Here is a 288,358-nt window from a genome sequence, read left to right as displayed (position 1 = left end):
AGCAAAATGAAAAGCCGGTAGATAAGTTGGTAGCATTATGTGTACCTACATGTTTTACCAAATTTCGAACCATGGCAAATTCTGAAATGTGAATTTAGCCTTTCAAATTATATAAATTTATAAACTACCTATCAGTTACAGTTAAAAAATAGGTTTTTTCATAGAACTAGTAAAGTAAATATACATAATTAGCACTAAAATAAGCAAAATTAAAAAAAAAATAATTCAAATTGTACAAGCACATTGTATTATATTTATGTATTTAAGAGGAAGGATCTACAAAGTAAAGGAATCATCAAGAAGGTAAGTTGAAAAGTTTACTGTTAATCAAATGTCAAACAAAGTGTAAGATTTGTAGAATACATCCCCCCTTTTCAGCCTGTAGATCCCAAAGTGTTAAAATACAAAATGATGAAATCTTAAGAGGAAAAAAGTTAACAGAATAATGTAATAAAGAAATAGACTAGATCGGTCGGTTATATATTAAGACATCCATGTTTAATAAATTTGGTGTTACAGGAGTGTATAGGTGAAAACAACAGAGGACAAAGATTGAAATATACAAAGCAGATAAATAAAATCTTTTAAGTGTATTGTGAAAGTTAAAAACTAATAATAAGACAAACACATTAAAAAATAAATAACATTATGTGAACATGGATCTCTATGAACACAAAAACTAAACTCTAAAATTTATTTTTCATATTTTAATAAAAATATTATTTAAAAATATATCAACTTACATCGAATTAACTGAATGAATATAGTCATCATGTCCTTCTAATGAAGTTATATGTTTTCCATCCTTTAAACTAAAAATATGTAATTTATTATCTCCACATCCTGCAATTAGTATCTGGTCATTATTAATGTTTTCATTTACAACTAATGAATTTACATCCACTTTTTCTAAAGTATCTCTGGAAAAAAAGAATGTCAATGAAACTGCAATATAGCAAACTTCACGTATAACCACATTTAGGGCATACCATTTTACAAAAATGTTTTCTTATGAGTTTTGAATGAAATCTGGTACATTTATCCTTTTGTGTAGATATGTCACCACAATTTCTTTTCATTTTGGCTCATTAAGTTTTCATTTTCTTTTAAGTTTAAATAAAAACTATTTTCTTTACTAAAGGTCTTACATCGACCTTAAAAAAATATGCGCTTCTCATATTAATTAATCGGTTTAAATAAAAAGCAGTATTAACAATTAGAGAAAAAATTTATTTATACACTTTTTTAGGATTGTTATACATAAAATGTTATTTTATTTAATTTTGCAACTTTTTGAGTGGAAAACAATAGTCGGTTTAATAATAACGGTTAAGAATAAGTATTTTTTTGACAGAACTAATAAAGGAAATTATTTTCGGGAAAGGAGTAACGAGGTAATTAGGTTGCCATGTAATAATCCTAAAGACATGTCCTACAATCTCCAACAATAAATTCATGACTTTTTTACTCCTTCTGAGAAAAATGTTGACTTTTGCGACTGAAAAAACATTTCTTCCAGAGAGCCATAAAGGTTCTTGTTTTGTAAATATACAAAATTGTGAAACCAATATTACAGTAAAACTTCAAATATTTAAAATATTAAGTATTAAAAAATAAAATAAATATCAATATACTAGTTCAATAAAGAATGAGTACATTTTTATTTATTTATTTTATCTCTTAATAGAAAGGAAAGTACCCGACTTTTTATGTACACAATTAAGAAACTATTATATTTTATTAACTTCCATCCTTTTTATCAAATTATATTATGGAAAAACCTACATAAATGTTTTACCAGTTAGTTGTCGAATACAAATATTTATTTTTTAAAAACAAAAATTAAATTTTAAATAATTGTGTGCATACAATTCAACAAAATATTAATAAAATAAATAAATGTGTGTGCAAAATTCACATAATTTTTAATCATGTCCTGCAGCAGAAATTGAAAATTATAATAAGGATCTTCTTAATTATAGTGATCACCTTGCTGTACGTGATTGGAATACATGGCCAGACAATGCATTAAATCTCCTTTAAATGAAAACCTTGATATTCTTTGAAACATAATTTGAAGAATAAATGAAAAGGAGGAGAAAACACCTGCAACCGATTTGTAGGAGAGAATAAATAAATAGTATATATATATATATATATATATTTAAATGAACACATTGTACTGTAATATCATTAAAACAATACAATGATACTGTAATAATAAAATAGTAAAATAAAGTACTGCATTTTTTGAGTACAGTAATTTACGTATATAATTTGTTGTATAATTTAACAAGAACCTAACCTATATATCTGCATTAAATCTGAGTCTCAGTTTACACAATTTCATTACATGTGGAAATTTTCATAACATAACACCTGTGTAAATTGAAGGTGCACTGTATATAATAAATTTATACAAATAACCAAATACATAAATTTATATAATAAATAAATCTAAAAGTATAAATGTAATCGATTAAACTTAACCTAAGCTCGCTAGTCAAGGTTAGCGAGTGAAGCGAGTATAGGTTAAGTTTGGTTAGATTATATTTATAATTATGGTTATTTATTATATAAAGTTAGATCTGTACTGAAAATTTTCAGTTCAGTGGATTTTTACTAGCGATATATAGACACTAATAAAATGTTAACCTTAACTTTACTTTCACTGATAATTTAGCCATCCAAGTAGAAAAACTAATTCCACTGCTCTTATAGAATAAGATCTCAACTTCACTTAAAACTTAAACTGATTGGTCATTGATAACCAACTGCTGCTGTATTAGTTTTCATGGATTTTAGGAAGAATACTTTTAAATAGAGGATGAGCCTCAGCGCTGTCACTGAACTTCTGATTCATGAGAAACAATTTTCTTTTTTTGACAAAAGCACCAATCGCATTCGATCTTGGAAAAGGAAAACATAATTTTTATATAAACTTAAAAAAAAAGAGTAAGAAAAAAAATTTTACGATTAAACATTTACGTGAAAGAATAAAACTATAAACTTTTCCAAAACTTAATATAGGGGATTTTGGCCTGATGGAACCGATATGAAATGGTCCAATTACATTTTTAACATATTTAAAACATTAACATTTTAAATTTTAACAAATAATATGACAAATAATCATGTATTTATTTCAGTGAAGGATGCAAATTTTCCATTTTTATAATAACCGATCTTAAGATAAAATCAGCGGAGAAAAGAAACTGAAAAAATTAACATTGGTATAGCAAATTTTTTTTATATAAATAACTTACCACAAATGCTTTAAAGCTTGATCACAGAATTATGGTATGGATAAAAGAATTTTTGTAATGCGTGAAAAATACTACCTTACTAGAATTTGAATCAGACTTTGTAGACAAAAACTAAGAAACTACCGCTCCATCGATGAGACAAACATTTTCTAGCGATCAAGAAAGAATCTTCATTGAAATAAGTTCTTACCCTTGTTTAACAAATTATCACATTGTTATCACTGTAAACTAAAATGACTAATGCTGTGAATTAAATAATGCAGTGAAAACTTTTACTTTTCCGTAGTATGCATTGTGGAAGAAAACATTTTATCTTCATAGTAATATATTTCCAGAATAACTTCAAGGAAACGCTGAGTTTTATACTAAACTAAACTTGTTTTTTCAACATCATTATTTTGAGTTTCAATTTATTTATAGAAAATCAGTAGAATTATAGAAAATTATGCACAAAAAAGCTCTGTTTTTCTCATATTTTCTTAGTAATGCAATTTTAATGTTTCTTAATTCATTTACTTTCCATTACAGCACCTTTTAGCCAAACACAGATCCCAGCATGTTGGCAACATGTCATAAACAAAAATGATAATATAATTTTAACATATTTAAAGAAAATATAAATTAAATATATAATTATCTTCAAATTCATTAAAAGATAATATAAAAATCAGATTTTCAGTACTATTTATTTTAGAATATAATTTACCTTACTTATGGGCAGTTTCACAATACCCGCCATTCTTTAAAAGTTATTTTGTCAGTCATTAAAGGGAGAACCTTTTTCCCACTGAATTATTGCTTTAATAACAACACTACACTAATAGTCTCATAATTTCAATCAACAGGATGATAAAAGTGAGTTAAGGAAAGAAGAATTTCCATTAAACATTGTTGGAAATTTTGGTTGTTCATCAGAAAATAGTATAGTCACTTCACAGTGACATACTTTATGTTTTTAAATAAATCACTGTACTATTGACTGTGATACTCAACAATTTTAATGAAAATTCTTCTTTACAAAATATATATGAAGTTATTTTAATTTTCTTACTTGGAAGAAGGAATCTGAATATTCCATGATATTTTACGATGTTTAGTGGGAATCACACTTTTCCAGTCATAACCAGTTATTTCACCAACTGTTCCAACCACTAGAAACTTGCCAGACGATGACAAGCTATTAACCGGTTCACAGTTCTGTGTTTCAAAAACATAAATAGGTTTTGTTGCTGAAATATTAGTTGCATTATCTCCAGGATTTAGAATCAACTGTAAGCTGAAATGCAAACGTGGAGACAAACATTAATAAAATTAAAATAAGCAAATACTAACAAAATCACAAGAACCAAACAAAATTATGTTGATAAAATTCAGCAGGCAAAAAATGTTTTTGATACTTACACATATTTTGTTACTAAGACAACTGTAATGTAAATAATTACCCCCTGCACAACACAAACTTGCCTTCTTCAGTTTCTTATTACACAACCATCCCCTACATCTAAGGATGATGTCAGAAATGAACACAATAAAATATATTACAAATAATTATAGACCAATGCTTATAGACAGGCTTTTACATAAAATAAAAACCCACCGGGTTGGTCTAGTGGTGAATGCATCTTCCCAAATCAGCTATTTGGAAGTCAAGAGTTCCAGCGTTCAAGTCTTAGTACAGTCAGTTATTTTTACACGGATATGATTACTAGATCGTGGATACTCTAGTAATCTTGAGTATGTTCTTTGGTGGTTAGGTTTCAATTAATCACACATCTCAGTAATGGTCGAACTAAGACTGTACAAGACTATACTTCATTTACACTCATACATATCATCCTCATTCATCCTCTGAAGTATTATCTGAAAGGTAATTACCAGCCGCTAAACAGGAAAAGAAAAACGGCTCTTGCATAAAAAAAAAATCAACTAAAAACTGATAAACCAAAAACTTTCATCAACTGTAAACATAGTAAAGCCCCAACTATTTTCTTATATGATCTATTTCTGATAGCTCATTCTTTAGTAAAATAGTTTATAGTTATACAGCTGCGATTAAATTTATGGATCAATTTAAAGAAAAACCAACTAAAAAGTATAAAATTAAGAATAGGGTCTAGGAATATAAAATCAATGCTACAATGTGAACTGAAGTCCCATGTGTTGACTTAAACATAATATTAGAAATAAATAGATAAACAGAAAAGGAAGAATATCCAGGGATAATGTTCACGAAGAGCATACAAATTTTTAAAATTTTGTTAAACTAGAAGATAAAATAAGTGCAAAATACTAAGAAATGATGTAAATAGACAGCAGGTTTTTCAGTAACTAAAACAAAATACATAAAAAAAATCTATACATATATGTGGAAGCTGGCTGTAAAATGGTAAAAGAAATCATGGATCTATTCAGTTACCTCTAAAGAGATGAATTATTTTACTTTGTATTTTTAAAGCATAGTTCTTCTTGTTATTGCTTTATTTTATTTTATAATGTATAAATCAAAGAAATGATCACTTACTTACCTTTATTGTGGGGAAGGGTCAATATCTGCCAGTATTTGTTCATATAAATTGATGTTGGTGCCGCCACGTTAACAGTTTATGTTTGAGACTATGAGTTCTCTGGTTGTGTCAGACTTCACTTTATTGCAGTATTTAATCAGTCCCCATGTACTTTCTATTATTTGTTTATTATCACCAGATAATGGACAGGATCAACAAAATGTTCTATGTTCATAGTTTGGCGAGTGTATTGCCCAAATTTTTGGATTTCCCAATATGCCCTCTACTGAGCAGAAACAATCATGGTCCCCGGTCTGATTCATTGCTGAATGATCAGCAAAAGCATCTCAACAACTGTTTCTAAGTAAAAAACACTGCTTACTCTCTCTACAAATACTCTTAACACCCACTGCTTTACCTGCACGAGAAGAGACTGTCATCTTTTTCACCTATCCAGGGCCATCCATCATTGCATTATTATTCTCCACTTTTCACACATAGCTTTTCCAGTCTATCCTTACATCTTTATAAATTTGTTGCTCTTTCCTCAGCAGTTTTACCAATAAATAGACCTCTCCACCAGCAGAAAAAAACAAACACAATTTTATATAACTTCAACTTATATACACTGAAGAATTCGCCTTACATGCACGTCCATCAATAATGTGGTACAGTTTATAAAATAATATCATGGTCGTTAACAAATCTTTTATTATGTAAAGTATTATACTGCTGCAAGAATTTGATAATGTTATTTTTATCTATCACTTTTACAACTGACCAAATAAAATTCATGTTGGATCCACACACACGTACTTAACAAATTATCAAATGATATCGAGATAACAATGCAATGAAACAGAGGATAAATAACTAATGAACAATAAATATGATATATATCATATTTATATACGATATATACGTATTTATTCTATTTTGTTTTATTAGATCAACCTAAGTACAGAATAAATAAAGCAGGATGACTTATCTTATTCCATTATGTATGCAGGAGCGCTTTCACGATTTACTCACATCAGCTGCATTATATATTCATCTCAAATCACAATACAAACTTCAAAAAATATAATAACTTATCATACATTTATTTATTTTATTTAAAATCCCATTTTATTTTACGAACTTAAACTTTTATTCAGTGAAATTAAAACAAAATTTAAAAATATAAAATATTAATTAAAAATAACATTAAAAATTAAATTGTAAAAATTTTTACACATGTAAAATTATGACGTTAAGGCATAAAATCAAATTAAAATTAAAATCAAATAAAAATAATTTTAACTTTGGTTGATCTTAAAAAATAAAATAAAAATATTTGTACATAACAGAGGAGTATGATTCTTAAAATAACTGATTTTAAAAAAATAATTACAAATGTCAACCAGGCAAAATTATTTAAATTCTACAAAATGTGTCTCAAATTAAATGTAATACCTAATTATGCTAGGCTGAAAATAAATACTACCAAATTAATAAATGTACAGATAAAACAAAAGAATTTTCTGAAAAATTTAGGGTAAAACAAGAAATCAAATATCCATATTATAGAAAAAATTTAATAAACATTGAATTATACTATACACATTACACTGTAAAAATCTTAGGTAATCTTATATTTGATTACGAATCTAATTTGATTAGGGCAATATTGAAATGTATAAAAAGAAGCTTAAATACAATAAATATAATAAAATTAGTAATTAAATAAAAATTAATAATATATATATAAGTAATAATAACCATAATTATCTTAATAAATATAATAATAATAATAACTGGATTATTTCACATTCGTTGGGTGATAATGTTTATAATAATTTGCAACTAGACAGTATGCATGCAAATTTGGGTTCATTTGCTGATAAATGTATTGGTTTGATAACTTTAACAAATATGGGATAATAATGAACAGCTTATTGTAGCTAATGCGTATAAGTTTAAGCTAACAATGGATGACTAATATTATAATATTAAGAATATTGAGGTAGATTCTGAAATAAATATAATAAAGCAAATCTTAATGATAAAGAAATTTTATGTATAGCATTAGTAATAAAATTTATGATATAAAACAAGAAAATATAAATTACAAACCCTTCATTAATTATAATAAAAAAATAATTTACAACCTGAAAAATATATTAAACAAATAATAATAGTATCATTTTGAAATAAGATAAAACTAATACGCTGGTCATCATGTATTCTGATAAATATAAAAATTTGATGAAACAATATATAATGGAGAATGATTTCAAGGGAATAAAGGAGCCTACTAAAAAATTTCAAATTATTACAAAGTTTAATAATAAAATACTGTAATATTTTCAGTTATAAAAATAATTTAACATTTCACACTAGGTTATACCCTCATGAACCAAGTGCACCTATATTAACTGGACTACCAAAAATACACAATCTGAGTATACCGATACGAGTAGTACGGAAATATGAGTACGGCCGCCGGAAATTACGCCATCCAAGATTGCGGCCGTCCGCCATCTTGGAAAATGGCGGTGGTCGGCCATATTGGATTGTGACGTCAATGGCGCCGTAGCCCGCAGTCTTACCAATCTGGATTTTTAAGAGGTTCCTCGAGGATGATCCTGGTCATCGAGGCGACGATGACAAGGTTCTCGTCGTAGATCGTGCACCGGAAGGCGGTTTCTGCTGCGTGTGTGTTTGCGTGCGTGCGTCACCGGAGCAACGTAGAGAAAGATGTTTACCATGCGGGATGCGGCGATCGACTGACGAACCGTCCGGTCTACGCGTGACTTTTTTTCCTTATAAACAGTAAAATAGAAATAAATTGCGGAAACACCTGCTTATCAACTGCACGAACATGTTTTGGCATCCTTATCACCAATCACATCCGCTCGACTCCGATTAAAACAAAAAAACTAATCTAAAAACCTGCTTATCTATTGTTCACACACATCCGCTATATTTTAACAACTATTTTTTCTTCTACATATTATCGGTTCACACATACACACACATATGTGTGTGTGTGTGTGTGTGTGTGTGTACGCAGTTGCAGAGAATTACATCCAACGATGTTAATGCTATGGGAGTTCGAGTGCGACTGACAATATATATACCTCCACCCTTTGCAAAATTGTTCCATTCATTTACCGGCTTGTGATCAGTGAACACGGTAAATAATATAAATAATTTAATTTAATTTTTAAAAAATAAATACAAATAAATAAGATAAATAAAATAAATAAATAATAGATAAATTTAAAAAATAAATAAATAAAATATATAATTGTCTTCTTCTGTTACTGTCTGAAACACACAAAAAAAAACAATTACCATTTTAAAAAAAACAATGTTGCAATATATGTTATTTTAATTTGTTTTAGACATTATCATCTAAAATGGTATCACCGGTAGTATCCGTGCAATAAACAATGTCATCTGTCTTCGATGGGATTTGTCTGACTTTGAGGAGATGTAACTCCTTTTAACCATTCTGCGGTATCAGAAGAACATCCTGAACTGTTTAAAAAAAGAAGGCAGACGTTTTGACGGCAACATAAAATGGTAATTAAAAAATTTTAATATTTTTTTTTGTAAATGTACTGTTTTTATCTTTAAAAAATAGTAGTCAATATGTACTAAAATTATTCTGTTTCTAAAAGTATGTTGGTGCAAATGTTGAATTGATGAAGCAGACACGTCTCGAAGAGGGAGTAGACGACATTCACTAATTTATATTTGCACGGAAAGACTAGAACCGTTATAAATTTGGACGATAACACCGACATTGTTGAAGAGTCATGGATAGAATCTGTGGAAAAGATTATAGACACTAACCAAATTCATAAACAACGGCAGCGGGTGGGTGGGTAATGAGAAAATAATTTATAAAGATTTATAAATATTATTCGTTACCGTCCGCTGCACGGTGCCTGTAGTTCATTTATAAAAACACCAAAAAAACTTGTAAGAAGACGGCAGGTTTGGTATGCAAAGTACGAACATGAAATTAACATGACCGGTTATGATATACTGATTTACTGGATATGATAATAAATTATCATATCCAGTAAAGTAAGACATTGATCGCTTCGAGGTGTTAAACCCCACAATAAGCATCAATGTCTACGGCTATGAAGAAGATAACGATCGTGTGTACCCGGTACGTGTTACCGAAAACTGCGATCGTACCCACTGCATACACATATTGCTGCTTGCAGGGAAGACGAGAGATACATTCCACTATTGCCTTATTAATACCAAACCAGGAAAAAATGGGTTATCTCGTCTCCTTTCGGGTCTCACAAAGGCTAATTCCTGCAGTAAATACTGTCCATATTGCCTGCACCGTTTCAGTTCATAAGACTCACTTGTCGCTACACAAAACCTAAACCAACAATTGATCGAGGGTAAGCGACACGGTGCACAAAGGATAAGAGTACCCGATCCCGCTAAAGAAAAGGAATGGGTTATGAAGTTGAGAGACTACTCGTCCACACTACGCGTTCCGTATACGGTGTATGCAGACTTTGAAATATTTGTACATCCGATGGACACTGCCACTCCTAATCCCAACCCTAGTTTTACCGATAAGGTAGCCCATCATCTTCCGTCCGGTTACGCATACGTAATCGTAGACGAGGAAGGGGAGATTTGCGAAGGTCCTGTAGTATACCGAGCGAGAACCGATGGTGAAAATATCGTTGAAAGGATGCTGGATGAATTGCTCGGTCACGCCGATAGATTGCACAAAATTATGATTACCGAAAAACCGATGGTGATGACTCCCGAAGACACTGAAACATTTCAAAGGGCTACCGAGTGTTTTCTTTGTCATTGTGAGTTGAACGACGATCGTGTACGTCATCACTCACATCTACAGGACTGTTTCTTGGTGCATGTCATAACGAGTGCAATTTAAATTGTAAGTACACCGAGCATATTCCGGTATTTTTTCATAACCTCCGCGGTAACGATAGCCATCACATAGTTGAACGACGATCGTGTACGTCATCACTCACATCTACAGGACTGTTTCTTGGTGCATGTCATAACGAGTGCAATTTAAATTGTAAGTACACCGAGCATATTCCGGTATTTTTTCATAACCTCCGCGGTAACGATAGCCATCACATAGTTCAAGCTTTGGGAAAATATAAAGACGATGTAAAAATAAACTGTATCGCCAACACGTCCGAACGATTACAGTCACTGTCTGTCGGTCCATTGAGTTCTTGGACTCTACAATTTCTTTCGTCGTCCCTCGAAAAACTTGTAGAAAATCAAGTAAAAGATTGTCAGGACAGATACCGTATTTAAACGTCTCACGAACTGTTACCCGCTACCCGAGAAAAAAGATTGTTTAATCCGTAAAGGCGTTTACCCATACGAGTACATAACCCATATAAGCAAGTTTTTCGAAACCCAACTTCCACCGCAGACGGGATTCTACAGTACGATAAGAAGAGAGAACATAGCGGACGATGATTACATCCACGCTCAAAATGTGTGGGAAACGTTTGACTGCAATACATTAGGCGATTACCACGATCTTTACCTTCTTAGCGACGTATTATTGTTGACAAACGTATTGGAAAATTTCCGAAGTACGTCTATGCAATATTATCACTGTTGACCGACATAGATATGCATCTGTTTGTTGAAAAAGGAACACGAGGCGGTATAGCCGTGATTTCAAACAGATACGCCAAGGCGAACAATCCAAACATTCCAGATCAGTATGAACCATCCGAACCCACGTCCTGGGTTCAATATTACGATTGAAAAACCTTTATGGGACAGCCATAACTGAGCCCTTACCACACGCTAATTTTAGGTGGTTGAGTACTGAAAAGATTGACAATCAAGATATAAACAGCGTTGACGATCGTGGTGAAAAGGCCTACATCATGGAAGTGGATCTGGAGTATCGACAAGAATTGCACGGTCGTCACAAGAATTACCCTGTCGCACCAGAACGATTAGTACCAATCGATGATATGTTGTCCCCCTATTTGAAAGAGATTTTTTTTTAGGGCGAAAAACGGTTGGACGTTATCATCGCCCGGAAAATAAGTAAATAAAAGTAATTAAAGTTGTTACATAAAATTAAAACTTAAAACTACTATCACAGGAAACAAAATCCGGAATGGGTGTAAAAGGCCCATTCTCGGATAACAAAAACACTAACATGTAACTTAAAACTACGTTAAAAACTATCATATTAAAAGTAAATAAAACTTAAAACTAAAAATAAATAAAACTTAAAACTATTATGTTTAAAGTCTTACAACTAATATCACAAAAATCTTACAACTAATATCACAGACGAATTTAAAAAACAAACAAAAAAACAAAAAAATATGAATATATATATATATATATATATATATATATATATATATATAAAACAAAATTCCGATAGGGAGTGTAAAAGGCTCGCTACTCGGATAACAAAAACAATACATAGGACAATACATATAATTACAAAACAATACATACTAATTAAATTTTTTGCATTAACCCCATACTACGCAAAAACAGAAACATCCGGTTTAAAACCTCTTTATCATTACACAAGATACCACGGATGTTTCTGGGTAGTTTAAATTTACGACGCAATGCCGCATAACATACGCAGTCCACGAGTATGTAACGCACGGTCACGGGGCAGTTGCATCGTGCGCATAGAGGTGGTTGTCCTCTTGTAAACAGGTACTCGTGTGTGACCCTCGAGAAAATGCTGTTTTAATTGCTATAACCCCACCCCCCTCTTCGCCCCCACACTACCCAATCAACACCTTATTTTTACTCCCATTCTCGAAAAAAATATTACATAATATCCATACTTAAAAAAATACATAAGATCCACAATTAAAAAAAATATTATATACCTTTCTATTGCACGGTAAGATGATATTTCTCGCCGACAGATGGCACACCTTCTATCATTTACAATTAACATTCCTGCGCATCCGTCGCAGTACCTATGATCGCATCTTTCAACTTGTACAGCTACCGGTTCTGATAAACAGACCGGGCATCTGTTCAAATTGTCGGCATCGCTTTCAAGTGAATCTACGACGGATCGTGGATTATCTGGATTCCTAAATGATGTCGAAGGTTGTGCTTCTGTCGACGGTACCGACGACATAGGCACCGTTACTATTGCAGGTGGAGGCGGTCTACAATGTGGTCGTCGTGGTGGAGGTGGTGTGGGTGATGGAAGTCTTCGTGGTGGTGGCGACGCTGGTGTCTGTGGAGATGTTGATGGTGTTGGTAACTTTTAACTAAATGTTAAAGTTTTAACGGTGAATGCTATACATAACGTTTACATGTTATCTCTGTAGGCGTTTCCGTTAAAAGCACTTGTATACTGTATGTTAAACTCATCAATTTTCGTAGTTTTAATTACAACTGCAGTTTTGTTATCGTATATATATTTTATGCAGTTATTAAAACGCAATAACAAGGAAAAAATATTAAAATAATACTATTTTCCTTGTTCGTAATAATATTTTAAAATAATATTTTTTTTTTCCTTGTACAGTTTTAATAATTTTTATCACTGTTGTTCCAAATATTATTTACAATGGATGTGTTTTTTAGACTTAATACCTTTTACACTATTACAAGAATCGGTAATAAAAAGATTTTTGTTCCAAAGTGGCCAATTATCTTATATAGTAAATTATCTATTAAACCGATTCAAACGCCTAAAAAACTAGCCTTATTAGGCTTTATTTATGAGGGCGATGGTCTACGAGTAAGGTGCATAGACTGTCGTGTATGTGTAAATATGTGGGAACAATTTGATAACCACCAAACACATAAAACTACTTGTAAATTTTTTTAACAAAAAACCATATCCATAAATTTAAAACGGTCCTTTTCAGGACCACCCTAAACCCCCCGAATCGATAGTTGAGATTAAATCATTAACTGATTACAGTATTGTAAATCAATTAATGATTTGACTATTTTATTGATACACCCGGTGCCAAGACCGGGATATGAGTGATGAGGCGGGTAAAATAAAGAAATAAAGATCCTTTTTCTCCCATTCCTGTTCTCCTATTCCTAACACACAAAATACGGTCAGTGCAACAATGAACGTCAAGGCGTCAATAGCTAAAGAGCTCCATCGTCAGGCGCGACGAAACTACTCCACAAGACGCGTTGAGTTAAAGGGAATAAACGATTTATATCAAAGCTATTTGGTAGAGATGATACCATATGCTAAGTCGAACAAAGGTTATCGTTATATACTGACGATGATAAATTGTTTTTCTAAACTGGCATTCGCCATTCCGGTTAAAATCAAAACCGGTACGGAGTACGCTAAGGCTCTCAAACCCATATTGGATAAACACAAGATGCGTCATTTTCAAACCGATTTGGGGAAAGAGTTTTACAATCCATCGGTTAAACGACTATTACATTCATAAATATAAATCACTATTCTACACATTCGGATAAAAAATCATCGATAGTCGAACGATTTAATCGAACACTGAAAACGATGATGTGGAGAAAATTTACCGAACAAGGTACTTTTACAAGTGGTTAGAATTACTACCGAAGTTGATCGCAAACATTTGGGTATAATAACTCCCACCATCAGACTATCGGAATGAAACCGAAAGATGTAAACAAACGAAACCAAGCTGCTGTTTTACAGCGATTGAACACAGTACTCTATCGAAAGCCTAGTTTACCGAAATTCAATGTCGGCGATCGAGTGGTATAAGCAAATTTAAAAGACATTCGCCAAACGATATTTACCGAATTGGTCGAACGAAATATTTATCGTACATAAGGTTCACGATAATACCCGACCGTGTACTTACACGCTGATTGATATCCATGGTGAGGCGGTGAGTGGTAAATTTTACGGTGAAGAGCTCGCTAAAACCAACGTTACAAATAATGTGTATTTATCGAGAAAGTCTTACGAAGGAAAGGTGATAAATTATTTATAAAGTGGCAAGGGTTTGATGGAAAACACAACAGTTGGATACATAAGGCGGATTTAGTGCGATCAATTGATCAGTCATAAACATGATGTTGGAAGGTCAACAGGTTGGTAATATTACGCTTGAAAACTTTGACGAATATACAGGGGCCGGGTGTGGAGAGGGAAAAAGGAGTCGTCATGGTCCTCTTCTGCCAAATACAATTAGATCTATTATCTGCAGACCGTCTAATTGCGGAAAAACAAATGTTCTATTCAACTTGTTCTCCCGCGACGGATTGATTAAATAAAAAATATTTACGTGTTTTAAAAATCGCTGTACCAACTGAAATATAAATTTCTAGACCATGTCATGACCGGTGTTCCGGAGATCGGCTATTTTGCCTATTCTGAAAACGATCATGTGATGACACCTGACGAAGCAGAACCGAACTCGATAATGATTTTTGACGATGTAGCTTGCGAAAAGCAACATAATATTCGCAAGTACTTTGCGATGGGACGACACAACATCGATAGCTTTTATTTGACACAGACATATTCCAGCGCCGGTAAGCACCTTGTACGGGAAAACGCAAATTTCTTTCTTATATTCAAACAAGACGACCTCAACTTACGTAACATATATCAAGCTCATGTAAATACCGATATAAAATTCGATCGGTTTAAAAGTCTGTGCGGTGGTGCATGAAGAAAACGACATCGATTTTTGGTTATGGATAAGGAGAGCGATATCAACGGAGTATATCCGCTATCGAATACAGAATTGCTATAGTACGCGAGAAAACTAAATATAGCCGATTTTCGAGGAGTCTTCATGTTGGACGCATTACTCAAAAAACAAACGTTTTTTGGGAAAGACTAACGAAGTACCGGCAATGGAACACACGGGTATGTTATAGAAAACGTAGACGTAAACGTAGGATATAATGGACTATTTTGATAGTTTCGGTAACTTACGTCCACCTAACGAATTGATGCGTTATTTTCCATCCGATGCGATTAAAAATTTCAATTATAAAAGCAGACAGACTGTAAACACGATTATCTGCGGACATTTATGTCTTGAATTTCTCAGTCGTTTTTTTTTTTTTTTTTTTTTTTTTTTTTAAGGGCGAAAAACGGTTGAACGTTATCATCGCCCGTAAAATAAATAAATAGATAAATAAATAAATAAATAAAAATAATTTTAGGTCTTTCCAACATTAGATGGTGAATGGGAATTGGCGTTGATAAACCTAACCACATACAACTCGATTCCGAATGTCGAAGAGGGAATCAACAACACAATTATTGTCGTTCGAAAGAAACCTAAAAAAACCATTAAACTGAAGCTACCGACCGGATCGTACGAGGTAGCCGATATCGCTAAACGATTGAGCGATGAACTAAAAGACAAACACCAAGTAGATTTACTTATGCGACCGAATAACAATACGTTAAAATTCGAAATTAAATGCAACGCTGTGATCGATCTGTCGTCAAAAGATAGTCTGGCACCGTTGTTAGGGTATAAAAAACTAATCTAGCGGCGGGTATATGGCACGAGTCATCGGAGCCGGTTACCAATAACAACGTGAACACCGTACGGGTCGAATGCAACCTTATACGAGGCTCCTACACAACGGATCAGAAGGACACGTGTTGCACGAATTTACGCTAAGCGTTCCGCCAGGTTTCAAAATAATCGATTCGCCGAAGAATATAATATATCTACCGGTGAATACAAAGAACTTAGACGAGATCGCTATAAAGTTTACCGATCAGGACGGAAAACTGATAAATTTCTGCGGTGAAACCGTAACGGTGAGATTGCTTTACAAAGGAAAACCAACCGATGGGGTTAATATACAACAGCGGTGGTAGTAGTAAACGACACGCACACCGATCAGTCGACGTGCAAACACCAAAGCGTTAACATCGCGTAACGTGTTGTTTCTTCGAAAACTTGGTTTTACAGTTCTGGTGAACCGTAATGGCAGGAGTAAGGGTGAATATGTTAAACGTTGGTGAAAGTGTTTCTTTCGATAACGCCATCACCCAGTACGAAAATCACACTCATCTACCGTACGCTTCGTCGACTTACAACAACAACGATGAAATCCGGATACTGATACACCAACAGGATGTGTACATGTTACCGCATAAAAGCTATTTGATGGTCAAAGGGAAGCTAACTACTAAGGCAGGCGATAACAAGGTAACAAAATCGTGGTTAACAAACAACGCGATACCGTTTCTCTTCGAAGAGTTACGATACGAGATAAACGGAACAGAGATGTGTCGCGTACAAAAGTTAGAAATAACGACAACGATAAAAAACATCTTATCGTTGCGTAAAAGAGAAGAAAATATTTTGGAAAACTTCGGGTGGAAGCTCAAAGCGTCGGATAAATTCGATTTGGAAGAACACATGGGAAGATTTTGCTTCTACGTACCGCTGCGTAAGCTGATGGGTTTCGCCGAAGACTACAAAACACGTAATATTAAACGTCAAACTAGAATTGGTTTTGCTTAGATCTTCTAACGACGTGAACGCACTAATATCTTCAAAGAAGCACCCGATTCCAAGTTGAAAGTGACTAAGGTAGCGTGGAAAATTCCATATGTTCATGTTGCCGATACGATGAGATTGGAGTTGTTGAAAGTAGTAGAACGAGACCGTTAGCGAAAGCTTTTCGTACATAGCAAATCCATGAATATCCGGCACTATCGCAAACAAACATACATTCATGAACGGTAAAGACATGTGTGCAAACGGAGAAACAGAGATACGTGATATTCGGTTTACAGACGGACAGAAAAGATAAAGCTTCAAACTTACTGACGCTCTTCGATATGTGCGAACTGGTATACATTCGTCTATATTGGAATTCGCAATACTATCCGTACGACAGTTTACAGGGTGATGGGAATATGATGTATGAAATGTTCGCTAGCTTTCGGTCCGGGTATTACAACAAACCGGAAGACGAGTGTCCCGCTTACAGTTTGGCAGATTTCAAAGCCAGTGTACCATTAATAGTTATCGACTGTTCCCGTCAGAACAAATCGCTTAAAACAGGAACAGTAGATGTGCGTATCGATTTCGAGACCAAAAACAATATCCCAGCCCACACGACCGCCTACTGTCTCATTATGCATGAGAGCATTGTCACGTACACTCCGCTTACGGGAATAGTGAAAAAGGTTATGTAATGACGGAAACGTTTACATTTGATGATGAAAAAAGGGAGGTGGGAACGATGAACTTCAACATCACGATGGTTGTGGTGGTGGTTGGTAACATTGGGAGTATTTAAAACAGGCTTATTAATCGGATTACTTGTGTCAGTATTATTTAACATCTACCCGGTTCCATGTCCGAATATGAAACCGATAAGATGTAAAATTATTTTTTCTTCGTCACAGCCGTCGGTACCGTTAATATGGTGTAATTCATTGTCCGTGGAAGCGTTGTCCATTTTTTAAAACACTACCGTATCATCTTCAAAAAAATGTCTGCTGATTCGGTTAGCAACATCACTGCATCACTACCTTCAGAGAAAGCAAGGGTGTTACTAACTGTTCATATTGCTAATACGAGATTCTCATTACCTAACATAACGTCACATGTACATAATGATGATGACGACTATGATGGATTTTTAAAAGAGGAAGATTAAACTGTGGAGGGGGTTACCCCCACCACTTCTACATTGAAAGTATAAAATGGCTTAATCCGACTGCGCGCATACAAATCAGTAGTTGATCGCCATCCATCATGGAAGGAGGAGGTTCTTATTCGCCAGACGACACTCAATCCTTTCTATTCATGGAAGAAACTTTACATAACCTCAAAAACCAATCAGAAGTTACAAAGTCGGCTGAGAAGGAGGTGAAATCGAAACCAACGAAGATCCGCAAAAGGAGAAATCCGCGTAAAAATCTTATGATAAAGCTTCTTCAGTTGAACAGACAATCACAAAGACCAATAAAAAGGAAAAGAACAAGAAGGTTGATAAGGAAGAGGAGAACGGAGGGGGTATCCCCTACCACCAACATTGTGATTTCGTAGACATCGTCGGTGGTTACACATCACGGAGACTTCATTCACGGTTGAGCGTTCGTCATGGAAGGAGTTATCGAGTATCACGGCTTTCTCAAAAAACGAGATGAGTTTACAGTTAAGGAACTTGCTGTTGTCAGTAATGGATGCTATATGATTCTTCATTTTCGATCACCGTACCCAAAGTCCGAGATGTCATCTAAATACAAATGGCAAGATGGTTGGAGAGAAAGTTTCACAAAATCGATTGTAATTACGGCGAAGTCGTATACAACGACGATATCATGAAGGCGTTATGTTCGCAGTTTGCCACGATATACACCAAAGGGCTGGAAAAAGTGGAATTTTTGCGTCGTTTTCATAACGATGTTCGTCTGATACCGGACGACGCACCGAAACCGAAATTAAACTTTATCGTAAATTGTCCATACCACACCGCGCACAAGGCGAGTGGAAAATGTGCGCTACAAACCGGTTGTTTCTACATGGAGTGGTTGAAGTTGTGTAAAAAGCCGTTGGATCTTGTGAGGGAAGCCGATCGATTGCGTTCGTTTGTGAAAACAAACGAAGAAAACAAAGTGGAATTGGCAAAAAACGGTTAATACTATTCCTTTAACGAATTGTGTGTAAAATGTTGTTGGTGTAACGAAAGGATGGATGTGCATCACCACTCAACTCATTGTTAAGACTGCATCAAGGAAATCGTACCGCTTTCGTTTGAACATGTTGTTCCACGTCGAGAACCGCTGTAGAGCTCAGTCTGCTGCAAGATGTTTTTTTTTTTTTGGGCGAAAAACGAATGGTCGTTATCATCGCCCGGAAAATCGATAAATAAATAAAAGTAATTAAAACTTAAAACTACTATCACAGGAAATAAATCCGGAATGGGTGTAAAAGGCCCATTCTCGGATAACAAAAATACTAACATGTAACTTAAAACTATGTTAAAAACTATCATATTAAAACTAAATAAAACTTAAAACTAAAAAAGGAGATAAAACTTACAACTAATATCACAAAAATCTTACAACTAATAGTCTTATAACACAGTCAGTCTTTAAAATATTAAAAAAATAACTTATAAAATTTAACAAATTCCGATAAGGAGTGTAAAAGGCTCCTAATCGGATAAAAAAAAATCAAACATTCAGAGAAAAAAAATAATAAATAAATAAATAAAAAATAAACTTATTTAAAAAATAAAAGTATTAAAAAATATAAGCAACAATATTAAATTTTTTGTATTAACCCTATACTACGCAAAAACAGAAACATCCGGTTTAAAACCTCTTTATCATTACACAAGATACCACGGATGTTTCTGGGTAGTTTAAATTTACGACGCAATGCCGCATAACATACGCAGTCCACGAGTATGTAACGCACGGTCACGGGGCAGTTGCATCGTGCGCATAGAGGTGGTTGTCCTCTTGTAAACAGGTACTCGTGTGTGACCCTCGAGAAAATGCTGTTTTAATTGCTATAACCCCACCCCCCTCTTCACCACCACACTACAACAATCTACACCTAATTTTTACTCCCATTCTCGAAAAAAATATTACATAATATCCATACTTAAAAAAATACATAAGATCCACAATTAAAAAAAATATTATATACCTTTCTATTGCACGGTAAGATGATATTTCTCGCCGACAGATGGCACACCTTCTATCATTTACAATTAACATTCCTGCGCATCCGTCGCAGTACCTATGATCGCATCTTTCAACTTGTACAGCTACCGGTTCTGATAAACAGACCGGGCATCTGTTCAAATTGTCGGCATCGCTTTCAAGTGAATCTACGACGGATCGTGGATTATCTGGATTCCTAAATGATGTCGAAGGTTGTGCTTCTGTCGACGGCACCGACGACATAGGCACGTTACTATTGCAGGTGGAGGCGGTCTACAATGTGGTCGTCGTGGTGGAGGTGGTGTGGGTGATGGAAGTCTTCGTGGTGGTGGCGACGCTGGTGTCTGTGGAGATGTTGATGGTGTTGGTAACTTTTAACTAAATGTTAAAGTTTTAACGGTGAATGCTATACATAACGTTTACTTGTTATCTCTGTAGGCGTTTCCGTTAAAAGCACTTGTATACTGTATGTTAAACTCATCAATTTTCGTAGTTTTAATTACAACTGCAGTTTTGTTATCGTATATATATTTTATGCAGTTATTAAAACGCAATAACAAGGAAAAAATATTAAAATAATACTATTTTCCTTGTTCGTAATAATATTTTTAAATAATATTTTTTTTTCCTTGTACAGTTTTAATAATTTTTATCACTGTTGTTCCAAATATTATTTACAATGGATGTGTTTTTTAGACTTAATACCTTTTACACTATTACAAGAATCGGTAATAAAAAGATTTTTGTTCCAAAGTGGCCAATTATCTTATATAGTAAATTATCTATTAAACCGATTCAAACGCCTAAAAAACTAGCCTTATTAGGCTTTATTTATGAGGGTGATGGTCTACGAGTAAGGTGCATAGACTGTCGTGTATGTGTAAATATGTGGGAACAATTTGATAACCACCAAACACATAAAACTACTTGTAAATTTTTTTAACAAAAAAACCATATCCATAAATTTAAAACGGTCCTTTTCAGGACCACCCTAAACCCCCCGAATCGATAGTTGAGATTAAATCATTAACTGATTACAGTATTGTAAATCAATTAATGATTTGACTATTTTATTGATACACCCGGTGCCAAGACCGGGATATGAGTGATGAGGCGGGTAAAATAAAGAAATAAAGATCCTTTTTCTCCCATTCCTGTTCTCCTATTCCTAACACACAAAATACGGTCAGTGCAACAATGAACGTCAAGGCGTCAATAGCTAAAGAGCTCCATCGTCAGGCGCGACGAAACTACTCCACAAGACGCGTTGAGTTAAAGGGAATAAACGATTTATATCAAAGCTATTTGGTAGAGATGATACCATATGCTAAGTCGAACAAAGGTTATCGTTATATACTGACGATGATAAATTGTTTTTCTAAACTGGCATTCGCCATTCCGGTTAAAATCAAAACCGGTACGGAGTACGCTAAGGCTCTCAAACCCATATTGGATAAACACAAGATGCGTCATTTTCAAACCGATTTGGGGAAAGAGTTTTACAATCCATCGGTTAAACGACTATTACATTCATAAATATAAATCACTATTCTACACATTCGGATAAAAAATCATCGATAGTCGAACGATTTAATCGAACACTGAAAACGATGATGTGGAGAAAATTTACCGAACAAGGTACTTTTACAAGTGGTTAGAATTACTACCGAAGTTGATCGCAAACATTTGGGTATAATAACTCCCACCATCAGACTATCGGAATGAAACCGAAAGATGTAAACAAACGAAACCAAGCTGCTGTTTTACAGCGATTGAACACAGTACTCTATCGAAAGCCTAGTTTACCGAAATTCAATGTCGGCGATCGAGTGGTATAAGCAAATTTAAAAGACATTCGCCAAACGATATTTACCGAATTGGTCGAACGAAATATTTATCGTACATAAGGTTCACGATAATACCCGACCGTGTACTTACACGCTGATTGATATCCATGGTGAGGCGGTGAGTGGTAAATTTTACGGTGAAGAGCTCGCTAAAACCAACGTTACAAATAATGTGTATTTATCGAGAAAGTCTTACGAAGGAAAGGTGATAAATTATTTATAAAGTGGCAAGGGTTTGATGGAAAACACAACAGTTGGATACATAAGGCGGATTTAGTGCGATCAATTGATCAGTCATAAACATGATGTTGGAAGGTCAACAGGTTGGTAATATTACGCTTGAAAACTTTGACGAATATACAGGGGCCGGGTGTGGAGAGGGAAAAAGGAGTCGTCATGGTCCTCTTCTGCCAAATACAATTAGATCTATTATCTGCAGACCGTCTAATTGCGGAAAAACAAATGTTCTATTCAACTTGTTCTCCCGCGACGGATTGATTAAATAAAAAATATTTACGTGTTTTAAAAATCGCTGTACCAACTGAAATATAAATTTCTAGACCATGTCATGACCGGTGTTCCGGAGATCGGCTATTTTGCCTATTCTGAAAACGATCATGTGATGACACCTGACGAAGCAGAACCGAACTCGATAATGATTTTTGACGATGTAGCTTGCGAAAAGCAACATAATATTCGCAAGTACTTTGCGATGGGACGACACAACATCGATAGCTTTTATTTGACACAGACATATTCCAGCGCCGGTAAGCACCTTGTACGGGAAAACGCAAATTTCTTTCTTATATTCAAACAAGACGACCTCAACTTACGTAACATATATCAAGCTCATGTAAATACCGATATAAAATTCGATCGGTTTAAAAGTCTGTGCGGTGGTGCATGAAGAAAACGACATCGATTTTTGGTTATGGATAAGGAGAGCGATATCAACGGAGTATATCCGCTATCGAATACAGAATTGCTATAGTACGCGAGAAAACTAAATATAGCCGATTTTCGAGGAGTCTTCATGTTGGACGCATTACTCAAAAAACAAACGTTTTTTGGGAAAGACTAACGAAGTACCGGCAATGGAACACACGGGTATGTTATAGAAAACGTAGACGTAAACGTAGGATATAATGGACTATTTTGATAGTTTCGGTAACTTACGTCCACCTAACGAATTGATGCGTTATTTTCCATCCGATGCGATTAAAAATTTCAATTATAAAAGCAGACAGACTGTAAACACGATTATCTGCGGACATTTATGTCTTGAATTTCTCAGTCGTTTTTTTTTTTTTTTTTTTTTTTTTTTTAAGGGCGAAAAACGGTTGAACGTTATCATCGCCCGTAAAATAAATAAATAGATAAATAAATAAATAAATAAAAATAATTTTAGGTCTTTCCAACATTAGATGGTGAATGGGAATTGGCGTTGATAAACCTAACCACATACAACTCGATTCCGAATGTCGAAGAGGGAATCAACAACACAATTATTGTCGTTCGAAAGAAACCTAAAAAAACCATTAAACTGAAGCTACCGACCGGATCGTACGAGGTAGCCGATATCGCTAAACGATTGAGCGATGAACTAAAAGACAAACACCAAGTAGATTTACTTATGCGACCGAATAACAATACGTTAAAATTCGAAATTAAATGCAACGCTGTGATCGATCTGTCGTCAAAAGATAGTCTGGCACCGTTGTTAGGGTATAAAAAACTAATCTAGCGGCGGGTATATGGCACGAGTCATCGGAGCCGGTTACCAATAACAACGTGAACACCGTACGGGTCGAATGCAACCTTATACGAGGCTCCTACACAACGGATCAGAAGGACACGTGTTGCACGAATTTACGCTAAGCGTTCCGCCAGGTTTCAAAATAATCGATTCGCCGAAGAATATAATATATCTACCGGTGAATACAAAGAACTTAGACGAGATCGCTATAAAGTTTACCGATCAGGACGGAAAACTGATAAATTTCTGCGGTGAAACCGTAACGGTGAGATTGCTTTACAAAGGAAAACCAACCGATGGGGTTAATATACAACAGCGGTGGTAGTAGTAAACGACACGCACACCGATCAGTCGACGTGCAAACACCAAAGCGTTAACATCGCGTAACGTGTTGTTTCTTCGAAAACTTGGTTTTACAGTTCTGGTGAACCGTAATGGCAGGAGTAAGGGTGAATATGTTAAACGTTGGTGAAAGTGTTTCTTTCGATAACACCATCACCCAGTACGAAAATCACACTCATCTACCGTACGCTTCGTCGACTTACAACAACAACGATGAAATCCGGATACTGATACACCAACAGGATGTGTACATGTTACCGCATAAAAGCTATTTGATGGTCAAAGGGAAGCTAACTACTAAGGCAGGCGATAACAAGGTAACAAAATCGTGGTTAACAAACAACGCGATACCGTTTCTCTTCGAAGAGTTACGATACGAGATAAACGGAACAGAGATGTGTCGCGTACAAAAGTTAGAAATAACGACAACGATAAAAAACATCTTATCGTTGCGTAAAAGAGAAGAAAATATTTTGGAAAACTTCGGGTGGAAGCTCAAAGCGTCGGATAAATTCGATTTGGAAGAACACATGGGAAGATTTTGCTTCTACGTACCGCTGCGTAAGCTGATGGGTTTCGCCGAAGACTACAAAACACGTAATATTAAACGTCAAACTAGAATTGGTTTTGCTTAGATCTTCCAACGACGTGAACGCACTAATATCTTCAAAGAAGCACCCGATTCCAAGTTGAAAGTGACTAAGGTAGCGTGGAAAATTCCATATGTTCATGTTGCCGATACGATGAGATTGGAGTTGTTGAAAGTAGTAGAACGAGACCGTTAGCGAAAGCTTTTCGTACATAGCAAATCCATGAATATCCGGCACTATCGCAAACAAACATACATTCATGAACGGTAAAGACATGTGTGCAAACGGAGAAACAGAGATACGTGATATTCGGTTTACAGACGGACAGAAAAGATAAAGCTTCAAACTTACTGACGCTCTTCGATATGTGCGAACTGGTATACATTCGTCTATATTGGAATTCGCAATACTATCCGTACGACAGTTTACAGGGTGATGGGAATATGATGTATGAAATGTTCGCTAGCTTTCGGTCCGGGTATTACAACAAACCGGAAGACGAGTGTCCCGCTTACAGTTTGGCAGATTTCAAAGCCAGTGTACCATTAATAGTTATCGACTGTTCCCCTCAGAACAAATCGCTTAAAACAGGAACAGTAGATGTGCGTATCGATTTCGAGACCAAAAACAATATCCCAGCCCACACGACCGCCTACTGTCTCATTATGCATGAGAGCATTGTCACGTACACTCCGCTTACGGGAATAGTGAAAAAGGTTATGTAATGACGGAAACGTTTACATTTGATGATGAAAAAAGGGAGGTGGGAACGATGAACTTCAACATCACGATGGTTGTGGTGGTGGTTGGTAACATTGGGAGTATTTAAAACAGGCTTATTAATCGGATTACTTGTGTCAGTATTATTTAACATCTACCCGGTTCCATGTCCGAATATGAAACCGATAAGATGTAAAATTATTTTTTCTTCGTCACAGCCGTCGGTACCGTTAATATGGTGTAATTCATTGTCCGTGGAAGCGTTGTCCATTTTTTAAAACACTACCGTATCATCTTCAAAAAAATGTCTGCTGATTCGGTTAGCAACATCACTGCATCACTACCTTCAGAGAAAGCAAGGGTGTTACTAACTGTTCATATTGCTAATACGAGATTCTCATTACCTAACATAACGTCACATGTACATAATGATGATGACGACTATGATGGATTTTTAAAAGAGGAAGATTAAACTGTGGAGGGGGTTACCCCCACCACTTCTACATTGAAAGTATAAAATGGCTTAATCCGACTGCGCGCATACAAATCAGTAGTTGATCGCCATCCATCATGGAAGGAGGAGGTTCTTATTTGCCAGACGACACTCAATCCTTTCTATTCATGGAAGAAACTTTACATAACCTCAAAAACCAATCAGAAGTTACAAAGTCGGCTGAGAAGGAGGTGAAATCGAAACCAACGAAGATCCGCAAAAGGAGAAATCCGCGTAAAAATCTTATGATAAAGCTTCTTCAGTTGAACAGACAATCACAAAGACCAATAAAAAGGAAAAGAACAAGAAGGTTGATAAGGAAGAGGAGAACGGAGGGGGTATCCCCTACCACCAACATTGTGATTTCGTAGACATCGTCGGTGGTTACACATCACGGAGACTTCATTCACGGTTGAGCGTTCGTCATGGAAGGAGTTATCGAGTATCACGGCTTTCTCAAAAAACGAGATGAGTTTACAGTTAAGGAACTTGCTGTTGTCAGTAATGGATGCTATATGATTCTTCATTTTCGATCACCGTACCCAAAGTCCGAGATGTCATCTAAATACAAATGGCAAGATGGTTGGAGAGAAAGTTTCACAAAATCGATTGTAATTACGGCGAAGTCGTATACAACGACGATATCATGAAGGCGTTATGTTCGCAGTTTGCCACGATATACACCAAAGGGCTGGAAAAAGTGGAATTTTTGCGTCGTTTTCATAACGATGTTCGTCTGATACCGGACGACGCACCGAAACCGAAATTAAACTTTATCGTAAATTGTCCATACCACACCGCGCACAAGGCGAGTGGAAAATGTGCGCTACAAACCGGTTGTTTCTACATGGAGTGGTTGAAGTTGTGTAAAAAGCCGTTGGATCTTGTGAGGGAAGCCGATCGATTGCGTTCGTTTGTGAAAACAAACGAAGAAAACAAAGTGGAATTGGCAAAAAACGGTTAATACTATTCCTTTAACGAATTGTGTGTAAAATGTTGTTGGTGTAACGAAAGGATGGATGTGCATCACCACTCAACTCATTGTTAAGACTGCATCAAGGAAATCGTACCGCTTTCGTTTGAACATGTTGTTCCACGTCGAGAACCGCTGTAGAGCTCAGTCTGCTGCAAGATGTTTTTTTTTTTTTGGGCGAAAAACGAATGGTCGTTATCATCGCCCGGAAAATCGATAAATAAATAAAAGTAATTAAAACTTAAAACTACTATCACAGGAAATAAATCCGGAATGGGTGTAAAAGGCCCATTCTCGGATAACAAAAATACTAACATGTAACTTAAAACTATGTTAAAAACTATCATATTAAAACTAAATAAAACTTAAAACTAAAAAAGGAGATAAAACTTACAACTAATATCACAAAAATCTTACAACTAATAGTCTTATAACACAGTCAGTCTTTAAAATATTAAAAAAATAACTTATAAAATTTAACAAATTCCGATAAGGAGTGTAAAAGGCTCCTAATCGGATAAAAAAAATCAAACATTCAGAGAAAAAAAATAATAAATAAATAAATAAAAAATAAACTTATTTAAAAAATAAAAGTATTAAAAAATATAAGCAACAATATTAAATTTTTTGTATTAACCCTATACTACGCAAAAACAGAAACATCCGGTTTAAAACCTCTTTATCATTACACAAGATACCACGGATGTTTCTGGGTAGTTTAAATTTACGACGCAATGCCGCATAACATACGCAGTCCACGAGTATGTAACGCACGGTCACGGGGCAGTTGCATCGTGCGCATAGAGGTGGTTGTCCTCTTGTAAACAGGTACTCGTGTGTGACCCTCGAGAAAATGCTGTTTTAATTGCTATAACCCCACCCCCCTCTTCACCACCACACTACAACAATCTACACCTAATTTTTACTCCCATTCTCGAAAAAAATATTACATAATATCCATACTTAAAAAAATACATAAGATCCACAATTAAAAAAAATATTATATACCTTTCTATTGCACGGTAAGATGATATTTCTCGCCGACAGATGGCACACCTTCTATCATTTACAATTAACATTCCTGCGCATCCGTCGCAGTACCTATGATCGCATCTTTCAACTTGTACAGCTACCGGTTCTGATAAACAGACCGGGCATCTGTTCAAATTGTCGGCATCGCTTTCAAGTGAATCTACGACGGATCGTGGATTATCTGGATTCCTAAATGATGTCGAAGGTTGTGCTTCTGTCGACGGTACCGACGACATAGGCACCGTTACTATTGCAGGTGGAGGCGGTCTACAATGTGGTCGTCGTGGTGGAGGTGGTGTGGGTGATGGAAGTCTTCGTGGTGGTGGCGACGCTGGTGTCTGTGGAGATGTTGATGGTGTTGGTAACTTTTAACTAAATGTTAAAGTTTTAACGGTGAATGCTATACATAACGTTTACTTGTTATCTCTGTAGGCGTTTCCGTTAAAAGCACTTGTATACTGTATGTTAAACTCATCAATTTTCGTAGTTTTAATTACAACTGCAGTTTTGTTATCGTATATATATTTTATGCAGTTATTAAAACGCAATAACAAGGAAAAAATATTAAAATAATACTATTTTCCTTGTTCGTAATAATATTTTAAAATAATATTTTTTTTTTCCTTGTACAGTTTTAATAATTTTTATCACTGTTGTTCCAAATATTATTTACAATGGATGTGTTTTTTAGACTTAATACCTTTTACACTATTACAAGAATCGGTAATAAAAAGATTTTTGTTCCAAAGTGGCCAATTATCTTATATAGTAAATTATCTATTAAACCGATTCAAACGCCTAAAAAACTAGCCTTATTAGGCTTTATTTATGAGGGTGATGGTCTACGAGTAAGGTGCATAGACTGTCGTGTATGTGTAAATATGTGGGAACAATTTGATAACCACCAAACACATAAAACTACTTGTAAATTTTTTTAACAAAAAAACCATATCCATAAATTTAAAACGGTCCTTTTCAGGACCACCCTAAACCCCCCGAATCGATAGTTGAGATTAAATCATTAACTGATTACAGTATTGTAAATCAATTAATGATTTGACTATTTTATTGATACACCCGGTGCCAAGACCGGGATATGAGTGATGAGGCGGGTAAAATAAAGAAATAAAGATCCTTTTTCTCCCATTCCTGTTCTCCTATTCCTAACACACAAAATACGGTCAGTGCAACAATGAACGTCAAGGCGTCAATAGCTAAAGAGCTCCATCGTCAGGCGCGACGAAACTACTCCACAAGACGCGTTGAGTTAAAGGGAATAAACGATTTATATCAAAGCTATTTGGTAGAGATGATACCATATGCTAAGTCGAACAAAGGTTATCGTTATATACTGACGATGATAAATTGTTTTTCTAAACTGGCATTCGCCATTCCGGTTAAAATCAAAACCGGTACGGAGTACGCTAAGGCTCTCAAACCCATATTGGATAAACACAAGATGCGTCATTTTCAAACCGATTTGGGGAAAGAGTTTTACAATCCATCGGTTAAACGACTATTACATTCATAAATATAAATCACTATTCTACACATTCGGATAAAAAATCATCGATAGTCGAACGATTTAATCGAACACTGAAAACGATGATGTGGAGAAAATTTACCGAACAAGGTACTTTTACAAGTGGTTAGAATTACTACCGAAGTTGATCGCAAACATTTGGGTATAATAACTCCCACCATCAGACTATCGGAATGAAACCGAAAGATGTAAACAAACGAAACCAAGCTGCTGTTTTACAGCGATTGAACACAGTACTCTATCGAAAGCCTAGTTTACCGAAATTCAATGTCGGCGATCGAGTGGTATAAGCAAATTTAAAAGACATTCGCCAAACGATATTTACCGAATTGGTCGAACGAAATATTTATCGTACATAAGGTTCACGATAATACCCGACCGTGTACTTACACGCTGATTGATATCCATGGTGAGGCGGTGAGTGGTAAATTTTACGGTGAAGAGCTCGCTAAAACCAACGTTACAAATAATGTGTATTTATCGAGAAAGTCTTACGAAGGAAAGGTGATAAATTATTTATAAAGTGGCAAGGGTTTGATGGAAAACACAACAGTTGGATACATAAGGCGGATTTAGTGCGATCAATTGATCAGTCATAAACATGATGTTGGAAGGTCAACAGGTTGGTAATATTACGCTTGAAAACTTTGACGAATATACAGGGGCCGGGTGTGGAGAGGGAAAAAGGAGTCGTCATGGTCCTCTTCTGCCAAATACAATTAGATCTATTATCTGCAGACCGTCTAATTGCGGAAAAACAAATGTTCTATTCAACTTGTTCTCCCGCGACGGATTGATTAAATAAAAAATATTTACGTGTTTTAAAAATCGCTGTACCAACTGAAATATAAATTTCTAGACCATGTCATGACCGGTGTTCCGGAGATCGGCTATTTTGCCTATTCTGAAAACGATCATGTGATGACACCTGACGAAGCAGAACCGAACTCGATAATGATTTTTGACGATGTAGCTTGCGAAAAGCAACATAATATTCGCAAGTACTTTGCGATGGGACGACACAACATCGATAGCTTTTATTTGACACAGACATATTCCAGCGCCGGTAAGCACCTTGTACGGGAAAACGCAAATTTCTTTCTTATATTCAAACAAGACGACCTCAACTTACGTAACATATATCAAGCTCATGTAAATACCGATATAAAATTCGATCGGTTTAAAAGTCTGTGCGGTGGTGCATGAAGAAAACGACATCGATTTTTGGTTATGGATAAGGAGAGCGATATCAACGGAGTATATCCGCTATCGAATACAGAATTGCTATAGTACGCGAGAAAACTAAATATAGCCGATTTTCGAGGAGTCTTCATGTTGGACGCATTACTCAAAAAACAAACGTTTTTTGGGAAAGACTAACGAAGTACCGGCAATGGAACACACGGGTATGTTATAGAAAACGTAGACGTAAACGTAGGATATAATGGACTATTTTGATAGTTTCGGTAACTTACGTCCACCTAACGAATTGATGCGTTATTTTCCATCCGATGCGATTAAAAATTTCAATTATAAAAGCAGACAGACTGTAAACACGATTATCTGCGGACATTTATGTCTTGAATTTCTCAGTCTTTTTTTTTTTTTTTTTTTTTTTTTTTTTTAAGGGCGAAAAACGGTTGAACGTTATCATCGCCCGTAAAATAAATAAATAGATAAATAAATAAATAAATAAAAATAATTTTAGGTCTTTCCAACATTAGATGGTGAATGGGAATTGGCGTTGATAAACCTAACCACATACAACTCGATTCCGAATGTCGAAGAGGGAATCAACAACACAATTATTGTCGTTCGAAAGAAACCTAAAAAAAACCATTAAACTGAAGCTACCGACCGGATCGTACGAGGTAGCCGATATCGCTAAACGATTGAGCGATGAACTAAAAGACAAACACCAAGTAGATTTACTTATGCGACCGAATAACAATACGTTAAAATTCGAAATTAAATGCAACGCTGTGATCGATCTGTCGTCAAAAGATAGTCTGGCACCGTTGTTAGGGTATAAAAAACTAATCTAGCGGCGGGTATATGGCACGAGTCATCGGAGCCGGTTACCAATAACAACGTGAACACCGTACGGGTCGAATGCAACCTTATACGAGGCTCCTACACAACGGATCAGAAGGACACGTGTTGCACGAATTTACGCTAAGCGTTCCGCCAGGTTTCAAAATAATCGATTCGCCGAAGAATATAATATATCTACCGGTGAATACAAAGAACTTAGACGAGATCGCTATAAAGTTTACCGATCAGGACGGAAAACTGATAAATTTCTGCGGTGAAACCGTAACGGTGAGATTGCTTTACAAAGGAAAACCAACCGATGGGGTTAATATACAACAGCGGTGGTAGTAGTAAACGACACGCACACCGATCAGTCGACGTGCAAACACCAAAGCGTTAACATCGCGTAACGTGTTGTTTCTTCGAAAACTTGGTTTTACAGTTCTGGTGAACCGTAATGGCAGGAGTAAGGGTGAATATGTTAAACGTTGGTGAAAGTGTTTCTTTCGATAACACCATCACCCAGTACGAAAATCACACTCATCTACCGTACGCTTCGTCGACTTACAACAACAACGATGAAATCCGGATACTGATACACCAACAGGATGTGTACATGTTACCGCATAAAAGCTATTTGATGGTCAAAGGGAAGCTAACTACTAAGGCAGGCGATAACAAGGTAACAAAATCGTGGTTAACAAACAACGCGATACCGTTTCTCTTCGAAGAGTTACGATACGAGATAAACGGAACAGAGATGTGTCGCGTACAAAAGTTAGAAATAACGACAACGATAAAAAACATCTTATCGTTGCGTAAAAGAGAAGAAAATATTTTGGAAAACTTCGGGTGGAAGCTCAAAGCGTCGGATAAATTCGATTTGGAAGAACACATGGGAAGATTTTGCTTCTACGTACCGCTGCGTAAGCTGATGGGTTTCGCCGAAGACTACAAAACACGTAATATTAAACGTCAAACTAGAATTGGTTTTGCTTAGATCTTCCAACGACGTGAACGCACTAATATCTTCAAAGAAGCACCCGATTCCAAGTTGAAAGTGACTAAGGTAGCGTGGAAAATTCCATATGTTCATGTTGCCGATACGATGAGATTGGAGTTGTTGAAAGTAGTAGAACGAGACCGTTAGCGAAAGCTTTTCGTACATAGCAAATCCATGAATATCCGGCACTATCGCAAACAAACATACATTCATGAACGGTAAAGACATGTGTGCAAACGGAGAAACAGAGATACGTGATATTCGGTTTACAGACGGACAGAAAAGATAAAGCTTCAAACTTACTGACGCTCTTCGATATGTGCGAACTGGTATACATTCGTCTATATTGGAATTCGCAATACTATCCGTATGACAGTTTACAGGGTGATGGGAATATGATGTATGAAATGTTCGCTAGCTTTCGGTCCGGGTATTACAACAAACCGGAAGACGAGTGTCCCGCTTACAGTTTGGCAGATTTCAAAGCCAGTGTACCATTAATAGTTATCGACTGTTCCCGTCAGAACAAATCGCTTAAAACAGGAACAGTAGATGTGCGTATCGATTTCGAGACCAAAAACAATATCCCAGCCCACACGACCGCCTACTGTCTCATTATGCATGAGAGCATTGTCACGTACACTCCGCTTACGGGAATAGTGAAAAAGGTTATGTAATGACGGAAACGTTTACATTTGATGATGAAAAAAGGGAGGTGGGAACGATGAACTTCAACATCACGATGGTTGTGGTGGTGGTTGGTAACATTGGGAGTATTTAAAACAGGCTTATTAATCGGATTACTTGTGTCAGTATTATTTAACATCTACCCGGTTCCATGTCCGAATATGAAACCGATAAGATGTAAAATTATTTTTTCTTCGTCACAGCCGTCGGTACCGTTAATATGGTGTAATTCATTGTCCGTGGAAGCGTTGTCCATTTTTTAAAACACTACCGTATCATCTTCAAAAAAATGTCTGCTGATTCGGTTAGCAACATCACTGCATCACTACCTTCAGAGAAAGCAAGGGTGTTACTAACTGTTCATATTGCTAATACGAGATTCTCATTACCTAACATAACGTCACATGTACATAATGATGATGACGACTATGATGGATTTTTAAAAGAGGAAGATTAAACTGTGGAGGGGGTTACCCCCACCACTTCTACATTGAAAGTATAAAATGGCTTAATCCGACTGCGCGCATACAAATCAGTAGTTGATCGCCATCCATCATGGAAGGAGGAGGTTCTTATTTGCCAGACGACACTCAATCCTTTCTATTCATGGAAGAAACTTTACATAACCTCAAAAACCAATCAGAAGTTACAAAGTCGGCTGAGAAGGAGGTGAAATCGAAACCAACGAAGATCCGCAAAAGGAGAAATCCGCGTAAAAATCTTATGATAAAGCTTCTTCAGTTGAACAGACAATCACAAAGACCAATAAAAAGGAAAAGAACAAGAAGGTTGATAAGGAAGAGGAGAACGGAGGGGGTATCCCCTACCACCAACATTGTGATTTCGTAGACATCGTCGGTGGTTACACATCACGGAGACTTCATTCACGGTTGAGCGTTCGTCATGGAAGGAGTTATCGAGTATCACGGCTTTCTCAAAAAACGAGATGAGTTTACAGTTAAGGAACTTGCTGTTGTCAGTAATGGATGCTATATGATTCTTCATTTTCGATCACCGTACCCAAAGTCCGAGATGTCATCTAAATACAAATGGCAAGATGGTTGGAGAGAAAGTTTCACAAAATCGATTGTAATTACGGCGAAGTCGTATACAACGACGATATCATGAAGGCGTTATGTTCGCAGTTTGCCACGATATACACCAAAGGGCTGGAAAAAGTGGAATTTTTGCGTCGTTTTCATAACGATGTTCGTCTGATACCGGACGACGCACCGAAACCGAAATTAAACTTTATCGTAAATTGTCCATACCACACCGCGCACAAGGCGAGTGGAAAATGTGCGCTACAAAGCGGTTGTTTCTACATGGAGTGGTTGAAGTTGTGTAAAAAGCCGTTGGATCTTGTGAGGGAAGCCGATCGATTGCGTTCGTTTGTGAAAACAAACGAAGAAAACAAAGTGGAATTGGCAAAAAACGGTTAATACTATTCCTTTAACGAATTGTGTGTAAAATGTTGTTGGTGTAACGAAAGGATGGATGTGCATCACCACTCAACTCATTGTTAAGACTGCATCAAGGAAATCGTACCGCTTTCGTTTGAACATGTTGTTCCACGTCGAGAACCGCTGTAGAGCTCAGTCTGCTGCAAGATGTTTTTTTTTTTTGGGCGAAAAACGAATGGTCGTTATCATCGCCCGGAAAATCGATAAATAAATAAAAGTAATTAAAACTTAAAACTACTATCACAGGAAATAAATCCGGAATGGGTGTAAAAGGCCCATTCTCGGATAACAAAAATACTAACATGTAACTTAAAACTATGTTAAAAACTATCATATTAAAACTAAATAAAACTTAAAACTAAAAAAGGAGATAAAACTTACAACTAATATCACAAAAATCTTACAACTAATAGTCTTATAACACAGTCAGTCTTTAAAATATTAAAAAAATAACTTATAAAATTTAACAAATTCCGATAAGGAGTGTAAAAGGCTCCTAATCGGATAAAAAAAAATCAAACATTCAGAGAAAAAAAATAATAAATAAATAAATAAAAAATAAACTTATTTAAAAAATAAAAGTATTAAAAAATATAAGCAACAATATTAAATTTTTTGTATTAACCCTATACTACGCAAAAACAGAAACATCCGGTTTAAAACCTCTTTATCATTACACAAGATACCACGGATGTTTCTGGGTAGTTTAAATTTACGACGCAATGCCGCATAACATACGCAGTCCACGAGTATGTAACGCACGGTCACGGGGCATTTGCATCGTGCGCATAGAGGTGGTTGTCCTCTTGTAAACAGGTACTCGTGTGTGACCCTCGAGAAAATGCTGTTTTAATTGCTATAACCCCACCCCCCTCTTCACCACCACACTACCCAATCAACACCTAATTTTTACTCCCATTCTCGAAAAAAATATTACATAATATCCATACTTAAAAAAATACATAAGATCCACAATTAAAAAAAATATTATATACCTTTCTATTGCACGGTAAGATGATATTTCTCGCCGACAGATGGCACACCTTCTATCATTTACAATTAACATTCCTGCGCATCCGTCGCAGTACCTATGATCGCATCTTTCAACTTGTACAGCTACCGGTTCTGATAAACAGACCGGGCATCTGTTCAAATTGTCGGCATCGCTTTCAAGTGAATCTACGACGGATCGTGGATTATCTGGATTCCTAAATGATGTCGAAGGTTGTGCTTCTGTCGACGGTACCGACGACATAGGCACGTTACTATTGCAGGTGGAGGCGGTCTACAATGTGGTCGTCGTGGTGGAGGTGGTGTGGGTGATGGAAGTCTTCGTGGTGGTGGCGACGCTGGTGTCTGTGGAGATGTTGATGGTGTTGGTAACTTTTAACTAAATGTTAAAGTTTTAACGGTGAATGCTATACATAACGTTTACTTGTTATCTCTGTAGGCGTTTCCGTTAAAAGCACTTGTATACTGTATGTTAAACTCATCAATTTTCGTAGTTTTAATTACAACTGCAGTTTTGTTATCGTATATATATTTTATGCAGTTATTAAAACGCAATAACAAGGAAAAAATATTAAAATAATACTATTTTCCTTGTTCGTAATAATATTTTAAAATAATATTTTTTTTTTCCTTGTACAGTTTTAATAATTTTTATCACTGTTGTTCCAAATATTATTTACAATGGATGTGTTTTTTAGACTTAATACCTTTTACACTATTACAAGAATCGGTAATAAAAAGATTTTTGTTCCAAAGTGGCCAATTATCTTATATAGTAAATTATCTATTAAACCGATTCAAACGCCTAAAAAACTAGCCTTATTAGGCTTTATTTATGAGGGTGATGGTCTACGAGTAAGGTGCATAGACTGTCGTGTATGTGTAAATATGTGGGAACAATTTGATAACCACCAAACACATAAAACTACTTGTAAATTTTTTTAACAAAAAAACCATATCCATAAATTTAAAACGGTCCTTTTCAGGACCACCCTAAACCCCCCGAATCGATAGTTGAGATTAAATCATTAACTGATTACAGTATTGTAAATCAATTAATGATTTGACTATTTTATTGATACACCCGGTGCCAAGACCGGGATATGAGTGATGAGGCGGGTAAAATAAAGAAATAAAGATCCTTTTTCTCCCATTCCTGTTCTCCTATTCCTAACACACAAAATACGGTCAGTGCAACAATGAACGTCAAGGCGTCAATAGCTAAAGAGCTCCATCGTCAGGCGCGACGAAACTACTCCACAAGACGCGTTGAGTTAAAGGGAATAAACGATTTATATCAAAGCTATTTGGTAGAGATGATACCATATGCTAAGTCGAACAAAGGTTATCGTTATATACTGACGATGATAAATTGTTTTTCTAAACTGGCATTCGCCATTCCGGTTAAAATCAAAACCGGTACGGAGTACGCTAAGGCTCTCAAACCCATATTGGATAAACACAAGATGCGTCATTTTCAAACCGATTTGGGGAAAGAGTTTTACAATCCATCGGTTAAACGACTATTACATTCATAAATATAAATCACTATTCTACACATTCGGATAAAAAATCATCGATAGTCGAACGATTTAATCGAACACTGAAAACGATGATGTGGAGAAAATTTACCGAACAAGGTACTTTTACAAGTGGTTAGAATTACTACCGAAGTTGATCGCAAACATTTGGGTATAATAACTCCCACCATCAGACTATCGGAATGAAACCGAAAGATGTAAACAAACGAAACCAAGCTGCTGTTTTACAGCGATTGAACACAGTACTCTATCGAAAGCCTAGTTTACCGAAATTCAATGTCGGCGATCGAGTGGTATAAGCAAATTTAAAAGACATTCGCCAAACGATATTTACCGAATTGGTCGAACGAAATATTTATCGTACATAAGGTTCACGATAATACCCGACCGTGTACTTACACGCTGATTGATATCCATGGTGAGGCGGTGAGTGGTAAATTTTACGGTGAAGAGCTCGCTAAAACCAACGTTACAAATAATGTGTATTTATCGAGAAAGTCTTACGAAGGAAAGGTGATAAATTATTTATAAAGTGGCAAGGGTTTGATGGAAAACACAACAGTTGGATACATAAGGCGGATTTAGTGCGATCAATTGATCAGTCATAAACATGATGTTGGAAGGTCAACAGGTTGGTAATATTACGCTTGAAAACTTTGACGAATATACAGGGGCCGGGTGTGGAGAGGGAAAAAGGAGTCGTCATGGTCCTCTTCTGCCAAATACAATTAGATCTATTATCTGCAGACCGTCTAATTGCGGAAAAACAAATGTTCTATTCAACTTGTTCTCCCGCGACGGATTGATTAAATAAAAAATATTTACGTGTTTTAAAAATCGCTGTACCAACTGAAATATAAATTTCTAGACCATGTCATGACCGGTGTTCCGGAGATCGGCTATTTTGCCTATTCTGAAAACGATCATGTGATGACACCTGACGAAGCAGAACCGAACTCGATAATGATTTTTGACGATGTAGCTTGCGAAAAGCAACATAATATTCGCAAGTACTTTGCGATGGGACGACACAACATCGATAGCTTTTATTTGACACAGACATATTCCAGCGCCGGTAAGCACCTTGTACGGGAAAACGCAAATTTCTTTCTTATATTCAAACAAGACGACCTCAACTTACGTAACATATATCAAGCTCATGTAAATACCGATATAAAATTCGATCGGTTTAAAAGTCTGTGCGGTGGTGCATGAAGAAAACGACATCGATTTTTGGTTATGGATAAGGAGAGCGATATCAACGGAGTATATCCGCTATCGAATACAGAATTGCTATAGTACGCGAGAAAACTAAATATAGCCGATTTTCGAGGAGTCTTCATGTTGGACGCATTACTCAAAAAACAAACGTTTTTTGGGAAAGACTAACGAAGTACCGGCAATGGAACACACGGGTATGTTATAGAAAACGTAGACGTAAACGTAGGATATAATGGACTATTTTGATAGTTTCGGTAACTTACGTCCACCTAACGAATTGATGCGTTATTTTCCATCCGATGCGATTAAAAATTTCAATTATAAAAGCAGACAGACTGTAAACACGATTATCTGCGGACATTTATGAACGCATTAAGGGCGAAAAACGGTTGAACGTTATCATCGCCCGTAAAATAAATAAATAGATAAATAAATAAATAAATAAAAATAATTTTAGGTCTTTCCAACATTAGATGGTGAATGGGAATTGGCGTTGATAAACCTAACCACATACAACTCGATTCCGAATGTCGAAGAGGGAATCAACAACACAATTATTGTCGTTCGAAAGAAACCTAAAAAAACCATTAAACTGAAGCTACCGACCGGATCGTACGAGGTAGCCGATATCGCTAAACGATTGAGCGATGAACTAAAAGACAAACACCAAGTAGATTTACTTATGCGACCGAATAACAATACGTTAAAATTCGAAATTAAATGCAACGCTGTGATCGATCTGTCGTCAAAAGATAGTCTGGCACCGTTGTTAGGGTATAAAAAACTAATCTAGCGGCGGGTATATGGCACGAGTCATCGGAGCCGGTTACCAATAACAACGTGAACACCGTACGGGTCGAATGCAACCTTATACGAGGCTCCTACACAACGGATCAGAAGGACACGTGTTGCACGAATTTACGCTAAGCGTTCCGCCAGGTTTCAAAATAATCGATTCGCCGAAGAATATAATATATCTACCGGTGAATACAAAGAACTTAGACGAGATCGCTATAAAGTTTACCGATCAGGACGGAAAACTGATAAATTTCTGCGGTGAAACCGTAACGGTGAGATTGCTTTACAAAGGAAAACCAACCGATGGGGTTAATATACAACAGCGGTGGTAGTAGTAAACGACACGCACACCGATCAGTCGACGTGCAAACACCAAAGCGTTAACATCGCGTAACGTGTTGTTTCTTCGAAAACTTGGTTTTACAGTTCTGGTGAACCGTAATGGCAGGAGTAAGGGTGAATATGTTAAACGTTGGTGAAAGTGTTTCTTTCGATAACACCATCACCCAGTACGAAAATCACACTCATCTACCGTACGCTTCGTCGACTTACAACAACAACGATGAAATCCGGATACTGATACACCAACAGGATGTGTACATGTTACCGCATAAAAGCTATTTGATGGTCAAAGGGAAGCTAACTACTAAGGCAGGCGATAACAAGGTAACAAAATCGTGGTTAACAAACAACGCGATACCGTTTCTCTTCGAAGAGTTACGATACGAGATAAACGGAACAGAGATGTGTCGCGTACAAAAGTTAGAAATAACGACAACGATAAAAAACATCTTATCGTTGCGTAAAAGAGAAGAAAATATTTTGGAAAACTTCGGGTGGAAGCTCAAAGCGTCGGATAAATTCGATTTGGAAGAACACATGGGAAGATTTTGCTTCTACGTACCGCTGCGTAAGCTGATGGGTTTCGCCGAAGACTACAAAACACGTAATATTAAACGTCAAACTAGAATTGGTTTTGCTTAGATCTTCCAACGACGTGAACGCACTAATATCTTCAAAGAAGCACCCGATTCCAAGTTGAAAGTGACTAAGGTAGCGTGGAAAATTCCATATGTTCATGTTGCCGATACGATGAGATTGGAGTTGTTGAAAGTAGTAGAACGAGACCGTTAGCGAAAGCTTTTCGTACATAGCAAATCCATGAATATCCGGCACTATCGCAAACAAACATACATTCATGAACGGTAAAGACATGTGTGCAAACGGAGAAACAGAGATACGTGATATTCGGTTTACAGACGGACAGAAAAGATAAAGCTTCAAACTTACTGACGCTCTTCGATATGTGCGAACTGGTATACATTCGTCTATATTGGAATTCGCAATACTATCCGTACGACAGTTTACAGGGTGATGGGAATATGATGTATGAAATGTTCGCTAGCTTTCGGTCCGGGTATTACAACAAACCGGAAGACGAGTGTCCCGCTTACAGTTTGGCAGATTTCAAAGCCAGTGTACCATTAATAGTTATCGACTGTTCCCGTCAGAACAAATCGCTTAAAACAGGAACAGTAGATGTGCGTATCGATTTCGAGACCAAAAACAATATCCCAGCCCACACGACCGCCTACTGTCTCATTATGCATGAGAGCATTGTCACGTACACTCCGCTTACGGGAATAGTGAAAAAGGTTATGTAATGACGGAAACGTTTACATTTGATGATGAAAAAAGGGAGGTGGGAACGATGAACTTCAACATCACGATGGTTGTGGTGGTGGTTGGTAACATTGGGAGTATTTAAAACAGGCTTATTAATCGGATTACTTGTGTCAGTATTATTTAACATCTACCCGGTTCCATGTCCGAATATGAAACCGATAAGATGTAAAATTATTTTTTCTTCGTCACAGCCGTCGGTACCGTTAATATGGTGTAATTCATTGTCCGTGGAAGCGTTGTCCATTTTTTAAAACACTACCGTATCATCTTCAAAAAAATGTCTGCTGATTCGGTTAGCAACATCACTGCATCACTACCTTCAGAGAAAGCAAGGGTGTTACTAACTGTTCATATTGCTAATACGAGATTCTCATTACCTAACATAACGTCACATGTACATAATGATGATGACGACTATGATGGATTTTTAAAAGAGGAAGATTAAACTGTGGAGGGGGTTACCCCCACCACTTCTACATTGAAAGTATAAAATGGCTTAATCCGACTGCGCGCATACAAATCAGTAGTTGATCGCCATCCATCATGGAAGGAGGAGGTTCTTATTCGCCAGACGACACTCAATCCTTTCTATTCATGGAAGAAACTTTACATAACCTCAAAAACCAATCAGAAGTTACAAAGTCGGCTGAGAAGGAGGTGAAATCGAAACCAACGAAGATCCGCAAAAGGAGAAATCCGCGTAAAAATCTTATGATAAAGCTTCTTCAGTTGAACAGACAATCACAAAGACCAATAAAAAGGAAAAGAACAAGAAGGTTGATAAGGAAGAGGAGAACGGAGGGGGTATCCCCTACCACCAACATTGTGATTTCGTAGACATCGTCGGTGGTTACACATCACGGAGACTTCATTCACGGTTGAGCGTTCGTCATGGAAGGAGTTATCGAGTATCACGGCTTTCTCAAAAAACGAGATGAGTTTACAGTTAAGGAACTTGCTGTTGTCAGTAATGGATGCTATATGATTCTTCATTTTCGATCACCGTACCCAAAGTCCGAGATGTCATCTAAATACAAATGGCAAGATGGTTGGAGAGAAAGTTTCACAAAATCGATTGTAATTACGGCGAAGTCGTATACAACGACGATATCATGAAGGCGTTATGTTCGCAGTTTGCCACGATATACACCAAAGGGCTGGAAAAAGTGGAATTTTTGCGTCGTTTTCATAACGATGTTCGTCTGATACCGGACGACGCACCGAAACCGAAATTAAACTTTATCGTAAATTGTCCATACCACACCGCGCACAAGGCGAGTGGAAAATGTGCGCTACAAACCGGTTGTTTCTACATGGAGTGGTTGAAGTTGTGTAAAAAGCCGTTGGATCTTGTGAGGGAAGCCGATCGATTGCGTTCGTTTGTGAAAACAAACGAAGAAAACAAAGTGGAATTGGCAAAAAACGGTTAATACTATTCCTTTAACGAATTGTGTGTAAAATGTTGTTGGTGTAACGAAAGGATGGATGTGCATCACCACTCAACTCATTGTTAAGACTGCATCAAGGAAATCGTACCGCTTTCGTTTGAACATGTTGTTCCACGTCGAGAACCGCTGTAGAGCTCAGTCTGCTGCAAGATGTTTTTTTTTTTTTGGGCGAAAAACGAATGGTCGTTATCATCGCCCGGAAAATCGATAAATAAATAAAAGTAATTAAAACTTAAAACTACTATCACAGGAAATAAATCCGGAATGGGTGTAAAAGGCCCATTCTCGGATAACAAAAATACTAACATGTAACTTAAAACTATGTTAAAAACTATCATATTAAAACTAAATAAAACTTAAAACTAAAAAAGGAGATAAAACTTACAACTAATATCACAAAAATCTTACAACTAATAGTCTTATAACACAGTCAGTCTTTAAAATATTAAAAAAATAACTTATAAAATTTAACAAATTCCGATAAGGAGTGTAAAAGGCTCCTAATCGGATAAAAAAAAATCAAACATTCAGAGAAAAAAAATAATAAATAAATAAATAAAAAATAAACTTATTTAAAAAATAAAAGTATTAAAAAATATAAGCAACAATATTAAATTTTTTGTATTAACCCTATACTACGCAAAAACAGAAACATCCGGTTTAAAACCTCTTTATCATTACACAAGATACCACGGATGTTTCTGGGTAGTTTAAATTTACGACGCAATGCCGCATAACATACGCAGTCCACGAGTATGTAACGCACGGTCACGGGGCATTTGCATCGTGCGCATAGAGGTGGTTGTCCTCTTGTAAACAGGTACTCGTGTGTGACCCTCGAGAAAATGCTGTTTTAATTGCTATAACCCCACCCCCCTCTTCACCACCACACTACCCAATCAACACCTAATTTTTACTCCCATTCTCGAAAAAAATATTACATAATATCCATACTTAAAAAAATACATAAGATCCACAATTAAAAAAAATATTATATACCTTTCTATTGCACGGTAAGATGATATTTCTCGCCGACAGATGGCACACCTTCTATCATTTACAATTAACATTCCTGCGCATCCGTCGCAGTACCTATGATCGCATCTTTCAACTTGTACAGCTACCGGTTCTGATAAACAGACCGGGCATCTGTTCAAATTGTCGGCATCGCTTTCAAGTGAATCTACGACGGATCGTGGATTATCTGGATTCCTAAATGATGTCGAAGGTTGTGCTTCTGTCGACGGTACCGACGACATAGGCACGTTACTATTGCAGGTGGAGGCGGTCTACAATGTGGTCGTCGTGGTGGAGGTGGTGTGGGTGATGGAAGTCTTCGTGGTGGTGGCGACGCTGGTGTCTGTGGAGATGTTGATGGTGTTGGTAACTTTTAACTAAATGTTAAAGTTTTAACGGTGAATGCTATACATAACGTTTACTTGTTATCTCTGTAGGCGTTTCCGTTAAAAGCACTTGTATACTGTATGTTAAACTCATCAATTTTCGTAGTTTTAATTACAACTGCAGTTTTGTTATCGTATATATATTTTATGCAGTTATTAAAACGCAATAACAAGGAAAAAATATTAAAATAATACTATTTTCCTTGTTCGTAATAATATTTTAAAATAATATTTTTTTTTTCCTTGTACAGTTTTAATAATTTTTATCACTGTTGTTCCAAATATTATTTACAATGGATGTGTTTTTTAGACTTAATACCTTTTACACTATTACAAGAATCGGTAATAAAAAGATTTTTGTTCCAAAGTGGCCAATTATCTTATATAGTAAATTATCTATTAAACCGATTCAAACGCCTAAAAAACTAGCCTTATTAGGCTTTATTTATGAGGGTGATGGTCTACGAGTAAGGTGCATAGACTGTCGTGTATGTGTAAATATGTGGGAACAATTTGATAACCACCAAACACATAAAACTACTTGTAAATTTTTTTAACAAAAAAACCATATCCATAAATTTAAAACGGTCCTTTTCAGGACCACCCTAAACCCCCCGAATCGATAGTTGAGATTAAATCATTAACTGATTACAGTATTGTAAATCAATTAATGATTTGACTATTTTATTGATACACCCGGTGCCAAGACCGGGATATGAGTGATGAGGCGGGTAAAATAAAGAAATAAAGATCCTTTTTCTCCCATTCCTGTTCTCCTATTCCTAACACACAAAATACGGTCAGTGCAACAATGAACGTCAAGGCGTCAATAGCTAAAGAGCTCCATCGTCAGGCGCGACGAAACTACTCCACAAGACGCGTTGAGTTAAAGGGAATAAACGATTTATATCAAAGCTATTTGGTAGAGATGATACCATATGCTAAGTCGAACAAAGGTTATCGTTATATACTGACGATGATAAATTGTTTTTCTAAACTGGCATTCGCCATTCCGGTTAAAATCAAAACCGGTACGGAGTACGCTAAGGCTCTCAAACCCATATTGGATAAACACAAGATGCGTCATTTTCAAACCGATTTGGGGAAAGAGTTTTACAATCCATCGGTTAAACGACTATTACATTCATAAATATAAATCACTATTCTACACATTCGGATAAAAAATCATCGATAGTCGAACGATTTAATCGAACACTGAAAACGATGATGTGGAGAAAATTTACCGAACAAGGTACTTTTACAAGTGGTTAGAATTACTACCGAAGTTGATCGCAAACATTTGGGTATAATAACTCCCACCATCAGACTATCGGAATGAAACCGAAAGATGTAAACAAACGAAACCAAGCTGCTGTTTTACAGCGATTGAACACAGTACTCTATCGAAAGCCTAGTTTACCGAAATTCAATGTCGGCGATCGAGTGGTATAAGCAAATTTAAAAGACATTCGCCAAACGATATTTACCGAATTGGTCGAACGAAATATTTATCGTACATAAGGTTCACGATAATACCCGACCGTGTACTTACACGCTGATTGATATCCATGGTGAGGCGGTGAGTGGTAAATTTTACGGTGAAGAGCTCGCTAAAACCAACGTTACAAATAATGTGTATTTATCGAGAAAGTCTTACGAAGGAAAGGTGATAAATTATTTATAAAGTGGCAAGGGTTTGATGGAAAACACAACAGTTGGATACATAAGGCGGATTTAGTGCGATCAATTGATCAGTCATAAACATGATGTTGGAAGGTCAACAGGTTGGTAATATTACGCTTGAAAACTTTGACGAATATACAGGGGCCGGGTGTGGAGAGGGAAAAAGGAGTCGTCATGGTCCTCTTCTGCCAAATACAATTAGATCTATTATCTGCAGACCGTCTAATTGCGGAAAAACAAATGTTCTATTCAACTTGTTCTCCCGCGACGGATTGATTAAATAAAAAATATTTACGTGTTTTAAAAATCGCTGTACCAACTGAAATATAAATTTCTAGACCATGTCATGACCGGTGTTCCGGAGATCGGCTATTTTGCCTATTCTGAAAACGATCATGTGATGACACCTGACGAAGCAGAACCGAACTCGATAATGATTTTTGACGATGTAGCTTGCGAAAAGCAACATAATATTCGCAAGTACTTTGCGATGGGACGACACAACATCGATAGCTTTTATTTGACACAGACATATTCCAGCGCCGGTAAGCACCTTGTACGGGAAAACGCAAATTTCTTTCTTATATTCAAACAAGACGACCTCAACTTACGTAACATATATCAAGCTCATGTAAATACCGATATAAAATTCGATCGGTTTAAAAGTCTGTGCGGTGGTGCATGAAGAAAACGACATCGATTTTTGGTTATGGATAAGGAGAGCGATATCAACGGAGTATATCCGCTATCGAATACAGAATTGCTATAGTACGCGAGAAAACTAAATATAGCCGATTTTCGAGGAGTCTTCATGTTGGACGCATTACTCAAAAAACAAACGTTTTTTGGGAAAGACTAACGAAGTACCGGCAATGGAACACACGGGTATGTTATAGAAAACGTAGACGTAAACGTAGGATATAATGGACTATTTTGATAGTTTCGGTAACTTACGTCCACCTAACGAATTGATGCGTTATTTTCCATCCGATGCGATTAAAAATTTCAATTATAAAAGCAGACAGACTGTAAACACGATTATCTGCGGACATTTATGAACGCATTAAGGGCGAAAAACGGTTGAACGTTATCATCGCCCGTAAAATAAATAAATAGATAAATAAATAAATAAATAAAAATAATTTTAGGTCTTTCCAACATTAGATGGTGAATGGGAATTGGCGTTGATAAACCTAACCACATACAACTCGATTCCGAATGTCGAAGAGGGAATCAACAACACAATTATTGTCGTTCGAAAGAAACCTAAAAAAACCATTAAACTGAAGCTACCGACCGGATCGTACGAGGTAGCCGATATCGCTAAACGATTGAGCGATGAACTAAAAGACAAACACCAAGTAGATTTACTTATGCGACCGAATAACAATACGTTAAAATTCGAAATTAAATGCAACGCTGTGATCGATCTGTCGTCAAAAGATAGTCTGGCACCGTTGTTAGGGTATAAAAAACTAATCTAGCGGCGGGTATATGGCACGAGTCATCGGAGCCGGTTACCAATAACAACGTGAACACCGTACGGGTCGAATGCAACCTTATACGAGGCTCCTACACAACGGATCAGAAGGACACGTGTTGCACGAATTTACGCTAAGCGTTCCGCCAGGTTTCAAAATAATCGATTCGCCGAAGAATATAATATATCTACCGGTGAATACAAAGAACTTAGACGAGATCGCTATAAAGTTTACCGATCAGGACGGAAAACTGATAAATTTCTGCGGTGAAACCGTAACGGTGAGATTGCTTTACAAAGGAAAACCAACCGATGGGGTTAATATACAACAGCGGTGGTAGTAGTAAACGACACGCACACCGATCAGTCGACGTGCAAACACCAAAGCGTTAACATCGCGTAACGTGTTGTTTCTTCGAAAACTTGGTTTTACAGTTCTGGTGAACCGTAATGGCAGGAGTAAGGGTGAATATGTTAAACGTTGGTGAAAGTGTTTCTTTCGATAACACCATCACCCAGTACGAAAATCACACTCATCTACCGTACGCTTCGTCGACTTACAACAACAACGATGAAATCCGGATACTGATACACCAACAGGATGTGTACATGTTACCGCATAAAAGCTATTTGATGGTCAAAGGGAAGCTAACTACTAAGGCAGGCGATAACAAGGTAACAAAATCGTGGTTAACAAACAACGCGATACCGTTTCTCTTCGAAGAGTTACGATACGAGATAAACGGAACAGAGATGTGTCGCGTACAAAAGTTAGAAATAACGACAACGATAAAAAACATCTTATCGTTGCGTAAAAGAGAAGAAAATATTTTGGAAAACTTCGGGTGGAAGCTCAAAGCGTCGGATAAATTCGATTTGGAAGAACACATGGGAAGATTTTGCTTCTACGTACCGCTGCGTAAGCTGATGGGTTTCGCCGAAGACTACAAAACACGTAATATTAAACGTCAAACTAGAATTGGTTTTGCTTAGATCTTCCAACGACGTGAACGCACTAATATCTTCAAAGAAGCACCCGATTCCAAGTTGAAAGTGACTAAGGTAGCGTGGAAAATTCCATATGTTCATGTTGCCGATACGATGAGATTGGAGTTGTTGAAAGTAGTAGAACGAGACCGTTAGCGAAAGCTTTTCGTACATAGCAAATCCATGAATATCCGGCACTATCGCAAACAAACATACATTCATGAACGGTAAAGACATGTGTGCAAACGGAGAAACAGAGATACGTGATATTCGGTTTACAGACGGACAGAAAAGATAAAGCTTCAAACTTACTGACGCTCTTCGATATGTGCGAACTGGTATACATTCGTCTATATTGGAATTCGCAATACTATCCGTACGACAGTTTACAGGGTGATGGGAATATGATGTATGAAATGTTCGCTAGCTTTCGGTCCGGGTATTACAACAAACCGGAAGACGAGTGTCCCGCTTACAGTTTGGCAGATTTCAAAGCCAGTGTACCATTAATAGTTATCGACTGTTCCCGTCAGAACAAATCGCTTAAAACAGGAACAGTAGATGTGCGTATCGATTTCGAGACCAAAAACAATATCCCAGCCCACACGACCGCCTACTGTCTCATTATGCATGAGAGCATTGTCACGTACACTCCGCTTACGGGAATAGTGAAAAAGGTTATGTAATGACGGAAACGTTTACATTTGATGATGAAAAAAGGGAGGTGGGAACGATGAACTTCAACATCACGATGGTTGTGGTGGTGGTTGGTAACATTGGGAGTATTTAAAACAGGCTTATTAATCGGATTACTTGTGTCAGTATTATTTAACATCTACCCGGTTCCATGTCCGAATATGAAACCGATAAGATGTAAAATTATTTTTTCTTCGTCACAGCCGTCGGTACCGTTAATATGGTGTAATTCATTGTCCGTGGAAGCGTTGTCCATTTTTTAAAACACTACCGTATCATCTTCAAAAAAATGTCTGCTGATTCGGTTAGCAACATCACTGCATCACTACCTTCAGAGAAAGCAAGGGTGTTACTAACTGTTCATATTGCTAATACGAGATTCTCATTACCTAACATAACGTCACATGTACATAATGATGATGACGACTATGATGGATTTTTAAAAGAGGAAGATTAAACTGTGGAGGGGGTTACCCCCACCACTTCTACATTGAAAGTATAAAATGGCTTAATCCGACTGCGCGCATACAAATCAGTAGTTGATCGCCATCCATCATGGAAGGAGGAGGTTCTTATTTGCCAGACGACACTCAATCCTTTCTATTCATGGAAGAAACTTTACATAACCTCAAAAACCAATCAGAAGTTACAAAGTCGGCTGAGAAGGAGGTGAAATCGAAACCAACGAAGATCCGCAAAAGGAGAAATCCGCGTAAAAATCTTATGATAAAGCTTCTTCAGTTGAACAGACAATCACAAAGACCAATAAAAAGGAAAAGAACAAGAAGGTTGATAAGGAAGAGGAGAACGGAGGGGGTATCCCCTACCACCAACATTGTGATTTCGTAGACATCGTCGGTGGTTACACATCACGGAGACTTCATTCACGGTTGAGCGTTCGTCATGGAAGGAGTTATCGAGTATCACGGCTTTCTCAAAAAACGAGATGAGTTTACAGTTAAGGAACTTGCTGTTGTCAGTAATGGATGCTATATGATTCTTCATTTTCGATCACCGTACCCAAAGTCCGAGATGTCATCTAAATACAAATGGCAAGATGGTTGGAGAGAAAGTTTCACAAAATCGATTGTAATTACGGCGAAGTCGTATACAACGACGATATCATGAAGGCGTTATGTTCGCAGTTTGCCACGATATACACCAAAGGGCTGGAAAAAGTGGAATTTTTGCGTCGTTTTCATAACGATGTTCGTCTGATACCGGACGACGCACCGAAACCGAAATTAAACTTTATCGTAAATTGTCCATACCACACCGCGCACAAGGCGAGTGGAAAATGTGCGCTACAAACCGGTTGTTTCTACATGGAGTGGTTGAAGTTGTGTAAAAAGCCGTTGGATCTTGTGAGGGAAGCCGATCGATTGCGTTCGTTTGTGAAAACAAACGAAGAAAACAAAGTGGAATTGGCAAAAAACGGTTAATACTATTCCTTTAACGAATTGTGTGTAAAATGTTGTTGGTGTAACGAAAGGATGGATGTGCATCACCACTCAACTCATTGTTAAGACTGCATCAAGGAAATCGTACCGCTTTCGTTTGAACATGTTGTTCCACGTCGAGAACCGCTGTAGAGCTCAGTCTGCTGCAAGATGTTTTTTTTTTTTTGGGCGAAAAACGAATGGTCGTTATCATCGCCCGGAAAATCGATAAATAAATAAAAGTAATTAAAACTTAAAACTACTATCACAGGAAATAAATCCGGAATGGGTGTAAAAGGCCCATTCTCGGATAACAAAAATACTAACATGTAACTTAAAACTATGTTAAAAACTATCATATTAAAACTAAATAAAACTTAAAACTAAAAAAGGAGATAAAACTTACAACTAATATCACAAAAATCTTACAACTAATAGTCTTATAACACAGTCAGTCTTTAAAATATTAAAAAAATAACTTATAAAATTTAACAAATTCCGATAAGGAGTGTAAAAGGCTCCTAATCGGATAAAAAAAAATCAAACATTCAGAGAAAAAAAATAATAAATAAATAAATAAAAAATAAACTTATTTAAAAAATAAAAGTATTAAAAAATATAAGCAACAATATTAAATTTTTTGTATTAACCCTATACTACGCAAAAACAGAAACATCCGGTTTAAAACCTCTTTATCATTACACAAGATACCACGGATGTTTCTGGGTAGTTTAAATTTACGACGCAATGCCGCATAACATACGCAGTCCACGAGTATGTAACGCACGGTCACGGGGCATTTGCATCGTGCGCATAGAGGTGGTTGTCCTCTTGTAAACAGGTACTCGTGTGTGACCCTCGAGAAAATGCTGTTTTAATTGCTATAACCCCACCCCCCTCTTCACCACCACACTACCCAATCAACACCTAATTTTTACTCCCATTCTCGAAAAAAATATTACATAATATCCATACTTAAAAAAATACATAAGATCCACAATTAAAAAAAATATTATATACCTTTCTATTGCACGGTAAGATGATATTTCTCGCCGACAGATGGCACACCTTCTATCATTTACAATTAACATTCCTGCGCATCCGTCGCAGTACCTATGATCGCATCTTTCAACTTGTACAGCTACCGGTTCTGATAAACAGACCGGGCATCTGTTCAAATTGTCGGCATCGCTTTCAAGTGAATCTACGACGGATCGTGGATTATCTGGATTCCTAAATGATGTCGAAGGTTGTGCTTCTGTCGACGGTACCGACGACATAGGCACGTTACTATTGCAGGTGGAGGCGGTCTACAATGTGGTCGTCGTGGTGGAGGTGGTGTGGGTGATGGAAGTCTTCGTGGTGGTGGCGACGCTGGTGTCTGTGGAGATGTTGATGGTGTTGGTAACTTTTAACTAAATGTTAAAGTTTTAACGGTGAATGCTATACATAACGTTTACTTGTTATCTCTGTAGGCGTTTCCGTTAAAAGCACTTGTATACTGTATGTTAAACTCATCAATTTTCGTAGTTTTAATTACAACTGCAGTTTTGTTATCGTATATATATTTTATGCAGTTATTAAAACGCAATAACAAGGAAAAAATATTAAAATAATACTATTTTCCTTGTTCGTAATAATATTTTAAAATAATATTTTTTTTTTCCTTGTACAGTTTTAATAATTTTTATCACTGTTGTTCCAAATATTATTTACAATGGATGTGTTTTTTAGACTTAATACCTTTTACACTATTACAAGAATCGGTAATAAAAAGATTTTTGTTCCAAAGTGGCCAATTATCTTATATAGTAAATTATCTATTAAACCGATTCAAACGCCTAAAAAACTAGCCTTATTAGGCTTTATTTATGAGGGTGATGGTCTACGAGTAAGGTGCATAGACTGTCGTGTATGTGTAAATATGTGGGAACAATTTGATAACCACCAAACACATAAAACTACTTGTAAATTTTTTTAACAAAAAAACCATATCCATAAATTTAAAACGGTCCTTTTCAGGACCACCCTAAACCCCCCGAATCGATAGTTGAGATTAAATCATTAACTGATTACAGTATTGTAAATCAATTAATGATTTGACTATTTTATTGATACACCCGGTGCCAAGACCGGGATATGAGTGATGAGGCGGGTAAAATAAAGAAATAAAGATCCTTTTTCTCCCATTCCTGTTCTCCTATTCCTAACACACAAAATACGGTCAGTGCAACAATGAACGTCAAGGCGTCAATAGCTAAAGAGCTCCATCGTCAGGCGCGACGAAACTACTCCACAAGACGCGTTGAGTTAAAGGGAATAAACGATTTATATCAAAGCTATTTGGTAGAGATGATACCATATGCTAAGTCGAACAAAGGTTATCGTTATATACTGACGATGATAAATTGTTTTTCTAAACTGGCATTCGCCATTCCGGTTAAAATCAAAACCGGTACGGAGTACGCTAAGGCTCTCAAACCCATATTGGATAAACACAAGATGCGTCATTTTCAAACCGATTTGGGGAAAGAGTTTTACAATCCATCGGTTAAACGACTATTACATTCATAAATATAAATCACTATTCTACACATTCGGATAAAAAATCATCGATAGTCGAACGATTTAATCGAACACTGAAAACGATGATGTGGAGAAAATTTACCGAACAAGGTACTTTTACAAGTGGTTAGAATTACTACCGAAGTTGATCGCAAACATTTGGGTATAATAACTCCCACCATCAGACTATCGGAATGAAACCGAAAGATGTAAACAAACGAAACCAAGCTGCTGTTTTACAGCGATTGAACACAGTACTCTATCGAAAGCCTAGTTTACCGAAATTCAATGTCGGCGATCGAGTGGTATAAGCAAATTTAAAAGACATTCGCCAAACGATATTTACCGAATTGGTCGAACGAAATATTTATCGTACATAAGGTTCACGATAATACCCGACCGTGTACTTACACGCTGATTGATATCCATGGTGAGGCGGTGAGTGGTAAATTTTACGGTGAAGAGCTCGCTAAAACCAACGTTACAAATAATGTGTATTTATCGAGAAAGTCTTACGAAGGAAAGGTGATAAATTATTTATAAAGTGGCAAGGGTTTGATGGAAAACACAACAGTTGGATACATAAGGCGGATTTAGTGCGATCAATTGATCAGTCATAAACATGATGTTGGAAGGTCAACAGGTTGGTAATATTACGCTTGAAAACTTTGACGAATATACAGGGGCCGGGTGTGGAGAGGGAAAAAGGAGTCGTCATGGTCCTCTTCTGCCAAATACAATTAGATCTATTATCTGCAGACCGTCTAATTGCGGAAAAACAAATGTTCTATTCAACTTGTTCTCCCGCGACGGATTGATTAAATAAAAAATATTTACGTGTTTTAAAAATCGCTGTACCAACTGAAATATAAATTTCTAGACCATGTCATGACCGGTGTTCCGGAGATCGGCTATTTTGCCTATTCTGAAAACGATCATGTGATGACACCTGACGAAGCAGAACCGAACTCGATAATGATTTTTGACGATGTAGCTTGCGAAAAGCAACATAATATTCGCAAGTACTTTGCGATGGGACGACACAACATCGATAGCTTTTATTTGACACAGACATATTCCAGCGCCGGTAAGCACCTTGTACGGGAAAACGCAAATTTCTTTCTTATATTCAAACAAGACGACCTCAACTTACGTAACATATATCAAGCTCATGTAAATACCGATATAAAATTCGATCGGTTTAAAAGTCTGTGCGGTGGTGCATGAAGAAAACGACATCGATTTTTGGTTATGGATAAGGAGAGCGATATCAACGGAGTATATCCGCTATCGAATACAGAATTGCTATAGTACGCGAGAAAACTAAATATAGCCGATTTTCGAGGAGTCTTCATGTTGGACGCATTACTCAAAAAACAAACGTTTTTTGGGAAAGACTAACGAAGTACCGGCAATGGAACACACGGGTATGTTATAGAAAACGTAGACGTAAACGTAGGATATAATGGACTATTTTGATAGTTTCGGTAACTTACGTCCACCTAACGAATTGATGCGTTATTTTCCATCCGATGCGATTAAAAATTTCAATTATAAAAGCAGACAGACTGTAAACACGATTATCTGCGGACATTTATGTCTTGAATTTCTCAGTCTTTTTTTTTTTTTTTTTTTTTTTTTTTTTTTAAGGGCGAAAAACGGTTGAACGTTATCATCGCCCGTAAAATAAATAAATAGATAAATAAATAAATAAATAAAAATAATTTTAGGTCTTTCCAACATTAGATGGTGAATGGGAATTGGCGTTGATAAACCTAACCACATACAACTCGATTCCGAATGTCGAAGAGGGAATCAACAACACAATTATTGTCGTTCGAAAGAAACCTAAAAAAACCATTAAACTGAAGCTACCGACCGGATCGTACGAGGTAGCCGATATCGCTAAACGATTGAGCGATGAACTAAAAGACAAACACCAAGTAGATTTACTTATGCGACCGAATAACAATACGTTAAAATTCGAAATTAAATGCAACGCTGTGATCGATCTGTCGTCAAAAGATAGTCTGGCACCGTTGTTAGGGTATAAAAAACTAATCTAGCGGCGGGTATATGGCACGAGTCATCGGAGCCGGTTACCAATAACAACGTGAACACCGTACGGGTCGAATGCAACCTTATACGAGGCTCCTACACAACGGATCAGAAGGACACGTGTTGCACGAATTTACGCTAAGCGTTCCGCCAGGTTTCAAAATAATCGATTCGCCGAAGAATATAATATATCTACCGGTGAATACAAAGAACTTAGACGAGATCGCTATAAAGTTTACCGATCAGGACGGAAAACTGATAAATTTCTGCGGTGAAACCGTAACGGTGAGATTGCTTTACAAAGGAAAACCAACCGATGGGGTTAATATACAACAGCGGTGGTAGTAGTAAACGACACGCACACCGATCAGTCGACGTGCAAACACCAAAGCGTTAACATCGCGTAACGTGTTGTTTCTTCGAAAACTTGGTTTTACAGTTCTGGTGAACCGTAATGGCAGGAGTAAGGGTGAATATGTTAAACGTTGGTGAAAGTGTTTCTTTCGATAACACCATCACCCAGTACGAAAATCACACTCATCTACCGTACGCTTCGTCGACTTACAACAACAACGATGAAATCCGGATACTGATACACCAACAGGATGTGTACATGTTACCGCATAAAAGCTATTTGATGGTCAAAGGGAAGCTAACTACTAAGGCAGGCGATAACAAGGTAACAAAATCGTGGTTAACAAACAACGCGATACCGTTTCTCTTCGAAGAGTTACGATACGAGATAAACGGAACAGAGATGTGTCGCGTACAAAAGTTAGAAATAACGACAACGATAAAAAACATCTTATCGTTGCGTAAAAGAGAAGAAAATATTTTGGAAAACTTCGGGTGGAAGCTCAAAGCGTCGGATAAATTCGATTTGGAAGAACACATGGGAAGATTTTGCTTCTACGTACCGCTGCGTAAGCTGATGGGTTTCGCCGAAGACTACAAAACACGTAATATTAAACGTCAAACTAGAATTGGTTTTGCTTAGATCTTCCAACGACGTGAACGCACTAATATCTTCAAAGAAGCACCCGATTCCAAGTTGAAAGTGACTAAGGTAGCGTGGAAAATTCCATATGTTCATGTTGCCGATACGATGAGATTGGAGTTGTTGAAAGTAGTAGAACGAGACCGTTAGCGAAAGCTTTTCGTACATAGCAAATCCATGAATATCCGGCACTATCGCAAACAAACATACATTCATGAACGGTAAAGACATGTGTGCAAACGGAGAAACAGAGATACGTGATATTCGGTTTACAGACGGACAGAAAAGATAAAGCTTCAAACTTACTGACGCTCTTCGATATGTGCGAACTGGTATACATTCGTCTATATTGGAATTCGCAATACTATCCGTACGACAGTTTACAGGGTGATGGGAATATGATGTATGAAATGTTCGCTAGCTTTCGGTCCGGGTATTACAACAAACCGGAAGACGAGTGTCCCGCTTACAGTTTGGCAGATTTCAAAGCCAGTGTACCATTAATAGTTATCGACTGTTCCCGTCAGAACAAATCGCTTAAAACAGGAACAGTAGATGTGCGTATCGATTTCGAGACCAAAAACAATATCCCAGCCCACACGACCGCCTACTGTCTCATTATGCATGAGAGCATTGTCACGTACACTCCGCTTACGGGAATAGTGAAAAAGGTTATGTAATGACGGAAACGTTTACATTTGATGATGAAAAAAGGGAGGTGGGAACGATGAACTTCAACATCACGATGGTTGTGGTGGTGGTTGGTAACATTGGGAGTATTTAAAACAGGCTTATTAATCGGATTACTTGTGTCAGTATTATTTAACATCTACCCGGTTCCATGTCCGAATATGAAACCGATAAGATGTAAAATTATTTTTTCTTCGTCACAGCCGTCGGTACCGTTAATATGGTGTAATTCATTGTCCGTGGAAGCGTTGTCCATTTTTTAAAACACTACCGTATCATCTTCAAAAAAATGTCTGCTGATTCGGTTAGCAACATCACTGCATCACTACCTTCAGAGAAAGCAAGGGTGTTACTAACTGTTCATATTGCTAATACGAGATTCTCATTACCTAACATAACGTCACATGTACATAATGATGATGACGACTATGATGGATTTTTAAAAGAGGAAGATTAAACTGTGGAGGGGGTTACCCCCACCACTTCTACATTGAAAGTATAAAATGGCTTAATCCGACTGCGCGCATACAAATCAGTAGTTGATCGCCATCCATCATGGAAGGAGGAGGTTCTTATTCGCCAGACGACACTCAATCCTTTCTATTCATGGAAGAAACTTTACATAACCTCAAAAACCAATCAGAAGTTACAAAGTCGGCTGAGAAGGAGGTGAAATCGAAACCAACGAAGATCCGCAAAAGGAGAAATCCGCGTAAAAATCTTATGATAAAGCTTCTTCAGTTGAACAGACAATCACAAAGACCAATAAAAAGGAAAAGAACAAGAAGGTTGATAAGGAAGAGGAGAACGGAGGGGGTATCCCCTACCACCAACATTGTGATTTCGTAGACATCGTCGGTGGTTACACATCACGGAGACTTCATTCACGGTTGAGCGTTCGTCATGGAAGGAGTTATCGAGTATCACGGCTTTCTCAAAAAACGAGATGAGTTTACAGTTAAGGAACTTGCTGTTGTCAGTAATGGATGCTATATGATTCTTCATTTTCGATCACCGTACCCAAAGTCCGAGATGTCATCTAAATACAAATGGCAAGATGGTTGGAGAGAAAGTTTCACAAAATCGATTGTAATTACGGCAAAGTCGTATACAACGACGATATCATGAAGGCGTTATGTTCGCAGTTTGCCACGATATACACCAAAGGGCTGGAAAAAGTGGAATTTTTGCGTCGTTTTCATAACGATGTTCGTCTGATACCGGACGACGCACCGAAACCGAAATTAAACTTTATCGTAAATTGTCCATACCACACCGCGCACAAGGCGAGTGGAAAATGTGCGCTACAAACCGGTTGTTTCTACATGGAGTGGTTGAAGTTGTGTAAAAAGCCGTTAGATCTTGTGAGGGAAGCCGATCGATTGCGTTCGTTTGTGAAAACAAACGAAGAAAACAAAGTGGAATTGGCAAAAAACGGTTAATACTATTCCTTTAACGAATTGTGTGTAAAATGTTGTTGGTGTAACGAAAGGATGGATGTGCATCACCACTCAACTCATTGTTAAGACTGCATCAAGGAAATCGTACCGCTTTCGTTTGAACATGTTGTTCCACGTCGAGAACCGCTGTAGAGCTCAGTCTGCTGCAAGATGTTTTTTTTTTTGGGCGAAAAACGAATGGTCGTTATCATCGCCCGGAAAATCGATAAATAAATAAAAGTAATTAAAACTTAAAACTACTATCACAGGAAATAAATCCGGAATGGGTGTAAAAGGCCCATTCTCGGATAACAAAAATACTAACATGTAACTTAAAACTATGTTAAAAACTATCATATTAAAACTAAATAAAACTTAAAACTAAAAAAGGAGATAAAACTTACAACTAATATCACAAAAATCTTACAACTAATAGTCTTATAACACAGTCAGTCTTTAAAATATTAAAAAAATAACTTATAAAATTTAACAAATTCCGATAAGGAGTGTAAAAGGCTCCTAATCGGATAAAAAAAAATCAAACATTCAGAGAAAAAAATAATAAATAAATAAATAAAAAATAAACTTATTTAAAAAATAAAAGTATTAAAAAATATAAGCAACAATATTAAATTTTTTGTATTAACCCTATACTACGCAAAAACAGAAACATCCGGTTTAAAACCTCTTTATCATTACACAAGATACCACGGATGTTTCTGGGTAGTTTAAATTTACGACGCAATGCCGCATAACATACGCAGTCCACGAGTATGTAACGCACGGTCACGGGGCATTTGCATCGTGCGCATACAGGTGGTTGTCCTCTTGTAAACAGGTACTCGTGTGTGACCCTCGAGAAAATGCTGTTTTAATTGCTATAACCCCACCCCCCTCTTCACCACCACACTACCCAATCAACACCTAATTTTTACTCCCATTCTCGAAAAAAATATTACATAATATCCATACTTAAAAAAATACATAAGATCCACAATTAAAAAAAATATTATATACCTTTCTATTGCACGGTAAGATGATATTTCTCGCCGACAGATGGCACACCTTCTATCATTTACAATTAACATTCCTGCGCATCCGTCGCAGTACCTATGATCGCATCTTTCAACTTGTACAGCTACCGGTTCTGATAAACAGACCGGGCATCTGTTCAAATTGTCGGCATCGCTTTCAAGTGAATCTACGACGGATCGTGGATTATCTGGATTCCTAAATGATGTCGAAGGTTGTGCTTCTGTCGACGGTACCGACGACATAGGCACCGTTACTATTGCAGGTGGAGGCGGTCTACAATGTGGTCGTCGTGGTGGAGGTGGTGTGGGTGATGGAAGTCTTCGTGGTGGTGGCGACGCTGGTGTCTGTGGAGATGTTGATGGTGTTGGTAACTTTTAACTAAATGTTAAAGTTTTAACGGTGAATGCTATACATAACGTTTACTTGTTATCTCTGTAGGCGTTTCCGTTAAAAGCACTTGTATACTGTATGTTAAACTCATCAATTTTCGTAGTTTTAATTACAACTGCAGTTTTGTTATCGTATATATATTTTATGCAGTTATTAAAACGCAATAACAAGGAAAAAATATTAAAATAATACTATTTTCCTTGTTCGTAATAATATTTTAAAATAATATTTTTTTTTTCCTTGTACAGTTTTAATAATTTTTATCACTGTTGTTCCAAATATTATTTACAATGGATGTGTTTTTTAGACTTAATACCTTTTACACTATTACAAGAATCGGTAATAAAAAGATTTTTGTTCCAAAGTGGCCAATTATCTTATATAGTAAATTATCTATTAAACCGATTCAAACGCCTAAAAAACTAGCCTTATTAGGCTTTATTTATGAGGGTGATGGTCTACGAGTAAGGTGCATAGACTGTCGTGTATGTGTAAATATGTGGGAACAATTTGATAACCACCAAACACATAAAACTACTTGTAAATTTTTTTAACAAAAAAACCATATCCATAAATTTAAAACGGTCCTTTTCAGGACCACCCTAAACCCCCCGAATCGATAGTTGAGATTAAATCATTAACTGATTACAGTATTGTAAATCAATTAATGATTTGACTATTTTATTGATACACCCGGTGCCAAGACCGGGATATGAGTGATGAGGCGGGTAAAATAAAGAAATAAAGATCCTTTTTCTCCCATTCCTGTTCTCCTATTCCTAACACACAAAATACGGTCAGTGCAACAATGAACGTCAAGGCGTCAATAGCTAAAGAGCTCCATCGTCAGGCGCGACGAAACTACTCCACAAGACGCGTTGAGTTAAAGGGAATAAACGATTTATATCAAAGCTATTTGGTAGAGATGATACCATATGCTAAGTCGAACAAAGGTTATCGTTATATACTGACGATGATAAATTGTTTTTCTAAACTGGCATTCGCCATTCCGGTTAAAATCAAAACCGGTACGGAGTACGCTAAGGCTCTCAAACCCATATTGGATAAACACAAGATGCGTCATTTTCAAACCGATTTGGGGAAAGAGTTTTACAATCCATCGGTTAAACGACTATTACATTCATAAATATAAATCACTATTCTACACATTCGGATAAAAAATCATCGATAGTCGAACGATTTAATCGAACACTGAAAACGATGATGTGGAGAAAATTTACCGAACAAGGTACTTTTACAAGTGGTTAGAATTACTACCGAAGTTGATCGCAAACATTTGGGTATAATAACTCCCACCATCAGACTATCGGAATGAAACCGAAAGATGTAAACAAACGAAACCAAGCTGCTGTTTTACAGCGATTGAACACAGTACTCTATCGAAAGCCTAGTTTACCGAAATTCAATGTCGGCGATCGAGTGGTATAAGCAAATTTAAAAGACATTCGCCAAACGATATTTACCGAATTGGTCGAACGAAATATTTATCGTACATAAGGTTCACGATAATACCCGACCGTGTACTTACACGCTGATTGATATCCATGGTGAGGCGGTGAGTGGTAAATTTTACGGTGAAGAGCTCGCTAAAACCAACGTTACAAATAATGTGTATTTATCGAGAAAGTCTTACGAAGGAAAGGTGATAAATTATTTATAAAGTGGCAAGGGTTTGATGGAAAACACAACAGTTGGATACATAAGGCGGATTTAGTGCGATCAATTGATCAGTCATAAACATGATGTTGGAAGGTCAACAGGTTGGTAATATTACGCTTGAAAACTTTGACGAATATACAGGGGCCGGGTGTGGAGAGGGAAAAAGGAGTCGTCATGGTCCTCTTCTGCCAAATACAATTAGATCTATTATCTGCAGACCGTCTAATTGCGGAAAAACAAATGTTCTATTCAACTTGTTCTCCCGCGACGGATTGATTAAATAAAAAATATTTACGTGTTTTAAAAATCGCTGTACCAACTGAAATATAAATTTCTAGACCATGTCATGACCGGTGTTCCGGAGATCGGCTATTTTGCCTATTCTGAAAACGATCATGTGATGACACCTGACGAAGCAGAACCGAACTCGATAATGATTTTTGACGATGTAGCTTGCGAAAAGCAACATAATATTCGCAAGTACTTTGCGATGGGACGACACAACATCGATAGCTTTTATTTGACACAGACATATTCCAGCGCCGGTAAGCACCTTGTACGGGAAAACGCAAATTTCTTTCTTATATTCAAACAAGACGACCTCAACTTACGTAACATATATCAAGCTCATGTAAATACCGATATAAAATTCGATCGGTTTAAAAGTCTGTGCGGTGGTGCATGAAGAAAACGACATCGATTTTTGGTTATGGATAAGGAGAGCGATATCAACGGAGTATATCCGCTATCGAATACAGAATTGCTATAGTACGCGAGAAAACTAAATATAGCCGATTTTCGAGGAGTCTTCATGTTGGACGCATTACTCAAAAAACAAACGTTTTTTGGGAAAGACTAACGAAGTACCGGCAATGGAACACACGGGTATGTTATAGAAAACGTAGACGTAAACGTAGGATATAATGGACTATTTTGATAGTTTCGGTAACTTACGTCCACCTAACGAATTGATGCGTTATTTTCCATCCGATGCGATTAAAAATTTCAATTATAAAAGCAGACAGACTGTAAACACGATTATCTGCGGACATTTATGTCTTGAATTTCTCAGTCGTTTTTTTTTTTTTTTTTTTTTTTTTTAAGGGCGAAAAACGGTTGAACGTTATCATCGCCCGTAAAATAAATAAATAGATAAATAAATAAATAAATAAAAATAATTTTAGGTCTTTCCAACATTAGATGGTGAATGGGAATTGGCGTTGATAAACCTAACCACATACAACTCGATTCCGAATGTCGAAGAGGGAATCAACAACACAATTATTGTCGTTCGAAAGAAACCTAAAAAAACCATTAAACTGAAGCTACCGACCGGATCGTACGAGGTAGCCGATATCGCTAAACGATTGAGCGATGAACTAAAAGACAAACACCAAGTAGATTTACTTATGCGACCGAATAACAATACGTTAAAATTCGAAATTAAATGCAACGCTGTGATCGATCTGTCGTCAAAAGATAGTCTGGCACCGTTGTTAGGGTATAAAAAACTAATCTAGCGGCGGGTATATGGCACGAGTCATCGGAGCCGGTTACCAATAACAACGTGAACACCGTACGGGTCGAATGCAACCTTATACGAGGCTCCTACACAACGGATCAGAAGGACACGTGTTGCACGAATTTACGCTAAGCGTTCCGCCAGGTTTCAAAATAATCGATTCGCCGAAGAATATAATATATCTACCGGTGAATACAAAGAACTTAGACGAGATCGCTATAAAGTTTACCGATCAGGACGGAAAACTGATAAATTTCTGCGGTGAAACCGTAACGGTGAGATTGCTTTACAAAGGAAAACCAACCGATGGGGTTAATATACAACAGCGGTGGTAGTAGTAAACGACACGCACACCGATCAGTCGACGTGCAAACACCAAAGCGTTAACATCGCGTAACGTGTTGTTTCTTCGAAAACTTGGTTTTACAGTTCTGGTGAACCGTAATGGCAGGAGTAAGGGTGAATATGTTAAACGTTGGTGAAAGTGTTTCTTTCGATAACACCATCACCCAGTACGAAAATCACACTCATCTACCGTACGCTTCGTCGACTTACAACAACAACGATGAAATCCGGATACTGATACACCAACAGGATGTGTACATGTTACCGCATAAAAGCTATTTGATGGTCAAAGGGAAGCTAACTACTTTTTTTTTTTTTTTTTTTTTTTTTAATGGCGAAAAACGGTTGAACGTTATCATCGCCCGGAAAATAAATAAATAGATAAATAAATAGATAAATAAATACATAAATAAATAAATAAATAAATAAAAATAATTTTAGGTTTTTAGATAAAATTAAAACTTAAAACTACTATCACAGAAACAAAATCCGGAATGGGTGTAAAAGGCCCATTCTCGGATAACAAAAACACTAATATGTAACTTAAAACTCTGTTAAAAACTATCACATTAAAAATAAATAAAACTTAAAGCTATGTTAAAACCTATCACATTAAAAATAAATAAAACTTAAAACTATGTTAAAAACTATCATTAAAAATAAATAAAACTTAAAACTAAAAAAGGAGATAAAACTTAAAACTAATATCACAAAAATCTTATAACTAATATCACAGACGAATTTAAAAAAACATACAAAAAAAAACAAAAAAAAATCCGATAGGGAGTGTAAAAGGCTCCCTACTCGGATAACAAAACAATACATAGGACAATACATACAATTACTAAAGAATACATACTTATTAAATTTTTTGCATTAACCCTATACTACGTAAAAATATAAACATGCGGTTTAAAACCTCCTTATCGTCACGCAAGATACCACGGATGTTACTAGGAATTTTAAATTTACGACGCAATGCCGCATAACATATGCAGTCCACGAGTATGTGGCGCACAGTCACGCGGCAGTTGCATCTTGCGCATAGAGGTGGTTGTCCTCTTGTAAACAGGTACTCGTGTGTGACTCTCGTGTGTCCTATCCGCAATCGACAGAGTACTACTTCCTCACGCCGGGGTTTTCTGTATGAGGAGTTCCATGGTAACACAGAATCTTTAATCTGACGGAGTTTATTATCAACAGTAGCTGTCCAATCACCTTGCCACCTTGTTCTTAATAATTGTTTTACATAGTTAATGAAATCAGAAGTAGCAACTCGGGTGGTGAAAGGAGGCTGGTTACATGCTTCTTTGGCAGCGGAATCTGCATGTTCATTACCTGGAATCCCTACGTGGCTAGGGACCCAGCAAAAACTTAATTCTGTGTTGCGATTATTCAACTCAGCGATTGCGTTGTAAATTTCAATGACGATAGGATGTTTGGAATAAAAGTTCTTTAAGGCTTGGAGAGCACTACACGAGTCACTGCAAATAAGAATTTTTCTATATTTAGGGTTAATGATGTTTAGAGCCTTATTTATAGCATATAGTTCAGCGGTAAACACACTCGTAATACTGGGGAGACCAAACATATAAGTTCTCTCATTGACAACAAAAGCACACCCAACCGTATCGTTTTGTTTCGATCCATCAGTGTATACAACCGCGTCTGGTTTCGCCTTGGAGAGAACACACTGAAACATCTGCTGAAAGACGATAGATGGTGTTGATTGTTTATTACATGTAGTCAGGTCAAAATTAAAATTTATAAGGCTTATTCTCCATGGAGGATATGAGCAAGGGTACATAGGAAAGAATGACGGTGTGTCAACATTTATATGCTGCAGCAGACGCCAGGTACGGACACCTACAGGTGCAGTACGTCGTGGATGATCCTCATACTTTCCTAGATTAGGATTTTTAAGGACTGACTCAAGAACCGGGTGATTTGGCTGTCCTCTGAGACGAGCAAAATAAGATAATAAGAGCTGGTCTCGTCTATCCCAAAGTGATGGTTCAGAAGCTAACTACTAAGGCAGGCGATAACAAGGTAACAAAATCGTGGTTAACAAACAACGCGATACCGTTTCTCTTCGAAGAGTTACGATACGAGATAAACGGAACAGAGATGTGTCGCGTACAAAAGTTAGAAATAACGACAACGATAAAAAACATCTTATCGTTGCGTAAAAGAGAAGAAAATATTTTGGAAAACTTCGGGTGGAAGCTCAAAGCGTCGGATAAATTCGATTTGGAAGAACACATGGGAAGATTTTGCTTCTACGTACCGCTGCGTAAGCTGATGGGTTTCGCCGAAGACTACAAAACACGTAATATTAAACGTCAAACTAGAATTGGTTTTGCTTAGATCTTCCAACGACGTGAACGCACTAATATCTTCAAAGAAGCACCCGATTCCAAGTTGAAAGTGACTAAGGTAGCGTGGAAAATTCCATATGTTCATGTTGCCGATACGATGAGATTGGAGTTGTTGAAAGTAGTAGAACGAGACCGTTAGCGAAAGCTTTTCGTACATAGCAAATCCATGAATATCCGGCACTGTCGCAAACAAACATACATTCATGAACGGTAAAGACATGTGTGCAAACGGAGAAACAGAGATACGTGATATTCGGTTTACAGACGGACAGAAAAGATAAAGCTTCAAACTTACTGACGCTCTTCGATATGTGCGAACTGGTATACATTCGTCTATATTGGAATTCGCAATACTATCCGTACGACAGTTTACAGGGTGATGGGAATATGATGTATGAAATGTTCGCTAGCTTTCGGTCCGGGTATTACAACAAACCGGAAGACGAGTGTCCCGCTTACAGTTTGGCAGATTTCAAAGCCAGTGTACCATTAATAGTTATCGACTGTTCCCGTCAGAACAAATCGCTTAAAACAGGAACAGTAGATGTGCGTATCGATTTCGAGACCAAAAACAATATCCCAGCCCACACGACCGCCTACTGTCTCATTATGCATGAGAGCATTGTCACGTACACTCCGCTTACGGGAATAGTGAAAAAGGTTATGTAATGACGGAAACGTTTACATTTGATGATGAAAAAAGGGAGGTGGGAACGATGAACTTCAACATCACGATGGTTGTGGTGGTGGTTGGTAACATTGGGAGTATTTAAAACAGGCTTATTAATCGGATTACTTGTGTCAGTATTATTTAACATCTACCCGGTTCCATGTCCGAATATGAAACCGATAAGATGTAAAATTATTTTTTCTTCGTCACAGCCGTCGGTACCGTTAATATGGTGTAATTCATTGTCCGTGGAAGCGTTGTCCATTTTTTAAAACACTACCGTATCATCTTCAAAAAAATGTCTGCTGATTCGGTTAGCAACATCACTGCATCACTACCTTCAGAGAAAGCAAGGGTGTTACTAACTGTTCATATTGCTAATACGAGATTCTCATTACCTAACATAACGTCACATGTACATAATGATGATGACGACTATGATGGATTTTTAAAAGAGGAAGATTAAACTGTGGAGGGGGTTACCCCCACCACTTCTACATTGAAAGTATAAAATGGCTTAATCCGACTGCGCGCATACAAATCAGTAGTTGATCGCCATCCATCATGGAAGGAGGAGGTTCTTATTCGCCAGACGACACTCAATCCTTTCTATTCATGGAAGAAACTTTACATAACCTCAAAAACCAATCAGAAGTTACAAAGTCGGCTGAGAAGGAGGTGAAATCGAAACCAACGAAGATCCGCAAAAGGAGAAATCCGCGTAAAAATCTTATGATAAAGCTTCTTCAGTTGAACAGACAATCACAAAGACCAATAAAAAGGAAAAGAACAAGAAGGTTGATAAGGAAGAGGAGAACGGAGGGGGTATCCCCTACCACCAACATTGTGATTTCGTAGACATCGTCGGTGGTTACACATCACGGAGACTTCATTCACGGTTGAGCGTTCGTCATGGAAGGAGTTATCGAGTATCACGGCTTTCTCAAAAAACGAGATGAGTTTACAGTTAAGGAACTTGCTGTTGTCAGTAATGGATGCTATATGATTCTTCATTTTCGATCACCGTACCCAAAGTCCGAGATGTCATCTAAATACAAATGGCAAGATGGTTGGAGAGAAAGTTTCACAAAATCGATTGTAATTACGGCGAAGTCGTATACAACGACGATATCATGAAGGCGTTATGTTCGCAGTTTGCCACGATATACACCAAAGGGCTGGAAAAAGTGGAATTTTTGCGTCGTTTTCATAACGATGTTCGTCTGATACCGGACGACGCACCGAAACCGAAATTAAACTTTATCGTAAATTGTCCATACCACACCGCGCACAAGGCGAGTGGAAAATGTGCGCTACAAACCGGTTGTTTCTACATGGAGTGGTTGAAGTTGTGTAAAAAGCCGTTGGATCTTGTGAGGGAAGCCGATCGATTGCGTTCGTTTGTGAAAACAAACGAAGAAAACAAAGAGGAATTGGCAAAAAACGGTTAATACTATTCCTTTAACGAATTGTGTGTAAAATGTTGTTGGTGTAACGAAAGGATGGATGTGCATCACCACTCAACTCATTGTTAAGACTGCATCAAGGAAATCGTACCGCTTTCGTTTGAACATGTTGTTCCACGTCGAGAACCGCTGTAGAGCTCAGTCTGCTGCAAGATGTTTTTTTTTTTTTGGGCGAAAAACGAATGGTCGTTATCATCGCCCGGAAAATCGATAAATAAATAAAAGTAATTAAAACTTAAAACTACTATCACAGGAAATAAATCCGGAATGGGTGTAAAAGGCCCATTCTCGGATAACAAAAATACTAACATGTAACTTAAAACTATGTTAAAAACTATCATATTAAAACTAAATAAAACTTAAAACTAAAAAAGGAGATAAAACTTACAACTAATATCACAAAAATCTTACAACTAATAGTCTTATAACACAGTCAGTCTTTAAAATATTAAAAAAATAACTTATAAAATTTAACAAATTCCGATAAGGAGTGTAAAAGGCTCCTAATCGGATAAAAAAAAATCAAACATTCAGAGAAAAAAAATAATAAATAAATAAATAAAAAATAAACTTATTTAAAAAATAAAAGTATTAAAAAATATAAGCAACAATATTAAATTTTTTGTATTAACCCTATACTACGCAAAAACAGAAACATCCGGTTTAAAACCTCTTTATCATTACACAAGATACCACGGATGTTTCTGGGTAGTTTAAATTTACGACGCAATGCCGCATAACATACGCAGTCCACGAGTATGTAACGCACGGTCACGGGGCAGTTGCATCGTGCGCATAGAGGTGGTTGTCCTCTTGTAAACAGGTACTCGTGTGTGACCCTCGAGAAAATGCTGTTTTAATTGCTATAACCCCACCCGCCTCTTCGCCACCACACTACCCAATCAACACCTAATTTTTACTCCCATTCTCGAAAAAAATATTACATAATATCCATACTTAAAAAAATACATAAGATCCACAATTAAAAAAAATATTATATACCTTTCTATTGCACGGTAAGATGATATTTCTCGCCGACAGATGGCACACCTTCTATCATTTACAATTAACATTCCTGCGCATCCGTCGCAGTACCTATGATCGCATCTTTCAACTTGTACAGCTACCGGTTCTGATAAACAGACCGGGCATCTGTTCAAATTGTCGGCATCGCTTTCAAGTGAATCTACGACGGATCGTGGATTATCTGGATTCCTAAATGATGTCGAAGGTTGTGCTTCTGTCGACGGTACCGACGACATAGGCACCGTTACTATTGCAGGTGGAGGCGGTCTACAATGTGGTCGTCGTGGTGGAGGTGGTGTGGGTGATGGAAGTCTTCGTGGTGGTGGCGACGCTGGTGTCTGTGGAGATGTTGATGGTGTTGGTAACTTTTAACTAAATGTTAAAGTTTTAACGGTGAATGCTATACATAACGTTTACATGTTATCTCTGTAGGCGTTTCCGTTAAAAGCACTTGTATACTGTATGTTAAACTCATCAATTTTCGTAGTTTTAATTACAACTGCAGTTTTGTTATCGTATATATATTTTATGCAGTTATTAAAACGCAATAACAAGGAAAAAATATTAAAATAATACTATTTTCCTTGTTCGTAATAATATTTTAAAATAATATTTTTTTTTTCCTTGTACAGTTTTAATAATTTTTATCACTGTTGTTCCAAATATTATTTACAATGGATGTGTTTTTTAGACTTAATACCTTTTACACTATTACAAGAATCGGTAATAAAAAGATTTTTGTTCCAAAGTGGCCAATTATCTTATATAGTAAATTATCTATTAAACCGATTCAAACGCCTAAAAAACTAGCCTTATTAGGCTTTATTTATGAGGGTGATGGTCTACGAGTAAGGTGCATAGACTGTCGTGTATGTGTAAATATGTGGGAACAATTTGATAACCACCAAACACATAAAACTACTTGTAAATTTTTTTAACAAAAAAACCATATCCATAAATTTAAAACGGTCCTTTTCAGGACCACCCTAAACCCCCCGAATCGATAGTTGAGATTAAATCATTAACTGATTACAGTATTGTAAATCAATTAATGATTTGACTATTTTATTGATACACCCGGTGCCAAGACCGGGATATGAGTGATGAGGCGGGTAAAATAAAGAAATAAAGATCCTTTTTCTCCCATTCCTGTTCTCCTATTCCTAACACACAAAATACGGTCAGTGCAACAATGAACGTCAAGGCGTCAATAGCTAAAGAGCTCCATCGTCAGGCGCGACGAAACTACTCCACAAGACGCGTTGAGTTAAAGGGAATAAACGATTTATATCAAAGCTATTTGGTAGAGATGATACCATATGCTAAGTCGAACAAAGGTTATCGTTATATACTGACGATGATAAATTGTTTTTCTAAACTGGCATTCGCCATTCCGGTTAAAATCAAAACCGGTACGGAGTACGCTAAGGCTCTCAAACCCATATTGGATAAACACAAGATGCGTCATTTTCAAACCGATTTGGGGAAAGAGTTTTACAATCCATCGGTTAAACGACTATTACATTCATAAATATAAATCACTATTCTACACATTCGGATAAAAAATCATCGATAGTCGAACGATTTAATCGAACACTGAAAACGATGATGTGGAGAAAATTTACCGAACAAGGTACTTTTACAAGTGGTTAGAATTACTACCGAAGTTGATCGCAAACATTTGGGTATAATAACTCCCACCATCAGACTATCGGAATGAAACCGAAAGATGTAAACAAACGAAACCAAGCTGCTGTTTTACAGCGATTGAACACAGTACTCTATCGAAAGCCTAGTTTACCGAAATTCAATGTCGGCGATCGAGTGGTATAAGCAAATTTAAAAGACATTCGCCAAACGATATTTACCGAATTGGTCGAACGAAATATTTATCGTACATAAGGTTCACGATAATACCCGACCGTGTACTTACACGCTGATTGATATCCATGGTGAGGCGGTGAGTGGTAAATTTTACGGTGAAGAGCTCGCTAAAACCAACGTTACAAATAATGTGTATTTATCGAGAAAGTCTTACGAAGGAAAGGTGATAAATTATTTATAAAGTGGCAAGGGTTTGATGGAAAACACAACAGTTGGATACATAAGGCGGATTTAGTGCGATCAATTGATCAGTCATAAACATGATGTTGGAAGGTCAACAGGTTGGTAATATTACGCTTGAAAACTTTGACGAATATACAGGGGCCGGGTGTGGAGAGGGAAAAAGGAGTCGTCATGGTCCTCTTCTGCCAAATACAATTAGATCTATTATCTGCAGACCGTCTAATTGCGGAAAAACAAATGTTCTATTCAACTTGTTCTCCCGCGACGGATTGATTAAATAAAAAATATTTACGTGTTTTAAAAATCGCTGTACCAACTGAAATATAAATTTCTAGACCATGTCATGACCGGTGTTCCGGAGATCGGCTATTTTGCCTATTCTGAAAACGATCATGTGATGACACCTGACGAAGCAGAACCGAACTCGATAATGATTTTTGACGATGTAGCTTGCGAAAAGCAACATAATATTCGCAAGTACTTTGCGATGGGACGACACAACATCGATAGCTTTTATTTGACACAGACATATTCCAGCGCCGGTAAGCACCTTGTACGGGAAAACGCAAATTTCTTTCTTATATTCAAACAAGACGACCTCAACTTACGTAACATATATCAAGCTCATGTAAATACCGATATAAAATTCGATCGGTTTAAAAGTCTGTGCGGTGGTGCATGAAGAAAACGACATCGATTTTTGGTTATGGATAAGGAGAGCGATATCAACGGAGTATATCCGCTATCGAATACAGAATTGCTATAGTACGCGAGAAAACTAAATATAGCCGATTTTCGAGGAGTCTTCATGTTGGACGCATTACTCAAAAAACAAACGTTTTTTGGGAAAGACTAACGAGTCTGCGATAGTTAATCTTGATCGTAGTACCGGCAATGGAACACACGGGTATGTTATAGAAAACGTAGACGTAAACGTAGGATATAATGGACTATTTTGATAGTTTCGGTAACTTACGTCCACCTAACGAATTGATGCGTTATTTTCCATCCGATGCGATTAAAAATTTCAATTATAAAAGCAGACAGACTGTAAACACGATTATCTGCGGACATTTATGTCTTGAATTTCTCAGTCGTTTTTTTTTTTTTTTTTTTTTTTTTTTTTAAGGGCGAAAAACGGTTGAACGTTATCATCGCCCGTAAAATAAATAAATAGATAAATAAATAAATAAATAAAAATAATTTTAGGTCTTTCCAACATTAGATGGTGAATGGGAATTGGCGTTGATAAACCTAACCACATACAACTCGATTCCGAATGTCGAAGAGGGAATCAACAACACAATTATTGTCGTTCGAAAGAAACCTAAAAAAAACCATTAAACTGAAGCTACCGACCGGATCGTACGAGGTAGCCGATATCGCTAAACGATTGAGCGATGAACTAAAAGACAAACACCAAATAGATTTACTTATGCGACCGAATAACAATACGTTAAAATTCGAAATTAAATGCAACGCTGTGATCGATCTGTCGTCAAAAGATAGTCTGGCACCGTTGTTAGGGTATAAAAAACTAATCTAGCGGCGGGTATATGGCACGAGTCATCGGAGCCGGTTACCAATAACAACGTGAACACCGTACGGGTCGAATGCAACCTTATACGAGGCTCCTACACAACGGATCAGAAGGACACGTGTTGCACGAATTTACGCTAAGCGTTCCGCCAGGTTTCAAAATAATCGATTCGCCGAAGAATATAATATATCTACCGGTGAATACAAAGAACTTAGACGAGATCGCTATAAAGTTTACCGATCAGGACGGAAAACTGATAAATTTCTGCGGTGAAACCGTAACGGTGAGATTGCTTTACAAAGGAAAACCAACCGATGGGGTTAATATACAACAGCGGTGGTAGTAGTAAACGACACGCACACCGATCAGTCGACGTGCAAACACCAAAGCGTTAACATCGCGTAACGTGTTGTTTCTTCGAAAACTTGGTTTTACAGTTCTGGTGAACCGTAATGGCAGGAGTAAGGGTGAATATGTTAAACGTTGGTGAAAGTGTTTCTTTCGATAACACCATCACCCAGTACGAAAATCACACTCATCTACCGTACGCTTCGTCGACTTACAACAACAACGATGAAATCCGGATACTGATACACCAACAGGATGTGTACATGTTACCGCATAAAAGCTATTTGATGGTCAAAGGGAAGCTAACTACTAAGGCAGGCGATAACAAGGTAACAAAATCGTGGTTAACAAACAACGCGATACCGTTTCTCTTCGAAGAGTTACGATACGAGATAAACGGAACAGAGATGTGTCGCGTACAAAAGTTAGAAATAACGACAACGATAAAAAACATCTTATCGTTGCGTAAAAGAGAAGAAAATATTTTGGAAAACTTCGGGTGGAAGCTCAAAGCGTCGGATAAATTCGATTTGGAAGAACACATGGGAAGATTTTGCTTCTACGTACCGCTGCGTAAGCTGATGGGTTTCGCCGAAGACTACAAAACACGTAATATTAAACGTCAAACTAGAATTGGTTTTGCTTAGATCTTCCAACGACGTGAACGCACTAATATCTTCAAAGAAGCACCCGATTCCAAGTTGAAAGTGACTAAGGTAGCGTGGAAAATTCCATATGTTCATGTTGCCGATACGATGAGATTGGAGTTGTTGAAAGTAGTAGAACGAGACCGTTAGCGAAAGCTTTTCGTACATAGCAAATCCATGAATATCCGGCACTATCGCAAACAAACATACATTCATGAACGGTAAAGACATGTGTGCAAACGGAGAAACAGAGATACGTGATATTCGGTTTACAGACGGACAGAAAAGATAAAGCTTCAAACTTACTGACGCTCTTCGATATGTGCGAACTGGTATACATTCGTCTATATTGGAATTCGCAATACTATCCGTACGACAGTTTACAGGGTGATGGGAATATGATGTATGAAATGTTCGCTAGCTTTCGGTCCGGGTATTACAACAAACCGGAAGACGAGTGTCCCGCTTACAGTTTGGCAGATTTCAAAGCCAGTGTACCATTAATAGTTATCGACTGTTCCCGTCAGAACAAATCGCTTAAAACAGGAACAGTAGATGTGCGTATCGATTTCGAGACCAAAAACAATATCCCAGCCCACACGACCGCCTACTGTCTCATTATGCATGAGAGCATTGTCACGTACACTCCGCTTACGGGAATAGTGAAAAAGGTTATGTAATGACGGAAACGTTTACATTTGATGATGAAAAAAGGGAGGTGGGAACGATGAACTTCAACATCACGATGGTTGTGGTGGTGGTTGGTAACATTGGGAGTATTTAAAACAGGCTTATTAATCGGATTACTTGTGTCAGTATTATTTAACATCTACCCGGTTCCATGTCCGAATATGAAACCGATAAGATGTAAAATTATTTTTTCTTCGTCACAGCCGTCGGTACCGTTAATATGGTGTAATTCATTGTCCGTGGAAGCGTTGTCCATTTTTTAAAACACTACCGTATCATCTTCAAAAAAATGTCTGCTGATTCGGTTAGCAACATCACTGCATCACTACCTTCAGAGAAAGCAAGGGTGTTACTAACTGTTCATATTGCTAATACGAGATTCTCATTACCTAACATAACGTCACATGTACATAATGATGATGACGACTATGATGGATTTTTAAAAGAGGAAGATTAAACTGTGGAGGGGGTTACCCCCACCACTTCTACATTGAAAGTATAAAATGGCTTAATCCGACTGCGCGCATACAAATCAGTAGTTGATCGCCATCCATCATGGAAGGAGGAGGTTCTTATTCGCCAGACGACACTCAATCCTTTCTATTCATGGAAGAAACTTTACATAACCTCAAAAACCAATCAGAAGTTACAAAGTCGGCTGAGAAGGAGGTGAAATCGAAACCAACGAAGATCCGCAAAAGGAGAAATCCGCGTAAAAATCTTATGATAAAGCTTCTTCAGTTGAACAGACAATCACAAAGACCAATAAAAAGGAAAAGAACAAGAAGGTTGATAAGGAAGAGGAGAACGGAGGGGGTATCCCCTACCACCAACATTGTGATTTCGTAGACATCGTCGGTGGTTACACATCACGGAGACTTCATTCACGGTTGAGCGTTCGTCATGGAAGGAGTTATCGAGTATCACGGCTTTCTCAAAAAACGAGATGAGTTTACAGTTAAGGAACTTGCTGTCGTCAGTAATGGATGCTATATGATTCTTCATTTTCGATCACCGTACCCAAAGTCCGAGATGTCATCTAAATACAAATGGCAAGATGGTTGGAGAGAAAGTTTCACAAAATCGATTGTAATTACGGCGAAGTCGTATACAACGACGATATCATGAAGGCGTTATGTTCGCAGTTTGCCACGATATACACCAAAGGGCTGGAAAAAGTGGAATTTTTGCGTCGTTTTCATAACGATGTTCGTCTGATACCGGACGACGCACCGAAACCGAAATTAAACTTTATCGTAAATTGTCCATACCACACCGCGCACAAGGCGAGTGGAAAATGTGCGCTACAAACCGGTTGTTTCTACATGGAGTGGTTGAAGTTGTGTAAAAAGCCGTTGGATCTTGTGAGGGAAGCCGATCGATTGCGTTCGTTTGTGAAAACAAACGAAGAAAACAAAGAGGAATTGGCAAAAAACGGTTAATACTATTCCTTTTAACGAATTGTGTGTAAAATGTTGTTGGTGTAACGAAAGGATGGATGTGCATCACCACTCAACTCATTGTTAAGACTGCATCAAGGAAATCGTACCGCTTTCGTTTGAACATGTTGTTCCACGTCGAGAACCGCTGTAGAGCTCAGTCTGCTGCAAGATGTTTTTTTTTTTTTGGGCGAAAAACGAATGGTCGTTATCATCGCCCGGAAAATCGATAAATAAATAAAAGTAATTAAAACTTAAAACTACTATCACAGGAAATAAATCCGGAATGGGTGTAAAAGGCCCATTCTCGGATAACAAAAATACTAACATGTAACTTAAAACTATGTTAAAAACTATCATATTAAAACTAAATAAAACTTAAAACTAAAAAAGGAGATAAAACTTACAACTAATATCACAAAAATCTTACAACTAATAGTCTTATAACACAGTCAGTCTTTAAAATATTAAAAAAATAACTTATAAAATTTAACAAATTCCGATAAGGAGTGTAAAAGGCTCCTAATCGGATAAAAAAAAATCAAACATTCAGAGAAAAAAAATAATAAATAAATAAATAAAAAATAAACTTATTTAAAAAATAAAAGTATTAAAAAATATAAGCAACAATATTAAATTTTTTGTATTAACCCTATACTACGCAAAAACAGAAACATCCGGTTTAAAACCTCTTTATCATTACACAAGATACCACGGATGTTTCTGGGTAGTTTAAATTTACGACGCAATGCCGCATAACATACGCAGTCCACGAGTATGTAACACACGGTCACGGGGCAGTTGCATCGTGCGCATAGAGGTGGTTGTCCTCTTGTAAACAGGTACTCGTGTGTGACCCTCGTGTGTCCAATCCGCAATCGACACAGAACTACTTCCTCACGCCGGGGTTTTCTGTATGAGGCGTTCCATAGTAACACAAAATCTTTAATCTGACGGAGTTTATTATCAATGGTAGCCGTCCAATCACCTTGCCACCTTGCTCCCAATAACTGTTTTACACAATTAATGAAATCAGAAGTAGCAACTCGGGTGGTGAAAGGAGGCTGGTTACATGCTTCTTTGGCAGCGGAATCTGCATGTTCATTACCTGGAATCCCTACGTGGCTAGGACTCAGCAAAAACTTAATTCTGTGTTGCGATTATTCAACTCAGCGATTGCGTTGTAAATTTCAATGACGATAATATGTTTAGAATAAAAGTTTTTTAAAGCTTGGAGAGCACTACACGAGTCACTGCAAATAAAACATTTTCTATATTTAGGGTTAATGATGTTTAGAGCCTTATTTATAGCGTATAGTTCGGCGGTAAACACACTCGTAATACCGGGTAGACCAAACATATAAGTTCTCTCATTGACAACAAATGCACACCCAACTGTATCGTTTTGTTTCGATCCATCAGTGTATACAACCGCGTCTGGTTTCATCTTGGAGAGAACACACTGAAACATTTGCTGAAAGACAGTAGATGGTGTTGATTGTTTATTGTATGTAGTCAGGTCAAAATTAAAATTTATGAGGTTTATTCTCCATGGAGGATATGAGGAAGGATACATAGGAAAGAGTGACGGTGTGTCAACATTTATATGCTGCAGCAGACGCCAGGTACGGACACCTACAGGTGCAGGACGACGTGGATGGTCCTCATACTTTCCTAGATTAGAATTTCTAAAGACCGAGTCAAGAACCGGGTGATTTGGCTGTCCTCTGAGACGAACAAAATAAGATAATAAGAGCTGGTCTCGTCTATCACAAAGTGATGGTTCACCACAGTCTACAAGTAAGCTTGCGACAGGACTTGATCTAAACGCGCCTGTGGCAAGCCGAAGGAAAGCATGATGTACACTATTCAGCATTTTAAGCACGGTTTGACGAGCTGAAGAGTAGGCGACACAACCATAATCTAAACGGGAGCGAACTAAGGAATAGTAAAAACGTATCATACATGATCTATCGGCTACCCAGTTGGTGTTAGTAAGGACTCGCATCATATTTAGAAGTTTGGAACATTTTGTTTTCAATTCTTTTAAAAGTTTGACCCAAGTAAGACGGCTATCAAAAAATAAACCTAATAACTTGACGTAAGTAGAGATAGTAATAGTCTCTCCGTTCAGAAAAATTTGCGGAATAGAAGGGTTTCGTAGCCGAGAAAAAACTACACATTTTGTTTTTTCAGATGAAAATGTGAAACCAGTAATCCTGGACCAAGCTTCAAGGTGAAATATAGTGTTCTGCAGTAGTCTCTCTGCTGTAGGTGCTGAACGGCTTGCAATGTAGATAGCAAACTCGTCAGCAAATAGAAAGCATGAGACAGGAGCCTGCACACATTTGGTAATATCGTTTATGGCTACAGAAAATAAGGTGGCACTTAATACACTACCTTGGGGCACTCCATTCTCCAAGATGACACTATCTGAGAGCGAATCATCCACAAGCTGTTGATGAAGCTGCAAGATGTTGATAAATCAACATGTTTGGTTACAGATCTCAATTATAGTAATGGCCTTCTATCTTGGTTTTATGCCAGGAATATTATTTATGCTTGCACTGAATCACTTACAAAAATTTACAAAAAAAAATATTAAAAAATTTTAAAAAATAGAAGAAAAAGATTCGTGTGTTTTACAGTAGGCCGATTGGGGAGAGATTTCACTCATGTAAAAAAAAAATCTCAACGCGCCACGGTTACTACCTCGTGGGTGGTGTGGAAACGTTACCAGATTTAAAGACCTCCCGATGTACAATTCCATACGCAGTTTAGCGATGGATGTTGATATAGCCGCATCGGTGTGCATGACTAGAATTTTTCCGAATCGACGCGTTAAAACGTTGCGTCATCTTATGAATCTTACAACCGCTGCTTTCCACACGCAACAAGTATAACCGCAGACGTACACCGTTTCAATACCGTTAGAATGGTTTTCAATTATGACGCTACTTACGCTGAACTTTACAACGGATTACAAGAATATTTAGACAGTTTAAAAATCGTTACCGTAGACGGAATGTGTAGACATTATATTCATTATAGTGGTTGTGGTGGGAGGTAAGGTATAATATAAAACCAAAATATAGTAGACAATCATTCAAGCCTTAACGATGGAAGTGTCCACATCGATGGTGACTTTCTTACCGACTAGTTCGATAACAAATCTAACGCATTTACAGGATATACTAACGGTTCGATTTCCGATTTCAATAATTACAGAAACTGAGACTTTACCAAATACCGTACTTCTAGGAATACTGTACAAAACACACATTCAAGATATTGAAAATGAACTGGCAGATATGATAGATTGGATTGTGGTGAGCGAGTGTGATATGTACATATTTTTGACAAAAAAATAAAAAAAACTTAACGAAAGAATCGCAAAGACCAATCGTAACTTGAACGATTACAGAGATATATTTTTCTGGAAAAAATTATCGGATTTGTATTGGCGATGGAGAAGACTTTTACAGATTCGGTAATCGAATTGAAGTTTATTGCATCGTATATTTGTAAATATTGTTTTATGATGCTTGTCACTCACTCTGTTCACTGTGGTGGTGGTGATGATAAAACACACGCTATCGATTGTAAGAAATTCGACTACTGCGGACGTGGACTACCAGAATACTTGTGTTCATGCGATTTGATTATTGAAAACGTGAAAAGAATGTACGCTATGGTACGTGCAAATAAATACGAAGTGCTATGGGAAAATCCGTTTGCCTGTAGAGTTATCGACGGTAACGAACTCTACCAATTACTTTGCAAAATTGCTGAGGGATGTGGAGGGGATATAAATAACTACACGCTACCATCGTTAACCAATCATTTGAATGTAAGCTATGCGGGTGATGATGGATGCCATATCATTTGTTAACGCTTTCAACGATGAAGATTGTTTTCTCAAGAAAATACCGTAGAAAAAGTTGTCCGATCTTCATGTTGGAGTAGACTATGTATTGTTGGATATGAGAAAGGTATTTACACCTTCATATGAGTATCGTATATTAGCCATATTGCAGGACACCGAAGCGGATGAACTTGGTTGCTTTGGAATCTATTTACCACTGAAATATACAAATAGATTTGCCGATGACGAAATAACCGTTGTTAAGACATCATCCGATGAAATTAACTTATTACGGAATGAAAGAAGACGGCTTCACTGAAGATTTAAAAGTTTGTAAAATTATACGTTGAGTGTTTATAGGCTTCACGGGGAGAGATATCACTCGTTAAAAAATCTCAACGCGCCATGTTACATAGTTCATGGATGATGTGGAAATTGTAACTTTCATTCACTTGTCAGACCTTACAGTGTTCACTACTAGCGTTTGTTATGTCTATCAAGGAAAGAAAAGTACGGGAATATGTGACTGGTGTCCAGTCATTACAAGCATTAAGCTGGCAAACAACTCTTAATACTATTCTAACGCATACTAGTGTAATTTACTATTACTCGGAAAGCACCATAAAGAAAGATCAAACGTATCAATTTTTAAAACGATATAGTGCGTTGGTACCGCAAAAGTTTTATGTCATTTGTGTTTGGTCTTATCCGAATATTGAAGAAGAAGACGATGTATTTAAATTGTCGATGGCATTAGATAATTATATATTTGGTGGATTGGCAGATTACGTGATCGTAGTGGACATGCAATGTGTAAATAGTCCTTTTAAGGACTACAACACTTAACACAAACAACATATACACACAAATACACAAAACAGAAAAACTTTAAACCCCCATACAATAAGTTGTCACTAACTATTGTTTTAAAACAATATTTATTGTTCAACACTTATTGAATGTAGTGGTTCCAAGGCCCGTGGCACGATATAATATTGGATTTATCCACTAATTGTGTTACAAATGGCGAGGAGAGTGCTTAAGGTGGTCCTGAAAAGGACCGTTTTTTTGGATAAAAGGATTGTTATATTCGTAAAAGTTTATATATTTTACCGTATTCAATAATTTTTTTATTTTTATTTCTTAAAAGATCTTTTTTGGTACATATATGCATTACGTACCGATTCAAAATAATCATATAATTCATCAATATTAGGAGAAAGTTTTTCAAGTGTATCGCCTCAATTACGTACACTACAAATTCGTCATCTGCTAACAGATCCATTTTTGAAGTGGAAGTGTGCTAGTTAAACTTCACTATTTATACAAATTGGTAGGATGTGCTGGGTTGACTGTGTTTTCCTGTTTTATAAGGAAAAGATTAATTTTTTTGTTTTTATCGGAGTCTATCGGATGTGATTGTTGATAGGGATGTCAAAACACGTTCATGCGGTTGATAAGCAGCGTTTCCTGTTTATAAGGAAAAAATAGCTGTTAAAACTTGAGCGGATGTGATTAGTGATAACCGTTTCCTGTTTTAAAGGAAAAAACAGTTGTTAAAATTTGAACGGATGTGTGTGCAATAGATAAGCAGGTCAAAACATGTATGTGTGGACAAGCGGATGAACCGGAAGTATAAATAACCACTCGTATATGTGCTAGAATCATTCTAACAGCAACTCTTGCAATAGAAACATCACCATGACTGACGGTAACAGAAAATATTTTATTCAGCAATTGAATAAGCGACTTATTGCTACCAACTTCGAAACAAAAAGCGTTGGTGATCTCACTATCGGTAAACCTTATGAAATTGTATGGTTAAGGAAAATCGCTACACGTTATGGAAAGAGCATAATATGTCGTTTACGAGATGGCGAAGAAGAACAACCATTTAACGTTTATTTACCAAGACGTTTTACCGAAACGCTTAATGAGGATGAATTAGAAACAATGGTATCTATGAAATTAAAACTCATATTTAAAGGACTAATTGGAAAAGCTTTCGATGTAGCATTCGAATGATGATTAACAGGCAGCTATTTAAACTGTCCTTTTCAGAACAACAACACATTAAACAAACAACACAAAATTACACATACATACACAAAAAAAAAGATGGTGGCCTATCACAGCCTGCTACCCTCAGGCGGGAGAAAATCCCGCTGATAATGCTGAAGTGTCCAAAGGACTGGCCAGCACTGTCCAGAGACATAAAGTCGAGGATTGGGGGGCGCCTGGTTGCCAAAAGCACCGGGTTGTCCATCAGGCTGCAGCTAGGCAGACTACCGGGCGGTGCAAAGCTTTCTGCACTCAAATGGAGTTTCCTTCCACTCCTTTCAGCTCCCAAAGGACAAGGAGCTGAAAGTAGTAATACGGAGAATCCCCTATAGGGCTACCCCGGAGGAAGTAAGGGAGGAACTGACCTCCTTTGGATTTGAGGTGATTTCGGTGAAGAAGCTCCTCACCAGGGACGGTCGGGAAACCCCAACCTGCCTGGTGGCCTTGAAAAGGACCCCTAATGCCCGAACAATTTATGACCTTAGCAAGGTCGGAGTGACTGCTTTTGTGTCACGAGGGGGGCCGCCCCAGTGCCACAGATGCCAAAAATTTGGGCACTGATCAAATTACTGGCGGAGAGCCCAGCAATGTGTTAAGTGTGGTGGGGACCACGACACTGCCACATGCCCTAAACCACGTGAGGAACCAGCCTCATGTGTAAACTGTAAGGGGCCACATCCGGCTAATTACAGGGGCTGCCCCTACTACAAGGAGCAAGTCAACAGGGTCAAGGGTATTAAAAAGCCCGCGACAGTTGACGGCCGCAGCTGGGCCCGCATTGCCGGTGGGGGAAAACCAACCCCCAAACCGGAGGTGCCGGCACCTGTGGTAAAGGCGGTAGTGGAAAAAGGGGAGGTACCCTCCTTAACACCCGCCAAGCCAAAACCGGCGGCTACCACCAAAAAGGTGGTAAAACGAAAGGCTGCGGCCAAGCCGGCCCCGGCGGGGAAGGCCAAGCAGGCAGTTAAGGAAACCGCGGCCCCTGAGGACCCACGCCCCACCAAAAGGGCGGCCGCACCAAAAGGCGCCTCCAGCGGCAAACCAAAACCGGCCACCCCAAAGGAGAGTACCGGCATGGATTTCCTGTCACAAATGACAGTGAGGGACGTCCTGCCAGACATTATGATGGTTTTGCCACGCCTGCTCCAGGCAAAATCTCTCAAGGACTGTATTCAGTCCTTAATAGAGTGCCCCATGGCTATACTATCTAGGTATGGTTAGGGCCCACACTCAGACTATTGCAGTGGAACGCCAACTCAGTAGTAGGCCGGACGGAGAAACTATGCCGTCTGCCCGAGGATCTACTGGTAGACGTGATACTGTTGTCTGAGACGCGCTTGAACCCAAACAAGCAACTGACCCTTCGGAACTATTTCACATATGGGACGGATAGGCCAGTACGAACCGGATACCCCACCGCCGGTGGAACCGCTGTTTTAGTCCATAGACGCCACATGCATACGCGCGTTGATCTTCATACAAACGTGATGGAACAAACGTGTGTGCATGTGGAGCATCTAGGTACGGTGTATCGGCTGGTTTCGGCTTATAGCAAGCCGAACGATGCGGTAAGGGGCGCAGATCTGGATGCCGTGCTGGAAAATTGGGATGGGCCCATGATACTCATGGGCGATGTCAATACCAAACACGTGTCATGGAACAGCAATCTGACAAGCGCGAATGTCAGATTGCTGTACGAAAGGGCGAGAGCTCGCCGCTTGGTCGTCGTAATCCCTGAGGTGCCCACGTACGTGCTCTGCACGTCAGGCAGAGCGAGGCCTGACGTGCTGGATATCGCAGTCATGAAAGGGGTAACCCTCCCGTTCATGATTGAAACGATAGAAGACCTCAGCTCGGATCATTCCCTTGTCCTGTTGGAACCAGGACAGGCAGGGGACGGCCGACATCCCCCACCTATACCCCGAAGGTCAGTTAACGGGAAAAGGTTGTACGAGACCCTCCAACGGGAGTACAGGCCGGTGAATCCTGAGCTCCTGAACACCCGGGAGGAAATCGACATCGTCGAGCGCATCACGTCGTCAATGGCCGAGGCCCTGTGAGGCAGTTCATCGGCCAAAGCTCAAACAGTTGTTCGAAACGACCTCCCTCCTCATATCTCCGACGCCATAGCGGAGAAACGACGACTGAGGAGGAGATTATCGAATCACCCTGTCCCCCGCTGATAAACGGGCCTTTTATAATCAAACGGACAGGGTGAAACAACTGCTGACAAGCATCGAGAGGATTCGTGGAACGAATACCTCTCCTTGATCTCTGACGACATCTCCTCGGTGTTCAGGTTGAACAGGAGACTACGGGAAGGGAAGAAGCCTCGCCATCCGGTTGTGGGGCAGCGAGGTTTTCTTGCATACTCGGAGGCGGAGAGGGCCGAGATTTTCGCCGACACCTTAGAGGAGCAATTTACTGCAAACCCCCCTCCCATCCCGAACGACGAGCACACAAGATTTCTCACAGGTGGAGGACGCCCCTCTAGATTTTGACAAAGTCACTGAAGCGGAAGTTTCCGCAGCCATTAAGGCCACAAAGCCCCGACAAGTCCCCGGGTGTCGACGGGATCAGCGCCCGTGCATTCGGGAACATACCGGCCTCCGTGATTACAACTATTTCGGTGATATTCACGTCCATTTTGTACGTTGGATATTTCCCGAATTGTTGGAAACGGCCAAAGTCGTATGTTTACCCAAACCGGGGGGAAAAGTTTACTTTTCCCACGGAATTATAGGCCAATCTCCCTGTTACCGGTATTGTCTAAGTTGTTAGAGAGAATCTTCCTCGTAAAACTGAGGCGATACATGGAGGGAGAAGTGCGGCCGGAGCAATTTGGGTTCAGGGAGGGTCACTCAACGACCCTCGAACTGGTAAAAATAATAGATGACCTTGTCGGAGGCCTGAACAGGAAAGCGGTGACTGCAGCCGTTTTTCTGGATGTGGCCAAGGCCTTTGACAAAGTTTGGCATAGCGGGCTGCTTTATAAACTAGCACAATCGGCGATTCCATACCGTTATATCAGACTGATGCGGTCATATTTGCTAGACCGACGTTTTGTTGTGCGCGTAGGGGAAACAATTTCCTCCAATAGAGAAATAGCCGCTGGGGTTCCCCAAGGAGCAGTGCTTTCTCCTTTCCTGTACACTTTGTACAAAAACGATATGCCGCTGTCGGAAGGGGTTAAAACGGCCCTTTATGAAGGCGATACGGCAGAGCCGTATCGCCGTATCTAAGGCCGCCAGAGCCTCACTATACCCAGTGCTGAACAGTGCCAGCCCGTACCCACTGGCAACTAAGTTACTAATTTTTCGGCTGTACGTACTGCCAAATTCTGACATATGCTTACCCCAAATTCTTACATAGGCAGTGTTGAGCTCCTCGCTTCAAAAGTAGATTTAGGGTGTCCAGAACATTGCGTTGCAGACGATATTTGGAGCTCCGTGGTTCGTTAGGAACGCCACTCTCCGATCCGAAGCGAGATTACAATCCGTGTCCGAGGTGGGGGTGGCGCAGGCGCGCAGACTGTTCGGGATAGCGGCTGTATCCGAACACAGTCATCTTCGGGACATCTGCCGAGAGGACCCAACCCCGACAGTTGTAAGGAAGCGGCCTCACGCCGTACTGGACGAACCACCGTGATGGTGCAGTGCATGAGCCGATAATCGACAAACCAGGCTTAGGCCTCCATATCGCATGAGCCACAAACGGAAAAACGCGTCAAAAACGTATCCGGGGTCGCGAGTGAATGGTTTTCAAATGTAAACTGTACAAGTCAGCGAGTTATACGGTCTCAGGACAACAAAATGCGGTAAGTTTTGTTTTTTTTGTTTTTGTTTTCAGTCACAACTTCCACTCTGCAAACGTGGAACTCTGCCACAACAATATTGAGGGTAAGAGCAAACACGCGGTTTTTTCGTTTTTTTTTTCGTGCGTGTGTTTTGTTTCTTGTTTCAGAAACGTGAGAGACGTGGGTGTGGAGCGATTCGTCGTGCCGTCTTGGTCTTTGGCTAAGCACTCACCGAAATAGGGACGGAAACGGCCTTCCTTTAATCCCGCCATCCCAAAATAAAAATAAAATATAAATTCCTTTTTTTTCGTGTGTGTGTTCTGTTTCTTTTGTTGCAGATACCCACAGCCACCGCAATTAACAAATGGTTTCTTCACTGCGACCACGCGGTCCCCCCAACCCCTTCCCGGACACACGTGTGTCTGGAGATTAATATTATGTAGCGTAATGAACTTATATTTACTTCTTCTGAAAAGAATCGCGAATGGGTATCACTAAATTTGTAAGTTCCCTATTTTCTTTCCTTTCAAGAAAGAAGAATAAGGGAACGAGCCCAGCAGCCACTGACAGCATGGAAGAAAGAAGAAACCTGCACTTTCCCCCGTTCATCCCTTCGGGGCCATGGGAATACTAAGGTTGATGGTATGTAACTTCGGTTACTGCCAATTCTCAGAAAGTGCAGGCCAAAGAAGAATGAAGAGGTCATCGGAAGAAGAAGATGAAGGAAGACCCTCTATTCGACCCAACATCACGGACAGGAGTCCGGAAAAGAGCCCAGCAGAGATGCGTCCTGAAAGGCAGTCATAACAGAAGTGGATGAAGAGCTTCTACTCAACCTCTCCTTTAAAATTTACATTTCAATTAACTTAAATCAGCAATTGCGACTCCTCCGGAGAAGGGGGCGTGCCCCCATTGTGGCGTATTCCTGCTAGCCTATGTAGCGTTGGCACCGAAACGACTTCAGTGGACGGTCTGAAGGGGAATTACGTCTGGAGGACAGGTTTTCAAAAGCCTAGCCTTCCGCGGGGCCCATTTAATGGGTTCGATAACGCTGGTTTAACAACGGATTGGAATGCACTTAAATCCATCCTTAAAATCAAAATATTAAAAAAAAACAAAAATTGAAAAATTAGACCCGTCATATAAAGTAAACCTTTTAAAACACACCCGATAAAATCACCCAGCAGCAAGGGACACTGTCCAGGCTCTGCAATCCGAAGTGAGAATTTGCAAACTCCCGCCAACTTTGCATTCCATTCCGAAGTAGTTTATTCTTTGGGAGACACTCGAGGTGTAACATCATGATTCCTGTTAGTGAAGAAGATGTGCGCGTACGTGTTGGTGATCAACGTCTGACGCCTATGTGTTTAAATTAAAACACAGTTACGCATATGTTATCGACTTAACTGAACACTATTTCGATAAAAACTGTGATAACCTATTGGTGAAGATAATTTTCAATGATGGCTATTTTGGATGTGGACGAAAATATTATTGGGAATTTGAATGCGGTGATAAAGCTACTGCACTTATTGACAGTAAAGAAGTGCTATTTTCCGGATTCTACGGTAACGATGGTAACGTAAAGGTGTTCAAATTAAATCATTCGTCGAATATGAATTTGGATGCGAAGGTGTTACACGACCTCAATACGTCTCATCGAAAAAACAACGTACTCGCTGTAAACGTGTATGTTGCAAATCAAAAAAGAAGAGTAACTTCTAATGTAGCCGACGGACGGAGGACTTTTCTTCAGGACCCGCGATGAAGTAGATTGTTCTAACAACTGTGGTGATGATACCCAACCTCTCTTGGTGGCGTACGACACGGATGAAAATTCAGAAATCGATTACGTTAAAACCAATCGATATACGAGAGGACGTTATATCGCTTCTTTTTATTTTATTTTGTTCAAGAATACGAAACGTAAACCAAAAGACGAAGAAGAGGACAAAGAAAACCGTCGTTCATCGAAACGAATTTTTTTAAATTTAAACAGTTTTTCTTAAAAAAGTCCCTTTAAGGACTAAAACACATAGTACACAAAATTACACACATACACAAAACAAAAACACTTTAAACCCCCATACAATAAGTCGTAACTAACTATTGTTTTAAAACGATATTTATTTACCTTTATTGTATGCAATGGTTCCAAGGCCCGTGACACGATATGATATTGGATTTATCCACTATCAATTGTGTTACAAATGGTAAGGAGTGTTTAAAAAATGTTAGGTATTTTCAAAAAAAAGGGGAGTAGTACGATAGACATATGCGTGCAAGTTTGCAATATTTCGTTTATGTATGCGAAACATTATTTCTTTACAAGAGCGTGATGTTATAAACGACAAACGCAGATGATGAGTAATGATAAACTTGCCACAAGAAGGCGGGTATTGCATACATAAATAAATAGAGTTATCTTTTTATATATGGGATTTTTTTGTTTCACGCTTTCTTGTGCAAGTTTATCATTACTCATCTGCATTTGTCGTTCATAACATCCCGGTCTTATAAAGAAGTATCATGAAGACGTTTCTTAAGATTTATATACTCGAATGTTTTGTAGACCTCTAGGGGAGAGGAGATCACTCGTTAGAAAAAATCTCAATGCGCCGCGATTGCTACCTCCTGGGTGGTGTTGAAATGCAACCATTTATTTTTTTATTTACAGATAAGCAAGTATATGTGTATGTGTAAACCGATAATACGTAGAAGGAAAAATAGTTGTTAAAATTGAGCGGATGTGTGTGGACAATAGATAAGCAAGTTTTTTCCTGTTTTATAAGGAAAAAAAGATTATTTTTTTTGTTTTAATCGGAGTCGAGCGGATGTGATTGGTGAAAAGGATGTCAAAACATGTTCGCAATTACATGTCTGCAATTAACATGTTTGCAATTTATTTCTGTTTTCCCGTTTATAAGGGAAAAAAGTCACACGTAGGCCGGACGGTTCGTCAGTCGAGCGCATCTCTCTCTACGTCGCTCCGATGACGCAAGCACGCAAACACACGCGCAGCAGATACTGCCTCCCGGTGCACGATCTACGACGAGAACCTCTAGAGCGGCGACGCCTCCCGTCGCCATCGCCTGGACGACCAGGATCATCCTCGAAGAACGTCTCACATCACCTTCCGGTGCACGAGCCACAACGAAGACCTCGAGCGGGGCGGGCGACGCCTACTGGTGCAACGACTCGGATCATCTTCGAGGTACGTCCGCGTCGGACAGTCAAACGCCGCAACCGGCGACGGCGACGACGACGATAAGGGTCTCGTCGTGCACGATCTACGACGAGAACCTTGTCATCGTCGCCTCGACGACCAGGATCATCCTCGAGGAACGTCTTAAAAAATCAGGTTGGTAAGACTGCGGGCTACGGTGCCACTGACGTCACAATCCAAGATGGCCGACCACCGCCATCTTGGATTGTGACGTCAGTGGCGTCACAAACATTTCCGGCGGCCGTACTCCTATTTCCGTACTATTGATACGACCATTAATTAACTTCAAAATCGCTCTTTACATTGTTACCAAAATAATTGATAAAATACTTAGAAACAAAATAAAGTTAGGTTACAAATATAATATAAAAAATGGATACGAATTAGTAAATAAATTAAAAGATTTAAAAATTGGTCATAAAACTAGGATGGTTAGCTATGACATTTCTGATACGTATCCTAGTATACCCATAGAAAAAGCCATTAATATAATAGAAATACAAAATCATGAAGATCCCTTATTTATTGAAAATAATACTGTTATTATAAGAAATATAAGCAAACAGAATTATTTTAAATTTGATGATAAATAATACATCCCGGAAAACATTCTACCGATGGGTTTTCCTTTGTCATCCATTTTATATGAAATTTATTTACAGGAGTTCTAAAGTAAAGTTGTTTACAGGATAACTCATATGCATTATATTTTATTATGGACTAGATATGTTGACGATATTTTTGTAGTCTATAATCCAGTTATATGTAACTAGCATTTAATCATTTTGAACAAATTAAATTCCTACTATAGTGAATTGAAATTTACCTTTGAAATCTATATAAATAAAAATGTGAATGTTCATTTGTTCAAAATCTTTAATCACTGAAATTTCTTTGCAGATTGCTTTGAAATTTTGACACAACATTTCATTCGAATACGCGCATGTTTCTATATACCTACTATTATATAGATGTCACAGCTGACAGGTAAAAACATGCTTCTTTTTTAAAACAGTGCTATCTGTTGGACGTAAAAGCAATACACGATTCCATTTCAATGTTTCCGATATGTGTGTCTGCTACAGACTAAAAAAAATGGTGGACCGGTTTATGCGCGGGGAAAAATTGAAAAAGGTATAAAGGAAGAAGGGGAAAATGGAAAAATAGGAAAAGGAAATGGAAAGGGGAAAGGTGAAACAAGAAAGGGGGAAAGAGGGAGGGAAAAGAAATGGGAGAAGGAAAGGGAAAATGGAGGAAAGGGAATGTGGTAAAATGAGGAGGAAAACGGTGAAAGGGTAAAAGGGAAAGGTTAAAAATTTTGTGAAGTTCTGTAATGTTCATTTTGTTAATGTTTTATCAAACTTTCAATTGGGTTCATTTAAACTATACACATACTTAAATCTAGCAATAGCGAAGCATTGCCAGGTCTGTTGGTTGATAATAGAAAAATAAATTATTTACATGTTAATATTGAATTAATAATAAAAATAATCAATGTATAACTTCAGTATGTAGGAAACCAGTGTCTAATAAAACCACTATACATAGATCTTTAAATCACCATTGGTCAAAGGTGGTCAAACAAAATTAGTATTTACAGAAACATGGTAAATAGAGCAATTAATTATACAAAGTATAATGAAAATAAAAGTAAATTAAACAAAAAAAAATAGGTATTATAAAACAAACTGCCATATATAATGGTTATGATAATTCTTTAGTAGATAAAATACATAAAAAACAAATGTTAAAAATTAAAAATAATACACATTTAATAACATTAAACAGCATACAGTAAGTTGACAATGCATATTTAAAATATGTGTACACTGATAAAGTAGTTGAACATATTACAAAGATTTATGATAATAAATTTAAACCCGCTCACCAGACAAATAACCACATAATAAAATACCTAATAAGTAATAAACATAATAATTCATCTGATTTATATAATTTGAGTGGTATTTATAAAATTGAGTGTAATGATTGTGACCATATTTATATAGGAAAGACCACTATATCATTTAAGGTTACATCTTGGAACATTTTAGAAATATAAAAAGGTAACTTTTCTCTAATGTATCTGATCATTTGATTAAGAATAAACATACATTATTGATATTAGGACAAATTTAAAAATACTGGAAATTAAAAAATATAATATGAAAACAAATATAGTTATATATAGTCATATATATAATAAAGATATACTATATATATATATAAAAATAAATTTAATATGATCAACATTCAGACAGAATATGAGAATGACAGTAATTTGAAAGGTGCAGTAGATGGCACCACCATCTATTTTGATAGTGATGTATAATTTAATATATTTCAAACAGTATAATAAAGTTCAGTTAAAGGGACAACATGAACAATTGCTTTACTTAAAATTATTTTTATTTGATTTTATGCCTTGATGTCATATTTTTACATATGTAAAAGAAAAAAAAAAAAATATATATAGCACATATCAATGTGCACAATTAAGAATTACAGTGGGATGATAAAAGTAATCCATATACCAATGAAAAGTAACATTCAATAATTAAATTTTCCTACTCACACTTCCATATCACCTAATTAAACAAAGCATGAAAAATATGGAGTACAATCATAGACGAACATATAAATTAAAGGCAGATATGATATATTAGATTTAAGGTGATATAAATGAAGGTGGATAATAATGAAAAAGATGATGCTAGCACTGAGACTAATGGCTGAACAAAGAATGATGAAAAGGGCAGAAATATTTCTGGGATTAGAAACTACAAAAGAATGGGATAAGAGAGATGTTTTGTGCACATTAAGAAGCTAATTGACGGGTCAGGTTGTATAACTAAATTAAAGGTATATATAATTTCCCCTGTCTAGTACTCCTTCATGATAATACAGGATGGGGCATGAAATGCTCCAACATTTGTTTTGGCAATAATTGCTTAGGTTAATAATTATTAATGTATGTTATCTTGGCAGAAGTGACAGCAGTTCATGAATATTAGTTTCTTCTCTTTCCAAATGCGCTGTCTGTGTACAGTTCCAAGATGGTTAACAAAGGAAGACTGACTGTTGAACAGCATGTAAAGACTATGTTGTTTTTTAATGATATGAAAAGTATGGTGCTTACGCAAAAATGGTTTTGTGTACATTCTCGAACTTTGTGGTCACCCTCATTAAAAACAAGGCATAGACTTTATAAAAAATTAATAGTGATGGTTCAGTATTTGAGAGTAAGTGTGAACAGCCTGCCAAATGTTCATTATCCACAGAATCTCAAAACTGTCAGAGCAACATTGCTGAGAAGCCCTGGAAAATAAACAAGAAAAGCAGCAGCACAACTTGGGATTTCTAAGCGATCTGTTGAGCAATTTTTAAAAACTGATTTGCATTTGTCTCTGTACAAAATAAAAGTGTTGTATAAATGAACGGTTGACAACAATCATCAAAGAATGGGATTTGCTGAATGGGTTATAGACCACGAAATATTGTTGAACAATGTTTGGTTTACAGGTGAGGCAGATTTTCACCAACACAGGGTTGTTAATAAACAAAATACGTGTGACTATTTTCTTTGGGGATTTCTAAAGAAAATGATTTTCCCTAAACATCCTCATACAGTGATGGAACTGTGAGTATGATCATTGAGGTGTGCAATGAGATAACCGAGGAATATGTATCATCGAGTTATTAACAATGTAGGAGTTTGTGTTGAAGAAGTTGCTAGAAGTGATGGTGTCATATTGAACATGTTATAAGCAAAACATAATATGCTTATACCATCATATAAGCATATCATAATATACTTATAATGTGTAAAATACACATTTTCTATGTGTATATAGTAAACACAGTGTATTTTACTTTTCTGTATTGTGATTCAAATAAATATTTTTTAATAATTTTATTAAACATGGCTCATTGATATGATTATATAATTAATAATCAAAAAACCCACTTACCAACAATTCTTTTATACATGCATTCAAGCACCTTCAGAATAAAATTCCATCATCAAGAACTAAAACATTTTTTATGTTACAGTCTTATTAAAACTAAAATTCCTTTGTCATGTAAATTTTTAGACTATTTTCTAGATTTTTCTACGATTATGAACATTTCACTGTTAAACAGTGGAGACATTCATAATGACAGGATGTTAATTCTACATAATTTTAAGCTATGAAGACCACTGTTACATTATATTACATTACATAAACAAATTTACATGACAAGGCAGTTTTAGTTTTAATAAGATTATAACATAAAATATTTTTTAGTTCCTGATGATGGAATTTTATTCTGAAGGTGCTTGAACGCATATATAATAGAACTGTTGGTAAGTAGGTTTTTTAATTATTAATTAAATCTTTTTTAACAAGGCCAAATATCACATCATTTCACCTTGTAATAGTAATAATATACAGAAAATAAGTCTGATTGTGAGAAAATGTTAGTGTAAGCTAAGAGTTGAAAACATTTTAAACTCAACAATGAAAATTCAACACAGATTAAACAAAATTTAATTATATTCCTTTTTTTCTATAAAATGTCCCGTTTAAAAAAAAATTAAATCTTATGAGATGAAAATACTTTTCCTTTTTTGCCCCCTCCACCAAGCAGCATATTATTTTTTTTCTTTTTAATCTGCTGTATCATAAGGAAAAACAATTAAAATACGTAATGATATGCGAGATCTTCTAGCTCCCTTCTCCTCTAACTCGCCAACCCCCTTATTTAACAAAAATTAAGTTGGTGGTGTTATTAATATAATTGAAAAGATATGGTAAAAAATACTTACTCAAAGACTGCTATATGTCCGTACAAATTTCCAGCAATTAGATAGTGTCCACAGGGAGAAAATATCTGCGAGATTACAGTATTGTACAAAAGTCTATCTACTCCTGTCATTTTCTGAGTAAGAACTGCTCAGTTTTTTAATTAATTATACCAGTCTCACATTCCTTTTTAAACGCACAACCGATTTTCCACCAATCTTCAGAAAGAGGTTATGTGTCAGTTACCAGAAAAACAAAAAGGGAGTTTTAACAAAGAGAATGTAAAGCTGTATCTGTATAGCATAATTATTATTGCTGTAAAATTAATTGCTAATATATTTTATAGAGAACGAGTTGAGAAATCTCAAACAATAATCATTAACAAAAGGATTTGTTTTTAATTGTTGCAGTGAAGTATATTGTGCGTTTTATGTGAACGAAAGAGCAATTATTTTAGGCTAGCACTTGCCATATAAAAAACAACCGTACTAGAATGTTAGCAAATTTTTTCTTTCTTATGAAGTAGTATACATAAAAAAAGGGTTTTATAACATTGAACCGTATTCAGCTATTGAGCATTTAGTTTTTAACAGATCACGTGTTTTAATTAAAATTTAATCACATGTTTTTTTCACAAGAAATGGCAGTATTACTATATAAAATACTTATCAAGTAATCACGTTTTTGCGAGTTATTAAAAAAGCCTTTGGTTTGATGTTTGTGCCCGTGGATCGATTTTTGAAATTCCATAATTTTTTGAAAGGATTGCTATTTTATTGTGGGCCTTTGCAATTTTCTTTGTGTTTTTTATGACGGTTGAGATGGAGCACCGTATTGATTTCGGTTAGAAAATAACATAACTTTTAGAGGTATTAAAAAAAAAAACTCGGTTCAACTAAAAACCTTCATCTTGATAGTGTCATTGGTATTGAAAGGTACGTTACAAAAATGCTTGGTTCAATGAGAGGTTTATAATCTACTAGTATTACAAATTCTAGCCCAACTTTAGAAATATGACAAATTTCATTGTACAATGTCTGATTAATCATCTAGTTTAAATTCTGTCTTCAAAATAGTGATTGTTTACTTGGGTTAAATGTATGAATTTGATATTTTGAGCCTGCTAAAAAGTAACCTTAATACGCGTGATTAATTAAATTATATAATTTAATAAATACAGAAATACTGCATACAAAAATATTTATTTCATGCAAATATTTACGAAGTTTGCAACTCAAAGAAGAATCCTTTTATGAAAATGATTATAATTCTTATTACTTGCTCATTAAATAAGTGAAATTTAATAATAATAATCTTTTAAGCTATAATTACAAGAAACAAATAAAACTGACATTGTATGCCAATGCTGGGGTTATTTAGAGTGATATTGGAAAACAGTTGCTTTTTGCAGAGTCTATTTGTTCTTTAGTAATTAACAATTTTCTAATTGTAATTGAATAAGTTATTCAAAAAGATTACCTTTAATGCGTGACTCAGTAAATAAAAAAATTATATTTGAAAGAGGTAGAAAATGTAAGCAACTATATCAGGATGAGTGCAAGTTAACAGAACTTGTGTTAAGGCTGTTATTAAGCTTTTACAGATGATTAGTTAGAACAAATTAAACTATAGTCTATTGTATTATTTCCTGGATAACATTAACGTTTTCAATGATTCAGTTGATTTTTGCCTATAGTTTTATTATTAACCATTATAGGCTTGCCTTTGTATGTGCAAAAAAAAACCAAAAAAAATTCGTTACTTTATTCACTTTGAAAGTATAACAATCCAACTTTGTTTAATTTGGTTCTTTATCTTAAACTAGATAAGAATTTTAAATTAGAGCCTATATTATGAAATGGATTTCCTCATCATGTGTTATTTAAATTATTTCCATTTTATTTATAACAGTGGTCCAATCCAAATTGTAATTTCAGATGTAATAGTATTTTCATTGCTGACTAGTGAATAAAACAAGTTTTTAAAATTATGTAATTATTTTCAAACCTATATGCCTCTGATGCCATTTTCGATTAATTACTGCATTCCAGTAGTTAAAAGATCTTTCCAATTAAAATTTATTTAAAATAAAATTAAAAGATGTTTCTTTCACAGAAGTATTAACACTGTTTATTAGGTTTACATTTTACTAATGATTAAGAACGCCCTCAGTTTTCTGCATCCTTGTTTAACATTTATAACTAGTATGTTCAAATAATACCCATTAATTCCTTCAAGTTTGTTTATTTATAAAAATAAATTCTCAGTTTACTTACTGCCCAATTCCCCCCCCCCTTTTTTATCTACATTAAGAACTTTTGCATAGATCCCTATTTCATCAAAATATATGAAGATATAATTTAAAGATTGGTTTAAAAATTTAGTTTAAAGTTATGTCATTGACTGAGGTAGCAAACATACCTGTTTATATTTTAACTTTAAATGTGTTTTTAATCTAATATTTAATTTATATTTTCATACGTTCTGATGAAGCATAGATCTCTGTGAAAGTGCTTAACAATAAGAAAAGAAGGAAAAAATTAAGCAGAAAATAAATAAAGAGTTTATTTTTATAAATATTAAATTATTTATTATTAAATATTACACAAAAATAGTTTAATTATTCATAAGATAAAACTATTAAAAAAGCATAACTATTAAGTCATTAATAACAAGTTACAGTTGCTTTAAGCATTATGCGGGTTCTGATAGGTGTTATTTTGTGGATTTATTCAGAAACGTGCAATGCTACTGATAAAATGTTATTATAAATACATTTTTTTAAAGAGGAAATTATGAGATTTCTGGTAGTTGACATTATTTTCCCAGATTGTCAGAAAGACAATCTTAAGTTTTATAGCTATTTCTATGTTTATGTATAAAAAATATATTTTACTTGTACAAAGGAATTATTTTAAACTGAACAAAAACAAAATAACTCTAAAATGTAAGTCACAAATGCAGAACACTATATGCTTTCTATTTGTCTCAAGAGTGCAGAACTTCATAAAACAATTAAAATTCATTTTTAGTACTTCTGAGATTGTAGTAGAGTTATGCATGCAGTGAAAGTAAATGGTTTTTCGAGAATGTAGTCTAAAGTCGAATTTTGCATTCAGTGGACGAACAGCCCATTATTTAAATAAAGATGAATTACACAGTGAAAAGGTTAAATTATTGAATTTAAAACAATTGGAAATTCATAAAATAATTTGGAAAATATAAAACTACTTTTTTCTTAAACTGTTTTGTTTACCTTTCTTAACAGATATCTGTCATTACGTTTTGATTATATCATTACACGAGGCTGAGATCTTTATATCATGAATATTCATTCATTAACCTTCTTCCAAAATTACTTCATTGCTTTATCGTTACTTACATTTTTATTTACTATTATTATTTTACATACAACTTTTATATACATATGTATTCTGCATAACTCAAAAACGATTAGCATTAGGATGTTGAAATTTTGGATTTAGGACTGTTGTGTATTTCCCTTTTTGATGCAATCGACTGAAGCAAAAGTGTCCACAATTTTGCTTAATTGCAGTAATAAGCCCTCATTGAGAGCTTTTCAACAATATATCAGAAGTGGTACTTATTTTCATTGGTTCCAGAGCTATAACCAAATGAAATTTTAATTAATGAAATATTTGGATCTTAGAAGGGGAAGGTATATCGGTTTGAATCAGACTTCATCTCCTTTTTTTTATTATTTATTTATATATGTATATCTATATGTATATATTAATTATTAATCTCTGATTGTAGAAAACGTTTTATGATAAATAATTTTAAAAAAAATATGAAAAAAGATCAGAAGTTATTAAAAATAAAATTTTATGTAATTTTCATTTGCTGAGAAAATGTCAGATTTTTAAATAAAGTTTTGTTTTTAAAGATTAATAACAAACAGAATAATTAATATCAAACAGAATCAAACAAACAGATTAATAATTCAATATTTTAATTTGTTATACTTTTCAAAAAATTATGTTTGTTTTTAAAACTTTTTACTGGGTTTTCTATCACAATTTTAATTTGGATATTAATTTTTAATGGAAAGAAATAACTGCTGTAAAACATCATACCTTTATTAAAAACCATACTTAAGAATTGATATAAAAAGTACAGAACATATTTGCAAGCGATTGACATTTTAGTTGTAACTTGTAGACTGAAACAATTATAATTCAATTAATTATTAATGTTAGTTTAGTTGTGCTTTAAAGTGTCACAAAATTTGTTTACAGTTTGAGTAGATCAACTTCTACAATAATCTTAGATTGAAGATGATCAATGATTAAAAAAAAAGAAGTCACTTTGCAATTTAAATTTAACTGCCATTTTATTAATATTATCTTTAAATGTTTTAAGTTATTTGATGATTTGGTTTCTTTGTTAGTTGCTTTTTGTTTTTATTTCAATCTGTTATGTAAAGTTATTCTATGGGAAAATAAATCATAAACAACCAAAGTTTCTACTTTTTATTATTTTAGATCAGAAATGGACTTCTTACATATTTTAAATCATTCAGGTTCAAATTTTACCAGAAAATACCTTGCATCATAATGATCTTTTCTTTTCCTTGAATAACTAATTTAGTGTTTTATTGATTAAAAAAAATCCAATGAAGTAAATTTACTACTGCATATTTTTTTTTTTAATTTTAAAGCTTTGTTTAGACAGTTTAAAAAAAAATAAGTTTTTAAAAATTGTGGATCAATTTAAGCATTTTATTTATGCGATATGCATAAAATAACTCATTTAATTTCAACTTTATTTCATTTTATTGTGTAGAAAATTACACTACTATGTTAATAGTAGTGTAAAGAAAATAAAGAATTTTTGCAGTTGAGATAGAGAAAATATCTTGGGAATACAGTAAATATTATTTTATGGCACAATCAATATTTAATGTCATTTTTAATTCTGTATGGACAGGTAACCCATCTTTGTATTTTTCACTTGAAATTTTCAGGACCGGTCCATTTTCCAAACATCACTGGGTGAAAATAAATTGGGACTATGCTTAAGGATGGTTCTGGAAAATCTGAAACAAATTTAGTTGCTTTTGGTATTGAAAATGATGCATTGAAATGTGTTTCAAGATTTTCATTTCAGAATGCGCAGTGATGGCCGGCCGGTCACTAAAATCTCTCCAATACGAAAAATAAGTAATAATAATTTTTTTTTTTATTAAGATTGTGGCTCTTCTTTTACTAAGTGTATTGTTTTAGTCAGCCAGGAATGTATATTTGATTTAGTATAACAGTGGAATTTTTGCTCTAAAAGTGTTCTCACGCTATAGATTCATGTTCTTCTAATATGAAATTTGGCTAATAAATTTGAAGTCGAATAAACTAGCAACAAGTTTAACAGAGTTAAACTTGATTGCCGTGTAAAGCTATGTAATGATTGCTATGTGAAGCATCAACAGTGACCTACCTGCATTGAATAATACGATTTGTTATGGTAGTATAATATCAAATGCAGTAATGGCGTATTTCAAGTTGTGCCTGTTTTACAACTTAGTTAAACAAATGCAGTAGTAGCTTATTTCAAGTTGTACCAATGTCTTGGTAGTTTTGAAAGAATTTTTTATTATCATATGCAATAATTAACTTAATTTTAGTTCTACCTTTTTTGCTTTATGCCGATTTAATGTTTTATAATTTTAAATGACCCTTATCAAAATGTGACTGTATTACAGAGTAAGTTTTATTGGTTCATAACACGTTTCAAATTTTATGCTACCTTGTTATATTTAAAATTTATATATTTTTTGAGTCAACGTGAATTTAAATTGGCATTATGAGTGGGAGCTTTAGTCAGGGTGAATTCCTGCTATCCAAACTGAGAATAAGGTAAGTGTCTATCTATTAAAAATGAAAATTTATTCTAGTTAATGTTTGTTTTATAAATTAAAACTTGCTCTTAGCTGTTTTAAAATTTACTAATATATTTTTTAATTCTGAATGTATATAGTTTTTAAAAATTTTCTGTTTATTGTACATTCATGGCACGATGATGATCTGAAGACCAAGAGTATGCATAGAATTTGATATTTTATCTGTAAAAGAATTTTATTATTTCTGCAAAGTATGAAATTGTTATATATTGCTTCAACAAAGGCTTTATTATTATTAATACTTTTCCACATAATAATATCAGTTTTTTTATTATAATTATTTATTTTTATAATGATAAGTGAAATGAATTTTTGTTTAAATGTGCAGGATGAACAATTGTAATGGCAAGAAAGATATTGATGAATCTCATACCCTAAGCCTGTCAACAACGACTATGATGATCTGCTGAATTTTGACACCCATGAGACCTCTAGTACACATTAGGTAAACATTAGTATTATGTTAATTTAAATAAGATACTGTAATATTTATGGTATATTGTATATCTTAAAGTATTATTTTATTGGGAAAAGGGTCACTGTATTTACATCCAGAATTCAATTTGAGAAAATTAAATGGTTCACCAAAGTTTTTTGGTACTTTCCAGAAAATTGAAAACCTGATCAAATGTATGTAATCAAAGTTTTACTGCTAGTTCTCAAGCTGTAGGCATATTAAATTCAAATTCCGAAATGACATTATCATCATTGTCATCAGAGCCTGTTGAAGATACTGATGGATTCGGATTTCATTAATGATTTTGATCTTTCATCAAATTGTTCTTCAGAGTTAATTTCACATAAAATACTAAAGAAGATAAGGAAAAAACAGAGAGAGACAACGGACAAACCTTTTATTTTTTAACATTGATGTTACACCAATAAAACTTAAATCAAGAAAGAGGAAATCATATCTCATACAGTGGAAAAGAGATAAAACCAAATTCTTAAGAAATTTAGAGAAATCATTTATATAAAATAAAAAAAGGAAAGGTAGTTCCAGAACAAAAAATGGTTCCATCATGGTGTAAATTGTTGGTTGAATTGTAACAATAAATTTAATGCAGATGAGATGTTACATTTTAATAGGTACTGGAACCTGGCAAATTTTAACAAACAAAGAAGTTATAGTTCACAATCCATGGCAGTAATCACTCCCGAAGTATAGGTACCCTCTTACAAATAATGAAGGAGATCCGTATCGTAAACCTAACAATGCTTTTTATTTTATCAATCAATATAAGATGTGGGTATGTAAATCTTTCTTTATATATACTTGAGTATTACAAGTAGGTCAATAAGCATAGTTTTGGCAAAAATGAAAGATGGATTCTTAGAAGATGACGTTGTCATAGTAAATGTATGAAATGTGCAATTCCAGAGGAAACTCAGGATGGCATTAAGACTCATATTTTGCAAATTCCTGCTGTAGAAAGCTAGCAGGCTGTGTTCAGGTCCACAGTCAAAAAAAAGGTTATTGATTGTAGAAAAACCATCAATAGTTTATTATAAACTAGCAGTTGCTGTTTTGCAGAGGTACTACATAGAAAACTGTAAAAGAGAAGGTAAGACTTATGGCAATTTAACCATGAATACTAGAGTTTTCAACTTACCAGAATTTACTAGAATGTACCAGAATACTAGAATTTTTCACTCTGAAGAAAGACCAGTGTGATAAGTGTGCTATTTACCTCAATGCTACTGAAGAAGAAAAATTTGAATTGCAGCTAGAATATGATGCTCATCAGGAAGAAAGCAATTGACTGAAAGAAAAGTTGGACGACAGGAATAGCATCAGCAGTTCATATAAACTTGCTTGTTTTGATTTACAAGTTATGCCTGTTTCAAAAGACGAGGTTTCAGCATTTCATTAAAAATAACAATTATCAACTTATCATTTCACAGTAGCCCAACCAGAAAAGCCAAAAATTGACAAAAACTAAGATTGTGAGGTTTGTGGATATTTGTGGCATGAAGTAGAAGGAAAATGAGGATCAGTCAAGGTAGGTTTGTGCTTACTTCTTTACTTAAGAGACCAAGCAGAAAAGGTGGAATCAGATAATTTAGAAAGAGTAGTCTAATCAGATTACTGTGGTGGTAGCAAGATTACAGATTAGTGCTTATCTGTATTCAGTAGCAAATTTTAACATAAATTCCTAATTGCTAGTCATACACTGACTGAAGATGATGTAGTACATTACATGATTGAGAAACAAATTAGACTGTCCTAAGATCTGGGTCGATCTACGTACTTAGTTAATATATGTACAATAAAAAAAGTGGTGCTCCATTCAAGTTAATCTAAATGTCCTACAATGATTTTTGTGACTTAATATTGTTAACTGATTGCACTGTTATAAATTTTAGTTTAAACACTGATGGTGAAAAAATTTAATTTTTATAATATTAGCATTGTGAAAGTAGAGATGAGTTCAGATAGCTACTGTCAGTAGCCATTTGAACTCATTGAACTCAAACACAAATTATCTTATAGATCGGCAACAGTTACAGACCAATGAAGAAAGAAGCTTAAGAAGTCCAGACAAATAGAAACAAAGATAATGCTTTTGCCTTTTAAAAATATAGAAATGAAGAAAGTTTATGAAAAGCCAAGATCTTGTTTCAAGATCTTAAACCTTCTTGAAATCCAATATGATTCTTAATTGTTACTCTCATTTTTATAATTCATTAATTCCCTTAGAAAGCAAAGGAAAGAAGAAAATAGCAAAAAAATAATGAATAATAATATTCTTTTGTGTTAATAATTTACAAAATGTTTAGTTTTCGTTTTACTTAATATTAGGTTCTACTTTTCATGTAAGTTTTGTTGAAAAACCATTATTATTTTCATTAGAAAATGTTGTTTATTTTTCATAAATCATGAATATTGTACTTATATAACATATTATAACTTAATTGAAAGTTTCATAATAAAATTAAAAGTTTATAATTAAAACATATTTTTTTATTATTACCTAGTTGATTTTGTCATTATTATAAGAGTGAAATCATGCCAGCCTCTGTGGTGCGAGTGGTAGCATCTTGGCCTTTCATCTGGAGGCCCTGGGTTCGAATCCCAGTCAGGCACGGCATTTTTCATATGCTACATTTCCATATCCCATGCACAAACTTTAAGCTTATGTGGCGATATCATCTAGAAAAAAAGCGACAGTGGCACAACTCAAGGAGGGGTTGATTTTGTTTGGTAAAATTCATCCTAAAATTCAATTTTTGGAATGATTATTTTATTATATAGTATTTATATATATATACATATACATACATAATATATGTTATGAAGATGTTTGGGAGATGATTAGCCAAAAATATGAAAAAAAAATTCATATAAACATAAGTCAGAAAACAGTTCATTAGCGAATTTCAGCTCATGAAACATTTAGCCCTGCTTTCTATTCCCTCTGTGAAATTAAATCGTATTAAAATTCTTGGAATTTAAATCAAGAGGTAAATTTGGTGCTGCTATATAGTTTTTTTATCTAACAAATTGAATAAAAGTAAGAAACCTAATTCAGACCTCTCTACCTCACTTAGGTTTTAAGAAAAACATGAATACGTTTTGTTGAAAAGTAAACATTTTAGTTTTAGAATAAAATAACCTTGTTAATTTACCAATAATAAACAAATAAAAATTTCTAGTTAACTTTATAGAGAATATAATTCTGAGAAAATTGATGTAAATAATGTCTATTAAAATTAAAAACAAATTTGAGAAGTTCATAAAAAACAAAATGGACAAACTGGATCGAAAAAATGATTTTAAACACAACAGTTAACATAAATATGTTAAAAGTTATAAAAATAAATTTGAAAGACATCCTTCTAAAACATTCATAGGTTGGCAGTAACAGCTGATCAACAATTAAGTTTAGTGTCTAATATTTTAGTCCAGTGTTTGATGGTAAAATTTAAGTATTACCTCAGAATTCTTTTGGACAACATTGATGTTCATGAAAATTTGTAATTAAGCTATCTAATCCTCTGCTTCAAAAGTTATATGTTCCTGATGTGTGCTTTTTGTTGAGGGTGAAAACTATCCCTTGTTAAAAAAAATTCAAAAACTATAGATTGAAATTATGTTTAAATATGTAGAATAATTATTCTTTTATGTTGTGGAATATAATTCTGATGTTGTACTACATTTCAGCCTGTAGAAACCACCCCGTTTGATGAAAATTAGTTTTCAACAGTTTCAAATGTTTTAATGGTGCATTTTTAATTAATTAAAATCCCTTTACTGTTTATAATATAATTTATGATTTATTGCAACGTTTCAACTCTTAATAACCACTTATGAAAAAATTGTTAAAATTAGAGATGTTTGTTGTAGCTCAAAATCATTTAAATGTGTAGAATAAACATTGTACCACATTCTAAAACTTCATTTATGATGTATTACAACCTTGTGATGTTGTGCAACCCTTAGAATCCACCTTAATCACAAAAAAAAACTTACTTTTCAACAGCTTAAAATGTTTTATTGGTGCATTTATAATGAATTATAAACTTTTTACAGTTGTTAATGTAATTTATAATTTATTGCAACATCCCAAACCTTACAAATCGGCCTCATGATTAAAATTAACAATCATGCTTACTTAAAATTAAAAACCAAAATTATAAAATGAGTAAAGGAGAGAAATAAAAATTTGATGTACATTATAATAGCACGTTTTATTATTACTGTAACTATGGATCATGACAAGAACTGTCATCACTGTCAACCTCCTTCTCTTGGTCAGTAATTGGAGAACAATTTGGACAATTGTCACTGGAGCATGTTCCACACAAGGGTTACATATGCAATATTTCTATATACATCTATGTACATAAAGTTCTATCATCCATCAGCAGGTGTTCGCCTATGGTGTGCTCCGTTACGTTTTTTCTCCTACCTATACTTTCATCTATATATAAATATGTGTGTATGTTGTGTGCATATATATATATATGCACACATATATACACATATACACACACAGGTATGAGTGTATGAGGATATACTTAAACATAAGTAGATACAGTTACATGTGTTCACATGTATTCATAAATGCTCCGAGACTGTTGAGAATATAAAAATTTACATAATCCAAAAATTTCACAGAAAAAATGCAATTGGTTTTTCAACTATAACTTAAAACCCTTTTGCAGGGAATTTCAAGGGCTACAAGGTGTGTACAATTCAGATTTCTTGAACCCTTTGTTTTTGAAAGTTTTGAATTTAAAGGACTTGGGGAAGGTGGTCCTTGCACTCAAATGCAAACTTCTAACGGTGATATCTCAATCAATTTTTATTCTACAGAAATAAAAAAATAAAAATTTTCAGTAAAAAAAATTAATTTTTGTACTGTAGTATGTATTTTCTTTAGTTTTTGAGTTATTGTGAAAAGAAGAAATTTTTAAAAAAATTTCAAATTTGAATCAACTTTTTTATCAAATCTAGGTATTCCAAACTGGTCAAACATCTAGAACATATTTTTAGTACTTAGATAAAGTAAATTGCAAAAGGATTATGTTCAACTCCAATTCTTGCAGAAAAGTCATTTGTTTCGTTGCTTATTTTTTCTATGAAAAAGCAAGAACCATTTTATTTTCATCATAACTCATTAGTTTTCGTGCTAATGAATTTTACCAAAGCTAATTTTAAAGTACTTTGAAAAATATCCTATAAGTTTTCCTAGAAAAATTTTCTGTTATTTAATAGTGAAAGGTTCAACTTCAGTTTTTGGTGAACAAAAAATTACCTTCAATGAGGCGTAACTCGGTTCGTATTGGATCTTCAGAAATAAAAGAAAAAAATCTCTTTGTTATTTATTTTTTGTTGTAAGCTTCATTTTTGTTAATAATACTTTTTTTTCGATAAAATGTAAGTTTTTTGAGTCATTCATGAAAAATTGTTCATTGGTTGTATGAAAAATCGACATTTTCAATCACAAATAACTCAGAAACTATAGACTCTACAAAAAAATTTTTATAGAATTTATTCCTCCTTCGATTTCGGTGGTTATTTGAATGTAATAATTTCCACCCCTGAGAAGGGGGGGATCTACCCCAGGGTAAGAGCACACATCGGCATTATATAACTTATTAATTGCTTTACCTAATTACTGTCAAAATTTCACATCAATTGGTTTTGTCCGAAAGAATTCTGAGCGAAAACCCATCAAACACTGGACTATTTGGATATTCATTTGAGCGGTGTTTATGCTGTTATTGGTGGATAGTCATTATCCAACTAGACCAACCCACCGGGTTGGTGTAGTGGTAAACATGTCTTCCCAAATCAGCTGATTTGAAAGTCGAGAGTTCCAGGTTTCAAGTCCTAGTAAAGTCGGTTATTTTTACACTGATTTTAATACTAGATCGTGGATACCAGCGTTGTTTGGTGGTTGGGTTTCAATTAACCACACATCTCAGGAATGGTCGAACTGAGACTACAAGACTACAATTCTTTTATACTCATACGTGTCATCCTCATTCATCCTCTGAAGTACTATCTGAAAGGTAATTATCGGAGGCTAAACAGGAAAAAAAAAGTCATTCACAATGGGTGATACCACAAATTTGTTTTCATTCAGAAAATTGACAGACATGTTATTAAAGACATATTGACAGACATGTTATTGTGGTAAAGTAAATAAAAATGGATTGGCTTCTGTGTTATATACTTGATGTATTTCAGCTTCTCCAGTGAAATGAGGTCATACTAAATTTTTAGGATGTTAAGGGACAGAATTAGTGATTTCTTATGGTTTTTGACCTGAAAAATTGAATAAAATAAGTCCCAGAACCATATCTGCATAGTTTTTGAGAAATCTTGAGTTGAAAACGAATAAATTGGTGTAAAAAAGCCCTGTTTTTTAAGTCTGAAGTATAAAATTACTTTGTTAGATGGTAATAAACACAAAATATTTAAACAAAATTTGTAGAGAATTTAATTCTGAACAAAATGCTGTAAGATAAGTCAAATGAAATTAAGAAAAGTTAGAAAAATTTGAATTCTATATAGAAAATATATGTACCAGTTTATTATAATGTTCAGAAATGAGCCTGCCTGCCGTACACATGTCTTGGCTTGCTTCTGTACTGCTTTTGTTGCCCATTTTAGTTCTTCAGGTCAGTCCTTAAATTGTCCAGTTGCATTTATTATGCAGACAATTAATTCCTCAAGAGGTGCAAGGGGATTACTTCAAAAGACTAGGGTTGGAAGCCACTAGAACAGCTACTTTTTTTCATAGTCTGTGATCAGATACTTTTTCAACAGACTTTATATTGTAATATTTTTGTACGGCAGTGGTTATTACCATGCTGGTGTCATCTTTCTTTCTTTTTCCTGTTTAGCCTCCGGTAACTACCGTTAAATAATACTTCAGAGGATGAATGAGGATGATATGTATGAGTGTAAATGAAGTGTAGTCTTGTACATTCTCAGTTCGACCAATCCTGAGATGTGTGGATAATTGAAACCCAACCACCAAAGAACACCGGTATCCACGATCTAGCATTCAAATCCATGTTAAAATAACTGGCTTTACTAGGACTTGAACGCTGGAACTCTCGGCTTCCAAATCAGCTGATTTGGGAAGACGCGTTCACCACTAGACCAACCCGGTGGGTCATGCTGGTGTCATCTGTCTGGGTCAGACTATACTGCTGATGGCTTGGTCGTATCTGTTTCTGTCTCCTTTTGTGCAAGTAGCTTCTATATCAGCAGTTATATACAAGGTAGCATTGCTGAACTCTCCATCAATAACTGTGCAAAAATCTCTTTATTATATGTGCTTAGATTCATTTTTGATTTAGTGTAAATTTATTCTGCGTTGCCTATTTTTCTGTTATTTCATTTCATTTTTGAAGCAATTAACAAAATAATAAGACACCTCAATTTAATTATACCTCAAGTTTATGTAGTTATAAAGAAAGAAATTAAAAAAAAAAATAAAAGTAATAGATAACTGTTATGCTATTGGTACATTGTTTAACCAGACATCATGCAACAACAAATTTATAAAAATTCAGTTTCATTGTTTAACTGGCTACTGTATCACATTTACTTAAATGTGAATGTATACTTAGATTTTTAGTTTTTTATAATACTGCAGTCACATGAACATTGTTGCATGTCTTTACATGTTGTTTTCACTGTCAGCCTCCTACATACTGATAAGAATCTATTTCAAGTAAACGCACAGTTGTATGGCAATGAACATTGACAATATTGATTGAAAAACATTGTTCAATATTCAGTTTTAATTGCTCACCTAAATGCAGTTTTAAGAAAGCAATGGTTCATTTTTTTTTAAAGAGAATCATTTTCATTTAAGTGTTTGAAGCGAGTAGAAGGTATTTGAACCTGACCCTAGAAGGAGGAAAATATATGCATTTTGGTTAAACATGTCCCATGTTTACAATTTTTTAAAAGTATCTTTCAGTAAATAACTTTTTAGGGGATATACCTATGTAATCATATGGACAACAAATGCCAACTTACTATCTTTCCAATTTTTCCTTCCTATGAAGTTTCATAATATGCTTTAGAGGGCTACATTAAGTTTTAATGGTGTAAACATGTTGCCGATGGGTTTTAACAGGAGCCATATTGAATTAACTTCAACACTTTCTGGTAAGTCATTATTCTATCTAACATTGCTTCTTTTCATTCTTAGCTGTTGTAAAGTAATTTGATGTAAAAAAAGTTTGTGATGAAGGATCTTGTTTACAGTTTATTTTAATAATCAAAACTATTTTTTTTAAATTTACATTATTTTATTTTACCACAACAAACAACTTATATTATTCACAGCCTTCAAAATATATGTTTACATTATGATAATCAATAAGGATAATAGTTATAAATTGTATGACTAGTTTTTAATTACAATATTGTATGTAAAATATATCATTAATGTAATCTTTAAAGGCACGTTAATAAATCACTTCTGAAAACATTTTTTATTTTCTATCATAATGCGTAGTCTTCTGTACTGCATATGTATTGAACATATATTTTTTTGTTTATACAATTATTAATTTAATGTACATATTTTATTTCATACTTATTAGCAAATATAAAAATTTATTATATTTATATAAATATTTTATTATATAAATATTTATTACAACTATTTATATTGCATAATTAATTACAGTGTCTGTAATATCTTAAGGCGGGTTTGCAGTGTGCTATGGCATCTCCTCCATTCTCACTTAACATCAGCAGCCAAAGAGTGTATTCCAAAAGTCACTTCAATTAATTTGCAGTGACTTGCACCATATCTAATTGTGACATTACTATTATAGTAACGAAATATGTTCTGTAATTTGTTACAAATAAAATTATTTATGCCTAATATTTTGTTGAAGATATATATGAAGTAATTTATTTGCTGAAAGTATGTTTTTTTTTTCAAGTATGTTAAACTAAGATTTTGCTGTAAATAAACAGTAATGATGACCTAATACAAAAGTATATGAAATGTGTATTTAATATAGGTTATAATGTTATGATTTTCTTTGACATGGCATAGTTATTTATGAAAATTATTTTTAAATAGCACGTGTGCATTACTTTTGTGGCAACCACATTGTGGCAATCACGTGGCAGGTTATAGAAGTGGGGTAGAGAAGGCAAGTAGAGGCAGCTTGTAGGGAGGACCCACCTTTAGATTTTACGTTACTATAGTTGAATTATAAATTATACTGTTATATGATAATATCATTAAAAAAAATACCATTATAAACATACTATCATAAAAAAAAACAAAAACAAATGACTGTAATTCTGTCAGCCTGTTGTCTATATAAATTAATTAATCAATCATAATATTAGATCCTTAACCAGTAAGTGAAGATAGTGTTATGAAATCTGACAAAGGTATTAAGAGGACAAATTATTTTTGTTATTTTTCTACTAATTTAGTAGTATTTATTTTACTTCTTTTTTTTTAGAGATTCACAGAAATCCATTCCTTACTTAGATGTAAATATATTATTTTGATTAATCAGAATACTTATTATAAACTATATTAGCACTTGGTTGCTGTATATCTTCATCATTTAACCAAGACATTCCCACAAAAAATTTTATATTTTTCTTTTTTTTTAGCTATTCTCAGATTATTTTAACTTATTACTTTTCTAAAGTAATTATTATTAATCTCTGTATTCATTTTTCAAAGACTTATAATAAGCTAAGTGCAATAACAATAGCAGTGTTTTAAGATTCAGTTTTTTCCAATATTCTGCTGAGTAAGTGGAAATATTTCTGGGTTTAATAAATTTTTTCATTTAGGGTATGAGATCTTTGTTTTTGTGACATGTCTGATAATCAAATAACTCCGTTTAAATTGAAGATGATAACAATTCAACAATACAATACACTCATCACTATTTTTGTTGCACAATTTATAATGAAATATAAACATATTCATAGCATTTGTTTAAAATAAGGAAAAAAATTCCCTATTTTATTATAAATAATTGATGTATGTATATATATAGTGGTATTAAACTTCAAATTCCATGTTATGTGTTGAAGCACATTTTTTTGTTTTTTATTTCTACCATTGGATTAAATTTGATGGCAGAAACAACAACTTGGCATTGACATATAGGTTAGATAAGTGATTCCCAGACTGTGTGCAGCCTCTTCACAGGGGCGCCTTGAAATATTGAAAAATCTTCATAACTAATTGAACCAAGACATTTAAATTATTAATTTAATGTTAATAAAGTAAAAAAAATATATATATTAAATAATGAAGATACATGAGTTTTATTTATTTTTATCTCTTACTTATGAGTAGTTATACTTTTACTTGGGTAGGGTGCTATGGAAAAATTTTAATTGAAAAAGGGCGCCGTGACTTGGAAAAGTTTGGGAACCACTGGGTTAGATTATCTAACCAGGTATTCGAATTCAGGTTTTTGTGTATGGCAATTTTTAAGCATATAAATAATTAATTACAGACAGTCATATGTATTTTGTTTAATTTTTATTATTAATAGTTGTATGGCCTTAAAATATCATCAATCAAGACAAAAGTTACAATTTTCATGTGTAGGTATGATCGTACCAAATATTATGTTAAATGACAAAATACAGATTGTCAGATCAAATTACTTGATTTTAGGTCTAAAGGAAAGCATGAATATGAAGGCAATGAGTATCAGTGCAAGCTACACAGCCTAATCCTTTAGGGCTGGAAGATTTTTTTTTGTTAAATTATTTAAATTCTATTCATGAAAAGGTTTTTACAGACTTATTTAAATAAAATGCACTTTTCTGTCAAGGGATTTAAAAAATATTGTAGTATGTTTTTATTTAAAACTTGAAACTATTATATTTTTTGTTAAAAGTTCTATTTTTGTTTAATATTTCCAAGTACAGCCTAATAGTTAAATATGACTATATAAAAAAAGAATACTTCTATTAATAAACTTTAATACTTAATACTAACCAACAAATAACTAGTTGCATATATAATTGTATGAATATTTACAGAAAATTACAGATAATTTTATTTATACTTTGGATGAGATTTTTCAACTTCAAAGGGATAAAACATAATGAAAACTTTTTTTTTATGTTTATAGGTATAAACAATTAAGTAAATTACTTTTATTCACAATTATTGAAAAAATTAACAAATTTTGTTATATTTTATAAAAAATTAGTTTTAATGGATCCAAATAATAGTATAACATAACTCACTTGCTGTTGTTTTTTTAAAATTAAATATTTCATTTTAAGATAATCTTTCTCCTTAACTAGTATTATAAGTAGAAAAATCATTTAACTATGAAATATTGTGTAAAACAAGATAGTAAATTTCTAGAATTTAGCCTTTGCATGTTGACTGTGTGGTTTTTAAATTGCACAATATTATAACATGTAGTTTTAGCTAATTAACAAAAAGAATTATTTCTATTAAAATTCTTGTGTAAACTTGATTTCAGTTTATAATCTAAATAAAAGGTTAATTGTGCTTTTTTACTATTCTCTAGATAATTTTTTTTTGTATTTTTGTTTAAATTTATAAAACTTTGTAATTACACTTTCTTATTGAGAAGTTTATAATTACTTTGAGTGATGCGATGCTGAGAGAAATCGATAAAAATTATATTATTCAAATTTATTTGGTAACATTAGTCACCGTCATCCATTTTTATCTCCAGAAATGAAAAAATACATTACAACTGTAACAGCTTTATACATTTGGTTTTCTTTTGTTTAAAATAGTGATTTTTTTTAACTCAAAAAAGATAACCAGTATGTATCTAGTTAAGGGGGCAATATTTTAAAAAAATAACTATTATTTTCTGTGAAATAAATTTTTTTACAAACTTCTTATATTATAAAATGGATAGTGTATAATTTTATGCATTTGAAAAATTATTTTTACTTCATTCAGAGAAATTTTTGAAAACCTCTGACAGTCTCCTTAAAAATCAATTATTTGGGAGCTGATCATTTTGCAGAAAATAAAATATGGTAGTTTATAAATATTGTACTTTTTTTACAATGCTGGATAAATGATTATTACAGTAAGAAATATATGTTAATCTGAACACATTATATTTGTAGGCAAAACAAACTTGTTCTAACTAGTATAGGTTCATTTTATAAATATATTTATATCAATAAAATTCAAGAACACTAAGTTTAACTCCATTCTTGCAGTCATACTTATGATGTTAAAGTGTTTAAAGATGTAAGAATAGGAAACACATTGGTTTAAATTCCTTATTGAAATTTCAAGAAAGAATTTTAAAATTTTGTTAGCAGAATACTAAACAGCTGGAAGGAGGTTAATTTAATTTTTTTACTCAAGAAACCGTATATAAAAATATGAAAATTAAAAACTGAAGAGGTTATTTTATGAGAAATTGGGAAAAACATTTTTATTCTAAACCTTTAATTGAGATAATTATATTTATTAATTATGAAAAAGCTTTTGTTCAAGGTGAAAGTTTTTTTAGAATATGAATAATACGTAAGATGGTATAAAAACATGTAATGTAACCTTGTCTGGAAAAACACTTATGAACGAGAGTAATATTGTTAAATACTTGCTGTCACAATTAGTTTTTGTTTCCAGCAACTTTATTCAACAAGGAAGTGATTGTATTAGATAATGAGCGAGTGTTTAATAACTTAAGGAATGTTGTGGCAGATACAGATTTAAAATAGGTGTAGTTATACATATCGGTAAGAATATAGAACAGTTTTTAGGTTTAATTTCCTTAGATGTCAAAATATTCTTTAGGTTTAATTTCCTTAGATATCAAAATATTCTAACAGGTTTGCATGGAAGTGATAACTGGTTTTTAACTAAAAAGAACAGTCAACTTACTCAGTTAGTTGTGATGAGATTATTTAGAGTTATATAGCAAGGATTGACTGATTGAGAAACAATTAGAGATAACAAAGTAAATGATTTTGGTTTTGGGAGGCCAGGCTTTACAGTAGGCACCCTAGCTACAGTCTGGATTTTTTGCAACTCTTGGATAAGAAGCTAGAGTTCGGTGACAGTTTCACAGTCACCTTCCAGGTGAGACCTGATAAAGGAGATTGCCTGTTGGGTACTGGAAGGTACTATCAAGACAGTAGCTGACAATTTCTGTGGTACTCATCCAAGGAAGAAAAGGATAATAAAAAGGGAAGGTAGATGAAGAGGGCAGTTAACCTATGGAGAGATGGCTTCAGATGGTAGATATATTTTTTTAAATGTTATTCTTAATGTAAAAAAATATTAGTGAATATGTGATTTATATCAATGCTATTGAATATAATGCATTATTCAGTAACTTTTACCGTGATATTGAAATGAATACATAAATGTGAAAATGCCCTTTTACGTTTATGTACTTTTTCTATACTTGAGCAGAATATAATTTTGGTAAGTTTTGTATTAGTTCCCATAATTACCTTGAAAATCTATGATATAAAAGTCTACAAAGTGATTTTTTATTTTTTGAAACATTTTATTCAGTAGTGCTTAACAGTTTGAACATTTAAGAAATTAATATTTTGGTTACTATTAAAAATCTTGGTACACTTTATAACTTATTGAAGAACATGGTGAAATATGTTAAGATTTTCTAAAAATTTAACAAAACCACTTAGCTCTGTACAAAACCAATCACCTTTTTACTCATAAATAAGTGGGAATATATTTGAGATTTTTCTTTAAGGACTTTATGGAAGGTTCTTATTTTACTTTTTTCTAAAAATCTTATATAGGTTACATTTTAATCAAATCAGCTGATTTGGAAGTTGAGAGTTCCAGCATTCAAGTCCTAATAAAGTCAGTAGTTATTTTTTGGATTTGAATACTAGACCACGGATACCGGTGTTCTTTGGTGGTTGGGTTTCAGTTAATCACACAACTCAGTCGAATTTAGACTGTACAAGACTAAATATAGACTGTTCTTCATTTACACTCGTACATCTTCATTCATCCTCTGAAGTATTATCTGTACCAGAGACTAAACAGGAAAAAGAAAGAAGGATACATTTCCACAAAGTGTCTTATGGATTCTTTATTTAGTCTTAAGTACAGAAGTGAATTTTATAATTTGTATAGTAGGTAATCATCATTCTGTTATTTATTATATTAAACAGAATGTTTGCTAATATTGATTTGAAAAAAAGATGGATTTATGTTTTCTGTTTAATGTGTGATGAAATAAAAGTAAGTATACTTTTATGTAATTCTTGTAATATTCGATTTTATGATGTAGCATGAGAAGGATTTCTTAAGTGTTCTGATATACTTAAGTTGTGCTGTGGTAAAAGTATTTTTTATATAATAATTGTTTCACAAATAATATAATGTAATTAATTGTATTTTATAAAAATAAATTCTATAAGCTTCACCAAATTACTCAAATTACTGTGGATATATGAATGATGTTCTGTTTATTTGAATGATAAAAATGTTTTAAATCAATATTGTAATTTTATAATTAATATTTACGTAAAAACATTTTTATTCTTATTTTCAACAGTAGGGGGAGCAATCGGTTCCTATTTCATCACTGAAACTGCATCTTGTTAGAAGGCTGGGCATATTACAAGAGGATATTTTTAGAACAGTTTAATTTTTAAACATTCTAATTGAAACACTTCATAGAATTGATTCAAGTAACTCAGCACAATACTCTTAGCATTCAAAAAAGGGCCTTATTATGCTTTTGTTGCCACTTTAAATAAATTATTGATCCATTTAAATTTAAAAAAATTAAAAGCTTTTCTTTTACGAAACCAATATTATTATATATCAGTGAGCATTTAAATAATACTAATTAAAAAAAATTGAAATGTGTATAAAGTATATATGCTAAATAAATAACATTTATTTGATTATTCTATAATGTGCTTTAGTATTTTCATTTATTATTATCTTCATTTATTTTCTTTGTCTGTTTCATTTATTTCTTATCTATATATAAGTATTTATGTGGTCTTTAACAGCTTCTACCAATTTTTTTTTCAATGGATAAAAAAGGCAATGCCTTTTTTATTTATTGAGTACTGTACCTATCCATACATTATGTGGTACTATTTATTACTGATCTGAATAAAATATATTTTTTTAAATTTACATATACAGTTACTTATATGCACAGATGTTTGGAGCAATTTAAAAGTATAAATAAAATTAATAACAATATGAATATGTACAACATAATAATTAACAAAAAACATTAAATTAATACAAATAAACTATTGACAAAAAATTAGCAACTAATAGTCTTAAAAAGGTTGCTTCAGTTTTAATGGTATAACAAAGTTAATGAACTTAAAGTAATGACTAGTAATGAAAATATACATGAGTTATAAGCTAATGTTATTTTGATAATGATATGCATCAACAACTAAAATACATTTAAACAAATAATTCATTTTTTAGAATTGAGGAATTGCAAAGGTAGCAGTTGGCTGCTATTTTATAAAAAAAAAAAAGTTAATATTAAGAATGCTGAAAGATATGTTGGTATAAATAACATGAAAATTGTGGACAGATTATATAGTTATGTCATTTTATAATAAATTTATAGTAAGAGTGCAATGTTAAAGGTTATCTGATATGCTAGTTCTGCAAGTGAAAAAGGAGTGTGTTACAATATATGTATCCCACAATTAGCAATTGAGATACATATACTCAGTTATAAATGGTATAATATATAACACATTATATAATCCATATGTGATTTACCAATTGTTCAATTATCAGCAATCTTCCTTTGAGTACAGAGCTGGAGAACTGGCACATAAACTATACTACTACATTATATGTATATGTGTTTTGAGCTACCCTTGCTTCCTAGAAAAAAAAGTTAAAAATCTACAAATAATTTGTACAAAATTATAACAGTTTTTACAAGATAAATATATTTTTCACACACACAAACATGGGTGAATTATTAACGTACTTTCATATTTCTTTGTTATTACTTATACTAAACTGGTCACTCGATTGACTCCATTTTCTCATGTTACTGTTTTGAAGTGTTGACTGCATATCTTTGATTATCTTCATTTGTTGCAGCAGACCTGAGTAAAAAGAGATATTTTTTTAATAATTAATAGCATCTAACAAAGGTAGATATCAATAATTTTATCATTCAGTTTCATCATATATTATCTTTATAAGAAGTTGCAAAGCTACATCTTCTATGTTAGATTGATTCTAACACAAAAAAAACTGCTTTAGATTAATGTGGTTTCATATTTCCATAAAAAATCAGTTAACTGTGTTTTACTGCATGTATAAAAGAATAATTAAAATATCCCATACAACATATATATATAAGTGATATATGTTATATAACTATGAAAAAATTAGTGCTTTGCACTGGTACAACGTGAACTGAATCTGATATGACATTCTGTACAACAGTAGACAAGGAGCAAGGCGAGTTTATTTGTTAAAGCAAAAAATGCTTACTAAAACTTGTTATCTTTTTCTTAAAAATAACTATATTTACTTTTTTGAAACCTCTTCTATCAAATAAACTCAATGTAATATATACGAGGCATGTTTTTAAGTAAGTACTGTTTTGAAATTCTGCTGCTGTTACGCTGGGTCGGCATTCCACACATAAGCACTGTGTACCTGCATCTGTTGGCAAGCCACAGACACCTTTACGGAAATATTCGACTGTGTTTACGTTTCTTTGTGAGTATTTAAAATGCCTCCGCTGATCAAGAATCCCGTCTACTGCGAAATTTGTGGTGCGATTCGTTTTCTTAATGCTAAAGGCGTGAAAGTGGCTGAAATTCATCAGATCAGTGAAGTATACGGAGAGAACATTTTGAGTGATGGAATGGTACGAAAATGGATTAGAACTTTTAAAGATGGTCGCCAGAATGTTAATGATGAGGAACGGAATGGATGACCTGTCATTACGAAAGATTTGGTGCAGAAAGTTCACGAAAAAGTGAGAGAGAACAGACGCTTTACGATTTCTTCACTATCTGAAGAGTTTCCTCAAGTTTCAAGAAGTGTTGGTCTGTGAAATTGTGACTGAACGCTTAAATTATCAATGATAATTGTGTCAAAGAGACCGTGTTGTAGTGGTTATTAAGTCGGATGGCAGACTTCTATGATGACGGTGTTCAAAAGCTGGTTGCACAAAACGATAAGTGCCTTAATATTGGTGACAATTATGTAGAAAAGTAGATTAAAATACAAGCTTTCACGTAAAAATAAAATTGTTAAGAATAGTGTACTTGTTTTTTTTTAATTTCAAAACTGTACTTACTTTAAAAACATGCCCTGTATAAACTATTTTATATGATATTTGTGATAATAGATATAAGGATATATATCCTCATTGTTGTTGTCAGTATTGTTATCTACAAGATATAGTTAAAATAATATTTTATATACTTACCTTCTTCTTCTAGAATGACAATTTTTTGAGCTAAAAAGAAGCCTTTTTCAAAATGTTTTCTACATTCTTCATCCATCTGTTTCTTTTTTTTATCTAGTTGTTCTTGAAGACATCTTGTTAAATTCTGTTGATATTCCAGTTCTTTCTGTTGCTCATCCTAAACATTTGTTACATTATAAATAACTTTTAAAAACAATAATAAAATTAAAAAAATAATTTAAAATGCACTAAATAATAAAAATGATTATTTTAAAACATAAAAAAACTCAGTATTATCAATTAAAAATAAAAAGCGAGGTGCTCATTGTTACAAGTAGCATGAAAGGCTTTAATGTTTATTGAACCATTTGTAAACATGAGTGCTCCAAATTTTTATTTTTAGTCAGATAAGTCTGACATTGTAAGGAAAACAGCTGGCGATAAACAAAAGTATTTAATTTTAAAATGTTTATAATAATGATTGCTTTACTCGTAAAAGAAATTACTTTAGATTACTAATACTACTATTAATATTAAATACTAACATTTTAGGTGCTGATTATAGTAATGAATGACCAAGCCATCCAAGAGGATGGCTGAAAGTTACACGGAAGGTTTTGCCATTTGGTGTGAACCAAAGGATCATGTAACAGGTTGTTACTTTTCCTTAACAAGTGAGTCTGTAATTTCTAGAAAATCTAAGCATGCCATAAAATATACTTCATTGTAATCTGCAATCAGGCCTGTACCTCAGAGTGAAATTGCACTTCCTGATCCATCTGTAAATGTATGTTTTGAAAGCAGCGATGAAGAATCAGGCAGTACTGAAGAAGACAACAATGATTTTGATTTTGAATTATCTTCCGATAAGCCACATCTTATATCACAAAGTGAGTTAAATGAATTGGTTAGAGATTTAAATTTACCAAAAAACAAGCTGAACTGTTAGAATGAAGAGTGCAATTTACTTCAAAACTTCAGGCTTTCGAAGCCAGCAAAAAGAACTTTCTCAGTACCTAATTGATGTAAATAATTTGGTTTATTGCATAAATATTTATGAGCTTATGTTCCTACCAACAACAACAATAACAAGTTCATAAACCTGGGGACTGGTCCCTGTTCATAGATTCTTCAAAGTATAGTTTAAAAGTGGTTCTACTAGACAACGATAACAAATATTCTTTGATGCCAATCGCTTATGGTGAAGAGACATACGATATGATGAAAGACATTCTTGAAAAAATAAATTATAAAAAGCATAGCTGGAACATATGTGGTGATTTCAAAGTTATAGCTATTTTGTTAGCTGCAGTTAGGCTGTACTAAGTACATGTGTTTTCTTTGCGAATGGGATTGCCGAGCTAGGGATAAACATTATATTACCATAGTAGAAGAAATGAGAAAAATATTAACTCCAAATGAGAAAAATATTATTCATGAGCCCTTAGTTGAACCCAAAAAAATATGTTTACTCCTTCCCTATATCAAGCTAGGACTAATGAAAGATTTTGTAAGCAATGAAGAAGCATAGTCCCGGATTTTGTAGATCAGGCAGAAATTTCCAAATGTAAGTGAAGGAAAAATTAAAGAATGAATATTTGTTGGTCCTTAAATAAGAGAATTGGTCAAAGATGATGTATTTAATTTGATGTTAAATAATGTAGAAAGTGCAGCTTGAGCTTCATTTAAAGACATTTGCAAAAATGTTCTTGGCCAACAAAAATCCAACAATTATCATGATATTGTTAATAAACTTCTTACAGAGATATGGGGTGTAATATATCTTTGAAAATACATTTCCTCCACTCACATCTGGATTTTTTCCCAGACAACCTCGGAGATGTAAGTGACGAACGTGGATGAATGTTTCCACCAAGACATTTCGGTGATAGAAAGCCACTATAAAGAGAAATGGAATACTAACATGCTAACCGATTACTGTTGGATATTAGAGGCTATTTATAAAAGAAAAGCATCAGCGAAATCTTTCTAACAGGTATGGCCATGCAAAATTATTAACTATATTTTCCCTTAATTTGTTTTGAAGCGTAATTTAAAAAATTGTATTTACAGGTCAGTAATATATGGCAAAAACAATTTAAGAAATGGTATCACATTTAGAGAAACATTAAACAATTTTTTTTTTATCATTGTTATCAAATGTACATTTTGAATCTTGTTATTTAAATGTATACATCAGTTACATCATTTGATGAATTTACTATGGTGTTTTATTCATAACATTGCTTGGATACTGTAAAAATTTCTTTAAATATTTATAAATTGATAGAATTGATTGATCATTAAAACATCTTCAATCATTTTGGATTGTAGAAAAATGAATATTCAAAATTATCTAATGCAATAGAAAAAATAATTTTTAACAAGTAAAAAATAATTAAAAAATATGTGATTTCATTAAAAACAATAATTAAAATAGTAATAGATCAGAAAAATTATAAAATATTGTATTTTAAAATTTATGTTCAGCCAAAATAAAACCACAGTTTGAGATTTCAGACAAAATCACAAAACAGTTCATCAGTCTAAATAATTTTTTCAGTACGAAGAGGAATTTCAAGCTGTATTTTAGCTAAATTTATTTTATACTTCGATTCCTGAGGCCATAAAGTTTGTGTCCTCACAAACTTTATGCATTTTACATTAATGATTGTTCATTTTACACTATTACTACTCATTCAATATGCAAAAAATAAAGTAATAATCTAAGAATCAAAAATGTTCCTCTGTTGGTAGCTTCTGTTTTGTAACTCTGTTGGTGATTAATTTATCTACTTTGATATATATTTTATAATAATATATTTTCAATAATCTCACAACCTGTTTGAAAGGGTGTTAGGTAATAATCTGTTTTATTTTCACAAGGAAAAAATGCAAAAAATTTGGTTCAAACAGGTCAGCGCTACAGTGCATGAAACATGGAATACCATTACATTTGTTGAGAACAAGTTTTATGGAAGAAAATGTCATTGGAATGATGGCCTGCTAGATACCTTGATTTAACTCGACCTGATTTCTTCTTGTTTGGTGCGGTGTGCATACACTGGTAGAATTATTAGTGAACATTCAGAAACATTTCTCAAAACACACAGAATATGTTTTGCAACATGATTTGGGTTCACTTAGCCTGTGGAAGTATCAAATTTTCAATATTTGTACACCAATTTTGCATTAGTTGTGTAATTTGTTGAGTACTTGTTTTATGTATATTATGGCACTTATGATAAACATATTATATTAAAATTTACTTTATATTTTTTCTCTGTTTACCTTAATTTTCATGAGATTAATATTTTGAACTTTAACATGATTCTTTTCATCTTCAAGAGCATATAACCTTTCTAGTACTTCATCTCTTAGATTTAATGCTTCAGAAATTTGGTTATCTTTTGATTCTGAGGTTTCCTTTAGTTCATGGCGTAGTATTTTCTCCTTCAGTTCCATCTGAAAATTAAATTTAGAATAAATGTTACATTGTTATCAACGTAAACATTTTATCATAAAATAGGTTTAATTAAAAATATTAGTAATTCATATTACTAACTAAATAATTTTTTTGCATTTCTGTATAAAGAGAACATTTAAAATTATTGTTTGTCAGGCCTCAAATTTTAATATTTCCTTACACTTTTATATTTATATATAACTCAATTGTATTATATATAACTATATAATTATAAGTGATTTAGAAGTAATAGACTAAACAACAGAAGAACATTCTTACAATTTAGAAATGACTGGTCTGTTGAACAGCCTTTCTATTGTTGAAGTTTTTAAGAAAATTTGGTTAGTAAAGGCATTAATTTTTTTTTTAAACTTCTCTCCAGAATATGTGATGTGCTTTAATTAATATGAATGTTTGAGCATCCATTTTATCTGTGTGATGAGGTCTTACTGAGAAAACATGCTAATTAATATCGTATTTTATTCTATTCTTATATCATAATTTTAATTAACTATTGAACGAACACTGTATTCCAACTAATGGATATATTTGGTTAATGAATAATATTTGTACACTATTAATATTATTCTTATAACATAATATTTATTCATAGATTTAACATTTTTAGTTCGTTACATGAAAATTGTAATTTTATTTATCTTTTTTAACGTATTAGATAATTTTTTAACTATGTTATTTAATGTAATGATTTATTAAAACTAACCTGAGTAGCTAATTTTTCTTTTTCTTCTGTCAGTTGTGTTTCAAATTCTTCAAAGAGTTTTTGAACCTGGAAAAGAACATTTTAATTAACTGATTGTTACTGCTAATGTTATAATAACAGAATAACTGACAAACATGTAACATTATTATTGAAACAGGTGTAAAAATGACATTTTTTATATTTATCTTTAGAAGTGCAGAAAAATAATTATACAGTTATATTGTTATAATGAATATTCATATTGCTTTAATAACAATTTAAAATTAAGGTGTTAATAATTTATTTTACGAATTAAGGCTATCAACTTATATCATTAAACTAATAAACAGTATTCTTAAATAGGTAATATTTAGTAATAGCTAATAACTTTAGTAAGATTGTACACCCAGATAGTATTTCACGGTGAATTATTAGTATATGCTAAGAAATCTGTTTGACAACCTATTACGTTAATAATATTTTAAAATAAAATATTTGTTAGTGACTGAATTAATTTGTTTTATTGTATTTCTATGTAGTCTAAATGATTAATGAAAAACAGAAATCAATTTTCATTTGGATTACAAAGTAAGTTATTCTGCATATCAGCATTAAATAAAAAAACACATAATTAATTACACAAACAAATACTACTTCATACCAATATCCCACCCCATATAATCCAGATTAAAAGCACGTATAAAATCAACAAGATATCCATTAGTGGTTACACTAATAAACACAGTTTTCGGCAAATGAAAGTTTTATTGTGTTCCTAATATAATTTTTTATACTGAATTAAATGCATCAGAAGTTTTTCATCATTCTTAATTTTTGTGTGATAACACCTTGAAGTTACTGCTTTTGTATATATTGTTTTAGAAATAACTTATATTTTAAAAGAATATTTTAAATGATTTCTAGCATAGGGTGGTGTTCAGATTCATTCGTTTTCTTTGTCCTCTTGCTTAATATAAACATCTTGTCATCTTCTGCTTTCTGATTTGTTAATGAACCAACTGATTTTAATTATTGTTGAATTAATTTTATGAATTTATTTTCTTTTAAGTTGTATTAGCAACATCACTAAATCTTTATTGTTCTAGATAGACATATTTAATATATATTTAAAATGTGAACTTAACTAAAAAAACATAAATTATTATAACTCATTGCAGTGTCTGAATTGTAAATTTTGAAAGTAAATAAAGTAAGTGATTATTAATAATTGGTTATCTGGCATTAATTAATGTATACAGTTTTCCACAACCAATGAATTGCTCCGTGGCTGAAATTGTTGTACATTTTTTTGGTCGTCTGGGCTGGATCACTAAAAAATATGGATAAGACTGGATAATTAAATAATGTGAAATATCAACAACGTATGAAGTTCTAATATTGTGATATATATAAATACACTGCAGCTTGGCAAATTCAATCTTCATTGGTGATCTTCAGTAATAATAATTTATGAATAAACAAAAATGTTATTTTGTTGTTTTCTTCACTACATTGAAACTGGGTTCATAATTTACGTTAACACCATTATCTATATAATGTTTGTGTAATTTAGTATTATTTTGTTTTTTTTTTGGCCGTATTAGTTATTGTAATCATCATGGATAAAGAACAATTATTAAGACAAAGAAAATCAATTAAGGCTATCATTACAAGATTTGGAACATTCGTGGATAAATTTGACACATCACAAGATGACAGCTACACTTTGCAAGTCAAATTACGAAATCTGCTTGATTTGCACCGCAAATATGATTACATTTAGATACAGTTAGAAATGGATGTTGATGATGGTAGTTAGACCTTTAGATTGAGAACAAATCGAGGAAAATTTATGCAACATAGAATGTAAGTTGCAACATTTATTAAATAGCCAGCATAGAGTAAATAAAGAACATTTTATAGATGCAGCTATAAACAATTACAATTGCAACTATCAATTTAAGATGAATTCTTGTATGGCCTCCCTTTTTTAATATATTTAATGATTTAATCCACACACAAAAAGATTTAACAAATATTCAAAAATTAAATTATTTATATTTGTCACTAAGAGATGAAGCCTTAGCCATTATTAAAAAATCTTCCATTAACCAATGAAAATTATAAATTCACATTAGATTTATTGATAAAACGATTTGATAAATTTATGATTGCATATTTTAATGCACATCGCATTTTAAAAATTAATTTTATAAAAAGAGAATCAGATCTTCTATCTAAATTCATTAATGGCATTTCTTCATTTTTAAACTTACTTGAAGTAATGCAACTTCCAGTTAACATATTTGAATTCATTGTAATTCAATTTCTAACAAGGCTATATTATAATACTGCCAGATTATAGAAGGAAAGATTATCAAATAAGTGCTGTCCAAACTTTCAAGAGTTCCTAGAATTTCTTGAGTCGAAATGACTCATCCTGAAAAATCTTAATTTAAGTATTACAAACTCACAATTCAGTATTGGAAATGTTAAAGGACAGCACATTACAACAATGCATTTAAATCTCATCGCAAATATCCTACTTCAAACATTAACAAGATTCATAAACAACATAATGTTAGTTATTATTCTAGACTTAACCTTAAACATTGTTTATTTTATAATCTCGATTATCAGTTACAAAAATGAAAAGAAATTTTTAATTTATCCAATGATGAACAAAGAATTTTTTAGAACATAATAATTGTCTCATATGTTTTTACAAAGGTCATAGTAACAATCAATGTTACTCAAATAATGTTTGTGATTTGTCAAAAAGGACACAATACAATTGTTCATAATGATTCTAAATTAAGAAATGATAAATTAATAATAATGACTATTGTTTACAATTAAACAAAAATGTAATCTTGTCTACTGCTGTACATAATGTAGATGATGTTTTTGATAATTTTCATTTGTTTAGAATCTTGTTTGAATCAGACAGTTAATTAAACTTTTGCACATATGTTGTTCACAAATTGGGAGTTGAACTCAATAAAGAAGATTTGCTTATTTCAGGCATGAATAATGCATTATCCAGATACGATTATAGTGTATACATTACATTCATGATACAAAAACGTTTCATTCAGGGTGTATTGTGCTGTTTTGTCAGACATAAGTAACCTTCCCTTACATATTTGAAACTTCTCATCTTAATCTACCTCAAAATCTATTCTTTGCAGATCCTATTTAATATATCAAATAATATTGATATTTTAATCGGAGCCCAATTTTATTCAAATCTTATTTTACCTTGTAAATTTATTCAAGATAATATCCTATTATTCAAGAGACTAAGCCGGGCTATATTCTTAGTTGTCTTCCTACTAAATTTAGACATAAGAATATACATCCCTTTTTTCAAGCAACAATTTTTTAGGTCATTCAACTATACTTGAAAAATTTTAGAAAATTGATGATACTGATTCTGATGTTTCAGTTAATGAAACTTCTACATGTGAAACAGATTTCCAACTTAATACCACTAGGAACAATCAAGGCAGATTTATTGTCTCATTACCGTATAAATCTGATAAACTGTGGCTAGGTGATTCTTTCATTAACGCTAAATATAGGTTCTTGTATCTGGAATGAAGATTACACAACAATTCTAATCTTAAAAGGGAATATTCCGCCTTATGCAAGAATACTTAAGATTAGGTCATATGTCATTACTTAATTCTGACAATTTATTAACTAATGAATCAGATGTATATTACTTACCTCACCACCCAATATTTAAGCCCACAAGTCTTAACTACTAAAATGCGAGTTGTTTTTGATGACTCAACTAAAACCTTTAATGGTTTTTATCTCTTAATGATATACTATTACTTGGGCCTGTTGTTCAGCAGGATTTATTTTCAATAATACTTAGATTTAGAATTCATAACTGTCATTACATTGGATATATCAAAAATGTATTGTCAAATACTAGTAAACCTTATGACACTAATTTACAATGTATTTTGTGGCATGAATCTCCAAATCAAAAACAACATTTTGCACTTAGAACTATTACACATGGAACCGCTTCTGCTCCATACTAAGCCACAAATGCCTAATTCAAATATCAAATGAAAACCCAAAGAGATTTCCATTAGCATGCAGTGCTATAAAAAATGATATTTATGTTGATTTTATTTCAGGCTCTGACCATCTAGATGAACCTATCTGTTGTGGTTTCTCATTTCATCAATAGTTAATAATATTGCAACTCCTGAGGATAATTATTCTATTCCTTTAACCCAGGAATGTAATTTGTGTTCGGGCATTTCGTTTAGGCATTTTATGGAACAATTCTACAGACACATATCATTTCAAATTACTCAATCTGTTGATACTAAAATTTATATTAAAAAATTATTCTCTATATTACTGCAGGAGTATTTGACCCATTAGATCTTATTGGTCCTATTGTTTTCTATCATAAATGTTTTGTGAAGTCTTTATGACGACTTAAAATTAATTGGGATGATAGATTACCCACAACGATGTTATCTCAATGGTTTAAATTATACAATCAGTTGTAATTAATTGAATTAAGATATTTCATCCAATTAAATTCAACAATGCGCTGAGGTTAACCCAAATACACAGATTTTCAGATGCCTCCATAAAGGGTTATGGCTGTTGTATCTACATTCAAACTTTGTTTTCTTATCAAACAATTTCATGTAATTTACTTTGTTCCAAATCAAAACTTGTTCCTTTAAAGCAAATAACACTACCAAGGCTTGAATTATCTAGTTGTCTACTAATCACACATTTATTAGTGAAGGCAATAAATGCTCTGAATATACATATTAATGAAATACGTATGTATTTAAATTCAACAATAGCATTCCCCTGGATTCATGGACATCCGTCTGCTTGGAAGGTATTTGTAAGTAATAGAATTACTGAAATTCTAAAAGATATCTCAAGTGCTAAATAGTTCTACAATAAGTCTTTGGAAAATCCAGCTGATGTATTGTTTAGGGATTGCAATCAAACTAAATTAATTGATATGTGCTTTGGTGGCATGATCCTCCTTGGCTCTTACAATTTTCATCTCATTGGTCAAATACTCATAATGATTATAATAAGGATATCATTCATTTATGTATCTAAATGTTCATTAATTCAAGAATGCCTTATAGAAAAACATAAAAATATATAAACATCTTTAGTATATACTGTTTTAGTTAACTATTCACAACTTTCATTTTTAAATTCGTACATTCAGCTTTTGTTTCTGATATATTTGCAATTTTAGATTAAATTGGACCAAATGAATCACTAGTCATTTAACTACAAGGGAATTAAATCAAACCCGTACCTTTTTCGTAAAACAGTCTCAACATGTACATTTTAGTGATGAAATAAACTTAAAACATTCAAATTATTTTTAACCAAAGCAAAACCATTTTACTTGACCCATTTCTGGATGACATAGCGCTATTATGAGTGGGAGGTAAATTGCAACACTCTTTAATTTATTATCAAGCTAAACATCCTATTACCCTACACTCAAAGGCAAATATAACTAAATTAATTATTATTGCTGAGCATTTACATCTTTTACATTCTGGTATACAGTTGACGCATCATTCATTACACCAGAAATACTGGATCTTAACTACTAAAACAAGCTTTTCATCAATCATTAATAAATGTTTGATTTCATTAACATTTGATTTCATTAATAAATGTTTTCATTTTAACGCAAAAACTCAAAACTTAAGTTCAACAAGGTAAGTTACCACTTTTCAGAATAGAACCTTCTCCATTCTGTCTGTGCAGTAGACTATGGAGGTCCACACTTACAATTCATCATGGCAGGCAGTGGTTCAAAGCGTTAAATAAATCTTATATTGCACTTTTTATATGCTTCAGTACTAAGGCAATTCAGTTAGAATTAGTCTGATTTGATTACACAGTTATTCATAGCAATACTCAAGAGATTTATTTCATGAATAGGTATACCTACCCAAATCTTTTCCAATAATGGTTCCAACTTCCATTCTGCCAAGAATATTTTGTATGACTTAAGTAATTAAATTCAGAAAATTTAAAATCAAGCATATCATGGTCATTTATTATTCCACCTTATTCACCCCCATTTTGGTGGCTTACAGGAAAATGTAATTAAAAGTATAAAATATCATCTGTCATGCAGTAGGACAAATAATCTTGAACTTTGAAGAATTGTAATGGTTTTAACAGGTTGAAGCCTGTTTTAATTCTCGTCCTATTTTCACTGTTTCTACAGATTATAGGGACCCAGAGATTTTCTGTTGCCTGGATATTTTCTTATTATTTGTCCACTTATGTCTTTACTTGAACCTGATTACAAAGAAATTGAAATTAACTATCTATGTTGTTGGCATTTACTCCAGAAATTCATTCAATCCATCTGGAAATGATGGTCTAAGGACTATCTTCATTATCTCCAGCAGAGAAATAAATGGTGTTTCACTTCGCGTAATCTGTCTGTTGGAGACATAGTATTAATCTCCAAATAGAACTTTTCACCAATGCAATGGAAATTTGGGATTATCACTAAAACTTATCTAGGTCCTGACCAATTAGTTAGAGTCATCAATTTAAAGACTGCTAATGGTCAGCTCTGAAGACCTGTGCATAAGTTGTTTGCTGCCAGTAGTTGACAATTAATGAATATTGTTTATTTTTTTAAAAAAACTCTCACATGTTACTAATGAGAATATTTCTAAAATAATAATTTTATTGATTGATATTATACTTTATTATTGTAATTCATTTATTGTATTTTATTAATATGTTTTCAATTGCGATTTATATTATGGTCATAAATGTTATATATTGTTATTATAATGTAAATTCTGTATTTATATCAATATCTGTGTATCTTACTCATATGCTCTTAAACTTGTAACACTCTACTCTATCTACACACTTAACATCTACATGTACTACATGCAGGTACATATGCAGACACACATATAACACACACACCACACAGATATTATATACCAGATGCAATAAGTTACTAAATGTGCAATAAGTCATTGTTTACATTTTCTAGCCAATGACACCATGGTAATTTGGGTCATTGGACATATTTTCTCACAGTAGGTGTGTCACGAACAACATATTTAAAGAGATCCTAGTCACTGTAAGGTAATAGTTACAAGTTTGCAAGAATATATATATATATATATATATATATATATATATATATATTTACATTTATTTTTACAAAGCTATTAGTATTATGATTATTATTCTTATTGTATTACTATTTTTATACATTGTCATTGATTTGTGATCACCATTATATATTATATTGATAAAAAAAAAGTAAAATACATTTACTCGGTCTTTCTTATATTACTAAATATTACTGATACAATTTATATTAGTATAACATTTATATACCTGATGTTAAGTTATAACATATTGGTATTCTCATATTAATATAAGAAAAAAGAATTTCTTTTTTTGACAGGCAGTCTGTTCAGATTCATTTGTTTTCTTTGTCCTCTTTTTTAATGTAAGCATTTCCTGTAATTTTCTTTCTTTTGATTTTTTAATGAACCAACTGATCTTCATTATTGTTAGAATTAATTATATGAATTTACTTTCCTTTAAGATGTATTAGCAACATCACTAAATTTTTATTGTTTTAGCTAGACATATTTAATATATATTTAACATGTGAATAAATGTGAACTTAACTAAAAACATAAATTATTATAATTCATTTCAATGCTTTATTAATGAACTGAAAATTTTGAAAATAAATAAAGGAGTGATTATTAATAACTGGTTATCCACCATTAGTTAATGTGTACAGTTTACACAACCAACGAATTGCTCTGTCTCTGAAATTGCTGTACAGGTCGGTTATAAACATAACATTATAAAGGCAGTATCTATAAATGCATGATGTTTCTTTTAGTGTAGATTAAGACGTGTCAGGAAAGAGCAATCTTCTGCACAATACAATTAACACACCAGTATTGTTTAAACATTTGCTGCATATGCACATATTGTGCTTTCACTCAGTTTTGTGATTTACAGTTACTGTGTTAATAAATAAATATGCCAAGGAAGTGTGCAAATGATCCAGATATCTTCTGTTGTGTGTGGGGATTTAACATTTAAAGAACGATTAAGTTTGACTCCGCTAGTTAAAAAATGTTATGAACTATATTTTGGCTGTTAAGTTGGGGATCAAGATAAGAACTGGACCCACCACATCTTGAATTTTGTCATATCCAGTGGTGTGATGTGAACAGAGACAATTTTTTAAACTGTTATTTCTCTATTACAAAGATAAAAGGTATAAGTAAGTAGTTAATCCAAAGGTTAAGCCAGTGTCTCATGATGAGGATTGCACTGCATCCTCCAACACAACTAACTTTAGAAGGTATAAAGATCAAAGATCTTAAGAAGATATAATTGGGATATGAGATAGCTGCTGAAGTTTGACATGAGGAGGAAGATGAACATACTTTTTAAAAAGAATCCTGTTTCCACGAAACTCATCTGATAACTAAAGGTGAATTAAACAACCTTGTTCAGGATTTTAAGCAAGCAGAGTTTCTTTAGGATCTAGAGTGAAGGGTTGGAATCTTTTCTGTATTAACAGTAAAATGTCTTTCTTTCATAACACAGGTCAACAAAACCATTTGGAACAGAGATAAAAGTAAGGGAATTAGAATTTTTATGCTAGGTTTATTTAGTATTTTTTAGGCTGAATCTGAAAATAAAATCAGTTTTTCATTACCCTTTCTTCATCTTCCTTCAGTACAAAATAATAATAATTACAACCTTTATTTTGCAGACATTTATGTTCATTAATTTCTTTTTTCTCATTTAAATTTAATTTAAATTAATGAACATAACTGTCTGCAAAATAAAGGTTGTAATTATTATTATTTTTGTACTGAAGGAAGATGAAGAAAGGGTAATGAAAAACTGATTTTATTTTCAGATTTAGCATAAAAAATACTAAATAAACCTAGCATAAAAATTCTTAAAGTCACTCTTTTATCATCCAGTAATAGTCACTCATCATAGATTCTTCCCATCTGCCTTGATAATGTTGTTCCATCTGCAATATATATTGATGGAACAAACCTTTCTCCTTGTTTGTCACTGATGTCACCAAAGTTTAAAGGGAAAAAGTCCAAATGAGAATGAATGAAAAAAATGAATTTTCAATGATATTCTGCAGCCTAAATTTTTGTAGTTCACTAAGAGTTCATTTATGAACCGATCATGGTTTTCAACCGTTTTGTTTGCAAGAAAACCAGTAATGACATCTTTGAATGACTTCCATGCAGCTAGTTCTTTAGGATTCAATTTGCTGTCAAAATATATTTTCACGAATTAAATTTTTTATTTGTGGTTCGATAAATATTCTCTTTTTTAATTTGGCTTCACTTAATAATGAAAAAACCTCAGCTAAATATTTAAAGTCATCTTCATCCTATCTAATGCTTTTACAAAGTTCTTCATCAGGCCTAGTTTTACCTAGGTAGAGGTGACAAAATATTACAATCTGCTTTGTCAAGGATATAATCAACAACATTTTCCTTTCCTGGGATAAACTTATTTCTTTTTGGCTAGTATTTAATTGCATAATCTTTATCTGTAACCTGACTATCCCGCAAACACAAGAAATACATACATTTTGTAAAGTCATGCTGGAGACCAAATATTGCTTTCACATCAGCGATTATTTGCCATGAGTGTTCGTCATACTTAATAGCTATTAAAATTTTTGATATACTTCCATATGTTTCATTTCTGTAGCATGTGGTGCCAGTGTAGAAAAAAACTTATTTAAGTTATGCAACAACACTGCTTTTTAGCTTCTTTTTGAAGAGTCTATAAATAAATGTCAATCATGAATAACATTTTCAATGTCCAGTTCAGATGTTAGCCCCAAACATGGCAGAAACAAATTAAAATATCTCTTCTCAAGTGTTTCAGTAAATTTTCATTGATTCTATATACTGAAATTTTAGTATACTTGTTCAATAAATTGCATTTTTTAAGATGTGAACCTATCATGTTATTTCGACAAATATGTCATGAATTAGGTCACTCAGTTCTCCTTGTGTGATGAGATGAAATTCAGTATTTGATTCTTCTGGAATGTAATTAATATCTATTGAAGTTGAGAATTCATCGGTTGAGCCTTCTGGAGAATCAGAAATTTCTTTCAAAGAAGTTAGAGCGATCGAAATCAAACATTTGGATATGTGATACTACTTTTATTGTATAAAACCAGTAACATTTAAGCAAAAGTAGCAGTCATCATAATAGTTAGCAGTCTCTCACCAAAACAGGTATGCGAAAAGGCAAATGCTCTCTTTTTCCTTTTAACTACCAGGTATGTTTTATGTAGTACTTCATGCATGCTACACATGGAACCCAGGATTTATCTTTGTCACCCAAGGAACACTCAAAATAATGTTTGTAAGCAGTTTTTAGCAGATTTGATATGGGTTTTCATTGACTTTTCATGGTGAATTCTCCACAAATGTAATAAAAAATATTTGGAGAATTTTTACAAGCCCGATTTTTATTCATTGTAAAAATCAAAATTTTTTAAAGAATGGAAGTAACAGAAATATTAATTTTCATTTATAAATACTTAATTACTTAAAATACTTCACAAAATTGTTTCACCAAGGAGTCGAATAAAATACAGCATCAAATGCACACATATTTATAATATGTGCATGATAAAACCACTGCCACATTTAAAGAACACAGCAAGCATACCAAGAGCTGAACTCATACTGAAGAAAATTTCATCATGTTGAATTATTCATTACTTGACTCACTGACATGTCTATAAATGTCTGAATTGACATCATCGCTGTTGTGTGTCAAATATACATCTACAGCATGTATCACATATCAATGTGAAAAAGCAAATGTACAATATACTAACTTATTTGTATTGTCTGTTCCACAAATGACAGAGCAAATAAACTGAAGGGGGTTGTAACTTAATATGTGGGTTGTTTCGGAATACATATTCAGATTCAGCGTATAAAATACTAAATGGAATATCTACTCCCTTTTCAGTTCCAAATTTTATGTTGACCAGTGTAATCTTAAAGGATAGTTTCAAGAAAATACTTTAGTGTACTGTAATTACAATATTTGTGTTGTCATGATGCACTTCATCATGAACATAATTCTACAGACTGTTCACCGATTCTTTGAAAACTAGTTTAAAAGGTGTCCTTTTGCACATTAGCAACAAATTTTCTTCTGTGCTGTTAGTAATTCTGTTTAAGTACTATTTGATTATATATTGCAATTTAAAATTTATTGTGTTTGTTAATAGCAGCTTGGCTACTCTAATTTTTTTTTTGTGCAAATGTGACAGCAGGGAAAAGACAAATCATTATATTAGGAAGGTAAGGCCAAAGCATGATGAACTTACACCTGGACAGAAAAATGTTGTTCATCCCCTAATTGTTAACTTTAAGATGATTCTTTTACCTTCAATCTATATAAATCTTTTCAAAAAATTTTATAAGATAATGGATAGAAATGGTGTTGGATTTCATAACTTGGAAGAAAATTTCTTCATTAAGAGAGGTAATCAAAAAAGGAATTTTTGTGTGTCCCCAGATAAGAATGTTGATTAGAGATGGACAATTTGGAGAACTGTAAAGCCGAATAGAAAAGTCAGCATGGAGGTCATTTAAAAATGTTATCATTCATGTTTTCCATATTTGGTTTTGAAGATAATAAAATCTTAGGATAGTTTATGAAAACTGATAAAATTTGGTAAGAATTGCAGGAACTTTCAGGTAGAAACTAATTTCTTAGTATTCCAGGTTTTGCCCCCAGAAAATACATGTTTTTGCTTCAGCTATATTATCTAATAATTCTTTTATTTATAACACTTTCTGCACATGCCTTAAAGTTCTAAGAATTCAATGCATTTCATTTTTTCATAATATAAAAAGTTTCTTATATTTTCATGTGCTTTAAGGTTATGTAATAAGTAAGCTTAATAAAAAATAACAAAAATAATTCTAATACATTGTGTACTTCTTTCAAATGATACTGATCTGTGTGTGTTTTTTACATGAGTTTTGTGACCTGATGTAATACTCCAAAACAACCTTTATCTTTTAAATCATTATTATTTTATCAAAACTTACAAAATGAAGTCTAGCAAATGCAAAAAAAAGGTCACAACAAAATTTTTATATAACGGATATTGATTGTTTATTCTTATATTGTGGAAAAATAACATGAAAAAGTTTAAAAATTAAAAAAAAAAAATCAATATTTTTATCACTGGCTTCCCCACTCCCAATATTGTTCCAAAGTATTTTGTCGGCTATTTGCAGTATTACTGTTGTTAGGAAGACTTAAAGAAAATTTGGTTAAAAAATATGCAATAAATAAAACGAAGCCTTTTTCAATTTTTGGGGAAGAGGAAATTTTTACGCAAAATTTTTTAAAAAAGCTAGGATAAGCATGCATGAATATACTGAGCTTACTATAAAGCGCGGTTGGCTGGACTCTGTGGCACAAGTGGTAGCATCTTTGCCTTTCATCCTGGGGTCTTGTGTTTGAATCCTGGTCAGACATGGCATTTTTCACATGCTATAAAAATTATCATTCATCTTATCCTCTGAAGCAATACCTGTATGGTGTTCCCAAAGGTTAAAAAAGAAAAAAATATAAAATGGGATTATGTTTGTAAAATTTTGAGAAAAATGACCCCCCCAAAGAAACTATGCCACCATCTGGAGATATTAACCCCAAAATTTTAATAAAACATTTGTCCCATATATACAAGTCTCTGTATAAAATTTCATCAATATCAGTTTATCCAGTCAAAACACATGAATATATGTATGTATGAACATTTACCCCCCACTTGTTTTATTTGTTTTTTGAGTCCTTGGGACATGAAACAAAAAAATGCAAAAAACCCATATCCATTTTCTTCAATGATTACCATACTTCATTCATTCTTGCAGCATAGATCTATTATGATGATAGGAAAGTAAAATTACCCTAAAAATTAAAAAGGGTATACAGTTTCAATATTTTTTAAATTTAATAAGTTGGCACATTATTTAAAGCAGGTGACTTTAGCACTTTATTTAGAATAATTTAAACAGATTTTAGATTATAGAAGAGTTAAAAAAAAAATTTAGTTCTAAGGAGTTTTTATTCAAGTAATATCTTTTTTATTTAAAATATAAATGGATCTATGAAAAACAGTTAGATAAAAACCCATTCAAAAGAATCACAAAGATAAGAATTGTGTTCTTTTTTATAGTTTCATAAAGATTAAGAAAATAATTATCAAAAGGCACTGTTACTCTGTGCTAGTTGAAGCTTTCTGGATTATAGCAACACGTGTAATATTTTTTTTTTTTTACATTAGTTTTCTGAATAAATTTTCTTGAATTTTTGTGTAAAAATACCAAAAATAAAAGAAGTAAGAAAATTTCTTCTGTCTATGTAGACAATGTATTTTTTAATTTAAAAAATCTTTAATAAAAAAGGCCAAAATTTCAGACTATTATTTTTCTGTATTTATACCACAAACTTGTCTGATTTAATCATTTCTGCCGTATTATGGCTGTTTTCTAGCTGATTTTACAACACATGTTTAGTTTTATTAACAAAACAATGAAAAGGCAGAAAAATTAAAATATGTACATTTACAAAAATATATTTTTATATTCTATGTAACTTGATAAAATTATTATATACAGAGGTATTATTGATTAAAAAATGTTAATGGCTGCCATTTTGAAATTTTGAAGGTAATATTTTCAAACCTATTTATTTTGTAGAAGTTGTAGTTGGGTAAATGTATACAAAATTTCATGAAAAAAAAAAAAAATCATTAAAATTTCACTAATTTGTTCCTGTGATGGAAACAGAACAGAAGGGTGATGGAAAATATAAGGTGATAAGAAGGTACATTTGTTCTCCATACATTTTTTGTTTGTTTAGGTTACCTGAATTGCTTCCTTTGGCAATCACCTCCCAGAATAGTTTGTATTATTTGAATTACTTTCTTTTGGGTGCATCATGTACTTTTAATCAATGTAAAACTAGAGCAGTAATATTATATGAAGGTAAATGGTAATAGAAATATGCATAAGAAATGGTGAGCCAAGTATTTTTTGTGATATGAGGATAACAGAAAATTCAAAACTTACAGTTTATTCTTTTGATAAGAAACTTATATGCAATTGCGATAAAAATTTTCATTAGCAAGTTTTCAGTACAATTTTAGATTGTATTTATTTAATACGAGGTTAGTATATTTAGGCATTTATCCTTACTTTTTTCCTTAGTGCATAATGATGTCATTATCAGTGCCTGGATAGATATTGATGTAGTACATAAATATATACTAAGAATTAACAATTAAAAACTAAAAACCAAGAAAGTGAAATAAAACCACACTGAAATATATCAATAATGTAAATTAAAACACTAAAATTATCATCTGCTATATGCCAAATGGTATAAATAGCTGAAAGCTATTACTGAATACTCAAATATTTGAATATAAATGAACAGCTCTGATAAATCATAAAAGATTAGATAATTGTTCCCAATGTATTCGCATGTAGTTCATAGTTTAAAGTTGCGAGACAATGCTGCATAACAGATTCAATCCACAAGGACAGGGTGCACAGCTAGTTGGCAGTGACAGTGAGCACAAACTGGTGCATCTGTGTCATCGGATATCAATGAGAGAGCCTAGTGTGCACTATTCATAAATGGCAGATAATAACCTCCTCTTAACTGTTATTTCAGCATGAGGGAGCTCCATGATAATACAAGTGTTCTTGATTGTCACTTTGTCACTCATCATGAACCTTCTTTAGAAAACAGATAACATTGTTTGAGACAACGTGATTGGTGAAACAAGCCTCACTTGCTGCACTATCAGTGTGCCATTGCCTGAAATTCCAATATGGCTGGAGATTCAGCAGTACCTTACAGTTGTATTACTTTGAGTCATTTGAGAAATAACACTCTGAATCTCACTTACAATAGAGTGTCTGGAGTACATGTTACTAATCGCCCGTAAGGCACTCATGGAAACTGAGCAGACAAATAAGTGTTGAAATGTTGGGCTAATTATAAGACCTTACTAATAGTGCAACTAAAATACTGATGAGGCTGAGAAGGTCAAACATGTATATTCTGTTGCCAACCACAACCAACAGAATTATTGTTTTTAGAGCCATCTGTATAAACTATAGCATCAGGATTCACGTTTATAAAATTATAACATTTTTCTCGTAACATATCTGAATTTGTGTTCTTCTTATGATACTGACAAAGACAAATCAGTAATTAACGAGAAAAGACCGCCAGTGTGGTAATAACATGAAGGGAAAGTAAGAACTGGAGGTAATTGTATATTTACGGCTAAGAAAAGGCACTGTATTCTGATGACTAGTGGAGCAGTAAATCTCGGCTGTTCCTAGTATCCATTCAGTTGTGAGTTAGAGAACACCGCATCAATTCAAAGGTTCGATGATTTTGTTGCGCTTTAATACAAGCTATGTAACTGCAGATTACTTGGTTTTGTCTATTCAAAAGGGATGGCTCACGGCTTTCCACCAGCAGACTTACCACAGGGCTTGGACGAAACGCACCTGTTGCAAGACGAATGAACGGTGGTGGTCTTTATCTAGCATTCTAACAGCGGTGGACCGAGTGGAGCCATGCAGTCGTATTTCAAATGGGAACGGACTAGATTTTGGTAAAAGCGCAACATTTATACTTGATCAGTGCCCCATCGAGTATTAGTTAAAACTCTCGGTATGTTTAGCGTTTTTAGATATTTTACCTTCAACCCACCGAGTTGGTCTAGTGGTGAACGCGTCTTCCCAAATCAGCTAATTTGGAAGTCGAGAGTTCCACCGTTCAAGCCCTAGTAAAGTCAATTTTTTTTTCACGGATTTAAATACTAGATCGTGGATACTGTTCTTTGGTGGTTGGGTTTCAATTAACTACACATCTCAGGAACGGTCGAACTGAGAATGTACAAGACTACACTTCATTTACACTCACACATATCATCCTCATTCATCCTCTGAAGTATTATCTGAACGGTAATTATCGGAGGCTAAACAGGAAAAAGAAAGGAAAAGATGTTTTACCTTCAGCTCCTTTAAATGTGTTACCCACGTTAGTCGTTGGTCAAACCACATTCCTGAAGATCTAACCCGTGAGAGTGGTTCACCATGCAAAAACAGTTCACCATGCAACATCTTCCTTCAAACATGAAAAGCAGATACATTTCATTTTCTCCAGAGAAAACGTAAATCCCGTCATTTTACTCAACGATCTAAAGGGTTAGTGTATTTTGGAGCAGCCTCTCACTAAGCTAAATTCTTAGGTAGCTAAAGTTTTAGATGCTACTTAAATTTAAAAGTCATCAGCAAATAAAGAACACATGACGGGTTTTTGCAAGCAGTTTGTTAATCTATGGCTACGGCAAATAAGATAACACTTAGGACACTTTTCTGTGTTATTTCGTTTTCTAGTACGAAATTTTCGGATATCGTGGTTCCAACTCGAACTCAAAAGGATCGACGACTATTCAGGAAACCCCTGATAAATGCAAGGAGATTCCCTTGTATATCCCATTCACGCAGTGTCTGATTCCTCACGCAAGCCGTGTCATACGCCTTTTGCATATAAAAAAATACAGCAACCAGGTGTTGGCCAAGTAGAAAGTCGTTTTGAATAACAGATTTCAGGGTAGCTACATGATCGATCGCCGATCTACCTTGGCAGAAACCGCATTATTCGGGGGCAATTAGGATTTCAAGGTACCACACTAGATAACGGTTTATCATTCATTACATCAACTTGCACAGTGTACAGGTCAAGTTACTCTAAGAGTAACTTGAAGGCACGCTTTATCTTTACCAGATTTTAGCACGAGAATCACCAATGCTTCTGACCAATAATCTGGAAACAGCTGGTCAGAGAATATTGTATTGTAAATAGACAAAAGATGTAATGCATTATATGGGAGGTGAGATAAGAAACTGAACCTGATATTATCATTTACAGGGAAAGCCTCACGGGAATTATTCAAGGCATACTTTAGTTCATCAAAATAAAAAGCAATGTTTAATTCATTTTGCGACTCTCCGATAGTAAAAGGCACACTTTCTACCTACAACTTATACCTCATAAACTCAGGATAGTAGGCTGATGTAAGTGAAACTGACCTAAAAGAATAATCGAACATGTTCGCCACGTCAATTGACGCGGTAACGAGGATGCTGTTGATTTCCAGTCCAATCGGCGGTGGTGACTGTCCTGATCCACACATGGCCAACACTTTTCTCCAAACAACCGATGATGGAGTTGTCCAAGAAATGGTATTGGTATAATTTAGCCGTGATTTTCGCTTAGCACTCCGAAAAACTTGACGGCATTCAGCTCTCGCATTGCGGTAGGACAGAATTTCTGTCCTAGGCCTACGAATGGTCGAACTGAGAATGTACAAGACTACACTTCATTTACACTCACACATATCATCCTCTGAAGAATTATCTAAACGGTAGTTACCGGAGGCTAAACAGGAAAAAGAAAGGCCTACGATTGAAATTACGTAAAGCCCTGCGATAATCCCTTAATACACTTCTACATTCTTCTTTCCACCAAGGAACATCAGGCCGCCTTAGTTTTCCAGATGTAGCTGGATGTATTCACTTACCCTAACGAGTATCAAGTGTGTAAAATTGGAAAGTTGATGGATCGCATCACTACTTTTCTTGTATTGGCTAAATGAATCTCTGCTTTCCTAACCACTTACCTGCGTATCTAACTCTGAGGAAAATCCCTGTTAACGACCTAAACGGAATTCCAGGGAAGATATAAGCTGCAGATATTAATTTTTAAACGAAGCCAATATCCTTACTAAGACTGCAGGAATGTCTTGTATCTAGTGGTATCTGCGTGGCTAATATTATTCCCTTTAGAAAAACAGTTACATCTTCTCATCCTCTACCCGCAGCTGGATAATCGCATCTCTCACAGACGTATCCGAGAAAGGACACACATCCTGGGACGGAGGTGAGTCTCCTGCAGACACAGTATTGAAGGATCTTCTTCCTTTAGTACGATTTCAATATCCTCATGGCGAGAACAGAGACCAGAAACATCCCAATGAATAGCATTTGTACCCATAAATGTATGCTTTTCCTGTTACATACAAAACTGCGTGCAGATTATTTCTCAAATACTGTACGGTTTTTTTTGTTAATAGTTTTTAGGAAGTCCTTTGCTTCTTTGGGCACTTAATGCACCACAATATCCTCGAAACGACCTCAAGATGGTGGTGGGGATTTGGAAGCCTGAGAGGCTGGAGATACTGTACCAGGCATTTTTTAAATAGATCCCTTCATAGGGATCTTGGTAGTCTGCTCCGTTGCTAGTGCAGCAGAAATTTTATTTCGGGGTGTACCGACTAAAGTGGTTTTCGGTAGACTCTTCTGCTTGTATTCTTCGTTAGCTCTGAAATAATGGTTTTGAGCGAGGCGACATGATTAATTACTCCTGAACAAGCCATTTCAATGCAGGATTTGCATTGGTGATTACCTGTATTTGTTTTGATGTAGCGGCTGCAAAAGAGATGTCCTTTTTTTAACAGGTTCTGAAAGTTCAGTTTTTTTTTATACTCTCAGAAGATAGCTTCTGCTCAGTACAAATTGTATTCTCTCCTTTAAAAGTTGGGCAATCTCATGAGTGAACTGAATGTGATTCCCCACAATGAACACATTTTTCTTCCTTCTGGCAGTCAGAGTGAGAAGGTCTTGTGACCTTCTTTTGTGCATTGAGCACCTATTGTAGTGTTTGACAAGAAGTTGTAGTGTGGTCATACTTTGACACTGAAACATCGCTGAGGGTTGGGAATGAATGAATGTACTTGAATAGATATGTAACGTACTCTTATTTTCTCCGGTAGTATGAGAAGGTTAAATGCTAGTATAAGAGAGGGAGTAGGTTACTCTATTTCACTCTTAAAGGATTTGTGGCAGCTTACTGTGCTTATGTTGATATTAGCCATGTTGGTGAGATGCAAGGGTGATTGACTCTGTTCATCACTAAATATCTCAACCAGTATCATTCTGTCTCTCAATTTCTTGACTTTTTTGTCACTTGAGCCTGTTATTACTTTATCAGGAAAGCTGAGACTTTTAAAGGGAGCCATCTTCCCAATATTTTTATAGAACTTAACATCTGATGTTTTTATTCTCTGAACGTTTCGCATCACCATTTAAAGTATCAGCTTCAACAGAATTTTTATCTTCATCAGACAATGCAGAGTGAGGTCTTCTCACTTGACTTGGAGTGGTGGTTTTCCAGATGAACCACTACCATCATATGATTTTTGTCAGGACTAGAAAATTTGGTCCTACAAGTATCAGGAAATACAAAACCATCTCTGCAGAACCTTTGTGTAAAGAGGCTAGAGCTATATACAATTGGGTTCGCCCAGGTGTCCAGAGGACATCTTTTGAGATTCACTGTGTAGAGCCATCCCCCCCATCAGCATGACGGTTTCCACCGTGGTTTACAGTTCTGTTTTGTAAGGTGTCCTAACATCACCGAGTGTAAGTGTAAGAAGAAAAAATGGTAGGATGTTGTTGTGTAAGGATATATGTTGTAATTTGTGTAATGTTTGTTGTTTGTGATGTGTTGTATGTGTAAAAGGTTCAGCAGCTCCGTGTGTAGTAGGAAGTAAAGCTGCATAGGCTAGGGGCATTGGGATGCCAATCTCCAAAGTCCTAAACAGTAAAGACTTCATGTTGGGGAGCCTTCCTGTGCTGAAGTATTTGTAACGGAAAAGGATAAATAGAGGTTGGGGTTCTAATTAAGAATATAATATCCTGGTCTGGAAATCTGTGACTGTACAAATCTGTGAACAGGTATATTCATAACAAAAATGTTTTAAGAATACAACTACTTGTAGTCCCTGAATCAAGAAAGCTGCTAGATATTGGAGTCTTCCAAAATATCTCACAAATTAATTAACCAAATCCACTTTTTACTGCGCCATACTATTATTACTTATTTTTTCAGTAATGAGGATATAAAGGTTAACAAATGAAAACACAGATAACCAAAATTAAAATCTAATCTTGGGTAAATGGTACTTGCTGAGTAGAGCAGCGCGTCCTAATAGATACATGCATACATACGTATACAGAATGCTCTATGTTAATCTTTGTACATCTGGTTGGAGGATTAAATGTTGAGGAATTAAAGTATCATATGATGTATTAATTTTCACCACAAAAAAGGCAATAAATTTCATATTCTGTGCAAACAACTATTGTAGCTTTTTCCTCTAGTCCGGGTGTTTTATTTGATAGGTGATCAGTTAGTCAGCCGTGTTTTTTTCTTCTTCTTGATGTGCTTCTCTCTGTGTTGTGAACATTGTTTTTTTTTGTTATTGACAATTTTATGTAATTCTGTTTTGTTTTGTGTTTTTATACAGTAAAAAGAATGTATTTAACTATATTTTAAAGACTTACAGTAGAAAACATTTCATTTTTGGTTAATTCTATATATTCTATGAAAGAGATAATATACGTGTACAATTGTTGTACTGGAGTACCAATGGATAACCTCAAAAAACATAAGTTCTAGTATCAATGTATTTTATTGTTTATTTATTGAGTATTTATTTGTAATTCAATTTTATTACTCATTATAAATTTAATTAACTTTAATGTTGATGTGCAATAGAATTTTTTTTTTTTTTTCAATAATTCGCAATCACTACCCAATCCAGACCATCAGATCCTATCAGAACATTTTTTGGTCCTCGGGCCGGATCTGGGTAGTGAATTTCTTGGACTGATTTTGAGATTGGGTGTAGGACATCGTCACTGTACAGCTTGTGTTTTTACGTCAACGCTGACGCCTTTGCTATATCGTTCGCTGGTCGGATTTTGCTACAACGGAGTTGGGCATCATTTGTTGAGTCCGTGGTCAATAAGACCAAGTCGGTCAAGTTTCCTACCATGGAAGCGTCCGAGTACCAATCGAAATTATATCTGTTGGAATCCACGTGGTCTCGTTTCCACGACCTCCACGAGAAGTTGCTTCGTTCAACGGATTCAGCAATCGCGGAGGATGATTACGTTAAGGAAAAGTCTATGAGACTTGCATGCTCGATTATTCGCTAGCTCGGGTCTCTCTCATTCAGGCCATCACACAAAGGGGTGAGAGTCTTGACCGCTCAGAGTCGTTTCGGCCGGGTAACACCCCAGTTGTTCAATTCAACAATCCGACGATTAGAGGCACTCTTCCGGATATCGCTATGCCTCAGTTCTCAGGGGAGTTCTCAGAATGGCTCTCTTTCCGGGACCTTTTTAATTCATTAGTGGGCTGCAACACGGAACTGCCCAGAGTTGTAAAAATGCAGTATCTAAGGACCAGCCTCAACGGCGAGGCAGCTCAACTGATTAATCATCTCCCGATCACAGATGACTCCTTTAATATCGCCTGGGAATTAGTCTCTGCTCGCTACGACAACCCTCGCCTGCTCATCTCCACTCAAATCACCAGGATGCTCGATGCACCACCCATGGCCATCCACTCAGCCAGCCATTTGAACAGGTTGCTCTGTACGACCACTGAATCGCTCAACGCTCTCCGTGCTCTTCAAATCCCAGTAGATAAGTGTGACGCTTTTCTTGTGATCATCATCAGTAAGAAACTCAGCCCAGCTCTCCTTGAGGCCTGGGAATACAAAGTCGGTCAATCCACAATTTTTCCGTTGCTGCCGGAGCTACTCAAGTTTCTCAAAGGTCGAGCTCGTGCCATGGAGGCCATCGAAGCCCGGACAGTTTTGATGCTTGGCCTTCTGGGTCATCTCAGAACCGCTCTCGTTCTTCTCAGCAGACATTATGCTCAACACAATCGGTGTTTCATGCCACCAGCGCTTCCAAACCGCCCAGCTCGCCTCAAGATGGGAATTCATCGGGTACTGAACGGTTCCCGTGATACTTCTGCCAGGATGATCATTACATCGCATATTGCCGTTCTTTTCAGCAGCTCTCAGCATCGGAGCGCCGACAGTTCATCACCCAGCAACGTCTTTGCTACAATTGTCTGGGTCGACATGTGGTACAGGCATGCCGCTCATCCAGATGGTGCCTAATTTGTCGAGATCGTCACCACACGTTGTTAAACCTTGAGACCAGCTCAACCGTGCCTGCCCTCCAGCAGGCCCGGACTTTTACACCAGCTTCACCAGCTCCAGGTTCAAAGTCAGTCAACGCACTGGCTGTCAGCTCGGCGGATTCATCACCAGGACAGTTCGACCTTGAATGACGATTCGCCACTCAGGAGAAGCACACCAACTCTCTCCAGGATTCCAGTTCTAGAATGGGAGTTCTCTTGGCCACCTGTTTGGTCAAACTCATCACTGCTGACGGCTCGCATCACCACGTAAGAATTTTACTGGACTCAGGTTCAGAACTTTCTCTAATCTCCAAACAGCTTGCTACACAGCTGAATCTTCCTCGCATGCGATCCTCGGTGTCGATCATTGGAGTTGGTGGTGTCTCTCCTGGGGCTCATCTGATCTGGTTCAACTCACCCTTCAATCTCGCTTCTCGGATTTTACTCTCAACTGCTCAGCGTTCACTCTCAACAAGGTCACTTCCTCTCTGCCCTCTTTTTCAGTTTTCTCTACACCACAGTGGCCACATCTACAAGGATTAGATCTTGCGGATCCCGAATTCCTTCGCTCTGCTCCTGTGGACATTTTTTTGGGTGCTGATGTCTACGGTCATGTCATGGAGCCGCAGATTATCATGACAACGGCAGATTCTCCGGTCGCTCAGTTCACAAAGTTCGGTTGGGTCGTTCTAGGGCCAGCCTCTATTAAGTCGACATGCTGCTCCGTCTCTGCTCACACAGCCTTCGATGATTCTAAGCTCACGGAACTCCTCACTCAGTTTTGGAGACAGGAACCTTTCTCCAGACGAGGCGGCTTGCGAACATCACTTTCAGCAGTCGTTCACCCGTGATCATTCAGGCTTCCGCTCAGAGAATCAAGCTCAGTTCTCGGTGACTCTCGCTCTAACGCTCAGATTAGGCTCCAGCAGCTTCAGCGTCGGTTTGATCGTTATCCAAAATATGATCGCCTCGACACAGAATTCCTTGAGGAATATGAACGCCTGGGCCATATGAGAAGACTTTCAACTACTCTATCGGTCCAGACGGAATCGTGTTACCTTTCACACCATGGGTTCCTCAAGGAGCATAGCTCTACTACTAAACTCAGAGTGGTATTTAACGGGTCCAGTGCCACTTCTAACGGTCTTACACTCAATGATATTCTTTATCCAGGGGCGAAACTTCAAAGAGATATCTTCGACGTGCTCCTGTGGGATCGATGACATCAATTCGTTTTTATGACCGACGTTACTAAGATGTTCCGCCAGATTCAGGTTCACCCCGACGATTGGCCTCTCCAGCAGATTCTATGCCGCAATTCTGAAGGTCATCCCTTGACGTTTCAGCTCACCACGGTCACCTATGGAACTCGTCCGGCTCCCTTCCTTGCCTGCCGAGTGTTCCTTCAGCTAGTCAAGGACAAGGGTCATCGGTTTCCACTCGCTATCGATCCTCTTGTCTCTGGTCGATACGTAGACGACATCTGTGGGGGAGCAGACTCCGAAGAGATGCTCATTAACGTTGCTCAGCAGGTTCAGGAGCTCTTCTCTGCAGGCGGGTTTCCGCTCGCTAAGTGGAGAAGCAACTCGTCAGCGTTACTTAAGAAGTTCTCGTCCCAATCGAAGGATCAATCGGCCACCCTCTTTGATCAGCCCACTTCGAAAATCTTGGGCTTGCTCTGGAGTTCAGCCGACGACCACCTCAGATTCTATACTTCCCCTAAGGAGCATATACAGTTCACTAAGCGCAATATTTTGTCGGAAGTAGCTCGACTGTTTGATCCTCTTGGGTTTCTCGCTCCAGTTGTGATCCGTGCTAAGATCCTCCTTCAGGAGTTATGGCTCGACAAACTCCAGTGGGACGATGTTATTCCCCCTCACTTGGGCTGGAAAAACTTCCAGGTTGATGCGACTCAAATTGTGGACCTTAAAAATTCCTCGATGGCTCGGATTTTCTCATTCGTCGTCTCCAGAACTCCACGGAATTTCAGACGCGTCTCAAGCAGCCATGGCCGCAGTTATTTACCTCGTCACTCGCAATGCAGATGGCTCCATTCGCACGTCGCTCGTGTGCGCTAAAACGAAGGTAACCCCGCTCAAACGGCTCACCATTCCCCGGTTGGAACTCTCGGCTGCCGTTCTTCTCAGCCGGCTCGTTCGGCATGTTATCGACCAGCTCAAGAAGCCTGACATTCCAGTGTTTTTATGGACCGACTCCTCCGTAACTCTCGCCTGGATCAATTCTCCTCCTTCTTGATGGAAGAAGTTCGCTCGAAATCGAGTTGCCCTTATTCAGAAGCTCACGCCCACTGCTCAATGGCTGTTCATACCCGGGAAGGAAAAACCCGCGGACTGCGCATCAAGAGGATTGTCAGCAGTTCAACCCGTTCAGTTTACTCTTTGGTGGTCCGACCATCCTTGGCTCATCCAAGACTCATCTCATTGGCCTATGCTCGAGGTTGCTCTTGATTCAGCTGCAGCTCTCGAGGAGGTCTCAGGGACCTCTCTAGCATCCTCTCGGTCACCGCAAGATTGGGACTTATTAGACAGATATTCATCGCTCTCTCGACTCTTGCGTATTACGACTATCTGTCATCGCGCCCTTGCCCGGTTCCGGTGCCTTTCCGGCTCCTCTCTGCTCTCGCCAATTACGCCGGCTGACCTGGTGGCCGCTTAGCTCTTCTGGGTTCGTTCCACTCAAGCCACCCATTTCGCTCCTGAATTCAACCTTCTTGTTCAAGGCCATAAACTATCAAAATCGAACCCGCTCACCCGCCTCACCGCGTTTGTTGATCGGAGTAGAATACTCAGAGTTGGTGGCCGCCTCCAACATGCTCTCATCGGGGAAGACCCCAAGCATGCCATCATACTGCCTCGTCACGCTCGACTCTCTCATCTGCTTATCCAGGATGCTCATCTTCAGACTCTCCATGGAGGAACTCAGCTCACTTTAGCTCAACTTCGTCGTCGCTTTTGGATTCTTGGTGGCCTCGCACCTGTTCGCTCTTTCATTTTTAACTGTGTCGTCTGTGCTCGCTGCAACTCAGAGAGCTCAACAACTGATGGGTCAACTTCCTGCATGCAGGGTGAATCCCGCTCGCGCTTTTCTTTCCACGGGAGTTGACTATTCAGGTCCAGTTTCTATTAAGGCTTGAAAAGGTCGCGGACATAAGTCTTTCAAGGGCTGGTTGGTCATTTTTGTGTGCATGGTCACGTCAGCGGTTCACCTGGAGCTAGTATCAGACTACTCTGTTCAAGTCCTAGTAAAGCCAGTTATTTTTACATGGATTTGAATACTAGATCGTGGATACCGGTGTTCTTTGGTGGTTGGGTTTCAATTAACCACACATCTCAGGAATGGTCGAACTGAGATTGTACAAGACTACACTTCATTTAGACTCATACATATCATCCTCATTCATCCTCTGAAGAATTATCTAAACGGTAGTTACCGGAGGCTAAACAGGAAAAAAGAGAGAGAGTATCAGACTACTCTGCCGACCGATTCATCTCAGCATTCCGGCGGTTCATCTCGCGTCGAGGTCGCTGTCAGTCTTTATATTCTGATTGTGGAACCAACTTCGTTGGAGCGGATCAACAACTAAAACGGCTATTTTCTCGTGGGACACTGGAAAATGCAGCTCTATCGTTTGTGTTACTCAACGATGGCATTCAGTGGTCGTTCAATCCTCCTGGTGCTCCCCATTTTGGAGGAAAGTGGGAAGCAGCCGTGAAATCAGTAAAGTTTCACCTTGCTCGCACAGTCCGGGATGTTGTGCTCACGTATGAGGAGCTCAGTACGCTTTTAACACAAATTGAGTCAGCTATGTTTTCTTCTTCTTGATATGCTTCTCTCTGTGTTGTGAACATTGTTTTTTTTTTGTTATTGACAATTTTATGTAATTCTGTTTTGTTTTGTGTTTTTAAACAGTAAAAAGAATGTGTTTAACTATATTATAAAGACTTACAGTAGAAAACATTTCATTTTTGGTTAATTTTATATATTCTATACAAGAGATAATATATGTGTACAATTGTTGTACTGGTGTACCATTGCTGTAGTAAATGGATAACCTCAAAAAAACATAAGTTCTAGTATCAATGTATTTTATTGTTTATTTATTGAGTATTTATTTGTAATTCAATTTTATTACTCATTATAAATTTAATTAACTTTAATGTTGACGTGCTGTAGAATTTTTATTTTTTTTCAATAATTCGTAATCACTACCCAATCCAGACCATCAGATCCTATCAGAACAATAGGGGTTAATTTAAAATTAAATATAGTGTATAAAATTTATTCATAGCTCTTAATATTTACATACCTCTAATTCATGTCTCTTATCTCTTGCTGCTAAAACTCTTTCCAGCTCTTCTGTCTGCTCTTTAAGTCTCTGCATGTCAACTCCAAGATCTTGGATAAAATGTAGCCACCCTTCTTCCACATCCATTCCTGGTGATTCTTGGACCATTAATGTATTCAACTTTTTCAAAGAATTGGCACTTCTGCAAAAATTCAATAAATAAAAAAACTATTTTGTAAAATGATTCTCACTTAATCTTATATCGTACTAATTTAATCATTGTAATGTTTTTCTTGATGTTATCGCCTCATATGCATGAAGCTTATGTGTGGGATATGGAGATGAAATTTTATAGGATGTGAAAAATGACATGCCTGACTGGGATTCAAACCCAGGACACTCACCAAACCGACCTAAAACAAGTGCTGTAACATAGAAAGAATTTGATTTGATTTTATATGTTGAGGAGTTTTCTAAACGCTTTCATTATAATTTTGTTTCCAAAATTGAACAAAAGTATAATTATTTGAAAATTTAAAAAAAACTATGATTTTTCAATATCATAGTGTACTTTATAGATATAATGAAACTTATTTTGGATTGCCGATGGTTTGTACAAGTTAAACTACAATAATGCCATCTTATGACAATATTTAAACTATCTGTATTGTCATCACATTGAGCTTATCCAACATTCTAATGGAAAAAAACATAAAACTTGTTTCATTTAAAAATTAACTCAAAATAACAAAGAAATTAATACACATAACAAACAAATGAAAACTGGCTTGTGCTTTAATGCTGTATTTTTTTTTAACAAGCATGGTGCTTAAAATTTCAAACTCAGTTTTACGACACTTTCTAGTTTGAATTCAAGTTTTTAAACATTTTGAAAAAGTTCAAAAAATTCAATTTGAATTATAGTTATTACATTTAGAATTATCACCGTTTATTTTTTCCACTGTTTTAATTGTAAGTTGTACATTAAGATATTAATTAGTATATACAATAAATACACTGTATAACTATATATTCTAACATTATATGTATATTTATACATACATATTTTTCTAAAATCGATCCTTTTGAGAATCATATTACCCTGCACTATACAAATTATATTAATCCGATCAACCCAAGTACAGAATAAGTGAGTAAATAATTGAGTCGCATAGCTTTGGCTAGCTACTCGACATAGATTTCTATTTCGTTTGTACTATTGATTTTAATTTTGACTTTTTAATTTAATTTTCCTGGAATAGTCGCTTTAATATTGGAAGGACAGGTAGAAGGGAAAAATTGTGTAGGCAGGCCACGTTTGGAGTATGTAAAACAAATTGTTGGGGATGTAGGATGTAGAGGGTATACTGAAATGAAACGACTAGCACTAGATAGGGAATCTTGGAGAGCTGCATCAAACCAGTCAAATGACTGAAGACAAAAAAAAAAAAAAAAAATTTAATTTTATTAAGTGATTTCATATGTTTTATATATATGCAATTTTTAATTTTAATTTAAATTGTAGTTTTAATTTTAATTTGGTAAAGGATCTTCTAACAATTATAAAGTTTAAATCTTATGTATAGTAAGGATTTTTAATGTGTAATGTGGTATGAATGATTTGAAAAATTATGTACAGCAACTGATGATGCAATTATGGAATAAGGTAGGTGTCTTATTTTATTTATTTTGTTATTCTGTACTTGGGTTGATCAGATTAATATAATATACACAGTCGATCTTTTCAACATCGACTTGTGTACTAAACCAGTGTACTAAAAATTATTGTGTATATAAAATAGATTCAACTTGATCCACCCAAGTACAGAATTGAGTAGAATAAACTGAGACTCAACTTTATTTTTTCATACAATCTCTACAATAGTGCTTTCACAGCACCCTGCATTTTTAGTTGTAGATTTTTTCTTTTTTATAAAATATTTATTGTTAAATTACATATTAAATTAAAAATTAAAGTATAATAAATTAAAATATATAAAAAATTAAAAGATATGAAAAATATAAAAATTTAAAAAAATTTTAAAGAAAGTTTAAAAATGTTAAAATTATTAAAATTAAAAATGACACATAAAAATATGACTTCCAGTATTATAAAATAAAATAAAATATAATGTACTACATGTGTTTGGCCAGCCAAAACTATAGTAATGTCTAATAGGTTTTAAGGTGGGTTTAATCATTACTAGTATTGGCTGGCCAGCCACATGTACTATATTTTATTTAATAATACTTGACGTCATATTTTTGTAATTTTTAATTTTAATAATTTTAACATTTTTATACTTACTTTAAAAAATGCTTAAATTTAATTTTTTAATTTTTATATTTTATCATATTTAATTTTATCATTTTGTATCATCAGCAAAGTTATATTTTGATATATATATATCAAAATATTGACCATTCGTGCTAAAAATGATTCAAGAAATGGGCAGGGAAGTTGCGTGTTTGTCCATAACAAAGTTTTAGGATTTTAAATTGTGATAATTTAGGCATTTCTAAATTTAGAAGTTTTTAAATTGAATACCAACTGATGATGTGAAATCCTGTGAAAATCAATTATTGGTGTTAATTTTGTAATTTTACTTATCTGTTTACTGTGTTTTGATGGATAGGTTTCAGTTAATATTTATGCATTACACATATATCATTTTCTTTCCATGTTATGAATCAGATTACGTGAAAATAAATTTTCTATAGTTATATTATTGTTTCCTTATAAATACATTAAATCAAAAACGTTATTTATTTATAATACACCTTAGGACTCTGATTCATTAAAAATAAAACAAATAAATGAATAAATAACAAATTGAAAAACATAAAAATATAACTTATTTAAAAATATAAATTATAGTTATGTTAATTTTACGACAGAATATTAAAGTACCTTCTACAAAATTGCTTAATTGATTGAAGTTCTCTTACACGATTGATAAATTTGTACTAATACAAAAATCTATAATGAATGGTTTAAGAAACATAAATAAAATTTCCTTATGTGATAAACAGTTGAGGTTATAAATGTACATATGTTATTAAAAGATATATACTTGTAACCACTATCAGTCAAATGTGGTCATTAATCATTTTTTAATACTGTTGCATGTAGTTTATTTTTGGAAAAGGATATACGATAATTAAATTATTGAATAAAATGCAATTAAAACTGATATACTTTTAATTTTATAAGCCAGTAAAATTAAATTGCATTTTTTAGTTTCAAAATTTCAATATACAAACTTGATGAAACTATTATTCATTAAAGTAGTTGGTCTGACTTAAAATTAATTTTCTTGTTCAGTATAATTTTTCATAATGCTGATAGTTTACTGTATGTGTGAACCAAGCACATCATAAAATATACTAAGTTGTAATATTATGGAAAAAATGAGAAACCCTTCCATTGTGATGGCTTCTACACTATTTGTTTTAGTATACATTATGTATACTGTTCATTATTAAGGATGTTTTTAAAAAACATTCCAAGAATTCAGAGGATAGACCACCCCACATTAAAACAAAGAAAAAACTTTATATCAACATATGTTTGGAAACGCTTAGTTTACTGGCTAGCTGCCATTTTGTATTTTTAACATAAAAGTTTATTTCTCAGGAATGATTAATCATATTGAGTTGAAATTTAGGGTGCCTAGAAGTTTACTTAAATAAAAATAATGAATGTGATCTCTCTTTAAATTTCATATTGGTGGCAAAGTAAGCTTTTTAATCGTTAATATCTTTGCAATACTGGTTTATTTAAATGTTATGTTATTGTAAAAAATGTCAAGTTTTTTATGACAAAGAAAATTATATTTTATTTATTCAGATTATTCATAAATAACAAAGTTATGGCAAAAATTCTTGAAGCTAATCGCTAGATTAAAGACCAGTTTTCATTTCCTTCTGAATAAAATTAATAACTCGACATGATTTCAACTGGAATAATTTCATTAATGTTATCAAGTAATAAATTAATAATTTTGAAAATATTACAGTAAAATAAAATATTATTGAAATCTTGAAAATAATATTATCTAAGGTGATAGACTAAGTTGTATAAATACACTGATGGAAATGTGTCCTGAGGCATTTGCATCGGTGGCATCCTGGCAGAGACCAAACCGATGACTGTGATATGTTACCAGATTTTGAGGGTCTAAAAGACAACTTCCCCGGTGAACCCCATCAGGGCTAGGAACGGGATTATCTTTCCTTGTACGAGGCCAGGATGATGAAACATGCTATAACAGTATTATAGCAGCACTTCTACTTTGATGAACCATGCTTTTTGTGGGAGAAATTTATGTAATTTTTTAGAACACCAGATTGATTTAAAATAATCAGTTAAAAAATTCAGATCTTAGCTAATATTGAATTAATAATGATAAATTTAGAGATTAAATAAATCCCATTAAGGCACAGATGTATTTGAAAAAATAAAAAATGCAACTTTTATAAATATTGATAGGTGAAATCATATACTATTTTTAAAACAACCTAATCGATCATGAATTTGTTTTGTTTAACAAAACCCAACTGTTTGAAACAATAGCACTCACTATTAGTAAATGAACAAACAGAGTTCATTTTTACTTTCTCATGTCTATTTGTTTAATAAAATATATTTAGTAAAATCTACTACTTTAGCAATTTTGTATTCAAAACTACTCATAAGCTTTGGGTAGTTAAATTAATTAACTTTGGCAATAAATTATGATGACTTAAAATTAAGATGTTTTGTCTTGAGGATGTCAAATAAAAAAATGATAATAACCACTTCTTTATCTTAAAATCATAATTGCGATTTAAACATTTTATTTCATTGTGGAAGTTTTTTCTTTATTTTGTATAATAATTTTTTTCCTTAAATAGTTAATTTCTTAACTAAATGATGGTACTTAAACTCTTCAAGAATTTATTCCATGCCTACTGTAATAGCTTTATTATTCAAAAATTAAAAACATCTTTACTTGAATACATATTTTACAAATCACATAGGTGATAATATAATACTACGTCAGAATTTGTCTTTAAAAATTAAATTTCATTTAAATTGTTTACAATGAAACTTAGTAATCAAACTGGAGTAATAATCCTATTTAGTATTAAAAAAAAAAAAAATGGATATGATATTTTTAAAGGATGTAAACATGAAGAAGGACAGAGACGTATTCTAACACTCATTGCAAAGGACAGATAGACAAACATTCATTTTTACATGTGTAGATAACCAGTTAGAACTATGCCTGTATTATTCTGTCAGGTGCATCCTAATAAGGTAATGTGGATTTATTTAAATATAAATTTTAAAAATATATAGCAATGTATTTATTGATAAATAGTAAAATAAGTTTTGTGTTTAATAAAAATTGTGTTTAATTAAAACATATTTATGTTTTTAATTCCATTAATGTAACAAATATATCAGCAAAATGATGATGAAATAGTAGAGATAATTCAGTAGAAATGAATGGATGCCTACAAAACAAAACTGAAAGTAGAGGAAACTATGTTGAGTACCAAGTCTGGGTGCAACATAAGAGAAATAGGATTTTTTTTTTGAGAATAAAGAATATTATTTTTTTTTAAATGTTTTTTTTTTTTTTACAAAAGTATACTTTTTCACTAAGTTAAAGATAATTATTGTAAAATAAATAATAGCTTGGAACAGATTAAAAGCATAATTTTTAATTTATATGTAATCATTAAGTGTCATTTTAAATTATTATTTTTTTGTTTCAAAATGTATTTAAAAACATATCAGCTCGTTAATGCAAATTAAAAACTACATTAGATTATTATTGAAATAAATTTGGAAGGAAGAAAATGATCAAAAATGGTTAAAAAAATTTTTAGTTAAAAACAAGATCAACAACAATCATCATCAGTAGGTTATGAGAAATAATTATATGGAAAAGTAAAGGAAATAATGAACGATAACGACTACAATAATTAATAACTAAATGATATTTTAAAACATTATAAAATGGATCATATCGATCGAAGTTGAAGGGCATACATTTGACATAAAAACAGTCTAAACCAGCAAAACTTTATATCCAGATTTGATTTAGGATTGAATAAGATAAAAATTTACTTCAAGAATGATAAAGGTAGCATAAACTTTACAACAATCAAAGAGAGAGGTAACTGTTTAATGTTCTTGTGGTAAAAATAACTTTCACAAAAAGATTTTCAATAAATATAAACTTTTTAAAGGCGTTATATTTGATCCCCTATTTGTATTAAAAAACAGTATTTTGCATCATTATAATAAAGAGGTTTATTTAGAACATTATACTATGTCTGTAATATATACTTTGGTCCTTCTGATCAAAATTGTTGCTGTGACTTGTGTCTGTTTTGGTGTTTAAACAAATGGTCAAGTGTGCAGTTTCCACTGGTGTTGAATTCTTACCGACTAAGGCTTTAACAGCATCTCTATCAAAAACATGAAATGCTCATCATTTGTTTTCATTGGGATCCTTCTTGATATCTGGTGTTTGATTTAAATATGCATCTGCCTCATAGAAGGCCTTGTAAAGTGATTGAGTTTTTGTTCTACAAGACACATGGCGAAGAAGTGGCAATGACTGCTGCTGTAACTACCTTGTAACAAGCAAGAGGGGTTTGTCCAGTTAGGGTTTGCCTTTGTCTTACTTGCGCTCTTTTCAGAGGGGGGGGGGGGGATAATCAGTGCTTTTATAGTTGCTTGCATTTGTGTAAAGGATCCAGTAGTGGCTAAGAGGTGCGAAGAGTGACAGGAGTGATACTACCCGTATCTCACTGCAAGCAGCTATCACACTTTTGGGCTGGCCTGAAAAAGTTGTCTGGATTAGGCCTAAAGTGAAGGCAAAAGCTGACTTAATAAATCACCGATGTAAATGGCTACAGAGGCATTTACATCAGTAGCATCCCAACGAGGCCAGGCTTATTACTATGAGATGTAAAAAGTCAGAGGGCGATAGACAACTCCTGTTAAAGCCCATCAAGGCTAGGAACGTGGAGGGTGGTAACTGGAATGTCACTAGGTAGGTGTCTAACTGTACAGGGTTGGGATGGCCTGACAAAGTAGTAGATATCAGTGAGTAAGTAGATAGATTAGCATAGCTTATTTTACATACCTAGGGAAGGATTGTGAAGTTGTCAGTTGTGAAGTCTGGGTAATCTAAAAGAAAATCCAGGTGGGTTAGAAATGAAGAGGTTGTAGGGAGGGGAAAGGAGGATGTTTCTGTCTTCTCCTCCGATGTTGAAGGCCAAGCTAGTCAGGCAGGTACGTACACCCAGGTACCAAAAGTAATGTGATTAGTGATTTTGTTGAGGCTGGTGGCAGGGCTGGTAGTTCTGTTGTTCTAGTAACAAAAGTTGAGGATCAATGTGAGCAGTTGTTGGAATTTCTTGAAGATCTCTGAAGCGGTTTGCAGTGATTCTGAGGCTTAATGAGTTTAGGGCAGTGTTCTCTGCCTTGGCAAATGGATTTGAGGCACTTGCCTTTAAGCCAACTGAAGTCAAGTAGGTTATAGTTAAACAGGCAATTTCCATCCTGGTACCAGCGCCTGTGCCTATTAGGGCAGAATAGAAACGCTATGTTGAGGTGGTTAAAGGTAAGCAGGAGGCCAGCTTAGCCCACAAGCAGCCAGAAGTCATCTTCCTAAACAGAAAGTAGGGCTCCACAAAAAACAATTAAAGAAATTAGAGAGGAATTTCAGGCTGCCCTTAGGGCCAGAGGTCAAATTAGAAAATTAGGAACATAAAGGATATTAGGAAAGGTCTGGTTGTCTAGTAGTGAATAATAACAAAGTGATAGAATCATTTCAGAATCTGTTGTTAGTAAAAAGTTGGAGATCAAGGTGGATCAAATGTAAAAAAAGCCTCGAATCATTGTCTATGATATAGATCATTGCTTGCATGAAGAGGAGGTTGTGTCTCTCATACGGGAGCAAAACAGAAACTTGGATGAGGCAACATTCAAGTCTGAATGTAGGATTTTGGTCAAAACTGATAGATGTGATGCAAAAGGTACCACGGTATATTCGAAGCTCGGCCTAGTCTGTGTAACAAGTTTGTCATTGAGGGTAGGGTCATTATGGATTTCTCTTCTTGTAGAGAAGGAGTACATTGACGTTTAGATATGTTTTAAGTGTTGTAGATTTAATCATAGGGCTAAATTCTGTCAATTTGCTTCACTCTTATGCATATTGTGGTGATTAGGGTCATAAGCATGAAGAGTATCCTAAAATGTCTGCTACTTGTGTAAATTGTGTTACTGTTGGTTGGATATTCCTGATAGGGTTGTTGTTTGGTCTGTTGTTGATGATTGTTCTAGTGATCATCGATTAATTATCTTTGAGTTGGTTAGGGAGTTGCAAAATGCTTACAGATGCAATGTCCCTGTTCATCAGGGGCGCTCCTGTCCACTAGACTGAAGTCTGAATGATATTCAATTGGAAGACGTGACAGAAAGATTTTTTCCAGCTTTCTTTGATGCTGCTGAGAATGCAGTTCCCGGTAGTTCGGGTGGAGAGAGAATTTCCCCTTGGTGAACTAGACAGTTGTCTTTGTAGAAACAGTCTGTGAACCATCTCAGGAGAGCTGCTTAGAGGAGAGTGATCTGAATGGTGAGCGGTTTTGGTAGATGACTATCGAAAGCAGATGTCTGAATATTTTCATTTGATCAAAAAGGGATGCTTGGCATTCTTTTGTAAAAAGAAAAAGGATCCTTGGGGAGTTGTGTATGAAGTCCTACGGCATAAGCGTAAGATAAATATTCTTTTGTTGGCTCTCTCAACCCAGCAGGGTGTTAAGATGAGATTTTAAATATTCTATTGAATGATTTGTTGCTGGATGATGTTGTGACTAATGAAACTTTGTGTCGTCTGTGAGTCCAAGAGGAAGTTTGCTGCTTTTCACTCCGATGTTTTTTCTGTGAAAATTATAGAGGCATGTCATTATTAAAAAAAAATTACAGATGTACATCAGGTAATTTGCAGTTCTGGTAGGAATAAAGCTCTAGATTTCGATGGAATCATAATGGAGCACCTTGTCCAGTTGAGAAATGGAGTCCTTGTCCAGAATTTGTGTTGGTACTTTGACTACAATTTTTAATAAATTGCTTTCTGCTGATTATTTCCCTGTTTGGTGGAAAAAAAGGGTTCTAAAATTGTTGTTTAAATATGGTGACAAGGACCCCACTGTGAGTTCTTCTTATAGGCTTTTAATGCTTCTGCCAGTTATTGGAGTGGTTTTTGAGAAGTATTGTATCTTTGTATTACTGATAGACTGAATTCTAGAAAGTTGTTGATGGAAGATCAATATGGTTTTCAGCCAGGCAGGAGCACAGAAGATGCTGTTCTTAAGGTTATGAATATTGTTTCTACTAGTGAGACTGAATAAGTGTTAGGAATCCTTTTGGATATATCAGAGGCTTTTAATAATTTGTGGTAGCCCTCTGTCCTGTTTCAGCTGCAGAAGCGTGATTATAAACAGAATGAGCTGAATGGAGTTATGTAATCATTTCAGCAATTGAGACATTGCTCTTTGAGTAGACGTCTCAAAATTAGGAAAAACAGCATTTATAGGTTGTCTGCAGGTACCGATTTAGAACCCCTGCTCTGGGTTGTTAAATTTGATTCTTTGATGCGACTTTGGTTACCCGGTGGATGCCACGTCATCATGTGTGTGGATGTGGGCTTTTGCTGGTTAAAGGAAATTCGGCAGCCCAGGCTGGCAAGATACTCCAGTTGTGGAATTTGCAACATAAGCTGGTGTTTAGCCCAGAGAAAACAACGATGATGTTGCTCAAGAACAAACTAGCTGTTACATGAGAACCTTGTGCATCAATGGCAGGTCATCGAATTAGGTATGTCTCACTGCAGAATAATCTACGCATTATCCTTGAGAGAATTTTTGATTCAAGGAGCATTTCAAAATGCTACTAAAAGATTGTTCTACTTTCTTCAGTGTTCAGAGAGCAGTTCACCTCAATTGGAGGCTTAATTTCAGAACCATGTGTGTTCTACATAAGGGTGTATGTGAAGCTATAATGCTATATGCTGGATTTGTCTGAGCTCATCGAATGAGGTACAAATGTTATAGGAATATTTTGTTGAGAGCCCAGTGTCTTCTATTGTTATCTGTAATTGGTGCCTGTAGGACTGTCTTTCGAGAGGTGTCCTTGTTATTTTTGGTATTAAGCCCATTGATATCCTTGCAACTATGTGTCAATTATATTATGATGCTAAGAAGGTAGGTCAACTTACCTCAAGGCACATAGAAGAAATAGAATACCCAGGGTTTCCATTTGTGACAGGTCAGGTGGACTGAGTCACTCGATAGCCGTTACACGCATGGAATTTTTACTGATGTGCAGATAGTTAGGTGGATTTTCCTCAATTGGCATATTACACAGTTTCTTTCTGGAGATGATGCTTTTCGAAATGGCCAGATTTGATTTGATTAATTCAGGCTTGTGTCTAGAGTGTAGGGCCATTGATGATGTGTGCCATGTCTTATATGTGTGTCCCAGGTACAAACCTGAATGTACAAAAGTAGCTAGAGAGGTTGCAAGGATCAATTGTGGGTTTTGATCTGCAAGTTAATTGGAAAACCAAAAGGGAGTGGAACATAGTTGCTGGCTTCTTTAGATTCTTAGGCCTGCAGAGGATGGCTGAGGAGGTCTGATGCTGTTGTAGATGAATAAATAGTTTAGCAATCTGGGTGGCTAGGGACTCACCAGGGTGCTTATTTCACCAAAATAGGCATTTTGGCATCGAGCCCCAGTTAGCTTAGATATTTGCTGTAAGGATGAGAATGGATGAATGGAGAATTCTGCAATGGAGCTGTGATGTGGGAGGGTGTAGGCATTGATCTTGCTCCTGAAAGCGGACTAGGGCAGAGATAGAGTATGTTTTCATTAAAGGCTTATTAAATTTGTGAATCTATTCTTTATTTTTAAGTAAATCAAGAAGACTTTGAGTAAATTGAATTGTAGGGCAAGATTGTCGTTGTTGTGATCAACTTGTTTTGTTGCTATGAGGATAGTATTTTTGGTGTTTAAAGACATAATTAATGATCTGAGTGCGTAGTCTAATTGAAGTTAGATGGAGGAAGAGTTTTTGTGTAAAACCTTCGGTGTTAGAGGAAGGTGTAGGGATTGTGCTTCTGCAAATCAGTTAATTTGGTAGTTGAGGGTTGTAAGTTATGTTAGGTGGTTGTGGCTGGAGAGACTATACTAAGGTGATATAGTAGGTTGTGTAAATAAATACACTGATGAAAATGTCTGTCGAGGCATTTGCATTGGTGACATCCTGAGAGAGGCCAAACTGATAACTGTGTTGTGTTATCAAGTTTAGAGGGTCTAAAAGACAACCTCTGGTAAAGCCTAGGAATGGTAAAGTGCTAGGAATGGAAGGGATGGTATGGTGACCAGGATCATCACAAGGTTGGTCTTTCCCTACAGCGATAAGGATGTCTGTAATGTATATAAATTAGTTAGATAGCCTTCAGATGTTCTATTTTAATTTATTGATTATTATGATATAGATGATGTAAGGGAAAGTATTGAAATAGGTAAAAAATCTGGGTTAATATTTGGTTTTTTGCATTTCTTAATATTCTGAAATCCTGCGAGTCCAGAAATGCTAAAAAAACTAAGATCCAAATGTATGTCGATATAAAAATGAATACTGAAATATGGTGACATTTATTTTGCATAGTAACTTTGTAAGAGATTTATATAATCTACATAACAGATAATCATGAAAATTGTCATATACAATAAGTGCCTATTACATGGTCATTCAAATATATTTATAAGTTTTTATGAAAGTAAGACAAGTGGTAAGTTATTTTCTATTAAATAACATCTGGAAAAGTTTCATAACCATGTTTTAATCTTTGTTTAGAATTTCCTAAATTAAGATTATCATCCTTATTTACAAATTTTGGTAACACAAAGAGTAATTGATAACACTGAGGGTTATTGATAACCCTCAAATAACATAACCAGTAATAAATGTTGAAATACCAACAAATGTTATGGATAAAATTTGTCTAAAATATAGAAAGTAATCTAGTTCTTTTATTACTCTAATTTTTAAAATTAAATGACATTAAAGTTTCATTCAAAATAGATGAACTATGGTGTAATGCTGACAGATGCTCATAAAATAATAACCTACACAAGAGACATAAATGTTATTTGTAAAAAATAAAAACTTTTGGTATATTTTATCTTTTTTAAATTACTTTCAGGATTGCTTTTGTTCTTTTTTAATTATATTCCCAACTTTACTCCTTTTCCTCGGAATGTATTTAAACAATACTTTCTCTGCTTTTCCTTTTTAAATGGTCATTATTTATTTCTTCAGTTGTTATTTTAAAACTTTCTCTTTCAAATTTCATCCCAATTATTATTTTTAATTATTTTATTAATGATGCAATAATAATTTAGCGTTATAATATTCATAATTAAAAAATAATTCTATTAATAGTAAAATTAAATACAACTTACACAAAACAAAATACATAATTTACTTGATATGCCAATTAACATTTATTTAGCTCTTGAAATATAATTAAACAGATGTTGAAAATGGTAATGTAAATCATAAATTTACTTCATTTAATTCACTTCTGATTTTGCTTTATACACAATAAAATGCAAAAAGTAATTATGTATAAAACACTCACTAACAATGTTATGAAATTAACTAATTTTGGTTACAATAAATAAGATTAATATCATGAAACTCTCCAATATGTTTGTATTATGATAAAATAACTCGTTATTACTTACTTATGCAGCAAGTCCATATTTAAAATGTTTTTGATAGTTTGCTCATTACTACAACTATTATTATTATGACAATCTCCACCATAATCTTCATTTGTTTCAAGTTTATCCATTACATTTCCATTTCCTAAATTACCTGTAACAGTAATTGATAAACTTCAATATAAAAGCCAAAGGTATTATCATAATAGAAAACTGATTAGTTAATTAACTAAAAGGAATTCATTGATTTTTGAATTAATGAATTCCTTATGTATTAAATAACTCAAGTAATTAGTTTTATAATTTAAAGTATTTGGAATGAAAAAGCTATATACTAAAAAAGTGATGGGACAATATTGCTTTAGAGAAGAAACAAAAACAAATTTTTTTTTTTTTTTTTTTTTTAACTTGTAGGTATGTGAAACTTACAATACAAGTACAAAGCAAAACAGAATATTGACAAAAATCTTTAAAGATTTTTTACAGTACAATATTATCAACTTAAAAGTTATAAAAATTTCACAGTTACATGGCTAGCTTTGGCTCCACATTAAGATTTTTTCATTCTGAACAGTTGAGTATTTAAAGTAGGGGGTTTTGGACAGCTCATGTTAGATTGGTTGGATTGCTTGTATAAGTTCTTGTCTGATAATATGGATTTATTGTATCTGCAGGTAAATCCTACTTTATTAAAGTTTCAGTGTGATTGTTAATTTAATATAAGTGAATGTTTTCAATTTTTATCTTGTTTTAACAACAACATTCTACATTTGCTCAAAACTAATTTAAATTTTACAATCCTCATACATCATGAATAATAAGTATCTTTCAAAATCTAGTGCACATTCATACACCACAACAATCAACACTGCTAGTGGCAGTCTCTAGAGAAGCTAAAAAATACATTATTTATATCAGTTTAATCGCTAAGGACTATAAATTATTTGCTGCACTATATTAAAATATAGGATTATAATGTTTTTGTAACTTAAGTCTGTTATAATATATTTAATTATTATGTCTTAAAGTAGTAAAATTAACTCTTATCAGATTATATAATAATCTTAGAAATAATTAAAATTTTATAGATTTGCTGTATGAATTTTTATTCTTTTCTGCACAAGTAGCTTATAAGTTTTAGTGTACTGAGATTAGTTTTGCAAGATTTTTTTGTACTTTGTTTTTTATATTGTATTTTCCAATCCTATGTGTAGGTAACATGTATACCTCTATAGGAAGTATTAAATTGTACTTGAAATATGTATAATTTAACACCAGAAATAGTAAATAAAATAAAAAATAAATAAATTTGTAATGCATTAGTATTATGTATTGCATTATTTTAAAAACTGATGCATGGTACATGGAAAGAAAATAAAATCAAAGTTTAAACCTTAAACTAAGAGTTCCTGGACAAAATTGCTTTTATCTACTCAGTGAGTTATCTACCCCTTTCTTTTTATTTTTCCTGTTTAGCCTCCAGGAATTACCATTTAGGTATTCAGAGGATGATGTGTATGAGTGTAAATGAAGTGTAGTCTTGTACAGTCTCAGTTCAACCATTCCTGAGATGTGTGGTTAATTGAAACCCAACCACCAAAGAACACCGGTATCCACGATCTATTATTCAAATCCGTGTAAAAATAACTGCCTTTACTAGGACTGAACGCTGGAACTCTTGACTTTCAAATCAGCTGGTTTGGGAAGCTGGTTTGATGTGTTCACCACTATACCAATCCAGTGGGTGAGTTATCTACCCCAATCAGACATATCCTTCTGTGGGATTAAGCATTCTTTTCTTCTATCCTCTATTGATTGAATATCCTTCTTGCTTTTACTCTGAATATGTACCATAGAAATTTTTCACTTACCGTACTGGTTCCATCTGAGGCACTGTTTGAATGAACTTTAGAATGAATGAATCTTTAGTAGTTATCAGGCAAATTCCATTTAGTCAGAGACATAGACACTTCTCTAATGATGTTCAGTGAAGGCTAAATGTGGGACTGACCAGGGATCTTTTCCTATTCAGTGGACTGACTGATCTAATCCAGTAACAGATGCCAGTTTAATAAAATTGACCCTTTATTTATCCTAAAAATTTAAATCTGGAGTTATTCATAATCGAACTCATAAAAACAGACATGTTTGTTCCTTTAATATGTGGTACATAAAGCGTATTTGGTTGATGCAGAAAACAGAAACTTTACCTTAACTCACTTGCATATTATAAAATATAAAAATGTGTAATAATCAAAATAAAAAAACATCAATAAGTAATTTTTTTATTTTGACAGAAACATGATAATTCCTTTTATAGATCACATCATGAATGGGTAGAATTAACAATAAGATAAAAAATATATGTGAAGTCGATATTAATTATTTAAAATTTAAACATATGAAATAATGTTAAGGCAAATGTGTAAAGACATTAAATATAAAAAATAATTAGTAAATAATTTACAGTTCAAAAAGCATTATCAAAAGTTATTTGAGCGCATATTTAAATACACATTGAATAGAATGTAGAAAACTCAGGGTATTAAACATTTTTTAATTAGTATTATTTAAAAATTCATCAACAGAGTAATATTGTTTTTGTAAAAGAAAATCTTTTAACAATATTTTAAACAAATTCTTGGAAAGATTTTTAAAAATTGTTCAGAAATTTGTTAAAAGTGGTAATGGAAGCAAGGCAATGGGGCAAGTGGTAATAGGGTAAGGCCCTTTCGTGTAAGCTGAAGTAATATGTTGAACTATATAAAAACATGTTGAACTGTTTTCATAAAAACAGTTCTGTTGTCTGGTTTAGAAGAAGTGGGTATTGTTATTTTATAAGAAAAAGATTAGTCTCTACTCATTTTAGTAAAGATCACACATCCAAAGATATAAAAAAATGTTTTATGTTTTAACATATTACATTCTCTAAAAATTTCTGTTTGAGATTCATACTTATGGATGCCATGCAACCAATTTTTGGATGTTGAAAACTCATTTTGACTTTCTGAGGGATCCACAAAAGATGACATTGTACTATAGATGGGAATAAACATAAGTATAATAAATATTTAATAATGATGACAAGGTTAGCATTTTATTAAGGTGCTTCTTTATTAAATTTGATGTACTTTTTTATCACATCCTAAATACATTAATACTAATAACGAAAAACAATAATACTAGTGTACTATGGAAAAGAGAGTGAAAATGTCTTGAGATTGAAAAAACTTAAGTATTCAATCTTAAACAAAAAAAACGTAATTTAAAATAAATTTGATTGTCTGTCAAGAAAAATGAATAATTTGAATAATTAAAATTCTGACCTGCATGTGAATTTCCAATACGGAATCAGTTTTGAAATAAAATATATAACATCTACCTCATATGAACTACTGCCACATTAAGATATCAGAAATAACATATAGTTAAGGTTGAGTGGCTCTGTTAAAATGGTCTGCAGTTCAGTTGGATATTTTTAGATGTCATAATTATTTTGTAATGAATAAAAGTTTACCTTTAGGAGGCTCTAAGGCCATTCTTTGGTGTCCTTTTTAGTTGCTGGTGGAAAAGCTATTTTAGTTTAGAAGATATTTGATCGCATCAATGCGAAACCTTAAATTTACTCTTCCTATCATTGCTAAATAAACTCTGATTTCTGAGCAATTGTGAGCAGAATGGTACCCAGCGAGGATCTTGAAATATTTCTTTACTAGTTTTTTTCTTCACTAGTTTTTTTCTTCTTTAATGGTACACTACCTCTGGAGACAGACTGCAACTTTCTTATTATACACCCTTTTCCCTACATTAGATTGCTTTTTCCCCTTATGATGTTATGCTAAGTGGGTTTCAGCTGAATGGCTGCTGGATTTGAGCTAAGGATGTAGATACAATAGAAAAACTGTGCCCATGGTATTTGTCCAGTTTGGTGTGAGAAACTACAAACTTGAAAATTATATTTCCTATCTGACAGTTAAAAAATGCAAATTTCAGCTGAGGCATTCAACAGGTAAAGGTGGACCTTTTAAGTCCTCTTTATATGTGTATTATATATAATATATGATATATTTTCCTGAAAATTCAAATGTCATTAACATACTTACTACTGTATTAATTGATCTCAAAATAATATTGTAAAGAACAAACACCATATACAGTTATAGAAAGATCTAATAAAATTCTAATAGTTAACTTTTGCAATTCCCGTGTCATTTTCAATTGTTCGAAGATTACTATGAATAAATTGTTGGTATTTCAAAATAAATGGACTGCACATATTTAATGTGAAATAATACAAGTAATCTTAACATGAACACATCTTACACATAAACATAATGATGTGGGATTCTATGAAAGTTAACTATTGGAATTTTATTAGATCTTTCTATATCTATGTATGGTGTTTATTCTTTAAAATATTATTTTGAAATATTATATATATATATATATATATAAAACATAAAATAATATAAATCATCATTTTTCCGAAATGAAAACAAATTGTTTTTTAAAAATTACTTTATCTTTCTCTCTGATGTGACATGAAGTGACATTATTATTAAACACATTTCATTTCGACAGGAAAATCTGTAAATTAATGCATTCACCTTCCTTGTATTGAATGTACAAAATGCTTAGAAAAATGGAAAAGGCAGACATAGGGTTAGTATGTCTTAATTTTAAGGTTAAATATATTCAAAATTTAATAAAAGTAGTTAATAAATTATTTTTTAAATAAATTTTAATGTAGTTAATGAAGTATATTGATATTGTATTAATAATAATATTTTCTGGTATGAAAATAGGCTGAATTTAAATATGAGTAACCACTTGAAGAACAAAAAAAGGCTTTAAAATTTGCTGTAGCTATTGGTTAGAAATAAATAATAATACTTAGAGATTCCAGTATTCCATAAAAAATGGTTTTATTCATTTTGCTTGACGTATAAAAATTTTAGTAAGTTGGTATCAACATATCATGTATGTATGTCAATCAATAGTAAAGTTTGGTTTGACATTATTAAGGATTCATTTCCAGTGTTTTTGTCTTCACACAGAAGTAAAAAATATAAGGTAATTTTAATCGTATTTTTGGCTTATTAATTTTAAAAAAGAAAAACATGTAGACTCGGTAAGTAATTTTATAATATCTTATTACATTAGTATATATAGTGGATACTAATATATATATAATTAAAATTAAAATGGAGTAATAATATTATTCATATTTTATACACATTAGAAACCTTTTATTATTTTTTTATTTATAACTACAAACCTATCCTAGATTTTCACTAATTTAAAACAAAAATAAGTACATTCATAGAGTTAGGTTAATGATGTAAGATTTTAAATTGTATTTAAAATTAATAAATAACTTACATGTATGTTTGCCATTTTTATTCCTACGATTTTTAATAATTGTTTGAAGATTATTGTGAATAAATTGTTGGTATTTAGAAATAAATGGACTGCACATATTTAAAGTGAAATAATACAAGTAATCTTAATGTGAGCACATCTTACACGTACACATCCTATTAATGTTATGCTGCATGCAAGCCTAAATAAAACAATTAAACCTTACTTGAATAACTATTCATATTAGACTCTGTTTGTATAGTACTGAAACATAATATATTACTACAGATGGCATTATAAATGCAATTATATTGAAAGAACAATAAAAATTTCACTTAATGACTCAGTGCAGTTTTACTGCTGTTTAACTTTTTATTAGCAATATCATTATTTCTGTTAATTAATTATAATGAAAGATAAGAAAGTTAATTATTTTAAATATAAATATCATTAAAAAAATAATTACATTAGTAATTAAAGTAAAAATATTTCTGCAACCAGGTGTTAAATAAAAATAAAAATATGGAATGTAAATAAATAAAAAAAACTGCCTTAAAAATATACTTTAAAAAGTAAAGGTAATACTATTCCATTCTTTCTCAAATTTACCTTTTTGAAGTGTAGTAAATTAAAAACAAACGACTAATAGTTCAGCACAAAAAACATAATATACTATTCCTTTCTTTGTCTCTTCACAAAATTATTATTCTTTAAAAAAGAATTCAATAGTATTATTTTTATTTTTTTAGTTAGTTTTCTTGTCTTTTTAAATAGTTTAAGAAATAACTTTTAAAAGCCTTTATTTTCTGCAATTCCATTTATTTTTACATCATTTTGTTTAATAATTTTCATTAATGTCTTCTGAGTTGTGCTTTATTTTGTAATTATTTATTAATTCTTTACCGTCACACATTTAATTTACCATTTTTTCGTTCATTTATAATTTTTAAATATTAATATGAACTTTAACTTTTTTAATTTTATAACTGTGTTCTTTGTGATGCTGTTCTGAACAAAATTTTTATCATTGAGCCATCCAGGTAAATGCTGGAACAATTTCTGTTTTGTTACCTATAGTATACTAAACCTACTCTTTTCTGATATGGTCTATACAGTGTATTATTATTATTTATTGAACAGAATTATTTATTTATTTTAAGTATGAATGTTGATTCTTAGGTGCTGTAACCAAAAACATTGTAGGTGATCTGACATGAGCTACGAACTCCTGAAACTGGCATAGCGTATTGCTGAGATGGATAGCTTTACTAAGGAAAGTGAGGAATCAAATGGTCTCTTTGGCTTTCTTTACTGACAAATAGACTGTTTGGTGCACATTGCCATGCTATGCCCACTGAAAAACAGATGTTGAGCTCTAAAAAAATTCATATGAATGTGCAAAATGCTCAGAAAAATGGAAAAGGCAGACGTAAGGTTAGTGTTTTAATTTTAAGGTTAAATATATTCAAAATCTATTAAAAGTAGTTAATAAATTATTTTTAAAATAAATGTATTTTTTAATAATGTAGTTAATGAAGTATATTGATATTTTCTGCTATGAAAATAGGCTGAATTTAAATAGGAGTATAACCACTTCAAGAACAAAAGAAAGTTATAAAATTTGCTGTAACTATTAGTTAGAAATACATAATAATATTCAGGGGTTCCAATGCTCCATAAGAAATGGTTTTATTCATTTTGCTTGACGTTTAAAAATTTTAGTAAGTTGGTATCAACATATCATGTACATATATCAATCAAAAGTAAAGTGGACTGCACATATTTAATGTAAAATAATACAAGTAATCTTGGTGAACACATCTTAACGTACACATGATGTGGGATTCTGTGAAAGTTAACTATTTTAATTTTGTTAAATCTTTCTATAACTGTGTATGGTGTTTATGGTTTTTAGTATTATTTTGAAATATGATATATATATATGTATATTTATATTTATACATGTAAAACATTAAAAAATGATATAAATCATTTGGTTTAGTTTCTGGAAGAAACTTATTATAATATTAACAGGGGGTTAATATTAATATTATAATATTAACTTATTATAATATTAATATTATAATATAATAATTTTATTCTTCATAAAATAAAAATAAAAATCATCAAAATCAGTATGTTTTATTGTGAGAAGCTTGAACATTATGAATAAAAAAAAGAAACAAAAACTAAAAAATACAAAATTAAAACTGAGAAATGTCTCCTTTTTTTAAGACTGGTTAAAAAAATTGTCATTAAAGTTAGTCAATAGTTAGGTAGTTATTTACAGGTTATTTACAATATAGGTCAAGGTAAAAAAAAAAAAAAACGTAACTCATCAAGTTTACAATTTAATACTCATCCTTATAATAAAAGTAAGTACTGTATTCTGTTACTTTTAGTAAATATTAACATTAAAGCAATAACTATAAATTATCATGTTATGTAATACGATATATGTCGCTCATATTAATTTATCATGGTATAATAAAATCTTTTCTTTAAATAAAAAAAGTAAAAAAAAGCATGTTGTAAAATGAAATAACATTTAAGAAATTACAAAGAAAAAAAATTTGTCAAAATTTAGCTTAATTCTTATTGCATGGGTCAAAGTAGAATATTGTTTAATGTTGACTAAATATTTTTTGTAACCTTGAATATATTTAAACATGTGTTTCAATGAGGAAAATAAAGCAGTGCTTAAATGATGGATATAATAACTAAGAATATGCCAGGATTTGGACCTGAGCTGTTTAAAACTGGTTACCTTTGAACAAACTGCCTATCCAAATTATTCCTTCTAGAGGATCTACCGTAGATGGTTGAGTGCTTATAATTTATTTCTGTTTACCTATTTTATTTGAAAAATTTTTATTCCTTGTGTATAAATAAAAATCATTAAACAATGATGTTTGTTAAATAAACATCATTGTTTAATGATGTTTATTTAACAAACTTTCTTCACAGACAAATGAGGTTGAGTACTTTAGATTAAAAATTTTTAATTAAAAAGCCCTGGTGCCATAATTATACTGGTTGAAGGCAACTTGACATGAGTCACTAATAATTCTTGAAAATGATGTACCCATTCTCAAGAACAACAAATATTCCATACCAAGCTTTTTAGAAATGTGAGAAGGAAATAAGTATTCCATTCTTTGCCTTCTTGTTCAGCTGAATAGGTTGTTGTATATTAATATGCCAAGCCCACAGAAATGGTGTTGATATTCTAACTGTACAAGCCTCCTATTCACTTTGTTCACCACAGGGGCTGGCTGTTTAGTGAATATTACTCTTAGAGAAATTAATTCTTAATGATGTTGCTTGCACTTCAGGTGCTTCTCATGAGACTTATCCGTAAGAAAAACAAGGACAAGTAGTCTAAAGCAACAAATTAATGCATCTACTTTGTTATGAAACAGCGAGTTCTACTGATATAACTCAGTAAGGGAAGTTTAGTATACCAGTTAAGTTTTAATTATTATAATATATATAATAAAATCATGTATAACATCACTTCTGTAACATCCCCCTCGTCTTGTGATGCTTCTGGTTGCCACACACCCCTCCCTATTCCTAGTCCTGATGGACTTTAACGAGAATCACTTCTGTAACAACTGTAATTGGATAACTGTAGACTGTAACAATTAAATTCGGCTATCACTTTAATATTCCGTTAGTTTAACTCCATTTAACTATTAGCTAATCTGTAAAATTTGGGGTATACAAGAAGATGGGGAAACAAGATTTTACAAGCCTGGGGTGCCTGTGTTTGTGATGAGACCGTCAGTCTCATTCAAAGCGACACATCGCAAAATTCTGTCGATTAATTTATCAATCCAAGCTCGCAGGCCACGAAGCCAATTTCAACAGCTTTTTGTTAACCTGACCTAATTTACTTACTTTGTTTTCGCTGCCAAGCATTTAATTTCCTTTTTTTATTAATTTTAATTCACTAGAACTAAATTGAGCTAAACAGAATTAGCGTCTACCTAAGGACATTATATTTTGTTAGAAACAAGTATAAAGTGAAAAAAATAATGTTTTTTTTTCTGGCCGAGATCGAAACAAAAAAAATCCAGATTATGATAGTCATGAACTTTCAGATTTATTACTAGTATTAAATATTTTTAAAATGCCATTACTGATTTGGCATTTCAGTCACATCTGTAAAATATTGCAGTATTTCTCAGTACATTAATACAATAACATTTACATTTATTTAAATCACTTTTTATTGTTCGTAGTTTGTAAAATGTATATGTAAATTAATATTTTCAACATTTAACAGTTGGACAGAGTGTTTAACGATGTTTTTATCAAACAATTAAAATATTACAGTAAATACTTAGTTACAAATAATAATATTTAATTCCTGTATGTGTGAACCATAAAATTAACAGACCGAACATAAGTGGTTTGCACATCGTATTTTAAATTATTTGAATAGTTTGCTCAATTTCAAACAATTTTAGCAAAACTGACAGAAAAGTATGTACTCAATCTATGCTTTAAGCCTAAGGGGTGACCAAAGCTAATTCGGTTATCAAAAATAAAACAAGAAAAATAGCTGAAATAAAATTATTATTTAAATACATCTATGAACTACATCATATTTATTAGTAGTAAATAAAAAGTTTTGATCGTATCTAATCGCCTAAGTAATAAACTTATAGTAAATGAAGAAATTTTTAGAAAAACATTATCAACTAAATAAAAAAACTGCAGATTGAAAGGATGGAAGTTCTCATCCTAATTAATGCAAGAAATAATATTTAAATATAGACCCGTTGCGTCTATAGTAATAACTTTACTATGTGGACGACACTTAAGTTCAAAGAAATTTCATACAATAAACTCAAGAATAACCAATATTATAACAATACAAAAGTACACACAACAGTTTATATCATCACCTACCTCACGTATTGAGCTTATATGTTAATCTGCTTTTTGATGCTGAAAACGAATATAAACTCAGAATCTTTCTATCACCCACCATTTTTGAAAAATTTTTAAATTTTAATTAAAGGATTGTTTCATTTTTCAACGTATAGTTAGCATTAATGTGCATAGTATAAAGCTAGAGAAACATTAAAAAAAATTTTTTTGTCTAACAGTGTAATCCTGATCTTTTGTTATATTTATAGCAATCATAATTAATTTTAATAAGCATTTCATATAATTATTATATCTACACTCAAAAATACTAATTAAATTCAATTACAGTAGTATAGTGATTTGGAGTTGAAAAAAACCCCTCAATTATATTTTACGATCGCGTGATAGAATATACATTAATGATAACGGTTGTATTAACTCGAAAATTCTGCGATTTTATTAGATGATAAGTTCTCTTTAAACGATCTATCGATTTTGTTCGGAACAAAATCAAATACTCTCTTAATAAGAGCTTAGGTAGTCATCATTATTAAATATTTATGTATACTTATATTCCCGTCTAAAGTAAATTGTTATTTCTTGGGGCTACCTCAAAAACCGTTAGGGTTTTCAAGATTCAAAATTGGGTCGTCATTTCGTTGTTTAGCGCCCGTAAATATGTTTTTAAAGCTTTTATACTTTCCTCGAATGTTAAATTCACAGCGGTGCCTGCCTTGATATACTGCAAAGGTCAATGAAATATCTGTAACCTTACGACTGATTTTTATACAATTTTGTATGTTAATTTCAAATTTGACCCTCCGCTTTCTCTCTGTTAACCTTCACCAAAGATGATAAGTAGGATATAGTCCGACCAAGTTTCCTCTTTCTTACATACGTCATTGATTTCTTGTCTTCTCTTCTCTTATTCTTCTCTATATTTACTAATTTATTATTTTTCCATCTATTTCACTTTATCCATTTTTTTCAACGACCGCATTTTAAAACTACCCAAGTTTTATACTTATTTCTCACAGTCTACAACTCATTTCTGTAGTTAACTAACTTTATGTGAAACTAATCCTATTCTCAGTTCGCTCTCAAGATCTTTCAAGTTATCAGCAGCAACCGTTAACCTTTTCAAATGTTATTTTTCACATAGCCTTCTTAGTTAAGCCTCTGCATGGCTTCTATTGGGGATCACCAAATGATCTTATGACTTAAGTGGAGATAATTTAAATGACCTTACCTGTCCTTTCTTTTCTTCTTGCAACATACTAACAAACTTTTCTAGTCGACTCTCATCACTAATACTATATTATTATCTATTTACAATATATGGAAGTTTCTTTTTTGGTTACAAAGTTTTTTTGTACAAAGGCCCTCCTACCTTTGTATTAACCTACTTTTAATACTTTTCTTAAATTATAAGTTCCATTTCATAGTAGCAAAAAAATATAATTCCAATTTAGTATATGCTTATTAAAAAATAAGTTTCAACTATTTAAAAAAAAAAAAATAACTGGTTGTTTTGATATAAAATCCAAATCTTTAACAATAAAAATAGCAAAGACAAACACTCAATAACTGTGATCAAAAATTGAAAGTCAGTTCCTTCATCAGTGCAGTATCTGCCAGAACTGATGTTAATGGTACCCGTTTTAAAAATATTAGGAAATCCTTTTTATTAATAAGTAATCAAATAATGCATTCTTTGTCATGTTTGATCACTTAATGTATTTTTCAGTAAAATTTTGCACGTTTATACATTTTTTAAAAGATTATATTATTTTGATAGCGTGCCATTTAATATTTAAGCGTTTATAGTGTTCCTAGATTTCAACATGCTGTTCACCAAATTTCTTTATTCCTTTCTTTATGATGATGGTAATGCACTTGGAAATGTTTTCTAAAAAGAAGATGTTTCTACATTTCATTTATCATATTATTAATGTACAAACAGGTATTAAAGATTTATAACAAGAAAAGCAATATACAGAAAGCATAGCTAATAAAAAAGTAGGATATTTTTATAAAGCAAATTGTGGATAAGACAAGTTAAAATTAAAATACCGTATAATGTTAGGTCATTTTTTTTATAATTTAAAGGAAAATAAAAAGTTGTCAGGATTTTTTTTAGAAACGTAATCTAAGAACATTTTGTAAAAGAGTAGAAGTAATAGAAGGTCATCTACATTCATGTAATTTAAACCTGTATAGTTGTAATTATAGATGATAATTTGAAGTTTTTGTCTGTATAATAAAGTTAAAATAAGTAAATATTTTCAATTCACACTACGTAACGCAATTTTTCTGTATAATCTAATATTACAAACGTATAATCATTTTTTTTTGTTGATAATTTAATTTAATTTTTTTTTGTAAATCTCTTTCTTTTGTAATATCGAATAAAAAATTTCAACAATTAAAGTAGCTATATTTGAGAATCTTTTAGGATAATTCTGACTTTGGTAATGTCTGAGTTAAAAAATGTTGAATGTCAGTTGAATGCAAATAAATCAATTATTAATTTTTTTTTTATAAAAATTTACTATTCATAAAATATAAAAGTAGAGTAATTTCAAAATTTTTTATTAGTTGAAAATAGATTTACATGATTTACTGGTATCAAACAGAAATTTTTATCCTGAGAACTCGTTTTAATTTTTTCAAATGGTTCTAAGATGAAATATATTTTAGACAGAAATATAAGTAGGCTTAATAATAAATGCTTGACAGTGATTCCAAGATTAGAGGTAAATTAAAATGCTTCAAAGTGTCTTTATAAAGTTTCTATTAAATTTTTAAAATTTGGAAGATAATTTACTAGATTTTGATAAATTAACGGCAATGTAATTATCATATAATACCAAAATAAAATTAATTTATTTGTTAGGATCATATTTATTAACTGTCTCATGCAGAACATGACTTCTTTTTTTGAATCACGACAGTAATTAAAAAAACTATTAAATGAAAAATATGCTCTAAGATACAACATGCTTTCAGTTTAAGCTTTATTGCTAATCTAATAATGGTATTAGCTAATAATGATGGCAATAATAGTATTAACCTAATAATGGCAGAATAGATGAATAATGGCGGCAAATAGATGAAGAAAGAAGCATTTGGGAATATATAGTTAAAAGAAGAGACAGACTTATAGGCCACATACTAAGGCATCCTGGAATAGTCGCTTTAATATTGGAAGGACAGGTAGAAGGGAAAAATTGTGTAGGCAGGCCACGTTTGGAATATGTAAAACAAATTGTTAGGGATGTAGGATGTAGAGGGTATACTGAAATGAAATGACTAGCACTAGATAGGAAATCTTGGAGAGCTGCATCAAACCAGTCAAATGACTGACAACAAAAAAAAAGGCAGAATATTCGAATTGTCATCTCACTTCCTGATTTTTAAGTCAACAGAAATGCAACTAAATAAACACACATATATTTTGTGTATAAATATTATGTCTTTATATCTTTTATTAAAAAAATTATGAAATAAATTAGTATAAACAAAATCATAATAAAAACAAACTGAATTTCTTTTTCAGTTAACAATTAAAATGATTAACTTTGATTACATACTGAATCCAGCAAGAAATTGATCTACAGTGAGAAATCCAGTGGCACAAGCATCTAGTGATTCAAAAACAGCATCAAGTTGGTCTGCAGATAAGCTGACTTCTGGTCGAAAGCGCTGAAAAAAATATCAATGATTTATTTAATTATACAATTCCTTAAAATAATAAACAAACAACCAAACTGGTTCCAGTTAAGACATTTATTTTTGTAACTAATAAATATAATTAGTAAAATAAAAATATGTAAATAATAAATATCTGTTTAGTAGAATATTTCACAAAATATTCAAATTGAAGTTTTTCTTTATTTGTTACTTTTTAAACCTTCTCTACTACTAAAAGTTAATTGTGCAAGTTTGATCTGCTATAAATTGTCCAAATTCTAGCTGGTAGCTAAATCCGGGATGTTTGGTGCAGCAAGCATGATATTGCTTTTGTTAGTGATCGCCTAAACCAAACTGAACTTAAATGTAACATTAGATTTTAAATTGTATTTATTTTTCAGTAATTATCAGCAAGATTACCGACAGATTATTTAAATTACTTGTAGCCACCATTGATGATTAAAAATTAAATTAAAATTATTTTTATGTAAATAAAATTCTTTTAAATTTAAATTTGTTTTGATTTATCATTAAATTTATTAATTTTATGTAAATTTCACGCTGAATTAAGGGAAATATAATAATCATTAACAAAATAAAATTGTAATATTTTTACATTGTACACTATTTGTGGTGATGATTAAGTCATTAATACATCCACAAAATAATGATGTCATTTTGGTGTTGATTTACAGTTGTCTTGAAAAAAAGATACAAAAATGGGTACATTTATGGATTGGCAGAGTGTCTTTTATAATCGCAAATATCTTTTCAATATCCAGAAGTCTTACTTATGAATGATATGTATATAAAAAAACAGGTGAAAAGTTTTTGCTATCTTGATTCTACTATTATAGAAAGGGAAGTGCTATTATGCCCATGATGAAGTAATCTGAAAGTTGAACTCAGGCCAATTGGTATGATGGTTAGCAAGCTGGTTTCTATATAACGTTATTGCAGGTTCAATTCCCAGGAAGGTCTAATGTCTTTTCACCAGTCATTTTGTATATCTTTCATCTACCTTGTTAACAGCGGTGTAGCTAGATTGGTGCACTGCACCAAGACCGCTGAAATCAGGGGCCCTGAATGAGTACCCCAATAAAGGTGGGGTTCCTTTTTTTAAAATAAAATTTTGAAGGTATCCTGTGGTAAAAATGTTCTGTAAAAAGTTACATGTCAACCGAATATTTAATAAAGGTTATTCCTTATTGTTGCTGCAATTGCGTCTGTATATTTACATATTTCGCAGTCAGCTGAGCTACTTGCCTGACCACAATGTGCATGCGTTGTCGATGGCTCTAGCTTCCATGCCTACCAGCTCTAGAGGTTTTGTGTCACTACTTTCTTCAAGCCTATACAAGTCTGTCAATAATGTCAATGAATATTTGTGTATGCTGATGCATATGAATGAACTGTAACTTACCATTTGTAAATTGTTTGTTATTGATTGCAACTGCTTTTTAAAATGTATTTGTAATGAAGTAATGAAGCATATATATATATATATATATATATATATAACAGGCAAGAGAAGAAAAGAAAAGATGAACAAGCAGGTAAATGTTCTGGTTCTCTTTTGATGTGGTTGACCCAGCCTACTGCTACAAGTTTTGATAATATCACAGAAACTAATGATACTCTAACCAGTAAGAATTAATGCACATTTTTTTTTTGTCTTCAGTCATTTGACTGGTTTGCTGCAGCTCTCCAAGATTCCCTATCTAGTGCTAGTCGTTTCATTTCAGTATACCCTCTACATCCTACATCCCCAACAATTTGTTTTACATACTCCAAACGTGGCCTGCCTACACAATTTTTCACTTCTACCTGTCCTTCCAATATTAAAGCGACTATTCCAGGATGCCTTAGTATGTGGCCTATAAGTCTGTCTCTTCTTTTAACTATATTTTTCCAAATGCTTCTTTCTTCATCTATTTGCCGCAATACCTCTTCATTTGTCACTTTATCCATCCACCTGATTTTTAACATTCTCCTATTGCACCACATTTCAAAAGCTTCTAAACCTTTTCTTCTCAGTTACTCTGATCATCCAAGTTTCACTTCCACATAAAGCTATGCTCCAAACATATACTTTCAAAAATGCTTTTCTGATGTTTAAATTAATTTTTGATGTAAGCAAATTATATTTCTGACTGAAAGCTCATTTCATGTGTGCTATTTGGAATTTTACATTGTTCCTGTTTGTCCATTTTTAGTAATTCTACTTCCCAAATAAGAAAGTTCTTCTACCTCCATAGTTTTTTCTTGTCCTACTTTTATATTCACTTGAATATAAAAATAACTTTCTACTACTGAAATATAGTCGAAAGTAATGAAATTTCGACTACCTTTCATTACTTTCATTTTGTTGTTTATTTTCATGTGGTAGTTCTTGCGAAGGATGTCATCCATGCCATTCATTATTTCTTCTAAATCTTTTTTACTTTCAGCTAGAATTACTATATCATCAGCAAATTGTAGCATCTTTATCTTTTCATCTTGCACTGTTACTTTGGATCTAAATTGTTCTTTAACATCATTAACTGCTAGTTCTATGTAAAGATTAAAAAGCAGTGAAGATAGGAAACACCCTTGTTGGACTCCCTTTTTTATTACTGCTTTTTTATTATGCTCTTCGATTATTACCGTTGTTGTTTGGTTCCTGTAAGTGTTAGCAATCATTCTTCTATCTCTGTATTTGAACCCTACTTTATTTAAAATGCTGAACATTTTATTCCAGTCTATGTTATCGAATGCTATTTCTAGGTCTATAAATGTCATGTATGTTGGTTTGTTCTTCTTTAATCTTCCTTCTGCTATTAATCTGAGTGCTAAAATTGCTTCCCTTGTCCTTATACTTTTCCTGAAACCAAATTGGTCTTCTCCTAACACTTCTTCCACTCTCCTCTCAATTCTTCTGTACAGAATTCTAAGATTTTTTATGCTTGGCTAGTTAAGCTAATTGTTCTGTATTCTTCACATTTATGTGCTCCTGCTTACTTTGGTATCATGACTACAACACTCTTTTTGAAGTCTGATGGAACTTCCCCTCTTTCATAAATATTACACATCAGTTTGTATAATCTATCTATCACTTTTTCACCTGCACTGTGCAGTAATTCTGCAGGTATTCTGTGTATTCCAGGAGCCTTTCTGCCATTCAAATCTTTTAATGCTTTCTTAAATTCAGATCTCAGTACTGTTTTTCCCCTTTCATCCTCTTTAACTCTCTCTTCTTCCTCTATAACACCATTTTCTAATTCATTTCCTCCGTATAACTCTTCAATATATTCCACCCACCTATCATTCTTTTTTTTTGTATTATAAATCAGTTTACCGTCTTTATTTAACACATTATTAGATTTTAACTTATGTACCACAAAATTCTCCTTTACGTTTCTGTATGCTCCATCTATTTTATCAATTTCTCTTTCCACTTCTGAACACTTTTCTTTTGCTAATTTGCACTTCTTGTTTATAATACTTCTTAATCATTGATAATTCCTTTTACCATCTTCATCATTAGCATTCTCTTATACTTTGTAAGTTCATCTATCAGCTGCGATATATCCTCTGATATCCGAGGTTTTCTACCTGTTCTCCTTGTTCCGCCTAAGTTTGCTTCTGCTGATTTAAGAATTTCCTTTTTAGCATTCTCCCATTGTTCTTCTAAATTTGTGTACCTTATCTTTTTTACTCAGACCTCTTATAATGTTCTCCTCAAAAGTCTTCTTTACTTCCTCTTGCTCAAGCTTCTCTAAATTCTAGCAATTCATCTGACACCTTTTCTTTAGGTTTTTAAACCCCAGTCTATCTCATTATCACAAAATTATGGTACTATCAGTACCATAATATGGATATGCTTTGCAGTCGACGAATTGATTTCTAAATCTTTGCTTAACCATGATGTAATCTGTCTAATACCTTGCAGTATTACCTGGAATTTTTATGTGTGTATTCTTCTATTATGATTTTTAAATTGGGTGTTGACAATACTAAATTATACTTTGTGCAAAACTCAATAAGTCAGTCCCCTTTTTCATTCCTTTTGTCCAGTATGTATTCACCCACAACATTTCCTTCCTTGCCTTTTCCAATGCTTGCATTCCAATCTGCAACTATTATTAAATTTTCATCCCCTTTTATGTGTAAGTTACTTCATCAATTTCTTTGTATACACACTATCTCAACATCATCATGGGAACTTGTAGGCTTACAGACGTTAACAATTGTTGTCGCCTTAGGCTTTGATTTTATCCTAATTACAATGATTCTATTGCTAAGCTTTTTGAAATTTCTACTCTTTTCCCTATCTTCCTGTTCATTACAAAAACCACTACTGTCTGCCCTTTATTTGACACTGAGATAATTATTTTAAAATCACCTGACCAAAAGTCGTTTTCCTCTAACCACCAAACCTCACTAATTCATACCACATGTACATTTAACCTACCCATTTCCCTCTTTAAATTTTCTAACCTTCCAAACTTTTTTAAACTTCTAACATTCCATGCTCCTACTTGTAGAATATTATTTTTTAATTTTCTGGTGACCTCTTCCTTAGTAGTCCCAATGTGGTTATCCGAATGGGGGACTAGTTTACCTCTGGAATATTTTACCAAGGAAGGCGCCTCCATCTTTGTTATAAGAAAATGCAGAGAGCTACATTTTCTTGGAAAAAAAACAGTTGTAGTTTTAGCTGCATAGTACTCAGAAGATTGAGTGATGTTGATATGGCCGTTTAAGTCCTCTTCACCTACACCTTAACATCTACTGAAAGAGCTGCTGCCCTCTTTCAGGAATCATTCCTTAATCTGGTTCTCAACAGATAGCTCTTCGATATGGTTGCACTTTTGGTCCAGTTACTCTGTATCACTGTGCACCCAAGTCCCCTCACCATTGGTGAGGTTCATGATTCAGAGAGAGAGTAATACACATATTTGTAAATATTAAAATACAATCTTGAAAGACCTTATATTTCTGTAAAATGTGTAAGGTAGCCTTAAACCTAAGTAAATTGAATATAATGAGTTTAGAGACAAAAATAATTATTTCATTGAATTATTGTTTATCATTTCTTATGTTTCTTTTTTTTCTAGATCTAACTGTCTTATCATGCTCAAATTAAAACAGATCTGTGTTTTAATTTGAGCATGGATGAGCAAGGATGTTCCGCCACCGCTAAAAACATACCATCCTCACATTCAATTAAGTCTCATCAAAATGTTTATTATTTAAATAAAAAAACCTTTTTTCTGTGCTTCACCCCTGCCTATGAATAACTAAGTATTTATGTATTAGCATGTTACTTCATCTACGTGAATAGAAATCAACAGTTATTTTAATTATTTCAGATTCTGACAAGGATGAGAGTTTTGGCACGAGTCAAAACCAAAACCTACAACAATCAAATGCAAAAGTTATACATAAAAATCAGTGCTAACCTGAGATTCAAATGGCAAATTCTACGCTGAGAAGATCAGAGTTAAAATTCAAGTGAATATGAACAGTAGTATAAAAAATAATTGAAATATTCTTACATATTTCTGTTTTTACTTTTACATTAACATTTTTATTAATTAATAGATTACTATATCAAAATAATAAAATGAAACCAAAACAGTACTTAATAGCTGCTGCTTGATTTACAGATACAACTTGATTAACATTGTGATCCTGTAGAAAATGCTTCCCGTGGTAAAAATCTGACTTTTCTAACTTCATTACTAGACTGACAGAGATGAAAATGTGTATCATTACTTCAGGACCATGTCAACCTCCTGGACCATTTCCGAGTGAAAACAGAATAGAAGATGCCTTTTCAGTAATTGTTATATTTTTGTAACAAGATCTGCTCTAAAACTCAACAGATCTTGGTTGTGTTACTTCTTCATGTTAGATTGTGTTTATTGCCAACCATGTAAAAATGAACTTTAGAAAACCGTAATCCATGGGAAACTGGTTTGCGTGATTGGAGGCAGATGAATTAAGACACATGAGAATTCACAAAATCATACTAATTCTTGTGTAGTATATGAGCAATGGAGAATTCATGGTGCTGGAAATGAGATTTTAGTTAAAAAATTGAAAGATTGCAGAACTTTTGGAGAAATGTTTTGAAAAGGATCATTGATATCTCATGTTAGCCACATGCAATCTTATACTCCATGAAAAATTGCAAACATGGATGACTCAAAGGTAAATTTCTTTAAATTATTGAACTTGTCTCTGAATATGACCCTGTTTTTTAAAGAATTATCACAAAAGTCTTGTGGCTCTGTAAATTACTTGAGCCCTACTATTCAAAATGAAGTAATTTCTTTATTAGCTGATGAAATTGCTTCAGAAATGAAAAGCGAGCCATTTTTTTCAATAATTATGGACACAACACAAGATATTTATAGGTTATAGACTAATCAGTTGAGTGAAGTTTTCCATTTTGTTAAAGTAGTTAGTGACAGAAATGGAAAACCTTGGGAAATAAGATAATGTAAATCATTTACTTTTTTACTGTAAAAAGAACTGTAGTAAAAGATCTCTGATCTTTTACTACAGATCTTTTACTATTGGATTTGAAGTACAAATCATCAAATCTACTATGGAAAAAGGTCTACATACAATGAAATGCAGAAGTTAAGGATTTGATGGAGCTGCTGCAATGAGTGCAACAAACAATGGTATTCATCAAAGAATAAAAGAAATCACATCACACACTTATTTTCTCCATTGTGCTAACAATAACCTAAATTTATTCCTTAAAGATGCAGTTGAGGCCAACCAGGAAGTAAGGGCAATTTTTTGAAATGGTTCAAAATGCCTATAGTTTTTCTGATTTAGCATTGTACAGGGGGAAAATTTGAGAGTTTGTTTGGAATTAACATCAAGTGCTACTTTGCAAACACTTAATCTTACTCGCTGGGAAGGAAGGCATGCTGTGCATACTCGCATACTCTTAAAGAAAGATTCACAAATGTTCTGAAAGCTTATCTCTTGTAATATTGAACAGCAAAAATTTGAAGGAAAGAAATGAAACTACTCGAATCCTTCAGATTTGTTTTACAGTTGGTAATTCAGTGTAAAATTTTAGGAACATAAATATTGCCTCAAAATAACGACAATAAAATGTCTAGATATATATATATGCCGTCAATGACTTTTGCGTAATGCCTTTTTAGAGATAAATGACCTTCGATGATCTTTCTCTTTATCATTTGAAGAGGCTGCCAAAATCTGCTCAAAATGGGAATGTCGACTCAATTTTCAAACAAGAGAATCTCTAAGATTACCTTAGAAATTTTATGACTAAAGAACACCTAAGTGGTTTTTCCCACTTGAGACTTGAGACCAGCTTGAGCTTGGTGAGCTTCTCAAACTGTTTTTATAAAGTTTGGCAGTACGATTAGAAGTTATGCTGTCGGCATCGGATTGAGGATCGAGCCCTCTATTGTCGAATTTTATGATTTAGGAGGATAGGTCAAAGGAGAAGGGCGTATGCTGCCATTAATATTGTACTGGACTGTGGTGGTGCATAAACTACAAGGGACTACCCTAGATAGAGCTGTCGTAGATCTGAGCACTCATATCTTTGTCAAGGACCAGCCTACGTAGCACTTGAAACAGTTGGAGAGCTTAGCCATTAATTGTTTGGATCCTAGAAAATTGCTGTATGACCCGCACGATAAAGTCCCTTGAGGAATTCAACCACTTGAGAAATCTATAAGTTTAGATTGGTACCAATCAGTCTTCATTTAGCTCAGTACGTTGAATAAGTTATATTCAACGATTATTTTTCTCGATAATCACTAAAAAGTATTAAATAATAATAAAAATTAAAAAATAAATAAATTGAACTAAAAAAAGGAAATAATGTATGGAAAAAACAATATTTAACATTTTTAAATATTTATTGTCTGGTAAACGAAATTATTCAAATGCAGTCGGAGGTCTCTGAATAGTAATTGTCCTATATTAAAGAGCTCTGAATAGTAATTATTCTAACTGCATTTAAATATTTTACAGTTCAAGATTTTCTTATCGATGTAAAACCTGTTGAGAACTTAATCATTAGACAACCTTAAATGCCTGCTATTTTTACAACATGAAAAATATTTTGAAACAAATTAACACTGTTTGAAAGTTGACTGGTCACTCATTATTTTATTTAATTAAATACTGTATAACAATGTTTAGACCTTTATTTCCATACCTTGTTTTCTTTTTTAGATCGATTTATTGTTGTTTTTTTAGTTCAATTTATTTATTTTTTTTTAATTTTTTGGCAGTCGTGTTTTTACTTCCTTGAACAAAGTATAGGAAGTATTGTGATTGCGAAAAATTTCGGTTTTCAGATTTCAGTGGAAATATCCATTTTGATCATCTCTGAATCCATTTTGACTAGTTTCGGCGTGACGTCTGTATCTTGCAGTAATAAGCTCTCATTGAGGGCTTTTCAATGATATCATAAATGGTACTTATTTTCATTGGTTCCAGAGTTATAGCCAAATAAAATTTTAATTAATGAAATATTTTTATGTATGAAGGGAAGGAACATGGTTCAATTCAGACTTAATCTCCTTTTTTTTTGACTTTTTTTTTTAAATTTATTTTTAATTTAAATATATTGATTTATTTATAATTATTAACTCGTGATTGTCAAAAAAAAGGTACAAAAAATAATTATTCAATAATAATAATAAAAAAAATATGAAAAAAAATCAGAAGTTAGTGAAATATAATTTTACATACTTTTTAAAATATTTATGTAATTTAATAGTCATTATTTCATATGTGTATATGTAATAGATTTGGTGGAATATCTGATTATTTAATATTAATTGAATGAAAATTATAATTTAGAATCGTATTATTTTTGGATTTTATAGTATAATTTCTGTTCTAATTTATTTTATTATTCTGGAATTTCTGTTTTATTTTATCTAAATTAAAGTTAACTACTGAAAAATAGATTCCTCACAAGAAGTTATATTTTTATACACTGAGGTACACATACCCGATCTTTAATAAATTGCAAAAAATTCTTATCTTTTAGTTCAGTACTCCTCTGATATTGTCAAACAATATTCATCCTATGTAGGAGTTGATCATCATTTCCTTTATTTGTTTTTTGTTGCCAATCATTTAATCACTCTTTGGTTTGATATAATTCTTCTGATCTTAATTCGTGTACACGTTCCCTAGTTTTCAAATTTTGTCTTTCTTTGTATTCATCGTCCCCTTTTAATCTTTTTATTATTTCCTTGGTCTTAACATTTTCTTCTTATTCATATTCATCTTCTTGTCGTTTTTTTTAAATATATTTCTTCATGCTATCTTTCCTTTTCCTGTATGATTATTTCTTTTTCATTTCTGATTATTCACCAAATAATCCAATAATAAAAACTGAATATTTTACACCGTAAGATCGAAATTAATATTTCTAACCGGTATACTGGAGTTCACTAAACGGAATAGTTTTATTATTTATTATTATCTTTTATTTATACAACACACCTGAAATCTGAAACTTTTGTTGATCAGCGACTCACGAAGATACGAATAATACTGATCTAGTAATACGAATAATAAAGAGACTTTTACGCTATCCCAATATTTCATGTAAGATTGTTGAATTAATAATTGTATAAATATTTGATGTTAATAAAAATTAATATTTCAGCAATTGGGTAACTGTCCATTTTATTAAAGAATTGGAGGATCGTATCTCACTTTCAAATGAAATAAGTTTAACTGAAGTGCAGAAAAAATGTATATATATAATTTAATAGGCATACAAGGAAGTCATGTGATGTCCACATCAGATTTTTTAATTTAAAATTCAGATTTAAAACTCCTGAACTCACATTTGGCAATTGCGGTTAGGAGCCTCATTTAGACCTTTCGCATCGGGGCCTCCAAGAACCTAGCTACGCCGCTGCTTAAAATGCATGAAGAGTGTCCGAGATCAAATTTTAATAAAAATATAAAATATTAGAATCAAATGATCAATAAAGCCGATAAATTAATTTGTGTTCCATTTATATTACGGATGAAATGTTAACTTTTTGAGATTCCTACAAAAAGTCAGAAACAGCTTTCAACAAAAATTGATTTCAGATTATCGTTTGGCTCCTATAGATATGAATAATATAGAATTTATTAATATTTTTGCTACAAAAACAATAATTTATTTCTACACTAATAATAATATTTATTTTTATCAATGTTTAGCGCGTAAAACAAACGTTGATAATTTGTAAACTGAATAGAAAAAATAAAACAGGAACTGAGTTCAATCCCTGGGGTGGTATTATGACACAAATTATGATATTACGATATTATAACGTTACGGTTGCACGCACATGATTGTAGTGTCTAATTTAGTCAGTCGTTCGATGCAATTAAGTGATTAGCACGTGTTGTAAACGTAACAGATAAGTGAGTCGTAATAAATATATATTTATATACACGGATTTCTGAAAACGGATATTTTAAACTGCGAATATTGTTGTTCATATTCATAAAACTTTATTTATATTGCAGCGTATATTTATTTATTTTTTTTTGAAAATTGTATATCAAGATTTGAGGTTATATTTATGTAAGTATTATTTTTTATGAGTAAAATTATATTTTTTAGTGACACAGAAAATAGCACACATTAGATAAATTCTTGATTTTGCATAAATAATTTTAAATTTACCAAAAACCAAATTTTTGATAAAATACACTATTATAAAATAAAACTATTTGTATTATATTTTTAAAATCATAAGCTGTTGATAACCCTTGTGCCTATTCATCCGAAGAATTAATGAAACTAAACTAAACGAAATATATTCGATGAACTTTGTTTTATATGACAACGAATACTTCAATACTTTTTAAACTGTATAAATAAATATTATTTAATTTAAGTATTATTTATTCAAACTTTAATTCATTGTATTTAATGCCGTCTATCGATCGTTTGAGTCAGTTCAAATCTTTTGAATGCGTAAAAAAATTTATTTTTATTCACGCCAAAGAAGTATAACTTCTAAAGCGCGTACATAAGTATACACGAGCTTTTTTTTTATTTTATATTGGGCCTAGTTATAAATAACGGGAACAAAGGTTGATTTTAAAGATGTAAAAAGTAAGGATAACTAGGTAAGATTGTAATAAAATGAACTTTAGTTCTGGAAAAGATGTTAAATTTACCAGATGCACCCCGATCACTTTTACTTACCTTCTTTTATCCTTTCTTCCTTCTTCTTTGAATGAATGTCCTGTAAGTTGGAACAATTGATGTCTCGGTTCCAGTTGGTTGTTTATCGAGGGATAGTTAAATAGTATGGTTAGATCTGTGTGTTTAAAATATCTAAGGATTGCTTCCTATCTGGGAGTTGCACAAAACTCAAGGCTTATGGCTGGAGTAACTGCAAAGTAAAGCCAAGTCTCCTATTTCTACTAGAATCTAATTTTAACAAATTAAAATGGACTTATAAAGATTAATCCTTAATGCTGTTGTGTTTTGTATTCTTTGATTGGAAATTATCCTCAGAGCTGAGAAAATACTCAATTAAAAAGAGGAACACATTGAATGTACTCTGTTTTGTATAAGATGAGATTAAGTGATGTGAGGAATCGATTTGGTAATTAGAAGGATAATGTCATATATTATCCTTCTAATCAGAATTGAAGTTCTGTATAAGATGAACAGATTTTTGCATTATGAAATGTACATAAATAAAATGTTATTATTTTAGTACTGTAAATTGTAATGAAATGATGTTATATTGCTAGGCAGATCATTTATATTAAAGAACAATCGAATGACAGATAAAAAAATGAATATAAATATCTTTAGAAGAAATAGAAGTATAAAATATTATTCTTTTATTTTATTTTGGATGGATTACTGTTTCTAAATGTATTGTACTTATAGATATTTATTTATTTTCAAGCGAGAGTTAATTTATTCAGTAATTGTTATATTTCTGTATTATATCATGTTTCTTTATTATTTTAATCAAATCAGAAAGTTCTACTAAATATTGTTATCTGAAATAAAACTATTAATTTTTAATAACAAAAGAAACAAATTTTCTTATAAAAGAGATTTTAAAAAATTTATTTTTTTAATATGAATTATTCAAACTTGTGTCAAAACCCTTTTATCGAGTTCTTTCAGGGAGGACATCTTGAATTTGTTATTTTTCAAATTTCTAAATTTATATCAAGCAGACAAAACCACTTTAAATAATTGTAAAATAAATGGTTGAAGAAATAGAAGTAAAATAAAACTAAAATTAAAAAAGTAGTTAAATTTTATCCAATAAGTTCTGTTGTATTATTTATTCCATCGCTTGTATTTGATTACAAAGAATACACTTACCCAATTTCAATATATTAACAAAAGTACATTGAAAAAAATAATATTAAATATAATTTTAAACTATCCATTCTCTAATACACAACATAATCTTAAAATTAATTCATCAGTTAGTAACCACTGAACAATTTTTATATTACATCTGAAATCAAATTACATTAAGATTACTGCATTGGGTATAAAAATGGAGATAGTCGATAAAGTTTTAGAGGTATGTTATTTCATATATATAAATTATATATGTTAATAACACATGTGATTCATCATATGTATTTTGAATTATTAATTTATAGTAGTCATATTTGAATATGTTTATTAAACACCAAAAAAGTATATATCTTTGTATATGAACTTTTAATATACAATATTACAATAACCTAATGTGTAAAAAAACAATAGCTGTTAAATAAAGAATAAATAAATAATTAATAGAAAATTTCCAAATTTTAAATAAAACTTTCTATATTAAAAAAAAAGACTATTTCTGCTTAGGAATTCACTCAAACAATTGCTACTGTTATTATATTGGCCAAACAATGAAATTATATTAAACTTATATCGTATTATATAATATATTCTACGTATATCATATTAAATCATATTGTATCAGATACTCTAGTTACATACATAGGCACTAATGCATAATTTTTATATTGTTTGGATTGCAGCGAAAAATGTGTGACCAGAAAGGTGTGTGGGAGTGCCCACATACAGAACAGCACTCTTTGCAGTTTGAACAACCAGTAATTTATTAATGCAATTTCTTTATTAGTATTTTTTCTCCAGTTGAGTGAATTATTTTTGTGTTGTAGCCTGACTGATGATAAAATAAGAGCTGTAATTTATAAATAAATAATTAATGCGATGATTTTTTTGTGTGAAAAAGCTTTAAAATTTAATTTTTTTAATTATGAGAACTATAGTACTTTATTTTTGCTTATTTATTTGTCTGTATCTGAATTCCTATGTTCATTGCAACATACATTCTTTAAATTTGATAAATGCAATGTAATTACTTAATAAATGGTGAATTGTGAAACTGCAATAGATTAAATAAAATAATTTAAAATTAAAAAACTCCAGCGGTTTAATTTATGAATTTCAATGTAAACATGAAAACTACATAATTTCTACATAACAGCCTATGTAATTTGATTCGTTTTGTGATTAATAAACTCTTACAAAATGGATTAAAAGAAGTATAGAGATAAAAAATGGAGGAGCAGAAAAAGATGTAAATGAGAAGAAGAATAAAAATAGTGTCCCGCAGAACACAACAAAGGGATGTCGTTGAACTTTCCCAAGATTTATATTAAAGTAAAAATTTACCCTCTACTAATAAAGTTTAAAATTAATTTTATTGTAATATATTTCCAATTTACTCATTTATTATTATTATTATTTTTTTTTTAGTAATCTTATTGTATTTTTAAAATAAAGTTCTAGAATTACTTATAAAATTTGTAACAATTTATGAAAATTTTCCAAAATTCAACTCCATGGTATTTTCTGTTAAGGCAAATCTGTTAATTTAAATTTTATTTAAAAAATAATATTTGCGTAGTGCAATGTCATATGCCCTGCACTGCCTACCCCCAACCTGGTGTCCAGCATCACTGACTTTCACCAAGGTAGCGGTGCAGACTTAGCGGTGCAATTGGCTGCCCTGTGCCATGGAAGAGCACAGTAACCACACATCTGTGACTGTGCTCTGCAGCAGAGAGAAGTGTGACCAAAGCCCTGACGCTTGTAGGATCAGGCGACCTCTATATGGTCGACGACCCTACATGAGGTCCACCCGAAAAACAGATGTCCACCGGTCATCAAAACCTGTCGGATCTTTGACGAGGTCTCCAACAACCAGTGACTCTTTGGGTCTTCCTTCCTCCACAACTGCCTGACCACCTTGGTTTTTCGAAGGAAATCCTCGATGGATATATTCAGTGTAGGATTTTGCCCGTGCACGGCCCTGAGGATTGTGGGCTCCTCTACCCTTGCCGCCCTTGGCAAATAGTTTACCAATATTTGTGGCCTCCGCTCGGTTAGCAACTGAGGCTTCAGCTCGTTCCTTGTCAGAACGTCGGCCTCCAGCAGCTGCTTCGCCTGCCGCTTACTTATGACTTCCAAGATGACACCTTGGTCCCTTGTTTTAGTGACCCCGGAGACTTGGATCTTTTCCCTCCGCGGGTCCAGGACCTTCTTCAGGGTTACCTCTATCTCTAACAACAAAGCTCCCGGACCAGGTTTTAGCGGAACCAACTTAACGGTAGCCCGCTTAATTTTAGTCGCCGATGCCTGAACTGGCAACGGTGGACTAATCCGCTTAGGCACAGGCGCGGCAGTTACTGCGGCGAAGGAGACAGGCTTTTTAACCTTTTCCTTCACCCGTTTAATAGACTTGTGAAGTTCACCCAGAACCTCACCCGTCACCGGCTTGAAGCCGCTGACACCCTCCACAACCTGGTTCACGTTGCCGGACAGTCGTGAAACGACCGATCTGGCATTTTTTAATGCCAGATCCAAAATCAACAACCCACATCGACTCAAATAGGAGTCAACAAGCTGCCGAATCTCCAAGGACACTCTCGACCCTTTTTTGAGAAGATTTTGGTCCACTCCGACCGCATCTTCGCGATCCGCTCTAAACCTTCGGACCTGGAGTTCACCTGCTTCTCAGCAGGCTTACCTCCCGCCTAGGGCCGATCACTACAACCCGCCATCCGCCACTTCCCTTCACTTCGTGGGGAGCCAACCTTCGGGCTTGGCTCAGCTCTCCTTGCCGCGCACTCCTTGTGCGGTTCCGGTCGCAGCCTTCCCCCCACAACTTGTGACAGAGGTTTCGGTCGCATTTTTTGTGGAATCCTCTTCACGAGGGCACAGAACCTTCCCTGTGGAAACCTCCGAGACCTCCTTTGCGGAGGACCGGGGCTTTTGCGGAGACCTGCCGATTGACCTTCTCGGCTGGAAGGGGTCAACGGCCACCAAGTCCTCGGCAAATCCAACCGAGTCGTCCAAGCAATCTTCCCCGGATTGCTCCATCGCAGCTTAAGCAAGTAGTACCGACTGGGACGCCAGGCACTACGTCCACAACCTGAAAGAGACTAACACTAACTCAAGGCAAGGTGAGCGTTTAACAATTTCTTTTCCGAGCAACCACCTGTTCTCACATAACCCCGCTCGAAACGTCAAAAGGTAAAATCTCGTAAGTCAGACCACCGGCGAGGTCGGAACGAAATCGCTGTTTTAAAGTTATATATACATTACTGATCTTTTTTCGGAGCTACTTAAGGGTTTTCCCGGTTTACGTTTCACGATAAAATTACTCATACCGCTCGCATTGGTCGATCGATACGGCATTGTAGCAGTCCCCAACCTAGACAAATCCAACATTAATCAACGCCAGTCACTTTGCCTCGACACCCATCGACGTGTGTCTATCGGATTATCATATTTTATCTTCAGCCAAACCGCCGGCCGTCTAACGTCGCGTTGACTTGACGCTCACATATGTAATAAACCTAAAATATACATTCAATATAATACGCATAACATTAAGTTGTTGAATTATATGATGGCTATTTTTAGTTTTCGTATCGCTGATGAACTCAGGTTGTATCCAGAAGTAGACGTTGCAACTACTTCAGTGAAATAGTTTATAGTAGGTTAGTGACAAAGAAGGTATTTAGTTATAAAACTGACCAAATTATTCTCACAGAGAGCTTTATTGTAAAACAAAAACCGTCAACTTCAGTGTAAAATAAAATATTTTTAATATTTTATCATGTTACATTAAAATATAAACCGACGTTACAATAATTAAATAAAAAAAGTAACATTAACTTTCATTGAAAAAAATACATTTCATAGTCTATGAAAATTAAAATTAATATTAAAATATAAATATAAAAATGGAAGATAATAAACTTACTGAGATTACAAATTTGGTGTAGAGCGAAATAAATTGGAGTGGTGTGAAAAACGAACCCGGTGACTTACAAGCAACAAAATGTAATTAAGTTTGTTCCGGTTCTTGTTATCAGAGGTTTTTCTTTTTGTAATAGGTTTCTTTATCTACTTACTTTGTTATGCTGTTTTTACTTAGTATTTGTTAATTTAATTCGATCATAAAAAAATAAAAATGGATATCAACTAATAAAGTGTATTATAAGTATTTTTCAATAAATGATTTAATTCATTCACTTATGGATGAAGATTTTCTTTTTATCGTAATATGATATCGTATTCTATAAACAACATTTATATTTCAATACTTTCAGTATTTTAGTTCAATACTCACACGACATATAATACCAGGAATAATTGATTTAATTCCAAGCTGGAATTTTGTTGAATATAAGAACGAAACGAAAAGTTTTATGGTGGGAGGTGACATTATGCACGGTGCAATTAACAAAGGTAAAGAGCTAAGTGATTAAATTTTCGATAAAAAACTAATATCCTGTTAAGAAACGATGACGCTAAGGATATGACAAAGTTCGATAATTGTAAACTGAAAAATATCAAATTGAATCTCAATTCGGATTATTATCCGTACGACGTGTTTAGAGATGACAGCAGCAAAATGTACAGAATGCTTAAGGATTTTCAAAGATCTTTTTATGGTATGCGTCGTTCACAGCCAGCGTACACTTTCTCTGATTTCTTGAAGGGCGTTCCCCTTGTTGTAGTCGATTGCACGTATCAGAACGAATGTGTAAAATCTGGTCCAGTTGTCTTGAAAGTCCACTTTGAGATTAATAATAATATTTTTGCAAAAATTACTGCGTATTGCACGGTCATACACGACATGTTGGTAAAGTACGCGCCGGTCACCGGAGAAGGGAATACAATGGATTAAAAATATATATAGGCCCAATAGCTAAGGATATAATGGATTATTTAGAACCCAATGGTTATTTGCAACTCAGATTCCAGTATTATCTTATTAGCACGAAGATTTATAATTTATAAGAGGGATTAGATGCGTTAAATCGTCATATCAAATGGAAACAAATACTAAAGTTGAATGAAGAAATTGAACGTTGTCAGTGAACGAGACTCTAACTACGCAAAAGTAGCGTACATCGTTACTAAAATTAACCGCTTCAATGATATTCGACCAGTAGATGGGTTAGTTATATTATATGTAGAGAAACCATCATGCGGTCTACATTGTAGAGCGGAATGAAAAAATAGTTTGATACCGCATTTTCGAGTCGCCATCGTGGATGCTAATAGACGAGGTGTTTAAGGGGTTATGCGCAGATACGGATCTAACTGGCTTATCTAGTGAACTCGGAGCTATCGAGAGTATTGGCAGTATTACACTACCGCTACGAGATCGCGGCTTATACAGCGAACTCAGAGGTGAACCTAGAGACGATAGTATTGTCAGTTGTACACTACCAGTACTAGGAAGTGTAAGGATATTAAAGTTTAGTGCCGTCGATTTATCTTTCAGTAGCCTCCGAAAGCTCGGAGGCCTTTAAGCGGCCTTCAGAGGATGGAAAGGTCTTCAGAAAGATGGAAAGAAGATGCAAGAAAGGAGGGCCTAAGCGTAAACCTGCAGTGAAGGCGATAGAACTAGGTTTACGCTTAGGTTTTTTTAGGTGTTTTTGATATAATTATTGTTTTAAGTTTTAATTTAATCTGATATCTTTTGACAATATTTCATTAGAAATGCTTTGCGTGTTTTAAAATGTTTTAAAACAAGCCCTTTACACCCTTCTCATCTCGTGTTTCGTTGGGGTTTAAAAAATCTTTGATGTCAATTTATTAGATGATCTCTTTTGACAAGGCGAGTCTTTTGACTGCATCGCTAATGTTTTTATCAGGTGGGAAGGAAATATTTTCTTTTTATTGATATGGAAAGGGCTAATGACCACAATAGTCGATGCTCGTAATCTCAAAAAAATAAAAAATAAAAAAAAATAATAATACAAAGAAATACTTTTAAAACGAATTTTGTTATTTTACATATGGATTAATATGTATTGCCAAGAAAAAAAATTATAAACAAAGTTTACTTTGATTAATATTGTTTTATTCATGTACATGTATCGGCATAAACAAATATCTTAATAACGGTTGATGAGAAATGTGTGTGAGATGAATATAAATAAATAATTATCTGTAACAAATCTAGTTGATATCTTAAATTACTTTTTCTGATATTTAATTTTTATACAAACGATATCAACAACTGTATATACATAAAATAAATAAAAACTGCATCGTTTAAAATATACCTTTAATATTTTTTTATTGTTAGTGAAATTTAAATCGACAGAAAAATAATACTAAACTTATAATTAATATATCTTAAAATAAATGATGTTTAAAAAACGTGAAAATAACAAAACAGTGATTGGTTTTCATAGAACAAATTAAATCTCTTTGCTTACAGTTAAATTTAGAAGAATAATAATCAAAAGGAAAAAAACACGAAATTATAAAATAAAGTAAAACCGTAATAAAATAATATGAAAAATACCGATTTCAAATGTACATTAAACAATAAAAATAAAAAAATTTCAATTTTTTTAAATTTTAATTTCATCTTTCTGAAGTCAGCGATAAATTAAAAACTAACGAGTACATTAGCAGCTACTTAGACTTATTTTGAAAATTTGATTAACTATTTTTTTAAATAATGAATAAATCCTAAAAATATTTAACGAAATCTAATGATTAAAAGATTTTTGTTGAAGACCGATTTTCGTTTCCGACGCTCTCACTATTTCGCAGTCAGAAACGCATTGATTTTCAGAATACAACGCGTTCGATTAACGAATAGATCCTACACAAAAGCATCAACTTTCAATTCGCTCACCACTGTAACCCACTGCATAAGCGCGTATGAAAAATATATCACTACACAATCAACATAACCTCAAATTGAGTTACCCATAACTCAAGAACGACGGAACCTATCTTCATGAAATTTTTCATTCACGACTTCCAAGAATATTACTACTGCATATCTATATTTCAATGAAATTTATCGAGTAGTTTGGTTGATATTTGAACCACAGATTTTATACATAGGCATATATATATATATATATATATATAGTTAATTACATTTTAAGTGAATGGTATTTTCGTACTCATACCACAATACGTAAAGAAAATTCAATTTCACCCTCCAATCCCACCGTGCGACCGAAAAGTTTATATGGCTATTTTAATTATTTGTTTTTTTATTTTCTTTTAAATAATTATTTAATGTTTATTATTTTCTTTTCTTTTTTAATACTGTACTTTTCTTCGAAAAGTCTGTAAATAAAAGTTGACAACAACGTTATAACATTTTCCTCGCACTGGTTATTTATTCGAATGTAGAAGAAAAATAATGACGCATAAAAATAAATCAAAATGTTTTAAAAATTCAAAAAATTGATATTTTTAAACTTTGATCGACTATCCAACCCCCAATACTACCCCCATAGTATCTTTTTTTGGCTCACTTGCACTACTGTTACGCCTAGGAAAACATAAAACAAGTTTGGTTAAAAATATTCAATAAATAAAAAGATAGCTTTTTTTAGATTTTTGGACTAGGAAGAACTTTGAGGGAAAAAAATGGTAAGATAAGCATGGAAGTATATGCTGAGCTTAATATAAATGGGGTTATGTTTTCAACACTGGGAGAAAATTGACCCCAAAGAAACTACCTACCCCACATCATGAATATATTAACCCCAAAATTTTACGATTAGCATCCCGGCATAGTTATACAGCTATGATGTCAGGAAAGGAAAAATAGGTGGGTCAAATGATTTAATATAACCGAAAACGAATAATTTTTTTAACAGATTACGTTATCGATTAATTATAATTAAAAATACAGTCTACGAATAAATTTAAAATAATATTTTTCTTGAAGAATATTTTAAGTTTAGAAAGATCAATTGAAGCGAAAAATGGTGTATATGAATTATTGCACGGGCAACTGGCATTTTGCTGCGTGTGTGGCGGTACATTATTCTCTCTATTGTAAGTATTCACCATTTAATGCTATCGTTATTTCAGACACTTCAGATAGAACTATTGCACATATATATATATACTATTTGTAAAATTTGACAAGTAAAACTGCCTAATTTTGATTAATTTTTTAAACATCTTAAAAAATATAAAACTTTCTCGAAGAGAAAATGTAATTAACATATCTATGATGCTGTCATGTAAAGTGCATTACGACAAATAATTACTGGAAAAAAGAAGATTAACCTGTAATTAGATTATAATTAAATTTACAAAATCGTTCAGAGTTATGAAATATTTTGTTTACACTATTAATTCAATGTAAATTTTAACAAATGGAAGATAAGAATGATAATAATGAAATAAGAGATTTGCCGAGATGACCTTGAGGAACGATAATCGTTATGCGGCTATGTGGGCCGTGAATAATTGCTATATAACCTGTGAAGGAAACTAGTTCGGTTAATTCTTGGGATCGGCTATCTTATCTAAAGTAAATTGAGGCGTCGCGGCGTCGGTTTATAGAATAATCTGTTTTTATTGGCGTAAAAAATATATAATAAAACAATAACTTATTTCCTCTAATCGTAATAAAAAATAAATTAGAATAACTAGCTCAAAATTAACTTATTTGTCATATGAAATAAACACTCGATTATATACACAATTGTAAGTTAAATGCGGAACACTTTCGTTAATAAAATAAAGTTAACTGCACCGCTATTCGAATTTGTTGTTTTTACAAGATCATCAACCGAATAGAATCAGAAATAATACCGTTTCAACTTAAAGAATTAAACGGTCGCATAATGTTCTATGAGGCATCGTTCGGCTTATATCATGCAAGGCAATATATTCTATATTCTTAGAAGTTAAAAATTATATGTTAACAATTTGATGTTCAATAATATTATTATTATTATAATAGTAAAAATGGAATTTTCAACGGCAAAAGAACCCACCGGGTAGGTCTAGTGCTGAACTCGTCATCGCAAATCAGCTGATTTCGAAATCGAGAGTTCTAAGAATTAAATCCCAGTAAAGGCAGTTACTTTTATGCGGATTTGAATACTAGCTCGTGGATACCGGTGTTCTTTGGCGGTCGGGTTTCAATTAACTACACGTCTCAGGAACGGTCGACCTGAGACTGTACAAGACTACACTTCACTTACATTCGTACATATCATCCTCATTCATCTCTGAAGTAATACCTTACGGTGGTTCCGGAGGCTAAACAGAAAAAAAAGAGTAAAGAAATAGCAATAAAAGGACCAGAATCTTTAGGGAATTTGAGAAATCAACTCGTAAAAATATTGTTCTATCGTTAATCGGTTTCTACTGTTTTTAAAAGAATTCAAAAAAATCATTAATTACACATTTTTTAAACGGATATTTAACCTTTACTTTTTAACAAATGTATCTACTTCGTTTTTTTTTTTTATTTTGCAGAGGATATTCTGATGGTGTGTTCTTTATTTTTCCAGGTCAAGTTGCCATTTTTCCCAGGAATTGTTAAATTTTAATAAATTTTTTTTGTACTCCTCATCGGTTAATTTTTTTTTCTCTTTTAACCTTCGGGACCACCGTAACGTATTGCTTCAGAGGATGAGATGAACGATTTGTAGCGTGGTGTGAAAATGCCATGCCTGACCGGATTCGAACCCGGGACCTCCGAGTGAAAGGTCGAGACGCTACCACTCGCGCTCGGAGGCCGGATTGCTTAATATTAAATTGCTACGTCAAAAAAATTAGCAGGGAAACTTTAATATAACATGTATAATACGAGTCCCTAACGCTCGATTCTTTACGTTGTTCTCAGCGCATTCTTTTTGGCTATCAAAACGTTGATTTCTCAACCTTGGATTTCTTTGAAAAGCTTCTTTTTCATAAGCAACGGTTTTGGTAGGCCTAATAAATTTAGATAAAAAATAAAACTGATAATTTTAAAATAAGATAAACATTTAAAACAAAAAATACCCACTTCAAACACTAAAAAAAGAATACTATTTAATTCATTTTCAAATTTCAACTTTTTGGATAATCGGCGCTCATAATTATTAGCGTTAATAATTATTAAACATTAAGCGCCGACTTCTAAAATCACAATTTAAACAACCGATGAAGCATTTCTTTTTATTTCTAGTATATTTTTGAAGTTGGTGTTTTTTAAGACCACTTTATAATATGTGTGATAAAACCACTACCACAACTAAAGAACACAGCAAGTTATACCGATAGCTGAACTCGTACTAAAGAAAATTTCATTTTCATATCTGGCTTAACATGAAATGACGACTCTAATGTATCAAATATAGATTTACAGCACGCATCACAATATAAATCAGATGTGAATAAGCATGCATACAGACGTACTAACTTATTAGTATTGTTTGTTCCGCGAATGATAGAGCAAATAGATGTAAGGGTTGTTTTTTTTTTTTTTTTGTTTAACCTCCGGAACCATCGCTAGGTACTACCTCAGAGGATGAAGATGAGCACCGATGGTTCAGTTGGAATAATGCCTACCTAAATGTAAGTGGTTATAACTTAAGAACGTTAGGTGATGGATTGTTTCGGAATACATATTCAGATTCAGCATATAAAATACTACATAGAACATCTACTTCCATTTCAATTCCAAATTTTACGTTGCCCCGTGTTATCTACAGATGAAATGATACTTGCTTATTTTTGTAGTACGTACTTAGTAAATATTTAAGAATACAGTTTCCGGTAATTTTTTAAACAAATTAAATAGAAAAGGATACATTGTTTTTAGTTAAACGGTAATAAATTACGTAACGAGTTAAGTTTTGAACAGGATGTTAGTATGTTAAAATGGTTGTGTCTTTATTAATACATTTCTAAATGTTGAGTTTAATTTTATAACAATAAAAAAGTTGTACATAACTACATCCTTATTCTATTTCTAAATAGAATTCATAAAATTTAACAGTCGCTACGTTAAAAAAGCGCGCGCGCCCGCATCATACACGCACTCAAATATATTCTAAATTTATTCATTAATTCAAGGTCGAAACGTATAAAATAAGATAGCTTATCATGAATTTATAAATAAAAATAACGGAGTAATAATCCACCAGCCGAACATTTAAATTATGACTGTAGCGTGAATAATATTGAAAACTAACAATATCTTCATGAAAGGAAGAAAAAAGTAGACTTCATATTTTTCACAGACAAATAATCCCGTTCATAAATTAAAAATAAATTTATTGTATTTACATTTAAACGATTCGAAATATTTTAAATTAAAAAAAAAAAGTTATGTAATATAAAAATGTTGGATCGTGAATAATATATATATATTAATTCAAAAATTGGACAACAATACCACTACTTCATTATTTATAAGTATTTTTTTACCTTTCTAACTAGATAGAGCTATAGCACAGCTATAACTCTAGAAGGGAAAATATTTAATCGGTCCGATTTGAATACAATGGTGTTTTCACCGGATTTTGACGTTTTGACATCTAAGGAACCCGAAAAACCGGATGCAAATTTTACTGATGTTAATGTTCGTATGTACGAATGCGTGTCCGGTGTCGGCCTCTAAATCATCTTGTCTCTAGAACTACTGGTCCGATTTTGACTAATATCGGTCAGATTACTTCTATATATGGGGCATTGTTGCCATTAAATTTTCAACTAAAAAGGTCAAGGGGGTGAGACTGTAGAGCAAGGTCACCCTTAGTATCTCGAGATTTCACCTAATTAAGGTCATATTTTTCTTAGGCGCATTTGTTATCTATTAAAAAATAACAATATTTGAAAAAAAAAAACATTTTTACAAAATCACCCCAAAAAATGTTCTAAACTTTGACGCTTTGTTGTGATCGCTATGATAGTTGTTTTTCATTGCGGTTTCTTCTATCGTCGTCTAGTCACGCATAAAATTAATCTTTACTAAATCGGGAGCCCCAAACCCCACCAAGCGGCCGGACCCGACCAAAAGTCGTGAATTTTTTAACATTTTTCTTCTTTACTTTTTTTTATTGTAATCAAGACTACTTTAAAAATAGATTTTTTTTTATAAAACTTAACTTTGACTCCCGCTTTGCGGTTCGCGCAAAAAGTAACAAAAATGGTCTTCTGAGGTATCAATTTAGACATTTTCAAGTGCGCTGAAAACAATTTTTTTTTTTTTAGTAATATCGGATTGAAATCTGCGGTTTTAACCTTAACCCGATATTATTATCATGTGATTATAACTTTTTTCAATATGTCATTAATATATTAATTATATTTTATTTATAAACAGCCGCGTAACGGGAAATTTCTACAGCCGTGTCGTCAGCTTTTTTTTTTATAAGTTACTCAAAAATAATATACGTTTAAGAGTAACGCCCTTAAACGATCCGGTACAACGGAGGTGAAAAAATGAAGAAACGTATAAATGATACAACTTACGTATAATAACAGCAGTTATTTTTTTTTTAAATAATGTATAAAAGGAAAAAAATACTAGCAACAATGTTAAATTTTTCCTAAAATTTACATATGATATATAATTAAATTTTCCCTGGAACGAAAAATGTTAACGATGACTAATTGTTTTCTTATCAAACGAAAAACAATAATAAAAGACACTTCTGTAATTATTTTTTTAAATGTGAAAATTAGCATATATTCAACTTTTTTTTAAAAAGTATTTTACTTTAAGTTTCATAAAACGTGGTAATAATCATAAAAAGTAGTAATATTTTTTTATATTTAAGCAGAAAATAAAGTTATTTTTTTTAAATGTAGTGTACTTCTCTAATAAACATAAGAATATTTTACCATGTCGATGACAACTTCTTTATAAAAAAATAAATGAAGTATTTGATCGATAGACTGGAACGGTAAAGGATTTTTAAAAAATTAAGTAACGTCACTTTTGAACCGGGAGGGTTTGTTACTCATAAATCCTTATAATAAGTTTGACAAATTTTCCGACCTTACCACCGTTTATTGAAAAAAAAAACAAAATACCGTAAATTTAAATACTTTAAGATTAGGAAAGATATAAAGATGGATTTGTTACAAGCGGGTAGGGAACTTTTACGAATTTTTAATAAAAATTTCTATAGTATTTTTGACATTAATCTTTTTTATTCCTTAAAAGCCAAGCAAAAATATTGTTTTTCATTAACTCTGACCGCCTTCGAAATATAGAATTCCCTTAACACTCCTTTTCATACCCGGATTAAAAAAAAAAAAAACAATTGTAAATAATGGAATTAATCTTTCCTTAATTTACAGTTCGTCAAAAAACCTTTCACGGTAAGTTTAACTGCTCTTGCACTATAAAATAAAATATTAGTAAACACTTAGCTGCATTCTTGCATACATAAATAGAATTTTTGTAATCGAGATTTAAATAATTCAGATTAAGGATCTTTAAACATCGAGATATACAAAAATCTGGGGAGTGGATAATTATGCGACCGATAACAACAATTTCGACGATGTATTTGTTAACAATCGTTAAAGATTTTCTTTAACGATCGAAAAATACTTTTACCTGTTTAACGATAAGTAAAATTATTTTTACTTTAGTAATCGATAATGTTATCTACAATCGATGTTAATGATTATAATTATCGATTAAATAATTAATCGATGATGGTTTTCTTATTGATATCATCTAAATTAAAAAATTAGATTCAAAGGTTGAAATTAAGACATCACTGGCAAACTATAGTCTTTAGTATTCGTTTTAGATGCAGATTATTAGATTGGTTCGAATGCGATAAGATCGGTTGAAAAATAAATAGAATAATAAATTCAGTCGAAAAAACAATGTTTATCGAGACTAATGAATATAATGTTATTGATGTTAGCGTGTAACTATTTTTTAATCGATGGTGCCGGCCTCCGTGGCGCGAGTGGTAGCGTCTCGGCCTTTCATCCGGAGGTCCAGGGTTCGAATCCCGGTCAGACATGGCATTTTCACACGCTCAGAAAACGAACGAGTTTAAAGTTAAATCGGTGCTACACTCATACCGATCAAAATTATATCTTACGCAACATAAAGATTCAGATCTACACCCAATTAAGTCGACGAATTTAGGTCGCCTAACAAGGGGAACGCAACCTCATTCCGGTCCGCGCAGGAGTCGGGGACAAACCCCGCTCCACCACTCAGTCCCATCATGGAGTCTCGTGTAGCATTACCAAGTCACGATCAGGACCGCCACCGGCGGAGGGAAGCCACGCCCCCGGTCACTGGGGTTAACATAACCCGGCGGCGTGGCCACCCCCACCGGTGTAAGCTCCAAAGCGAATCACAAACAATACCAGAAAGCAGGAGATTGAACAACGGGGCCTTGCGTCTTGGCAGGTCAAGTGGGACGAATCCCCCCACAGATCGCTACACGCATCGTATATTTCCTATAGTGTCTGATTTAGATGCGATTGGATGAGTCTCCCCCAATCGGTATATCACACAGTTTTTCTACGACCATGATGTCTTTCGGGCGAGTTTGGCTAGGTCTCGTGGTAGATTCGAGTCAATGCCCGGATTGCGGGACTAATGATACAGTGGATCACGTCCTTTACGTCTGTCCCCGATTCGAGTTCGAACGTTCACGAGCTGTTAGGGAACTTGAGAGAATGGATTCCTTTCTGGATCTCCGTATTAACTGAATAATCCGCGAGGAGTGGTCTATAATGGCCGGTTCTCTTCGCGCCTTTGCGGTGTGTAGGTCTGCAGAGGGAGTTTAATCGAGGTACTCGAGCGTGGTAGGATCCCGGGTGGCTAGGGTTCCGGCCTAGGCATTGGGTTAGTTGGAGGTAGGCGCATTGGCATCGTGCCACGGTTTTATTGGTGTTGTTTGCGATTCGATTTGGGGCTCCCGTTGGTGGCGGTGGCCGCGCCACCGCGCCACAGGTGGTAGCCCGTGCGACCGGTGGCGTAACTTTCGTTCCGCCGGTAGCGGTCCTGATCGTGACTTGGTAATGCTACACGAGATTCCACGATAGGACCGGGGGGGGGGGGATGCGGGGTTTGTTCCTGGCACTTGCGCGGAGCGGAGTGAGGTTACGTTCCCTTTATAGGTGTCCTATATTGGTCGACTTATTTGGGTGTAGGTCTGAATTTCTACATTGCGTAAAACATAATTTTGATCGATATGAGTGTAGCACCGATTTAACTTTCAACTCGTTCGTTTTCTGAGACATTAACAGTCACGAACGGTACTATCAAATCTGGACTAAGCGCGGGGTTTGCGCTTCCGCGGTTTCGGTCAGTTAGTTTGAGGGAATCGTGTTAGGTTGGATGTGAAGATGTCCGTTTGAGGCCTATGTGAAGGCAAAATTTGATTTGTTTTTTACTGGTGTCTGCTGAGGCGTTTACATTGGTGGCATCCCAATTGAGGCTTAGCGGATGATAGTGAGATGTAATCAGTTAGAGGGTCTAAAGACGATCTCCGGTAAAGACCCTCAGGGCTCGGAACGGACGGGGTGGTGTGGCGACCGGTGACGTCATAAGGTGGGTGTCTTCCTCCAACTGGTTTGTGATGACAGGGGGTTTTTGTCGGTTCTGGCTTGATCGACCGGGGTCAGTCTGGCTGAAACCGTCATAACCACATACGGGCGCGTTGTGGTATCTACGAACAGATTTTTTGGCCTCCAACTACGTAAGAAAAAAAAAATTAACAACAATGAAGTAATAGTAGAAGAAGTAGTAGTAATAACATTTAATTAGCATATCTGAAATAATGTAACGTTAAACGAATGAATGTACATTAATGTATGTATTTCCTCACCGGTAAAAGATTTTCATACTGGAAAAAACTTTTAAAAGTAATCTTTTGTTGAACTCAATATTTATCTACTGGTAGCGGATTTGTGTACCTCTTCGGGATTTCAGGAAAACTTAGGATTTCTCCTTGAACAGTGACGTAAATAAAAATCGTAAAAATAAATGCGATAGTTATTCTATTAACATATTTCAGTCTTTTGCCAAAATGTTCTTTCTCTTTTTAATTTTTGATAAAATATTAATTAAATTAATTTATTAGTATTATAAAATTATTTTCTTTCTTTTAATTTATCATAAAATCGGATTATCATTACGATTGAATTATTAATAATAAAAGCTTGTTTCAGATAGAAGGCGGATTAAATTATTTAAAGAAACACTTCCGTGGTCATTATATTTTGGTCCGTCTACATATCTTTCCAAAAGATCCTGGGTTCAAATCCCGGTCAGCCTTGGCATTTATCATATGCTAAAACATTAATTTCTTCTAAAAACAAAATAGCGTGTCTATAATTGAACGTTTGCTTTTTTATCACCGGTATGAGTAGATCGGTAAGTGTATTTACTGATTTTGGTGCATTATTTTTCTCGGGTAGTTTTGGAAAGAAAAATACCGATGTGCAGCGGCAGTATGATTTTTTGTCATTAATTTTCTTATATTGCAATCGCTACCTAAAAGTGAATAATAATTACAAATTACTTTTGAAAATAATGGTACGTTAACTTATAACGGAGTACTTTTATTACTTTCCAAGTATTTAATATATTTAATTACATTCCATTTAAAGCCTGTCAGGTTAGTGCCGCTCTTATGCGTACGGCTTTCGAGTTAAAAAGGTCGATAGATCAAGGTCTAGCCGTATTAATTATAAGTAAATAAGAGTTTAAAGCTTTCAGATCGTCAGTTATTCCGCTAGGCAGCGCATCTTGGATCGGCGTATAAAGGGTATAAACATATATTTTTATCGTTTACTTTGCATAAAGTAAAGCAAGAGGTCTTAAAAATGAATAAATTATAAATAGACAGAATCTGTGTCTAAAGTATAAACGTAATAACAATTGAGAACGTTTTGTGTATTCTAAGAAAGGAAAAAAGAAAAACTGAACATTTTTTTAGAAGTACATTGTAACATTTTTCAACACTTTTCTAGTTTTTGGAGAATACAAATAGCAAGGGGCTATGATAAAAATAATTTTGAAAACTTTGTTCCTTATTAGAGACTCACCCTAGTTGTTTCAGACGCTAGAGAAAATATCTTATGCAGTCGCAACTGGCTATATATATTATAACTACCTACATAGGTTGGGTAAATAGTCCTTCTTCATTTATATATATATATATATATGTGTGTGTGTATGTGTGTGTGTGTGTGTGTGTGTAGTAGTAGTAGTAGTAGTAGTAGTAGTAGTAGTAGTAGTAGTAGTAGCGTTCGAAAGAATAATACTACAAGGAATCGAAAGAATTCCCCACCTACGAATACATTCGTCCCCACCTACGAATGTAGGTGGGGACGGGATTCACGGATAATACGTAGTTATGGATAATCCGCAAATTTATAAAAATGTAAAGGTGTAAATATCCCTACAAGACACTTATTTATTTTTCCTCATATCCCGCACAGGATCAAAGTGTTTCCACTAATAAAATGAAAATTAATTTCAACATACAGTTTTTCTATGTCGAAAGGTTTTTTTTTTAAATTTGAATAAAGCTTTCACTCCTACAGGTGAAACAATTTTGAAATTTAATTTGCAGCTTTAATTCTTCTTTAGCGAAATTTTTTTACGATTTAATGACGAAGTATGCTTTTAGAAAAAAAAATTCAGATGAAGAAGAGTTAAAACAAATTAATACTGGATAATTTTTTTCGGCTTGTCGAATAATTCAGGAGAAACTGTTGAAACTTGTACGTGGGAATACGGAAACAGAATTCTGTAGCGTATGGAAAATGCAATACCTGACCGGGATTCGAACCCAGTATCCTCGGATGAAAAGCCAAGACAGTACCGCCCCCGGCCCGAAATCGGCAAATTTGTAAAAAAATATTTAGTTTCTTTTTTGAATTTTGAATGCGGGGCCCCGTTTAGATAATAAATTAATCCGGAGAAACACCGGGTTTATTGAGATAGTCGAAAAGAAAAACTAATATTTTTAAATGTCATGACATTTTTTTTATTTACTTGTTAATAAATTAAAAAAGTACATAAATTAAACAAAATAAATCGAATTGTAAATACGGTAAATAATTCTGCAAATTCATCATTTGTTGTTTTAAAGCGCGCGTTACCTACTTTTTTATAGTAGGATAAAAAATAACTAGCCATCAAACGATTGTAATATGTTTACGTTCCGGATTGTGAAGGCATAAATAATACCGTCGTAATTGCACGTTGTCTGCCGCAGTTTTGATTATGCGGTATCATACATGCGTTCATCATATAAAATTACGTTTGTTTTTTTCAATCCTATCGGTTTTATTTGGGAGGGAGGTTATACGGTTCAGTCATCAATACTTATTAACAAATCTTTCGAAAACAAATTACTATCGGATTACGTGTGAATAACACGTTACGTATAAAAACATTTTCAAAACATGACGCTAGCGTTTCTTTATCAGAATTATAATCGGATGGACCCGGTAAGGTAATACTCAGAAAAAATGACTAATATATGAGCTTCAGAAATGTAGAATGCGGAACTAAGCAGTTAAGTCAAAGCGAAAATTGATATCTTACACGCATCAAAAGCTGAATATTCAAAAATGGATAAAATAATTATCATTTTAAAAGATATAATAATAATAATAATATTTTTCTTTATTTTTTATTTTTATTTGCTTTGTTTGTGCAACAGAACAGTTACACAAAACCTTTGTATGTTGCACAATATCACATAAAGTCACAAAAGAACAGCCACAAGTCAACAACCCACATATAAATTAAAAATACAATACTCAAAACACTATAATAATAATAATAACAATTATACAGTCAAATACAAAAAATTATAATTAGAACTTTAAAACGGTAGCTATGGAGTGATAATAAAAACACATAGATGAAAACACACAAAAACAAGAACACAATATTACTAATACATTCCAAATAAAACAAGCTATAAGCAATAATCCTTAAAAAAACAATAATTTTAAAATCATGAAAGCGAGCATTACACCAAGGACAATAATCCATCGCCACGTAACCCTCTCAAATGTTTAATGAAGGTCGTCTCATCTTCCCAAAAGCTTAGCTTATCCTGGAACTCCACTGCAACACTGGTACACCGCTCAATCGGAGACACGGTGGAACCAACCGGCGTCACAAATTGCCTAAAAGACCTCACCGACCTGGCCTGGTTCCGCAAGACAATATGGTAACGCGTCGGAAGTCTGTTGTGCAGAGCTTTATAAAAGAAAACCAAGTCAAAATACGTTCTTCTATCAGATAACCCGGAAAGGTCTAATCGCCTCAACATATCCTCTCTACTAGCGCCGACAAAACAGTCTCCAAACTTAAAACGCATCCAGTTCAAGAACCTATTCTGAACACCCTCAACCAGATCAGAGACAAAAACTAAATATTGTTAAACCGTCCACAAATCCAAAGGACAAGACCAAGGTCCCGGCGTGCTTTATTGACAATCCGAGCAACATATTCGTGAAAATACAACTTCGTGGCAAATAAAATCCCGAGGTCCTCGACCAATGTCTCAGCGACAATAGCGTGCGTCTTACGAGACAAAGTCAAATGTTTGGTCAAATAATAATTTGACAGGTTTCTTAAGAAAAAAAAAAATGTTATTTTAGTATAAAAAACCTGGTGGTACGGCGATATCACGCTGTAAGTTAGAAAACATTTAGAACTGTTTTAAATCTAAGAAAAATCTAAAACTTAATAGCTTACCCCTTCAACTGTTAAACAGTCATCATCAATAGATACAAAGCAGCAAGTCCAATGATAAAAATGAATGAACAAAAGAAAAATTGGGAAATAAATCAAAATTATTAAACGAAATAAAAATAAAATAATAGATAAAAATACTCACGAAACACTGCAGAGTATTTCTATCAATAAAAAAAAAAAACTATAAACTTTTTAACCATCTTTTTCATTAACAAACACAAATAGAAATATACTTTTTCAAATCTTCCGTGAACATTTGATACATATTTACCGCTTAATATTTTTCATTTCAGCCAACTTTGGACCATATTTAACACTTTTCTTAACATTCCTCTCATTACTTTCATGTCATAATTTCGTAAATTTTTCACCGGTCTTTTTCTTATTACTATTCTTTTCTTTTTTTGTCTCTGAGCTTATTTTTCCCAGAAAACCCACCTTTTCCAGATTTCTTTTAACGTTTTCTTCTTTAATTCCTGATTTTGTAAATTCGGAATTTTTATTCCTATTTTGTTTAAGACTTTCGTAACTTTATCGCGATAAATAATTTTAGTTTTTATTTGTAGATAAAAGAAGATAATTTTCTTGAGAATTTTATAATCATTCATCCTTAAAATGAGGCCTATGAAAATGAATCTTCTCTCGTGTATTATTTTTTTTAATTTCTAGTATAGCGTTTTGTAGGAGCGGAGTATTATGTGTATTAAGCGAGTCGTTCTGTACAGAACCAAATATTTTCCTTTAGTTTCTCTTTCCTTTGTTTCGAATTTATTTTGAAAGGCCGTGCGAGATCGTCGTCATACATTGTGTATCGTACAACGCTTCTGAATGTATCTCTCTATTCAAATCATTAATTTTGTGAAACTTCTTACGGGTGATTAATCGATTTAATTATACTTTTGGTTTAATTCGTCCTTTACTTTTCTTCAAATAAAAAGTTTGAGTTAACATTTATAAAGATACATTTTTTTTTAGTACCTGTTTTGTGTTAGAAGATAAGCCGATTCCATTTTATCCGGCCTCTTACTCGCTTCATTTGATAAACTAAACTAAAGCGTTTAATAAATTCTCTAACTGTGTAAACTGCAGCCTCTTTTTCTTTATTTATCTCTTAGGGTTATTTTTATCGCCCGTTCTACTCTGTTCTTCCTCCAGGGTATTTAACCTTACCTAACTTTGAATGCAATCACCCGTAATCGTTTGGCTGTGAGAATGCAGAATCAGCTATTACTTAAGTAGGGCGCGTAGGTTACCCTTTTGCTACCGTTTAACGTCATATCTGAAAGATTTTTACACGCGAAAAAATTTAATTCAGTTGTACCTTCGATTTTGAATTTAGTCTAGTCGTTGATGATTGTTTAACGGTCGAATTCGCGTCTAGGTTTAGATTTAAGAACTTTTTTTGTAAACAGTCTTTGAGTGCCATCTTGTTTTCCACTTTCCTTCTATAGCGGTTGGGTATAGCTCTTTTTTTTACTTAATTAAAAAAAAAAAATTTTTAAGTTTAAAAAATTAAGCGGTTCAATATTTTTTCATTTAAACGAATAAAATATATAGAATAATATAATAGAATTTCCGTAGTAAAAATCATAATTACACGAACTGTCAAGAGTACACGACAAACGTGTGTTTATTACTACTTTTACCGATTGATATACAACTAAAAGCACAAATCATGCATAGAATGTTTTATTTTAAACACGCATTAAAAAAATAGTAATTAAATAAATATTGTTAATTCGTGACGCTCTGGTATATCCGTATTACAGTTCTGTATTTTTAAATGTTAAGACGTATTTTTTTTAATATTGTGCAAATACGTTTAACGCATTAACTTTCTATCTGTAGGTAATAGTTTAATGTGTGCGCGCATGTATACATCTTATGGGCTTAGTTAAAGGAAACAATCATAGATTCAAATGAATTCAACAGCTATTTTTTAAATCTATCGCTCAAGAAAAACTCGTCGCTAATAATGAATTTAATGCGAATTTTACCCCTTATAACCGCCGACTAATGTAATCACGATTATAAAAATCCTATTATACTTTTCTTACATTTTACCAATCCTCTATCGTTTTTTAACACAGCAATACATTTTCATTAATACTCATCTAATGAAGCATAAATTTGGGTGAAGCGTTCACAGAGAATAGAACATTAAATCGTGAAACATTCAAACTTTAGAAAATTAAGCATAATAATCATTTTCTTTTTTTTTCATGTGGAAAGAGATTAATGACCAAAGTAGTCGATGCCTCTAAAATCTCAAAAAAATAAAAATAAAAATTCGTAGAAAACAAAAGAATCATAATTTATATTTCTCTACTACAAATTCATAAAGAAATCAAATCTTGCTATTTTTATTCGATGTGTTATTAAATTTTTTAATTAAGAATTTTTTCCCAAGCTCAAAATTTAGTGAAAATTTCAATTGTATTATTATTATTAGTAAATTTTCCCGTTCTTCAAAATACTTAAAAATAAACATTTTTATCTGTTTCTATCGGAAAGAATTTACAACGAAAATTCTTGTCTAGTGAATATATCGTGCTAGTTAATAACAAAATAACTTTCTGCGAAGAGAAAATATAATCCCGAATTAAAAATTTAAAAAGATTTCTTGTAAAAGTCGTTTAAAAGTTTATTTCCTTTAATTAAATGTTCTTTGTATCGTAATATCTTTCTTTAAAGTCGCTATCACAAGTAAAACATAAAAAAATATGATGCGGACACCACAGACTTCGTTGCACGTCTATTAAATTGCATATTCACATTTTTGCTGCACTAAATTTAAACTTATTTCATTTGAAAGTGAGATACGATCCTCCAATTTTTTAGTAAATTGGACAGTTACGCAATTGCTAAAATATTAGTTATTAACATCAAATATTTACGCGATTATTAATTCAATAATTTTAAATTAAATATTAGGTTAGAGTAAAAGTCCCTTTATTACTCTTTAAATAAATGTAGCATATCTATCTAATACTATATCTTTTAAATTATTATTATTATTATTATTATTATTATGTAACCGTTAACAAAATGAAAACAAAAACGAAACAGGAGAAGGTTGCTCAATTTTACAGCGGTATTTATTATCAAGTAGACTGAAAGAAATGCATAAATAAAATAATCAGATTTTTCACCACATCTGATGTGGACACTACATGACTTCCTTGTATGCCTGTTAAATTACATATACACATTTTTAAAAGTACATAAAATTTTATTTCATTAATAATTTCTGATTTATTTTCATTTTTTAATTTTTTTTTTATTGTATTATTATTTATTGTAATTTTTTTACAATCAGAGATTAATAATTATTAATAAATCGATATATTTAAATTAAAAAAAGGTTAAAAAGGAAATGAAATCGCATTCGAACCGATGTGCCTTCCCCTTACAAGATCAAATATCTCATTAATTAAACTTTTATTGAGCTATAATTTTGGAACCAATAAAAATAAGTACCACTTATGATATATCGTTGAAAAGCTCTCAATGAGGGCTTACAATTATTGCAATTTCAAAAAGTCCAAAATCCAATTGTTTGGGGGATTTTGGGCTTTTTTGGACACTTGATTCCGTCGATTGCAATCAAAACGGGAGGTGTACAACTAGATGTTACAACAATCCTAAATCCAAAATTTCAAAATACTATACCTAATCGTTTTTGAGTTATGCGAGATATATACGTACAGAAGTCACGCCGAAACTAGTCAAAATGGATTCAGGGATGGTCAAAATGGATATTTCTATTGAAATCTGAAAACCGAAAATTTTCGCGATCATAATACTTCCTTTACTTTGTACAAGGAAGTAAAAAAAAAAACAATTATGTCAAAACGGGGGGAGTGGAACCTTGGATTTAAATAAATGATTTCCTAGTAAAGATGTTTTACCTGCTGAAATTTTTTGCTAAAATCACTTTTGCGTCTGTAAGAGATAAAAAAGCAATTTACAAACCCTGTTCGCCGGTTAAAAATAATAAAAAAGAAATTGAGTATTTTTATTCAAAATGTTCGCGCCTTAAACATTTTTTCTTATATATTATGTAAATATATCTTCAAAAAGAAATCACCAAACGGGGAAGAGTATCCTGACATTTTAAAAATTGTCTCCCATCAAAATTAATTTTAACTCGATTTTTTTTTAATTTTTACCCTTTAAAATCTTATGCTGAATGTAATCCTGTTTTAGTAGTAAATGGACAGAACTATTTTGTATTTATCCACCGATATTTAATAGTCGTTTACATGATTTTAACAAATTAAATACCCTCCAAAAAATAAATCTATATTTGAAATTCCGTTTGGATGGACCTAACTATAGCTTTCTAGTTAAAAAAATGTGATTTTTAAAAATTATCTCGCGATGAACTACACTAGAATATTGCAGCGTTATCATCACGAAAAATACAGCGTCAAATTACCTCACGATAAATATTGCAGCGTCCTTCGTTTTCGATTTAAATATTTTTTTCGATTTTCTTTACAGATGTGATTTTAATTATATAGTCAACCGTATCTGTGAACTTTCGCTTTTTAGAACTGTTTACTGCTGCTAAAAAATCATTTTGGTAAAGATAACGATATAGTTTTCCAAAATGCTTACTGGCGAAATAATTACCGAAACGATCTGAAATTTGAAGTGCGGAAAAATGTCTTTTGAAAATAATTACGTTGACGGTTTAAGTCTGTGTTTTTATTTTTTTCTGGAAAAATTTGAATACAAACTCAAATATCTAACGATTATCGGCTTCACAATTATTATTTTATCGTATTCTGATTTTATTTACGCATTAGATTCACGTTGTTCCACCCACGATTATTTCATAAAATAATTACTTCTGGATATTAATAAGAGCTACAGTTTTTATTCATTGGCGCTTCGTAACGATGAATTGTTCGTGGTTTTTCTAAGGGTTTCCTCGAGTATTTTTGGTAAATATCGGTGATATTAATTTATCTGGAGATAGCACACGTAATGATGTGATATGATTTCCATAGTGTCAAGAAAAACTATAAAATATGTAGGATACGCTTACCGATGAAAGTAAAGAAAGAAATATCTATTTAAGTAGAAAAAATGTAGTTTCGGAAATATTTTGTTTTCGAGTTACGGTCGGCGAGTGAAAAACGTCTTATCTCTGCATCAAAGAAAAAAATTAATTATACTTAATTATTAGAACGTAAATTACAAGGAAAAGTAGGTGGTCTAACAGTTATATTTTTGCAGTGAAATATTAAAAAAATAAATATCTATCTAAGAATCTATATCCCTTTAGTATTTTACGAAAATAATTATTGTAAAACTGAAAAAAAATTAGAGTCAAACCAAACTTTGTTTTACATTTAGCGTATATTTATTTATTAATCAAACAATAAACAAATAAAATTTTGTAGCAAAACGAAGTCGACTGAAGCCAAAGATGATATACAGTAAAGTAAAAATTTCGTTAAAGCGAAATTAACACCCAAATTAAATAAAACAGAGAGGAAAAATTAGATAAAATACTATTTTAAACAGATATTAAATTTAAATCGCATAAGAAAAAAATTACAAAACTGTTTCAAAACTGAATTTAGGAAAAAAATTGAGAAATCTCTTTTTTCGACGAGTTGAAAATATTTACAGACGACCGACAATTCAATTTACTGAGACACCAGTATAAATCTATGATTATGTTATAATCTGAATAAATAATCTATTAATATTTATTTATATATTAATAAATACTTCAACAAAGTTAAAAGCTCGGTAGTTACACGCATTTAAAGACCGTGACGAATTCAGATTTCCTACATTTTTTCTGAAAATATTAAACTTTTGTTTATCGCTGTTTAAACGATTTCTTAATGAAATAAAAGGTTTCGATTCGGTAATTTATTTTTTAACTTAATTGTAATATTATAATAGCTAAAAATCAATTGTTTTCTTTCGTTCGTCAGTCGTTAGCCAGAATACAGTAAAATACGTTATTTGGTAATTTACCTTAATACGGTACAACTTAATAGATTTCTTGTATTTTACGTATTACCTAGCGATAGTAATTATTTTACCCGTCACAAAAAATAAGTGTAAATTATTATCGATTTAAAACGATTGATTTATTATATTCGATTATTACGTAAAGAGTTTAAAGTATTAATAAATAACTTACGGTTTAATGAATATTAAATAAAAAAAGGTAATTATTTTTTAGAAAGACTTTTTTTTAACATTAATTGTCCACTGAAGCGTATATAAAAGGTCATGCCGTTGTTAATAATACAAATTAGTTTTGTTCTCAAGACAGAAGGCCTATAATAAAAAAGAAACGTATAAGAAAATCAAACGATGCCGTTCGATTATTATTCAATAAATTAATAATTATTGTCATAACTTATTCAATCTAAACAATTTTAATTATTTTACAGACTATTTTAATCGGTTAAAAACTGGACATTCTACGGAATAAAAATTTACTTAAAGGAAATATATAAGTATACAAGGTCTAATGAAAAGAAAAATCAAACGATCCAGTTTTAAAGGAAAACTTTTTTGTTAACGAATACTTTAAAATATTTGTTTAATATAAAAAAAATCCTAGCGTTAAGGTAATTAGTCTATTAAATAAAACTAGTTTGAATTTATTGGTAATCGATATGTTGAAAAAAATTATTTGTACCGGTTTAACTTTACGGAAATAATCCATTTTAGTTGTTTTAGATAACGACTATTTTGATAATTAATTATAATTACTATTATTATAATTTTAGCTAATTAATGTTACACGTATTAGATCTAATTATAGTACAATCGTTTTCATTAATTTCTTTTGTTAAATATCTACCCAAAACTTTTTTTTTCACTTTTATATTTACAACCCCTAGTATTGTGATTGATGTCAATGTAATCTATAGATTTAAAGAAAAAGAAATGAAAAGAACGTTAAGTTTAGTGTTTGGAAAACTAGCACGATTGATGAGAAATTAGACTGAAATGTAAAGAAAGAAGACATAAAATGTGCGAAAGAATCAGGCGATACGATTGAAAAATAAAGCAGACAAGTTCTTATTCAAAGAGGAATGAAACATAGATAAAGCCTACTTTTATTGATTTTCAACTTAGATAAATAAGAAAAAATAAAAGGATTGAACGATACCTTTGAAAGCGAAATCATTTTTGAAGGAGAAAAATAAAAATATTAAAATTCATGGTATTGTTCTTTTGATAGAAATAAAAGATGAGTTTGAAGAAATTCTGAATGACACGGATTTATCGATGTAAATGTTCTTCGGGCGGGTCAGAAACGGAAGTTAGGATAGCGGTGAAAGATCTGAGGAGTATGATCACCGGTACTTCTTTTACCGTTGGCAAGAAACCGACTATAGAGGTGGCGACGCAGAAACGGTTTGCTACGGGCTGTTCATTCAAGATGCTCTGGATAATGGGGTGCCGGCGTCCCAGATGGTCGATTTTATCAAAAAAGGTTCTGGCCAAAGAAAGCCTTCAGAAGTACCCATGTTGGGATCCCAACCGGCAAAAATTGAGAAGACGCTCAATAAGGTTGGTTGCAGTTGTTGATATGCACGCGTTGACAAAACCTAGGTCGATGGACACACTGATTGCCAGACACCCACAGGTAGCCTGGCTGTTGAATAAATCCGAAATAAAAGCCGGGAATATCGTGTCGGCTGCTGAGAAGAGACTGATAGGGAAGTTGGAGGTGGGGAGGTCCCTGTCTCCAACATGCTCCATGTGGCTTACTTGGATTCGGACGATGACGGAGATCTTGCACAGGCATTAGTGGAGGTTTGTACAAAAATCAGAGAGAACATTGGAGGCCGTTTGAGACCGCAACAACCTTAGATATACGGGCAAGATACTGCTACCTTGATCCAGAAGATCCTTGAATGTGAAGGGAGAGCGACCGGCTGTCGCTACTATATTACTGCGCCGGAGCTGCATGGAGTAGTGATATTCCCCCTGAAGATAACCAAAGGACGAAGACTATAGTAATTAAAACGGCGGCGTCCTACGCGGACCTCCTTAAGTCATTTAACACGGAGGTGAAGGTCCCAGCCGATTCAGAAATTCTCTCTATAAGGAAGGCTGGCGGCAATATGGAGATTAAAGTTAAGGAAAAACGGGAAACCTATGGCGCCCTTAAGCAAGTACTTTCGTCAGCTATAAAAGGTGGTACTGTTCTTACAAAGACCAGGACGGCCTTTCTCCAGATACGGGACTTGGACAACGGTATACAGCCGGGTGAGATCTTACAGGGGCTGTCTACGGCCTCCGGTCAGGAGTTGTCGGTTGACACGAGAGTGACAATTATACCGGGTTTTGGAGAAGCCGGAGTGGCGATATGTCGCTTCCCGGCACCGATTGTTACACCCATCGTACAAAGCAAGATCGGGCTTGTGAGCTGTAGAGTAGATGTTGTTCATCTCCCTTTGCGATGCTACCGTTGTTTAGAAATAGGACATCTGGCAAGGAACTGCAGGGGTAAAGAGAGGAAGGGTTACAGACAGAAGGAGTCTCGCAGGGGTAGAAGAAGGGGCACCGCAGTGTGCGGAGGCGGACAGACTCGCGGCTCAGAGCCTAGGGGATTAGCTATTTTATTTAGAAAAGAGATCCGATACTATCAAATAAAGATCTAAGAACTAGAAAGATGTTTTTTAAGATATTTGTGTGTCGTTTAGCGCTTTTCTTATAAATTAAACTAAGATTACAAAAAAACTACAAAAGAAAAGAGTAAGGGTATTTGAAATGCGACGTTACAGTAGGTTGTTAAAAATTAGATGAGTTAAAAAATGAAGTGAAAAGGTTTTAAGGCGAACAGGAGAGAAGACCGTGTAACAAAACGTTGTACAGATGAATTAGATTGATAGTTAATATATTTAGATACCCAAATTTAATTAATTTAGTGACAGAAGGATGCGTGGAGTGTAACTACAGGGAAAGACCAGAACAAGAATTAGAATCTATAAAGCAGATTACCGAGGACGTAAGATGTAATAATTGTTTTTAAGTTAAAATATTAGCGATAAGAAAAAGGAACGGATGATGAATAGAGTCGAATGAATAATGGCTCAAAAAGAAAATAACTTCACGTTTTTGAATCTGTACAAAATTGCAGGAGGTTAATGAAAAAAAAAAATCTGATGTGGACGCCACATGAATTTCTTGTACGCCTATTAAATTACATAATTACATACAATTTTATTTCACTAATAACATCTGATTTTTTTTTTCATTTTTTTAAATTGTTATTATTGAATTACTATTTTTGTAAAAAAAAAATGTTTAAATAAATCAATATATTTAAATTAAAAAAAAAGTTAAAAAAAAGAAATGAAGTCTTATTCGAACCGATATGCTTTCCCCTTCTAAGATCCAAATATTTCATTATTTAAAATTTTATTTGGCTACAACTCTGGAACCAGTGAAAATAAGTGCCACTTATGATATATCGTTGAAAACCTCTCGATGAGGGTTGATTGATGCAGTTAAGAAAAATTTCAAAATCCAATTTTTTGGGGATTTTAGGACTTTTTGAACACTTTGGTTCAATCGATTGCAATCAAAAGGGGAGGTGCACAACTAGATGTTACAACAGTCTTAAATCCAAAATTTCAACATTCTACGGCTAATCGTATTTAGTTAAGCGAGATACATACGTACGCACAGACGACACGCCGAAACTAGTCAAAATGGATTCAGGGATGATCAAAATGGATATTTCCGTTGAAATCTGAAAACCGAAATTTTTCGCCATCACAATACTTCCTTTACTTCGTACAAGGAATTAAAAGGATTAATAGTATTTTCAAATGCTCCGGGGAAACAGCTCTTCACGCAAACGTGAGATCTGTTCTACATTGTTGGCTGCCTTGAAGCTAGTTTAAAAGACAGCCAATATTCTTAATAATCATAAGGAAAATATTATTTTTATAAATATTAAAGTTTTTTTTCCGACCTGCTGTTAACTGAAATTATAAAATTATGTAAGTAGTATAATAATTTTGTTAAAACTATAGTTTAGTCGACAAGAAAATTTTTTTATTTAAAAAATTGCTACCATACTGAAAATCACTTTGGAAAAAGTTTTTAAATATTACTTACAAAAATGTTAAAAGATATACTTTATTCCATTCTATAAAATAATACGTATTAAAATATTACCGTAACCGTTTAGTATTATAGATAATACATATAGATAAGGAAAAAAATTAAAAACGACAAAAATAAAAATAACTACTGCTTTTAAGATACTTAAACGTTAATTTTTTGTTATTGTCTTTTAGTAAAGATATGAAAAATTGAAATCGCATTACCGGAAAACGATGTAATTCTTATCGGTATTTATTCAAAATCCCTAATAATTTTCTTAAAATAAGTCGCATTAACTAAAAACATAAAAAATCTGATGTGGACAACACATGACTTCCTTGTACGCCTAATAAAATGCATTTACACTTTTTTTTAAATGAAAAGTAGATAAAAGTTTATTTCATTAAAAACTTCTGATATTTTTTTTTTTTTTTTTTTTTTTTAATTATTGAAATCTGGAAATCTAAATTTTTCACGATCACAATACTTCCTTGGACGAAGTTAAGGAAACTCTAGTAAAAGTAAAAACAAACTCTATCACGTATAAATCTTTGAAATCCATTGCATTTTTTTGTTATTTTAAGCATTGATTTCATTGCTTTTTTAATTCTTGTCGTTAGATTTTAGATGTTAAGGAACGAAAGAAACAGTAAAGCTATTATTTCTCATAAAAAAGGTAATATATATATATATATATATATATATATATGTGTGAAAAATATTGAGGTGAAGTTTTTATGATAAGCGGAAAAAAGTAGTTTCATTTAGCACTAATGTCATGTTAATACTATTATTTTCTGTAACAGGATTACAGAAATTAACTTGGAAACGGTACTTTAGCGTTAGTCTTCTCTTTAGAATAAGATAAATGAAAATCCTTTTATAAAATATATTACACAGAGAGACTTATGCGAGTTAAGTTCTCCAGTTTGAAGTAAAAAAGTAAAATAGGGAAATCTAGGATTAAAAGGAAACGGTCACGAGAAATCGTTCATATGGTTTCGGTCTAGTAAAGAATGGAATTTATAGTTTAATTTTTTTTTTTTATTTCTTTCAACTGAAAAATAATGTCGGTTGACACAAATGAATCTGATGTATGTTTATCGATTTATAAATTTGTTCTTTATATCAAGTTTGTTCCTTGTTTCCATTAATTTAACCATTATATCTCTGTAGGTTTTGATTTATTTTATCTGATAAACAAATTACATCTTCGGGATACCTTAGAACCGTGACACACACACACACACACACACACACAGAGAGAGAGAGAGAGAGAGAGAGAGAGAGAGAGAGAGAGAGAGAGAGAGAGAGAGAAAGAGTGAGGGATTGAGGGGGAGAGAGAGACGCGCGCGCGCACAAAGATTAACTGCAAGACTAATTTCGAGATCTGAGAACAATGAAGGTTGGCTGATACAGTAGCTAAAAAAAAAAAAAAATGTTTCACTTTATTAATCCAAAACTGTCTTTACAATTAATCCTGATATGGTGACATTTAAAAATGCTGGGATCCAAAAAAGTTTAAAACCACCGTTCGAAATTATTTTTATGGTTGTACATCGGATAATAATCAAACTTATCAAGAAGCCGTTGTGTAATGTTAACACTTTTATACATTTAAATAGAAAAGGTCCTGAATCCGGTCTGTTACAGAAATAACTCGTAATTTTAAGGTTGCTGCGCTGAAATCCTGATTCATATCTGAAACCAAATATGCGGTCATTCCCAGAGATTTTGATCCATATTATTTTGGACCGCGGGTAAATAGAAAAAAAAACCTGAAAACATTTGTGCCTTACACTTTGGAAATATTTATTAAAGTAAAATTTTTGTGATTAGCTGAGGATTGACTAAAAATAACCGATTCGTGCTGCATCCCTCAAAAGAAGGAATACTTTTTTTTTTATTAAGTTTTCTGAAGTAGAGTGTAAATTTTCTGATGTTATCTTGTAATTTATCCAGAAATTAAATAAAAGCCTTAGAAAACTCGTTCAGTAAATTTAAAATTATAGATATTCAGACCTGAACGACCGGTTACCACTTTTGCGGGCAGCACTTACGTCTAACTCGTAAATTTACGATTTAAATAATTTCATCCATCTCGTTTTAATTATTTTTGAGCTTCGATTCTAAAAAATTCAAATTTTTCAGAAGATGAAATTTTCTTCTGTACTTTGTCGTGATAGACAAAGACTGCATTTTACAATCCGATTTCATATAACACGTTTACCTTATCGGTACAGTAAACAGATTCTTATTTTTTAAAGTAAAAATTAGACTTTTATATTAAAAATGTCGGCCGTGTGGTCGCAAATATTTTACCTTTTTTACCTAATTACTCCTTTTTCCTCCCACAATATTTATAAAATGTAACCTGTTTATTCTACGAATAGTTTGAAAATCTGCCTTCGTGAAATTTTTAGCAAATTGCATCTGGATTGAAATAGCAATCGTGAATCCCTACTACTGATTGTTTTTTACTTACAATGTCAAACACTGCCCACGGTGTAACAAATTTAAAAAAAAATAAACTAACATCCTTTCTCCTTTAAAACCCTGAAAATTTCGATTAATTTTTTTGCGTTAGAAGTGCGGTGGATTGAAGTTTATCAAACTTACACTACCGATCGCTAAAATTGCCCCGATCGATTTTTCATCAAATTGGATTTTTATACTTTCTAATAGTTTTAAAACATTTCCAAGAAACATTTATATCAAAATACTACATACGCTTTTAAGTGACGGAATAACAAGGAATTATTACTTCTTTGACTGTTTTTTTTATAAAACTAAGATATCATTAATGAGCCTCAAACGCGATTTTGTATTTTCCATAGAAAATTTCATTATTTACATTTAACCGTGACGTTATAGAAATTAATAAGCGAAATTTACCTCGATCACAATATCCATACACATAATAGCACAAGCATCGTACATATAGAATCCTGTAGCATTTATTTTTACACTTTTGAATCGAGGAGACCTCAAAACGTCGAGAAATGTAAAAGTACTCGGTCGTTCAGGTTTTTAATTCGTTACAGTTTTCCTTTGTTGTAGTATTTTATAATTATACTAGTTTTTTACGGACAGGAACATAAAACGGCTACTTTTAATGACGAGCACGTGTTCGAAGTCGTGAGCTAGTAAACGATTAAAATGATAAAGTTGAAAACCTCCTTTTTTGTATAGTTTTTAAAAAAAATGAAATTAAATAAAAATTTTAAATATTTCTAAAACCATTAATGTAAAAATACTTAAAAAAGAGAGTAAAAAAGTGTCGGTAGTTATACTTGCTGACATTGGAAACATCGATTAGGTAACGATAACATTTCAAGTAGTATTTTCTAATCTGCTTATTTCAGTACTTAAATACCGTAGTGGTAGTATTTGTAGATGGACGTATATATATATTACAAGCTGTTAAAACTACTACTTATGAAGTCAGTCCTACCGTAACAGAATGACGTCCTAGTGGTCTTTTAGAGGTCAACTACCAACAAACGTCATTAAAATATAATGCTCGCATTTATATTAAGATTACAGAAGAAATAAATCGTAATTATTTATCTACATAAATAAACAATATTTCTTAATTTTAAACATATTTTACTGTGTTATAACCATACGTTGTTCGCAAATTAAAGCGCGAAAAATTTTATTTACTTTAATTAATCGTTAAATTAATAAAACAGTAAAAAATCTCAACTTATATTTTTTATATCTGCGTTTAAATATTCAATCTAATAATAACGATATTTAAAAAAAAATTTTTCTATAAGAACAAAGAAACGGAAAAAGTTTCCGCAGAAAAATCCCAGTTCTTTTTTTAAAAAATGTACTACGTACACCAGAAAACTGACGTGGATGTAAGGGAAATAAAAGGATAAAGTAGAAAAGAACAGGCATTGATGTTATAGAACTTTCCTAGCATTTACGTAAAGTGTAATAAACTTCTCGTAACAATAAATTTGAAAATTATTAGTCGACAATTTAATTATTAAATTAAGAGTCAAATTAACGAAGCAAATAATTTATTTTATAATCAAAATTTTTTCATTTGTTATAAGTGGTAGTACAGTAAATACCTTTTACAGTATACGAATACATTCACGACTACATACAATGTAAAAAAAATAATAATAATAAAATAAAATAATAAAATTTAGAAATGTTAAAAAAATGTTAGAAATGAAATAAAAAGGTGCTAGTCGGTCAGGGCTCGCTTCGGTCGCTCTTCCTGTTTAACCAGGGGTGGAGCCCCTCAGACCACCGCTGTGTTCATTACCCTCACGCTTGCGATAATAACATTGATAAATAACGATTAAAACCTGCTCGATTTATAAAAACTATCAGCGTATTGTAATTTCTTCAGAGCAATAGTCGGTCAGCACAGGACTTGGAACCGAGCGATCTTAAGTACGCGGGTTTAAGAATAGTCGGCTCATCTTAAAAATACTAGTTATAGCCGGTTACCCGTTCTTCGTACGGGTAAGAAAGTGTTTTGCACGGTTCTTACCGTTACCCGACAAACACCGTGAGGAGACGATCGTACTTAGTTTCTAATTTTTATTTATTTTTTTTTTTTAGCCGAGTAACCGAAGGCAGGTGCTGCTAGTCACGTCGCATTTACAGAAACGGGGCGGCGGTCGTATCGGTCGAGCCGCCGCGCCGTATATCATCGTACCTTTAAAGCTACTTTTCTCGCACACGAAAAATAGTATAGAAAAAGACAGAGACCGTTTTGCGGTTTGAAAATTTAATTTCAAATTGCAAGCGATATCCGAATTCGATTTGATTGACGGTTTGGTCATATTGAAGTTGAATATCGAGAAGGAACATAATCCGGTCCAAAATTTTGAAACTGTGAAATATTTTGTAACGACAATACGGCTATGTACTTTCCAGTGTAAAAACTATGTTCATGATAAATTTCAACTCGATCCGTTAAATAGTTTTTGCGTAAAAGAGTAACAGACTCACAGACATCGCTATCAGATTAACAAAAATATAATTAATAATTAGTACTGCTAAAAAATAGTTATAAAATATAGAATAAAACGAGATTAATAAAATAACAAAAAAAAATCTCCATCACAAGGTTAACAGGGTTAAATAAGTCGCAAATATCGAAATACGAATATAATTATTATACAATATTGACAAAGTTAATGATAAAATAAATAAGCCACAGCTGAAAAAATAATAACGTGTACTTACAATAAAACATTCATTTATTATATAAATTATATTTAATTGGAAAAATTCAAAACAATATATTTCATTATACATTACAGAAATAACAACAGCCTGCTGATGCGATATTTAAAAATACCAATAATGCCAAAATAGGCAAAGAAAATATAATAGAAAGAATGATAGAAAGAAAAGACAAAGGAATAATATTATTTCAGGTCAGCGCGTAAATAAATGGTAAAAATTACTGTCGTATAGGATTAAATAAGTAATCGATTTTATTATTAAATGTTTATTCTCAAGTACGTCAGTTTTCAATAGTATGTCAAACATTTAAGTACGTCAGTTTAAGCCGATGTTAAAAACGTTGGCAGTCTCAGTTCAGTAGAAGAAGAACCACACCACCTAAACGGGCTTCAGCACGTATCCGTTAGCAGTACTGTGTATTCTGTACATGTTTTCTCAAAATTAGAGGATACGAGAAGGAAATTAGTTTAAGATTAATAAAACGAAGTCATACGAACGCGATCGACAAAAGTTTTTCTCGATTTCACCTACGTTTTGAAAAGATGAGTAAACAGACGGTTTAAATGAAAAGTTAGGTTATTTCTACTACGATCTTTTGATATAAATAGGGGTTAGAAAGATAAGAAAAATAAAGATAACCAAGTTATAAATACGAAAATAAAAAATAATAATTTTTTACGTAAATTTAATGTAATGTAATTTAATAACTTATTTTTAAGCGCTTTAGTACTACTAGATAAGTCCATTAATAGATAACGGATCAATATCGATTGCGATTATTAGTCGGGGTTCAATTAAAAACGATCGCAAAAAGTTACTGACCTTTTTAATTTGACACAAATTTTAAATAGTCGAAAAAAATTTTTTTTAAGGATTTTATTTTTCTCTCTATTTTAGAGTTATTTTTATTTAAACCATAAATTGTCCTACAATAAACACCAGAATACAAGCCGCCTTCAAAATTATAATTAATTACGAGAAACTTGTAATCGCTTGCCAAAAATCGTAACTCGCAATGACGTAAAAAGATTGTTGTCGCATTACAAGAGTGAATTAAGACCTCAAAATATTGGGAATATTTATTATTTTTTATCCCGAGGTTTCTGAGTATTTTTTTTTTTTTAATTTTCGCTCAGAAATATTTGTGTATTAGAATGGGGTCAACCTTCGAGCATCACGTCATTACGCTATAACACTACAACACTAAGCTATGAAGATGAAAAAATATTGATAACGGTTTCATATGTAGACAATATCATTTTTATTTTAAAACACGTTTCGCTTTAGTTATCTTCCTTTTTCCTGTTTAGCCTCCGGTAACTATCGTTCAGATAATACTTCAGAGGATGAACGAGGATGATATGTATGAGTATGAGTCTTGTACATTCTCAGTTCGTCCATTCCTGAGATGTGTGGTTAATTTAAACCCAACCGCAAAGAACACCAGTATCCACGATCTAGTATTCAAATCCGTGTAAAAATAACAAGGACTTGAACGCTGGAACTCTCGACTTCCAAATCAGCTGATTTGGGAAGACGCGTTCACCACTAGACCAACCCGGTGGTTATCGGGCTTTAGTTATCTGGAAAATAATAAACCAACAGAGGAACTTCCTCTACAAATAAAAAATAATTATCGAAATCTATCCATCTGGTAAAGAAAAAGACTTTTAAAAACGACAAAAACGGAAATAAAACCCCATTCTTTTACGAAAGTATAGCTATCAATAAAAAAATCGATCACCGGATTGTTAAAAGATCTCGACGTTTCACAACCCCAAGGTGTCCATTAACACCAAAAATACATAAAAGTTTTTCCGGATCGGATGGATATGTTGTGCGAGTTTTTCATTTTCGATTTTTTACCAAGATGGTTTAGAAAAAAAACGTTTTTAGCAGAAAATATAATGCTTTAGATAATATAAATATTTCAGCAAAATTCTGAAAAATACTCTTGTTCCCGAAAATTACCAGCATAAAATTTAGCTTTTTAGCGTATCTCAGCCGGAAGTATGTTCCTCCTGTATTATTCTCGGTATGTTGTAAATAATTGAGGGACATTCTTAGTACAATCGGCTATCGTGTACGTTTGCACATTTTTTAATCCGTAACTCCCAAATATTTTTTGATGAATTTAAGCACGGTTTAAAAATCGCTTAAATCAAATTTTATCGGTTGTATATTATTAATATATGCATATCCTTCAGAATCACGAAGAATCAGTATCGTTGTAAAGAATCTAAGCTTGCATAAAATTCTTCCTTCTCTAGAAATTTATTATTCGATACGTCTAAATTTTTCCCTTTTATCGCTCAAAAACTCAAGATTTTACAATAAAAATATAATATTAGACCCCTTTAATGCATTATTATACATTAAACGGGATATTTTCAAAAAAGTGATCTTGGAATATAAAAAATATTTTCACACCTTGTCGAAACTTGAAATTGTTCGAAAAACTATTTCTCAGTGCACAGAAAGTATAAAGACTGCGTTGCCAGCTTTCTTTTTAAGTCGTTTAAAAAATCGATTAATAAACATCGATTTAAAAGAAAAAATCGAAACTTTTTTGATAAAATAAAAAAAATATCGACCCTAATTATATCTTTATATATATATTTCTTGTGTGCGTGTGTATGAAAGTGAACTCCTCCTAAACGGCTGGACTGATTTTGATGAAATTTTATGTGTGTGCTCAAGGGGATTCGAGAATGATTTAGATTCACAATTTGGTCCACTGGAAAATGTTTTTTTAATTAATTATTTATTTATAAGTAGTTGTTGATTTTGGAATGTTTTACATTGGATCCGGCAGACTGCGCTACCATCGCAGAATCGAATATTCAATAATATTCTATTTGAATTTTAGTTTGTCCCGACAGTTGGTGCGCGATCAAATTGAGAAAAATATTTCGTAATTTTGTGTTATTATTGTCTTACAAAATATCGCGAGAAAACAGTTTTTTAATAAATAAGAGGCTAATAAATCAAATGGAAATGTAAACAAAGGAAAACCAATCAGATCGATGCAAGATGGCCGCTGTCAAACACAACAACCAATCACAAAGAGCCCGTATGGCCGTTGCCAATGTAAACAAAATCACAAACGATTAAGTAACAAGTAGGCAGCACTGCGATCGCGTTTAGAATTGCGCGCGTATTGAGAAATATTATATTATATCATTATTTATTGAAATAACGTTTTAAAGTGTAATTAAAAAATATACATTGTGCAAATTTGTAAGGTACAGTATTGAAGTGAAAATGTTTTTTAAATTTATTTATGTGTTGATCTTGGGATGGTTAAGGTTTACAATTGGGTCCGGTATGCAGAGCTGCGATCGCGTTTTAGAAGTGTTTTTTTTTAATTTTTGGTTTATCAGTCAAACCCGGTAGTTGGTGCTGCGATCGGATTCTAGGATTTTTTTTTATTTTGTTGCTTTTTCGCATATCAGTTACTTACGCCGTAGCTTACATTTAAGTCGTTACTTACGTCGTACATTAAAATTCGTATTTTTAACGGACTACTGTGTTTAGATAATAGTTTGAATTAAATCCGATAGGTAGTGCTATTCTGACAATTGGATTTATTTACATTCTGAATTTTATAAAGGTGAAATTTTATAAGGTTCCGTAATGTTTTGTAAGTTTCTTAATGTTCAGTATTAATTGTAATGATAATATCATACTAATAGTCATTTTAATGGAATTTAGAACACATTCCTGCTAATTTTAACTTAATTAAGTTACTTATATTTATGTGTGTGCATTTATTACAGAATATTGCCGCGTCAGGACAACACGTTTGTCGGGTCTGCTAGTTTAATTATATAATTTATTATAAAGGAATTTCGGAAAAATCAAGAAATTTAATTTATTGTTTCTTAAATATTTATTTTAATTACTATTAACAATCTAGTAAAAAATTAACAAAGCTAAATAAAAAAAATTGGTCGCCTCGTGTACAGCTGTTCTTTCTAAGTATAGAATTCACTCAAAATATTTTAGTAAAATTTATCGTCGGTAAATTAATTCACGAGCTACAATACAGAATACATCACCTACATTTATTATTGCGGTATATATTGTTACGATTTTAGCGGTAATTTCAATTACAATAGTTTTAAAATTTGTTCTACTTAATCATTTTTATGTGAAGATAGCGATGATGATGTCATCCTTTACTTTTAATATTCCATCGTCATACGTGACTGTGCGAGGAAATTTACTGACAACGAATAGTTCTTCGACGTGTCCTTCGCAATATATGCATCAAAATATTCCAAGACGTTTAAAAATAAATCTATTCATCGTTAAAAAAAAGGTATTTTTTAATATACATCACCTAATCAAAAAATAAGTTATTAAATAAATATGATTTTAGTAAAACGATACAATTAATATGAATGTATACATTTACATCCGTTACGATTTTTTTTATAACATATTGAGAGCGTATCGAAAATAGATAAAACCGACGCAATCTTTACGCTTAATAAATGAATGAGTAACTTAAACGTGATTCAAATCAAAATTTTCTGATTAAAATTGAATCTACATAATTCGTCACCCGTCTTTTTAAATCAATACAATAAAATTATTCGTTAAAACTGTTTTTGGATCATTTTCGTTTAATATTTCATTACAATCTTATCAGTAACAAATAAAAAAAGTCATTAAATTTAAATTATAATAGATACGCTAACATAAACGTTTATTACCAGGTTACATCCGTTAAAATATTATTCGTAATTTTGTTTGAAGACTTAAACAACTACGAATGTCGTAACTGAAGGTAACCTGACGCGAGAAAATACCGGTTAAAAATGGTATTTTCTCAAGAATAACAAATATTTCTCGCTAGGCTTATTAGGGGAAGTGCGGAGTTAAGTTACCCGTTCCCTTGTTGCCTTTTATACTAAGCCGAATATATCGTTGCAAGTGCTTATGCTCAGTCCCCCAAAATGTAGGCGATAATAAAAAAAAAACCCTACAGAAAAAGCTCTAATGTGACTACGCGCAGAAATTTATGAACAACGAATACGACGAGTTAACATTCAAAGTCGTTTTCAATTAAATTTACTTCGTTAATTTTTAAAAAAAATTACGGTATGTTTATAATTTTTTACCTAAATAAATATAAAATAAAATAATTATTAATTATAAATAATATTAAATATTAATAAGTAAATAGACATTAAATAAATCTGAGATAATAGGATATAGCTCAAGACAATATTGGATGTTTACTACAAAGTAAAAGTCAGTACTTTCACAAAAAAACAACGCTCATCGGTTCCTTTTGTACTTCAGCCGATTTTATGAAATATAGATATAAGAAAAACTGGAGAGATAATGTAATGCGATATCTGTAGTTTAAGTATTATTAATATTATAGTGTACGTATGGTTTAACGGTTTAGTTTACCGAGAGTAGGAAATATTGTTTCTTTAGCAACCCTGTACCGGTTAGGCAACCAACCACCTCAGGTGGTTCATCTAATTTCTAGGGGAAAAGTGATATTTGTTTTAGCAAATTTTAAAAAAGTCAATTCGAAACCGTTGATCGGCAGTACGCTTCTCACATAATAGATAAAAATGTCCCAAAGTCCCGGGGAACTGGCGCACGCTTACCGAAAGGGACCTTGAATTATCCTCCGATTGAGTTATTTATTTCTCGATAGATCGCATTTCTCTTCTTTCACTTATTTAAAATTTCTTCGATTCCTTCTTCCCCATATTCGGTTCGTAGGCTCCTACTAGTCCTAGGCTGAGAACAATGGAATCTTTAGGGTTAGTGCAACCACGGTTTGATTTGTCGAGGACAGTCCTGTAATCCAATCTAGGGATTGTTTCCAGTCTGATGAATGGAATATAAGTCTTGGTTGAAACATCTGTTGTATTAACCCACATTTCCTAATCCTTTCTAAAATGCAGGAAGATAGATACACTAAAAAACAAAAATAGGTAAATTGAAAAGGTTATGTTTTATAAGAAGAAAATACGGTAATTTGGTTAAAAATGTTAATTTTGGCAGTGTATGGTAATCTAAAAAAAAATTTCAGTTGCCTATTAAATCAGAAAACTGCAGGAGAGATATAACATTTCTTTATAATTTTGTTAAGAAAGAATTGCTATCTTTGTTGGTGGTTGAAATTCAAATTGCCTCAAACACACACACACACACACACACACACACACACACACACACACACACACACACACACACAGAGAGAGAGAGAGAGAGAGAGAGAGAGAGAGAGAGAGAGAGAGAGAGAGAGAGAGAGAGAGAGAGAGAGAGAGAGAGAGTGAGAGGGTGAGAGAGAGGGAGAGAGAGAGAGAGAGACAGAGTGGGAGAGAGAGAGAGAGTGAGAGAGTATATCTAAGCAACAATGTAGTTTCTAGACCACACATTCTTTACTCTTTATTCACTCGCAAAAATAAAAATACATTATTATATTTCTAATTCTTACCTGTTTTTAAAATGATTGTACAGAACTTTTGTTCTTCCTTCTGATTCATCTCAAATTTTTGACTGAGGCTAACAAATACGAGGTTCTCAAGTGTTCCTAATGTGACAACTGAAGCTACTCCAGTGTCGACTGTTAGTCTTCGAGGAGGGGTTATATTATGTAGTTGCAATTGCCTCCGATAGATAGTATTTGTAGTCCTTTCATAAAAATGTTTGTCCTAAAACTACTGGAGCGTCTTGTGTAAACACTAACAAAAAAACGGCTTTATTATGCAAACTTTACGGCTTTAATAAACTACTTCTCTATGTAATAAATCGTATAACTAAATTAATTACAATTTAATTGAAAGATATTTTTTAGATACACAATATTACTTCGTTGATTTTCTTTTAGATAATACTAATTAAATAAACCTTTACTCATCTACTGATCTCTTTCCCGATTTCTCCTAGATAAAATACATCTTTTCCGACTTATCGTCAGTTCTTCTCTGCCATTTCTGTACTCTAAGCTTCTAACTCCTCCGATCCAGCGAAACCATTTCTATCATGGCCAAACCATCTGTACTTGATTAGGAAGAAAAACTATTTCCAATTTTATACGCATATGCAATATAAATTCTTTTGTTTTCATTAACTCCTTATCGTTTTCAATAATAAAGTTATTTTATTTAATTCAGATTTTTATTCGTTTTATTCATTTTACACGTTTTTATCTTTACTATTTTATATAAATACTATATTTATGCGATAATAGTTCCACATAGCCAGTACCATTTATAAATTTTATATTTTATGACGTCGCGTCGATCTGATGGAGGTTTACCTTCGGATTTCCTTGATCTTTTTGGTTGAACATTTTGGAATCCGAGAATAGTTCGACTATCTATTCCTGACTAGAATTATAAATACGTTATTCGTAATATACATTTATGTACTACTTCGGAAGAATATATATTTATTTTTTATACCGCAAAGAACTTAGAACACTATTCCGATTCAATTTGTTGTTAAATTTACTTAAAGTCTAACTAGTTTTTTCTTAGTCCAAAAAAAAGAAGATTACCGGAATTATCAGAACTAATGTACACATGCATTATTAATTATGGCAACCCTTAAATAATCCCCCTCAGCGAAATATTAAAATTAAATAAATTTATCAAATTTCCTATCTCAAAACTATTTATTTTTCAGTTCGAGATCAGTACTTGGGGTGTACTGTAGGGTAATTTTTACATTAGCTGTAAAAAATATTAATAATGGCTGCCAATTTGGTAGAGATTGTCGCAGCCTGAGGTTTTTTACGTAAAACATATTTGTTTTTTACTGGTTCTTATTCATTGTAGTTTTTTTTACTAAGCGTCTATTAAATTCAAAATGAATAAATTAATTTATAAGTAATGATACTAAAAACAACGTGTAAAAGTCGAAACAAAAAATTACGAATCTAATTAATTAACAGGATGATAAATCAAAAAATTAAAATAATATGCTAAAATATCCTGTAAAAAAGTAAAAATTGATTTTTTTCGTTATTAGCAGTACTATTATAACAGCAGTTAATTATTAAATTATCATCGAGCTAAAAATATTTATTTTTTTTACTTCTATTATTTAAAAAGTTTGTATTCTTACACTACTTATATATATTAAATACGAAATATTCTCTGAACTACACTCTTAACTATTATTAACTTGCTACGATGTGGCTGAATTTTCCAAAACCTACAGTAGCGCTAAAATTTCACCCTTTCTCAATTTTACCTAGTTTTTAATCTGTATTAAAATTTTATTAATCGTTTAATACAAAAACTGTTGAATTTTATATCGAATTACATTTTGTCTGTCGTCAAAATCATAGAAGTAAATTAAAATTTATTTGAAGATTACTTATAAAAATTAAAGAAAATTACGGTACAAAATCATCACTGTTTTTTATCAATTTTCACGATATTGTGAAAAAAATTTTCACGATTACGTAAAAAATTAGGGTGTTAATTTATATATGAAGAGCGAATTATCAGTCAACGGGGATTTTGTTTTCAAACGTATTAGAGAGCCTTATTTTTCAATTCGACGGCTATTTTTCAAAAATATATTGCTATTTCAGGCCTCAGAAAAAAATAACTTTTTCTAAACGGTACCGTCCGTTTTAACAACGTTATTACGATGCCTATATAGTTTTATAATTTTAATAAAACGATGGGAAATGAGTCGAGAAGGAAATAAAATACCATTATAAAGAATATGATTTGGCCATCTAATGGTAAAGAAAAAACTCGCTGCGCGACTCGTATAATCCTTCAAGTCAGATAGGTAGACAACTGTACTCGTTCGTTAAACTTCAAAATATTATAAATATGAATACAAATTCATTTTACGCTAAGGGTAGTCTGTTTTAACTGTCGCAAACCATAATTAAAATATTGTCAAACGATAGTTTTTTGGGCTGTTCGGACAAAAAATTAATTACTAACATTAAATTAATTGATTGATCGCTTCCAAAAAATGGAGTAGATTTTTAATACCGATAGCACATTTCCTTTTTAAACGTACATTCCGATTTTATACCTCGTTAAACGGACCCGTTTCGATGAATTTAAAAAAAATATTTTATTTGAAGAAATTCCTGTGGTAGATACGTTATTATTTTTTCCCCGTAAAATAATACCGGAGAATTTTTGAAAGAAAATATATTATCTATATGAACAAATTAAATTTATTATTGTTGTCGTGACTGCTAAACGATATCATTCTGATGTTCAACATTTTAACTTGAAAATGAAAGAAAATGAGTTTGAAAACTTAATGTAAAAAGAATAGATATTCTCGTATTCCAGAGAATCTTAAAATAACGCGGAAGCAGTCTCTTTTGTCGATTTTTTACATTCTTCTTGTTATTTTTTGGAAATGTAATGTTCTATATTTTACATTTTTTGCGGACGGTGTGCAGGGCTGTCAAATGTGAAATTAAAGAAATTATATTAACTTAAAAAAAAAACAGCCCAGAAATAAAATAAAATACTTTTTCAAAATGTTATTTAAATTTTAGACGACGCTAAATTAAAGTGTTAGTAATTATTTTTTGTTTTGAGCCGATTAAAATATATATATATATATATATATATATAATGAAGAATTGTAAAAGTGTTATTTTTAATTTTTTTGGATTTTTTTTAAATCTACGGAATTTAACTGTGGTATATCTGATGACATTGTTTTCTATAAACTAAAAAAAATTCATGTATTTAAAAATTTCCACCAACTCTAAACTCTTTAAAAAGAAAGAATTCCCTTAATATTTCTTTTAATTGCTCATTCAGTTAAAAGGAAAGGAAAACAAACAATAATTATTAAAATTAATTCGCCTGTAATTGATTACAACCGATACAAGTTTCATGATTTTTAAGTTAAACTCTTCTCGAGTTAAAAATTAAAACCGACGTCATTTTATTTTTTTTAGAAAGATTCAGGAACTTCATAACGTCGAGAGGTATCAAAATTTAATCGACCAAATAGATAGATAGAATACAATTTTTTATTTTACGTACAGTAAAAAATGAGAAAACAAAAAATTAAATTATTTACAACTGAAATATTAAAATAGTGTAGTGAACGTACATTCCGCCTACTCTGACGTAATGATTATTGTTGTTTTACGAAAGCTTATTCTATTATACGCATGCAATTTTTGTTTAAAATATATAAACAAACCGGAAATATAGTTGAAAATATTAATGTTTTGCTGACTAACCTTCCATGAAAGTAATGTTAATGTAAGTACCTATTATTATTTTCAGCAATTTACTCTTTATTGTTATTGTGAACTCGACGTAGTTAGTTAAGTAAGTTAACAATTATTAACTCATCCATTGTTACGTCTAATATTTCGTAATTATAATAATAACAACAATAATAATTATTGTATTAAAAGTCTATCTTTATTTATTTATCACTTCAGCATATATCTTTCTTTTTGAACAAATATAAAAAAGGATCCGTTTTCAATTCAAGCTTTTCTTAATTTCAAGCTGCTAAAAACTGAAGCGACCTATTTCAAAAATTATTAGTTTCCTGACGTCATCTCTGGAACTAGGCTGCAAGAAGGAAAGTACGGTAATCGGTCAAAAAATAGAGTACGGGTATTTTGTATTTCTCGATGTTTCATGACCCACGAACCCACAAAAAATTAAAAACGTTGAGGGGAGGTAATGTTCGTAATACCTATGCACAGTACACGTTTGAAGCTTTATAACGTTTGACTGGATGAACCGATTTTCATGAAATTTTGTACAGAGGCTCTTGTGTAAAATTTTGGATATAATATCTCCAGGGGGCGGGAAGAATTTTTTCAAAATTTTGTTAACATAATTCCGCTTTATATTAAGCTTAGTACACATATGCATGTTTATCTTATCATCTTTTAAGACATTTTTCCCCCAAATTCTTCCACTTCCGTAAAAATCGATAAAGCTACCTTTTCTATTTATTGCAATTTTTTAACCGATTTTTTTTCATGCCTTCTTAGATATTGTAGTAATGCGACTGATGTGCTAATATGCGAACGAGAATTGAGCCTTGTGGTACGCCTGCAAATAAATTGAGTAATATAAATAAATAAAACTGATTTAAAAAAAAAAATAGTATTTATTCGTTTAACTTCGTCTTTTTTTGTCGGCGCCAAATTAAGTGTTATTCAGTTGATTGTTTTCAATTCGATGCCGATTTAAAAAAAATATCGTAAGTACTGAATAAAACATTTTTCCCCAATTTTTAATGCCTTTTATTTTATTGAAAATAGATTTAAAGAGTTGTTTAATAAAAAATTATCATTTCAGACCTTAACTTACATAAACAGCTTATCCTCTTCATAAGTGTTCGTAAATTATGTCAATAAAGAGAATAAATAAACGGATTATGCAAGAAGACAAAAAGAAAAAAAGATATAATTTCTGACGGTGGTATTTTATACCTTGAAAATGACTATTTGAGCTCAAGTTTTACTAAGTAATGATATTTTAGAAGTACTTTTTTACCTCAGTGGTACGTATCCTTTATTATTCACCGAAAGTAGATGAAAAGTTTAATAACATATTTGAGAAAAATATATTTTTTTAAACTATATTATTTTTTGTTTCCTTTATAGAAACATCTGTTTCGGTAATTTTTTTGCTCGTCGGTCATTTTTATTTACTTTTTAAAATTGATATCTAACTTTTTCGAACCTACAGAAACGTGTTTAAAATATCAAGGCCAAAATGATACAAGAAGTTTAAAAAAGATACCAGAATGAAAGCGAAATATGCTATTTGTTTTGTCCTTGAGGTAGGTGCGGCTGAATTCTGAAGAATTGTCTGTTATTGTATTAAAAGACTATCAGATTTTATAACTATTTCATAAAATGCTACTAAACAGTAGGTCGGTCTTCAAAAAACTATTGTTATAAAGGTACTAATGCGCATTGTTTCTTCCTGTAATATTTTCCACGGTAATGTCGTCGTAGGTAATATTTAACGCGATTCTAAATACTGCTATAAGATAATTATTAAATGTAGGACAGACAGAGGTGCAATAATTGTACGCTGAAACAAAAATTATTATCACCGTCTTAATGTACAATATAAATAGATTATTATCTTTAAAGAAGTTTCATTACTGTGCTAAATGCCCCTGCAATTATAATGAATAAATTAAATTAAAATATATTCATTATTGTGTTATATGTATATATATATATATATATATATATATATATATATATATATATATATATTTAAATAAATTTCCATGGATTTTGATCTTTCTTCATGTTTTATAGACTTAAAGTCAAATTTTAAAAGAATATCTATATAGGTTAACAAATTTTGTATTTATGATCGTTTACTACAGGGTCATTCACGGGAACCGTATGTTTTTTAAATAATCATAAAAAATTGAATATTTACTTTAAAAAAGTTTTATCGGTACTGAAACACCTGTTAAATCAAGGCATTTGTTACTTACTCATGAACGAAAACTTATGTCCGGCAAGTGATGTCCATTTTGGGTAATACATTGTTGTAGCCTTTCTCGGTAACTGGCCTCAATTCTTTGCAGCATGTCTACATCAATCTGGGTGACGCGATGACGAATTGCGATCTTTAGGTCCTCCAATGTACGCGGTTTATCGCCGTACACGTGCGATTTCAGAAACCCTCGCAGAAAAAAATCAACTACTCAAGTCGGGGGACCGAGGGGTCCAAGGAATGTCGCCGAATCTTGAAACTATCCGTTCCGGAAACAAGTTACGGAGAACAGCCATCGTTGCCCTCGCTGTGTGCGCTGTAGCTCCATCCTGCTGGAATAACACATTTTGAAAATCGATTCCCCGTTTTCGTAACTCGGGGATGAAAAACGTATTCAACATCGCAATGTAACGATCAGCTGTTATAGTTACGGCAGCGTCATTTTCTTCAAAAAAATTAGTTCCAAAAACACCGACCTTTCCTATTGCACACCAGACGGTCACCTTTGGGCTACTAAGTGGTCTCTCGTGAAGCTGATGTGGGTTTCTTTCTGCCCGATACCGGCAATTCTGTTTGTTGACGAAGCCATTCAGATGAAAATGGGCTTCGTCACTCATTAACGATAACAAATTTTCATTTTCTTCAAAAACGGTAAGCATTTGTCGACAAAATTGTAATCGCTGCGTGAAATCTTGCTCGTTTAACTGCTGCACGACGGCTATCTTGTAAGGATGGAAATGCAGGTCTGTATGCAGAATTCGTCTTACCTTACTTGTGCTTATTTGAAGCGCTGCTGAATGCCTCTGAATAGAGCGGCGTGGGCTTCTGACAACGGCTTCCCTTACTCGTTCGATGTTCTCCGGAGTGCTAGCGGTTCGTCGGGGACCCGGTTGTTTTTTTCTTCAATATTGAACCGCTTGTTCGAAGGTTGTTTACCCGTCGCGATATTGTGTTACGAGAAGGGACGCTTGCATTACGATGGATATTAAACTGACGGCGGAAATCTCGCTGAACAGCAGTTACGGATTCGTCATTTCGCACAAAACTGTCATAAGCGTACAGGCGTTGGTCTAGCGTCCACGGCTCCATCTCAACGACCAAAATGTAAATGCTAGGAACAAAAGAAATGTCAGACACCAGCCACGTGCCCCTCCCACTACGAACGCCCGAGTACAACCCACTTCAAAAACATCCGGTTCCCGAGAATGACCCTGTATAAACGCGTTTATTATCTTTGTATGTGTGTAAATTTATGTAGATATGTTGGTTTTTGGTTTTTACGCATCAAATACAGTTTTACCTACAATCATAAAAGTTTATGCGGTAGCTGTTGCATCAAGAGGACTTTATGATAAATGTTTACAAGATACTACTAAATGGATCTTTAAAAAAAAATTTACTCGTACTTTTTATCTTATAAAATAAAATAGAATGGATGAGAAATAAATTAAGAAATTAAAAAAACTGCTTAAAAGTTCTTTACCCTTAAAAAAATATTCATTCTATAATTTTTTTCAAATTTCTCTCTATGTCAGCCGATCACCTTGATATTTTTTTTTACTTTTACGGTTTTAACAACCTTTACTTTAACTGCTTTTATTTTAATACAGCTTTATGAGAGAGAAAATAATTTTTAATTCTTATCCTTTTTAAAAATTAGTGGTTTATATTACCTTCCACCAGATGATAGGTTAAAAATTAACACAACCCCTCTCAACTTAAATGTAGTGATTCCATAAAGCATAAACTTGATGCTTCTAGCCTATCCACTCGTTATTTTTCTTTTAGGAATTGCTTTTCCCTAAATCAGGATTTTAAAAGTGTATTAGACGGTTAGGGAGTGATTAATTCCCATATTCCTAAAAATAGAATTTTAATAAATAGTTAACAGTTTACTGTTTAAATCTAACGATTTGAAACATTTTTATTGCTATTTTCTAAATGAAAAGTAATTAGAAAAAAAAAGTAGTAGTTTTCAACCTTTATTACAAAAGCGGAGGGTACCATTCTTAAAACTCTTAAAAAACTAATTTTTCTTACAAATATCACAAACAATTGAAATCTGAGGTATTTTTACTATATATTGTGATCGGTTACTGCAGAGTACTTTATCTAATATTTAAATTTTTTATGTGAAAAGAAAATCGAAGATTTTATATAATTATTTTTCAAAAGTAAAAAGAAAAATGATTTTATATATACATATATAAATCAGGATATTGACAGGTTGACAATTTAGAATGTTTATATAATTACAGTTTATTGCTTTAGAATGTTCATAATGAAACCTGACAAATTAATGGTGATAAATACAATAATGGTAATAATAAGTGACAATAATAAAACAATTAATGAACACAAATATTAATATAGTAATTACAAGCACAATAATAATCAGGTTAATAGTAGTAATGATAATAATATTATATGTCAATAACAACAAATCAAACATAAAAATACATAACAAAGTACATGACATAATACATAATTAAAAGAGTATGACATAAAAACAGGACGTAATCAACAAAGAATAACAATCAAAATATTACACATCAAATACCAAAAACATTTGGTATAGAGTTCAAAATAAATAATCGTTCGGAATTTATTCCAGGTAGACAAATAGAAAACTAGACTCATTGATAAAATAAACCGCTAGTCTTAACCCTTTTTAACCACTGGTCTTGTATTAACAAACAATTGTATAGTGTTCACTTGCAAATACATTTTCTATCTACTCTTACAGTTTATGAATGAAGTCTATTGCATTATTTCTTTCACTTATACGCTTAATAGTTTTACTGTTACAGATAGTATTTTTGGTTTACTGGAATTGTTCGTGGCGTTATCTTACTCATATTGAATTGGATTCAGGACTCGCCTCGCCGGACTGACGTCCCGCAGACTGAAATCTGTGACTCTCCTCGCTTGTCCGATTTGGTAACGTCTCGCTGGACTGGTTCGGAGAAATCCGCCGAACCCACACAATTCGCAGCCTCTGCTCGCTGAACTCGTCCCAGAACTGTCCTTTTGGGACTGATGTAACGCCTTGTGGACTGGTTCTAATACAACTCTGCCGAATCCACACAACTCGCAGACTCCTCTCGCTGGACTGACGTAATAACGTCTCGCAGAAAAAAAACTGATTTTTAACTGGTCTTCCAGAGCTATTTATACTACTAGCGGCTTTACCTGCCAGACCGGACCCAAGTCGAAGAGTGAAAACAGTCGACCGAGGATTTTATTCCCATGAATTCCAAACCTGGTCTCTTCTCACCGTACAACACGTGTTCGCTGGGTATTAGCGGGCAGTATAGCAAAAGACAATTGTAAAACAGACCTATTTTTTATAAAAAGGGTTCTCCGTTTTGTTCCTTTCTAGATTCCTTCAATTATTATACTATTTATTACTTTCATAATAATTGGTAGGAATCTGTTACTCAGGCCCACTATACCGGACGTCACAATATATATATATATATATATATACACATATAGAGTAAGTCAATAGTATGGAAACCCCTCAGTAACTTAAACAATACCATTCCAGATAGAATTCTGTAACTTTCAGGATAGAACTTCAATCCCAAGGCCACCCTGAAGAAGGGAACCCACATATTTTGTTGTACCCCACATATTTTAAATGAGAACATCCTTTGTGTGATACATCATTTTAATGATCTCTTTAAGACAAGGGAAATGTAAATAAAAAGTTGGTACAATGTCTTTACCCAAAATTGGCGGCGGGATAAAATTTGGATTTTTAAAAATATTACATTGATAATTTAAGGAACTGTTATCGTAAATAAATAGATTTATAAAAATTTGATTAATTAGATATTATGGAATAGATTTATTTAAAAAAAAAAAATAATAATTTATTAACCATAACGTTGGCTTATTTACTTAAAATTCATTTTAATAAATGTTCGAAATGTCCTCCTTCTGATGTTTGACAGGGTGCGCCGGTCGCTTGTAAAAGAATGATACTGCATTATTTAGCGATTCCTTTAGCGAACCATTATTAGCGGTATTTTGTGCTGATTATCGAATTCTATTTTGTAAATCATTGATATCTTGGGGTTTATGATAAACAATACTTTTTAAGCGGCCCCATAAAAGGTAATCCGATGGTAACAAGTCGGCTGATCTCGCTGGTCATTCTATATGACCCCTTCAGCCAATCCATCTTCTAGAAAAAAATCTCACGTACCTGAAGACCGAAAGAGACGGGACACCATCTTCTTGAAACCAATTGTTATAGAAGTTGGGTTTGAACGTTTTAAATTATATGATCGAGAAGCAAAGCCTCATATTTCATTACGTTTAAATTTTCATCAATAAACGTAGGCCTTAAAAAACAATAATATAGATCCACCAATATTTTTTTTCTGTTTAGCCTCCGGTAATTACCTTTCAGATAATACTTCAGAGGATGATATGTATGAGTGTAAATGAAGAGTAGTCTTGTACAGTGTCATTCCTGAGATGTGTGGTTAATTGAAACCCAACCGCCAAAGAACACCGGTATACACGATCTAGTATTCAAATCCGTATAAAAGTAACTGCCTTTACTAGGACTTGAACGCTAGAACTCTCGACTTCCAAATCAGCTGAATTGGGAAGACGCGTTCACTACTAGACCAACCCGGTGGGTTCCATCAATACCTGGCCATACATTAACTTTGGAACTGTGTATGTGCTCACGATACCTGTGTGGATTAATATCAGTCCAGAATCGGCAATTATGATAATTATCGTAATTATACGATTTACATTGACATTTAAAAAAAAAATTGTAGCCTCATCAATAAAACCATGTTGTTAAAAAAATTAGGATCTGCTAAAATATTGTTCATTATGATTTCGCAGAACTCAACCGTTCGATCGCAGTCATCTTCATTAAGTTCTTGCACCAGACGAATTTTGAATTTTGAAGGTTTGAAATTTTCACTTTTTAATCTTCGAATCACTGAACTTTGGATAGTGTTACGTTCTCGTGCTGCTGTTCCAGTAGAGGAAGAGGTTTCTCAATAAATTCTTCGGTAATTTCTAAAGATTTGTTATTATTATTTGTTACAAATTTAGGTCTTCCTAGTTTTCCCCTATTATTAATACTTCCTGTTTCTTCAAATTGTTTGAAGGTGTTTGACACTGTACCTTTTGAAATAGGGTTTCACTTATTAAATGTTACACTGAATGGTTCACAAATTTTATTATACGACCTAACTCTACCACCATAGCCCCTCATCGTTATAAGTGTAACCCTCTCCTGTTCATTAAGTGACTGACATGTTGGTAGCGATGTTAGCAGGTAGCACAGAAAAAAATAAAATTCGGTTAAAAACAATTACAAAAAAAAAAAGGTAAAATAGGTGTAAATAACAAAAGCGGCTTAAAAATGCGAAGAAGGTAGACAAAATCAATCAGTCGACCGTTCACAATAAATTCTCGTAAGAAACAACAGTGTTGTAATGAAACACTAAGCGGAATATTACACAACAATGAAGTAAGCTTCATTTTTGCAATGACGATAAGATACCATCGATGATCACCTTATCAGCAAGATTAGATGACAATATTTTTATTTATTTTCTCATTAAATTGAAAAAAAACAATTTTTTGTGTTAAAAAAATTAAAATTTAACCTTTAAAATAAATTTTAATTAATTAGATTGAATTTTAATTTAATTCAGTTTAATTTCTTTTTATTTAATTTTATTATTTGAACTTACTAAATTTAGTAATTTTAAAAATCCAAAATTTATCTCGCCGCCATTTTGAGTAAGACATCGTATAAACTTTTTAGTTATACAGTGTTGCTTGTATTAAAATTCTATTTATCCTCAATAGGTAAATTAGTTGACCGATAACTTATCCTGAAATATTCTATCTGGAACTGTTTTAAAAAGTTGTTGATGGGTTTTCATACATTTGACTCACCCACACACACTCTCTGTCTGTCTGTCTATCTCTCTCTCTCTCTCTCTCTCTCTCTCTCTCTCTGTGTGTGTGTGTGTGTGTGTGTGTGTGTGTGTGTGTGTGTGTGTGTGAGTGTGTACATATGAATATTAACTTAAATGTAATTTATTTAAGTTTTATTTTCCTCTTGATTGGAAAGAATTAAATTTAATAAAAAGACATATTTTACTTTAAAATATTACCTGTATTAATTTCTTCGGTTAACCAATCAACTATATAAACTTATAAATGAAATACACTACTTTTCACATTGTAAGAGGATTTTTTATTGTGTATGTATGAATGTGTATTGTCACCTGAAGAAGCTTAGAGAATTCTAAGTGAAATGTTGTGTATTTAATTTATAAGTTTGTATAGTTGATTGGTAACCCCAAGAAATTAATAAAGATAATATTTTTTTAGTAAAATATTTCTTTATATATATATATATATATATATATATATATATATATTTCTTCTGTGCGTGTGTATGAAACTGAACTCCTCCTAAACGGCTGGACTGACTTTGATGAAATTTTGTGTGTGTGATAAGTTGATTCGAGAATGGTTTAGATTCAGAATTTGATCCGATAGAAAATGTATTTTTTTTAAAATTAATTAATTTATTTATGTGTTGTTGTTGAACTTGGGATGGTTAAGGTTCACAATTGGATCCGGTAGGCAGCGTTGCGATCGCGTTTTAGATTTTTTTTTTTAATTTTTGGCATATTACTGAGAACCGGTAGTTGGTGCTGCGATCGGATTCTAGGAAGTTTTGCAGGAAAAAAATGCAGGAGGTAGTTTTTTAAAATGATCTTAAATGAAAAGTAGAAGTAACGTGGATGAAAATGTATTAATTACACTAATTATTAATTTTACGACGTTTCGATTTTTTAATTCAATTTTCATCGGACATCTCAATATTTAGTGAAAATAAAGATTAACGTAGTATGGTTAATCAATAAATAAATATTAACATAATTATTCAATAAACCCTTTACAATAATACAACCATCACAAACTGATAATAGTCATATTAATGAAATTTCGTCCAAATTCCTGCTAATTTTAACTTAAATAAGTTACTTCTATTTATGTGTTGTGCATTTATTACAGAACGATGCCACGTCAGGACAACGTCTGTCGCGTCCCCTCTAGTATATATATATATATATATATATATATAAAAGGTAATATATGTATAAGGTGTAATAGAAGATCGTAAGTAATAGTAATGATAACTTCCATCATCACCCGAAGAATGGTTACGTTTTAATCTCAGTTTAAAAAACGTGAAAAAGTCTGGCTTTGTCACTAGTAAGATTGTAAACGTGAAATCCTTCTTTTGTTAAAATTTCTAAATTTTTTCCTAAGTCTAAAATATTATATATATTTTTTATTTTTATTTTTCACCTAGGATATAAAAATGATCAAAGAGCGTTTCTCTTTGGGATACGCTCAAAGAACTATTTACAAAGAATGAATAAATATATATTTAAATCCGCATTCTGATTATTAAACAATCATCAGTTGTTATAAAAATGGATTCAAAATCAATAGAAAAACAAAAAAATAAAGAAATACTTAATGATAGTAAAAAATTTAATTACAAAGGACAAACAAAAGCATATTCTATCCTTAAAAATGAAAAAAATTAAAAATTAAAACTCAGTGGTGACTAGAAGAAGAACACACCTTTATTACGGTCAGTCCAAGTTGAAAGTGAAATTTTAGCCGATAATATAATCTGTGCCATTTAAAATTTTCACTTTCACTTTAAATTTATGAGACAGAAAATGGCGGTTATCCCAGCTAGAAAAAGCGTAATTTTGGGTGATCTTTTTTCTTTCGATTTCTTGTGCTCGTAAGTAAACTTTTTTTTTGTTTACTTGTTTGTGTATTTAATATTTTATAAGTACAAGCAGAAAACGTTTTTGCAGTTCTAAGTAAACATATGTTTTCTCTGTTTATTAATTTACATTTTTAGTTGAACGCAGATGACTGTTTAACAGTCGGAATACTCATCTATAACTTATTAAGTTTTTTGACTACTTTTTTTATGTTTTCGTAGTTAATTATTGGAGTAAAATTTTAGCGTCGCTCTCTTTCTTTATAATTAATATAATATTACGAATAAAGAAACGCAGATTTAATAAAGTACACAAAAAGTGGTTATATGCGTGCAGTAATTAAAATGTAAAAGATCGGTTTGAGTGTAAGGTCAAATCGTTTGAGGATTAACGGATAACATCGCATAACGTAACGTAACGTCGGGACTTTCAGTTAACACGAATTCAATTTACATAAGTTTTGTTACTCGTATGTATGTTTATAACTATTGCATATTTGTGTAAAGATATTTATGCATATTCAAACGACCTAAGCTCAAAAAAAAAAAAAACAATCGAGTAGAGTAGAAATAATACGTTAATTTAAACTTAAATATTTTTAAATATTTAAGTTTAAGAAAATAAACAAGAACAAAACAAAAGTAATGAAATGTAGTAGAAATAACAAAGATGGACCACTGAATGTGAAAATAGGAGGAGAAAAGATTATGGAGGTAGAAGAATTTTGTTATTTGGGAAGTAGAATTACTAAAGATGGACGAAGCAGGAGCGATATAAAATGCCGAATAGCACAAGCTAAACGAGCCTTCAGTAAGAAATATAAGTTGTTTACATCAAAAATTAATTTAAATGTCAGGAAAAGATTTTTGAAAGTGTATGTTTGGAGTGTCGCTTTATATGGAAGTGAAACTTGGACAATCGGAGTATCTGAGAAGAAAAGGTTAGAAGCTTTTGAAATGTGGTGCTATAGGAGAATGTTAAAAATCAGATGGGTGGATAAAGTGACAAATGAGGAGGTATTGCGGCAAATAGATGAAGAAAGAAGCATTTGGAAAAATATAGTTAAAAGAAGAGACAGACTTATAGGCCACATACTAAGGCATCCTGGAATAGTCGCTTTAATTTTGGAAAGACAGGTAGAAGGGAAAAATTGTGTAGGCAGGCCACGTTTGGAGTATGTAAAACAAATTGTTAGGGATGTAGGGTGTAGAGGGTATACTGAAATGAAACGACTAGCACTAGATAGGGAATCTTGGAGAGCTGCATCAAACCAGTCAAATGACTGAAGACAAAAAAAAAAAAAAACGAGTATTTCTCTTTTATAAAACGTTATATTATCGTGTACGTAGATTAATAAAACACAATAATACGGGTAGACTACGATATAGGAATTCTCATCCAGATATGTTCGTGGAGGTTGACCGCTTTTAGCAATCACGTAACTCGGTAACACACGAATGCGAACTCTATTAACTTAATTCACGATGCAGTTATCTTTTTTCCTAAAGACTTCATTACTTAATTATCTTGTAGTCTACACTGCAGTATTTTATGAATTAATTCTACATATACGGCTAAAAATATCCTAACGATGACAAGAAAATCTATTTGTCATCTAGCTAAATACATTCTTAAAAAAAATAAAATAAATACTATAAATAAATATTAAAACATTTATCCTTATAAACTTTAATTTTCCAGCAAAATGTTTTTCCAAATCTTAACAATTTCAGCTTTAAGAAGGCGGAGCCGTAATAAAGGTTTATATACTTTTGGTAGAGGTTTGTTTTTAATTTGTATAATTTAATCTGTAAGAAATTTAAAAAACAAAAAAGTATTACTTTTTAATTTTTGATGTAATCTTTAAGTCTTTAAAAAAAATTTATTTTGATTATGAAAAAACAAACGCTCTCAAAAAAAGCTAAGGCAAAAATCCAACATTTTCATAAAAATTGAAATCTTTTACCGATCGCGCCCGGTTTCTTTATTAGGACAAGCTTAGCTCGCTTCCACGACTCAGGAATGAATCCACGGATCGGTATTTTATTCAGCATCCTTAGGGTCTTCATCGGCGCCACCTGCACTAAGATGCGGACAATTTCCATCGGGATCCCATCCAGACCCGGGCTCTTGTGTAGCTCCATCCTCCTGCCAGCCCGGATGAGCTCCTCGGTTCGAAAGGGTGAAACCACCTCCACTGTTTCAATCTGTTCTCTTGGGGATATTCCCGATACTAGTAATATTTGAAAGCAGCACGGACTTAATAACACCTGAATCGGAGACAAATAAAAATTAAAAAGATTAAATCGACATAAACTCAACGGGTTAGTCCAACGGTTAAACTCATCGCTAAATCAGCTGATATTCGAAGTCGAGATTTCTAAGATTCGAATCCTTATAATGGCAGTCGCTTTTATACGGATTGGAATCCTTGACTGTAGATACCGGTATTCTTTGACAGTCGGCCTTCAATTAACCGCATAGCTCAGGAGCGGACGATCCGAGTCTGTTCAAGACTGCATGTTTACCGATAGATTTAAGTATACATTGCGGCTATGTCAGGTCTGGCAAGCCGGTAGCAGTACATTTGCCTATACACACGCGCACACCCACCCAGACCCGGCAGTAGCTGGAAAACCGGTTGGAGAAAATATAATATCGGCAGATAAAAGTTTGAGCTTATAACATTTCTTTTTTTTGGGATGCGGGATCTTTATCCACTAAATCTCAAAGATGTATATACGGTGTATGTATTGTATCTGTCCTAATTGTAACAATTATAGGCGACTTGACACGAGTCGCAATAAGCTGTTACCGAAAACGATTCAGCCGTATTCAAGAATAATAAGTATCCCGTGCCACGCTTAATAGGAAAAATGAGGAATTAAGCGGTTTCCTGTTGTCTTCATCGCTTGCGTCAAATTTACGCGGTTGTATATCGGCATGCAAAGCCCGACGAAATGCCGGTTATTTAGCCGTACATGTTAAAACTTCATATTGTCGACTGCAGGGTGCATCATTACTCTCCAAAAAAGCAACTGTGACTAGAGTCTTGCATCTAAGGTACTTTAATCACATCTTCACAGCCGTAAGAAATACTGAGACAGATAGCGTAAAGGAACATTCCATTAATGTAATCCCTTCTATAATGAAACGATGCGTATAAAAATGCGACCGCTTTTTCGACCGCAGCTTCAAACACCTCTGATGAGGATTGAAAATGGTACTCCTATGAAAACATCTCGATTGTAGAAAAATAATTTAAAAAATCAAAAACAATAAAATAGAAAAGTAAAAAGTTTAAAAAAAATCCTAAATACAAATTTATTTGGCGACCGGATATTAAAAAAAATTATTCGATGGCATTATTTTTGTAATTCCAAGGGAAAAAGTTTAAGGGGGAAATACGAATTATATTTTCGTAGAATGCCGGAATTTTGAGCTGAATTCAAAGTTTCTACCGCAGCTGGTTCAGCAGATGTATCAAGTAAGATTAGGAAATACGACTTTTCCTATTTAAACTTTCTAGGAGAGTTTTAAGTGGAATTCCTAAACTAATAATAAATATACTGCAAGTGATTTTGGAGTAAACACTTCCGAAACAGTGTCGTATTAGAACTGGAGGGAGATATATTGGTTTTCAAAAATCCACTTGCGTATTTAGAAGGAAAAGCCCTCATTTAAATTCATTCTCATTTCATGAATAGCGAGAAACTGAAATTTTCCACAGCTATTTCTAAGTAAAAATTTATCTCGATTTAAGAGTGCTACGATGTTAGAAATGTTTTCTTGAAACTGGCAGAGTAAGCTACTGCTAAAAAGGAGATTTTCCTCACTTACCCATAAAGTAGTACAAAAAGACCTGTACACCTAAAGCGGGAACGCTTTCACCGATTCCCTTATTATTAAATCCTCTGTTTACCGAATAGATAGAAAGCTGAAATTTGACATAATTATTAATAAAGGAGTCTAGAGAAAGTGTAAGCAAAGCGTAGTCAGGTTTTTATTTAATAACCCACCGGGTCGGTCTAGTGGTGACTCGTCATCGCAAATCAGCTGATTTCGAAGACGAGAGTTCTCAGGTTCAAATCCTAGTAAAGGCAGTTACTTTTATTCGGATTTGAATACTAGATCGTGGATACCGGTGTTCTTTGGCGGTTGGGTTTCAATTTACTACATATCTCAAGAACGGTCGACCTGAGACTGTACTAGACTACACTTCATTCACATTCATATATATCATTCTCTGAAGTAATACCTTACGGTGGTTCCAGAGGCTAAACAGAAAAAGAAAGGGTTTTATTTAATCTCCGAGAAATTAAAAGTTCAGTAAATCTCTGGAGAAAATTCCTTCGAATCGACAGGAATTATTTTATAAAATACAGTGAAAAACGTTCTTGTATAATAAATAAATAAAGCATTATTTATAGAAAAATAATTATAAAACATCTGTGACCCGACAAATGTTGAGCTTTCAGAATTAGTTTCATTCATCAGATATAGCCGTACACTTCAAAAAAATACCATCGACACTCCATCTGAAACTTGGCTGATGAACACTATTACAAAATTAAACGTAATTTTTATTGTACCTATTGCAGAGATATTTAATTAAAGAAAACAATCTAATTTCTCAACAGATTTATAAAACTTCGAATGACTGTTGACGAATATCAAAGCGATTATTTTGAAATTCAACATATTTTCGTGCGAAAATTAAGAATAAAATTAGTCGGAAAACTTTGGGTAAAAAAATATCTATTGTTAAACAGCGTAGCTTTTAACACGGTACCGATCTTTGTCGACTCTTGTATTGTTTTTCTTATTTTTATCAAGCTAGTTTCTCATCTTTGTATTTTTTGTATAAACAATTTTTTTCTCATAGGCAGTATTTTTATAGGTCTATTATTAACTTAAATCTAAAAAAAAATTAATTTAAATATTTAAATATGTAAAATTACTAAACAAATAACAACCCTTTCTATTCTTCTTTAAATCTAGACTTTTAGAATTCTCTTCCGTATTAAAAATAACTTATTATCACTTAAATATGGAGTTGACTTTAAACCATCGAAATTTAAAGAATAGAAAAAAAATATATATTTTTTTTTTTAGATTTTAAAAAGGGATTTTTTAAAGTAGACGTTTTAAAAGTTTGTTTATTTCACGATTAAAAAAGAGTGTATGCGTATTTTTACTCGACTGCCCAAAAAGAAGTGCAATGTTTTTAAGGTGTATGTATGTTCCACCATTGCAGCTCAACGGCCGAACCAGTTTAGATATTTGAACTTGCGTTGGAATCCTTACAGTACGGGGAGTGTCAAAGGCTATATAAATATGTATATATGTATGTTTAATTGTAACTAAAATGACAAAAAAAAAAAAAAAAAAAAAAAAACATATTTGCGATTCTAAATAGATAATTGGTAGTCTTTTCAGTATCGATTTATTTGTGTCGATAGTAGTTGCGTTTTAAGATCTGCTACGATATTGAATAAATCAATTACGATAATAAAATTTATTAATTTATTTTATAATTATTATTACTGTTGTTATTTATCGTTAAAAAATATTTAAGAAAAATTTCACGATGTTTTGTCGTGCGATATGTTCGATCGTTTAAGCATGTTCTTTCCTTTTGCTGTTACTTGTTGGTGTTGCTTCTTCTTAGTTATTGTTTATAAACATTTAAGAAAAAACAATTCATATGATTTTTTGACGAGGAATATTTCGATCTGTATGTTCTTTATCGCTAAATATTAACAAATAATAATCTCCTTCTTTTATTAATACGATTAAATTAACAAATAATAATAATAAGTAAATAAAAATATCGATATAAAATATAATTAAAAATAATCTACGGTTAGAAATTAAATAAGATAATCTGTAATTTAATTGACAACGAAGTGCTTTTGCGGGAGAGAGTCGTGGATGGACCCGTGTGCAGCCGCCCGGCGCACCATCATTGGTCCGCTCTGCGCCACAATTTTATCGCTAAATATTAGCTAACAATCCGTTTCTTTTATTAATAAAATTAATAATTTACACGACTGCCCAAAAAGGAGCGTAATGTGTTTAGGGTATATGTACGTGTGTTTGTTCCACCGTAGCGGTTCAACGGCCGAACCGACTTAGATGTATGACTCCGTTGGAATCCTTACGTTTCAGGGAGTGCCATAGGCTATATAAATATGTGTATATATATATATATATACATATGCATATTTATAAAAATATATTTAGTAGTGGAGATTTGCCGGTTGAAGCATAAAGTTCAACGATTTGAATTAATGAACTGTGAACTATGAGCCTCTGTCACTGTATTAGCTGGGTTTTAATTTTTTTTTTTTTTGTCTTCAGTCACTTGACTGGTTTGATGCAGCTCTCCAAGATTCCCTATCTAGTGCTAGTCGTTTCATTTCAGTATACCCTCTACATCCTACATCCCTAACAATTTGTTTTACATATTCCAAACGTGGCCTGCCTACACAATTTTTCCCTTCTACCTGTCCTTCCAAAATTAAAGCGACTATTCCAGGATGCCTTAGTATGTGGCCTATAAGTCTGTCTCTTCTTTTAACTATATTTTTCCAAATGCTTCTTTCTTCATCTATTTGCCGCAATACCTCCTCATTTGTCACTTTATCCACCCATCTGATTTTTAACATTCTCCTATAGCACCGCATTTCAAAAGCTTCTAACCTTTTCTTCTCAGATACTCCGATTGTCCAAGTTTCACTTCCATATAAAGCGACGCTCCAAACATACACTTTCAAAAATCTTTTCCTGACATTTAAATTAATTTTTGATGTAAACAACTTATATTTCTTACTGAAGGCTCGTTTAGCTTGTGCTATTCGGCATTTTATATCGCTCCTGCTTCGTCCATCTTTAGTAATTCTACTTCCCAAATAACAAAATTCTTCTACCTCCATAATCTTTTCTCCTCCTATTTTCACATTCAGCGGTCCATCTTTGTTATTTCTACTACATTTCATTACTTTTGTTTTGTTCTTGTTTATTTTCACGCGATAGTTCTTGCGTAGGACTTCATCTATGCCGTTCATTGTTTCTTCTAAATCCTTTTTATTCTCGGCTAGAATTACTATATCATCAGCAAATCGTAGCATCTTTATCTTTTCACCTTGTACTGTTACTCCGAATCTAAATTGTTCTTTAACATCATTAACTGCTAGTTCCATGTAAAGATTAAAAAGTAACGGAGATAGAGAACATCCTTGTCGGACTCCCTTTCTTATTATGGCTTCTTTCTTATGTTCTTCAATTGCTACTGTTGCTGTTTGGTTCCTGTACATGTTAGCAATTGTTCTTCTATCTCTGTATTTGAACCCTAATTTTTTTAAAATGCTGAACATTTTATTCCAGTCTACGTTATCGAATGCCTTTTCTAGGTCTATAAACGCCAACTATGTTGGTTTGTTTTTCTTTAATCTTCCTTCTACTATTAATCTGAGGCCTAAAATTGCTTCCCGTGTCCCTATACTTTTCCTGAAACCAAATTGGTCTTCTCCTAACACTTCCTCCACTCGCCTCTCAATTCTTCTGTATAGAATTCTAGTTAAGATTTTTGATGCATGACTAGTTAAACTAATTGTTCTGTATTCTTCACATTTATCTGCCCCTGATTTCTTTGGTATCATTACTATAACACTTTTTTTGAAGTCTGACGGAAATTCCCCTTTTTCATAAATATTACACACCAGTTTGTATAATCTATCAATCGCCTTTAATTAAATGATTCAAATCAATCGAACGAATAAAATTTAAAAAAATAATAGAATTAAATTTACGTTAAAATAAAATAGTATTACATAAATTTAAAAGATTTCCGTTTAATAATAATGGGCTTTCCGTGGGAACCGTATTAGGTGATGCGAGTACTTAATGCGAGGCTAGACCAATCATCACCATTAAGTGGTAACAAACAGGGTACCCCTTGGCGCTGTTTTGGTAGGTGCAGTGGGGTGCTCTTATAATATCTTTACAAACAATCGTTCGATTTTCGAAATTCCAACGGGGTATTTCCTAGTTAATGCAAAATCACGATGGAGCCAAACCGGAATAAAACAGCAACGTCTGTCAACAACGTTTGTTTTCATAATTATGTTTTTCAAATTTTAGTATTTACCTCTTGTTATTTTATAAAAGTGCCAGGACAAAAAAAAACTGTTGTCAGTAAAACTGTTTTTTTAGGAGTATTTAAAATATAAATAAAATAAAAACTGAAAAAAGTGAAACACAGGACAATAAAATTTAAATAGATAAAATCGATTTAAAATGAACACTTTAATAATAAAAAAAATATCCATTCGATTTGACATTACTTTTTTAAAGACACCAAATTAGGTAAGAAAATTATTTGTAGTTTTTTTCAACTTGATGTCAAATTCTAAAAATCAAAATTGAAGGTGAATTGAGTAGGCGTTAAGGTTAATGTAAAGATAAGTGTAACGTAAGGTGTAAGTGTAATGATGTAAGATGTAAGTGTAAGCGTAAAGGTGAATTAAGTAAGGGCTTCTCTTTCGAGTATGCTTTTCTTAAGTAGCCTCTTAAAACATTCCACTTAATTTTAAAATTATTAAATAGTAATTACTTAATAATGTATTACACAATGCCTGGTTATTGAAATCTGCTTCTTAATGACCACAGAGTTTCGACGTCATTGTATCGGATAAATTGACAAAACTTCTAGGGGATTGTAGACCAGAAGTATTTTTTGAGCCTTTTTATGAGTTTGTTTACGTATTAAAAGAATTGTATTAAAAGTAATAACATTTTAATCGTTAAAAAGTTGAAAATAAGAATCGCACAAAAATCTTTAACCGTTGGGCTTTCGTGATTAAGTATCATTCGAAAGGTTTTGAATTCGAAAGCCGATTAGTTTTGCATGTTATTTAAAAGCTAAAAACATTATGAACGTATTCCCATGCAGAAAAAATCCTTCCTGTCCTGAGAATAGTACAAGAATAAATTAACTAGTAGATGTCTGTCTACATAGCATTTTTTTTTTACTTTTACGTCATACTGTAAAATATAATTATGTCATAATGCGTAATAATCTCATTTTATTACAAAATAAACGTAAAAAGGATTAGTGTCGTTTTATAAATATGTATTATAAATAAGTTTTAAAAATAAAATATAATATTTTTTCAAACTTCATTTGAATTTTAACTTTTAGAAGTTTGCGGTAATTCACACCAAACTGAAAAAACTCTTCCGCAGTTCTGTACAAGAAGACCGACTTTTCGTTACTTTATTCTGTTTCCTATTAAAAAGTATCAACACATTCTATTTTTAAAAAACCCTTTGCTCAATAGATACCGCGGTTAAAGAAATGTCAACTTCCAACTTGCAGCATCAAAATGAACCACGCTTTTAACATGCTCTTCTCAATTTCTTTCGACCTTAAATTCAGCCGAACTCAGAAACCATTCAACCAAAATTTATCAAACATTTACATGCACAACTTCAGATACACTGCTATAGTGTATCTAAATTTCAATGAAATCAATGTAGTAGTTTTGGAGATATTCAAACCACAAATTTTATACACGATCGATTGTATATATACAAGGTGTGTGAGAAAAGTAATGAGACTGACTTTCTACTTACCAAATTTTTATTTTTTTCAAACAATATTATCCCCTTAAAAGTAGTTCCATTGGGCAACTATACACCGGCAGAGTCGTTGTTCCCACTCCTGGTAGCAGCGCTGGAAGGTTTCACCTGGTAGAGCTTTTAATCGGTCGGTCACAGTCTTTTGAATGTTCTCCAGAGTTCCAAAATGACGCCCTTTTAAGACACGTTTCAATTTCGGGAAAAGGAAAAAGTCACAAGAACTCAAATCAGGTGAATAGGGCGGTTGAGGAACCGTAAGAATGCGTTTTGAAGAAAAAAATTCCCTGATGGAAATGGCCGTGTGACACAGGGCATTGTCATGATGAAGCATCCACTTGTCTGCAATGTCTGTCTCACGCGAATCACTCTTTTCCTTAGCGTTTTAAGGACACCTTTGTAAAACAGTTGGTTGACAGTTCGTCCAGGAGAAACAAATTCTTTACGCACGATACCCTACCGTCAAAAAGGTAAATCAGCACGGATTTGATCTTTGATTTGCTCATTCGACATTTTTTCGGTCGAGGAAATGACGTGGTGTGTCACTCTTCGCTTTGCCGCTTTGTTTCAGGATCGTTCTCAAATATCCAGGATTCATCACCTGTGATCACACGATTGAAGAATTTTTGGTCGTTGTCAGTCCTCTCAAGAAGATCAACGCACTCGTTTCTTCGATTGTCCTTCTGTTCCGTTGTGAGCTTTTTCGGAAACGATTTCGCACACACCTTTCGGATGTCCAAATCGTCTGTCAAAATTTGATGTACGGTGAAAGCGTTTAAATTTAACTGTTCACTCATCATCCTTATTGTTAAACGACGGTCTGATCTCACAAGAACCCTCACACGCTCAACGTTTTCGTCAGATTTTAAAGTTGAAGGTCTCCCTGTTTAACTTTCCTGCTTCAACTGTTCAAAGGTCACACTCGCGGATTCCCCAAGTTTAACACAAAACCTGATTACACAACGTCCTGTAAATTCCGACTCTCCGTTTTCGTAACACAACAAAAAAAACAACCTTAATGATGACGCTGTCAGAAATAATGTGTTGGCTGAACGGAGTTGAAACTCATACTGAGCACGTGGAAGGGATGAACAAACCGGTCTAGCACAGACCGGTAGACACAGCGTTGCCAGATCGCTCGCAGTGTGACCAATCTCATTACTTTTTTCACACACCTCGTGTATATATATATATAAAGGAAACCCCAATTTAAGCGAATGGTATTTTCGCAATACTCATATCTCAAAACGTAATGAAAATCCATTTTCAACCCTCACTTCCACCATGCGACCGAAAGTAATACCGTAATTTTCTTAGAAAAGTCGGTAACAACTATGAACTTTAACTTGTCACAGACTTCTAAATATCGAGATTTAAACAATTGAAAAAGTATTATTATTTTTTTTGTTTTTAGTTTGCTTTTATTTTGTTATAGGTATTTCATTAACGAGTTTTATTTAAAATATGAATTTTGAGAAACTTATACGTTAATTAATTTTTTTTTGTTACTCTTAAAAATACGAAAAGGAATGTAGAACGACGTGAATAGATCATTACCAAGCGTGAGCTGGTTCTCTGAAACACGAGATTTTTTTTTAACTTTAGTACACGCGTACGTATACGTCATATGCTTGAAATTCTAATTTTCACATTATTTTTATAAGGAAAATCAGGTAGTTAATGAAAATTATCCGACTAATTTTATTAAAATATTTCTTGAAAATACTTTGAATATCAGAATAACATTAAGTTATGCTACGAATATAATAATGAAATAGTGACAGCAAAAAACAAAACAAAAAAATCTTAACCTTTTCTAACAAACCGTGTAATTTTCGTTACAGTCATCTTCTACCTATTTTATCGGTAAGAAACTTAGTAAGGGACTACCAGAGCAACTTTCCTCGAAAATATAAAAAAAAGTTATCGTCGAAATCGATTATTTAGAAATAAAAAAGCCTTGAAGGTATATCAAAAAGGCACATACATTAAACATACATAAAATCCAATTCATTTCGCCTTTTTTTTATTGAGTCGTTCAAAAATGAAGTACAGAAAAGTAAAAACTAATCGATAAGAAGCGCTACTAGTTTAACATAAAGTTTAAATAATGAGATAAAAAGATTTAAATTTACCCACTTATAAGGCATTTTCCATTTGCATACGATTAAAAATACTCAGAATTACGTAAACGAAGGAATATTAATTAATTTTTCATAAATTACACCTCCTACTTTAATCAAAGTACTTATTCACATGACTATAAATAGTCTGACAAAGTGACATGCTCTACTCAAATTTATGAGATAAATTAATTTGTTTAACGTAATATTTGTACTTTCCATGACGGTCTTCTTTAAATTATGTACGTATATTGCAATATAAATTAATTTAAGAAAATTACTTTTAAAACGCAATTATTTTTCTGTTTTAACGAAGACATTCCAATACGGTAGCATTACAGAATATAATTATTGCTATCAAGAGCAATATTTTAAGCTCATTTTTATATCTTCAAGCGTAAACTTAAAAATTTGTACCGTTTGCATTATACCATTACCGATGATTTTGAAGGTTAAATACTCGCTTCAAAGAAACCGTAAATGCTCTAGGGTTATCTTAATTTTATTCTTAAAAAAATTCTAGGGTGGTTTAATTTTATTCTTTTCTGTAAATCAGAATAATTTCATTTTATTATTTGAATTTTTCTAAAAAAAAATAAAAAATAAAAAGCTGAGGAAAATCTTAAAAAACTATATTTCAAATACTTCACAAATAATCCGACCTTACTCTTGAACCGCAAAAACGTTTAAAGATATTTCCTATTAAATACCTAATAACTAATCATTCCTCATTGACGTCGCCAAATTTGGTCGTTTTTAGAATAATATTAGTCAAAAATTTGTTTTTAAAAAAGTGATACATTCGTTTTTATACGAGGTGTTGAGAAAAGTAATGAGATTGGTAACACAGCGAGCGATCTGGCAACGCTGTGTCTACCGGTCTGTGCTAGACCGGTTTGTTCATCCCTGTCACATGCTCAGTATGAGTTTCGACTCCGTTCAGCCAACACATTATTTTTGACAGCGCCATCAGCGAAGTTGTGTTTTTGTTGTGTATTACGAAAATGGAACATCGGAATTTAGAGCAACATTGAGCAATCACGTTTTGCGTTAAACTTAGGGAATCCGCGAGTGTGACCTTTGAAAAGTTGAAACAGGCCTATGGGAAACACTGCTTGTCAAGAGCACAAGTTTTCCGCTGGTACAAATCATTTTTGGAAGGTCGAGAACACGTTGAAGATCAACTTCGCTCAGGGAGATCTTCAACTTCAAATCTGACGAAAACGTTGAGAGTGTGAGGGTTCTTGTGAAATTAGACCGTCGTTTAACGATAAGGATGATGTGTGAACAGTAGTTAAATTTTAAACACTTTCACCGTACATCAAATTTTGACAGACGATTTGGACATACGAAAGGTTTGTGCGAAATCGGTGCCAAAAAAACTTATAACGGAACAGAAGGACAATCGAAGAAACGTGTGCGTTGATCTTCTTGAGAGGACTGACAACGACCAAAAATTCTTCAATCGTGTGATCACAGGTGATGAATCCTGGATATTTGAGTACGATCCTGAAACAAAGCGACAAAGAGAAGAGTGGCACATTCCGTCATCTTCCCGACCGAAAAAATGTCGAATGAGCAAATCAAAGATCAAAACCGTGCAGATTTACTTTTTTGACAGTAGGGTATCGTGCGTAAAGAATTTGTTCCTCCAGGACGAGCTGTCAACCAAGTGTTTTATAAAGATGTCCTTAAAACGCTGAGGAAAAGAGTGAACGCGTGAGACAGACATTGCAGACAAGTGGATGCTTCATCATAAAAATGCCCTGTGTCACACGGCCATTTCCATCAGGAAATTCTTTACTTCAAAACGCATTCCCACGGTTCCTCAACCGCTCTATTCACCAGATTTGAGTTCTTGTGACTTTTCCTTTTCCCGAAATTAAAACGTGTATAAAAAGGGCGTCATTTTGGAACTCTGGAGAACATTCAAAAGACTGTGACCGACCGGTTAAAAGCTCTATTAGTTGAAACCTTCCAGCGCTGCTACCAGGAGTGGGAACAACAACTCCGCCGGTGTATAGTTACCCAATGGAACTTCTTTGATTATTGTTTATATATTGTTGATATATTGTTGATTATTGTTGTTTGGAAAAAATAAAAACTTTGGTAAGTAAAAAGTCAATCTCATTACTTTTCTCACACACCTCGTATAATTAATAAAAAAATAAATAATTAATTAGATATAATCGTTATTATGACAAGGGTTTATTCGGGAAAAAATCAGAGGGGAAATGTACAGTTACGATTGCGCTATAACGCGGAAAACTGATTTTATTTTGTATCGTTGTTTTTAAGATAATCCGCCAGTTATAATAATTTTCTTGCAAAAGTTACTCGAAATATTACGATTCGAAGTTTTCGTATAACACGAAATAATTAATACAATTTTTATTTACAAGTATTAATTCATCCGCTAAATAAAGGTTGCTGTACAAATTTTCTAATTTAGCTGATGAAAATAGGTTTTTTTTTTTTATTTGACCACTACAGATCTCGTTACAACTTTTATTTCGCCTCGTGTTTTTTTCTTTTTCGTATATTTTTTCATCATTTCAATATGCCGTTTCTTTCCTTCTTTCGACTACCGGTTCTTAAGTCATGTATTTTTTTTTGTTGCAGTTGTAAACTTTCCCATTTTTGGATTTATTTCCTAAATTTTCTCTATACTTTTCTTCTTCATAGATTTATCTTTCTCTCGACTTCTGAGATAAAAATTAATTCGGAGTTTCTGTTTTTAAAGATCTCGAATCTTTGTCGATCTGTTAATGTTTTCTTTTTATCAAATCGTAAAGTTTCCCGGTTTTTTGGTATTTTTCGGTATTATTTTTCAGGTTTCGTTCTCTTTTGTGGATCCTAATTTTTTTTTAAATAACTTTTTATATTTTTCTAATCGCCCTATTTCTTTATTACTGTTTAGGTTTCCGATGTCTTATGAATTTCTAATTTAATTACTACGTAACGTCTTATTTTTGCGTTTATTTGAAAGAAATATTTTTTTGTTATTTTGGAAAAAAATTTTTTTGTAATTCGAATCCTTTATCTTAATCATCGGTCCAAAAACGTATAAATTTAGCAAACACTAAGAAAAATTTGAGTAACCGGGTAGTAGCAGGCGTATTTTTATATTTTACTTTTGGGTGTTTCATACAGGGCAAAACTTTAGTTTTCTTGGATTTTTTTTTTTAAATAAGATTTTAATAATGAAATAAATTTTCACGTGAAAGTAGAAAGTTGACTGAGAAATAACTAACACCATCCCTGATTTCTTTCTTTTTATTAAGAAGAAAGTTATTGAACACCAAATTCATGGGCGATAAATATATATCTCGACTATTAAAAATATAATTAAATAATGTACCCTTCGTATTCACAGGAGCATATCGTATTTCAAATTATGAAATCTGTTTTAAATCTGGTTTTGAGCGTACTTTTATTCTACCTTTATGTTTCAAGTTAAACTAGTTAAATTAGAAAGAAAATAAAATATTTTTATAATGGATATTTTATTATACGATTAACGACCATCCGATTCTGTTTCATTCGACTTTGTCGTCGGTAGTCGTAACGTATTCTACGTTAATATACAAACGACAAAAATATTTATTTGTTAATTTATGTATACTTTACTAACGAAAAAATGAACCGATTAACCACGCATTATAGCTGTAGTAAGTATAATAGGGTGTCAATGATGTAAAAAATAAATGAAGGGTAAAAAATTGTTGAGGTGGCGTTCGCTTACACTGACGGTTAAATAATGTACTACAAAGGAATGTAATGTATCTGGTATGGCATTGACACAAAAAAGGAGAAACAAATCAGGAAAGCAAACATCAACGACGCAGTTTTATTAACATCAGGTATTTTATTTTAACTCGCTTTATTAATAACATTATAATCTCAGTTTTAAATGTATTTCAATCGTACGATATATATATATATATATTAAACAAGTAGAATATTGAAAATTAATAGAAAGTGAAAAATGAAAATAATACTTCTATTCTTCTTTAAAATTTGAAGTTTAGAATTCAGCATAATTTAAAAACAGCTTACTAACATTTATGTAAGTGCTGGCTTCATAAGTTGACATTTAGAGATCGGAAACTTTAATTTTAAGTAATTATGTTTTTGTCAGCGTAATATATCTTAAATTTATTTTGTATTTTAAGTTTGTAAAGATTTAAAATTTTAATAGGCTTCAAAGAAATTTCTACCGTATGATAAAAGCTGTTCCCAAAAACGCAAAGGCGAATAACTTCGCCTGTTGATGTAAGAAAAGGTATGCAGAAAAAAGACTGCTACGAAGAAAACTTTAAGGGTCTCTGAAATCCGGGAAAATATATTATTACTCTACCCTAAGTTTTCTAATTTTATCCTTGAATTTTCACCGAAAATGCTTTGAATATTTATTTATTTAGTCTCAGCGACTGCAGATCCATTCCCTCTTACAACGTATTGCAAATGAGAAATGAATCTTTGTGCTGTATGAAAAAATGTGTTTTATACTAATCCTAATTAGGAATCGAATCCAGAACCTCCCAGATGATAGCTGAAGAAGCTAAAGCGCTTCGCTGCGGTAATCGGTGGAGAATACGAGAATAATATCGATGTATACGTATCGTTACAATACAACAATTCGATACCTAAACGATAATGATGATAAAGAAAATGGAAAATATATTTCGATCTTTGAACATTGCAAGCTCTTTAAATGATAAACCGAATAGCGTTTAAGCGTTTAAAACTTAACTCGTGACGTTTTCAGACGCTTTTACGGCAACGGTGACCGGTGCACCTCTTTTCATACTGACGTCATTGACAAAAAAAAAAGATGACTACAAAAGATAAATCTTTACAGATGAGTATGAAAGCAGTAAACAAATAAAATTTATTGACCTCACCACCGCGCATACGCTTTCAAAATATCAGCGTTGAAATAACTTACAATCCGACCTCACATAAGTTATTTATTTTTATTAGTACTTTTCACAGACTATACAAGACATCCATGAAGGCCACAAGAAGAACTCACAATTATAAAACATCTACCGCACGTAAACCTATAATAGCACTCTCGCTGACACACTTCTACGTGAAAAAACCATGAAAATAAAAAACTATAAACAAAACAAAATATTCAAGCAGTACAGTACTAAGCTTACCTTAATTTTTCCCTTTTTCCCCACGGCCGCCGTCTTGGAATTTCCTTTTTTCGGAGGCCTTTTTGAAGTTAGCCTTTCCTTCTCAGTTTTTCCAAGCTAACCAAAACTAAGAACAGGGTCGGATCGTATCGTCAGTTGGTCCGTCATCTATCGCGCTCGGGAATTTGGATAAGTACTAATTTATTTTAATTTAAAACGTAATCGGTTGGAATAACTCTCGAACCCGATTACGAGGTCGGTATTATGACGCTCTAGCCGTCATTTTGCGTAGGTGGTCACTGCCACCTGTAGGAGAAGGCTAAAATTTGTTCTATATGAACGGTCTAATAGCTGAAGACATTAAAATCAATCGAATTAATTTCACAGCGTTCTCTCTTCGGTGCGACAGTCGGTGACATACTCAGATAGGTTACATTTAATTAATATTTGTTCAAATTATTGTTTGCGATAAGATAAAGGCGACAGTATTACCGATCTGTGAAATAATCAACATTTAAAATGTTGACGCTAAAAAAAAATGGTCAATAATTAGGTTAGGTTAGGTCGGTGAGGCAAAAAGGAATTTCAAGAAGCCGGTGGAAAAAAAGTAAAACTTTGATAGCGGGTACCGACTGCACGAGATGGGGAAGGAAAAATTACGGTAGTACGCCTGTTATTATACTAGGAAATAATCATATTAACAAAAACTAGGAAAAACAGATCGTAAATTAAAAAAAAAAAGTAGAACAATGCGTCTTCAGAACATTAGAGAATAGAAAACAATCACATATACACAGAAAACGATCACCGAATAATATCCCTCTCTCTTTTTCCTGTTTAGCCTCCGGTAACTACCGTTTAGATAATACTTCAGAGGATGATGTACGAGTGAAAATGAAGTCTTGTACATTCTTAGTTCGACTATTCCTGAGATGTGTGGTTAATTGAAACCCAACCACCAAAGAACACCGGTATCCATGATCTAGTATTCAAATCCGTGTAAAAATAACTGGCTTTACTAGGACTTGAACGCTGGAACTCTCGGCTTTCAAATCATCTGATTTGGGAAGACGCGTTCACCACTAGACCAACCCGGTGGGTTACCGAATAATATCCCTGGGATATATAAACCGAACTTTGACTGCACAAACTACAACGATCAAACAATATTCAGCTTAAAAATCTTAAACAATACATAAAGCCTTTAAACACTTTAAACCCTTAAATAAGGCTTAATATTTAAAATTAATAAAGCTTCAGGCTTAACATGTATTCAAATTCTCGTTTGCAATAAGATAACGGCGACAGTACTACCGATCTGTGAAATAATCGATTATTTAAAACATAATTAGGCTAAAAAAAAAAAATATTATAATTTATTAATAATTTTATTTAATTTTAGTGTTTAAGGCCTTAAAAACCCTTCTTAGCAATACATAGCCAACATTTTCCAACCGTCACATAAGTATACCAAAACATACAAGTATGACGTAAAGAATGAATAAACGATTAAGATCCAACAGAGTTTTCGACAACATTCTTGTCTGCTTCTAGAAATAGTCATCGTGAGCCGATGAAATGGTGAAAACAGCAGTACCGACTATAGAAAATGGGAAAGCGTAATATAATATGTTTTAAAACTACTTATTAAATCCTATTCGGTTTATAGTTTTAAAAATGTTACGATTTTAAATAATTTTTATCACCGATATGGCAAAAATATAACGTATCTTCAAATAAAATATGCAGTCCACTAAATATTTTGTCTAGGTAATCTTACACCAACTTATCAGGAAAAAATGACTAAGGAACCGCCACAGAAACTGCGTTAAAAAAAATCGTTGAAATTAAATACATGAGGTTGATATTAATTTTTTCTTTGAATTCGCTTAAAAAATTCGATTACTTACAATAAATCACAAATTAGTAGAACTTTATTAATTATGTAAAAAAATCATAAGCAAGTTATGTATTCTACGAAATCACGCGATTCTTGACAAAGGGTTCCCCTAACCTGAATACGGGTTATAAACCTTCATTCATATTTAAATTACATTCTTAAAGTTACATTTTTATTTAACTTTAATAATAAAGTTAAATTTTTATTTAACTTTAATAACTACTCATCGACACTCGTAGATACAAAGTGTCATCCTTGAACGGTTAATATGTTAACTAAATAAATAATTTATTTATCGAACACTAATACGATAAAATTCTTTTAAGTTTGCCGTATTACATAAGTATGTTAGATGTAATATTAATTAAATTCGATATACGTTACACGATTACAACGCATATACAATAAAAATCGAGTATAAATATAAAATTATTAAATATATTATTTATGACTTAAAATTAAAAGTTGAATTACTCGCATATAATTACAAAAAATAAAATCACATCATTTAACATATTTATGTCAGGGAACATATATAGTCCTCAACCGAATAAAATTAGTTTGGTAAAAAACAATTATTAAGCTGGTTTTTAAAAATTATTTAGTAGACAAAAATGAAATAGAAATAAGTAGCGAGTTGAATTTACAACCTGCCATATGAAAAAGGTAATTAACCGAAGGCAAATTAATTTCAAAAACGTTTTCAAAACTTCGAGGATTTTTAATAAGGAATATTATAAAGAACGTAGCTAATCCCTCGCATATTAATGTCCTTTTTCTTTTTCCTGTTTAGCCTCCGGTAATTACCTTTCAGATAATACTTCAGAGGATGAATGAGGTTGATATGTATGAGTGTAAATGAAGTGTAGCCTTGTACAGTCTCAGTTCGACCGTTCCTGAGATGTGTGGTTAATTGAAACCCAACCGCCAAAGAACACCGGTATCCACGATCTAGTATTCAAATCCGTATAAAAGAAACTGCCTTTACAAGGGCAGTTAGAACTGGACTAGGACTTGAACGCTAGAACTCTCGACTTCCAAATCACCTGAATTGGGAAGACGCGTTCACCACTAGACCAAACCGGTGGATTACATATTAATGTTCTAATAAAAGTTAACATTAGAATAGTTGTTTACACCGTTGTGAGCGTTGTTTCTTGACGAAATCATACTGATCGGCACTGCAGTACACGCAAGAGAAACTGCAGATTCGGCGAGATGATAACGGTCTCAGAATTAGCCGAATGAAAATAAAATAATTGAGTATCGGAATAGAACCGGGTGGAGATTATACCCTTTCAAATAAAGAGGAATCTATGAGAACGGAAAAGTTCATGAACCTCGGTTTGACGGTGAATTAAAACGGATTTTTGGAAATACATATGAATAGTACGATGCAATCGGATCGTAATAATTTGAGGAAAGTGTCCGGGATATTTTGTGACGGAAGAATTAAGGGCAAGATCGGGATAAATGCGGATTAACAAAATTTATGAAAATAAATCGGTCGTGAAAACAAACAAGAATGTTGCGATGCCGCAAAAAACTGGGAAGGATAACTTCAGAACTACGCTAATTAGGAATAAAACAACAAAATTAGTTGAAGTATAAAAGAAATTGTGAGAAGAATTTCGAAGCAGTTTAATTACGTAATTACAGAAAAGAGGAATAAGTCTATAAAGGAGTGATGGATTATTGAGAGGGGGAGAAGGAGTAGAAGAAAGAAAAGGCGTAACGCGTAGAAAAGAATTTTGAAAAAAATTAGAATATCGGAAAGGTTGTTTATGAGAAAAAAATACTGCCATGATTCAGTAATCTCTTGAAGGTCGGAAAAAATAATTAGAACTGAAATTATTTTCATCGATTTAGTTTATAGCATAAGCTAATTTTTTTGTTCTTGTTGCTTTCTATGTTACCTTTTTTACTTTTTGTTTTTCAATATCTACTTCGAAATATTTCCATAAAAAAAACAGAAATTTATTTTAAAAGTTACTCTGATGATAACCTATTCATATTCGATAAAACAAAAATAATTTTAACGTTCGTTAAAATTATATTTTTAATCTTTTATCGCGATTATTTATAATAAAAAAATCTGATGCAGACACGACATTAATTCATATGTACATTTTAACTTATTTAAACTTATTTCATTTGAAAGTGAGATACAATCCTCCAATTCTTTAATAAAGTGGACAGTTACGCAATTGTTAAAATATTAGTTTTTATTAACGTCAAATATTTATACAATTATTAATTCAACAATCTTACATGAAATTTTAGGATAGAGTAAAAGTCCCTTTATTACTATTATTACTAGATCAGTATTATTCGTATTTTCATGAGTAAACAAAAGTTGATCAACAAAAGTTTCAGATTTCTGGTGTGTCGCATAAATACGAGTTAATAATAATTAAACTATTCCGTTTAGTGAATTCCTGTATACCGGTTACAAACGTTAATTTCGACCTTACGGTGAAAAATATTCGGTTTTTATTATTGGATTATTTGGTGAATAATCAAAAATGAAAACGAAACAATCATAAGAAAAAGAAAGATAACATGAAAAAATATATTTCAAAAAAACAAGATGATTATGAAGAGGAAGAAAATGTTAAGAACAAGGAAGAATAAAAAGATTAAGAGAGGATGATAAATATAAAGAAAGAGAAAATTTGAAAACTAGAGAACGTGTACACAAATTAAGATCAGAAGAATTATATCAAATCAAAGAGCGATTAAATGATCGGCAACAAAATAAAAATAAATGAAATGATGGTAAACTCCTACTTGGGAGATTACTGTTCGACAATATCAGAGGAGTAATGAACTAAAATATAAGAATTTTTTGCAATTTATTAAAAATCGGGCATGTATGCCTCAGTATGCATGTTGTTCTTGTGAGGGTCTATTTTACTGTCATTCTATAGTTAACTTTAATGTAGATAAAATTAAACAGATATTCCAGAATAATTAAAGAGAAATTAAACTTGAAAATCCAAAAATAATAAAATTCTAAATTATAATTTCCAATTAATATTAAATAATCAGATGTTTTACTAAATCTATTACGTACAAATGTATGTAATAATGCCTATTAAATTACATAATACACAGTTTTAAAAGTAAATAAAATTTTATTTCACTAAACTTCTGACTTTTTCTTTTTTTTTATTGTTATTATTGAATAATCATTTATTGTCAAATTTTTTTGCAATCGGAGGTTAATAATTATTAATAAATCAATATATTTAAATTAAAAAAAAGAAAATGGATGAAGTCTGATTCGAACCGATGTGCCTTCCCTTGTAAGATCCAAATATTTCATTAATTAAACATTCATTTGGGTATACTCTGTAACCAATGGAAATAAGTACTACTTATTATATATCGTTGAAAAGCTCTCAATGAGGGCTTATTGCTGCAGTTAAAAAAGTCCAAAATCCAATTTTTTTTGATTTTGGGCTTTTTTGGACACTTTTGATTCAGTCGAACCACTTGTGCTTTTTGAGTTATTCGAGATATGTACGTATCTCGTACCAGAAGTCACGTCGAAACTAGTTAAAATGGATTCAGGGATTGTGAAAATGGATATTTCCGTTAAATCTGATAACGAAATTTTTCGCGATCACAATACTTTCTTAACTTCGTACAAGGAAGTAAAAAAATGATTATAAATGGTATATTTCTACCATTTATAGTTATTTTTCATTCGAAATACTGTTGCGAGATCGTATAATATAATAATTTTTGAAAGATAGTTTTAAAATTTCAACAACAAATAAATTTTAAACAATTTTGTTCGATACTTACTATTTATTTTTATTTCCTTCATTATCGATCGTTAGAATGACCGAGTTTAATAACACTATTTCTTGAAAACCGGTGAAAACGTTCTAGATTTACAGAAACAAAAAAACACACACACATACAATCAAATAAACCATCCGAACGCATTATCCTTCTCTTGTAATAGTAAAAAAATGTCCTTTATCGGGTAAGAAATACGAGTAAAGCACGTGTTCTCGATAAACATTTCTTTCTCGGTTGAAAGTTTAATTTTTTCCTTTATAATTTCTGCCCCTATCTTTTTTATACTGCGATGAGTACATAACATCTCAGGATACAAGTCACTAATTTATCGTTTTCTCTGAGAGTATCGATCCTTATTACATAATTAGGCAATCACTTACACGACTGCGTATCGCTTAGACCGATGGAAAATCTCTAATGAGGAATATACTTTTGGCTCATCGATAAAGGCAATGGAAAACGATTTCACTTTACCCTAATTCACCCGGCATAGGCGGCACGTTATTCTTTAAAATGGCTATCCTGTATCGTCGGGAGTGATTTTTATCTCTTATCAGATCGTTTACAATCTTTCGGTCAAATAAACCAACACAATAAAAATGTATTTTGAGTAAGTTTAGATGAAGAGTCTTCTATTATCGGGTTCGCTAAAACTAAATTGCTTGTTAAATAGCGAAGCAGTACAAAACAAAAATTTCTTGGTACGTTGAGTTGAACGTAAATCTGGTAATAGAAAAAAGTTTTTCCGTAAAATTGTACACTTATTCGGTTAAAATTAAAAGTTTTATTCGGTTTAAATAATTAAAATAAAGCGCTGCTTTTAAGTACAAGTACTTAGATTTATTACATATTTTTAAGAGAATAAGAAAAAGATTTAACAATAAAATAATCTTTCGATAATATTTACGAAGTTATTAATAATTTTATCACCATCCTAAAGACAAAATCAACGCGTTCGCTTTTCCGAACTGTAGGACACGAGATTCAAAAATATTCTCTTTCGACGTGAAAGTTAACTTTTAAATGTAGTAATCGACACGATTTATAACCGTAAAGTCCACTGTTGAACAATTTTTCTTTAGTTATGCCGGTATTGATAAATAGATAACCTACATTAGCGCTTTACATTCCCGGCTGTTTTAACAGAGCCTATGTAACAAGGAGAAAGTATCGCTTTAGGTAATAAAAATAACCCCCGTTGAATTCTTGAACTTCTCAACTTTGAAATCCCTTGAAACCAAAATAAACAAATTTCTGACACAAGATTTTGTTCGTACTCTGGCCTTTAACGGACTCAACATCTCGGGAATGATTTAATTTTTCGATCGTTAAATATGGTCCGGTATTTTATATTTTTTAAATGATTTTCGTTTTACGTTTTTATAAAAAAAGAAAAAAAAATCCGATGAGGTAACGCATCTACGATAGATTCTACGACCTTCTAATTGTAGAGGACTTGATACCCGGCACAAAAGAGATACGATCGTTTAAAAAAAAGAAACCTGGCTTACTAAAGAAATTAACGAAAGAAAAAGTTTTATTTGCTTCTTCACAGAGTCGAATTTACTGTTGATAATCTGCATACCAAACCCTTCTAAATATAGATAATATTTAATTAAACAAAATGACACTCATTTTTTTTTAAATCGATATAACGGGCACTACCACTCTCAGAGAAAATTACTCTTGATTAGTTCCTCGTGAACTTGGTTTTATACATACATACATATATATATATATATATATATATATATATATATATATATATATAGGAAAGTATTAGGAAATTACTACACTTTGCGGTTTGTTTTTTTTAATTTCATGAAAATATATACATCGTTGGAAATAATAAGATTAAAACTTCAAAAAACTCGTGAATTGCCAAAAAATCTGAAAGTTATAAAATTTAAAAAGTTGTACGGCGGAAAATGTTTAAATTTTAACACGGTTTTGGAAGGTTAATTAATTGTTATTATGTATTTTTTTAACGGCTCAAATTACCGGTTCTTATAACATTTTACGATTTCTTACTGGTAATTACACGGTTCGGTTTGTGTGAATTTTTTATCGATTTGATCGATAATAATCTAGGCTTTTATATTATTTATTATCTTTAGGAACAAATAAATTAATAAATAAGAGTGTAAAAATAATTTTCAGCTTTATAATTAAGATAAACAAACGTTCGTTAAAATAAATATCTAAGAAGTTAAGTAACATAGTCGCCCGTTTTTATTTAATTAATTATATACGTTACATGTTTATGTTAAAATAATTCTTTTATGAACGTTAATATAATATGAAATATTTCAATAAATTCTAAAATAATAAAAAAGAAAATGAAACGATACGGTCAGTAAATAATAATGTAGAACGCTAAAAAACACGTATTAAAAAACAATTCCTGTCGAAAAAATTTCAAAACCGACGAGGTAGTTAACTGTTGTTTGTAGTAAGTATACTTTCATAGTTTATTTTTTACACATCAAAATATTTACACTACTTGTTAAAAGAAAAGAAAAAGTTATTTATTAAAGTTATACATATAACTTAACCGATTTACTAATCGTTATCCAAAATAAAAGTATTTATATATATATATAATCATACCTGCATATCTTTCTTGACGAGAAATCCTTTGCCTTCGATATCGGCTCTCTGGAAGACGCGGTGCGCCTCCTCCTCCATGTTGAGTGGCTCGGCGCGAACTGATGGTGAACGTCATTCAACTGTTTCAAGCGGTGCGGTTTGACAATTCGTAACTAGCTAGGTGTTATGACGTGTGAGAACTGACATCGACCTGTTGTTGCTATAACCGTGCGATCGCTTAATTTTCTCATTAGTGAGAACTGTGCTATGCATATTCGCTACTAGATTTTTTTTTTTTTTTTATTTATAATTTCAACCATTCATTGGTTCTTCGACTTGACTTACTACACTTTTTCTTTTAAGTTTAGATCTACATTGTCTAATTTCATTCACATTAAAATAGTACGTAGTTCATTTTATACGGATTAACTCTTCCATTCATCTTTTGTATTGCTACTTACTCTCACTCCCAGCTGAATCCTAATTTTCCTTTCTCTCCCACTATCTCTCTTTCTCTCTCTCTTTTCTCACTCTCGCGCTCATTCTAAGCCTATTTCTCTTTAAAAAAAAAAAACATATTCTACGATAAACAACATTTTATTAATAACACCATTACTATTAATTAATATTTCAAATTTAATTTATTATCAAATTTAAATAAAAAGATCACCGATCAGTTATTCTTTCTTCAAGAGATATTAGTAAGTTTAGCTGTACCTGGAATGCCGTTCACGAATATGCAGATGTGCACCGAAAAATAAATTTACGAGGTGGAAAACGTCATCAACAAAAACCGGCTTTTCCTCGTATCCGATCGACTAGCTTCATTATGCTCCTTTCGCTCCGATATCGAGGAATTCGATAACCTCTAGACGGTTTACCTGAAAGTTCGCAATAGGATAGATGCTTGTCATTCCAGGTCGTTAGCGTCATTTGTGAAGGTTGTGCTTTGATCGGGCCGTGCGACTTCTTAATGTGTTCATTGTTTTCATCGACCGTAGCCGAGGTGGTTACCACGAGAAAGCGACTCCATCTACGGTGTTAAGGCTGTGTTCCGTATTCGGTGTAATTTGGCTTCCGCTGGTTCGAGTAGTTCTTCCACTGTTCTCGTGATATTGTGCCTCGATTTTAGCCGATATTTCTCTAGCTCTCGGTAATGGAATGGAATGCAAAGTTGGCAGGAGTCTATTACTCCCTACTCCATCGCAGAACCTGGACAGAGTCCCTTGCCGCTGGATATTTCTATTCGGGCTTGTTTTTAAAAGGGTTATTTTTAATCTCGGATCTAATTTTTCAATTTTTGTATATTATTATTATAGTGAATTTAAGACGGATTTAATTGCATTCCAATTCCGTTGTTATACCAGCGTTATCGAACCCATTTTACGGGCCGACCGCGGAAGGCTAGGCTTATAAAGCCTGTCCTTCCGACGTAATTCCCCTTCAGACCGTCCACTGAAGTCCTTTCGGTGCTAACTCTTTAATAGGCTAGCAGGAATACGCCACAACGGGACACTAGCTTTAAGGAGGGAGCAATGCGTCCCCTTTTCCGGAGGAGTCGCTATTGCTGGGTTATTTGTCTTAATGTAAGTTTGAATTAGGAGAGGTTGTGTAGAAGCTCTTCATCCGCTTCTGGTATGGCTACCTCTCGGTAACCGCAGAGTAGGTGCAAAGCGTCGTTAATCGCTTTTACTTTCTCCTTTTTAGATACTAATTTAAGTCGAACTGTCGGTGAGGCGATTCCGCCTAGTTAGTTCTGTAATTAGCCTTAGTTCGTATAGGTCTGTTGTCGGGCCTACGCCCAACGCCTGTAGAAACTCGTCGGAGATCCTGTTTTCAGTCGGCAAGCTTTATTCACGGACACACACACTTTATTAGCATGCACCGAGCGGCTGCAGACAGAGTACGCTTATTCTTGTGCAAAGTAATATAGGGGCAGTGCGGACGTTCTCAGGATGTGTGGTTTAGAGCCCCGTTTTCTGCCTGTCAGATTACGAATTATTTTGTTATCGCCGCAACTCTCATTTTGGTCGCTCCGTAATGCCGTTTGCGGTAGGTACTTGGTTGGTAGGAATACGCCCAGATAATCGGGACGTTCTGAGCGTTTCAGTGTTGCGTTGCCCCAGCAGATTTTTAGTTGTCATTTTGTCTCGCGATTTCGGAAATTGAACGAGCAAGTCTCTGTTTTTGACGGATTTGGCTTCAAACGTTTAGCCTTACAGTATTTGTTGAGTTTCTCTGTCGCTCGGTTTAGTATGTGCACTTCTTCAAATGTTTCTTGTCGGGCTATTAGCGCGAGATCGTTTGCACACAGGAAGTGATGAGTGTGTTCTCCTATCGGTCGGTCGTCGGTGTAGATGTTAAAAAAAACTGTCGGTGCAGTACTTTGCTCTACGGTAATTCATTCTGGTGTCGTCTGCAATCGCTATCCTTGTCATCTAGTGTTACGTATAACCGCTGACTTTTCAATAACACGATCTTTATTTCTGTGAAAATGTAATCCTTTGTTAGCTCGTACACTTTATATCGGAGCGTACAACGACACGCATTATCAAAGGCTATCGTGAGGTCTACAAATACGGCTCCGGTAACTTTTAGCTTTTCAAATCCGATTTCAATATGCTGCGTCAAGTCAATATTTGGTCCTTCCAGGACTTTCCTGGTCTGAAGCCGACCTGTTGCCTAATTAGGCACGCATAGATCCTGTCAACCGAGCGATTACGAACGACTCGTTTGAAAATCACGTAAAGATGACACATCAGGGAGACTGGATGGTAGTTTTTTTTGAGTAGTTTGGATCTTGCCTGATTTTTGCAAAGCTGTGACATATATTTGTCGCCAGTCTGGGTATCTTCAAGGTTTCAATACAGCCGTTATACATTTTCTAGATCCAAGTTTTGCCTTAGGGCGAAGTGTTGATCGGCTTTACCTACATGTTATCTACGCCAGAGGCTTTCCTGTTTTTGACTGTTCAGACTGCGGCAGTTATCTCGTCGTTAGTGATCGGATAGAAAAGTTTTCGTCTTCTCTGTGGTGAATCGTTATTTATGTTTGCGTTGATGGCCCTCTGACTGCATACTATCGACCTATACTGAATATGAGGAATGAGTCTGTTACCCGCTTGAAGCGTAGTTGTGAGATGCGTTCTGATAGGAAGATGTTGTCTGGGTTATAACCGCGCTTCCATCCTGATCCCCTAGGGGTAGGCACCCTTCAACCACCCCTTCCGTAACTAGCCTTCATGGGCTTTAACAGAGGTTATCTTATAAACCTCGGCATATGACATCTCTCAGTCGCCTCGGCCCAGGATGCCACCGATGCGAATGCCACAAGCAACATTCCCATCGGTGTACTACTAACTAAAAATAACAAAACATATCTCTAGTCTCAAGCGAGACTGAAAACTATATTTGTCGAAGGAACTGAATTAACTACCTATCCGAAAGGTAAAGTGAATTCACATGCGACACAAACGCGGAAAAACACCAAAACAAAAACACGAAAATAAGACTAATAACAAAACAACCAAAATCGATATAACACTAACAAAAAAAAAAAAAAAAAAAACACCAACAAGAAATCGTAACAAAACAAAGTACGCAGGAACAAGACTAAGCAGCAACCTAGATTCTCTCGGCAATCCGTTTCCTAGCCAAATAGTGCAGAAATTCTGCAACCACTGACCATTCAGCCCGGTTCTTCCAGTTTTGGCTGATATCAAGCGTTGCTCTGACGGTATCCAGTCGACAGATTACTGCGGTGCGCTCCAGATCGTATTTGGCGCACTCATACAACACATGGAAGGCATCGTTCTACACTCCACAGTGCGGGTATAGACCCGAATCCATCAGGCCAAACCCAGTCAGTCTACCCCTGAAGGCCCCGAGACCGGTAAGAAACTGAGTTACGTAATTGTTAGAGGAAACCCAAGAGACGCCTCGCAAGCTTCTAATGTCTGAGAAGAGATCGTGCGTATATCGTTCACCAATAGCCTCGTCCACTTATTATTAGGTGTCCAGTTTTGAACACCTAACAATCCCATTCCGAGACGCCACCCGCCCGGAGGGCCTAGCTGTGGAAGCGTGTCGCAGGTACGCCCTGCAGCTAGTATTTTAAATAAGTTGGTGGAAAGATTCTTTGATTGATTTAGTAATTAATTAAAAACGGCAAGAAAGCACAATAAGGCCCTTGAGCCTCGTAAGCCGAAGTCTTGTTGTGTTGTCCTATTTTTTGAGGTGGATATCGTTATTTTTTTAAAGAATAGTTTATATTTTTAGCAAAGATTGCACATTCCTAAATATAAAATATGGATAAGTAAAATTTAAATTTTCTAAATATTCTTCTACGTAGTAAAGGACATCCCAACCCCGCAGGGGAAAGACACATAAAAAATATAAAATGCAATCCCATCAAATACAATCAAATTACAAACAAATTTTGCCTTCACGTAGGCCTCAACGGACATCTTCACACCCAACCTAACAGGATTCCCTCAAACTAACTGACCGAAACCGCGTAAGCGCGAACCCCGCGCTTAGTCCAGATTTGATAGCACTGTTCGTGAGTGTGAATGCCTCAGAAAACGAACGAGTTGAAAGTTAAATCAGTGCTACAATCATACAGTTCAAAATTATGTTTTACGCAATGTAGAAATTCAGAACTACACCCAAATAAGTCGATCAATTTAGATCACCTAACAAGGGGAACGTAACCTCATTCCGGTCCGCGCAGGAGCCGGGAACAAACCCCGCACCCCCACCCGGTCCGATCATGAAGACTCGCGCGTCATTACCAGGACCGTCACCGGCGGAACGAAGCCACGCCCACGGTCGCAAGGGCTACCATACCTCTACCTCGGAAGCGCGGCCAGTCCCACCAGCGGGAGCCCCGAATCGAATTAAAAACAACACCACGGTTATCCGTGGCAGATGCCAATGCGCCTACGTCCAACCAATCCAATGCCTTGGCCGGAACCCTAGCCACCCGGGATCCTACCACGATCAAATACTGCGATTAAACTCGCTCTGCGGACCTACACACCGCAAGGGCGCGAAGAAAACCAGCCACTATAGTCCACTCCTCGTGAATCATCTCCAGTTAATACGGAGATCCAGAAGGAATGTATTCTGCCAAGTTCCCTAACAGCTCGTGAACGTTCGACTTCATATCGGGGACAGACGTAGAGGACGTGGTTCACTTTATCATCAATCCCACAGTCCGGGCATTGGCTCGAATCCACCAAACGAAACATAGCCAAACTCGCCCGAAAGGCACCATACCCTGAGAGAAACTGTGTGATATACCGATTGGGGGAAATATAAAATACGGATAAGTAACATTTAAATCTTCTTAATATTCTTCTACAACCCACCGGGTTGGTCTAGTGGTAAATGCGTCTTCCCAAATCAGCCCATTTGGAAGTCGAGAGTTCCAGCGTTCAAGTCCGAGTAAAGTCAGTTATTTTTACTCGGATTTGAATACTAGATCGTGGATACCGGTGTTCTCTGGTGGTTGGGTTTCAATTAACATACATCTCAGGAATGGTCCAACCGAGACTTTATAAGACTACACTTCATTTACACTTACACATATCATCCACATTCATCCTCTGAAGTATTATCTGAACGGTAATTACCGGAGGCTAAACAGGAAAAAGAAAAAAGTATTCTACACGATTCATAGTCAAGGACACAATAATTTAACAGCCCGTTTTTATATCTTAACATCAACTGATTTACAGCCAGCAAGCTAACCACTACACTGACAGGCCAGCAGTAATTTGTTGCACAATAGATCTTTTCTGTAGAGATTGTATTTTGAATAAATTGAAAATATTTTGAAATAAATTAAAATTTTGAACTAATTGTCGCCGTTTAACTGACATTATTTTCCTGATCTAGAGCTTTTTTTTACTTATCTTTTGTTTACAGTGGACAAACAATTTTACAATTTACATGTAATTATGCATTAATGTAATTTTACATTGTACATGTAATTAAAACATCTTTTTGATCGATAATATCATGTAAGTAACGACTTTAAAAAAAGGCATTTTTTAACAAAATCTTCAAAAGAACTGTAATTAGCAAAAGGTTTCGCATTTACGTTTAACAAACGACGTAACTTTAATTAAATTTTTAAATAATTATAATCTATGTTACAGAAGTTTATTTTTTCTTTTAATTTTGAACATGATTAATTGGCTGCTGATAACGTCCTTGTGCAATGTTCCGTATGAGAGGTGATATACCACAAAATAAGTATATGCATAAACTAATAAGGATATTCAACCTTTAAATACATCGTAAATTGAAATTCACGGTTGGTAATCAACCAACCCGAAAAATTAATATCAGGTTACATCAACGACCCTTTTATCGTCTAATACTGTTAATAAAAAAAATCCAAGTACGTATAAAATATTATTGTTAAAGTCCTTATTTATTTTGTTTTAATATTAATAACTTCCATAATAATTATGAATACGCCAACAATGAATAATAAACTTACGTAGTATGAACTTATATAATGCTTGTTCTAGTATGACTAGTATTACAAGTGGTCGGCCGACAGATTGCTTAACTGCACACAATGTTGTATCTTATTGTTACAACATTGATATTTAAGACGGAAAAAAAAGATTAATTTTACTTTTAGGCACGACATCTGTCAATTATCTAGTACCAAATTTACCCCTGCCTGAATGATGGGCGTATATTAAAATATTGTTTACCCTATAAAAAAGGGTGTACAAATTTTGCTTTGTACTATATTTTACTATGATTTTTTTTTTAAGGGAATAAAAAATGTAAAGTATCTAATCAGCATTTATTTCTATGACAGTAAATATGTTTATACAGTCTGTACCTACATCCCAACGCTGTAGGTGAAGACACCCACCTAGTGATGTTCCGGTCGCCCTCCCCCCCAAAACGTTCATTTCCCTGTTGGGCTTTAACGGGAGTCGTCTATCGCTCTCTGACTTTGTACATCTCATAGTAATAAGCTTGGGCTGGTTGGGATGCCATCGATGCACCCCGGTAGACATTTGCATCGGTGATTTAATAACTCAGCTTATTGCCTTCGCTGTAGGCTTCGTCCGAACATCTTGAATGTCCAGTGTGTACCTACAGTGAAAATGTCATTTGTAAGGTTTGCATATTGATGGACTTGGCATATTGCTAAGCCGCATTATAATCCCCTAATTATATATATACGTATATATATATATATATATATATATTTCGGCTCGCGAAACATTTAGCCTTACTTTCTGCTCCCTCCATTAAATTAAACCCCCTAAAATTCTTGTACAAATCGAGGGGTAAATTTTAGTATTTTCATATGGTTACTGATCTAAGAAATTGAATAAAAGTGGTCCCAGCTCTCTATCTCACTTAGGTTTTAAGGAAAACGGGGTAAAACAAGAAAACGTTTTATCAGAATACACACTTTTTTAGGTTTGGAATAAAACAACTCTGTTAATTTACCAATAAATAAAAATTTCTAGTTAACTTTGTAGAAACCCACCAGGTTGGTTTAGTGGTAAACATGTCTTCCCATATCAGCTGATTTGGAAGTCGAGAGTTCCAGCGTTCAAGTCCGAGTAAAGTCAGTTACTTTTACACGAATTTGAATTCTAGATTGTGCATACCGGTGTTCTTTGGTGGTTGGGTTTCAATTAACCACACATCTCAGGAATGGTTGAACTGAAACTGTATAAGACTACACTTCATTTACACTCATACATATCATCCTCATTCATCCTCTGGGGAATTATCTGAACGGTAATTACAGAGGCTAAACAGGAAAAAGAAAGAAAGAAACCAAACACACAAATTATATGGAAAAATTTTCATCTATGTTTGAACAACATAACGTAAATGAAAACAAATAGAAATAACAAAAAAAATTAAAATCATATACTTTTTGATTTTTTCTTTGTACCCATTCTTAGGTGGACACCCTTTATGGGGGGAAAAGTAAGTTTTGATGCAGTTTAGTCTGTACTTAATGTGTACTTAACCTGGTTCACTCAAAATTGTTTTTCAGTAATATACTACCTCATCTTGGGTAAAAATATTATGCTGTCTTGAAATGCGGCTATAACAGAGGCCTACCTGGAGGTGGCAGCCTTGAGCTTACTCTAAATAAGAAAGTTTATCTCTCGCTGTTGTTATTTTGAGAGTAATTAATTTTTTTTCTTCTCCTTTTCATTATCCTTAATCCTTTCTTACCTGACACACTCAGGCACAATTTTTCTAATCATTTAAAAAATCAGGTTACAACACTGCATAGAGGATCATTAGTAAACTACATATTATAAGAAAAAAATCCCTTTCGGCATACCAGAAAGCAGATTTCTACCAGAAGATAGATTTCACCGGTGCTAAGTAGGGGATAAAAAAGATTTCCACCTTAAAGTTAAACTTCAAATTTACTCAATATGACAACGGTTGGATGTGAAAACAAGTTTCATATGTCTAGCATATAACAAGTCCCATCTTCTTACAATTCCATTAACATTTTGATCATCCCTTGCCATAAGGGTTGATCACATCAAAAATTGTTTCAGACAAAAATTTTAGGTAATGTTTAGAGGACTAACGAACCACTTTAAACTGATTCGATACTGTGACTGTTAAGGGCGGTATGATTTGATTTTGTCTTTGAAACCCATTTTTCCACTCCCAGGGCCAATGGTTTGTGATATCTAAAACCTTTACTTAGATAAATTTTAGGCCCTTATCCAAAGAATAGTAGGAATTTTCCAATATTTTACTTAATAAGAAAGTTATAGCAATATTTTGTTTTTTCGAAAAAAAAACCCTCCGTTTCCACCCCCATGGTTTTTTTTTTGCCCATTAACAAACTCAACTGAGATTTTTGGTTGTTATATTATAAGTATCAATTTGAAAGTGATTGGCGCAAAATGATGGCAGTTATCGTGTCCACAAGAAAGTGAAATATATATACACATAAACTTTTGGAGAAATGATGGTTTTGGGTCTGGGGGATGTGAAACACAAAGATATGTCAAAATTTTCTGTAAGTCGAATCATGGTACCCATTTCAATAGGTAGCTTTCTTATGAATTCTACCTAAAAGTCAAGTTTACAGTGGTTAAAATTTCTGGAAAACCAACTTATTTTTTTGCTCCATGAAGCCTCTATATACATTGTAATCTGAAATCATTACTAAGTGAACTTTCTTGAAAATATTAAATTAAGAAAAAAAATACTTTTGAGTGATATGGAACCTCCCAATGAGAATAGAGTATAGTCAGTTATATGTAAAATTTATATTGGATTGGATCAGTTGGTTGATGATATGGAATGATTTCAAAGGGTTTTTCTTTTGAATGGCTATTTGTAGTAAAAATCTGAAATTGTATTAATGGCTAATATCACATAACTGATATTGTGAAATTATTTAAATTGTAAAAATTTTTTTTTCAAATAATTCTGAGAAAACTGGAAGCAGGTACTTAAAAATGTACAAAACACAATATAATATGCAACTAAAAATGTACATTAAAATTTTGCAGGAGTTGTATATTTCTTTTTCTCGGAAATTCATTTTTGAAATTTAAGAAATACATATAATTTTATTTGCATATTTCTAATAAAAATTAGAAATAATAATAAAAATAAAAAATAATAATAAAAATTAGACTATTTTATAAACTGTACAATTCTATCCCCTGGTGACAAACTAAATACAAGTGAAACTTAGATGTAAGTTTCTCTCTTGGTATCAAGTAAAACTAGGTTTTACTTGTAAACTAGTTTAGAATTAGGTTCATAAACCTAATAAACTAGTTTAGAATTAGGTTTATGAACCTAATTCTAAACTTACCCAATTATTTATATTATCCAATACTAAACTACTAATTACTGGGAAAAGGTATTCTTCAAAGGAATAAAATCATTTTTCAATCTTTGATTTTAAACTTTATCTCTGCTTTAATGATGGGAATTACATCTAGAAATAAGAATTTTCATTTTTCATTCATTTCATTTTCCATTTTCCATTTTAAGTTCCTCTTGTGTCTTTTATCAGCCATCCTTACAATGATTACAGTTAGATCACAAATAGATACAATACAAACAGAAAAATTATTTATTGAGAAAAAATGTATAGAAAAAGGCGTTTGTTAGGTTTTGTTTATGTTTTTTTTTTGTGGGGGGGGGGTATTATTTTTCATTATACATAATTTAAGGTACAACAATGTTCACAGAAATGTAAAAAAACAAAAAAAAAAAAAAAACATGAATAATGCATTTTTCTCCACTTAACTTTTTTGTATAAAATTTATTAGCATATGTACTATTTTGTCCTATGGTAATTTCACAATTTTCATAAAATGTAAGACAGCTTGCATTTAATCACTGTATTTCTATATTTCTGTGAAAGACCATAATAATATTCCATAGGCCTATTTTTCCATTTCTTGTGCTTCAATTAAGAATTCTATTTTTTTCTTGATAATGCTTAATAAATACAAAACATCTTTAATCACTTTCTTCTGCACCCAAAATTTTCCTTTAGTTTATTTAAATAATTACAAAACAGTGTTGTATTCTAGACATGAGAGATTATCAATCTACTGCTCTTGTCATTTTATCATCTCTAAGCCCTTATATGAATCTTTGAGCAAAGATAATTTGAGTTAATATTTTAGAGCTTATTATAACTGACATACTGCAATAAGCTATTATGATATAATGCAATTTCTGTTGGAGCCAATAAACTATTTAGACAGAAATTTTTACATAAAATATGGACGTCATCACAGTTTGTTGGGAAAATAAGTGCTTCCAATGAATTATTAGCTTTTTAAGGTTAAAAAGTTTCCATCCTGTAAATATTGGTTGTTTTTATTTTGAGTTTTTAATATATTTCTTGAATAAAGTGGAGGACTGTTAAATTAACCTATTTATAAAAAATATTTTTTAATTTTACAAAACGTTTAAAAAAAATTAATCTTCAAAATTTATAAAAAACTTATTTGCGATTATTCTTTTTTCATACATTTTTACAGATTAAGTAAAGCAAATCTGAAAAAGTTTTTTATAAACACTGAAGCAAAACCATAATCATCACTGCTAAATTGTTTTACATTTTATATTTTTAGACCTACTAAATAAGTCTATACATCTTCGTGCTTTTCATTGACATTTCAGAACAGGTCCATTTACTCATTTAGTGGATGGATTAAGACCTGCCATAAAATCTTGATAGAATGAGCTTATGGTAGACAAAAGCAGAAGTACTTTTGCACTTAGTGTTAGGTGCAAAAACCATAGTAGAGGAAAAGAGGAAGGAAAATAATTGGAAGTACAGGTTAGGCCCAAGAAGCAAAAGTGAAAGTATGTTTCAGAATTTTATACAAACCGTTAAATAATATTTGTGATTTTTTTCACAATGGTTGGCAATTAAAATTATAAAAAAAACCATTAATTTTTTAGAAACTTTTATCAACTCTTGCAATTGCTTTTGCAGCCAACTTTTTTGATTGGCAGTGCTGTTCTCACCATCAATGTCCTTCAATCAGATAATGTTATTACTGGCTGTTTTGTTTTTATATTAAAATTAATTGGATTTAAATTGTATTCATTCATTTATAGTATAGCTGTTGAGCATTTGCATGTGTTATAATCTTGAGTATCTGAAAATGTTGTTCTTTTTTGAATATGTGAAGATCTAGATTGTTGATTCTATGATTTGTGATTTGGATGATATATTAGTTGGTTAGCAAGTGCTGATGATATGTTGATATTGAGGCCTTAAAACATTGTATTGTGTTATGTAGTGTTCATTGCATTTTTGTTCAAACCTTATTATTTAATCAATCTATAGATTATGCATTTTTTTAATGCTCTGAAGGCAACATTACATCCAGATTTTTAAAAACATTTACGCTTTTTTTCTGAGCCATTGTCAATGTAGTGCTTTTTTATCTTTATCTTTGTTTTATTTTATTTTGTATATTTCTTTGTAGTGGAGTGGGCAATAGGTATGCTGTTAAATCCATCTGTGTTTGCTAGATATATTATAATGTCAAGTTATTTTGGATGTGGTTGGGCAATTTGAAGACTTGTGACTGGGAGCGCCTGTAATTATTGTTCTCTATTCTTTTGTGTGTGTGTGTGTGTGTGTGTGTGTGTGTGTGTGTGTTTTGAAAGTGCTTTAGTTGTTTTTTCTGATAAAGATGAAAACTTATTTACTTATTACATTTATAATCAGTTGTTAAATTTAATTTATCTTATACCTTGTTTATGCATGTTAATAATTGCTTAAATTATTACATTACTTTATTATTACATTTAGTGTTGTTTTAGTATACTATTCCCAACATGTCTGTGGTGGTATATTACTTTGCATTTGTGTGTGTTCTACTTGTTGCAAAGAGATTTCTGCTAGGAAACCTTTTGCAACTGATGACACTGCATGACCTTGTGATTTTCTCACACTCTTCTCTATTTCCAGCACCTCCTTTGAGGTATCAGATGCTACATGCAATGCAGTACTTTATTGTTGGTTTTATACAGATTACCACAACGCATACTTACTTGCCTTGAATAATAGTAATATATTACTTGCAATACATTGGAAAATTACTAGTTCAATACTAACTTCTTCAAGGCACCAGATACAACTTATTATATTTAAATTTCTTATATCTTATTAAGAGGTAGATAGCTTATTAAGAAAGAACATTAATTCTGATGACTGTACAGCCATACTTTATAACATTAGTTTTATCTCAATCAACTACAAAAAAGAGGAAAAAAGTAGTTTGAGTTTTACACTTTTTATATAACAAACCCGCCAAAATGCTGATGAAAAACATCCTTTTAAATTATGCTGTTAATGTTTACTATAGGAATTAAATTGTTCATTGAATAACTTTTCTAAATTCATTCATTGAATTACAAATTCCAATATGATCTGTATAGGATATTGACCAATCTCTTGAAATATAATGCTTGTTTCATGTATACAGTCTCTTCTGCAAGTATACATTAAAATAATAAACAATAGATAACAATACACTTCAGAGATCATTTTCATAAATGTTTAAAATACTTTAAATGCATAAAATATCTTATTATTATTATTATTATCATATTTATAGTTTTTATAATAAAAATGTATACAGTAATAAACAGAGTGATTCAGGAGGAAAGGGGAATAATTTGGGAACTGATTTTAGAGCTTAAAATAAGGAAAAAATTCATTCAAACATGCCCAAAAACGCCTTATTATCAAGTTAGAGGTAGCAAAAATCTTCCCCCTTATTTCAGTTCCCCCCTGATGAAATGAGGTCATACTTAAATTTTTAAGGCATTATATAACAGATAAAGATAAATGGCAAAAATATAAGAAGTAAAATCAAAATAGTACCCAATTTAGATACCTCAGAGAAATAATAACAAATAAAAAAACCTCCATCCACCTAAGAAGTAATCCACCAAAAATTAATCTGATACAATTACAATAAAAAATGCCTATCAATGAATGCAAAAATAAGTCACTGTAACACAGTTTTAAAACCTGAAGCCACTTATGCAGCAGAAACACTCTTCCACCTGAATGAACAATCAAAGACAGACAGACTCCAGAAAATTGAAAGAAGAATTGGAAGTAGCCGCATCAATAAAAAGTACCAGAAAGATGAGCAATGGTGTATTGCACCCAACAAAATCATGTACAAAGAGTTAGAACCCATCACTGATACCACGTGTAAGAGGTGACTAGAGAATTCTTTAGACAGATCATGAGGATGCAAGATTCAAGACTTCAGAAACAGCTAGTACAGTACAATCTCAACTCAAAAAACATATAGACAGATCACAGATCAGGGTCAGAGAAATAAGAGAGGATCAGAAGAAAATTGGCCTTACACCAGAAGACACCACATATAAGATAAAATTAAACAAGAAAATCAATAACAAAAATACTCTCTTCACACTCACAAGAAAAAACTCACAACATGAACATTTCAACACTAGAAAGGGCATGAAGTTTGTTACATTTAGAAATGTACTGGGAGGACTGCAAGGCTCAAACAGTCTCATTGAAGAGATTTGCATAATGGACTAACTAAAGTGTACTATGTAATCATAAAAAAAAAAATAATAATAATAATAATAAGAGATAACTTGATGGTTTGCTTCATATAACAGAAAAGTTCAGTGACAAAGAACACATTTCTTTAGGTGTGAACTATAATAACTCTTTGTTAAGTAGCTAATAAATGCATACATTTTATTATCTAAACTTGTAGAGAATCTAATTCTTCGATTAAAGTGATGTAATAAAGGCTATAAAAAACAAAAAAAGTCAACTTTTATTATTAAAAACAGAACAGAACAAAACTTAACAGAAAAATGTCTTGAATTTGTAAAAATTAAAAACATCTCTTTTAGAACAATAAATCTAAACTTTGAATAATTAAACTGTTTCTATCTACTTTTAAAAAACTCAATGTATTTATATTACATCAATTTTCAATAAATCTTCACAAATTCCACCATTGACATAGATGCATTTTTCAACTTATTCCTTTCATTTTTTGTCACCAACCTAATGATCCAACCTAATGACGTTCCTTGATGAGGGCAGTAGCATTGAGAATGCTATTTCTATTTCCAACTTAATCACTCTGTATAATCAAATATTAAAAATAAATAAATAAATTTTGTAGCCATAAATAATAAAACTGTGGAATACAATAATAGCCTAGTTATACTGTTACTCAAAAAAAAAAAAAAAAAATGGAAATTAACTAACATAATGACTAAATAGTTAACATAATGCGTTTCATAGATATTCTCTGAACCATGAATACTTTGCAGAAGATATTGTAACTTATTGAAATATTAAATTATGAAGATGTAATATGGGAAAAATCTTTGTCCAATATTGAGTTATCCTTTTAGGAAGTCTGTCTCTTAATCAATTAGTACAGGTTACAAATAACTACGATGAACCTTCAGTTTCATTATTAATATTTATTAAAAATGAATATATTATTTTGCTGAATGATCCTTTCTTCTACTTCTCTGAGTTGGTCCTTGATTATTTGTCAAGTTATTACACATTTTCTTCCATGGCTGTGTTATCAAAAAAGCCGACCTGACACTGTGGGGCTCTGGGGACCACCTCTGCCACGCTATAGTGGGAACCCAACTGCCGCTGAGGAGAAGCTTGGTCTGATTTCAATGGATGAACCATAACTCCCTGACTTTGCCGGAGACCAGCTTCCAGACCCAACAGCTCTTCTCAGAGCTAATGCAATAAATGGCCCCTTTTCATGGCCACCACAAGGTTATAAATTATGAGCTGTCGAAGCCATTCAGCAACAACAGCCCTTCTCAGGGCTACCATTAGGTTATTAATTACAACAAGCCGTCGCAGCCAATCAACAACAACAACCCTTCTCAGAGCTACTACAAGGTTATTAAGTGCCACGTGCCGTTGAAGCCATTCGGCTACAAAATATACATCATATCCATTTACATGATAGCCTGTTTTCTCCCTTAAATCTTTTTACGTTCCCAAGATATGAATATCTGCAAAACTGAATTCTGGTTTTTCAATGAAACAGATGTTTTGTCTGTTTCTATACTACTTAAAATCTAAGATATAAAAAACGTTCCTGGGACTTGATACAATCACTTGCATAAAAAAATATCATCGGAAGATGGCAAAATGTAACAAAATTCCATACAGGAAAATTTTGCTTTGATTGGAAAATTGTAGGATTCATCTATCTTAATGTACCTAATATTTATGCTAATGAAATAGAGAAAGTTTTATAATAATTATGAAAAGTCCCATATTTACAGATCAAAACCATTATAATTCAAAACATTATATGTCACTCCCCAACTTTCATGTCTCTTTGCTCTTTATCCAGAACTTTCTCAATTTTTACCCTGGTCAGCCTTTGTAAATATGATCACTACCATAAAATTAATTAATTTCATCCTTAAAAAAATATTGGAAAACTCTAATATATATGTGTATTAAAATTACATTCAATTGAATTAAATAATGAATATGTTTCTTTATAAGGAGTGCATCTGATTTACATAACTGTGATATCAGATATAGAAATTAAATTTACCTGAGAGTCATAAGATTAGCCTTTCAGCAACCAACTACCAAAGTACAAATAAATGTAATAATTTATAAAAATATTAAAAGGAAATTAGATAAGCTTTATGAATTTAAGTGAAGTCTTGAAAAATAATTGCTGTAAATGGTACTTACTGCCATAAAAAATATTTGAAAATTGTTACAACATATGTTGTTGAATTGAAAAATGCAACAACATGCATATAATGTGATAGGTAAACATTATAACCAGAAATGAAAGAACTTTGCTATTTAGTCAGTAAAATTATTTAGAATGGGGTAAGAAAGATATTAAAAACCGATTTCTAAAAAAAGGAGAGTGTCTTTACATAGAAAGAAATTTTAAAAGTATTTATACAAAGTTTAGTGTTGTCTGGTAACAAAACATAAGCTACACGAAAGCCAAAAATATAAAGAAATCTTTCACGCAAACCAGAAACGGATATAGTCTTCAGAAATAATTTTAAATAATAGTTTAGTTGTGGGGCTTTTAAATTGATACAAACTGAGAAAATGATTCCCTAAAAATGTACTCTGCACTACATATTATTTACTCTCTCCAAAATGCCTTCACATTTACTTAAATTTCAGGAAACATTTTCTATAAATTTCTATTTTTTTTGTTGTCTTCAGTCATTTGACTGGCTTGATGCAGCTCTCCAAGATTCCCTATCTAGTGCTAATATTTCATTTCAGTATATTCCCTACATCCTACATCCCTAACAATTTGTTTTACATATTCCAAACATTGCCTGCCTGCACAATTTTTCCCTTCTACCTGTCCCTCCAATATTAAAGCGACTACTGAAGGATATCTTAATATGTGGCCTGTAAGTCTCTCTCTTCTTTTAACTATATTTTTCCAAATGCTTCTTTCTTCATCAATTTTCTGCAACACCTCTTCATTTGTCACTTTATCCACCCATCTGATTTTTAACATTCTCCTATAGCACCACATTTCAAAAGCTTCTAATCTTTTCTTCTCAGGTACTTTGAAAATTGTCCAAGTTTCACTTCCACATTAAAGGTGCACTTCAAACATATACTTTCAAAAATGTTTTCTTGAAGTTTAAATTAATTTTTGATGTAAGCAAATTATATTTTTGACTGAAAGCTCATTTTGCCTGTGCTGAGCAGCATTTTATATCACTCCTGATTTAACCATCTTTAGTAATTAAACTTTCCAAGTAACAAAATCCTTTTACCTCCATAATCTTTTCTCTTCATATTTTTATATTCAGTGGTACATCTACATTATTTCTACCACATTTCATTACTTTCGTTTTGTTCTTGTTTATTTTCATGCAATAGTTCTTGCATAAGACTTCATCCATGTCATTCACTGTTTCTTCTCAATGTTTTTTTACTCTCTGGAAGAATTACTACATCATCAGGAAATCATAACATCTTTATCTTTTCATCTTGCACTGTTACTCCGGATCTAAATTGTTCTTTAATATCATTAACTGCTAGTTCTATGTAAAGATTAAAAAGTAACGGGGATAGGAAACATCCTTGTTGACCTTTCTTTTTGTGTTATAAATCAGTGTAACATCTTTGTTTAACACATTATTAGATTTTAATTTATGTACCACAATTTTCCTTAATTATCCTGTATGCTCCGTCTATTTTACCAATGATCATTTCTCTCTCCACTTCTGAATATTTTGCTTTAATCCACTCTTCTTTTGCTAGTTTACACTTCTGTTTAAATTATTTTCTAATTGTCGATAATTCCTTTTACTTTCTTTATCACTAGCATTCTTACATTTTCTACGTTCATCCATCAGCTGCAATATATCCTCTGATATCCAAATTTTTTTACTAGGTCTCTTTGTTCTGCCTAAGTTCACTTCTTCTGATTTAAGAATTCCCTTTTTAACATTCTACCATTCTTCTTCTCCATTTTCTACTTTATCTTTTTTACTCTGACCTCTTGCGATATCCTCCTCAAAAATCTTCTTTACCTCCTCTTCCTCAAGCTTCTCTAAATTCCACCGATTCACCTGACACCTTTTCTTCAGGTTTTTAAACCCCAATCTACATTTCATTATCACCAAATTATGGTCGCTATCAATGTCTGCTCCAGGGTAAGTTTTGCAGTCAACGAGTTCATTTCTAAATCTTTGCTTAACCATGATATAATCTATCGGATACCTTGCAGTATTACCTGGAATTTTCATGTGTATATTCTTCTAGTATGATTTTTAAACTGGGAGTTGGCAATTACTAAATTATACTTCATGCAAAACTCTGTAAGTTGGTCCCCTCTTTCATTCCGTTTACCCAGCCCATATTCAGCCAAAATATTTCCTTCCTTGCCTTTTCCAGTTCCAGTGCTTGCATACCAACCTCCAACTATTATTAAATTTTCATCCCCTTTTATTTGTTTAATTGCTTTGTCAATTTCTTTGTTGACACACTCTACCTCATCATCATCATAGGCACTTGTAGGCATATAGACATTAACAATTGTTGTTGACTTAAGGTTTTGATTTTGTCCTTATTAAAATGATTATGTCCTTATTAAAATTATTCTGTCACTATGCATTTTGAAATACTCTACTCTCTTTCCTATCTTCTTGTTCATTACGAAATCTACTTCTGCCTGCTCTTTATTTGAAGTGTGTTAATTATTCAAAAATCACCTGATCAAAAGTTGTTTTCCTCTTCCCACCAAACCTCACTAATTCCTACTACATCTACATTTAATCTAAAAATTTCCCTCTTTAAATTTTCTAACTTACCAACCTTTTTTAGACTTCTAACATTTCACTCTCCTGTTATTTCTTAATTTTCTGGTGAACCCTTTCTTAGTAATCCACACCCGGAGATCTGATTGTGGAACTAGTTTATTTCCAGAATATTTTACCAAGGAAGGTGCCTCCATCTTTGTTATGAAAATGTAGAGAGTTACATTTTCTTGGAAAAAAGCAGCTGTAGTTTTCCATTGCTTTCAGCTGCACAGTACTCAGAAGATTGAGTGATGTTGATGTGGCCGTTTAATTCCTCCTGACCTACACCCTTAACAACTACTGAAAGAACTGCTGCCCTCATCAATCATTCCTTAGTCTGGCTCTCAGCAGGTACCTCTCCGATATGGTTGCACCTTCAGTCCAGTTACGCTGCATCACTGAGCACTCAAGCCCCTCACTATCAGCAAGGTCTCATGATTCATACAGGGAAAAATTCCTATAAAAATTTAATTATAAGAAATTATATCTATTAAATTTGTTAATAATTTCCAGTTCTCACATGTTTAAAAACCCTAAATTTACTGGAGGATGCATTTATAAAAATTAAAAACTACAAAACATTTATATAATACTTATTTTAATCTTTACTCTTTCATCCCAAAGGTAATGAAATATTAACTGCAGTTCAAATTTTTTTAATCAAATTAAGGTGGTATAAAAAGAGTAAACAGGATTAAAGTCAAAGAGACTCCCACAATAAAAAAAACAAACCAAGATGGATAGAAAATGTCCATCGATTGTTAAATTCTTGAAAAAGATGTAAATGTGAGATAAAGATAACATTAAAATAACAACATATAAAAAAAGCATAAATGTAAATAATGTACAAGTAGTACAAAAATTATCAAATTAATAATGTAACACACTTCTATTTGAAACTATAAAGATACTATTATAGAAATAAATTAAAGTTCTGACTCTACTTTAGCAACCTTCAGAGATTTAGCTTTGTTTTGGCCAAACAAAGTCACCTAGAATACTCCAATTCTACTTACTACTGTAATTTTCATCACAATGTAGTGTAATGTATGTATGATCAAAGAGAACGTACTGAATCATTTTATGACAGTTATCTAAACGAGGTACTGGAACATTGCAAGATGACATACACTAGTGTGGTTTATCCCGAACATAAATGATAAACTATGAATTTTTCATGGCAGTATTCAATTTTCCCATCAGAAACTGAGATGAAATTAGTTTTATAACCATTAACTAGACACACTCTTTAGTCTCAGAATATGACTGTTACAGTAAGTTTTTAAACATAATGTGTATGTGTCATTTACTTAGTTATAAACATATTATATAAATGAATAATTAACCATAATAATAAATGGTTATAGAAATAAATAAAAATTACAACCTAGTAATAGTTATATTACTGCATAGTTTAAAATCTCTGCCGTATAGCTCAAGAGCCTAGCTGCAAGCAACAGAGTACCTGGGTTGCAGGTAGGGGAAAAGCATTAGTGTAGCAGTTTGCTGAATAAAGAGCAATCTGAATAAGTAGTGATGAATAGGCAATAGCAGTATCTGAAGTGCGGCATATTCCTATCTAAGGAATAAAATGCAACTAAAAATTGTCACAAGTAGAAGATACTGTGCTACAGATGAATATTAACAGACTGTAAATAAATAAAAAAGTAAATAAAATAATGAAAAGTCATTAACTAAGTCAAAAAAAAAAAAATGTAAACAGGAAGGAGTAGGTAAAATAATGAATAAGAAGATACTAGTTATCATACTTCCACACTTCAGTTGACTTTTTGAAATTTGAACTGCAAAATGTATTCAGGAGTGAACATTGAGTTCTGATTTGAGTTCATCTGAATTGATTTTTGTGTTGAAATTCACAAAATAATGAAAAAGAAATTGGAAAAAAGAGATGTGGTACAAACAGTTTAAATGAGAATGATGTAAAGTAAATTAAATAAATCTTAGGTTCAGGTCTAGAGATTGCTACAAAAGAAATTCAGTTAAAAACAAGTGAGTGAAATTAAAAAAATAAATTATTACAGCATGAAGGAGTGCATTAGGTAAAAAAGCATTTTTTTTTTTGTTTTCAGTCATTTAACTGATTTGATGCAGCTCCCAAGATTCCCTAACTAGTGCCAGTCGTTTCATTTTGTTATACGCCATCCTACATCCCCAATTTGTTTTATATTTTCCAAACGTTGCCTGCCTGCACGAAAAGTAATAGTGTGTAGAAAACCGTTCATAACAAGAAATACACTGAAACTGAGAGATGAATTGAAGTATAAAACTGTAAAATATGAAGAAGGCAGAAA

General features: G+C 33.2%; 2 protein-coding genes and 2 long non-coding RNA genes across 8 annotated transcripts in view; 2 read left to right on the top strand and 2 right to left on the bottom strand.

Annotated features, from left to right (window-relative positions):
• The window catches only part of thoc6 (THO complex subunit 6), a 129,174-nt gene extending 35,880 nt beyond the window's left edge, over nucleotides 1-93,294 (bottom strand). The window contains exons 1-3 of the mRNA XM_075361604.1: nucleotides 93,062-93,294; nucleotides 4,318-4,542; nucleotides 744-920 (exon numbers count right to left, since the gene is read on the bottom strand). Coding sequence (XP_075217719.1) covers nucleotides 744-920; nucleotides 4,318-4,542; nucleotides 93,062-93,171 — 512 coding nt within the window. The 5' untranslated portion in view covers nucleotides 93,172-93,294. The remainder of the gene's footprint in view (nucleotides 1-743; nucleotides 921-4,317; nucleotides 4,543-93,061) is intronic.
• Nucleotides 93,295-93,617: 323 nt separating this feature from the next.
• On the top strand, nucleotides 93,618-101,895 carry LOC142322481 (uncharacterized). Of its 2 annotated transcripts, none has more exons than XR_012755882.1 (3): nucleotides 93,618-93,973; nucleotides 98,026-98,221; nucleotides 99,284-101,895. It is a non-coding gene; the product is annotated as an uncharacterized LOC142322481 (long non-coding RNA). The 2 variants fall into 2 exon arrangements; XR_012755881.1 differs by lacking the exon at nucleotides 98,026-98,221 and having other exon boundaries at nucleotides 93,637-93,973; nucleotides 99,284-99,400; nucleotides 99,564-101,895.
• A 5,843-nt stretch (nucleotides 101,896-107,738) lies between these two features.
• Nucleotides 107,739-267,305, bottom strand: LOC142322478 (EF-hand calcium-binding domain-containing protein 4A-like). 2 transcript variants are annotated; one of them, XM_075361601.1, is made up of 8 exons: nucleotides 267,184-267,305; nucleotides 174,193-174,304; nucleotides 160,379-160,511; nucleotides 147,580-147,760; nucleotides 121,047-121,112; nucleotides 120,148-120,321; nucleotides 116,878-117,034; nucleotides 107,739-115,534 (listed from the first exon to the last, which is right to left on the bottom strand). In XM_075361601.1, exons 1-8 carry the CDS (start codon nucleotides 267,259-267,261, stop codon nucleotides 115,416-115,418), a joined length of 1,020 nt encoding a protein of 339 aa, XP_075217716.1. In that variant the 5' UTR covers nucleotides 267,262-267,305; the 3' UTR covers nucleotides 107,739-115,415. The 2 variants fall into 2 exon arrangements, with proteins under 2 accessions (XP_075217716.1, XP_075217718.1); XM_075361603.1 differs by lacking the exons at nucleotides 174,193-174,304; nucleotides 267,184-267,305 and adding an exon at nucleotides 165,740-165,944.
• On the top strand, nucleotides 132,684-174,298 carry LOC142322482 (uncharacterized). Of its 3 annotated transcripts, none has more exons than XR_012755885.1 (3): nucleotides 132,684-132,821; nucleotides 166,898-167,152; nucleotides 174,159-174,298. It is a non-coding gene; the product is annotated as an uncharacterized LOC142322482 (long non-coding RNA). The 3 variants fall into 3 exon arrangements; XR_012755883.1 differs by lacking the exon at nucleotides 132,684-132,821 and adding an exon at nucleotides 165,341-165,430; XR_012755884.1 differs by lacking the exon at nucleotides 132,684-132,821 and adding an exon at nucleotides 165,386-165,488.
• Nucleotides 267,306-288,358: the final 21,053 nt, after the last annotated feature.

The sequence above is a fragment of the Lycorma delicatula genome, chromosome 3 (genome assembly GCF_047948215.1).
Source record: "Lycorma delicatula isolate Av1 chromosome 3, ASM4794821v1, whole genome shotgun sequence".
NCBI lineage: Eukaryota > Metazoa > Arthropoda > Insecta > Hemiptera > Fulgoridae > Lycorma > Lycorma delicatula.
Note: the sequence above shows the minus strand (reverse complement) of the source record. Positions and strands in the feature narration are given on the sequence as shown.

Bases quoted from the DNA above. Each gene is read 5' to 3' on its own strand.
- LOC142322478 (XM_075361601.1), bottom strand. From the start codon at position 267,261: ATGGAGGAGGAGGCGCACCGCGTCTTCCAGAGAGCCGATATCGAAGGC. The intron at 121,113-147,579 runs GTATGTAAATAT...GTTCTTTTCCAG, and splicing joins ATAAGAGACATGAATTAGAG to GTTCAAAAACTCTTTGAAGA. The intron at 120,322-121,046 runs GTTAGTTTTAAT...TTTAATTTTCAG, and splicing joins AAGAAAAATTAGCTACTCAG to ATGGAACTGAAGGAGAAAAT.